A 247,524-nucleotide genomic window follows, 5' to 3' on the forward strand; every position below is an offset into this window, starting at 1 on the left:
GGTACTATTCAGACAGAATTCAAAATGCTAAATGGGCAAATAAAGAATTTAACATTATTCTCAGAGATTTTCATAAACCTAAATCCATAGAAAAAACTCATCCCATTACTCAAGAATTAATGGGCAAACTGGCAAATCATTATACCACCACAGCAGACACGTTGGACTCCTATATAAAACACCTGTACCAACCCATTTCTAAAAATATCCCCCAAGAGTACTCTAAACCAGCCTCTCCTTTCCTTCAAACAAATATCACAAAGTGAATGTATGGATCTGGAAAAAGCAAGCAGGTCTTACGGCTGCCCTTTTGACCCTTGTCCACCACAAATATTCAAGAACGTTCTTCTAAGTACTCTGCTGTCACACTAGTAAAAAGAATCATCAATAATTCCTTAACTACAGGAATCTTTCCAGAAGACATAAAGTCATACATATGCCCATTATTAAAGAAAACTAACCTGGACCTGTTTGCCCCCGACAACCACAGACCAATTACAAATAGTCCTTTCCTTGGCAAACTGATAGAAAGAGCATCATTCCCCTAGATGTCAAAATTCATTGAAGATAACTCCATACTTTCCGACTCCCAAACAGGATTCCATCCAGGAAGAGGCACAGAATCTGCCCGCATCGCCATCTGAGTTGACTTTAAAAACACAGACCACAACGGGGTTGCTGCACTACTTCTCTTGGACCTCTTAGCTGCCTTTGACGCAGTTGACCATGACACTCTAATCCGAAGACACTACGAAGCCGGCAAAGAGGGGACTTCCCTCTGCTGGATCATATCCTACCTTCAAAACAAAACAAATGTCATCCATTCTCCACCTTTCGCATCCAAACTGTACTTCACAAAAGCAGGGGTCCCCCAAGGCTCTTTCATCTCACCCATGCTTTTTACCATCTACATGAAGTCATTACTGGCAATCATAAATTAATTTCAGCTCACATGCTATAACTATGCAGTTGACACACAAATACTCCTTAAACTGGAAGGCCCCAAAGACATTCGAAACTCACAAATCTTCAGTTGCCTCAGAGCCGCTGATCAGTAGACGACATGGAGCCATCTCAAATTGAATTTGTCCTCAGCGCAAATACTCACATGTGGTGACTGGAAAAATTATGACCCACTTTGCGCCTAGCCTGACAATCTGGGACCATCTTCTAAAATATATAAGGAAGTAAGAAACCTTGGAATTACCATGGACTCCAAGTTATCAATGAATGCCCAAGTGGACAAATTAGCAATATCAACCTTCATTACTATAAAAACTCTGCAACGCATCTTCCCCCACCTGGGATTTAAACACAAGATCTAAACCACCATATCTCTTGTACTGTCTAAAAGCTGAAACGGAGTCGACATGACGAAAATGCCATAGACTTGAGACAGATGTCGGTTTCATATTTATCTTTCAGGCCTAACAAGGGTTTGGTACAATTCCACAACTACGGATGGGAAAACTTATCACAGTTGGTGTAATAAACGAAAGATACCCCATCCAGTAGAAGGCCCTGTAGAAATAAATAATTGACTCATCTACAATTGAGACCAATAGCTTTAAAAGGAATCTCTATATGGTTTAAGAGATCCTCAGATTTATAAACAAGGACTACCAGGAGAGCCAGACGGGAGAGCCCCAATGATGTATGTTATTGTTTTACATATGCACAAAATGAGAGTTAGTGTTATGGTCTTGACGAAGATGGTGTGAACCAGTACTATACCAATCGAAATACGTCAACGCTTGTAATCCCTAATCTGTGATGTGGGTTGGCACAGCAGTTGAAATATCTTCGAACCATCTGGTCCCAGCCTTAACTAAATATTGTCACGGATAGGTTGTGTTTATGACAAAGTGTATTGTCTTGTGGATACTCTCCATTACTTTTTTCTTTCCTCATTTTCTGTCTTGTTTTTTTATTTTGCTATATTCCTATGTAGAAAATGTATAATCTGTTGTAATATTTATATAATTGAACTACTCATGAATGTGTTTTTAATGAGTGATAATCTTTTTTTATATGCATTGAAATAGAAGACGTCCCTTGTCGAGTGGCCCTTTTTGTTCGCGGTCCTTAGACACCTGGCATTTGGTTTGAAATTCTGCTCTTGGATCCAGCTACTCGATACACAGCCTCTGGCTCAGGTGGTTGTAAATGGACATATATCAACAGATTTCACGTTGGATAGAGGGACAAAACAGGGCTGCCCACCGTCACCGCTGCTCTTCGCACTTGTGCTGGAACCGTTGGCAGTGTGGGTGCATCAGGAGCTGGTCATATACTGGTTGAAATGGGCCGTGGACTGGGAAGACAGCATTTCACTTTATGCGGATGATATGCTGTTATATTTTACATCTCCAGCACGCTCCATCAACTGCTTGATGGATATCTGTGCGTCATACAGGTGGGTATTGGGATATACCATTAAATGGGCGAAATCGCTTCTCTACGTATTACACTTCCTCGAGGATGTGATGTCCAAATAGCCGAGGAGGGATTCAAATATCTTGGGATCTATATCACACACGATACAACACAATTCATTGCTAAAAACCTTACCCAGCCCATGAAACGATTCCGCCGTGATGTGCACCACTGGCGTTCACTCCCATTAACATTACTGGGAAGAGCAGCACTCTATAAAATGATGGCGCTTCCCAGATTCCTATATGCATTGCAAAACACACCTTTCCTGGTTCACCCCAAATATTTTACGGAAATAAATGCAGAGGTGACCACTCTACTATGGGACGGCAAGGCACCGCGCAGAGCCCTCCATAAACTCACGAGAAGCTGGTATGACGGTGGCATAGCTCTCCCTGATATCAAGCTTTATTATTGGGCCTCACAGCTTTTTGTTATTAACCAATGGCTTCACATATCACAGGATGAACCTGCATACCACATGGATAGGCATGTCCTTGGAGCTACAGGGATCATGGGAGCACTATATAACAAGGCTAGAAAAGGTACGTATACTGGTCCGACAGAACACACCATCAAAATATGGTTTGAAGCACAATGAGCGATGGGGTGGGAGGGAGTACCGACACAGGCCATGCCACTTTGGGACTCCAAACAACTTGGTACATTGCGTAACACAAGAGGCTTCAGACAGTGGGACCTGATAGGTATCTCAAGGGTGGGAGATCTTTGGAAAAAAGGGGAGATGATCCCCTTCACACAGCTACAGACCACATATAATATGGCTCCAACCGAGATATTCCGGTATACCCAGATCAGAAATGCACTCACGACACTAATCCCAAAAGGTACAAGACTGGAAGAATTTCACCATTGGAGGATATAATCCTCACAGACCACCTCACCAAGAAGGCCATTTCACAGATGTATCGAAAACTAATAATCAATCACCCAGACCTCACTGCGGCCCTCAAAGCCAAATGGGAACAAGATGTAGGTGAACTGGATGGCGCAGACTAGCAAGAGGCGCTGGCGTCGCCAAAGGAGGTCGCAATACCGTCCAAGCTCAAACTAGTGCAATTAAAAATCCTGCACCGCACATATTATACTCGAACACTCCTACACAAAATAAATAGGACGTCCACTCCACTATGCCTTAGACAATGCGGCACACCAGGTACGTTTTTTCACACCATCTGGCTGTGCCCCGCGATTACGGGTTACTGGACCGCAGTGATGCGCACAGTGTCGCAGGTCATGAAGGTCACTATTCTCCCTGAACCAAAGAGGTGCTGTCTTAATATATGGGACCCCACAGATCTCAATCACACAGCACAGGACTGGGTGACAATGGGTATGACAGTAGCAAAACGTAATATAGCGCAGAGTTGGGGAGGCCACGAAACACCTACCTTACGCCAATGGTGCAGAGACATGGATAGTGCCATGATCGCAGAGAAATCAGTATATATACACAAGGGCTGTCCCAAGAAATGGTCTAGGGTCTGAGACAGTTGGAATATTTACCACGGAAACATATGCGAACCCCTACTCGTAGAGTCACTATCAGGAATGAGTGACTGATACGACCCAAGGTAAAAGACTGGTTACGGGACAGCCCATACACCACTGGCTCACGGGAAAAAGTAGATAAAACTACCACCTACTATGATATGTCTGCTGGTACACTGATATATGCCTTATTGTGTTAACTTTCTGTATCATTGATTAATGTTAAAATGTCTCAAATTGTGTTGTCAATCAATATAACAATAAAATGTTTTTTTAAAAAGAAATAGAAGACGTCCAAGGATAATATTTAAAAAAAAAAAACTTTTTATAATTGTACATGTGTATCTGCGTAGTGGCACACTATATTTTTTTTAAAAGTATACAGATTACTTTCTCTTGCCGGTTTTAGATGGATGTGGTGTTTGAATGAGAGATGTGTGGGAATTAGACACATTTGATTTTAATATGAAAGGATAAATGGTTTGCCAAAGGAAAACTCACTTTCTTAGTAAACTTGATTACGCCAATGGCCTCTACCACGGATAATCTTTAACAACTATGAAAAGACTACAACGGATTGAGAACTCTGTTGCCAGACTACTCCTACATGTAAAGCCACAAGCCCCTATCTCCCCTACCTCGAGGGCCCTTCATTGGTTACGGGTTATCAGAAGATCCACATTCAAGCTGCTTTGTATCACCCACAAAGCAATACATGGAACAGGACTGCTTTTCATCAGGAATAAATTCACCAAATACATTCAAACAAAGGAACCTCCTCTCCAGACTAGCACCTCGCCTCAAAATCCCACCATACAAAAAGCCACATCTTTTTCTGTTCAAGTAGCCCAATTATGGAATTCATTATCCCCAAGCATAAAAAGCACAAACAAAACTATCTCATCTTCAGAAGACTATTCAAGAGTTGGCTCTTTCCAACATAACCAACATACTAAAAACAAATGTACAGCATCACCCTGTGTATATCAACATTTAATTTGATTATATGTATGTAGCTAGATATGTGTATTTCTTGATACAAATATGCATAATAATATGTACTTATGTATCTATATATTTATGTTATGTTAATAAAATGTGTTAAGCGTACAAATACCCGGAGATGTCAAGGCGCTACCTCTGAAAGTATAAGCAAGGATCAACGTAAAGATTAGATAAAAAGCCATGTTTTGAGTGCCTTTCTAAAAGCTAATAAGCTAGGCACTGTACCTAATACAAAACTTCTGCCTCCCCAGTTGGCTCTATAAATCCTAGGGATAACTAGATTATTTGCACCAGATGAGCGCAGGTATCTCGGTGGCTCCTATTTTGTTAAACAGTCTTTCAGGAAAGCTGGTCCTTCTCCCCGCAGAGCCTTATAGGCAATGCGCAAGGCTTTGAATTTAGTGCATTGTCTAATGGGGAGCCAGTGTAGACTGCCAAGAACTGGCTGAGTAAAATTTAGGGATTTTGGTAAGTAGTATCGCTGCGGTATTCTGAAGGACTTGCAGTTTATGCAAATACTGCTTCTGCATGTTAAGATAAAGACCATTACAGTAGTCCAGTTTAGATAGCATAGGAGCAGAGACTACTCTCTTCTTAGAGTCTTCCAGAATAAAAGGGAGGACTTACTTAACTGTTGTCAAAATGTGAAATGCTGATGAAGTCATTGACTTGTTCTTTAAAGGTAAGCTTATTGTCCAACAAAACTCCCAAATTGTTTGCTTTCTTAACCAGGAGCATACCCAGCTCTTCTGCCCACCATGACTGGGCCCAAAATGTGGGGTGACTCCTGAACAGGATGACCTCTGTTTTACCGGAATTAAGTCTCGACAATTACTATTCATCCAGTTGCTGATTGTTAGCATGCAGCTTTGAAATCTTTAACCCATGTTGGAATCCTTTGCTGCCACTGATACAACAATATGCATGTCATCCACATAAGATTTAAAAGCAAACCCGAATAATCTTATGATGGCCGCAAGTTAGGAGACATAAATATTAAACAGGTTTGGGCTGATGGACGAGCCCCACAGAACCTCACATGGGAGAGAAAAGGTGTCAGAGACATAAGGATCTAGGGACATTGCCTGAGTTCTCTCTGATAGAAAGGATTTTAGTAGGGAAAGTGCTGAACCTTCTATCCCTATTGCCTGGAGTCAGTTGACCAACAAATTATGGTTGACCCTATCAAATGTGGCCGATAGCTCAAGAAGCAAAAGGGCCGTCTTTCCTCCCTTATCAATGGTCATCCTGATTTCTTCTATTGATTTGATTAAAGCAGTCTTGGTGCTTTGATCTGATCTAAAGCCAAATTGAGAATCATCTAGTAGCTGATACTTCTGGATGAATTACGCCAGTTGTCTATTCATTTCTCCTTCTGTCAGTTTTGCGGGTAGTGGAAGCCTGGAAATTGGTCGATAATCACCGGGATCTGTCGGATTCAGACTGGGTTTCTTCAATAGTCCACAAAATCAAGCGCATGTTTAACAAAGGATCTTGCGTTAAGTAGAGCTGCCCTTATTTTGAGTTGAACTTGGCCCTTTTTGCAGGGTCATCCCTAAACTTTTTGCCTTTCTCCTAGCCTTTTTTCTGACATGGTGTTGGTGGTTTTAGGACTCTGGGCACTTTAGCACTGCTGTCCAGTGTAAAGTGCGTGTGCTCTCTGTATTAAATATGATAAGGATTGGTCTACACCTGTGTTGACCTATTTAATTTACCTGTCAGTCCCTTGTAAAGCGTATCTCGTATATCCAGGGCTGCCAAATTAAATGCTTCTGGTGGGTTTGCAGCGCTGATTGCGCCACCCTCCAAAGTAGCCTTTCAAACCTATCTCAGGCCTCTGCCATTGCAGGGCCTGTGCGCGCAGTGTCACTGCCGCCGTGACATGGCACCTAAAGTGTGTGCCATGTCCGTGACCCCCCTTTTACTACATGTCAGTCACCCCTAAGGTAGGCCCTAGCTAGCCCTATGGGCAGGGTGCATTGTAGGTAAAAGATAGGACATGTGCCTTAAGTGAGTGACATGTCCTGGTAGTGACAAACAGCCATTTTGGTTTCTCACTACTGTGGGGCTGCCCTCTCATAGGAATGCACTGGGGATTTCCTGATAAGTGTTTCAGTGGTAATTCCTGATATGAGAGGCGCAGTGTGATCAAGTTTGGTATATTTGGAATAGTAATAATAAATGCTGTGCAATGGTGTGCGCAGATTTATTATAACTATTCTAGAAATGCCACTTTTAAAAGTTTTTCATTTCTGTGTGCTAATTGTCTGTCTGACTGATGTGAATTGCATGTCTGGCTTTTGAGTGATGGGCTGTTGATGTGTGTGTGGCTCCAGGAGGGGCAGGGTGAGTCAGCGCTAGGCTTATTGGGACATCTGCATTTGGAGTGGTGGGAGGAGAAGTCCCTGGTCCCTAAATAGGACTGTGCCTGCCCTGGTGAATGCTGGCTCTGCCCCCCTGTGGTGTGTCTGATGACGAGCCCCCACCTAACAATAGAGAATAGGAGCCCTGTCAACAGAGTGCTCCAATTCCCCACTGAACAGTTTCTGCTGGTTCCCCAAGCACTGTGCTGGCGCAGACAAAGGGAAAAGGTGTATAAATACTGGGGCTGTGACCCCATGAAAGGTTGCTGTTCCTGGACATTTGGGGGCTTGCTGCTGCTGGGGCCCAGGAGGAACTACCATGGGGCTTGCCTCCCTGCTGGAGGGCCCTGTGTGCTGGCCTCCCTGGGCCCAACTATGCCCCCTGAACCTCAAGGACTGGTTATTCCTGCCTGCTGGATCCCTTGAAAGACATCAAGTGCCTCGTGAGTGCTATATGTAAATTACCAGCCGAGGAGCCTGTTTTCCTGCAGCTGCAGTGCTGTGCTGCAGGAAATTTCCTGGAGGGAACCCCGGCATGAGGGGTTCCCACCATGCCTGGGGACAGAGCGGGAGCCCACCCTTCATTTCTGCTGCATTATAGTGAGGCGGGAGCCCACCCCGCCTTTATGGTTCTCGAGACGGGAGTCCACCCTTCATGGTAGTGTGCACAATGAACGGGAGCCTACCCCGCTTTTGTATTTATTTAATACGGGTGCCCACCCCGCATCTGCCTTAAGTCTGGGGGGCGCCCACCCTGCCTTGCACCAAGAGAAGGAAGAGAAACGGCCGAAGCGATCGCGCAGCTACCAGGAAGCCAGGTGCGTCTGTCTGACTGTGGGTGGGGCCTGCTGGCAAGCGCGAGAACCTTGCAGGCTCCATTTCTGCCCCCCTTCGCTCCCGCTCCCGCAGGAGAGCCGCCGGAAGGGAGGAGAGGGGCTGCAGCTGATCAGTGGGGCTCCCGTGGTGAAGGGAGAGCTCCGTGTGTTGCTGCACCGGCCCAAAAGAGGAAATCCAGGCGGAAGCCTACCCTGCCTGCATGACACCGGTAACGCGAGGAGAAGGAGTCCTGTGCAGCCGTCTCCCCGGTATCTACAGGAAGGAGTCATGGAGCAGAGCAGAGGAGAGGAGTCCCCGAGCTACCCCGGTGAGTGGAGCTTTACGTTGCCTATTGTGGGTGCCTGGGTGGTCCCGCAGGAGAGCGGGCCACTCCAACGTTAGGGCACGTTCTGTTTTAAGGGTCCCAGTGTGGGACTCCAGAGGGGCCGAGTTGGGAGCCCGGTGGGGGGGTGTGTCGGGGCACATTGTCGGTGCCCTACCCCTGTGGTCGCTCCTGAGGCACAGTGGTGCCAGTCTCGCCTACATTTCTGCCACAGCTGCCCCGCCTGACAGTGGGCAGATGCAACGTTGCACATATTGGTTTGAAGAGTCCCAGTGGGGGCACTCAAGACCAGGAGTGCCAGTGCCCATTGCGTTCTTTAGTGGCGCCGCCATAGCAGGCAATTGCAACGTTGGGGGCCAGTTCTTTGAGAGTGAGGAAGGGGTGAGTTGCACCCCATTGCTCAATGCTTTGCGCACTTTTTGTTTGCTTCATTGGCAGCCAGAGGGCCAGTAGACGGTCCTGTAGGAGCCCTGGCATTTCTGGACAGAGGGCACTTTGAGCCCTATAGGAAGGCCAGTTGACCTGGGGGTCATTTTAGGGTGTGAATGGGGTATACTGGGTTTATGCTGGTGATGCTTATCCCCTAATGTGTTTTTATGCCTCATGTGATTGTGATTGCATAATGTGATTTATGTGATGTGATTTGTGCACCCTGATTTAGGCCTCTAATGATGTTTATGGTTCTAAGGTTATTGCATAATGTGTTTATGCTGGGGAGGCCTAGTGCGTAATGTGTTCATGCTAATGAGGTTTGGGCCTAATGTGATTTATTGCCTAATGTTATGCTATTTTAGGATGGTCTCAAATGTGATAATGCTTAGGTCATTATGGTACCAGTAGTTACTGGTTGTGTTTTGCATTTACTTACCTCATCTGATGGTTCTGACCGTGTCCCGATTGGCCTGGTCCTGGATATAATCCCCGGTGAATATTGCCTAGTGCCAGTTGGCACAGTGTAAATGTGTGATTATGTTTCTAATGTGTTTTATGATAATACAAAGGCTATTTTTGATATAAGCTTGTGTGGAGTTTCTTTTGTAGTGTGCCTAGTGTGTTGCTGCTGTGTGTGTGTGTTGCGCAAACGCTTTACACATTGTCTCTGAGATAAGCCTGACTGCTCGTGCCAAGCTACCAAGGGGGTGACCAGGGGTTATCATCAGTGTGTAACTCCCTTGCCCTGACTAGAGTGGTGGTTTCTCCCTGGCTTAGGCGCAAGCCCTAGACAACCAGAAATCCCATTTCTAACATTTTGTGAGTAGGACCCCTACTCATGTTCGCCGTTTTTACCTTTTTATTAGTATTAAGCTTGTGCAGGACACTTTCATAAGTCTTACAGTTGGAGAGGAGTGCACTAAATATGGGGCATGTCCCACTCAAATTGGTAACCAGAACCAGAGGATCAATGAACCCACACGCTGAGTCCTTACCTTTCACATTAAGTGCGTTTAGAGTTTCCGCTGTGTAAGTGATTTGATGGACCAGATAGGGGGAAAAACCGGCATAGTGGCCGGCACCAACTGGCTTGCCTTAGGTGCGTCTTTGGCGCACCAGCGGCGCATGCCCTATGCGTATGTGCTTTCTGCCTATTTAAATATCCCTCCATGTGAGGGGGCGTGACCAGGTAAGAGCGCTTTGCAGCGCGATTCGAGTAACGGGTGGGGAAATTAAAAACCAACCTTGGGTCCAGGAACCCCTGCAGTCCACTCGCAGGCTCCCCTGCGAGGGAGAGCTTCTGGCAACTAAAAGGTAAAGTTAACAAAAAAGTGTGAAATGCTAACATTCTTAAACTAAAGAAAATAGGGTGAAAACCCTTTCAATATTGCAGTGCTAAGAGCAGGCGTCAGCAACTCCTAAAACATGCACCTAGAGTGCATACAAGGAAATGAAAAGAGCTTGCACTGATCCAATCCTACAGTCAGAGTTACTTTACTTCTATTATTAAAAAAAAACTTTTACTCTCTCCAACACACAAACTATATTTCACCCTACACCTCTCTCAATATATCATCTATTTCCACTCTCTGACTCATCCCAAACCTCATTCTACTACTATGATCTCCAAAATACCCCTTTCTAGACTCTTCAGTGGCGGCTCCTCCGCTAAGGCTGAGGCGCTTCGCCACACTGCCTACAAGCAGAAAAAGAAAGTAAAAACTAAAATGATAATAAAATAATGTTATTTTAATTTTATTTTGTTCTCCTGCTGCAGCAGCAGCTTGCGTGAGGGGGTGGGTGGGGCTGAGGAGCAGTGGAGGAGGGTACCACCCTCCTAAGTGCGCAATGACTGTTTGGTCGGCCCTCTCAGGGTGCCCAAAACAGTCATGCGCACTTTCCCCCTTCTCCATGCAGGCTACATTACAGCCTGCATGGAGAACATGCCCATGGTGCTCAGACAAATCACAATGCTGCATTGCTGTGTTGTGATTGGTCAGAGGGGCCTGTGTACTGGGGAAGGAATGTTTTTTTTTTAATTGTATTGTGACCCCGTGACCGCCTACCCCCACACCCCACCACTCCCCTCCCGCCACCCACGAGCCATGTCAACTGCCACTGAGACTCTTCCCTCCTCTATCCCTCCTTGGATCACCAGAAACCTTATGTTAAGACTATAATCTCCCAACAACCCTTCTAAATTCTTCCCGCACCTATCTCCCCTTTGACACATCCCAAAACTAATTTCACAACTATAATCTCCCTAATCCATTTGCGAAGATTCTTCCCTTCTCCATCTTCCTGCTATGATCACTGATAGACACTTTCTAGACCCTTCCCTCTTCTATCCCCCATTATCCTTTTCAATCCAACTAACCGTCTCACAAATTAACGCTCAAATTGCACAGTCCTAAACCACCACTGATCCGTTTTTGTGTCCCACTCGCCGAAAAGAGCTTGGAGCCCCGTCAGGGGTTGTAGCGCTATATAAATTCAATTGCAATCCGAGGCTGGCTCTCGCCTCTTTTTTTTTTTTGCATATTTATATAGCACGAACTCGACCCGAAGGTATTGGAGCGCTTTACAAGAGCACCGTATTTACATTACACATTCAGGCACGGGGAGATTAAGTGATTTGCCCAGAATCACAGGATGTGGTCGCGACCCCGAGGCTCGAACCCTGGTTTCCAGCACCAAAGTCGGCAGTCCAGCAGACGGAACACATCCCCTCCCCTCCGCAGGCTCACTGCCACCTCCTGTCGCGGTACCTGCAGCCTTTGCCAGTTACGATGTATTCAGAATAGACAGCTACATTTAACTGACAATTAAATACGGTTTATATAACTGCGCCTCGTTGTTTCTCCGAGTGATTCAGAGAATTCCTCACGAGCCAGTGTGCGTTTTTTCAAGTGTATTTTGCTGCCAGGTGATTGCCACATGTAGTCCCTGGCAATCACTGTATCTTCCGCTTTCAAAACTCGCACCTATGTCTTGAACGGGCAACGGTGTGTCATTATTTGTTAGGAAATTCTCTGCGAGAGAGAGCGGATTGTTTGCGGCGTTTCTGGTTTCGGCGACAAGATCACACACAGAGTCATATCGCGCTTCACACTGACTTGTGACCCCGAGGCCACGGCGTGCCCTTGGATCGCTGCTGCCTTCCCGGTGCTGGCACTGATTCCTATCTGGCAAGAGTAGATAACGCATCCCTCAACTCGTTTCACCCAGGAGTGCCCGAGCCCGGGGCAGGGAGGCCTCATGGCTCACGCTGAATTGGGCTGGACTTCGCCTGGTGGCAGCCGCGCCCCGGAGCTCTCTTAACCCGATCCCGGGAGCTGCGCGGCCGCAGAGCGGGGAGAGCTGCGCGCGCCATGGAGCTCCGCGGGTTCCTGCTCTTGCTGCTGCACTGCTGGGCCCCTGCGGCTGCTGCCACAGGTAAAACAGAAAAAGAATAATAATCTAGGCCCTTGCTGTCCTCTGGCATCTCTTCAGGCCGAAATAATCTCTATACTACTTTTTACCGGGATTGCGACAATTATACGTTTCATTTCTATGGAAATACCGCTGTGCCCCGTTCTTCCAAATCTTTATCTCCGCTTTATGTAAGAACTCCTCCTAACCAAAGACACTTACCCTTCAAAGACGTTTTTTCTTTGCTTCATGCCTCTTTGTCCCTGCTTATACCTCAGGACCGCTCCCCCAGTTTATACCCTCTAATACGTCTACCCCTACTTCCTCCCTAGTACAACCACCCCACACATTACCCCACAACCTCTCCTGCTGCTTACACCCACCACATCTAGATCTACCGTATTTCTACTGTTCCTGCCTGTACCCTAAAGCGTTTACCCATGCCAGTACCCCGTACCTGTGCTACAGCTTCTGCCCTACTGCCTCTGCTCTTGCCTGTACCCTTTTACTTCTCATTCTGCCTTATACCGTAGCAGGGGCGTAGGAGACACTAAAATTCTGGGGGGGACAGGGACAACCTTGTGCACTTTCCAGTGACCCTATACAAATCACCACCCGTTAAACAAATACAATTGCATACTTTCGAAGTGAAATATTGAGAAAAACAGGCATGTAGTCACAGTTTGCACGTATGCTTTATTGTTATTTACATTCATATAGTAATGAGACCAAATGTTTAAAAAAAACATATATATGAATCTTGCATCTTAATGCACAAAGCAAACAAAGACCGCTGACTTAGGGTGGGGGCGTCGTGTTTGCAAGTGCATTATGGTTTGAAAAGTACCTGCTGCTGCATTCCTGGTCTCCAGCAATTTTCAGGCAACAATAAAAATGTGAAGATAACTTTGGTGATTAATGTTCTTTTTTTGAGAGAGATCGAAGGCTTGTCTAGTGAAAGTTTTAATTCAAAAGGTCAGTGAGTTACTGCTTTTGTCTGAGATATTCTTTTGGTATTTGAAGTTTATAAGTTAAAATCCTAACATTGAACAGTGAGCTATTAACCGTCATCAAAGAGCTGCATAAAAACTTCAATGTATAGATTAGAACGTTATGATTTTTCCCCAGTCTTTCCCTATCCTAATGTTGGAAAATGGGTTCATTAGGACAGAAATCAATTCTGATTATTGAAGAGAACCCCCTAACCATGGTGTTATGTTTTACATTCTGAGTTTATGTTTCTCTAGTGTTTTAAAGCCGCCCTAGGCACTCCCCAACTTTTTGCTGACTGGTACTGGTGGTAACTGACTGACTGACCCTGGCCTCTGCCTAAACAGCCAGTGCTATTCTGAAAGAGGCACTTAAAAATACAGTGAAAACACCTACATACACTAGGGTGCACTATGGGTTAGGGTACCCCATGATTGGCATGACCTCTCCTATAAGGCCCTAGTACATAATAGGGCAGGGGGATTAGAACTACTTTTAAGTCCCTAGAATATAATAAGACATGGCAGTTTAGAGGCCAGCAGCCCTTTCTGCGCTTGCATGTGTGCACTGCTGAAGCCTGAGGTCAGTTTAAAAGTAGCCCTGTGTTATAGGGCTGCTTTTAAAATGCAAAGTGTGCCCAAACTCGACTTTTGGGTTTGGGGAACTTACAAATTGATCAGTTACAATGTTGGGGCAAAATTAAGTGGAAAAATGTTTTCCACTTAACTATAGCTGTATCATATTTGCCACATAATACATCATCTGCTGCATAATCTAAACTGATCCCAAATTACTAAAAGAAATGTGACTTGTGTTGCTGTGAAGTTTAGGGCCCTTTGCAAAGGTTAGTAAAGAAAACAATTCCTAAGAAAACAATTGGTCCCAGACACTCCTAATGACACTCAAATTAATACCTGTAGGAGTGTAGTATGCAATCAATTCATACAACCGAAAATGTATAATGTAAAGGCACATTCAACAGGGAAATCTCATAGATAAGAGGCCAACCAAAGTCAATTAAATTGCAAACATCAATTTATTTCCCGCTGAATCATATTCATAAAATGCAAACTTAGGGGCTGACTACGATGGCAGGCGGACTTCAGTACCACCGCCATCGAATCGGGGAATGGGACCGCTGGCCTTCAATGTGGAGGCCCCACGATAGGCATTTCAATGCGACTGCCACTACGGTGTTCGCAGTGCCTATCTTTTACATTGCAGCAGGTGCTGCTGGCTGCATCATCCGCCGCAAAGTTAAAAAGAAAGGAACATGTTAAATATATATCGGTGCCTGCCACATGGTGCAGTGATATGTTGTGGGGCATCATAGATGCCCCCCAGGACCCATGTCTGGGAGCCAGGGGTAAAGGGGCCTGCTACGGGCCCCCAATGTCCCTTTCACCAGCATTTCCATGGCAGGTGAACCGCCATTGATAAGCTGGCGGGTAAGGGACATCGTAATCCCTGCTGCGGTGCATGGTAGGCACCACCAGCATTGTAGGAACCACGAGCCCCTCCACCACACCGGCGGGCTCAAGAAGCCCGTCGGGTGCGTGGTGGTTGGTCTTTCCGACCGCCAGATAACCACCCGCCATTGTAATATGGCGGGCTGTGATGCAGTCACCAATGGCGGTGAGACCGCCACCGACGGGGTGACGTGGCGGTCCCACTGCCATTATAATCACCCCCTAAGTTTGGTGTGCATGCAAATCCTACATTGCCAACCCCTGGCAAGTTGCACTGTTGGTGCTGGAAAAAGGCCAATGGAGGTACCAATGGGTGAGGTGGACTGGCCTCAAGGGTCTTGTGACCTCAGTGACAGATTCACTGTCGATCTAGGATGTGCTTCTTCATATGCCTGCCCGTAAGACTGGAAGTGAACTGCAGTATGGATTGTGGTGGACAGGTCCACCTGCGGGTGCTAAGACACCTGGGCTTCTAAGGTCTATCTGGCCTTCTAAGGTGTAGCATCGGAATAAGCTCTGTCAGGAGTGCGGTATGGTGAACTGGTCATGAAGGTCTGAACATGGTTCTCCAGTTCCAAATTCAGCAGCTCTGGCCAGAGTGCCACATTCTCTCCCACAATGAACACCATACTGCCCCACTGAGAGAAACTCGCACTGCCTTCAGCACAACTCAATTGTGCTGCGACTAAATTCAAATTATGCTTTAGACAACAGTAAAATGCTGCCTGAAAAAAAATGAATAACACCCTGGAAAAAGCAAACACTCATAGGGAATGCAAGAATAAGCAAAGCATGTGAACTGTAATCAGAAAAAAACATGGTTACCTTAACGGTTTTAAACTCATTATTCAGAAATCAGTAAGTGATTTTGCCTGAAAAGTTCAAGACATGGCTACAGGACCAGGAAGGGACCTCTTTCAATGTCCATTGGTTATATCCTTTCAAAATGTATGCAGTTTGGTTTAAAAAAGACCACATCCCCAAACACAGAGCCGCATTTTAGAAGCTAAAATAATTAAAAAGTTGAAAACGATCATATTAAACGTTTCCACTCTACCCATCAACCAGGTATTGCAGTCCTTTTAGGAATGGCGCACTTACCCACCCTGGGAAAACAATGTTGTTCAAAGAAAGAAGATAAAAAGAAAGTAGCGCTTTCACTGGCAAACTCTGTAAAGTGGCTCTAATGTGTGTGGGTGTAAATAACAGTCTGGCCTGTCTGCTGTCCACTCTGTATTGCTTTATTTAGGTACTTAACTATTTTTTCTCTCCATTCCGAGGTTTTTCTTTTCAATAGAAAACGGTCAGAAAATGAGGACATTTACAGCCAAAGTGTTCAGCCTTTTTTGGATCAATTTCACAGGGGAACAAATAAAGAAAAGGAGAGGCAAGAGAGAGTACCTTAAGAGCTGCCTCTTGAAATCAGCACGTAAGCAGGAGCGAGACAGAGACAGAAAGAGATGGAGGAATAAAGAGAGGAGGGCAGCCGCCAGAGGCAGATCAGGAGTAGTGGACACGGTCCTTTGCCATGAAGGAAGAGAGACAGCGTTTATTTTTTTCTCCGTTCTCTGCCCTTCCCAGAACGGCTGAGCCTTCCTGCAGCATAACAAAAGGCAGAGGGCGGGTGGCCTCTGACTCCAGGCAGGTCAAGTGCAGGGCCATTAGGTAGCGCTTTCGCGTGCTAATGGCCCTGCGATAACAGAAGGGAGAGGGGAAATTCCTTTGTCCCCTCGTCCCCCCCACCCTTGTCCCCCGTGTCCCCCCCACTCCAAAATCTGGGGGGGATATATCCCCCGCGTCCCCCACACTTCCTACGCCCATGTACCGTAGCACCTCTGCTCCACCCTTACTCTACTACCAGTAGCCCTCCCAATGCACTACCACCTGCCCCACTACTTATACCCTAGTACCTGTGCCCCTCTGTCCACTAGTGCCTTTCCTCTGCTTCTTCCCTTCTATCTCTCTGTGCCTTTATCCTAGCACCTCTGTCCCTACATTTACCTCTGCTCATACCCTCGTACGTCTACTGTCTGCACCATCTATACTCATACCTCAACCTCACCTTTACCCAGGTACATCTACTCACTCAAATATCATGGTGGCACTCCCCCAGAATCCCTCTCTATTCCCGAGCACCTCTACACCTTCTTGTAGCTCGGTAGATCAACTGCCACGGGTTCCAAGCATCTCTAGCGCTGCCTACTTTCTATGGGGCATATCAACAACAACCGGCGATAATTATCGCTGAGCGCACTTAGCGCCAGGATAATTATCGCCGGCTAGTGCCGATTTTTATCGCTGAGATAGCGTGCTATTAGCAACGCTTATCTCCTCAGCGATAAAAATCCTGGCGCTAACTGGCTAACGTGAGATTATCGCTGGAAACCCAGCGATAATCTCACGTTAGCTTGTTGATAGGGACTCACAAACTTAGCCATGATATCCTCCTTCCATAGGATATCATGGCCAAGTCAGTCCTGAAGCAGGTGTTAGGAAAGTAGCGATAACAGGTGTTATCGCTACTTTTCCTGACGCTATGCTTCATAGCGTTAGGCTTGCTGATAGGAGAAATGTCGCTTAGCGACATTTCTCCTGTCATGCCAGGTCAGGAACGCCCACTTTGCATCTCATTAGAGATGCAAAGCTGGGCGTTAGGAATCCTGACGCTAAAGCAAGGTTTCACGCGATAGCGTGACCTTGCTGATTAGGCGATAAAATTATCGCCGCTTTTCGGCCGAAAACGGCCGCAAAAGCGGCGATAATTTTTTATCGCCTGCTTGTTGATATGCCCCTATGATCTTTCCCACCCTTTACGCATCACCCTTCCTCTCCTCACCGCTTTTCTTCTATTTCCTTTCGTGCCCTGTCCACTTTTCTCAGTGCTTATTAACTGTCCTTTTTCAAGGACAACGTTTTCCTCATTTTGTAGTTTTCCGAACTGATGCAGCGCCGTCAGTCACAGCAGTTCTGTAATCAGTAGTGGCGCGTGACTCGTATGTTAAATGCCCCCAAGGCTCCCGGTGACACAAGTCTGCTTTTGAAGTTTGGGCTGGAGGTTCTATTCGTGGCCTCTGTGACTTTTAAACTGGACCCTTCCGTGTTGGATTCTTAGCTGCATATATGACTGCAGTGCTAGACAGCCGAGGTGGCAATTTCTTCTCCTTGAGCGCCATGCAAGGCCAGAGATCTATTTTTATCAGTGAATTAATGAGTACTGTCAGAGGGGCCTTGGAACCCTTAGGATGAGCAAAGACCAAGGCCTGCCCATACGCAACCTCTTAATATTTGCAGACAACTTGGGTCAGTAAAAGCAAAAGCTTTTATGGGCTATTTTTGTGGGTGTTCCAACATTTCTGATTGTTTCATATTCCCATTTGCTAGGAAATTAACTTTTCCATATATATATTTTTTATCTGTTTTTGTTTGTTTTGGTTATTCTGTTTCATATCGAATAGACCATGTTGACTTTGGCCAGCCATGAAGTATGATGAATATGTAAACCTATCGGAAAGCGGGAGCGGAGGATTTTGAGGGTCACTTTTGGTTTGCATTAGAGAAAGAGCACAGGATATCTATAGGTTGATTGTAAGTAGTAGAAGAAACATGGCAACATCTCAGACATAGTAAAATACACCGTGTTATACCATGCAGAGAGACTTCACAATAGCTCAGGCCTCTCTATAAGGCAGATAGGGTTTGGGCAGAGTCACTCCCATCAGGTGCTTCCTACCACTGAGAAGCCTGGTCTCTCACAACATGTCCTTGTTTTACTATTGACCACTGTCGTTAACCATTACAAAACAATGGGGTAACCCACACAGCCTAAGCACCTGGGTACAAGGCGATACAGACTACAAAATGGTCCTATCGGATAATGCAAAACGAAGGATAAACAGATTTTATCAGCATATCCTGATCCTATACATGTAATCAATATCCTCCTATCCTAAGGGTAGGGGTCAATATCAATACTTAGAGCAGGAAGAGTACACACAATTAATATCACACACAGAAACACAATTGAATGCAAAAAAAATCATATTGAATTGAAGGTGAATACTATATATACATTAATTACATATGATTGCTGTTCTATTATGTGCGGAAAAGTGCTGAGAAGAAGTGCTCGTGTATATTTGGAAGAGAGGACAGAAAATGTTCACTTTTTGGTCAGCAGTGGTCACGTGGAAATGCTGATTAAATCTGTTTATCCTTTGTTTTGCATTGTCTGATAGGACCATTTCACTGTTGTTAACCATTCAGAGGCGCTGTTAGATAAAAGTTGTTAACACAATGAAGGTGGTTTGCTTATCTGGTACTTTTTGAAAATAATCTATTTTCACCCAAGGCTCCACGATATGGCGTCTGCTCCTTCCAAACGCTACCAACCTAATTACTGCAGGTATAGGTTTTAGTCATCTGCTTTCTATCTCTAGCTGTAAGTGAAACTGGGGGGCGGGAGGGGGGGGGGCTGATTTAGAGCTTGCAGATTCTCATAGCTGGTTGGTTAAGGAGAGTCCTGATTTGATTAAAGACAAAGTAGGCTTTATTCTGCAGTCGCTCTTCTGGCTGTTGGTTCATAGTGAAAAGACTAGCCTGTAGGGTAGTATACACTGTGCACAGTACTACGGGTTACTAAAGAACCCTATTAGTATAATAGCTTTTTTAGATCTAAATCATAAACTGATTGAGCCAATAAAGTGTTTATATGAATGTTTGCATTTTATGTCCAATTACACATAAAGTATATTCAAACCAACAGGGAAAATAATCATGCCACTATACAATCTTTGGCTAAATAAACATATCAACAAAATGCTACATCATAATCATTGCATATAGAAAATGTGCATGAACATTTTTAAGAGAGCGCGATGCATTTCGGGACTGGCACGTCCCTTCTTCAGGGGAAACCTGTGAACAAAAATATCTACATTACAAACCAGTTTATACAGTAGTTTCTTGAATACGCCACATGTGGAGACCATTACATATCAGCATGGTGTGTTAAGTATATTGGAGTTGAGGCAAACTCTGAAGGGGTGTAAACACCAATATGTGTTAGCATGGTATATCAGATGTCTAAACCGTGCTAATGATTAATAGTGCTGTTAGTGAAAACCAGATAGAAGAAGAGATACAAGAGAAATACACAGAATACAACGAGTCACAATATGTATTCATTAGTGAACTGATACTAGGTTTAATGTGAAGATATCTACCCAAAGTTTGCAAAGTAACTAGATAAGAGAGTGAAAATAGAAAAGGTGGAATGGTGAGTGAAGGTTCCAATGTGAATATAAATGGAGGTGAGCTCACCTCGAGTAAAAAATAGTAGTTTCATAACAGTGGACTAATAAATGCGACGCAAGCTGAAAAAAAACGGGTTGTATGAAGTTAACACGGAGATACATGAACCTATCGAACAAACTGACAATTTAAAATCAGACTTTACCATGTATCGTAAAAATTATAAACTTACCCCTAAGGGCATATGTTGCACTGAGCCAAGTGAGGAAATATACAAGTAGAGGTGGTGGCCGTGATGTCAGTCTATTGAATGTACAAGAAATAAAGCGATGGTAAGCCAGCGGTAGACCTTTTTGAATTCATAAAACCGAATAGAAATCCGGCTAGAGAAAAGATGCTTACCGGTTTGAAAATGCTCAAGCTGAACGTCAATGCGGGTCTAGTAGCAGTAGTTGTAATGCGGAACCAGAATGTACCGACACTCCAGACCAAACCATGATACCTCATCACGAAAAACACGGAGAGGACAGAGAAAAAAGCGGCAAATCACTCCGCAGTGGCAAAACAGTGACTTAGTTATGAACATCTCTACTAAGTCACTAAACCCACAAGAAATAGCCGTATTGGGTAGTGGAATGTCATTTGTACCTACTGAAACCACAACTTCTCTACAAGTACAGGCAGAATTCTTCAAATTCATGCGTTTACTAAGATTAAGACATTTACTCGTTGTATTCTGCGTATTTCTATCGTATCACTTCTTCTATCTGGTTTTCACTAACAGCACTATTAATCATTAGCACGGTTTAGACATCTGATATACCATGCTAACACATATTGGTGTTTACACCCCTTCAGAGTTTGCCTCAACTCCAATATACTTAACACACCATGCTGATATGTAATGGTCTCCACATGTGGCGTATTCAAGAAACTACTGTATAAACTGGTTTGTAATGTAGATATTTTTGTTCACAGGTTGCCCCTAAAGAAGGGACGTGCCAGTCCCGAAATGCATCGGGCTCTCTTAAAAATGTTCATGCACGTTTTCTATATGCAATGATTATGATGTAGCATTTTGTTGATATGTTTATTTAGCCAAAGATTGTATAGTGGCATGATTATTTTCCCTGTTGGTTTGAATATACTTTATGTGTAATTGGACATAAAATGCAAACATTCATATAAACACTTTATTTGCTCAATCAGTTTATGATTTTGTTCTAAAAAAGCTGTTATACTAATAGGGTTCTTTAGTAATCCGTAGTACTGTGCACAGTGTATACTACCCTACAGGCTAGTCTTTTCTCTGTTTATTCCCATATGCTTGACCAGACAGCAAGCATAACACTGTAGCACCTTATCAAATTTATTTTTTCAAACTTGTACATAGGGTTAATAGGAGTGCGCTCCCCCCCCTACTTTTCTGTTTGTTCATAGTGTCACACATGTTCAAAGAAAGGTACATTTGCAATTAACCTGCAGAACCAGGCAGAAAGCATAGAAAAAGAATAATGGATTGATAAAGCTAATAGGTTTTGCCTATGCAAGATCTATTGTCTGTCAGTTTTTTTTAGCCATACTGATCAACTTTTGTATAAATAGATTGTTATATTAGAATGAAAAAAAAATATATATATATATATAGATATATATATATATATTATCTACTGGTGGTCACCAGTAGATAGTTATAGTTAGGACCTAGTTTCCATAGGAAAAGCGTTTTTTTTCCCCCAATAACTTTGGCGCCGGTTGACGAATCTTCGTGAAATTTTCAAAACTTGTGGCCCGCTCCGGTCAGCTCCTATCCTGAAAGTTTCGGGGTGATTCGCCAAGCGGGGGCCGAGAAACAAGGGGGGTCCCAACACGTGTTTTCTCCATGTTATTTTCGGTAGGAAACTTTAGACACGGCTGCAGCCCGAACTGCTGAACAGAATTACACCAAATTAGGCAAAAGGGTAGCCCTTGTTTCAGAAAGAGACCTTTTTTTTTTAAAATGGTGTAAATCCGTTCAGTACTTCCTCAGAAATTTTTAAAAAAGAGGTCAAAAAATGAATTTCCCATAGGAAACTTTAGACACGGCTACAGCTCGAACTGCTGAACGGAATTACACCAAATTTGGCAAAAAGGTAGTGCTTGTTTCAGAAAACGCCCTTTTTTTAAATGGTGTAAATCCGTACAGTAGTTACTGAGAAAGTCTAAAAATAAAAGTTTCGATATTTAGAGGCACGGAGGATCCGCGGACCCTCCCGACCACGAGCTTTATTCTAATTGGCTGTCAACACTTCAAACCAGGAAGTGTTGGCAGCCATCTTGTGCCTCAGTAACCGAGGCACAAGAAAACAGAAAAACAAACGCAAAAAACAAGAAAAGGGGGCAGGGTAGAAACCCCCTGACCCCCTAGGCCTGCTCAGGGGGCCCACAAGGACCCCCAGGGCTCAAAAAAGCATTACAAAAAAATTAAATTGGCCGAATTGTCGCTGGGTGCGCGAATCCAGCCTAGAAAAGCGCGGGCTCCCGGGTTTCATTGTATTGAAGCCCCCCGGGTGGGACAGGTGAAAAAAAAGTGTGGGGGGGCACCAATCCCCCCCACACTGCCCCTGGGACCGCCACCTTCCTGGGGCAATATTAATGAGTTGCGGGGGGCACGCAGCCCCGGGGACCGCCACCCCCGGGGCTTCTTTTTTAATCTGTGGGGGGGCCTTGGAGGCCCCCCAAGTCCCAGGGACCACCACCCCGAGTCTTTTATTAATTATTTAGCGAGGGGGCACACGGCCCCCGCTGCCCCGGGGACCGCCACCCCCCGGGGTTTTAAAAAATAAATAAATACACCTTTTGGGGGGGCTCGAGCCCCCCACATGCCCCGGGGACCGCCGCCTCCCCGGGGCACTAATATTCAAATGCAGAGGTCGAGCCCTGGGGACCACCACTTCCTGCTGTGGAGATGTTGGGAGGGAGGCCGCGCAGCCCTCCTCCTGGAGCCAGTGATGGCACTGGGGACCGCCACTGCCCAGGGCCGGCTCCTGCAGTGTCCCAGGGTGCCCACCCCCATGACAGTGCTGTTTGCAATGGCAGGGCGGGAGCCGTGCGGCTCCTGCCCTGCCATAGCAAACAGTGGTTTGGGTTTTGAAAGCGAGAGCAGGGAAACCTGCTCTCGCTTTCAAAAATCAAACCAGATTGCTTTTCCACACGGGGAGCTGCTGACGGGGAGCTGCATGTCAGCAGCTCCCCATGTGGAAAAGCAATGCCAGCTCCCGCAGGAGGCAGGGAGCCAGCAGGGACCATGGGGCATTGGGGCTCCCCCCACAGTCCCCAATGAAGTGGCCAGGCCCTGGGGGATGGGGTCCCCGGGGCCAGAAGTGGAGCTGGTGTGTGTATAACTGTATAGGTGAGTAAATGGCAGTGTGATTAATTATTTGCATGACTGACTAGGTGTGTGAGTACCTCTATGGATGAGTGGCGGTGTGTGAGTGTCTATATAGGTGTATGAGTGCATAGGATAGTCCTGTTCTGAGTGACCATAAGTATGAGTGACTGTACGGGTGAGTGAGTGGATGTGTGTGTAAACTAAGAATCAGTGAGTGGGTATGTAGTTACTGGTGTTGGAGTGTCTATGGTTTTGAGAATGGCAGTCTGTAATTTAGAGTAGGTGTTATCAAAGATTATATTAGGGTGTAAGGAGATGCATCAAATTAGCACATGGAGGATGTCATCAGTTATGTCATTTGAGATGTCATCAGTGATGTAATCAGTGATGTCACTGACCATGTCATGAGTGATGTAATATGTGACGTCATCAGCAGTGCATTTGGGAGGGCGCGAGTTATAGTTAGCTGAACTAACTATAACGGGGGAATTTCTCTGATTTTGTATGAGTGAAATGTCCAACTAAATATAACTTTCCCTAAAACCTATGGTTTTTTCAGTAAATTTCTAAGGTTTTTTAAATGATAATTTCTAACTATAACGTGCCTGAAACCTATGGTTTTTTAAGTGAATATATATATATATATACACACATATATATATATATATATATATATATATATATATATATATATATATATATATATATATATATATATATATATATATATATATAAAATAAGATTGTATGATAAATTTTGTATGGTCTGGTAGGGTATGGCCTGTCATTGTATTGTATGGTATAGTGTGGCATGTTTTGTATGGTTTGTCATTGTATGGTATGGTATGGAAAGGCCTGTCATATAGTAACGTATAGCATGATATGGCTTGCCATTATATGGTATGGTATGGTGTGGTCTGTCATTTATTGTATGGTAAGGCCTGTCATTGTATAGTATAGATTAGTACGGTCGTACCTGTCATTGTATGGTATGGTCCATCATTGAATAGAATGGTAACGTATGGCCTGTCGTTGTATGGTATGGCCTGTCATTGTAAAGTATGGTATGGGATGTCCTTCTATATGGTAGGTCCTGTAATTGTATAGTGTGGTATGGTGTGGACTGTCGTATGATATGGCCTGTCTTTGTATAGTACAGTATGGTATGGCGTGTTATTGTATAGTAGGTTACACTATGGTATGGCAAGGCTTGTTATTGTATTGTATAGTATGGTATTGCCTGTCCTTGTGTGCTGTGGTATGGTGTGACCTGTCATTGTATAATGCAGTATGGTATGGCTCTAAGTCACCTGTAGGCACACAAAATATATCATAGATGACTAGTCAGTGGAATTATGTGAATGTGCAGCATCAGCGATTTTCGCATAATTATAGATTTGCCCCATTTGCCACATAATCTATCATCTGCCATATAATCTGCAGATTTTACCAAAAAAATGTTTCTAGCTCAAGTGGTTCAAACGTTACTAAAAACGCAGTGACGTGTTACTGCACAGTGGAAGGCCCTTTGCAAAGTTTGACTGGTCATCTTTCTGTAGCTTATTGCTATGTTTGGGTGTTATACTGGTACAAATGAGATGCAACTAATGCCCAGACTGTGTTAAGTTTTCAAAATGACAAAATAATGACGCGCCAACAGCCAACAGCCTTGTGATTTTCGTCAGTTACTCACCTGTTTGCCCAGTGCCGTGAGGGGAACGGCTAACGGAACGATTCACAGCCCTTTCTGCACTTTCCATCCCGCCGTGAGGGGAACGGCTTGCCAGAACTACTCATCTCGGCGGCCAGTGCTCTCCCCAGGCGCGTGCCATTGACGCCAGCAGGCAGCGCCGGGGGAGCATAAAGCCGCGCCTGGTGCTCCGCAGCGCGGGACGCACCAACAGCCAACAGCCTTGTGATTTTCGTCAGTTACTCACCTGTTTGCCCAGTGCCGTGAGGGGAATGGCTAACGGAACGATTCACAGCCCTTTCTGCATTTTCCATCCCGCCGTGAGGGGAACGGCTTGCCAGAACTACTCATCCCGGCGGCCAGTGCTCTCCCCAGGCGCGTGCCATTGATGTCAGCAGGCAGCGCCGGGGGAGCATAAAGCCGCGCCTGGTGCTCCGCAGCGCGGGACGCGCCAACAGCCTTGTGATTTTCGTCAGTTACTCACCTGTTTGCCCAGTGCTGTGAGGAGAACGGCTAACGGAACGATTCACAGCCCTTTCTGCACTTTCCATCCCGCCGTGAGGGGAACGGCTTGCCAGAACTACTCATCCCGGCGGCCAGTGCTCTCCCCAGGCGCGTGCCATTGACGTCAGCAGGCAGCGCCGGGGGAGCATAAAGCCGCGCCTGGTGCTCCGCAGCGCTAGACGCGCCAACAGCCAACAGCCTTGTGATTTTCGTCAGTTACTCACCTGTTTGCCCAGTGCCGTGAGGGGAACGGCTAACGGAACGATTCACAGCCCTTTCTGCACTTTCCATCCCGCCGTGAGGGGAACGGCTTGCCCGAACTACTCATCCCGGCGGCCAGTGCTCTCCCCAGGCGCATGCCATTGACGTCAGCAGGCTGCGCCGGGGGAGCATAAAGCCGCGCCTGGTGCTCCGCAGCGCGGGATGCGCGCGGGCGGCGCCTGGGCGAAGCCCAGGCAAAGGGCGGGCCCTCTTAGGCCCTCAGAGGCCGATTGAGGCTGGGCTGGGACCACCCCCTTTATTTTGAGCCTGAGGACGTTATCTGCGGTTCCAAAGCGGACTACTTGTCCTGGTATTGTTGTGTTTAACTATTGAATTGTGAGACTAAGTGGTTGGTTGTTATCCCACAGTTCTTTTACCTTATACCGCCTCTGTTGAAAAATGAATACTAAGTCAAGTAAAAGAACTGCGGGGCTGGGGACTTTAGATAGTTATCTGAAACATGCTGAATCTGCCATAGTTAAAGAAATTGCCTCGGTGGAACGAAGATTGTCTTTAAAACCAACTAGGCAAACTTTGTCTCTTACCCCTCCAACAAATATTGTTGTTAGTGAATCTCCCCTTGACGCTGTTCATCCTAGCACATCTCAAAATGGGTTAGGCATTAAGAGCACCCATATTGTTATACCCGCAATATCACCCAAAACGAGTTCTGCTCTTTCCCCTGTGGCCATCAGAACAAGACAGTCAAGAGCTAGTTCGAACCTAATACTAAATGGGGGTAAAACTATTTCAGGTAAAAGAAAGGCTAAAAATAACCCCCTGGGAAATCGAAAACAGGCAAAAATTTCGAGAATTAGTAACTCTGCTTCTGGGTTGACCCAGGGTAAAACCAGTGTTCCTGAGTTAGTTCGAGAGACAATGTGCGAGGGATCAAATGACAGTATGATCCGGGGTCCTGAGATTGTCACTGAAAGTCTGGGGCTAGAACTAGCGACAATTCTCGATGCCCGCCTTAAGTTATTTACCGTACCTCTAATGGCCACCTTGAAGCGAATAGAGGATCGCATCACCAAAATTGAGTCACATCTTAACATGAAGGACTTAAATGTTGAGCCAAGCACCTCGGTAGTTGACTCACTAAATGTATGTACAACTACAGTTGATAATTTGCTGGACTCTATGATTACTACACATCAACAACCTGTATTACCCTGTACCACTTCGGGTGTAGGTTCTAATATTATACCCAGACCACCAAATGTTGCAGAAATAGCTCGGGGTAAAGATACACGCATACAGGACACAAGGGGAAGGGCTTCTTCTCCAGCTCGGCCCCTTGGGAGTGATCCGTCATTACATTTACCTGCAGAGGCCTACCCCTACTCAATCATCTTAGCCAATGTTCCCAAGCTAGTGGATGGGAACCGGGAGGATTGGACCTCTCTAAAAAACAAGGCCCTCCACTATCTATCGAATAAAACAGTTTTGGGGCAACACTTACATAGTAATTTTCTGATGATAAGAAGAGTAGCGTGGGTGGGTAAGACCAATAAGTGTTGTGACGGTGATTGCATTGTCATAAGTTTCAGATCCCCTAGGTTGGTTGAGGACATCTTGAGGCAGGCTGGTTCAGTTAGAATTAATCATGAGTATGGTAATGTCCTTCCTCTGGGTTTTTTTATCCCCCAGACTTTATTAGGAGGATGTACAATGACTATCCAAAGAGTTGTGCTCCTCATGACTATGCTGTCCCTGTCTTAAATAGATATTCTGCTCTCTCCACCTTAGATGAAAATGAGTGACTAGGGCCACAAGAAGCAACTACTGTCCCTGAAATTCGGCATGTGGTTCCCGATGTAGTGATACCGGTAACCAATGGCCCTGTTCATGGTCCCGTGGGCCCCTCAAGCAAGCTGGTTACCTGGAACATAGCTGGCTTAAGAAATAAAATAGACGACCCAGCCTGGAGAGTTCTTATATGTTCTGGAGAAGTAATTTGTTTTCAAGAAACCTGGGATACTGATAACACTCTGTCCTTAGATGGCTATACCAGCTTTTATGTGCCTGCGGTTCCATCTAACATGGGGAGGGCCAAGGGAGGTTTGGTCACTATGATTTCAGCAAGCATTTCTGGCTCATTGACTCAACTCGACACTGGTTCATGTAACTGTCTGGCAGTTCAAATCTCCCCGAATGGGGGTAGTGATGATTTTTTAATTGTTAATTTTTATAACTCTTATTATAGAGACGCCGCGGTTGAACATCTCACCGCATTAAATCGCTTTCTGGTAAAATTTAAGGAGGATAACGAGAATAATTGTTTCATCATCATCATGGTGATTTTAATATTCACAGATGCTCAGAAAATTGTTCATTGGCAGATCCCCTAGGGCCAACAGAGTCTAGGGAGACGCACTTTGAGCACACACCACAGGGTGACCTTCTGGAAATTATCCTTGCTGACCATGGCCTGATACTCCCACCTAAGGTGGTTGAGAATATTCCCACGTTTAAAGGGAACGGCAAGCACTCTGTGATCGATTACATCTTTGTCAGCACAGCACTGGGGGGCTGGATTAATGGATATTTAGCAGTTTGGACACATTTTAGTGACCATAATCCTGTGGCACTCATTTTGTCTCACTCTCTTTTAAAATCTGTTATAACCCATGATAAAATGGACAAATCTAACATCCACCCCACAGACCAGGGCCGCAGGATTAGATGGAATAAAGTCATTCCCAATGATTTCTTTGCCAACTTACATAGGAAGGTCGGCCCAGAGTTGATTATGTGCCTTGACCTAGAAGCAGGGAACGTGGAAGTACTAGAGGCGTACTCTGCCATCTGCTCTCAGATCTCAGCAGATCTTCGGTGTCCTGCTAAAACAATGGATAAGGCTGAATGGGGATGGTTTGATAAAAATTGTTCACTGGCTAATAGAAAGTTGAGGGCGGCCTTGAGCTGCAAACCAGTGAATCGGTCCACTGTAGCCCAGCTAAGGAAAGAATATAATAAAACTCTGGAAATAAGGAAAAAGGAGATCAGGGAGGATGCGTGGGAAGAATTATCTTCCGTTGACCTCCTTCGAAATAGTGCGAAGTTCTGGTCCGTGGTTAATAAACCTTTTTTTCGTGACCCTAGCAATGACCAATTAGATTGCGGAATTGGGGAACACCAGTGGCGCTCTCATTTTAAATCAGTCTATGAAGTGGGTACAAATGGAGGATTTAATTCCCTCCTTCCCACTTTGAATCAATATACTTTATTGGTTACCAAGGGCAAGGTGGCTGATGCCATCGGTAAGATGACGAGCAATAAGGCTCCAGGTCCCGATGGCGTCCCATCGGACCTTTTTAAATCAGACATTGAGACTTGGTCCACAGTTCTAATGAATATTTTTAACAGGGTCTGTGTCGCAGGCATTCTGGACACTTGGTCCGAGTCTGTGATCATACCCATTTTTAAAAAGGGTAATCGAGGGGACCCTAGTTGTTACCGCCCTATCTCCCTTATTGATTCCGCTGTTAAAGTCCTGGGGCGAGTAGTCTTGCGTAAAATTACAGAATGGTTGGATGATACTAACACCCTTTCTTGTTTACAATACGGGTTCCGAAAATGACGGGGCACGATAGATCAAAGCCTAAATCTTCACCTATTAATAGGTAAATATACCCTAGTCAAGAAAGGGACGCTATATCTTGCCTTTATGGACCTATCATCGGCTTTCGACCGAGTGAACCGATCGAAATTGTGGGAACTTCTTCTCAAGTGTGGCGTTGATGAAAATATTGTCTATTTCTTAGCAGATCTACATAGAGACCTCTCTGCCACCGTTAGATTCGACCGTTTGGGTAACTGTACTGGCAAGATCGGAATCTCCAATGGTGTTAGGCAGGGCTGTATTTTAGCTCCCTTGCTTTTTACTCTTTATATTAACGACCTAGCCACTGCATTAACTGAGTCATGTAAGGATATTCCCAGGGCAGGGAAGCATTCCATTCCTGCATTATTATATGTAGACGATGCCGCGTTGTTAGCGCGTACGGCAGTAGGGCTGCAAAGTCTTTTAGATACATTAGCTGATTTTATGAAAAGACTTGATTTAAGCGTGAATTTCGCTAAATCCCATGTTATGATTGTAGGTCGCAAACCCAAGATAGCTAAGACTATGCTTTGTGAGGGTCATGTCCTATCCAAAATCACCAGTTTCCCATATCTGGGGGTCATTTTTGATGATAAGTCTACATGGGCCCCCCAATTAGCAGCAAAACGCAATGTCTTTGCCAGGTCAATTTTAGGTGTCCTGGATTTTGCTCGCAAACTGGGGGTGAAGCCTTTGCAGGCTCTATTGAATATCTATGCAGCCAAATGTATTTCTATAGCCATGTACGGGGCGGACCTGTGGGGAATTAAAAATGTAAAGGACCTTCAGGTGGTAGAGGATAAGTTCCTTAAATCCATCCTTTCACTTCCCCAGGCAACCGCCAGCTACATTGTCCATCAAGAATGTGGGGTTGATTACTTAACAGATCGGATAGCATTAGCCCCTTTATTAAAATGGCTATCAATCTGGCTAAATCCGGCACTTGAGTTAAACCGTGAAATTATAAAAGACTGTTTATCTCTTGAGCACGGCAAAGCTATCCCTTGGTTGAGCTATATTAAGAATTTAACCATTGAATTAGGCCACCCAGAATTATTTGAGAACCCTAATAATTTGATAAAGGGGGACATAAAATGGGTGAAAGACACTCACAAGCTTCGGACAAACTTAGCTAGAGAAGAAACGGAGGTAGCTAAACCTACAGTAAAGGCCCATCAGCTAATCATTACTTCCAATAGCATTGAACCATACCTGTCTATAGTGAACAACATGAACCATCGCTTTTTATTGACCAGGTTTAGACTGAACAAATACCATCTTTTGTTCACCGAATCGGTAGGGTTGATGAAGGACAGGGACTTGGAGATCTGTTCTTGAGACAGATTCTCCTTTAAGGATACTGCCCATTTTCTCTTTTTTTGTAAACATCTGTCCCCTCTTCGCAAAAAGTTTATCATCCCCCTTATCAAAAATAAAGGATTTAGACAAGACAAACCTGCTCTTTTGTATCTCCAGCTGCTAGGCACAACTTGGGAGATTTTTAACATAGCTAACTTTTTGGCTATTGCGATGAGACTAAGGAAAAAAATCAAGTGGACATAGTGTTGTATATATTTAATTTTGAACTCTGATTAAATCTGCCTAAGTCTTATTTTTATCATTGTTTTAAAATATACTTGTAAATGTTTATTTTTAATGTCATCTATAATGTATGTATTTGATGTTTCGTACTTTTATGGTTCTTGATACGAACCGAATAAAGTAATTTTGACTGACTGACTGACTGACAAAATAATGAAGTAATACTATCACAAAATGTGCAGCATAATTGCCTTTTTCTTCGAGCACAATTTACTCAACCCTGCCGCATAATTTTGTCCTCCCCTGCCACATAATTACAGTGGCCCTGCATGTGACCACACATGTGCCATCTAAGGTAAAAACAAGGTCAACAAAGAATATAAATAGGTGCAGTCTAGCATTAATTTCCTCTTTGCTTAATGGCTACAGAGTCCGAGCAAAAATCAGAAAAATAAGAATAACAAGCATCCAAGTAGTAACTACAGGATCTCTTTCTTCCTGTGATCCTCATCCAAAATGCAATGGCCTTGGTAAACATGAGACTCCCCTGACATTTTGCAATCGTTTTTGTGATGCATGATGTTGTTTGGGTAGTTGAGACCGGAACTGGGTAAAATCAAAGAAGTCATTACCATGCTGAGACTAGTGAGCGAGAAACACCATCTAAAGACAGAACTAAGACATCACAAACACACCAGCTATCTCCCCTGGTGTTCTAATTTGTAAGGAATTCTCTTGGGTGTCTTTTGACTTATTCCAGCATGCCCTTTTATTTATACATTGTCACTTCCTTTACTTTGTTAGGTTATGGATCTTCTCACTTGGGGTTCTGTAGGTTATGGATCTTCTCACTTGGGGTTCTGCAGATAAACTCTTTCTCATCACTCACTTAACCGTGTGTAACTTATCTGTTGTATATACTTCCAATTGTCTTTTCGGAAATGAATTCAATTTGGATGAATTGACTAACTTGCTGGTTGACTCTTTCATTAATTTCCTGTTAAGATTTACTCATGACAGAATGTTTTTTTGTCTAGACTAAGGACTCCCCAATTTTGATTAAATCAGCACAGGATTTCCCTGTTTTATCTTATTGTTTTTCAAAATTAGTTCCAGGTGAACACCTGTTACAAGTTTATACTTGGTCAATGTGAGACTCCTCTGTCAATTAGCAAAAATTTGCTACGACTTGTGATGTTGCTTGGGTTGTTGAGACTGGAACTAGCAAAAATCAGAGAAGTCATTACCATTCTGAGGTTACTGAGGGCTTCATCAAAAGAGGCAGGGTAATATTCACCTCCTTTGTCTTTAATAAAATTGGACTATCTTGTCACAATCTCTGCAATTTTATTACAAGATGTTAACTCAAAGCATATCTACCACTGTCTTTGCTCCACGTTGCATTGGTTTGCAGTAGAAGGTCTTAAATCTAGTAATTCTAGACCAATCGGTAGACGTGAGAATGTACTCCAAACCGGCTCCATACCAGAAAGTTTTTGAAGCCACAGACCCCTGGCAGAATGAGCCCCAAAATGATCCGTATCCACCCCTGCTTGGGACATCATCCCCTTTAACCATCAGCTTACTGTAGCTGAAGTTAGTGGAGAATAAGGTTTTTGTACAGATATTGACAACTGCGTGTAGGACCTTCTCAATTTCTCAAGTGCAGATTGAGCTATGGAGTTTGGTGTCTCTGAACTCACATTTTAAAAATGCATCTTTTTGTGAAGTTGGTTTTTAGACTGTGTGTTTTAAAATGCCACTTTTAGAAAGTGAACTTTTTCTTGCTCATCCATTCTGTGCCTCTGCCTTACTGTGGAATCCACATCTCGGTTGGTTGACAGTTGGGCTCTTATGCATCACTCTAGACCAGGGGAGCTCACAAACTTTCTCTTGGGGGCCAAATTTACAGTGTGGTTTGTGGCCGAGGGCCGCACCTTGGGGGCGGGGTCATTGGGGGAGGAGGCGGGGCTAGAGCAAAAAAATAAACTGTGACCATGAGGTGGAACACAGGTCCCTGCAGCGGACGCCTTCGTCCACTGAGCCACCGGACCAGGCATACACATATCTCTCTCTCTCCCTCTATCTCCCTCCCTCCTCCGTCTCCCTCCATCCTACGTCTCCCTCCCTCCTCCGTCTCCCTCCCTCTATCCTTCTATCCGTCTCTCTCCCTCTCCGTCTCTCTCCATCTCCGTCTCCCTCTCTCTCTGTCTCCCTCTCTCTCTGTCTCCCTCTCTCTCTGTCTCCCTCTCCCTCCCTCTCTTTCCCTCTCCCTCCCGCTCCTTCCCTCTCCCTCCCTCTCCTTCCCTCTCCGTCTCCCTCCCTCCCTCTGTCTCCCTCCATCTCCCTCCCTCCCTCTGTCTCCCTCCGTCTCCCTCCCTGTCTCCCTCCGTCTCCCTCCCTCTGTCTCCCTCCCTCCCTCTCTCCCCCTCTCTCCCTCCCTCCGTCTCCCTCTGTCTCCCTCCCTCCATCTCCCTCCCTCCCTCCGTCTCCCTCCCTCTGTCTCTCTCTCTCTGTCTCCCTCCCTCTATCTCTCCCTGTCTCTCTCCCTCCCTCTCCCTCTGTCTCTCTCCCTCCCTCTCCCTCTGTCTCTCTCCCTCCCTCTCCCTCTGTCTCTCTCCCTCTGTCTGTCTCCCTCTCTCTCCCTCCCTCTGTCTCCCTCTCTCTCCCTCCCTCCCTCTGTGTCCCTCCATCTCCCTTTCCCTCCCTCCCTCTCCCTCCCTCCGTCTCCCTCTGTATCCCACCCTCCGTCTCCCACCCTCCGTCTCTCTCTGTCTCCCTCCCTCTATCTCTCCCTGTCTCTCTCCCTCTATCTCTCCCTGTCTCTCTCCCTCCGTCTCCCTCCCTGTCTCCCTCCCTCTCCCTCTGTCTCCCTCCCTCCCTGTCTCCCTCTGTCTCCCTCCCTCTCCCTCTGTCTCCCTCCCTGTCTCCCTCCGTCTCCCTCCCTCTGTCTCCCTCCCTCCCTCTTTCACCCTCCGCCTCCCTCCATCTCCCTCTACCTCCCTCTCCCTCTCTCCGTCTCCCTCCATCTCCCTCCCTCCGTCTCCGTCTGTCTCCCTCCCTCCATCTCTCCCTGTCTCTCTCCCTCTATCTCTCCCTGTCTCTCTCCCTCTGTCTCTCTCCCTCTGTCTCCCTCTCCCTCCCTCCCTCTGTCTCCCTCCCTCCCCATTCCTCTCTACCTCTCTCTCTGTCTCCCTTCCTCTCCCTCCCTCTGCCTCCCTCCCTCTCCCTCTCGCTCCCTCCGTCACCCTCTGTCATCTCACCCTGTGTGTGTGTCAGCCCTCAGCACGGGCTGAGACAGCTTCCCAGCACGCACACACACAGCCGCACTGAGACAGCTTCCCAGCGCTCACACACAGCCCCACCCGAGTACTTCACAGGTCTTTAAAAGACCATTTACATGTTAAAGCTGTGTTGTATTTCACCTCTTAGGCCCCTGCATCTGCACTTTGACAATCACTGGAATCCCCCGGCCCCCACAGAGCAGAGTCTCAGAGTCTGGGCTGCTGCACCCGACACTCCGACAGTGTTTGCTAACACTATTTAATTTATTTTTTAAAACACATGTAGGATGTCTGCAAGGTCCGCGGGCCGCCGAGGAAGGCTTGCCGGGCCGCTGGCGGCCCGTGGGACGTACTATGAGTAACCCTGCTCTAGACAGTCACACAAAGGGAGCCAAGGGGTGCCTTGCATATCCTGTTGGCCCATCTCCAGGTTGATGGCCCTTACTGAACTAGAGTGGTGGGAGGAGTTGTCATTGACACCTGAATAGGGCTGTGCCTGTCCTCACTCAAACTGTCTCCCCCCCAACAGCAGTGTATCTGGAGCCAGGGTAGGGAAAGTCAGGGTGTTGCGCACTACAAAAACTTTCGTTTGGAGTTTGCCTACTTCAAAGGCAGAAACTGGTATACTGGAGCTGTGACACCATAACTTCAAAACACTTCTGGACTGAGGACATTCTGCCAGGAAGAAGAGCTGGAGAAGCTGTAGGAGGGACTGCCACTTTGCTGTTTGCTTTGCTGTGTTGGCCTGCTGCGTCTGTCCTGGGAGTGAAAGGACTGGACTTTGCGTTTTGTACCCTGCTTTCCAAGGTTCTCCAAGGGCTTGAGTTGAGCTTGCCTCCTATTAAAAAGGCTCATGGTCATCAAAGACTTCACCTGCCAGTGCCTGGGCTCTTCTGCCGAGAGTCCTGACTTGCCAAGTGGTGCCAAACTCAGTTTCTGGGCCCTTGGAAATAGAATCTGGTTATCTAAGAAGAAAATCCATGCATCGGCTCCCAGCGCCAGTTTTATCAATGTATCGTGGCCCAAGATTGACGCATCACTGCTGCCTGTCCCGAAGCGTGGTTCCTTGTCGGCGCATCACACACGGCTTCACTGCAGGCCCCAGCTTGCCATCGCAGTGCGTCAGAAAAAGCGTAGAGCATGAGTCCTGAGCCCCGTGCCACCGCTGTCCGTGGCACCCGTTCCGACTCCAACGCATCCCCGGTTTGCGGCTGTATAAATGACGCAATGCCTGCTTCACAACTACCACATCGACGCAGCACATATGGATTTTCGACGCATCATCCCATGGTGCTGATTTTTCATTGACACTGCTCCGCAGTAAGGAACCAAGTAGGCAGTAAGGCTGCTTGTCCTGACCCCTATCGCATCACTTCTCGTACAAGCAAGGAATCAACACATTACCTACCCTGTCATCAAGGAATCGACGGATCACCTCCCCTGTCAGCAAGGAATCGACACATCACCTCCCCTGCCTATCAGTAAGGAACCTTACATAGGAACAGTGGTCCCAAAAAACAATAATACAATATCAAAATCACAACATAAATACAAATTCAGGACTGAGATAGGAAGTATATGTTGCTCATGGTGTTTAATTCACACTGAGCATTGATCTGTTATTGGCATTGTTCACATATTATTATATACAATGATTTCCCTAGGTGGGGATAAGAGGGGAAGATAGGGTGGGGTGGGGTGATTGTGATTCGGATGAGGGTAGGGTAATGACTGCAAATGTGTAGAGTACATCAAAACAATATATCACTTAGAAAGCACGTGGCTCATTCATCGAACCTATTAGTCACAGTTTACACCCAAAATATTTTCATAGCCATGGTCTCAAATATTAACACAGTACTAAATCTCTGTTGTTCAAGCTGGCTTGATTAAAAAATGTTGACGTTTCGACCCCAAAAGATCAGTAGGCTATTACAATCCTTACGCCGGGGTCTTCATCAGGACTGTGGTGTGGGGGTGGGTGAGGGGATCTAGGGAAGAGCATGAAAGTGACTTTACATTTTTTTATGTCATACAGATCAAAAATGCATCTATAGGACGGAAGGAGCAGTTAATTACCATAAGTCGCCTCTGGTGAGAAGCTGAAGTTATGTTTCCAGTCCAGGGAGGACCTGGCTTGGCAGTTCGGGCTGGACTGTTCCCATTGGGCACAGGGTCAAGACTGATTTGCATATGGTTGGGTTCAAACTGGAACGGCATGGTGAGCAAAACAACGATGGATTTAGGCCCAGATCTCTGTACTGGGGTGAATGTATGACATTGTTCTGCATTCTGTCCATCAACTGTTGTTTTTGCAGATAATCAAAATACCTGCGTTATAGCAGTACTGGAAGGAACCTTCAAGTTTCCTGCATGCCTAAAAACCAAATGGAGTACTGGGAAATAGAAGTCTGGCTGCGTACGTGATTGGCAATAAGCACACCCCAAAGTGAAGTAAAAGCAAAAGCATCTAAAAGCCACACGCTGGCTCGAAACTCACCCCTGCTCTTTTGGGAAAACTGTGTGAGCGGAATACACGGAGGGCTGGTGTCGGCTGGGTGAAATAGAGACCTCCATCGCGCATGACAAGGCAAAGCGCGCAGACGCTGCATGCTCTCAGGCTATGACAGGGTAGGGACTAGGGAGGAGAGCGCACTGAAGACAGACTCAGGTCTGGTGACTCAGAGGATAATAAGGAAAAATGTGTGAAATGGAACATGTTCGGTTTAAAAAGGAACGGTTGAGTTAATAATGCGAACAAGAGGAAGTATCTTCAAAAGGAGGGCATGTGTGAATGGAAGCATTAAACGAAATCACAGCGGAAATGTGAGACATATTAGGTAGATGTGTTGACATGTTTTCAATTGCAAAAAATGTTTACTACTTCAAGCCCAGTATGTGCATATTGAAGATAGTGTCTCAGGGAATACCATAGTGGCAGTTGCAGGTTCATACGTTCATGCAGTCATAGAATGTACATGGCTTGCATCTATTATTCTGTCGGTAATATGTCCAAGTATCATTGCACATGTAGTTTGTACATGAAAGAGAAGCCAATACAGGGGATTACAATGCGCTTCCCAACTTTTTATTTAGGGGGTTACACAATTGTTATGATAGGGCACATTATGAAGAATAATATAACCTGTATATGTCCATTGAGTACATCGGACAAAAGAAGTTGACACAGCACTCACACATTAGATAGAGATCCCGCACAATAGGGTAGGTGATTAGATTGACTGGATAAACAGTGAACTTTCTGAAAAACAGGTATTCATTATTCTACAGACAATCAGGCAAATTGGGCATGGCTAATTTCAGATTCTTTAAGGCCATTCCTAATAGAGTCCAGGAGGGACATCCATTTACATTCCCTCAAATTCAGGATTGTGCCAATGTTCCCTCCCCTAGGACCCAGGGAGGCTTTCTCTAATACTACCCATCGCAGTTCGTCCACCAGCGGCGCCCCCTGCACACCACATCTTATACGGCTGCAGTGCTGAAGAATCCGGGCTTTGATCGTTTGTTGTGTTTGTCCTACGTAGATGTGGTCACAAGGACATAATATGGCATACATTTCGTTATTTGTGTTACAGTTGGAGAAGAAATTCAAAGGGATCACCTGATCTTTATAGGTAAATTCTTTCGTTTGGATGGTTGTGGGGCAGGCCTTACACTGCCCGCATCTAAAATGTCCCATTATCGGTGGTAGATTCCACATAGATCTAATAGTGGGCGTTTCAGGAGTCTCTAAAAAGGAACGTACCACGTGTTCTCTGATGCTTTTGGCTTTTTTTGAATGAATGCATAGGGGGATTTTCTTGAATGAATGAAAAGAAATGAAAATGGTTTTTATAAAGCGCATGGCTACCCGGCAGCAACCCAGCTCTGTAGTGGTTACTAGAGTTGGCCCGGACGATGCCCAATGTCGTCTGATATTAGGCCCCAATGTTTATTAATGGTCTTCTTAATGGCATGGCTTTGAGTTGAAAATGTTGTTACACATATCATCCTTTCCATGGGTCCACCATCCCTCTCTTTGGATGTGAGCAGATCTTCCCGAGGACTATACCAAGCCCTTTTCTGTGCCCTCTTGGTGAGTCTTTTGGGGTAGCCACGCTCCATGAGTCGGTTCATTAAATCGTCTGACTGGGCCAAATAGTCAGTCTTCTTTGAACAGTTTCTGCGGATACGAAGAAAGTGCCCAAAAGGGAGGTTATCTCTGAGTCCTCCGGGATGATGGCTATTGTATCTAAGCAAGGCATTTCTCTCTCTGGGTTTGCGGTACAAGGTAGTGTAAAGGTGGTTATCCTCGGATTTGATGGTAATGTCCAAGAAGTCAATTTCATTCGGGTCAGAATGAATGGTGAATTGAATATCAGGGCTTCTCTCAATGAGCCTGGAATGGAATGCATCCAGTTCAGTTTGATCTCCAGTCCATATCAGAAGTATATCATCGATATACCGCCTCCATAAGGATACCTTCTCATGGTAGGGATTTTCCTCCCCAAATATAAAAGATCTTTCATAGTGGTCCATGAAGATAATGGCAAGATCTGGGGCGAAGGCAGCCCCCATTGCTACTCCTTTTGTTTCAAAGTAGAAATGGCCATCAAAAAGAAAAAGTTTTTCATCATGGCAATCATGAGGAGATCAATGATGAAATCTGTTGGCACGGTCATGGGAGCTGTTCATTGATCCAGTACTTCACATATGACTTCAAGGGCAGCTGTGGTATGCTTGTGTAGAGAGACACAACATCGCAGGTCACAAGAAGTTGACTATTGGGGTCATGAGGGCGTTTGTCAACAAGGTTGATTGTTTGCATGGTGTCCCTGAGGTACGCCCTTGTTGTTTCAGCTATGGGTTTAAGAAAATGATCAATGTATTTGCTCAGTGGTTCAAGCATCGAACCGCATCCCGAGACGATAGGGCGCCCGGTGGGTTTTGTGGGTCTTTGTGTATCTTCGGTAGTGTATAGAGCAGTGACGGCCCGTGTAGGGCGTTTTACCGGGGCGGTGACGTGGCGCAGAGGAGGGGCAGGGTGGGGGGTTGCAAAATGCGGAAAACGGACGATTTCAGGTAAGTTCCGAAAAAAATTAATAAAACGAATTTCGTTGCGCGCGCTGCATCGCATTTGGCGATGCAGCGTGCGCAACGAAATTCGTTTATTAATTATTTTCGTAACTTACCTGAACTCGGCCGTATGCCGCATTTTGCAACCCCCCACCCTGCCCCTCCTCTGCGCCACGTCACCACCCCGGTAAAACGCCCTACACGGGCCTTCACTGGTATAGAGTGTGGGTAATCGGGGTTGTTTCTGATTCAGGTACAAAAACTCATGCTTCATTAGGAAGCCTTGATCAAGACCACGAGTGGTAATCGCCAATATCTCTTGGGCCAGGTCCTTAGAAGGGTCTGAAATAATCCTCATGTAGCTTACTCCATCCTGGTGTTGGTTGAGAATCTCAGTGTTGTAGTTGTCCAGATCTTGAACCACAATGACACCCCCTTTGTCCGCTGGCTTAATTACTATGTTTTTATTATTTTTCAGGGAATTCAGAGCGTCCTTCTCCAGCTTATTGATATTGTACTTGGTATGTTTATGTTCTTTCATTAATTTGGAAATGTCTCTCAGGACAACGCTCTTGTATGCTAGGATCTTGTTCGTCATGCGGTTGGACGGTGGAAAAAAAGTAGACGCAATCCTCAGTCCTGTCTGAGACATTTGTCCAGGTGTGGGAGATTGTTTGAAAAAGTACCTGAGACGGATCTTTCTGAAAAATCGGTGGAGTTCTGTTTTTAGTGCAAATTCATTGGGACATGCTGTCGGCTGTAAGGAACCGACGCATCACCTCCTCTGCCAGTAAGGAATCGACATATCAACTCCTCTGTGTAGTAAGGAAATGACGCATGACTGTGTTTTCCGGTGTTTCACCTCCCCTGCCACCAGTATCGTCTTTGTTTTTGACGCATCTCAGGTACTTTGTGCTAAAACACCCGCATCCATTTATTTCTATGGATTACAGCCTATTTAACCTTTTAAAAGTGATATCTTGACTTATGTAGGATGTAGGATGGTTGTCGTTTTGGTCTTGTTTTACTCAGATAAATATTTGCTACTTTTCTAAACTGGTGTGGAGTCCTTTTGTAGTGTTCTCAGTGAAGTGAGTTACTGTGTACGTGTGTACAAATACTTTACACATCGCCTGTGGGATAAGCCTGACTGCTCTGTGTCAAGCTACCAAGGGGGCAAGCAGGGGTTATCTTAGCTGTGTAACTTACGAACCCCCACTAGAGTGAGGGTCCCTACTTGGACAGGGTGCGTACCGACTGCCAACTAGACAGTCTATTTCTAACAATTCCGGAGATTACAATAGTTGCGAACCCTTGTCATCTAAAATATAGCATACTATCCCATGTTCTCTAAAATTATGAGATCACCCTCGTTAAACCATATCCATTTTCCAAGGCACATTATATGAGATTGTGGATAAGCTCAGTGCTTCAAGTCTTTTAAGCAGATACTGGCTGATCAGTTTTACCCCGTCACTAAAGGTAAAATGGTGTTTGGCACTGCTGTAAGACTTTACCCTGAATGGACCATGCAGTATGGTCTGAGGAACACCTCCTACCACCTTTCAGCCACAGGTGAATAGCATCCTTACTCACCTACATGGCCTCTGCGTAGCATATTTACAGGACATCACATTTTTCAGCAGTGTGTGGAAGAACCACCTAACTTGCCGAAGGAGGTTTGTGTATGCTCTGCAAAGAGCAACGCTTACAAAGAGAGCAACCTTAATAGTCTACCTTGGGCACCAGGTAAGCAGAGGACCATTCTAGCCTAGCGAAACTAAAGGCCCGGCTGTGTTGGAACGAGAGGTTCCCAAGAACCAAACCCCATAGAGGGCCTTTCCAGGACTCACTGTGTAGGTTTGCAAGATTGAAGAGAAATGTAGGACCGAAGACGGCGTAGAGTTCAGAGAATCAGTCCAGAAAGGTCAACTGAACTATGGAAAGTCAAAATGCCTTTGGCAAGCTCAGAAAGGCTCTAATCAATACTCCTATAATTCAGACACGTGACTTGCTATGCCATATGTAGGACTTACAGATGCCTCTGACAAGGAAAGTGGTGCCATTTTGTCCTAATGGAGTGACATGAACAAAGAGCATGTGGTGGCTTTCAGTAGTGGTATCCTGCCTAAAGCGCAAACCTAGGAAACATTTGAGAAATAGGCTCACGCCATTATCTGCACATTGAAGAAATTATTAGTTTGGAGCAACTCTCATTTTCAATATGGAACATAAACCTTAGAGCAGTGAGCAGAATTCAACCAAAGCTGTTTTTGTGGTCAATTTCTTTGCAAGGTCTAGACTTCATAGTAGAGCACAAAGCAGGGCTGTCCTAGGAGAATGTTGATCGACTTCCTCACACATTTACTCCATCAAATGCCAGATATTACCCTGGGTAGGCGTAGTCTCTGGCATGTATAAGTCAAGGTGGTCAGACTCTTGGTTCAAAAGTCCATAGAGCAGTCGCCACGTACTGCCCTTCTCCCCCTTTCTCATTTGTATCGACCCAGTATATTTCCCTTTTCCAGAGGCTTATGTCACGAGTTCCCTGATAAGTACGCTACATGATTTTGTACATTGCTTATCAGCAGAGTGCTAGACTTTGCAGAGTAAAAGGGGTACACTAAAAGTTGTTGTATACAACTGTCTCCTTGAAGGATGAGAGGTCCCAATGAATAGGCAAGGAGTGATAAAAAGCAAGTAACAACAGGATGTCATTTTCAGTTTGCGCACCGCTGTATGGGTGAGGAGTGAAATGCACTGGCTCATAATGAAAAATTGTAGAATTCTTCAGCTACGTGCTGTCGTATAAAACTGTCTCCTAGAAAGATGAGGGCGACCCAATGAATAATGGGGGAGTGGTTGGAGAACTTGGAAAAAAGAAACCAGAGGGAGCAAGATGGTATAACGCTGTGAAACAGAATTTGAGGGATTTGTGGAGGAGAATTTGGGGGGATTTGCAGAGTGGATGTGAACTCTGGCATACTGTGATGGAAGAAGGGTGGCCGGGGACCAGAATTTGGGATTTTGAGATGATGATTGAGGGGGATCCTCTTCAGCCAGTTCCTTACACTGCATGAGCATGGTATCCCAGGCTGCAGCTTTAGGGTGCCGGCGTATACGACGGGCTTCCACCCAATGCAGTGCAGAGCTTTCTGCCTCTCCCCATCTGAGTAGTGCCTTTCGCCATTGAATAAGAGCCAGGGATGTTCTGAGATGTATGCTGTCTGAAAATCAAGATTCTCACTGCACCTTTGGTAGCTGATTATATACCACTGGTACTTTATTTTAGAGGTAGGTTCCCTCCACCACTTTGGGGCAAATATTAAATCTTAGTGGTTAGTTGGCTTAACTCTAGCTGCCACTATTTCTGGATAGAGGCAGGCACTTTAGGCCAGTTTAGAGTTCACCTTTTGACTTTGAAGAATATATTTATAGTTGTGCTGAAAAGGACAGAGGCTAGAGTCAAAATAGGTTGTCTTTGTCTGGGTCCCCTGATGAGAAACACCTTTTACAAAGCAGACTTTACCACTCAATACCTTTACCACACAGCTTTTACCATGAATGTAAGTATGATGCAGATAAGTATTTGTACATTTCCCATGCATGCCTTTACCACGCAGGTATGTATTTTTTTAATGACATAATTATTATGTGTGTTTAGGTTTGGGTAGTGGTAACGAGAGGTAAGGATTATTTTGGGGGTTTGGGGGTGGGTCGTATTCAAGGGAGGTAAGGGTAATTTCAAGGTTTAGGGATAAGTAGTGGTAAAGTGATGTATGGGTAATTTCAGGATAAAGGGGTGGACAGCTGTAAAGGGAGGTAAGGTTGATTTAGGGTATATGGGTGGACAGTGGTAAATGGAGGTTAGGACAATTTTAAGGATTAGGAGTGTGTAGTGGTAAAGGAGAGTAGGGGTCATTTTAGGGGTTGAGTAGTGGTAAAGGGAGCAAAGGGTAATTTTGAGGTTTAGGGGTGAACAGTGGTAAAGCGTAATTTACTCGTAAGCAATGTTCCCTCTAATTTCTTTCCTCTGTGTGCGGCAGTGGAGGGTCTCTGTGCGCTGCAACCATGTCTATGTGCGCCAGGAACCAGACCGCGCGTGTGCGCGGCGCCAAATGTCACTCAGAACGTTTACTTCAATAAGTGAAAAGATGGTGCATTTTCACACATACAGTGCCACAATAAGTGTCTTGAGGGCAGTTTCCAAATGAGATAAACGAGCCATGATGACATGAATTGGTTACACAGGCAAGTACACTTCAAGTATAGAAAAGCACAAGACTTAAACGGTGGTACCATCATAAGATTTTAATAAATATTCTTAACTTGAGCACTGTTAATTGGGTGGGGAAATGTTGGAAGCCTATACAATATCACATATAAACAATAAGGGAGACATGTCAAGTGGCATCACTAGAGGGGTGACAGGGTTGCTTCTCACGGCGATCTTTGGCATTTTTCCAGTGGTGATAAACTCGATCTAGGTCAACTTTCCCGTTCAGGAGGTAGGCCTTTGTCCTCATCAGCATATCCAAATGCTTCTGCTCTAGTCTATTCCTCAATTTACTCTTTATAGTATTCATGAGGCTGAATCCTCGTTCACAATCTGCACTAGATGCTTGAAACGTTGCGCAGACATCAACAAGCTGAGAGACCACACTATACTGAGCAGCATTGCGTACAGTAAAATTCACCATGTCTTGAAAGGTGGTAAATAACCCACCCTTTACATGTTCTGCCACCACATATTTATAGTCTCTGTACTGTCGAACAACATCTTCTGGTGTTTCGCAATCACCCAGGACCAAGACATTTTTATACTTTTCTACAAGTCTTTGTATACTCTCAGTCCCAAAATCAAAATGTGATTGTGCGGCCATTGCCTGGATTTCAAAACTTGCCCATTCTTTTAGCTCATCTTCAGGGAACCTTTTTTGCATGTGCTCACAAAGAAGGGAAACAAAATACAAAATAGTCCCACTGTCAAACTCTTGCCTTTCCTTGTACAACACCATCAGATCTCTTACATTACTGCTCCAAAAGACAGTGTCCCCCAAATACTGTTGCTTAACTTGGCCAATCTTTGCTCTTGCATACTGTACAGCTTCAACAGTAGTCAGAGAACTTTTTTGGAACAGTTTGCACAAAGATGCAAATTCACCCAGAATGTCATTAAGTACTGCAAGTGAAATATGGTAGTTGGAGTTTGATAGCTTTTTATAACAATATTTAGCAACTGGATCATTCTCCTCAACTTTCTCATGCTCAAAGTACTTAAGAACAGCCTCGTAATTACGAATTAGTGCACCAACAGCAAAATGCCTTGAAAGCCACCGGACTTCATTCAGTGGTCGGAAAGAGACCACTTCACATTCAGTGACCGATGCAATTTCATCCAGCTTGGACTTCCTTGCAGGAGATCTGGAGAACACAGTGTAGACAGTCCTCAATAATGTCTCCATCTCTTTAACCATTGGAACCCTTTTCCAGGCATCATCAACTCCCAAATCTTCTCGATGGGCGACACAATGCTGCTCAACTAGATGAGGTATGGATTGTTTAAGGCGAGTAGCAACACCATTATTCTTACCCAACATCACGGACGCACCATCAGATGTGAACATGACCATTTTCACAAGGTCCAGTTCATTGGCAGTGTAGAAATCTTTCACAGCAGTAGTGATAGCCTCAGCATTGCAACTAGTCAGCTTCACTATGCCCCCAAACTGTGTTTTGTGCTCTGTTGATGTTACTGGTCGGAACTTGAAGTACAGGATGAGCATTTTTGAAACAGAAATATCAGTGCTCTCATCAATTATCAATGTGTGATACAAAGCGTTACGAAGTTCTGCCATAGCTTCACAGTGTATCACGCTATTGATGGCCTCAAGGAACTCAAAGGCATAGTTCTTGCTCCTCCAGCTGTCTGGTATCTTGACATACAAAGCTAGGTGGTCATGGATGTCTTGTACAGATAACATTGAAGTATTCATCTTGACTGCCAGCAGCACGTTGTTGATGAGAATCTTTATCTCTTCAGGCACAGATCTTTGGCGTTCACCTACTTCCATTCTATTTGCTTTGTCAGTGGCAGTTTCTGTCAGCATTGCCCGCACTCCAAAACCAAACCTGGCAGCAGCACTTCTGTTTCTCACGATCACCATGGCAGACTCGTGTACTTTGCTAAGTAGATGGCGTTTCATGTAATCCAGTTTCCAGCCATCACTCCATTTCTTCCCTGTGGAAAAGTCCCCAACAATCTTGGCTTCGGCACATGCTTTGCAAATCAAGCCCACGTCTGGACTGTATTGGAAAAGTTCCCCGAGTTGCACGAGTACCTTGCTTCGCGATTTCTGCGTCTCAGCCTCCACAATTTCCTTCATCCACTCTTCCTTGAATACAAGGCAACATTTCTTCGTTTGTGGTGACGCACTGCACTCTCCCAAAGTGACAGCTTTGCGCTTGAACATTTCCGTGCCCGCCGGTTTTAACCTGCTGTGCCACAAAGCCTGCAAGATAAGGGAACATGGCTTACGTTGATGCCTAGCTCATGCATGCAATCCTTTATACTACAATGATCAAGATGCACCACAGTTTAACTCTACCAAACAATTACCTCTCCTGCTTGAACTCACGTACGCCTGTGTCAATGTATGGGGGTCTGCCTGCGAAGCCTGCAACAGACGAAAACATGGGTAAGTATATTATACTACAATGATCAAGATGCACCACAGTTTAACTCTACCAAACAATTACCTCTCCTGCTTGAACTCACGTACGCCTGTGTCAATGTATGGGGGTCTGCCTGCGAAGCCTGCAACAGAAGAAAACATGGGTAAGTATATTATACTACAATGATCAAGATGCACCACAGTTTAACTCTACCAAACAATTACCTCTCCTGCTTGAACTCACGTACGCCTGTGTCAATGTATGGGGGTCTGCCTGCGAAGCCTGCAACAGAAGAAAACATGGGTAAGTATATTATACTACAATGATCAAGATGCACCACAGTCTGGCAGCAAAACCTGCAACAGAAAATGCACTCCTTTAACTCTAGCAAACAATTACCTCTTTGTTCTGCCTGTACTCCCGTCTGCCCGTGCAATTGTATTCGTAGTACGGTCTCCCAAACCTGCAAAAGAAAAGGGGTGCAGATTGTGATTCTATTTACCCAGCAACCCCCAACCCAACGAGGAACGTACACAGAATTACCTTGTCTTTGTGGGTACTCGCACCTGACCACTCCTATCCAAATACCTTACAGACTGGAAACCTGCAACTGAAGACAAGATAGTCAGCAACCCCCTACAGCACAAACCCGTTGGCTGCCAGTTTACAGTACCACATTATGGATTAGGAAAGGCCATTGTCTACAGTTAAGGTAATATGTGGGTCCATGTGTTAATGCTGTTCAAACTTGTATTTATGGTTCATTAATGAAAAGCATCCATTATTAGGGTGAGCATTAAAAGTAAATGCCGTAAACTCGGCCTTCACTACTGAAGGCGGCTCCAGTATAAATGTGTACACACGATTTCAAAGTTTAGTAATATGAGGCTATGTATAATGCTCCCAGAAAGCTCTCTGTTTATATGCAAATATTTCCAGAAGCTTGAAACCAAGAGTGATGGTTCTTTGCTTTCAAAATAAAATGTTTACAAAAAATGCAAGTAGGAAAAAAGACATTAGGTGCCATATCTTTGCAGCATCATTTAGTAAAATGTTGATGTACGCTTGTATCTCCCAAAAATATTCCTAATGGAAAATCAGTGTAACCAGTTGAAATATGATTTTTGGGACAAAAAATAACACAAGCGTTGGCAAAGGTCCGAAATGTGTGGTCAGCTGTTTGGCCACAATCAGTCCCGCGCTCTGCAGCCACACACCCCCGAGCACCCCCCCCAAAGCCGCCACAAGACAAATGTCTATTTTAGATACCACATATATTATGGACCTGACATGATCTTTGAAAGTGATGGGAAACAATCCGTGCCCTGAATTTTAATGAGTCCTTCACTATTGCAGAAATTGACAGAGTAAGCTGATCATGTCATGTGAAGGCACCGACACCGCCTTACCGCAAAGACAGAGTAAATGCATTCATTATACATCCCACTAAATGCTTTAAATGGCCAGATATATTCCAGGACCAGCAATACCCCTGCTAGATCTCTGTTAGTCTACCAGATCCAGCAATGTACATCCACCTTGAGTCACAGTGCCATCGAACTCTGTGCCTTGAAGGAGCTCTAAGACAATTTGTGATACTATATAAAGCTCCTAAGTAAATACTGACGAGGAACTTTCTCATTTACAAATACTGTGCAGGAGAGCACACCTTAAAAAAAAATATATATATATATATATATATATATACACACACATACACACACAGATACACACACACACAAACACGCACACACACCCCGCAAATTAAATCATTTTGTAGCATAATTGAAGCATTTCCTGTTTCCCAGTACTAGAACAGTTACGTTTGGAACCTGGGGAAGCATCACATTGAATTGCAAGCTGATTGGATGTACCCTACAGTGTGAGTGAACGAGACGAGCGTACCAACAAAAAAGGGTTCAAAAACTTCAGTGCGCACCATTTAACACTGAGCATCGAATTGTGTTATTGGACCCACGTTGGCATTCACACAGGCAAACAAAGGTAAACATTTTATTTTAGCTAACAGTTCCTATAATCTATTCAAACATTATCCAAGGCATATACTCCATAAGAAAAAAAATAGCAGTCTTGCTTCCAATATAAAGGTCTACATTTCTCCCCAAATGAAAAGGTCTATGAAATGTAAATGCACAGCATGCTCGTATTTGCTTTGCCAATTGCTGCCTGTCTGCCCAAGCTCAACATCCTGCAACTTAAGGAAGCATGTCATTCAGATTACAATTATATTCAAAGAAAAAAAAAACACCAGCAATTTATTCAGACTGAATTCATGCACTTCCAGCCCATTCATAAAGAGTTTATTGAAATTTCAGTTTAACACACTAGTCGGAATTAGTTACTAAACTGTCTGAACTAAAAAAAACACGAGCCTAAGAACTGGGCTTAAAACCCATTCTTACCAAGAGTATAGCTTCGAAACACTCTGTGCCGAAACCGCCTGAAACCAAAATCTCTAAACATTCCAAACCTACCAAGATTTTTCGGGGTAAAAGGCCAAGAAAAAAGGCCAAACATGGAATACAGTCTGTTAAAAAACGATTGCCCATGTTATGCCTCATTTTCCAGTTGAAAATTAAGAATAGGAGGTACTATTTACCATAAGTGGTAATGATATTTATGCTGTGTGGCAAATGCCCCAATCTATTCCAACAAACTATTAGTGAGGGCCTCAGGTAACAAATCTACATGATCCATAATTCATAGTATGACTAGAAACAAAGAAAGGATGATTAAAGCAATGAACTGCCCTTTCAAGTGATTTGCTGGCCTGATGGTGTGCATGCACCATTCTATTGTTTTTGGATAACATTTCCCGGTCCTGGCACATGCTAACATTTATAGCAGAAATTCCATTTTCTAATATCAGATTCTTTTTTTTGGTATGTTTCATTTTATACTGATAACACGATTATTCGAGTCCACTTCTGCTATTTCTTACACGCACTAGCAGCAGCTGCTTAGTTCTGTGCCAATATACACTCGGTGAATATGGTTGTATGTGTATCGGATTGATAGTCCAGAAGATAGTTGGAGACTCAATAAAGGGCAAACTGTATCAATAGCTAATTCTCACTGCGTAAATACTCATTATAAAACCTGCGCACACCCACTGCATATGCATTAAAACACTCGCAGAACCAGATCCGAGTCGAACTTTCTCCTGCCGTATTCCTAAAACTTGAAATGACCTGCACCCGCACTTCCAGCCCATTCATAAAGAGGTAACTACTAAGGTGACTTGAAAGAGCTGGTTATGGATGCCAGGCTTTGGACAGCAAATGACGAGGCAGGACCGGATTGGGGGACAGTTTCAAAGCTGTGTGATGAAGGCGCTGGACTTTACTTAGCAGAGATGATGTCAGGTAAGGTAGAGCCGTGTGGTAGGGTCACCGCTGGAGTGGTCGAATGTGCTGTTGCAGAGGATGGGGTGTGTTGGGAGAGCTGAGTGCTAGTTACGGCAGTGACTGGTAGGGTCTGATGCCGGTCAGGATGAGGGCACCTTGGTAAGGGCGAGTGTGGTCCTATGCGCCAGAATAACTGGGCACTAAAGGTCAGCGTTAAGGTACATTGTCGGAGCATCTTGTTCCGAAACCATCTGAGACCAAAACTTCGAAGCATTCCTCCGTTTCCATGTCTCCTGTTGCAACAATGCAGATTCGACAACGAATGATCCAATTTCACCAATATATACACAGCCCCGCGCTCTGCCGCCACACACCCCCGAGCACCCCCCCAAGCCGCCACAAGCCCCCACAAGCCCCCAAGCCCCCTTACCTGCACTCTCCACGACTCCTACGACTCCTCGCCGGCAGCACTGGAACAAGTGCCTGGTTTTCACGCCGCTCGCTTCTTAAAGCGGCGGCGCGGCCGGCGCCTCTCCGCCGAACGTCCTGAAATCGTTTGTTCGCGCTCCACATCCGGGAGTGCGCGGTGACGTCGGCGAAGGTGCGCGCACGCGCTCGCGCGCGCCTTAAAGGGAACGTAGCTCGTAAGTCGAACTTTTGGTTATCAATACTGAAACCTTCCTGGAGAATTGTAGGCATTTATCTGCCTGTTTATCACCTGCTATCAACAATAGCTGGAAAAATGTAAATATTTGCAAAATTGGGGATTTTTTTTACATGGCAGCAGAATTAAATCCCATGAGTAAATATGCCCAGGTAACCTTCAGAGTGGGGTCTTTTATAGCTTTTCATATAGGCAGATTGTTTTTCTCCTCAATAACTTGCCTTTATTTGAAATTAATCAATCGGCGGGCTAGTTAATAACTGACATATGGTAGATAAGGCTAATGACTCCCTAAGTTTTTGGTACAGAGATCTTCACCAAGATATTCTCAAGTTATTAAAAACATGGGCAATAAACGGAGGCGGCGTAATGGCATTAGGATAGACAGGGATGTTTGGCATAGGCATTTTAGCCTTGAGGTTTTGTTATTGAGGGGGGTCAAACTTCCATAGAATTATGTTTTTTAATGGCCGGATAGCCTTAATAAAATGCTTCGAATCGCTAACATAAAGTGTCCCAGATGCGATGGATCAGGGTATAGTGAACATGTATTATGGTCGTGCGAAGCAGTGACCAAATACTCAGCACATATTTTTGGGCAGATCTAAATAAGAGTAGGGCAAATGGTTAAACCCTCATCTTCTATTGACTTGTTAGTCCTTGGTGTCCCTTTCCTGTATGGAAACCATTTGTGGAATGGTCAAACAAGATGAAAAAAGTTAGTGTGAGGGAGTTTTGGATTGATGGCTAACAAACTGTCACAATGTAGGAAAATATGGGGCACTTATGCAGTTGAAGGAACTTCTTAGAAAGGGACTATTTTAGTATTAGAATGCACTGGCACTTATGGAAGTATTTTTTTCACCTTTTAAAAGTAAAAGTTCAAAAAGTAGGCACTTTAACCAGCACTGTCTCTTTGGTAGTCTGCCGAGGAGTTGGTTGGGTAGGATAACACCATCGTATTCAGATTTAACACCTTAGGGCGTGGAAAAATTGCAGAGTATGCTCCAGCTAGCAATGTATGCACTTGACACTTTATAATTTCATATATTGGGCTATTTAATCGCATTAGTGCAAGGAATGGTTGGATGGAGTAGGCACTTTAGTTTGTATTTGCACTGTATAAGAAATGCTGTGGGTCTTTTACTGTATTTCCTTCCTTTATATGCTATGCATGAAATGTTGTGATGTGCATAATAGAGTCTAGAGGAATTAGGCACTTTAGCTTGCACTTGCACTTTATAGGAGATATGTTGTGGGTTTATTATTAGTATTTTTTGAAGTTGTGAATGTAATGTGGACAGCATTGTGAAGTGAGATCTCTGTTTCTTGGAAAATTGTATTATAATAAACTATTTTTTTCGAAGCAGACTATATAAAATATATATAAGCTGTATCTCAAGTATAATAAAATAAAAAAATAGAAAAAAGACAAATGGGGACACAGATGCAAAACAATACGGGGGGTGTAGACAAGACTTAGAAAAAGGCAGCCCAAGTCTGTGTAGAACCAGGCCTAGGGAAACAGTTGGCAACTCAGATCTCCCTCTTAGTAATTTGCAGCTAGGGTGGAAGAAGTATGGCCACAAAAAGCTGGGATCTAACCGAGATGTATTCTTGTCTCCTTGGCAGGTCAATTTTGGCACATCACCGACCTTCACCTGGATCCTGGTTACAGTGTATCGCCGGACCCTCTGAAGGTGTGTCCTTCTTCCGGTGGACGGCCAGTACAAGACGCTGGGAAGTGGGGCAACTACTTGTGTGACTCCCCCTGGATCCTCATCAATTCTTCTGTGTACGCAATGAAGGAAATCCTGCCCAACCCGGACTTCATCATTTGGACAGGGTAAGATTTGTGTGACAGAAAAATTGTGGTTGGAATATATTTACAACCATGAGAGCATGAGCTAATAAGGACAATTTACGAGGCCCTAGCAGCCCTTTTGCGCCGCTAGAGCATCACCTTTTTTTACGCTCCAGTGGCGCAATGTGCCGCAGCATATTTAGAAGGCCACACAAAGCCCCTTTATGTGGCTTTTCATGGCCTTGTAAATATGTGCCCCTTTCACGCAGAAAACTGCGTGAAAGGGGCGTTCCATGGGTGCTGCTGTGGGTGTTCCCACACAACACCCATGGAATGTGAAGCATTCCCAGATTTACGAGGAATTGTAAACCTGAGAATGCGTCAGAATCTGTGGCGCAACGAGAAGAAACACTTTTATTTCTTTTACTTTTTCCTCTTTCACGCCTAGAAAGAGGAAAATGCCATCAATGATTGTTTTTGTGCTGGAATGTGCCCCTTCCTACACAAAAACAATCATCCCGCAACACAGGCACCCTTGCAACATGACGCAAGGGTTTCTGCACTGGCGCCCGGCTGCTGTTTGTGCGCCGGCGCAGGGGAGAAGGACAGGAATGTGCTGTATCTTGTAGATACGGTGCATTCCTGCCTTTTTCTTTTTAGCATGGCAACGCAGCAGGAAGGTCTGCTTCACTGTCGTGCATCAAAAGTTTGTAAATAAGGCCCAAAGTCTCCAACATATATATTAATAATGAGTGGGTTTGATGCTATGGAGCTGTAGATAAAGAGATCGTTCTGCTACTGTGCTAGTACCCAAACTAATCCAGCAACAGCTGTTAGCTTGCCTACTTTGAATTGTGTGTATCTTAGCTCAGTCCTGATGCTGTGGAGCTCTGGATACAGATTCAAACATGTCACCGTGTCCATAACCTCCTAGTTAATACCTGTTGGCTTTTGTAGTCAAGGGGTTATGGATAACAATGCTGCAGTTTCTTGGTATTTACTCACAATCCGGTATGTAGCCTCTATTAGTTTGCTTTCTACTGACATCTATCTAAGCTCAGCTTTTATGTTGGTTTGCTGTAGATGATGATTCATTCAGCCATTTAATAGTGTCACACAGTCAAATTATTGAAATAGGTTATGTGCAGCATGCCCTCACCTGACATATGCTGGCCCTTGCACACTGTTGTTCAAACCTGTTGAATTCCTCCTTGTTTAATCCTGAAACTAGGGTTACTTGACTCCATGTTACAGGATCACCATAATTCAATTCAGGGCTTCCTTTAACATGCCAATGCCATTATTCTGTAATGGTTGGTCTCTACTGTGTATATGGGCCTTTTTGTGCTTCATGGGATGTTCAACATCCAACTCCTGGCCACGCTGTAACCATTGCTTCATGGGCCATGTCTTCATCACTCAATGTCCACTGTCACTCTGACAGGCCAGGGTGCATGCACCCCATGCGAGGTCACTCGATCCTTAGGTCACTGAACAAAATCTGCAGTGGATATTGACGTTTACCACTGCCCTCTCAGGGCCTGAGGTACCATTGCACTCTGGAAAACCAAATTGCATATTACTCATTGAGGGTTGCAATACAGACCAGTCACAGTGTATTACAGGCGGTGGTAGAAAGTTTGGAACCAAGGTACAGGATTACATATGTAATTACACAAAATAAACTGAGACAGGCATCCCAGAGTTTCTATCCCAGAATGCTAAAAATCTTCCAGAATTTCTTAAATACCTGAGTCCAAGAACTTCACTTCCCAAGCTTAAACTGACGTTCTGCCGAAATGGAAACAATTACTTGTTTGGCAGGTCAATCTAGCTCAAAATCCAAGAGTCATTGTTCTTGAGATAGGCATGCCCAAAGAAGGTACCTCAGAAGTGCCACAGCTAAATTACTTGCATCTGCATCTGTAGCACAGCTACTTGAGATTTTCAGATGGTGGGTTATCGTGCAACTGATTCATCCTCTAGTCCCCATTCAAAAGTGGAGAACTGCACAGTCCACGGCATCCTTTCACACGGTCTGGCAACCTATCCTATCCCTCCTGTCAACGGAGTTTAATGAAATCACTTGTCCCAAATATCTCCGTCTTTTGCGCCTTACCGATACCTCAGCCTCCGGAGTCACTCCTGCCAATCGATAGAGAGCGGTGCTCTCAGGTGACGGCCTCAAGTGGCAGGACATGGCACACCGGTTGGGTGGGGCTCCCAGGGAAGGGGGGGGGGGGTTGCTGTTATGGTTGATGGCTGGGGGGGATAGGGGTTTGGGCGGGGGAACCTTGACCCCGATTGCACCCATGGACATTCGGGACTTTATCGATATACTGATATGGCTAGCTGGGGTGGGGGGTTACCTGGGGTTCATCCGTACTGTATCAGCAGAGTAATAGATGTGATACGCAATGTACTTGTTTTGACATTAAAATGTAATAAAACAAACTTAAACCAAAAAAAAGTGGAGAACTGGAATACGGAGCTAAAGTCCATCCTTAGCTCTGAACAGTGAGATCGCTTAAAGTATAGGGGCTAGAGTGATGGCTTCACTGGTTACCGAATCAGGGACCATGATACGACCTATCATAAAGGAAAAAATATCCGACGACCCTCATTGTCTGAAAATGGGACTCTATGTGATCCCAAAATGTCGGGGAGCATATGAGCTGGTTAGGTAAGTACAGGCTTACAAAAACTGCATTTGTGGAATGTATAACACAGGCCTTTAACACTCCTGAGACACAATTTGTTTTCATTCTGATCTGGCTTGCTGATTCCCTATGTTCTCAAGGCTCTAGGGTGGCCTGTAATTTCAAGATGTACTGCCCATGGATGGTAGTCTCCCTAGAATTAGCTACCTTTAATAGCCAGTCTTCAGAAAGCCTGGATTGAAGGGGCAGAAGCCTCCATGGGCTATTGGTCAGGGTGCTCTTTGGTTGCTCCTCCTGCCAGCAGAACCTAATGCTCTCCTGTTGAATGTCAGCTGAATGTAGAGATCCTCTAGTGGACTTAAAGATTGTCAAGGCTATGAGTGCAGAAATCACAGTTTGGGCTAGAAAAAGCCATTGGGGGCAGATTTCCATTGTCCCTTAAAGATCAGATATGCTGGGCAAATGTTTTACCATGAGACAGCATATCTGATTTGGAATAAGCTAAAGAGTCAGTAAGCATTCACTTGGTTCGTACCAGAATTCATGCAGTAAGGAGAAGCTCAAAGCTTTCAAGGATATGGTAAAAACCATAAACGTTTTAGAATATTTACCATTTATTGCCATTAATCAGTTGCTGGGTTTACTGTTGCTTTGGGACATAGAAGGGGCTTCCAGTAAGTACACACTTTATGGTCTAGGCAGTCAGATATTTCTCCTTTCTAAGTGCAGCCCAGGTCTGCTGCCTTGGTTAGAGTCTCCAACTGATATCGGGGAGGGAATGCTCGCTCTCCAACACATTGAGTGTAGACAGCACAGTTGAACTTCCCTTGATCAAAACATCTGTCTGTACCTTCAAGGCTTGACCATAGTCAGGTGCTTTCAATACAGATGCACTTCATCATGCCTACTTATGGCCCTGAATACATTCGCACATCTAGCTGTCGAGAGGACCATCTTGGACTGTTATGATGAGGCCTAAGACGTGTGGGTGGCTACAATAGTCCCATTGGTAAGCCACAATGCTCCTGTGGTTTTCCATGAGGAATAAAAATGCATTCACTCTTGTCTGCGTAGTGGGAGTACCAAATTCCAGCAGAGCCTGGACCTTGGTGTTGAGAGGTTAAATCTTTCCACCTTCTGCCTAGTGGCCAAGATACAAAATGGTAACCCCTTTGTAGTATCTGATTGCTTCAAAAGTCAATTTTGCTTCCACAGCACTTCTCATCCTTTTCAGTGGTGGTGTAGCTGCTTGCTCCAGTTGTCACCAGGAAGCTGTCTGCTCTATGTGTATGACACAGAACTTCTCCAATTAGGCTAACACCAGACTCACAAGCCTCTGTAGTGCCACTGTGGCATTTAAATCAATGGGTGTTGCTTTAAATTGACAAATACTCTATGGGTTGAGAATGCTGACTGTTACTCGAATCCATGGGCACTGCACTCTGCCAGTTGCCAGTAATTAGTTTTGCAGATAATGTGGAACTTGACTGCACTTAACCTGTCAGATCTATGAGTATTATAGGCATCTGCCTTTGTCACGTTGTCAAGCTGCAGTGGTCCACTCAAAAGCGCAGTTGGTATTCAACACCAAAGAACTGGCCCAGTTATACTGGAGAACTCAGGTACCTCTAAAATGGCATCTTATCATCTTCATCATCGATGCAGTCATCTACCGTTGAAGACCGCCTCCTCACCATGTGCCTTTACACACAGGCTGTCCACTGTGTCAATTTTATGGGTACAGGCTGGTCTCTACCACATGATCTCTAAGATTAGAACAACTAAGTGGCCCAACACTAATTTACATTTGATCTGCTTTAAAGGAGTCAGAGCAGATGAAGTATGTAATGTGCCATTTTTTTCAGATCCATGTAGAAGGTCAGGAGTGGACTCACTCTCCTGTTTAACCTGGTTAGTGGCACAAAGATTGACCCCATTCCCCCCCCCCCCCTTTAGATATTTCTTCAGCTAATGAACATGGAATACTGTGTGGTTTTACTTGGTGGCTCCAATGTTAACTAAGAATGATCTCACTGTTCCTTTTAAGAACAGCTCTTGGCTGTCCTGATATTTGTGGTTTTTATTGTGCATCAGCTTGGTACATCTGCCTTTCTAAAGGCCAACTCATAATCTTCAAAATTTCTATTAGCGGACTTCAGCTTTCCTTCCCCATCTTCATTGGCGAAAGTGAAGGCACCACGTATGAGTGACTGAGAAAGAGCTTAACAAGACTGAAACCCACTCCTTTCTGCAGCACCCCTCACCTGGTAATCAAAGAATAACCTAACATTCTCTTTAGGAGGTTCTCCAGGGTCTTGTTGAAAGGCAGCATCAGCCATTGATTTAGTCTTTGTTTGAGATGGAAAATTGATCATTAGCCCTTTACCAATCCAAAATGGCCGTTATCTAGCCTGTGTGAAGAATGACTATTAGTCAGACATTGCCATTCTTTCAACAAAATGCAAGAAACGATCCAAATACCAGCGTGTTGGACCCGGCCTCGTAGAATGGCCCTCCGTGCCCCCGCACCACCGAAACCTGGTACCTACAGCCCAGGCACCCGGCCCAGCCGAACCTCCCCATCAGGACACACGCACCGACCCGGACATCCCCGTCCCTGGCCTCTCTCCTTTCGGCCACCCCGGGCCCGCGTGCCCACTTCATGCACCAAGATGGCCGCCCGGCCCCAGCGCGACCCGGGCCTAGAGGCGCCACTCCGGCTGGAGGACATCACGCTTCCAGGGGATGAGAGAGGGAGGAGCAGTTTCTATCGCACCTCTGAACTCCCCCGGGACGATGGGTTTCGATCGGCCCTCCGGCCTCCCTGAGGGCTGGCTCCACGCCTGCTGGGTGTCTGGGACTCCTCCCGACCCGGCCCTGAAAGGATCAAAAGACTATAGCAGGAAATCCCGACAAGCGACCCCCAGGTGACAAGACCCCTGCCTGCACAGACTCCGGACATCAAAGAGGGGTCGACCTATAACAAGGGGTGCTCTGGGTCTGTCCGGCAGATTCGACGCTGGAACAACGAGAGCCTGCCGACGCGGTCGCGGCTCCTGGAACTTGGACCCACCTGAGCCCTGCTGAGTGACTCGCGGCTCCCTGAAGATCGTAAGACCTCCGAACTTGTACCTGAGCCCTGCTGAGTGACTCGCGGCTCCCTGAAGATCGTAAGACCTCCGAACTTGTACCTGAGCCCTGCTGAGTGACTCGCGGCTCCAACCGACTCTCACGGTCCCGCCGGACCCCGACTACAACATCGTATCCCCCAGCTCGAGGATTGTGAGCTGTGCGCCGGATACGTTCCTGCTTGAACCTTTACCAGAGACTGTCCCGCTACCCCCTACCCCTTCCGAGACTCTTGAGCCCGTGCTCACCTTGTACATATTTGCAGTGATAACCTACTTGATAAAGATTGTTTTCTCAGAATACCCGGTGTGGTCACTCTGTGTCGTGTAGTGCCAGAAGTACGATCCTAGATACGAGATTCCTCCCCCTGGGGAGTCTCCCGCCAGTGCCCGGCTACGATACTTTGAGGGTGGGTCTCAGGGTAGTCAGGACCCCTTCCAGGCTCCTCTGAGGTCGCCGTCTAACATTGGTGGCAAGCGACGGGATTCGGGCCCATCACCTAGAGATCGTACCGTGAACAACGGAAGCACTACCGACAAAGATGGCAGAAGGAAGCGCCGTGAGCCCCGCAGAAACCAGCGCCAACAGGGTGTTCCAGGTGGAGCAGCTAGAAGAATACACACACAAGGAGCTAAAGCAATTTTGCAAAGAACTTAAAATCGCTACCACTGGTCTCAACACTAAAGAAGATTTGCAGAAAGCACTGAAAACTTGGGTGGAGACCGGGGCCTCCCGCCCGGAAGGCACGGGGGAGCGCCCCGACGAAACCGAACCCCCCCAAAGTGAAAGCAGTAGCAATCAGGTGCGAGGCATCGTACCAGACGGGGGCCTATCCCCGGAGGAGCTCGCGGACAGAGAGAGAAGCCGCAATCATGAACTCGAGTTGGCCAAACTCAAAATCGAGGGCGAATTGAAGTTAGCGGAAAAAAAGCTAGCAGTGGAGCAAATGCGTGTACAAGGCGAACTAGAAGAAAAGAAGCTCCAACGGGAGCACGAAGGAAGGAAGCTCCAACTAGAGCACGAGCGCAGCTTGAAAGAAATCGAGCTCCAGGCCAGAAGCGAGGAAGGAAGGCCCCCGGGAAACCGAGAGACGGCCTCCCCGGCGGAACAGAAGGTCCACATCCCCAAGGATGTGGTCAAGGAATATTATAAAAACGATGACAATTAGCAATGGTTCAGGGCCTACGAGGTCGCCATGACCTCCCATCGGATCCCGCAGAAGGACTGGGGGGCGGGGTTGTGGGGGCGGTTTCTGAGCGAAGGAAGGGACACCCTGCTCGACCTACCCCTCTCCCTGCAGACCTCCTACAGCCACATGAAAGAGGCTCTACTCACAAGGTACGGCCTCACCCCAGAAATGTACCGTCAGCGATTCCGGGACTGCAGGAAGATCCCGGGCACCACCTGGGTGGAGTACGTAAACTTTTTCAGTCGGGCCTTCGATGGGTGGATCAAGGGCAGCAAAGTCACCACCCTTGCCGAACTCACTGACCTCATGTTGTGGGAACATCTGGCTGCGAACTGCTTCATAGAACTACGTCAGCATCTGCTTGACAGCAAGCTCACAGATCCCCGGAAGCTGGCTGTGGAGGCCGACCGCTGGACCAACACCCGGGTCTCCCGGGGCATGGTAGGAGAGTACCCCCGAGCCGGTCAGGGACCACCCCGCCAGAGAGGGGGAGGGAACCAGGGAGGGCCGAGAGAGTCCCAGCCTAGCCCCCCGAAGACACAACCTCCACCTTTCCCGGCGCCCCCCCCACCGGTGACAGGGCCCCCTGGGAGACGGGGACACCGGGTGACCGTCACATGTTTCCGTTGCCAGAAACCCGGGCACTACGCCAATGACCCAGAGTGCCCCATGGCCACCCAAGTCTCCCCTACCACCCCTGCGAGACAGATAGCCAACGTAGCTCTGGGGGAGGAGGTTGAGGAAGCCGAGGAGTGGGAACCCGCAGCAATGGCCCTAGTATCCCTGGGAGATAGAGAGATGATCCCTGGTAGCCTCCTACCCTCCAACACACAGAAGTACGGGCAGCTCGTCAAGATCAATGGCCACCAGGTAGAGGCCCTGCGGGACACCGGGGCCAGTATCACCGGTGTCCTCAGGCACCTAGTCCCCGAGGAGCAGATCCTCCCCAACGTCTTTTGCCCCGTAATATCCGCAGACAATAGAGAAAGTATGTGTCAGGTAGCCCTGGTGCCGTTTGAGTGGGGAGGGGTGATAGGCAAACTCAAGGTGGCCGTAAGAACCTCCCAGCTGGTCGACTGCCTCTTAGGGAACGACCTAGAGAGTTCTCCCTGGAAGCACGTCGAGCGCAAGGCCCACCTAGGAATGATGGGACTCCCCGAGTGGGTGTGCGCCACCACCAGATCTATGTCAGCCCGGCTCACTCCCCGGAGAGAAGTCGAGAACACCCCGATCGAAGAGACCAGTACAGTCCCCGCCAAGGGTCCTCCCGTCCCCCCAGCAGAAGGGTCCGTCGCCCGCGACGAACCCGCACCATCCGACCCCGCCCCGGTCCCCGAGTTGGGAGATCTACCCGAGTTGGCCCACTGGCGCCACGAGGGTGGGCCCACTCGGGAAGAGTTTTGCCGGGAGCAAGCCACTTGTCCTTCCCTGGTCGGACTGCGGCGCCAGGCCGAGGGCCAAGCCGCAGGTGACCAGACCGGGACACACCGAATCTATTGGGAAAATAGCATCTTGTACAGCGAGCAGAAGTCGGTGGAGTTGGGATCCGGACGGGTACTGGTAGTACCCCTCCGCTTCCGAGATTTCCTCCTGGGCTTAGCCCACGACGTCCCCCTCGCCGGCCACCTGGGTCAGGACAAGACCTACAGCCGACTCGTGACCCATTTTTACTGGCCTAGAATGAGAGCAGCGGTAGAGGCCCACTGCAAGTCCTGCCCCACGTGCCAGGCTAGTGGGAAGAGTGGGGGGAAGTGCAAGGCTCCCCTCCAACCCTTCCCGGTCGTCAGTACCCCTTTTGAACGAGTCGGAATCGACATCGTGGGACCACTGGACCCCCCCACCTCCCAAGGCCACCGTTTCATCTTGGTCCTCGTGGACCACGCCACCCGCTACCCTGAGGCTATTCCCCTACGCACCATTACGGCCCCCGTGGTGGGCCGGGCCCTGATGGGAATCTTTTCCAGGATGGGTTTTCCCCGCGAGGTCGTGAGCGATCGCGGCACTAATTTTATCTCGAAGTATATGACGTCCCTGTGGCAACAATGTGGGGTATCCTATAAGTTCACCACCCCGTACCATCCCCAAGGGAACGGCCTAGTAGAAAGGTTTAATAGGACTTTGAAAGGGATGATCGCTGGCCTAGAAGAGCCCCTCCGGCGTAAGTGGGACGTCCTGCTCCCCTGCCTCTTGTTCGCTTACCGAGAGGTCCCCCAGAAGTCCTTAGGGTTCAGCCCGTTTGAATTACTCTATGGACACCCCGTCCGAGATCCCCTCAGTTTGGTTAAGGAAGGGTGGGAGGCAGCACCCCAGACCACCCCCCGAGATGTGTTCCAATACGTCCTGGCCCTCCGAAACCAGACCAGGAAGTTCCGAGAGCTGGCCGAGGCCAACCTGGAGGCAAGTCAAGAGGAGATGAAGCGCTGGTACGACCAGAATGCCACTCTGGTCGAGTTCCAGCCGGGCCAGCAGGTGTGGGTCATGGCCCCCGTGAAGCCTGGCGCCCTCCAGGACCGATGGACTGGGCCCTACAAAGTGGTTGAGCGGAAGAGCGAAGTCACATACTTGGTGGACGTCCAGTCACCTCGGGATCCCCTCCGGGTCCTGCACGTGAACCGCCTCAAGCCTCACTTCCAGCGGACAGAACTGAGCCTCCTGCTGGCCACCGATGACGGGGCCGAAGATGAGTCGGATCCCCTCCCGGACCTCCTGTGTGTCAAGGAGCAGGATGGCTCCGTGGAAGGAGTGAACCTCTCCCCAGCCCTCACTGCCCAGCAACAAGCGGACTGCCGCCAGCTCCTAAGACAATTTTCCGACCTCTTCTCCCTGACCCCCCGGGTCACCAACTGGTGTGTTCATGACGTGGACACCGGGGACAGCCCGCCGGTGAGACACCGAGCCTACCGGGTTCCTGACCGGGTCCGGTCCTGCATTCAAGCGGAAGTCTCGAAGATGTTGACCCTGGGGGTGATCGAGCCCTCTGACAGTCCCTGGGCCAGCCCCGTGGTCCTGGTCCCGAAGGCAGCGGCCCCCGGTGTCGCCCCCGAGCTCCGATTCTGCGTGGACTACCGGGGGCTCAATGACGTTACCCGAGCCGATGCCCACCCCATTCCACGAGCCGACGAACTCATTGACCGACTAGGGGCAGCCCGGTTCCTCAGCACATTCGACCTCACCTGCGGATACTGGCAGATTGCGCTCACCGAAGGGGCCAAGGAGCGGTCCGCTTTCTCCACCCCCGATGGGCACTACCGCTTCCGCGTAATGCCCTTTGGGATGAAAAATGCCCCGGCCACTTTCCAGCGACTGGTGAATAGGGTCCTGGCCGGTCTAGAACAGTTCAGCGCGGCATATCTGGACGACATCGCTGTCTTCAGTTCAGAGTGGGGTGAGCACCTCCAGCACCTCCGAAGGGTGCTGACCGCCCTGCGCCAGGCAGGCCTCACAGTAAAAGCCAGCAAGTGCCAGATCGGGCAAGGATCCGTGGTCTACTTGGGGCACCAGGTCAGGAGTGGCCAGGTCGCCCCTCTACAGCCAAAGATCGACGCCATCCTGGCCTGGGAACCACCCATCACCCAGACGGAGGTCCGAGCCTTTCTGGGACTCACGGGCTACTACCGAAGATTCATTCGGGGGTATGGCAGCCTTGTCAGCCCTCACACAGAACTCACGTCTAAAAGACAGCCAAAGAAAGTGCAGTGGACGGCTGCCTGCCAGGAAGCTTTCGATGCCCTAAAAAAGGCCATGTGTACTGCCCCCGTCCTCCAGGCTCCCGACTACGCCAAGGAGTTCATAGTCCAGACCGATGCCTCCGAGCATGGATTTGGGGCCGTCCTGTCCCACGTAAATGACCAAGGCCTAGACCAGCCCGTCGCCTTCCTCAGTCGGCGGCTGTTGCCCCGAGAACAGAGATGGAGCACCATAGAGCGCGAAGCCTTTGCCGTGGTCTGGGCACTCAAAAAGCTACGACCCTACCTGTTCGGCATCCATTTCAGAGTCCAAACTGACCATCGGCCCTTGCGATGGCTCATGCAGATGCGAGGAGAAAACCCCAAGCTACTGCGGTGGTCAATCTCCCTCCAGGGGATGGATTTCACCGTGGAACACCGCCCTGGTACGGACCACGCCAATGCTGACGGCCTCTCCCGGTTCTTCCGCCTCAGCGAAGAGAACCCCCCAAGCTGATGGGCAGTTCTCTCCGGCTTTCAGCTGGGGGGGACGCGTGTTGGACCCGGCCTCGTAGAATGGCGCTCCGTGCCCCCGCACCACCGAAACCTGGTACCTACAGCCCAAGCACCCGGCCCAGCCGAACCTCCCCACCAGGACGCACGCACCGACCCGGACATCCCCGTCCCTGGCCTCTCTCCTTTCGGCCACCCCGGGCCCGCGTGCCCACTTCATGCACCAAGATGGCCGCCCGGCCCCAGCGCGACCCGGGCCTAGAGGCGCCACTCCGACTGGAGGACATCACGCTTCCAGGGGATGAGAGAGGGAGGAGCAGTTTCTATCGCACCTCTGAACTCCCCCGGGACGATGGGTTTCGATCGGCCCTCCGGCCTCCCTGAGGGCTGGCTCCACGCCTGCTGGGTGTCTGGGACTCCTCCCGACCCGGCCCTGAAAGGATCAAAAGACTATAGCAGGAAATCCCGACAAGCGACCCCCAGGTGACAAGACCCCTGCCTGCACAGACTCCGGACATCAAAGAGGGGTCGACCTATAACAAGGGGTGCTCTGGGTCTGTCCGGCAGATTCGACGCTGGAACAACGAGAGCCTGCCGACGCGGTCGCGGCTCCTGGAACTTGGACCCACCTGAGCCCTGCTGAGTGACTCGCGGCTCCCTGAAGATCGTAAGACCTCCGAACTTGTACCTGAGCCCTGCTGAGTGACTCGCGGCTCCCTGAAGATCGTAAGACCTCCGAACTTGTACCTGAGCCCTGCTGAGTGACTCGCGGCTCCAACCGACTCTCACGGTCCCGCCGGACCCCGACTACAACATCGTATCCCCCAGCTCGAGGATTGTGAGCTGTGCGCCGGATACGTTCCTGCTTGAACCTTTACCAGAGACTGTCCCGCTACCCCCTACCCCTTCCGAGACTCTTGAGCCCGTGCTCACCTTGTACATATTTGCAGTGATAACCTACTTGATAAAGATTGTTTTCTCAGAATACCCGGTGTGGTCACTCTGTGTCGTGTGGTGCCAGAAGTACGATCCTAGATACGAGATTCCTCCCCCTGGGGAGTCTCCCGCCAGTGCCCGGCTACGATACTTTGAGGGTGGGTCTCAGGGTAGTCAGGACCCCTTCCAGGCTCCTCTGAGGTCGCCGTCTAACACCAGCATTAGTCAAGGCTGTGTGCTTTTCACTGTATGTTCATACTGTACCTCATGACATGGTCCACAGGAATGTATTTGTGCACAAGATTTGCCGAGGGTCCACAGAACAACAACATTGATCCCCACATTCAGAAAGGGAACTCCAGCCACTGGCAGTGGCACAGGGGAAGCCTTCCTCTGTGCCACTGACTTACCATTTAACTGACAGGTCCGGCATAACACCTGTGTCTACTCCCATGTCTGGTCAGCACAAAGTGGACACAGTCATTGCCTTGCTTTTTTGTCATGAGATGTCTGGGAAATGGTACTTCTTAGCAACCTTCAGCAGTAGTTCCTTTGGACCTGGGAGAAACTAGCCGCCTCTAGGCGCTGGGTTCCATTGCAACCTTGAAGTGCTCAGTAGCTTTACCAGTGGACCATGGAGCTCCCATCCTTTGCTGTTCTTTAGAGAAGGACAACACAACTCAGCCTTACTGGGGCCTCCTGCAGCCAACGACTCCATTAGTTTTCCCAAGTTCCCTCATTCCAGTACCTGGTCACCTGCAATCCCCAATGACGCCCCTATTTTATGAGCAGGCTTCCCTGGGATTTGCAACTTTGTACCAGCTGAGTCCTCTTTGATTAGTGCTATGGGCACCCATTTCTGTGGGAGGTCAGCCTCTTAGGTCTCCCCGTTGTCTCCCAGGTAAGTAGACTCATCACTCATCCATACATTCCTCCAGCCTTTAACCCCTTTTCACACTCACCCATCTATACAGCCGCATACAATGTCTCGCCTATCACTGAAGAAGCACTTTCAGATGCACAAAGCCAGTTGTATTGGCTTTCCACCTGTCACTTACCGTTAACTACCATGGCCCAGACAGCCACTTGATTATTTTGGCTCCATGAGGTCACAACGTGCCACGCAATGTCTGCAGAAGAATGGACACAAGAAAGAGGATCAAACTTCAAATGTGCAGTGGAAAGCACAGGGTTGGGATGCTTGGCAATGCGCAGAGCCATGAGGGGACACTGTGAACAAAGGATGTGATTGGTGACTATATGTATTGTATTGTATAGCGCTTACTACCTCTGACGAGGCGTCAACGCGCTTTTTCAGCGAGTTGCATGCTACTTCAGAACCCATAAAGGATTAGAGTTGAATTAGTATAGTGAAATATGAAAGTAATTTGAGCGGTGGACATGTTAGTCCGGTATTTGGATTGAGAACGATAGTGGAGGGATAGAAGAGGGAAAAAAGTTTTGCATTAAGTGGATTTTTGTCAGCGTATGCCGATCTCCTCCAAGCGCAGCCTCAGCTGACAACTCCAGACAATTTCTGCCTGAGCAAGGGCATACAGGAACTTCAAAAGTAAAAGAAAAATCATGTTGAATTAAAGATAGATACATCCGCCTGCTGAAAAGAAGAGATTCAAAGTCCTTCAAACCTGGTCCTCAATAAGACAGATGCAGAAGTAAAAACAGACTGATTCACCAGTGTTTACAAAATCAGAACCCATGATGTATGTTTTTAGGGTAATGGAGACTTACGCAGCAGTCATAGATTGTACCCCATGTCTCCAGACTGGCCTGGCAGATGAAAATGGTAATCAACCCCGATACTGATCTTTGTCAATTCCAAGAGATTGATTGTCTGTTGGATTCTGCCATTGGTAGGGCTCCTCCCTTTTAAACATTTCTTTAGTTTCTTTGAGATTTTGTTGCTGTATTCTTTTAAATCACCTCACACCCCCTTGTATTTTTGAAGATCAGTTACAAAGTTGCCGTCTGGTAGCATGAGAAGGAGGCAGGCGGGGACACACAGGGACATTTATTTTTAGTGAGTTATTGAAAGAGGAGCAATAGCAGTCCCAGACCATCCTATGTTAACATCCACGGCTGTAAATCTGTCATATTGAGGGAAAAATAGAAACTAAAAACGCTCATCTAAAAGTCACTGAAGAACCAATACAAGCAAGAGGTGAACTGACCAACAGAAAAGAGCTGCTTCACCAAAAGCATGGGTCCAGCCTTCGAGCTCCGCTCCCTCAGGGTGGGGGAGGAGATGAAAAGCTCGAGCTGACTCATCCGCTTCTTTAGTTACCCACCTCTCCAACCTTTGTTTTTTCTGCAGATTTTTAGATAGAAATCAGCACCAGCGCAAGGTAAAGGGGAGGAGAGAGACATATTTCTGTAGATACGGCTCTCTCCTGCATCCTCCTTGTCGCGCAACTCAGCGCAGCCTCGCGGGGGGCTGCGCTGCGTTGCGCATATTTTTTTAAAATAACCCCCTAATTTTGTGAGGCAAGGGGAGATAATGGGGGGGTTTTCTAAAATTCCGTGCAACGCAGCGTAGCGCAGCCCCCCTGCGAGGCTGTGCTACGTTGCGTGACAGTGAGGGAGCAGGAGAGCGCCATATCTTCAGAAGTATGGCTCTCTCCTCCCCTTTTCCTTGTGCCAGCGCTGATTTCAGCAGCTGTGCGCCAGGTACACACCTTAGCACCATAGCGCTAGGGTGCGTGCATGAGTCAAGCATTGGTTTTGTACAGGAAGGGTACGCTTCTTGAACAAACTACTATGCCTAGACTCGATGCAAAGCTCGATGCAAAGTCGGAAAAGCACGGAGAAATGAAAGCATTTCTCTTGTTAGCAACTCCTTTGTAGGGGCGTTAACTTTTGGCGCAAAACCATGTCTACAAATCTTTGTAAATATGGGTTTGCATCAAAAGGCATGGGTGGTTGCATGGGATCACCCATGTCCCACCCATGTAACGCCCCCTTGGCACTAAGTAACGCAAAGCAGTGCTTCGTGCTACTTTGAGGGTGCACTCCAGCGCAAAAGTCAATAACAAAAAAAATAAATTGTGCTGGTTAGGGTCACTTTTGTTTCGCTAACCCAGCGCAAAATGTTTGTAAATCCCCCCTAAGTGATTTGCCGAGAATCACAGAATGTTGAGCAACCCTGCCAAGACTCGAACCCGGTTCCCAAGTTTCGAGGTCGCCGTTACGCCACATCCTTTCCCTATTAACTGAACACACCCCACACGGGCAAGAGTACAGTAAAGAGTCAACAGCGAGATGTTTGTTACTCACTAACGTGAACGCTTGCAGGAAATGTCTTGGAAATTATAAGTTAATATTAACACTGTACAGAGGACAAAGTGTAACAAATGTCCCTTGACTAAGCAATCTCTTAAGGGCTTCCTCCAAGGGTCAGAGACGGATCACTATGTGTAGTGCTCAACACAGCTGTAGTATGTTCCTCCCTTCCTGTTCATGTCAGAAATGAATACAAAGTCAGACTCAGGGGGTCACCTGAGGAATAAAATGAATATTTTCCATGTTGTACTTTATCTATCAATTTGCTATTGAGTTCCTGATTTGTTTTCATTCAGCTGCTAAGATGAAGTAATACAAAAGAGTCTTCTTGAATGAGATATTAGAGAATCACCTTCTTGTTTGTCTGATTTATAAGATAAAATATATCACTCTTTTGAAGATTGCACAATACTTCACAAAACGTTTTAGATTGCCCCCCCATACACGAGTGTTGGTAGAGTCCCCTGCAGTAAATGCAGATAGTGCCCTCTTGCTGTGGATGCGGACAGTACCCCCTTGCTGTGGATGCGGACAGTACCCCCTTGCTGTGGATGCAGACAGTGCACCCTTGCTGTGGATGCAGACAGGGCACCCTTGCTGTGGATGCAGACAGCGCACCCTTGCTGTGGATGCAGACAGCGCACCCTTGCTGTGGATGCAGACAGCGCACCCTTGCTGTGGATGCAGACAGTGCACCCTTGCTGTGGATGCAGACAGCGCACCCTTGCTGTGGATGCAGACAGTGTCCCTTGCTGTGGATGCAGACAGCGCCCCCTTGCTGTATATGCAGACAGGGCTCCATGTAGTAAATGCAGACAGCGCTCCCTTGCTGTGGATGCAGACAGGTCCCCATGTAGTAGATGCAGACAGCGCCCCCTTGCTGTGGATGCAGACAGTACCCCCTTGCTGTGGATGCAGACAGTGCCCCCTTGCTGTGGATTCAGACAGTGCCCCTTTGCTGTAGATGCAGACAGCGCACCCTTGCTGTGGATGCAGACAGTGCACCCTTGCTGTGGATGCAGACAGTGCCCCCTTGCTGTGGATACAGACAGCGCCCCCTTAGTGTGTATGCAGACAGTGCCCCCTTGCTGTAGATACAGACAGTGCCCCTTTGCTGTGGATGCAGACAGCGCACCCTTGTTATGGATGCAGACAGTGCACCCTTGCTGTGGATGCAAACAGTGCCCCCTTGCTGTGGATGCAGATAGCACCTCTTGCTGCGGATGCAGACAGCGCCCCCTTGCTGTGGATTCAGACAGAGCCCCCTTGCTGTGGATGCAGATAGCACCCTCTTGCTGCGGATGCAGACAGCGCCCCGTTGCTGTGGATGCAGACAGCGCCCCCTTGCTGTGGATGCAGACAGCGCCCCCTTGCTGTGGATGCAGACAGCGCCTCCTTGCTGTGGATGCAGACAGCGCCCCCTTGCTCTGGATGCAGATAGCACCCTCTTGCTGTGGATGCAGACAGTGCCCCCTTGCTGTGGATACAGACAGTGTCCCCTTGCTGTGGATGCAGCCAGCGCCTCCTTGCTGTGGATGCAAACAGTGCCCCCTTGCTGTGGATGCAGATAGCAACCTCTTGCTGCGGATGCAGACAGCGCCCCCTTGCTGTGGATTCAGACAGCGCCCCCTTGCTGTGGATGCAGATAGCACCCTCTTGCTGCGGATGCAGACAGCGCCCCGTTGCTGTGGATGCAGACAGCGCCCCCTTGCTGTGGATGCAGACAGCGCCCCCTTGCTGTGGATGCAGACAGCGCCTCCTTGCTGTGGATGCAGACAGCGCCCCCTTGCTCTGGATGCAGATAGCACCCTCTTGCTGTGGATGCAGACAGTGCCCCCTTGCTGTGGATACAGACAGTGTCCCCTTGCTGTGGATGCAGATAACACCCTCTTGCTGCAGATGCAGACAGCGCCCCCTTGCTGTGGATGCAGACAGCACCTCCTTGCTGTGGGTGCAGACAGCGCACCCTTGCTGTGGATGCAGATAGCACCCTCTTGCTGCAGATGCAGACAGCGCCCTGTTGCCTGTGGATGCAGACAGCGCCCCCTTGCTGTGGATGCAGACAGCGCCCCCTTGCTGTGGATGCAGACAGCGCCTCCTTGCTGTGGATGCAGACAGCGCCCCCTTGCTCTGGATGCAGATAGCACCCTCTTGCTGTGGATGCAGACAGTGCCCCCTTGCTGTGGATACAGACAGCGCCCCCTTGCTGTGGATGCAGATAACACCCTCTTGCTTGCTGATGCAGACAGCGCCCCCTTGCTGTGGATGCAGACAGCGCCCCTTTGCTGTGGATGCAGACAGCGCCTCCTTGCTGTGGATGCAGACAGGGCCCCCTTGCTGTGGATGCAGACAGCACCCCCTTGCTGTGGATGCAGACAGTGCCTCCTTGCTGTGGATGCAGACAGGGCCCCCTTGCTGTGGATGCAGACAGGGCCCCCTTGCTGTGGATGCAGACAGCGCCCCCTTGCTGTGGATGCAGACAGCGCCTCTTTGCTGTGGATGCAGACAGCGCCCCCTTGCTCTGGATGCAGATAGCACCCTCTTGCTGTGGATGTAGACAGTGCCCCCTTGCTGTGGAGACAGACAGCGCCCCCTTGCTGTGGATGCAGATAACACCCTCTTGCTTGCTGATGCAGACAGCGCCCCCTTGCTGTGGATGCAGATAGCGCCCCCTTGCTGTGGATGCAGACGGCGCCCCTTTGCTGTGGATGCAGACAGCGCCCCCTTGCTGTGGATGCAGACAGGGCCCCCTTGCTGTGGATGCAGATAGCACCCTCTTGCTTTGGATGCAGAAAGGTCCCCGTTAGTTCAGGAACAGGCAGTGCCCCTATGCTGTGTGTCTAGGCCGTGTATCCATGCTGTACATGTATGCAGGGCCTCATTGTGTGGGTACACATGCTGTATGTTTAGACAGTGTCTCCGTGCTTTATATTTAGGCAGTGCAGTGCCATAGTGCAGTAGGTTCAGGCAGTGCCGCCATGTTGTATTTGCAGGCAGTGCTCCATTCTGTGGATGTCGGCAGTGTGCACAATCTTTTGGTGTTGCAGTGTCACCGTCCTGTACGTGTAGGCGGTGCAGGATCATAGTGCAGTGGGTTCAGGCACTGTCGCCGTGCTGCATGTGCAGGCAGTGTCCCCTTTATGAAGGCACAGGTACTCTCCCATTCTGTGGGTGCAGGCAGTGCGCCCATGCTCAAGGTTTAAGGAGTGTCCACAAGCAGAACACGAAGGTGGTGAAGTGTCAAAACTTAGTTGATTCATGCAGTGTCCCACTGCTGCACCTGGAAGCTATGTCCAATGCTGGAAATGCAGGCAGTGTCCGCAAGCTATGGGTCAGGGTCATTCATGCCAGCAAGGCCTGTTCATGCTGACTCTTAAAATTCCACAAAAGCCACATGTACCTCATGCAGAGTCCCCAGACAGGGGGGTCAGGCATTTTCTCATGCGCCAGGTCTGACAGTGTCGCAAGTTCATGGCGGCAGAGGTCCCCTGCTGTATGTGCATGTAGTCCAGTGTACCCATGCAGTAAATTCATACGGCACTCATATGCAGATGGTGCAAGCAGTACTTGCAGGATGTACATGCAGGCTGCATTTCCATGCAGTTGGTGCAAGCATTATACCCATGCTCTATGTGGAGACAGTGTCCCCATGATGTAAGTGCAGGCAGTAGATGCAGGCGAATCCTTATGTTGGAGGTGCATGCAGTGCTTCCAAGTAGTGAATGTAGGTAGTTTGCTCATATTGCATGTACACTCACTCACTCACTTTAGACTGCTCTGTTCTTGCTTGTTGAGACTCTTCAGCGTTTAAACCCCTCAATCAGTGCTCTTTTCTTTCAGAGATGACACTCCTCATGTTCCCAATGAGAGCCTCGGAGAAGATGCCGTGCTACAGATTGTGCGAAATCTCACGCGCTTGTTACTAGATGTATTCCCAGGTGAGCACAAATGAAACACAAACTAACAGGTGAAGTTATCAGTCAGTTCTACATAAGACAGAGTGCCCTCCCTGGAAATAAGTGAGGTTGCACCAAATATATAGATGTGTGGAAAGGAAAAATTCTCTGGGTTGTGGGGGAATTGCAAAATTAGGAAGAGAGGCAAATTGTAGATTTTACACTGCCGCACCATCCCCATTCTACAAGGAATTTTGTTGGTGGATCGACTCTTTCGTCTGGATATCTGAAGCTTTTTTGTTTCTACTCAACTCTTATTCAGGCCCTCAATCACCAGTACAAATCGGCTCCCCTTGGAGGGGTATTTTAGTCTTGGTTTATAACAGAGTATCTCTTTAATACCATTAAGCATGATCTGCCTACCTACACAAAGTGGTGTTACAACCCACCAAGGTGAATTGAGGCAACTGTACATTTGGCCGTGGCAACGGGTCGTTTTTGAGAGTTGCCCTAAGTGGAAGGATGCCTGTGAGCTAAGTCCAGGTAGAAGAACTTATGGAGGCTGGCTGAGCACAGGGTACTGTTTAAGATGCAGGTGATGTTTTTTTGTAGACCTAGGTGGCTCAGCAAGCAATGCATTTAATGAGAGTTGTAGGGTCAAAAGCCCCGGTGCAGAAGTGCATCCCACTCCTTACCTTATTATGCTGCCCGATGTGATAAGCCTTCATTTGCAGGAGTTCCCAAATACGGATCTCCTGATAGGATCATTAGGTAGAGACTGCAGAGCAATAAGGGTACACACATAGTGGTATTCCTTTCTATGTCTGGGTTTTTAGAGCAAAGCTGTCAAACAAATATATGAAGAGTGGAATTTAAGTCTGCCACTTTCAACAACCGACTTTCTTCAATCAGTTTCTTTCGGCCATTGGATTGAGCTTTTGCCAATCACATCTTGCCTCAGTCCAGTGTAGTATTCCTCTCTCACCCAATGCTATTGGCTGTTTGGGTTTATCCTATCCGTATGTAGGCCCAATGATTATAGAGTGCTAGGTGGGCTGTCGAGTAGTCTGTTGTTCTCATTCCTTGCAGGGCTACTAGTCTCTGCTGCAGCCATTTTGAAGCCAAGTGAATGTATCCAGTTTCAATGCACACATTATTCAATAAGGCAGAGAGAGCTCTTTTTGTCCACCTTGTCTGAATCAAGTAAATTCCAGTAGGCCAGCCTACACTACACAAACACTACAACACTACCCTAAACCCTAAAACACTACACAAACACTACAACCCTAACCTAAAACACTACACAAACACTAGAACACTACACTAAACCCTAAAACACTGACACTACCCTAAAAACACTACACTAAACCCTAGAACACTGACACTACCCTAAAACACTACACTACGCAAACACTACAACACTACACTAAACCCTAACACACTGACACTACCCTAATACACTACACTACACAAACACTACAACACTACACTAAACCCTAAAACACTGACACTACCCTAAAACACTACACTACACAAACACTACAACAGTACCCTAAACCCTAAAAGACTACACTACACAAACACTACAACACTACCCTAAACCCCAAAACACTACACAAACACTACAACACTACCCTAAACCCTAAAACACTACACTACACTACACAAACACTACAACACTACCCTAAACCCTGAAACACTACACAAACACTACAACACTAACCTAAAACACTACACAAACACTAGAACACTACACTAAACCCTAAAACACTGACACTACCCTAAAACACTACACTACACAAACACTACAACTCTACACTAAACCCTAACACACTGACACTACCCTAATACACTACACTACACAAACACTACAACACTACACTAAACCCTAGAACACTGACACTACCCTAAAACACTACACTACACAAACACTACAACACTACACTAAACCCTAACACACTGACACTACCCTAATACACTACACTACACAAACACTACAACACTACACTAAACCCTAAAACACTGACACTAACCCTAAAACACTACACTACACAAACACTACAACACTACTCTAAACCCTAAAACACTGACACTACCCTAAAACACTACACTACACAAAGACTACAACACTACACTAAACCCTAAAACACTGACACAAGCCTAAAATACTACACTACACTACACAAACACCCTAAAAATACACAAAACACTACACTACACCACACAAACACCCTATAAATACCCTAAAACGTAAAACACAACCCCACACAACACAAACATTACAACACTACTTTGACACTACCCTAAATCCGACAAAAGTAACTCCCATCCCAAGCGCAAACCCCCTTTCCTCTCTTTCCTCGTGGTTCCTCTCCAGCGGCGCCGTCTCTGCTCCTGGTTCCTGCTTCCTGCTTCGAGGGGCGGTGCACGTCGTTGTGAGGAAACAGCCTCAGTTTCCTCACAACGACTTGGATAGCCATTACATCGCATGCATTAAAAAAGTGCATGCGATGTAATAGCAACGCGTAGTAAAAGTTGCGTTGAAATGGCTGTTTCCCGCTCCATATAGTGCAGCAAGGAGTAGATTTCTGTGATGATTTCAACCGGGGCCCAGAGCTCTTAGGGGCGCATTGACCCCTGATAATTGCTGTAGGGTACAGCCCTAACAATAGTCAATGGGGATATTTTTCTTGCTTGCACCAGAATCCTTACCATCCTTGCTACGCTGTTCTGGAGTGTTTGCGTTTGTGTTTTTTTAGTTTGGGACTGCTAACAATCCCAACTGTAAAAAATAGAACAATGACTCCCACATACTGGGAGAAAACATCCAGGGCCCCAGGGTCATTTATTTTTTAAAAAGCAAACTCAAATTTGGGGTGCTTGTTTTTGGAAAACAAGAACGTTTTCTGAGTGGCCATATGAAACAGGGTGGTGCTCTCAGCACACATTCAGTGACTTCAGAGGAGCCACCAAGTTGGCGGCTCCTAGAAAGAAACAGATCTTCACAAGGCCGGCCGAGACATAAAAATATATGGCGGTAGTCTGGCCAGGATGGTAGAGGCCAGAGGTACTGACCTTTGCCACCCTGACAGACAATGGGTCGCAGGCCATACTTTAAATGAGACCCCTACTCTTTTTTGGCATGGAGTTAGGGTCTGTTTTGTGATGTGACATTCTTTCTAGGGAAACTACATACACCAATTCAAGACAATGCCTCCCAGCCCTGCTTTGCTCAAGGCACACAGGAGGATGTAATGGAAGACAGGTAATGGGACAGAGTGTCAAAGGCAGCAGTCAAGTCTAGGATAACCAGAAAAGTTAACTTGACACTATCTGGCCATATGTTAAGGTAGTCCAGAGCTGAAATAAGAACAGAGTCTGCAGAATACACTAGCATAAAGCCTGATTGAGTTGGATCAAGCAAGACATTTTCTATTCAATTAATTACAGAGCCAAGAGATTTCCAGACTCTTCATAATTCTGGTTGCAAATAGAAGAAGTGATATAGGTCAGAAATTGGAGTTGAATGGAGGGTTCAACCCTTTCTTCCACTCTGATGGCATCTGCCTCCCTGTAGCAAACGATGCTTTCTGGTAAATTGTGACTAATGACAACACTGGCTTAATGGCTGATCTTAAATCTACAAGGTTCAGGAGAACCTGTACTTGTCATCAATATTTGTTTAGCCATTGATCTGGGTGTAACTGTCTCAAACACCTCAAATCGCCTACATTTAGTCACAACAAGGTGCTGTGGGAGCTCTAAGTCCAAATGGACTGCATTGACATTAATGCTAATTTTCTCTATTTCGTCTTCGAAAAAGCTTGATAATCGATCACAGAATACTGTGTAAGCAGAGCACTACCCAGTTCAGTGTGGGGAGGCAAGCTTGTTTGCTATGCTAAAAATGTATTTTATAGGACGGGTATGTTGGTATTTTTATGCATAGAAATTAGATCCCTCACTTTTAATGTCAGTTACATAGATTTTTCTATTCTTCTGAGGAAAGTCAAAGCCTTGCCTCTAACCCCTTTCAGCTTCTTTAGAGACTTTTTCAGGTGGTCTAAGCTCTTAGTGAAGCTTGGCCCATTGGGTCAAGTTCATAATTATTTGATACATTTCTCCTTTAACTGTTAGTACGCATCGTGACAATTTGTAGTTACTTGAATCATATTATCTTCCAATGGGTTGCTTGAATGTTTGACCTGATAACTTTGGGCTCTAACTGATGCAAACAAACTATGAATAGTGATAAGAACAGGGAATAGGGACCCCCTCTTCCGTTACTCACTGGCTTGTACTGGCTGTCACTCAAGTCCGCTTCTATATTTTCTTTCCAACCACACATAACCATTGTAACCTATGTAACTCTCCTCATGTAAAGCGCTCTGATACCTCCGGGTCTAGCCAGCGCTATATAAAACTCAAGTAAATAAATAATAATACAAAAAAATTGTAGCTGATACGCCCGAAGAAAATCACAGCAGAATGCCTCCGTAACGTTGACCATTGGCAGCAAGATCCCATAATATGAGAGTGGTCTCACCATGGTCCCCATATCCTTTTCCATTCACTTGGGCAGCCCCTGGCCTCATAGATTAGTTCCTCCAACTGTGAGCATCTGTCCATGCATTTTAATCAATGCTGTATTGGTGGAACTATATCAGATCGCTAATGTTTAACTATAACCCTTTTGGCCAGAAGAATACCCACCCCACAGAGTTTTGCTCCGATCTGGTATTCCCGGGGTCTTTATTATTCCTAATTGTGTCAGTGAAAGATTAATGGGTCTTCCCAAAACGTTTGATATGTTCGAGTTGCAATGCACAAGTACGCCTGTATCAAGCAACAATCCCAAACCATGTGAAATAAATCTGTTTCTGATTGGCGTCCAGTACATAGTGCTGATGGATTTTGCCCATCTCATGTAGGCTGTCAGCCTTGAGGGTAACATACTCTGTGCAGGTAATTTAGTTGGGACAGTCTTGATGTCTTGGCCCAGGTTGCTATCTGTGTCCTGTAAGTGGCCCAAATCCTGCTCACACTTGGATCGCAGCTTGAGTAAGAGATGTGCTGCATGACATACTAGTGTATAATACAGTATTGAGACATCTCCTCTGCCCAAGTGGTCGACTATTAATTTAGCCTCCAGAACGTTATGTTTTGGGAAATTAATTGTTTCTGCCCATTGTGCCTCAAAAGCACGCCTCAGTTGTAAGCATCTGTACAATTGGGACTCATGAAGATCGAATTCGGTCTGTAGGGTTTCAAAGAACTTCATGTGATGGCCCTCCCACATATCACCCAGCCCGAGACACTTATGTTGTTCCACTTCTCAACAATTCTACCAGTCTGGCTGGATGTATCAATACGTGCTACAGGAGCAACCCGTAGACCCTAAGTGAAAACTGACCATACATTTGTAGACAACCACAATGTCCGCAAGATGTATCAATATATAGGAAACATTGTGTACTTGTAGTGATATACTCAATAGAAGACATATACAATTAAATAATGTGACACAAGACCATATACATCCAAAAACAATGCTTTAATTGTATATAATTCGAACAGAATTCATAGACCAAAACAGTCAATACATGCTCAGTAGCAAAGATGAACAGAGTGCCAATGCTGCAAACAATATATTGCCTAGTACATTATCCAAAAAGAGGAGAAAACAGAGACAGACTTCTCAAAATACATTGCAGAGTTTTTAAAATGTATTATTGTGTATTATACTGCAGTTATTTCGCGTAGTCGGCATTAGCGTAATTTGTTCTTCTTTTGGACTGTAATCATTGATGGCGTTTCAAGCCCACACTTTATTAACAGATCATCATGATGAGATGAGAAAAATAATTTCTGAGCACCGTAGCTGCCTAACAAACTCAAAAAAGGTGTGACAAAAGTCACCCAATTAAAATTGTAGAGGGCATATATGATCAGAAAAAAGGTAAGAAAAGAGTTTACCTTCAAGTAAAATTGGGAGTCCAGGCTATTCAAATAATCTGCAACAAGGAACCAACGGGTTTTAAAGAGCACAACTGACAGGTAGAACCCAGCGCAAAAGGTGAAGCAATCTTGTGGTGTCATGCTCGCGATAAGGGGTGTAAACCTGGCGCGAGCTGGTTTTAGCAGTCAAAGAGTGATATCCAGGTGTTCAATTGATACCCAGTAGCCAATAGCGAGGGGAACTAAAATTTCCAATTGCCCGGCCGTTGATATTGATCACACTGTGTGGTAAAGCGCAACACTGACCAGAGGACTCGGGTGTCTGTAGTAGCACAATTGATTGAGCACCCCATTAAAGTATGTCAGATAGACTAGATCTATCACGATTCCATTTGTTCTGCTCGCCAACAATAATAAAACAAGCATTTGCAATGTAATAGGTCTCGCATTTGCGATAGTTTAAGCTATTGGCATTGTAAATGACAATGCCTTTTATTTATCTGTTTTGATAATTAACACATAAAAAAAAGGCATTGTCATTTACAATGCCAATAGCTGAAACTCTTGTAAATGCGAGACATATTTCATTTCAAAGTAGCGGCCGCCATTGTCCCGGGCTGCTTTGAAAGTGAAAGCGCGGATGTTGCGCTGAATGTTGCAGGAAAGCATGTTGTGCCAGCAGTAGGAGAAACTTTTTAGGCTTGTAACTTTTTATTAGTTTCAGACGGGAAAGGGGATGCGAACATCAGCTGTCACCTACATCCATTGGCCGGCGAGGAATAAGCAGTAGAGTTGTACATTTAAATTACAATATCCTGCACCTACATTCATAGGCCGGTGCGGTAAGCATGAAACACTCGGGAGGGAGGGGGGGGGGGGGGAGAAGGGGAGAAAAACATACTCCAAAGTCACTTCCAAAGTGTAACTGAAAGATAAAGACCAACATGTGCTCAGAAAGCTAATGCAAAGGCTGGATCTGCGGGGGGTAGGAGATGTAATCTGTAGAATGCGTAGGTATATCGGGCAAGTTAGTCGTTGAAATTCCCCCGAGAGATGTGTGATACAGGAGCCCCATCTTTTGTTGAATTTGGGCAGTGTGTGGTTAACTGTAGCTCTTAATTTCTCCATCCCTAGGAGGTCCCAGAGTTTATGGAGCCAGTCAGTGCTAGTTGGGACCACATCAGTGCCCCATTTAGCCAGCAGGACCTACTTTGCAGCGCACAGCGCTAATGTAATAGCTTTGCCCCGTTCAGAGTGTAGTGGGTAGGTTAAGGCACTGGGCAACCCTAACAGAACGTACGCTGGAAAGTGCGGTTTTTCGGAGTCAAACATTGAGTCAATAGCCTTTAAAATTTCCTCCCAGTACCTATGAAGCTTGGGGCAGTGCCATAATAGGTGGGTAAGTGGGCCTGAGTGGGTACAGTGCCGCCAGCATTCAGCCGTTCGTCTCGTCTGACAGAAAGCTAATCGGGCCGGGGTATAATACCAGTAGTGTGCCAATTTTAGGAGAGTCTCTTTGCCTGCGGTGCTCGTAGCGGAGGCTCATGCATGGTGTAGAATATCTCACCACTCCTTATCCGTAAATCTGCGTTCACACTCCCTCTCCCATCGCTTCCGCGCTGGAGTGTGTAGCGGTGTAGGCAGGGTATTTAAAAAGGAATATATATCAGATAAGAGATGTGAATTGTCTTTCCGAGTGAAAAGCCAGCGCTCGAACAGCGTTAGTTTCCTACTAGTGTGTGGCTTAACCGTAGGCAAAGACACCCAGTAGGAGAAACTTTTAAAGAAAAGAGTGTTTACAGACTAAATAATACATACCGTGTAACAACAGAGGAAAAAGCGCCAGTCCTCATGGGAGGTTACAAATGAAGACAAGGCGGTACTAAGGAGGGACTAAGAAGCCTATTAACGAATCAGAAGCCAGCATTTACAAAGGACAATGACACAAGCCAATGAAAAATATGGGCGGAGAGTGGACGGAGCTTCAACTCCATACTTGAATGCAGCATGCCTCGCAGTGCAGCGCATGCGCTGCCCAGGCTCGACCTAAAAATAATGATGAGACAGACAAGCATTAGGGAAAAAACTATAAAGTTGCAGAACGTCTCATATTGTTTGCCGTTGAGTTAATCAAGCGGTAATAGAAAAAAACCTTAAAGGTCCAAGCATCGTAGACATCAGCATGATAACTAGGTGTGTGCAACATTTTGTGTCATTTGCTTTTGCATAACTGGGAATTTTTTTGCATGAATAAATTAAAATAAACAAGCAAAATGTTAATCTGTCAATTAGCACTATATTTGACAGCAAAATGCGTTCTTGCATGAATTTCTGACAGAAGGATGCATTTTGGTTAAAAAAAATAGCATGAAAAACACAAGTGGCACAAGCAACAGCTGCTTAGTCGCTGCTGTTGCCAAAATGTTTGGAGGAAAGTGGGGCACCTCAATGTTGTGGTAAACGTGGAATTGAGAAAATAAATGGAAATCAGATTCACTGGAGTGCGCAAATCAGTGGCGTAATGCAAAATGATGGGACACCCTGCAGAATGTAATGAAGTGCCCACGAGTCTCCCATATCTCACAGTTCTTCATTGATCTTGGCCTGAAAGGCCCCCCCCTCAAGGGTTGAGGGGACCTTGAAGGGGTGGGGCCCCATGTGCCGCACGTTTTACAGCCCTGGCGGGATATGCAAACAAACTATTGCTAATGAGGAGGATTTAATCAATCGCTTTGAGAAACTACATATGTACAAATAAAAATTAGGTTAAAAAAATGCCTATAAATAGTCCAACATGCAAAACAAATATAAAAATGGACAACAGTTGTCATTTCTATTTGTACGTGATTCAGTTAGAAAATATTCTCCTGCCCAACCGGCTCACAATCTAGTTGAACAAGGGTGGAACCGCATACCGAATAATGGGGTCATAACTACTAAATATTTAGGACACCAATCCATAATTATATGTCATATTAAGGATATAAAAATCTAAATATAGATATATAAATACTGAGCCAATTAGCTGAGATATAATTTTCACAGTAGTATTGGGCATAAGTGAGCTTTACATAGGCATTGTCCTGGGGGCTGTCCAGGTTTCAACCGGATAGAACATGTGGACATTTCAAGCTGCGCCTGCATATCTCAGGCTTACACCATTTTCAGTAGGTGTGGGGCCAGGAGTGGAGCAATCTACTTTAAGTATTGAAGTGGGAATCATTTGGGCTGTGTGTTTTCCAAAGTGCTTGTCAGATTCAGCTTATAAAAGCTACTCAGCTAAGAACGGACGCTTCAATGTATCTCAGAGCATGTGACTCAAGGGCTTCAGTGGCAGATGGCTTATCAAGTGTGACTCTGTCTCCTTGGCAGGGGCGGCTCCTCCGTAATGGCGGAGGAGTGTTGCCCACTGGTCAGTCACAGAAAAATAAAATGATACTAAACAATAATATCATTTTATTTTTCTGTGAAGGGCTCTGGCTGACGGTGCTGACGGTCCGTGCATGCGGGGCTGGCCTGAGCCATGACAGACAGGAGTGGTGGGCACTTAGAAGTGAGCATGTAAGTTTCGTCGGCTGTCTTTGGCTGGCCAAACATTAATGCGCGTTTCAATTTCTCCAATAGCCGCGTTGCAGAAAAGTCACAGACTCCCAAGCAGTGTCTGAGGGCCAGACCAGGCCGCTCAGACCAATCCTGGGGCGGCTCTCATAGCATGAGAACAGCATCTGGATTAGCTGGGGAGCCTGTGCCCTCCCAGAGATTGCCAGGAGTGCAGCACTGAGGCAGCCGTAGGAGCAGCAAGAGGTACGTTTTTTAAAATATCATTTTTACCCTCCATTTCCCTCTTTGTCCCCCCTCCCCCACTTTTGTTGTGCCACGGCCGCCACTGTCACCGATGGTAGGCGGGCTTTACATAAAGTATGATACTAAGTTATGAAAGTGACAATTGCTGAAGAATCTGACACCAAGTTCCCAGAGGAATCCCAGATTTCCTGAATTATCTTGGAGGTTTTCTCCCAATTGGCAAGCAAATACAAAAACAATTCTGTCCCAGTCTCCTGTTCATATACACGGCACTGGAATGCCAACCAAACTAGTCTGGATGTACAAGTGGCTATGTGTTTCCATGCTGTTCTGTCAGTCTCTAGCTGGTGGGGAAAAGTAGCATCCTCATTTGAGATAAACCCATGTTGTGGGTCAAGGATTTTGGTCTCAATGAAGATTATCATAACTTCTTCTCTCTACCTTTGATGCAGGGATAGGTCTCGCCTTTCCACGAATTACTGGATTCCTGGTCTCCCAAAGTATACAAGTTTAGGAAATTGAACCTACATTCTATTTAAAATAAGGTTAGATCTCTGTCTGCAGGTAATGTGCAAATTCCTTTTGCAGCAAGGTGGAAATATTATGTGGTGTGGCTGGGGAGCCTTACCATGTGATATTAACAAAATATTCAAAAGTGGACCTCAGATTCACACTAGTAATCCTTAGCTCAGTCCTGGTAAAGAGCAGTCAGGCTTACCTAGAGGAACACATGTTAAGCATTTCAGAGCACCAACTTGGACGATAAGTAATGGTCACGTCACGAAAGAAATCCAACACCAATTTATAAAAGTAGAGCGTCTTTTTTATATACTTTTAGACACCAAAACAAAATCAATACACGGCTTATAACCGGACTTATTGATTTTAAAGTGTTCAGAAAATCAGTACTTTGCACAGCTGTCAAACGTCACCATTCTGGTCAATGGAGAAAACACTGTGTGACATTCGGTCACTTGCAGGGTGAGTTCCACGGGACCCAATTGGAGTTAAGGTCTTGCGTGTCCACAGACCAAGCCTCGACAGTCAGAACAATTTTACCTTGCCCAGGGAGTCTGGGAGCAAAGGTGATTTGGCTGTCCTTGGTGCTGAGCGGGGAACCCTGGTACCTGTCAAAAACGCACTTGTGACACTCGGTCACTTGCAAGTTGGATTCAGAGGAACCCCTTTGAGGTTAAGCTTGGAGGAGCCCCAGGACCAGGAATCACCAGGCAGAACAGCTCTACCTAACTCGGGCATCTCGGGTGCAGAGGTGTACCTGGCTATCCGTGGTGCTGAACGGGATATGCTGGGACTGACCTTACCAGGCATGCCAATACAGACAGGTTTGGGTTGTAAGTACTTGACAACTGTGCCACAGAAGTTGAGGGTTGATGATGCAGGATGTCTCCTTCTTGGAGCGTCAAGTAAAGCAGTCAGTAGTCAGCCAGACCACCAACAAACCTTGGCCACGGCAAATGCAGTGATGCAGCAAATCTTCTTTCAGACGTCCTGGGAATGCTGTAGACGGCTGAGACTCAATGAGGTTCAGGACTGCACCTTCCAGAACTAGTTACTTCCGGGCTGGTCCTTGACAGAGCCCGGGTGCCACTCCTTCTTTGGTCTTGGAAATGCAGTTTGTGTCTGCTGACTGCAGGGGAGTAGTTGCTCTAGTCCTAGGGAGTCCTGGTAAAGTCTTTCGGTTGTAGAGGAGTTCACCTTCCTTTTGCAACCGGTCTCTCGTCCAGAACGAGTCGTAGCCCCGCTGGTGCAGGGGGGCTGCCACAGGTGCAGAGCTTTACACCTTCTCTTTGTGGAGTCCTGCCTTCTGCTGACTCTGGCCTCTTCTTTGTCCCTTTTCTTCAGAGCAGATCTGGAGTTCTGGTATCAGGGGTGCCCCTTAAATCCTGAATTTAGGGGGTGTATAGGAGTGTGAGGGTCAGTAGCCAATGGGCTATTGATCCTGTGCGTAATCCGTCCCTGAGGTGACCACATCCGGGGGAGGAGGTGTATGTCACCAAACTAGCCAGAACCCACTATTCTTGGGACTTTTCAGGATGGCACAAGCCGTCCTCGGCTGTACAGACCAGCTAACCCACCCTAGAGATGTGGCTGGTCTTTGTGGGTTGTTCGCCTCCGTAATATCGAATTTCCTGCCTGCTCGAAAACACGAGTGCCTGGGGCGAAGTTGGGGGGTTCTTTGTCTCCACTGGGAGACAAGACACTCACCTATCAGAGGTGGCGTGGCCTTTGAGGCTCAATGCCATGATGGGCCCTTCATTAGCCATACTGGGAGGGCAGAGGTGTGACCTCCTCCCTGCCAAGGCCTTTTGTCTCTGTCCTCTGAGAGTGACAGCACTTCCCAGCAGGAAAGCAGACTTCTTTCTTGGTGACAACCGGCTTGGTAAGCCCTCCAAAGCATAGGGAAACTGAGGCAACTTGGGCGCATCTTCTAATGATGCAACCCGGGTACATGTCAGGGGTGATAAAGCACGTTGTTTGATACCAAATATGACTAAATTCGGTGATACCAAAATGGAGCTGGCTAACTCGTGGTCGCCTGGTACCAGTCCATGTTAACCTATGGACAGCCGTTCACTTGCAGCGATCGTTAATGGGAAGATACCTGTAGGGACATGTATGCTTGTAAAAACATGTTAACACCATTCATATACTGCACCCTGCCTCCTGGGTTATAGGAGGCCTACCTTAGGGGTGGCCTACTTATACAAAGGCATTGAGGTGATCCTGTCACACATGCTGTGTACAGGGTCGATCTCAAGCAGGGAAGCTGCTAGTGCAGGCTGTGGTGGCAGACTTTACTTTTACTTGGGTCACTCAGGGTGGCACAAATAGTGCTGCAGCTCTGGTGACCACTTTAACACCCATGCCCTGGCTACCACTGGTACCATGTACTAGGGGTCTATAAGGGGGAGTTAAAGCATCTTGCCATTTGGGTGAACCAATTCACATTACCTTTGAGGGAAAGAGCACTGGTACTGGGGCTTGGTTAGCAGGTCCCAATGCACGCTCAGGTCTATTACCACATCACAGCATCCAGAGCAGAAATTGGGGGTTGACCAGCCAAAAAGGGCACTTTCCTACACCTTGTATACAAGCTACCAGGGGTTCAGGTGTGACGTCTCTTGCTCCCTCTGCATCATGTGGCCCAAGTGCAGCTCCAGAGTGTAGTGATTAGACAGACCCCTGGCAAGGAGTTGGGATGTCTACACCCATGCTAGATCTGGGGTGGGCAGAAAGAAATAGTGAAGCCTGGAAAAAGACTAATGTGATGAGGAAAATAATTAAATGCCTCCAGGGTCCTGTGGCATGTTGTACGCAAGTATGTAGCTCTTGAGCCATTTTTGCATTATGTAGCCCCAAACCACAGTGACACCCTGGATATTAAGTTCATCCAAAGATTCAACAGGTAAAGGTTGGAGGGGAGCAGACACAGAGCCAAGACCAACAGAGGCCCTTGAGACTACCAGTCACTGAGACATACCATCCCTGCTTTTTTGTCTTTAGCTCTGTGACTGCATAGTGGGAAGAGCTTATTAAGTAATATCACTACCCTCCTTGATGTTTTCTGACACCGGAGTACCCCTGTTGTCACAAGAATCTGTAGATGTCTTGTTAATGCATGTGCTTTCTCCTGCAGCAAGAAGACATCAGGGAAATGTTCCCGACTAACTATAAAACTGCCCCTCGCTTGCTTCTGTAGTTGAGGACATTCACATTCCATGACATAATGCTGTGCTCAGCCATTTCATTCCAGGAGGTCATGTGTGCCATTTAGCATTGTGTTAAATGTATGGAAGTCAGGTTCTCTTCTTTCTTGCAAATTGTAAAACAAAACTGACCATGAACTGTGTAGGGTAAATTTCACCGCAGTATCTCAAACCTATACATCCATGTCAGAGGCATCTGTAGTCCTGTGCAGTGCCCTTAATAAACAGAAGGGCAGACGTGCTGAATTGTGCCCTGTAAGGATAAAAATTGCAGTCTAGAATATAACCCATGGTCAGTAGGAATGAATTTAGGATTATATTTACAAGGAAAGTAAAAGAGCGCGGCGTTAGCCTCCTTGGCTTAACGCCACGCTCCTCCACTTTGGAAACGGAGGGCTGCACCCTATTTACAACAATACGGTGCATCCCTGCGTTTTCCCCGGCACTGGTGCTAATTACAGCTGCCTAGTGCCAACGCAGGCACCCTTGCACCATAGTGCAAGGGTGCCTGCATTGTGAGAACTATTTTTTATGTGCAGGAAAGTGTCCCTTCCTGCACATAAACCATCTTAAATTGCGATTTGTAACTTCTATGTGTGCGGCTTTGTGCAGCACACATAGAAGTTGCAACTCCTCATTTTTAAATGTATTGTTTATGTGGAGGAAGGTACACCTTCCTCCACATAAACAATCATGCATGGCGTTTTGCTGTTTCTATGTGTGCTGCACAATGCAGCACACAAAGAAACAGCAAGAACTAGGAGAAATAAAGCATTTCTCTTCATTTTGCCTGTTTAAGACCAGGTTTTCCCTGGTCTTAATTTTGGCGCTGCCTCCTATTCTTATTCCTATTCTGCGCCTATGTCCGGCAGTCTGTGGAGTCACACTTGCCTCTGTGGGACCTCACGCTTCCGGGAGCCGGGTGAGTACTTTCTTCTTCTCCGCAGTGGCGCAGTCCCACACCTCCTCCTCCGGCATTTCATAAATAGAGTGATTTTTGGTCTGAGAGATGGAGCGTGTATGTGATGTTCAAGATTTGAGTCTTTATCAGACGCTTTCTTTTCTTTTTAACAATTACCTTTTAGGATTTTCAGTACTGAATACAAACGTGTCAATAAGGTACAGGACCCAGTTTCACAGTGTTTCCTAATTTACAGTTGCGATTCGTTTACAGTTGGCAGCGCATAAACAGTTCACGTCGCAGCATGGCTCACTGAAATTGTTATAATAAGACTGTCACTATGATTAAATACGGCTCAAAAATCATAAAGAAATAAACAAGGGAAAACAAATCAGGAATTCAAGAGGGAAATAAGAGAAGTGTACACTGTAGCATTATCTATCTCTTGTTCCACCTAGCTGTTAGTCTATTATTTACTCTTAAGCTCACTTCTAATGTTTTTATTAATGTATGTTGTGGTCTTTTAGTTTTTTATGCATCTGAATTTTTTGCATCTTGCTGATAGGTGTTTTCAATTATCTTTTATATTATGTGCTTTTATGATTTTTCTTGAAAAATCGAATAAAGCTATTCAATGCAGTTCAATTCAATTAGCTGTTGTGTGGCGAAGAGGGAGGGGGAAATCTCAGGTCCTCGAACTGCCAGTTTTGGACATATGGCGTGGACATGCTAATAGGGGCCACAACAATAGAAATAATAATTATATATTCGAATTAAGAATCGCCTTCTCATGGATAGGTGCTATACAAAGATATCAACAGAATTTTATCAGGGACAGGGATTTAATCAAGCAAAGTAGCCCAAGTCTTATGGAGCATCTCTGTAGTCTCTTGCACCTTGTGTATCATTCATATGATGCAGTATGACAGCATTCGGTCATCGATTCTTTATCTGTGGAAGTTGGTATGCTTTTCTAAATGCTGTAATATGCATATTCTGGTCACTGTGAGTTTTATATCCATCTGTACCAAGAAAAGCAGAGCAGGATTAGTTTCATTGAGGGCCCAAAGGATATTGGACTATGAGTTCGCGATGTGGCCAATATCTCTGGCCAGTAGTTGGACTATAGTAGAGCGGGCCCAAGAATGTTGCGGTAGAGTGTACCTTTGTCTTGGTTACTTCTCCAACAGAAGGAGTAGTAACTTACAGACGTTTTAGATAAATGTGCTTTGATTCAGTACCGACTTTGCAGAATCTTATCCTATGTGAAATTCGGTCTCGATTCTCTCGGCATCTTATCGTGCATGGACAATATGCCACGCCATTAGTCGCTGATGTATTCTATTGAGTGGTTGTTTTGCCATGTGGTGAGCACGACCGGTGCTGTGGCAGTAGAGTACGCTTCATTAATTTAAAGCATTGTATACGCCTGTTACGGATTACACCATAATTTGATTTATTTTTCGATACATCGAAGACAAGGCGGTCAAATGGACCTAGAAGACGGGAGAGACGATGTGTTAACTGGTAGTATCTCCATTTTTGATGCATGTCCAGCTCGTAGTTTTGCCTCATTTCCTCAAATATAAGGCTTCTATTGTCCTTAAGAGGCTGTCCGGTAGTCAGGATCCCCTTATTCGTCCATTCCTTTCAGTAAATAGGTCTTCGTCCTATTTTTATCTTGTAGTTATTCCTATTTTTGGGCACCTGAGTGTAGGAAGGGATCTACCTTAATCGACCTATGGGTAGTTCGGTGTAAGATGTGTGGGAGGGGCCATGTTGCAGTGTGAAAGCCTCTGACACCATAATGCTACAGTAACGACAAGATCTCTAAGGGAGCCTCAATAGGGTCGTAACTTGAATTGTACAGAAGGTGTGTGACTTGAGACAGGTATTTAGTGCCACATTACTTCTAAATGTGTGGGAGTCTAAGAGCTCCTGCTGTTGTGTGTGCATATAGCAGGCTCTACACGGGATCTGTCTCCATCCCATAAAAAAAGTTTGTTATCCTGATCTATATGGCGTAGGCTACGTGAGCGGACGATTGGAGGGGCATGCTAGGGATGTAATTATATTGCAGGGAAATCATCATTTTAATCATTTGTACCCAGCCCCAGAATGAAAGGTACAGCATCCTCCACTGAGTTCATCTGGCATTTCAGGGGAGAGATTATCAGTGACAGTATCTTTGAGCTCTGTGCTTAAAAGTATCTCCATAAATATGGGTATGTGTGACCCATTTGAAAATATAGGGCTCTGTTGCTGGTCTGATGGTATAACAAAAGATAGGGAATGAGTTACAGTTGATTTTGTACACTGAAAATAATGAGGATGTCTCTATCAAAGCAATAAGAGAGGGGTAACGAGGTTTCAGGATTAGTTAGCGTGAGCATATCGTTTGCATAAGGCAATGCCTTTCTTAGCTCAGCCGATATCTGAATCGCTCCAAAGGTTGTGTGTTCTCTTCGTAATGCAAGTGCTAAAGGTTCAACGGCGAGTAGGGATAGAGGGGGGAATGGAGAGTGGACGACCACTCTCAGTATTGGAAGCTGGCTCGACAAGAACCCTCCGCATGTTACTTGTGCTGCAGGGCGTTCTTAGAGTCATCTGACTTTTGAAATGAAATCGTCTCCTATGTTAAACTTTTTGAGAGCTCTAAATGGATAGCCCCACTAAACTTGATGGAAGGCATTCTCCACATTGATGGAAAGGGCTTTGGTTAGATCTGGAACTTCACAGCATTTGCAACAGGGTTCTAAGTTGGTGTCAGGAATGTCTACCAGCGGAGAAGCCAGCCTGCGATTCATGGACTACTGAAGGGATGATTTTTCGTAGTCTATTTGCCAGTATTTTGACTAAAATCGTAATATCCACTATGATCAATGAAATGGGTCATTACTTAGTGCAACTCAGGTGATTCTTGTGTAGTTGTGTAGGATCATTGTTAGGAGCGCTTTGTTGGAGAAAGATGAAGTGTACCAGTATTCCTAACTTCTCCAAAAGCAGCATGTAACATGTTTCTTATGTCGCTACCACATATTTTATATAATTCACCACCGTAACCATCCTCCCTGGGTGACTTGTTGGAAGAGCAGATATGGCATTATAAAAATCTCTTACAGAGGAATCTTGCCATGAAATAAGTCTCTCTCTGAGTCTGAGAGCTTAGGAAGTGGGCATTTGGCAAAGAACATCTCTTCGCTTGTTATCAGGGGTTACTCCTCCGCTAAGGTGGAGGAGCATTGCCACACTGCTCTCAGAGCAGTGGAAAAGGAAAAAATAAAATGATAATTCCGACGTTATTTTCATTTTATTTTTTGTTGCTGTAGGGCTGGGTTAGGACAGGCTGGGCTGGTGGCACAGGAAGGAGGAGTGGTTCGTGCACTTGGGCCGGCCAAACAGTCATGAGCACTCTGCATATTCCCCACCAGGCTGTAATGTCCCTGTCTGAGTGCTGAACCACGGCGCTCAGACCAATCACAACGCTGCGTTGCAGTGTTGTGATTGACTTATGGGAGTCAGTGTGCTTCCTGCTTCTTCTTGGCTCATAGTCAGGAAGAGAGGAGAAGCGTGGACGACGAGTAGAGATGGCGGAAAAGGTAAATGTTTAAAAAAAAAAAAAATTCAACCCCGCCACTCCCGTTCCTTACCAGCTGCCACTGCTTGTTATATCTTCTGTTTCCCCTTCTGGCTCAAATAATCTTGCTAGTTATTTTTTCGAAGCCATTAACAAGATCTTGTGGGTGCGTGCATCTTGCCATCATCATCGTGCAGGGCTTGAACTGCTATTTGTTCATGCTCTGCGCCCTTCTTTTGTTTTAACTGAAATATGAGGAGTCTTCCCGCTTCTTCACCTTGTTCATAATGACCATAATGCGGTCTATGCACTGTATTTTCCTCCTTATCTTTAAAAAGGGTGTTCAATGCCAATTTATCATTTTCCAGTTGGTGCTGCCATTCTTTGGTGGGGTAATTGTTGTAATGTTGCTTGTGATCCTTGAGTGGCAATTCAAGTTTAGTTTGTTTTATTTTAGTACTCTTATGGGCTTATGCACTTTACTTCATCATGGAACCTCCTATTGTGTTCTTGTCTGCCACTCACAGGGATTGAGCTAAGGTAAAGTACCCCTTATCATCTTCTATGTACTCACTCAGATGAGCACATAGACATTTTTTAGGTCTCACCAAAGATAGTGCATGCTCTGTCTGCCACGAGACATTGTTTTTTAACAGAAAGCTTAGAGTCCACCCATTTCTTATCATTGGTTGGCTTCAATGTCGCTCTCATTTGCTGTCCTCTTATTGGTTAGCTGCCACAGGCCTCCTTCTGGTTGTTTGTTTGTCCTTCTCCTGGAGCATGGATGCATTACTTGTGTCCCTCCACTGTCCATATTTTTAGGTTCTACTTTTTTCTCTATTTACAAGCACACTATAAGAGTGTGTTTTTCAGGTAGGTCCCTCATGTACTTCTCCATCCTCCGCGTTTCTCCAACCCACCAACCGTCTGCTGTCATGTTGCATGCCTCACTCCTTTCCTCCCTCTTTCTATGCCCATGTTTCTTGCCACCACCTGCCCCCCTCCTTATCTTGACCTTGTGCTTGTCCACAGCCCACCTTCCCTCCTTCCATTGTCCATGTTGCTTGACTCCACAGGCCCTTTTTCTGGCCAGTGTCTGTGCTGCTTAACCCGATCTGCCCTCTGTAGTCCCTGATGTCCCTCCCATCCACCATTGCCAGGTCTGGTGGCTCAGTGGACTAATGCATCCACTGTAGGGGCCTATGTTTGACCTCATGTTCACAGTTTAAAATTCCAGTGGGTCCACTTAACTTTTCATCCTTTTGAGGTCGATAAAATGAGACCCTTTAAGTTTTGTACCAATAAACATCTGTTATTCAGCACCAGGAGGCCCTTCAGGGTCAATGTGTGCTTTACAAATACGCATGTTATATTATGTTATGGGTAGTCCCACCCACTTGTCCACCCTCTATTGTCTGTGTTGCCCTCCCACCAGCCATAACAAAAAAACACTATGATGTAGGACACATCTAACTGCCTTATAGTGTTTTTCCCCCTTACGATCTGTTGCTAATGTTGACCTCCCACCCATCATCCGTGTTGACATAGCCCATTCCCTCTGTGTCTCCGCCTCCATGTTTCTTCCCACCCCACAATAAATAAAAATTGGTTACGTGGCCAGCATTTACTGTGCAATAGTGCTTATTTCCCCACACACTTAGCTGTCCATTTTACCCCTTTACACACCCTCCTTCCTTCCAGGTTGCCCACCGCCCTACCCTCCCGGCCAGCAAGACAAAAGTGCTTTGAAGTGAACTGCATTGGCTGTATCATAGCACTTTAGAAAAAGCTTTCAGCAATTCTGCATGGCAGTCTCGCTGTTGTACAACATGGCTAAAAACATTGCAAAACCAATAGCTCTCTTCTTGTGGGCTAGATCTTTTGGCTTTCCCAATGCTTGTTAACTTCAGGTAACCTGTATCTTGAGGTCTTCATTCATCAAATAGGTAGGGATGGAATGATCCTTTCTGTGTCTATTTAAAGTAAACTGGGGTATGGGACAAGTATAAGATTTCACATTTCAGTATAATGGGGAGAAGGATCATACGGTTGGGAAACAGTTGATTCAACAGATAGAGCCATGTGTGGAGAAGAAGAAGGTATATTCTTCATCTCTTGATTGTAGAAGGCGCCACATTTCTATAAGTGAATGATCCTGCAAGATATGAGTTAGTCCAAATAATTATTCAGATCAGGGGCCAGTTCTTTCTGGAATAGGATCTACTGCTATGTTCCAGTCACCTCAGACAATAACTATTGCTGAAATGTATAAAGAGGTGGTCGATAGCTATGAGAAAACTAGTTAGTGAGAAGTTGGGCACATATACTGATCCAATGATCAATAATTCATTAGCAATTTTCACTTTGGTAAAAGCCTTGAGTATATATCTTTATTGGATTCTATACTCAATTCCAGGCAGCAGTGGTCAAGTACAACTTCAAACACTGCATATAAAATTGTCAACAGTGCCCCCAAGCCCCCTGCCCCGAAACAGCAGCACCAGTGCAACATAGCGGAGTCAATGTTTCGCAGATGCAATCTTTTCTGTGCATCTATTTTGTTTGAGAGGCACAGTGGCTGCCCTTACATTCTCCTCTCTCCCAGTAAACCACACACACATGCACACCCCGATCCTGGGAGTGCTGCAAGTGGCCCAACTACTCCGGTGGCCCCGCTAACGCAGCATTTCCCACTCTACCAGGTTTCACTAACTTGGCCAGTATGTCCCCCCACAAGTGCAAATCCTCCTCTAGTTTGTCGTTCCTCCGCCAGTGCCTCATTTACCTTTTCCAGGATGCGCAAGTGGGTGCATTAGGAGATAATCAGTGTATTGCTAGTCGACGGTCCCAGGGAGGCATAGCAATATCTCATCTTCACTTTTTTGGGGCAGCTTTCAGATCTCGGGTAGTTAGGAGACATCCTTTATATATAGTCATTCAGGAGTAGGGAGGTGTGAAGCATTATTACAAGTGGCAAATACTAAGAAAAACAACAAGTAGTCAACAACTAACAACAACAAGGGTTGGCCTTTTTATCTGTAGGAGGGAAAAGTCTAGATTAACGAGATGTGATAAGTAGATTCCAATTTATTGGTTTCATTTTTAATATAACCATGCCATAATATTGTGGGGGTACATGATGTGGAAGTATTCCCACATACTAGTGTAGAAGTGTCCCCAACGCAGTCTTCTCTCATTGGCGGATGCATTATTTTTTAACTGTTGTGAGAGTGAGAAAGAGGAGTACGATAAAGAAGGTAGAAAAGTTGGAGACATAAAGTCAACATGAGTAGAGCATTACTCGCAAGTAAGTTGCTTACACAGGTGAGCTATGCCCATCAGTCCCAGTTGATGGTTTTAGAGGTAAACTTGATTTTTCTCAGTCTCTCTGCAATACATCCTCATTCTTTGTAGACTTTCTTCATCTGAATGTCAGGCAGTTATTGATTCTGTGTCCCATATTGATGAAGTTTAGAAGAGGGTTCTATTGCCATCAACAATCTGTTGAAGATCATTAGGGACTTGAACATCCATATCCATTTGTTTAATTATTGCTAAAAGTCTCTTAATATCATTTGATTCCGTGAGCTCCACTGGCCTCTCATTGACAGTGAAAACCACCAAGACTGGGTCAGGTAACCTGAATTTCTTTTTCTCATCTGTGGCCTTAGATTTTTTTTCAGTTGAAGTTTAGTGTCGGAAGAGTAGTTAGCTGAAGCCTATATTTTGTGACACTCATACATGTAGGTGCTGTTATTTTTCACATCTTCCAGTACCGGGCTCGCTTGTTGATGGCACAAACAGCATGCTGTGATAGGTCTTGGGTAGTTGACATTATTTGGTTCACCTGACCTACTGCGATGGGCTCTCTGCAGTTCCAGACTGCATGAGAAGTCTATTTGCAGGAGAAAGGGTAGAAAGAAGGACAACAAGTCTTCCAAAGTGCCCTTGTTAAGACGTTCCAGAATGCCATGAAAATAGACTTTGTTCCTTCTGGAGCTGTCTTCCTGGCCCATTAGTTTTTGTTGGAGATGCCAAGTTTCTTGCCCTATTTAGGAATGTTGTCAAGCATGTGTTCCAGAGTGGATATGTGTTTTTCCATCTGGTAAATCCATATATGAAAGTTTGTGAGATCTGTTCATAGGGATTTCACATCCATGGATATTTTTTCCATTTTCTTTTCAAGCATATTCCATGTCACCCCCACCACATGTATATCCTTGAGGAGAATCTCCAATGTCACATCTGGCTTTTTCTAAACATCTATTGAGGTGGACAGTTGTCTTCCTGTTACTGCTTCTGTGAAGAGCAATTGCCTTGAGGCTTGGCCATTTCCTTAAATAGATCGGTGTAGGCACTGTGAGGATTAAGCACCGGTGTCACTGTAACTTGGGCAGATGTGTGGAGTAATGTGGATTGTACTAAGCCTGTGTAGAACCATGTGTTTTCAATCTGGATCAGATCATACCCACAACAAGTTAATATACAAGCCAGGAAAATAGCATGACACGCACTGAGAGAATGTTGTTGTTTCAGTGGTGATGCTCCAGGGCATTCAAATAATGCAAATTGCTCTCATCAGGCATATTTTGAATGCTTGTATATTAATGTGAGTGCAGCAGGTACAATCAGGTGCACAGTCTTGGGTGTCCCCTCTACCGATCCACGACAAGGGCAAGCACGTATAAATGTCTGCGCTTGTACAGCAGGATAGGCTGAGGCACATACCACACTGCGATATGTAGACTGTAGTTGCTTCTCACCTCTCTGCAAGCTCAGATGGCTCATTAGCCACTACTCCACCGTTCCCAACCTTAGGGCTGCGTAGAAGTTACCACGCTTTAATTCACTGCTCTCTGCTCTCAGTTAGCTGAGTTTTCTATTTCAAATAATGGCTTTTCTGACCTGCTGGTCCCCTGTTTTTCACACCTCATGTCCAAACCAACCATCCAGCAACTGGAGAGCCAAACCCACATCTATAAGGCAGGGAAAGAGCAGGTGAAGGAAGGGATGAGCTCTTGCAGTGGAACGCCGCTGTCCAACTCACGAAAACCACTGCTGGAACTCACTTGTGCCTCTCCACGTCCTGGCCCCGCAGCTCCATCCAGGATGAGTTTTTTATATATACCAGTTCTTCTCAACTGGAGTCCTGTATGATAGATTGGGGGCTTAGGGTTGATGGCGACACATGGTTTTCAATCCTCCCCACCCCCAAGAGGCCAGTCGGCCACTCAGTGACCAGAAATGTCTACTGCAGTTTGGATGCATACCACATCAGTCAAGCCATCAACCATCTAGATGTTTCCTTTAGCACTGCCATCTCCAATCCAAGATGAGGGCATCTATTTAGCCTGGCTGATTGATGCCGCCACCGAGGACCACCCACCTTTGTGGACTGCAGTCCTTCCATGCTGCTGCCTACTGCACAAACCCACCACCAACATACAGTCAACTCAACGTGTCCCACTGTCAGGCAGGGCTGCTACGCCAGAGTAAAGCATGCTGTTCACTGTGCTTCTGTGAGCCCAGCAAGTACTGCCATGTTTCTGGGCTGCCTACTCAGTTTGAGCCACTCCACTCCTCTAGCTTCCCCTTTGGGTTGTGGTGGTCAGGGGATGCCTGTGCCATGTTGTCTCCAGGCCAGGGCATCCACACATGGCTCACGAACAGGATGTACTACCTCACTCATTGCACCCAGTCAACTCCCTGTCTGAGGCTCAGGGAACCAGCCTTGGAGCACAAGCAGTAAGGGCACATTAAGCTAAAGAGGGGATCCATTCCAGCACAGCTTTCCTGATAGTATAGCATGCTTGTAATTGCTCGATGTCAAGCTGCAAACCGAATTTTGAGAGGATGTATTGCTCCACGCTCCCAAATAATAGAAAAGACAGCTCTCCCACACGGAGGTACAAACATGGTGAAGCAAGAAAACACCTGGAAAGGGCTTTCACTGTCATAAAATCAGACAGATCAAAAGATAGTTTTCAGAATAAAGCGTGGAGTTTTATTTGTGCAACACTGTCTAACAGAGAGGCTTTCCCAGATGTCGAATAAAACAACATATAAATGTATATAGAAATTATATATATGTGCAAGCAATAATAACACACTTACAAGTAAGCATAGGTAACTGTTAAATGCATGAAATAAAGTACAAGCAGATAATAATGATAATAATACTGGACATCCACTGCAAGAAATAGGCAATATTAAAGGCAAGTAATCAGACACAAGGAATCAAAGGAAAGCATGAAAAGATATAAAGATATATATATACTAAATACATCAGATGATTATAACCACTGGAGACTTGAATGTGCATACAGTCACATACACACTTCACAATGCCAATAATCAGAGAAAATACATCACCGGCTGCAATAACTTCATCTTAACGCCCACCAGACTGGGGGATTCATAGCCAGGGTCAAGAGACTAAACAAGCCGGGAACTCCTACACTGAATTAGATGCATCCGTCCTTCATTCAGGTCCCAAAATCCCACTTTCCAAGTCAACAAACCCCAGTTTTATAATATCATTGCACTAGAAGTTTCTGAGAGAACCTCCTCTGCGCCAAGGAAACTTACTGGAGTTGCCTAACTCCCACAGGCATTCCAAAGGCAAAGGAGTTCTCACGTATTCTTCTGCGCTCCCACATGTTCCAGCCCCTTATTTTAGCGAAGTTTGAAAAAGTAGAAAACATCTCCAAAGGTACAGAAAACATCTCCAAAAGTACAGAAAACAATCTTGAACGTGAATAGCCTAAACATCTTGAGTGATCTGGGGACATACTTGTGTGCACTAAGCTCAAGCTAGACAGAGTCAGAATTCAAGATGGCATGAGGGCATGTCAAAGCCAATAGTAAAATTTCATAAAACTTCCCAATGTACAACACAATGCACATTTGTGCGCCACTGCCTATATCATCACACACTTCATTTCCCAATGTACAACATAATGCACATTTGAGCACCACTGCATTTAACACTACACTCTGGGACAGAGAAGTACAATCCACACCTTTCTCTCTCTCTCATGCTATCAAATGTACATCCCACACATTCTGTTCCTGGCAAGGCTGTAAAAAACAACCACTCACACTCTGCAGCTTTAAGGAGACACGAAATGCAAGTGCAAAGTAGGAATAAAACACATAAAATCAATTAAAGCAATGGTAGTCAAAGGTCATCACGTGATCCCAATACATGGGAGTGCCTCTGGCACTACAGAGGATAACTGACACAGGGTCACAGGCTCAAAGAGGCACTTCCTCCACCTTAGCGCAGCTAAAAACAGCCCTGCTTACACACTTTCCTGACCATGCACTGTTCATCTGGATAATGATTTGCTATACAAGGGTTCTCATTGAGCAGGGGCAGCGTGTAAACTGTTGACATTTTCCTGTAATATAACAGGACATCACAGATTCAGGCTTTTTTGCGAAATCATCCCAGCCTACGTGACCATGGCATTAGAGTTCCGTTCCTGACAATATTTCTCTTTCAGCGGATTGTACAGCACTTTTCTGAAGTCGGGACTGACACCAAATACTGGTATTAGAGCCATGGTACTTACACAGTTTATATTTATGTGGTTTCGGGGTGCCTGCTGGGAAGCTGTTCCATAGTTAGGAGATATGCTTTGTCTTATATTGCAAATCAGCCCAGCAGAGAAGCGGGTTCGTTTTGTGGACTTCTTCCTGTGCTTTCTACTTACAGGCAGGCCGCAGACAAGATGGAACTGGACAGAGCTCACTGGATGCCTAATTCTATCATAAGCCTGACTTCTGGTTTCTTGGGGAAGTTGCCTGTCTCTAGGTACATGAGGACTTGAGCTTGTACTTTTGATCTGAACTAGAAGTCTGAAAGAATAGGTTTCTGTTTCTTTTGGATTGAGTTGCATCCAGTCTTGGTTTAGCTGTGATGTGTTCTTTGAAGCACATATTGGTAATGAGGGTGTATCTATAAGCCTTTGTGCTCGGTGTCACCTTGGGGATGAAGTCATTCAGATTAATTTTGCATCTTCCAGAAGCCTCTGCTAGTGCGGACTCCCACTTGCACATGTCCCACAGATACAGAAAACCAGATCCGGCAGTCGAACCTTCCCGTATATCCCTCGTAAATCGTGGAAAGACCTGTTGCTAAACATAGGAGCTTCCTCCTCACATCTTGAATTCCGCAAGAAGATGAAGCCCTGGCTTTTCCAGTAGTCCCACTAAGCCCTCAGTTTGGCTAGGCTCACACCTGCTCAGCACCAGGATTCTCTCCCTAGTGAGAGCGCACTCTACAAATCAACGTGACATGGTTTTGCAATTGTGTTTTTTCTGTTGGTGTAGAGAAGAATTTCCTTCTTGGGATTTGGTGAGTTTCATGATTGTATTGGAGATCCATTTCTGAATGAAACTGAGGCAGCTTCTGAGTCAATTGCTGTTGCAAATGCAGCTTTTCTGCTTTTATTACATCATTGTTAACATTTTGCTTTCGCAGTTATCACCAACTACAAGATGGTACTACTAGCCCTGGCAAAACAGAGATTAGAGCAATTTGTGCTCTGCTTCAATTGAGTTGTGGTGCTAAAATGGATGCAAAAACAATCTCTAGCATTTATACTGCTACTGCCAGGATCTAAATGACCCCATATGTGTGAAGTGCAGACATTGGACAAAGTCGACTGACGGATGACAAGATATAGCCTTAGGTAAAGAAACAGTGCAGTTTTGGGTCATAAAGGCTGTACGATAGGATTTGATGATAGATAACAATAGAAAGGTACAAAGACAAATGTCACCTGCAGATATGGCTGATCACCTGAAATGATGTGCTTTTTTTAGCATTACCAGTAGGACAGTATTTCAGAAGATGAGCTTGAAATCAAAAGGCAAAAGCAATTCGAAAAAGCATGTTTTTATTTTTCTCTCCACAGGTATCCAAGTCTACCCAGCACTTGGCAATCACGATTTCCACCCTAAAAACCAGTTGCCAGCTGAGAACAACACAATCTACAGAAATGTTTCAGAATTCTGGCAGCCTTGGCTAAACACAGAATCCATTGCAACGTTTCAAAACGGTATGTTATTTTTTACTCTTTTATATTTCATTATTTGTTTTTGATGAATGCAAGACATGGGCTAAAGACAAGAAAAGATATGGGGTCAGATGTATATAGCCCCTTTCGCAAAATACTTGTAGCAATAGGTCGATTCAAAAATACTGATATCTAACGGGTCGCAATTCGACCTACCTTATGAATATTAATGAGGTGGGTTTCAAACTGCGACCCATTAGGAATCGCAGCCATCACAGGGATGGTGGCCTCTTGAGGTGAGCAGATCTCCATGTTTTTGCTTGCTTTTAAATAATTCAGTTGTGTTTGGAAATGCAGCCAATTTTGTTTAATGGAAAACAAGAAGTGTTTTAAACAAATGATACTATTTTTTTTTAAGAGTAAGCAGTAGTCCATGGGAACACTTCCTACTCTTAAAACATAGTTTACAACATTCACAAAGGGGTAAGGGTCCCTTAGGGACCCCTTTTCATTAGCGGATGCCTTCTACCTTTCAGTATTTGGTTACTGTTTTGTGACCAGATTTTGGTTGCAAAACATGACTTCCAATCTGATTCGGTATCAGGAAGGGGCGTTCTAAACAAAGCTGTTCGAAATACTGAGTCGGTATTTGGTCACAAACCCAGTTTGTGATTCGGTAACGTGCTACCAAATCAAAATTTGGGTTTCATGTATAATAAAAAGCATTTTGCAGTCGCAAATGGCCCTATTCTGGGTATCAGGCCATTTGAGAATGCACATTTTTTTTATACATCTGGCCCATAATTCTTAGTATATAGTTCATAAATAATTTTTAAAAAAATCTTAGGAAAGGAAGGTAGAAAGTAATCAATAAATACTGAAATTATAACCATAAATGTCCTTCACAAGTGTATATTGAGAACTAATCTGACACATTGGCCTTACTGAAAAGAATTCAGCAATTTGGCTGTCTTTCTTTACAAAGGCCCACTGGAAAATAGTCTGTGTTGTTACGTTTTCATCTTTATGCATGGATTTGCCACCTTTGATACATAAACCCACAATCTGCTGCAGAATCTTCAGATTTTAACAAAAAATGTTTTTGGCTGAACGGGTCAAAAGTTAATAAACCAGCTGCACGCACACAGGTGCAATGGTCTGCCACTTTACAAAAGTTAACTAGTCACCTTCAGCCATTGATTGCTGCATTCAGAAGTTTAAAGACATGACAATATTGCTCAAACTGCGTAATATACATATACATATACTTTAGGGGCAAGATCCCAGAACCCCCCTCACTTGTTTACACATATATTAATTAACTTATTTTATGGGGTAAACCACCCCAAACCTCCCTTTATTATTTACCCTTACCACCCTATTCCCGCTACCTACCCCTAAACCCTAAAAAATATATTTATCACTCTATGCCTCTACCCACCCCAAACTCATAAAAATACCCTTCACACCCAGTACACTTACCCACCCCCAAACCCTTAAAACACCCTTACAATCCAATACCCTTACCCACCACAAACCATAAAAATACCCTTACCACGTCATGCCCCGCACACCCCCAAACCCTACAATTACTATTCCCAACCTGTGCCCCGACACACCACAACCCCTAAAATGTCCTTACCACCCAATCCCCATATCCACCCTAAACCCTAAAAATACACTTACCACCCTAAACCCCCTAGCCAGCCCTTAACCCTAAAATATCCCTTACTACCCTATGCCCTTGCCTACCCCTCTAAAAATACCCTTGCCACCGTATACCCTACTAACCCCTAAAAACACCCTTACAACCCAATACCCTTACCCACCCATAAACCTTAAAAAACCCTTACCACCCAATACCTCTACCCACCCCTATACCCCTGCCCACCCCAAACCCTTAAAAATCTCATACTACATTATACCTACCCCTAAACCCTAAAATACCGTTACCACCCTATATCCCTACCAACCCCTTAAAAACACCCTTACAACCCAATACTCTTACCCCATACCCTAAAACAACCTTTATCACCCTACACTCTACCCTATACCCATACCCACCACTAAACCCATATTTATTACCCGAGCTGTGTCAGACCCATTCTTGTGATAGAGTGTGGTTTTGTGAATCTATATTTGGCCAGTTTTGTTGGCACTGGCAACTGACATGCCCTCTCGGTCAGGAACAACTTGGTTGCTGGCAAAGTAGGAGGCTTGTATGGAGAGATACAAAGCGTTGCACCCACCCTTCCCTCCAGGCAGTTAAAGAAGGAAGGAAAAAGTATTTCTGCAATGGGGAGAGAGGAAGTAATATTCTGCTACGTGAAGGGGCCATACGTGTGGACTTGTTGACAGCATTAGGTTCTCCATATCCAGCCGCCGAGATGAGTGTGCAGCCCGCAGGCCAACAAGGATTGGGGCACCACTGTGTGCTTGAGTGTCAATTACTTAATCGGCGTTCACAACAGGGATCTACATATCACCCCTGAGCGGCTGCGAGAGAGGCACAATGTGGTGTTTCAGGAAGGGACACAATAACTTTAAGAAACAGGTGGGGCAATGAGTATGCTCCAATGGGAATCAACATCTTTGAACTTAAAAGGACTCCCAGGCAGTATAACCCTCTGAGTGAAACCGGCTTTGAAAAAGGTCATTCAACCGAAACGCGTCTGCCGTAGCGTTTCACAAACCACTCACAGATCACTCTGTATGGATCAATAAAATTCCACAGGCGATTTACCCGAGCTGTGTCAGACCCATTCTTGCGATAGAGTGGAGTTTTGGGAATATATATAGGTGAAAACAGACTCGTAATTTTTTCACTTTGCTTAGTATTTCTCCATATTGATCTTTTTCAAAATTGTAAAACTTTACGATGATAATCGTCTTGAATTACCAAATCACCTGATTGCATTTGCATAATTCATTTGTGGCAGTTTTCTGATAGAGTACACATTTATAACATTTAAAATTCATACTTTGCAATATTTACACCATTTACACAATTTCGAAATCATGTTCACAGAATTGATATCAGCAATAAATTGATATTTCTTCCGTTAAAAAAACAGATGTTTTTCAAATTAACAAACTTTATCAAATATACCTTTACAATATCTCGCCCAAGTGGGCAATGTCATGACAATTCAATTCTGTGAGCCTCTCAAAATCAAGCTCCTGTGGGCTATCTTTGCCACCTAAAAATCAAAGGAATCCATTGCACACAATCCCCGCCGAAGTGGGCCACTGAGAATTTAGCTTTTATACTTTTCGGTCTGTTTGTGAAAACCCTTCTTCCCTGATTAAAAACACATAATTAAAAACCTCATCTTCTTTTTCTACAAAACTTGTGAGACGGAAATCAATGTTTGCATATTTACAAGTGAGTGTACAAGTCTTCTTCTACATTCAGACCTTCCTCGGTACTTAGAATTCAATTCAATTATGTAGCGGGACTCAAGCTTCGTATGTTTCTTTTCCCTATTCAAGAGATGTTGCGAGAATGGGCGGCCAATAGCAATGACGCCTCGCGCAGGATGCTTGCAATTCTTATCAAATACGCAGATATTGACAGACAAAGAATTCTAGAGGAAATTGATGGCCTGTTGGTAACATTGAGTAAAGAACCGGATCAAGAGACAGTAACAAAGTTCAAAGCAGAAATGAAAGAGAGGCTGCGCAAATTGAAAATTACAATTAAGGAAAGAAAAGCGCAGAAGTTTCTGCGAGATAGGCAAGACTGTGACAGAGGTCAAATGAATACTTTTGCAAAGAAATTTGATACAACCCGGAAGCAAAGAATAACAATAGCTACCAAACCTAGTAGGGTAGATTTCCTACTGACTCTCCCTGTTAAATATGACTAGTATGTCATGATTTGGCTCTCATGTAGCATTGTGGGTCAGAGATGTATTGGAATGGGTGCTGGCGGAGGAAAAATAAATTAAACTAGCCAGGAGGAATAAAAAACGTGATTGAAGATTTGCAGATCACCTGAATGGTTTTGTAGGAGCAGTTGAATCACGGGTGGGGACTTCCACACACGGGTAAGACTTGTGAAGAACCCATGCAATGTGCAAGAATGGACATACCCAACATGTATACCTGTCACTAATTACACCCATCTGGAAGGGAAGATCATCCATCATGCTGCGAAGTATACTGTTACCCAGTGGGAACCAGGCAATGTAAGGTTCACACTCCTCTAGCCTTTAATATATTTGTAGTGTGCGGGGTGATGTCGGGACTTTATAAGTGTGTAGCAAGCATACTTTGCAGTTGAGGCGTGCTGGTATTGCTATCTGTGCTATGCTCTCGCTTTGTTTTTGGTTCATATTCACAAAGAAAAGAATAAAGAAATATTTAAAAAACAATATATAGCTTCATGGCCTGTTTTATTTTTTACTAAAAGCATGTAATTATGTTTTATATCTATTTTGGAATGCAGAATATTGCTATGTATGTAAAATGGAGAAATGGAGAAGTCATTCGTACTGGGTTATGTGTCATACAAAACAATCATCATTTTTATTTGTTGTGTTTCCACATCTCCAGGTGCATTTTACAGTCAACGGCTGCCGGATAAGGACTTTGTTGGCCGTGTAATTGTCCTAAACACAAATCTTTATTATGATTCTAATAATCAGACTGGTAGCTTGGAGGACCCTGGAGGGCAGTTTGAGTGGCTTGAACAACAGCTAACTTATGCATCAAACACAGGAGACAAGGTAGAGCAACATTTGTCTTTCTTTTTTCACTCTCTGGATATTTTTATTGGAGATAATATCAACTTCAATGAACAAAGCCTATGGCCTGGTGCCAGTTACATATAAAGTACTTAGTACAATATTTCATCTTTGATATTTTGTCAAACTGCTTCCCCTGTATGCTTCTCTCGCATTCTCATCTCTTTAACTTCCCTCACTACCTCTCCCCAAAGCAATTCCTCTCCTCTCCCACTTTTTCATCCACAGCATAGGCATGCGCCTCTAGAAACATACAGATCCCCTTTCACCCTGAAAACTTAATTGAGATTAAAACTAGTGCTACCTCTTTCAATATTCTCCCTCTTTAAACTTCTCCAAGTAACCATCCAAATGTAGTCATAAAAACACCAGTGGCTTTCACATTAACCACCACCCTCCAGGCCATGATATTGCTTTCCCTACACACTTCAATGATCCCATTACAACCATGATGACCCACCATTCGAATACTATTTCGCTAGGTGAATTCAATATCCCTTGAAACATATTATTAACAGAAACCCGCATAGTTCTCAACCTCTTGCACCTTGTTCCTCTCGTAAAACACATCGAACATAACACCTTTTATGTTATCAACTCTATCCTAAACCCCTCCACCTTGAATGCCCAACCAAGCTTGAGTGGGCAGAAACTTATCTATTTATTATTTCACTCTACCATTCCATCCATGTACAAGAAAGATCAACATCCAGCAATATAATCTATGCAGAGTCCCCATAAAAGAGACCCCCTTCCAGCAAGTATCGCTGGAACTGATCGCATCAGTGAAAACCTCAATAATCCCTTGTTCCATTAAAGAGCTTACAAACCAGAACTATGAGATCGCCTATAGCACTATTTACAGATTGACTCCTTCTGTGCCCCAGTCCATCAAGTTAAAAACCTCCTCACTCTTGTACGCTAGCAATCCAAACATATGTAGGAGGAAATCTAGAAAAAATAAGAAAACTTGAAATAAGCTCAAAATTCCGGAACTCTTACAAGTGCTAAATTTGCAAGGAAAAATCAAGGGTCATATTCTCTACACCATAGGCAAAGACCTCAAGAAACAAACAAACAAAGACAAACCACTCAAAAATGATCTTTCAAACTACAAAATACTGTATAAACACAGTATAAAAGCCGAATCTTGCAGGTTCCACCACCACCGTAACTAATTACTTTTGTGATAAGAAATAACAGTACACAAAGCAAAAACCCTGATTTTCAACTCCGCTTATTACAACAGAATAGGTTTACAAAATGGTCATACTTAAAACCACCTGATATCCAGTCTCTCCTACAAGTAATTGCATCCATCAAGCTCTCTACATATGCTGACGACCCTATTACAGAAACTTTATAAAAGCATACCCCCAACAAGTAGCCTGCCTTGTGCTCAAAATCATCAATTCCTCCTTCGAAGAAGGCACATTTCCTTCTGCTTTAAAATCCTGCCAAATAACACTTCTTCTCAGGAAATAATCCTCTGGCTAGACCATACAGATTTTTCAAAACCAAGACTAGCTTTCAAAGTTCCCTCATATGGAAAAATCATTGAAAAAGCTGTATCTCTCAATTTTCTTTCCCACTTTGTTGCAAACTGAATCTCCTTCCAATTTTTTTTTTTTAAATCATTTTTATTGGAAACAATAAGCATTACAAAAACACATGGCCGACACAAAGTTAGCCTCCATCCGCACTAATACTTCTCTGACATTGTTAATGAAATAGTTATACATGACTTCATGAGCATCCACAGTGACAATACATTACAACAACCCCGACACTTTTCACCCTATACTCCTAATCGGACATTTGAATCGCCTCCAGTCTTGGAGGTTCACATATGTACCCTCTGAATTTATTCCATTTTTCCCAGATTCTTTCCCATTTTTGAAGACATCCCCGATGCACATATACCGCCCTTTCCGCCACCATAGCTTCATCCAGATCCCTACACCATTCCTGCAGCGTAGGAGACTCACCTGATCCCCACCTCCTCGCAATATTCCTTTTAGCAAACATGATTTCCAGTGTTACCCAGTCCTGTGTCGGGTGGGTTAGGTCATTTGGTTCCCAAATATTTAATAAGCACCGTTTCGACTCCGGAATCAACGATTCCTCTACAATCTCCTTCCAATTTTGATGTCATCCCAGTTTCAGCACAGAACAATAACTGTCCAAATTCTTGACTCTATTCTAAAAGCACTGGAAGAGGGAATACCATTCTCCTGGTGTTGCTGGACCATTCAGCAGCATTCAATAAAATGAGACCCCATTTGATATATTTTTGTCCAGAATGGGGATTGAGGGTCAAGTGCCATCTAGAATGCACTTTGTAAAAAGGTACACTTTTAGATCTTCTTCTCTACTGATTAAATGGGCACTTCTCAACCTTTATATGGAAACTCTATGCTCAATGATGTAAGATGAAAAGATCACAATGGATTATTATGATCATAAGACACAAGTTTACCTCAAAATCTCAAATCCATGAGACAAATTAAAACCCTGATTCTGAGTGCCCTGGACGGTGGCCTTCAATTTAGTGCACCTGATAAAAAAACACAATACCCAGGTATCAGAATTCATCAGGTGTGATAAGTGCCATCTATTGCAAGTTTTGCCCTAACAATCGCAAACAACACACAGATTTTGGTGTTTCGCACACTAAAATCTGCAAGTCCAGGCATTTACCAGGCCTTTTTCACCCAAGAAATTAAATCAGGTTTGAACTGCTGATTTTTAACAGGGGGAAACCCAGGAGTGTGAACTTTAATTAGTGGGCATGATAAACTCTGCACTTCTTGCAATTGCTTCCAACTTGTTCTCCTAAGAAAGCTGAAAATTAGGCCCAGCTTTAGGGCAGTGTGACTGGTGCAGGGGCACCTGGCTGTGAGCTGGCGGGATGTGTGCTGCGTTAGAAATAACTTAGGGGTTTAAAAGCACCTGCTGCAGTGTTCTTCTACCCAGCAGGTTTCAGGTAACAATAAAAATGTCAACATAACTCTGGTGATTACTGTTCTTGCTGGACAGAGATCAGAGTTTTGTCTAGTAACAGTTTTGATTCATCAGAAGGTAGCACAGAGGATTATTGTGCCTGCTGCAATAGACATGTACCATGCAGATTACAGAACTGTATTTTATGTGCATAGCTCGGTGTGGTGCTGCTTTTGTTACAGAGATCCTTTTGTTACTTGCAGTTCATAAGATACATCCCTAATATAGCACAGTGACCTGCATGCACACTGCATGACATTGGTTAGAAAGTCATGTTTTTCCTCTGTCTTTCACAGTGATGTAACGAAACTTGAGGGCCCCCCCTTGCAAAGTACATGGAGCCCCCCCCCCCCCCACTCCGGAGTCAGTCAGGAGCTCTCAGGCCAAGGTACTGAGCTGAGGGGGAAAGTGGGGGGGGGGGCGCTGGGGCTCGGGGCTTATCCACACCCAGGGGTTGCAGGGGCCAATGTTATGCCACTGGTCTTCCATTACTATTCCTAATGTTGCTAAAAAGTGCTCATTTCGGTAGGAATACATTCTTACTAGTAAAGACACCCCCACCACAGTGTGGAATGTGTGTAATATAAAGTGCGCAGACACCCTGCACTGGTATAAGTAGTGCTACAAATACAAATCAAATGCATGTAAGAGAGGGGCTAAGGAAAGATGAGGTGCGCTGCTGGAGGGCGGAAACCAAGGGAATCCTAGTAGAAGGAAGTCATGGGGAGGCTGCCAAAAACGATTGTTGCACAGGGCGCCACTAGCGCTAAAACCGGTCCTGTAGAAACAATCAGTCCCCTCTTCCAGATTTGCAACAGTGTTCAATCATTAGGTCTTTTCCATCTAGATGGCAGCAGAGCTATCTTTTCTGGTCTTCCCAATTGCACAAGTGCTTCTCCGAAGTCTATAACTAATACAGCTGCTGAGAAAGCCTTGACTTTGACAAAGCTCACGTTTGTGATTGAAACAGTGGCGGTGGCGTCTGGTTGCTCCTAATCACCAATTTTCTATTCGCGCTTTATTGCACTTTTGGATGGAATGAAATCAATCTTTTTCTACTTTTCCAATCTTCATGGTCCGGTTCTATCTATCTGGACTTAGACATGAGAAAGCACAAGGAATAATTATGGTATGAAAATGTATGGCTTTTGGAGGTTTCTCTACTAGGGGCGCTAAGAGATTAGACCATACATGACCATATCACATTGATTCTAATATACCTGAATGCTCTTGGAAGCTCAAATTCGCTTCCAAATAGCATGCATCTTACACAAAGCCTTACATATTGCATCTGCCGCCCTTGCTACCTGAAGGACAAAATACACAGAACTTGAGGCCAAAGACACGGTAGAAGTAAAGCTCATCTAATACTGGAAATTCTGAAGAAAAAAAAAGTCCAAGACAGTAAAGCGGTCCCTCTCATGCCCAGCACTGATGCTCTGCAATTGTCTTCCTATTACTTTGAGGCTCATCACCAACTTGCTATCCTTCCAGAGCGACTTAGAGACACATCTGTTCAAAATATACTCGCGAGCCAAGGTTATAGGTGACAAACCAGTGAAAGGTTAGCTGAGAGACCAGCTCTTTGGAGAGGATCTGTTCAAGAAAGTGGGGGTTGGAGGCTTGCTGGCTTACTACTTAACTATGTCTTGTTCAGTATTTATATGCAGCTCCCTTTTATCTTTGTAAAAATGTGATTGATTTGCCAATCCATTGCTGAAAACACTACGATTCCCTTACGGGTGTAGGATATCCAGACCAGATTATTACAGCTAGGCCATCCATTATCTTAAAAAAAATTAGACAATGAATGGACCTGAGATGGAAGGAACTTAACAGAGACAAAACCGAGCTTATATATTTCTACATCAAGGGTCGGATTTGTAGATGAAAAATTAATCAATGCTTAAGGGTGGAAATCAAGGAAGAAGCCAGAAAATGAAAATGCCCCCGATTTTGAACCATTCATCTTCTGTCTACCCAGCCACCAATTAATCCATCCATTCTCCCACCCATCCATCTATCCATCTGCCCTTCCACTCACCAAATTTATTTTACACCTTATCACCCATACTTCACTTTTCTATCCATTGTTACACTTTTCCACCTATCCATTATTTTACCATTCCATATGTTTCTCTGATTCACAAGCGAATGTGTATTATTTATGTACTACTTCCGCCGTGACCACAAAATAACACAATATTAGTTCTTGTCTGGGGTTGAAAAAGGGTTCTATGGGGTTTATTGGGTATGTTATATATTCGGAGATTAATCTCGGGTTCCAGGAGAGAGTTTAGTATGGGTTTCTCAGTATTTTGTTTGCTATTTTTAATACATCTGCTTATTTTCTCTACAGGGAGATTCCCGACACCCTTTCTCCCTAACCATTTTTTGTCTCCTGGGTGCAGACAGCTTTATCTGGCTGTTGCCCAATACCACCCATCAGCTATTTATGGCACACAGGCACAGATTACACACTATGTCACTGACATAACATTATGGCTTTCTCATGACATAAGTGTCTTCAAGTTAATATGCGTGGTCTACTGGCGCCACCCTGTGTCATACTATGAGTAGTACTACAGAAGCAGGACTGCGAAATGGGTGTACCGTAAAACAGGCAGTTGCAATGCTATAGGTCTCGCATTTTCAAAACTTTTTTTATTTTTTCAGATTTTTAATAGCGCGAACTCGACCCGAAGGTATTGGAGCGCTTTACATGAGCACCGTATTTACATTGCACAATCAGGGACGTGGAGATTAAGTGATTTGCCCAGAATCACAGGATGTGGACGCGACCCTGAAGCTCGAACCCTGGTTTCCAGCACCAAAGTCGGCAGCCTAGCCAACGGACCACATCCTCTCCCCATGATCTATTGGTATTGTAAATGACAATGCTTTTTATTATTGCAGTTTTTAAAAATATATAAATGAAATGCATTGTTATTTATAATGGCAATAGCTCAAAATCTCGCAAATGCGCAATTTACCTCGTTTGAAAGCCTGCTGTAGAGATCCTAATGCGACTTGCAGGTTACAAGTTATATTTCATGCAGAAGGGAGACGCCTGTTCGATACCCATGATAATTTAATGAGTTGGTTAATACTGTGATATAAAAATAGAGGCATAAGGAAATAAGATGACTGGCCCACAATCAGACAATGCGGTCAAATTGAGATGCCAAAATCATTGTTCTGCATTCTGTCCACCAACTGTTGTTTTTGCATTTGTCACCCCGAGTGGGACGGGTATGCTCAGATGTGAGTCCCGTGCTCTCCATGCCACTGGAATCCAGCTATCCTGGCTGAAGAGGGGTGAAACCCCGAAACCGGTCCTAGGATGCTTGTTTCTAGTCCAAGGAGGACCTGGCTTGGCAGTTCGGGCTGGACTGTTCCCATGAGGCACAGGGTCAAGACTGATTTGCATATGGCTGGGTTCAAACTGGAATGGCATGGTGAGCAAAAAAACGATGGATTTAGGCCCAGATCTCCGTACTGGGGTGAATGTATGATATTGTTCTGCATTCTGTCCATCAACTGTTGTTTTTGCATTTGTCACCCGAGTGGGACGGGTATGCCCAGACGTGGGTCCCGTGTTCTCCATGCCACTGGAATCAAGCTATCCTGGCTGAAGAGGGATGAAACCCTGAAACCAGTTTTTGGATGCTTGCTTTCAGTCCAGGGAGGACCTGGCTTGGCAGTTCGGGCTGGACTGTTCCCATGAGGCACAGGGTCAAGACTGATTTGCATATGGCTGGATTCAAACTGGAATGGCATGGTGAGCAAAATAACGATGGATTTAGGCACAGATCTCTGTACTGGGGTGAATGTATGACTTTGTTCTGCATTCTGTCCATCAACTGTTGTTTTTGCATTTGTCACCCCGAGTGGGACGGGTATGCTCAGACGTGAGTCCCGTGCTCTCCATGCCACTGGAATCAAGCTATCCTGGCTGAAGAGGGGTGAAACCCCGAAAACGGTTCTAGGGTGCTTGTTTTCAGTCCAGGGAGGACCTGGCTTGGCAGTTTGGGCTGGACTGTTCCCATGAGGCACAGGGTCAAGTCTGATTTGCATATGGCTGGGTTCAAACTGGAATGGCATGGTGAGCAAAAAATTGATGGATTTAGGCACAGATCTCTGTACTGGGGTAAATGTATGACATTGTTCTGCATTCTGTCCATCAACTGTTGTTTTTGCATTTGTCACCCGAGGTGGAAGGGTATGCCCAGACGTGGGTCCCGTGCTCTCCATGCCACTGGAATCAAGCTTTCCTGGCTGAAGAGGGGTGAAACCCAGAAACCGGTTCTAGGATGCTATTTTTTAGTCCAGGGAGGACCCGGCTTGGCAGTTCAGGCTGGACTGTTCCCATGAGGCACAGGGTCAAGACTGATTTGCATATGGCTGGGTTCAAACTGGAATGGCATGGTGAGCAAAAAAACGATGGATTTAGACCCAGATCTCTGTACTGGGGTGAATGTATGACATTGTTCTGCATTCTGTCCATCAACTGTAGTTTTTGCAAAATCTGCAGCCTAGGTCCACTGGCTCACAGTCAGTAATGTAGTTTTGATGATATAGATTGCCCTTATACCCGTGGAGTTTTGCACAAACATTTGGACCAAGTATTGGTGCATGACGTCATATTCATCAGTGCACATATTGGTGCGAAACGACCAGTGGACTCAATGTAGATCTGCTTTGTTCTGCCCATTTGTATCGTAGTAGACTTGCAACGTGATCCGAATTTTCAAATACCTTAACTACAGCCTCAGACACTCAGAGGTGTCAGTTTCAAAGTAGTTATTAATGCCTAGAAGACATTTCAAAAGATAAGCCTAAGGCTAGTAAAGGTAACGCCCTTTACATCATATTGACACTGAAACATATGTCGATTTGTAGGCGTTAGGAGGAAAGAGCAGCAGGAAGTAACGCCTATGTTGAGATGTGTATTCCAGGTGCTTGCAGAGAACACAGGGGCGTGCAATGTTAAGAGGCTTATGCAGGTGACTGGATATGATTCTGAAGGGTTCTGAATGGGCTTTGGAGCCTCTAGAAGTGGAACTTCGGAAACCACATCTCTGGCCTGAACCCACTGAGTTACTTTAAGCTTAAGGGAATTGTGAAAACTGAGCATCATTATGCCTCAGAATAGGAGCGTGACTGAGGCACGGCTGTCACATGGGTCAGTCCTCATATTGATTCAGATTTTTCAGCATATATCATGGTGTTTAGCCGAGTGCCCAGAAGTTGCAGTGTGTAACGCTGTACAAAAGAGTGCAAACGTACAAATGTCTGTCCCCGAAGCTGGATCCGTGGTCGATTCAGATCACTAGTTCTATAACGGCTGCACTTTCCCTTGCTCATACAATCTGCAGCAGAGACTTCCTCAATACATTGAAGAGGAGGGGCATGCTGTACACAGAGCCCTGTCTCCACTCTGCTGTACATACCATATCTGCTGCGGGGAACGATTCTTCCACTTTTGGTCCGGTGTCTGTTCTCCTGTCAGTAGGGGAGCGGCTTCCTCATGTTCCCTTGTGCGAGGGGTGCTGCTCGGGCGCACGCTGGGACCTGTAATAGCAGCGCAAGCAGCAGCGGCAGAAGTCCTTTCTCCTGAGGGGCAGGAGAAGGAGGCAGCTCGAGTTGCAGAGAAAGCGGGCAATCGCCATAAATATCAAGCGTGGCATGCCGCTGCTTAATAAAGTTTAATTTCAATAAAGAAATGATTTGGCGACTCGAGCTGTGCTATCAGAGAGGTGAAGCGGGTGTGTTCTTAATAGTACCGTAAAAAGCGGTCACCATGCTTAAATCTAAAGCACAGTGCCCGATGACGGGACGGGGTTACGGGGCTGCAATCCGCAGCAACAATTGTTGACTGTTGGTTGATTTGGATGAGCCGAGCATATCAAAAAGAAATGCGCGGCTGCCAACCTGGAACCTAAAGCCTGCCTTGTGCTCGGAAAAATAACACAAAGCGTGTCTTAAAACTATGGTGCTTTAAAGAAAATATATCACGGCGTGAGCAGCGTTAACTTAATACCGCAGCCGCCATTCTTGAATCAAAAAAACATAAGTTAAAGTGGGTCTATGCAGCTTAAAAGATAAAGCTGTTGCAGGAAAGCATGTAGTGCCTGAAATTGGAGAAAGTCACTTCACAAAATAGTGTTCACTGACTTATAAATCAGACTGTGTAACACCCCTAGTAAAAAAGTCCAGTCGTTATGGATGGCTAAATGCAGACAAGAAGGTACCAAGGAGGGACTACTAATCCTAGTCACAAATTCAAAGCAATGATTTGCAAGGACAGTAACAGGAGCCAATTAAAAAGATGGGCGGGAAATGGGCAGAGCTTCTATGCCGCACCTCAATAGAGCATGCCTTGCAGTGCATGTGCCGCCCAGGCTCGACCTAAAAATATATGGTATTGGAAAATAAAAGTAGGATTTTCAAAAGAGTGGCAATGGGAAGGCAAAGCAACCCAAAAACTCACTCATAAATTAGCAAATCGGCAATAACACGATATACACACAAACTTAAATGCAGCCTTTCAAAACTTCAATCAATCAATCAGGGGTTTATAAGGTGCGCTACTCACCCGTGAGGGTCTCAAGGCGCGAGGGGAGGGGGATCAGTCGAAGAGCAGGGTCTTGAGGTCCTTCCTGAAAGTGTGCAGGAATGGGGAGCGTCTGATGTTCATGGGGAGCTCGTTCCAGGTCTTGGCTGCGATGTAGGAGAAAGCTCTCCCGCCTCTTCTGCTTCTGCGTATGCGAGGGACCTCGGCCAGGGCGAGATCGGCGGAGGTTCCTCTTGGGTGTGTGGAAGGATACTGTCTCGTTGAGGTATTTGGGTCCGATGTTGTTGAGGGATTTGTAGGCATGGGCGAGGAGTTTGAAGGTGACCCTCTTCTTGACGGGGAGCCAGTGAAGGTCTCGTAGGTGTTGAGTCATGTGTTTGTGGCGTGGTGTCCCAAGGACGAGCCTGGCAGCGACGTTCTGGATGGTTTGGAGTCTGTGTAGTAGGGTTCTGTTGATACCGGCGTATAGGACGTTGCCGTAGTCCAATCTTCTGGTTATGAGCGCGTGGGTGACGGTCTTTCTGCAGTCGGGGGGGGTCCATTTGAAGGTCTTGCGGAGGATGCGCAGGCAGTTGAAGCTGGTGGAGGCGAGGGCGTTGATCTTGGCGGTTCATGGAGAGGGAGGAGTCGAGGATGATGCAGAGGTTACGTGCGTGGTCTGTAGGGGTGGGTGGCTTTCCGAGGGTGGAGGGCCATCAGGTGTCATCCCAGGAGGAGGTGTGGGGTCCGACGATGAGGACCTCGGTATTCTCTGAGTTGAGCTGCAAGCAGCTGTCCTTCATCCAGGCTGCAACATTCTTCATTCCTTCCTGGAATCAGAATCTGGTGTCCTTGGGAGTTTTTGTGAGTGAGAGGATGAGCTGGGTGTCGTCGGCGTAGGATACAATGCTGAGTCCCTGCTGTCTAACGATGGTGGCGAGGGGGCCATGTAGATGTAGACTTATAATTGATTAGACCAACTTTAAGCCCCAGAGGTAGTAGATGTCAGGCACGGGTCGCAGCTAAATAACAGCAACACCACAACTAAAAAACAACACAGAATGCTGGAAAAGGTGCTAACGACACACCATAGCAGCACATTACATAAAAGTAAAATATAACACGTAAAAATGAGAAGTGAAAATTAACCCTAATAACTCCACATCCGAGCAGTCATTACTCCAAAAATGAGCCCCTTACCAAATCTATGCCATGCTAGTGACCCAAAGGAAGCAGAGGAAGCCTTCTTTCACCACATCATCGCATGTCATATTTCTCCCAGTTTCTGTTTTTTCTTTACCCTTCAATGTCTGTCTCTACTACAAATAAAAGTGAAGCATAAAATATTGCTTCATGCACCAGATTGCAATCACTCTCTTGTTGGCAACACACCTGTTAAAGTCTGACACACAGGGCCGGACTGGCCGTGGCGGGCACCGGGCAATCCCCCGGTGCGCCGCACGGGTGGGGGCCGGTTTTGGACCCCTAGGGGCCGTTTTTGTTAGAAGGCCATTTTTGCAGCATAGCTGCAAAATCGGCCTTCTAACAAAATCGGCCGAAAACCGGCCCTGGCAAAGAGCCCGGGGGCCGGCCGAGCACTTCGCCAGGGCTGGTTTTGGTTCCCAGTCCGGCCCTGCTGACACACACGGACTAAAATCAAGGCCGTTTGCCCTGCATTTTTATTCAACTTGTGCATTATAGTGTCAACACAATACTGAAGCTTTCCGGGTGAAAGAGTTCAGCAGGGATAGGGAAGGAAGATGAATCACCATTATGGGCACATTGGGAGTGAAGGACATTACAAGTAAAAATGTAAATCCAGTATTTGTAAAGCGCACAGCTACCTGTAGGCATCCCGGCGCTGGGGGCCATCGGGAAGATTAAGCGAGCTATTGCCCAGAGTCACATGGTGCTGGGCTGACCTGCTGCCGGTGCTGGGGATCGAACCGTGATACCCAGCGTCCGGCATCAGTCACCCTGGCCGCTGCGCCCTGTTTCTCAATATATGTGCTCAATGGGGCTTCAAATTCTTTTTTTAACAACATGTTTCCACTGATCTCCAAATTTCAAAGGGGCAAACATCTCTTAGGAGGAAACTTAAACTGAATGATTGATCAACGAGAAGAAACATCTCACATTAGGACAGTGGCACCAACCAGGATACACAGCACTTCAACGTGAGACTCGAACTAGCACCCTCTCCACCTTCAAGAAACTAGCTATACGTTTTGAACTCCTGGCCAATTGGGGATTCCAACCTCGACTACATCCCAGCAAGCTCAGCATTTTTATGGTGTATGCAACACCCCTCTGCTGGTAACAGAATGATACCAAATCACACACAGCAGCTGTTGTTTCTGTTCGGACTACTGTAGAACAGTCACAATCAGGCTACCAACGTAATTCGAACAATCCAGTCAGTATTCATGACCATATATTACAGGGAACATTTTTTGAGATCATCATGGAATATTTTGCACACAATGCCAAGGCAGGGATTACATGGGAAATTATAGGAAGAAACTGTATGGGAAACCATATGGGAAGTGGTAAAAGCAGCCACAATTGGCAAGATTATGAAGCGGTCTGCACCTGCCCTGCATCTTTAAGTAGAAACCCAAATATAAGATTCAGAAGGCAAATATAAAGAGCAAGCTCAAACAAAATGGATAAACAATTAATTGAGAGGTCATTTGAAAGCGCTCTGACAGGGAAAGAGAAAATAAATATGTCTTATGCAAAATAATTATACTACAACAAAGCTAGTAAAGCAGACAGGTAATTGGTCCAAAAATTATGTAGACAAAAAAAAGTATGTTAGCGGAATCAAGGAAATACGACTTCACATTCCTTATGGGGAGAACCACATGACCAGGGTAATAACAGAGTACAAACTCATTTATCCAGAGACAACATGTGCCCAGTTTACCAACAGCAGTACCTAACAGAAATCATCTTTCCAGAGTTAAATACAGAAATGATGAACCAACTTTACCTTCCCATACTTGAAGGTGAGCTTAAACTGGCATTGCCACCAGTGGCAAATAACAAAGCACCAATTTACCAGAAATGGTCTATCAGTCATTTAGGAACAGTTTGGCAGAACCTCTAGCAACACTGATTAGTTCCCTCTTTTGTACCGAGAAGGTTACACCTTAGATAATGGACTCTACCCTGGTGTTGTTATTGAAGACAAATAAACACTCACAGCTGTTTAAGTCTGATAGGCCTATAACACTTCTAAAAACCTACACCAAAATCCATGCGAAGGTACTGATAGCACACTGCGAAGGCATACTGCCTAAATTAGTGCATCGTGACCAAACAGGGGTTTTCAGACACTGAAAAGTGAGGGGCAGAGCAAGAAAAGTAATAAATGGAATATATATTTTTCTCAGATCCAAAGTACCATTTGCAATACTCTCTCAATGCAGAAACTGATTTTGGCTGATTTGATTAGCACTTTATCTCAATAACTCTTGAAATATTGATATAGACCCATATAACAAAATTGATAGAAAATGACGTCCAAGCACCCTCCCCTAAACTTAAAATGAATAAACAATTCTCTCTGCAAATAACACTGAGAAGGGAAACTTACCTGAGATGTTCTCTCAGTCCTAGGATTTATCCATTAGCAGTGGAGCTGTTTGCCCAATGAATTAGACACAACGGCAGTATTCATTAATTAGATTTAAGGTTGACACATCACACGTTGGCGTTATTCATAGCAGCTGTCATCTGCCTGATGGAAAATACTACGAAAATATAACCAATACACTTCTATTGCTAATAAATGAAATGGACAGTTTCCAAAATCCTCATGATTTTGTCTCAGCTATAATAATTCAAGGGCCTGCAGCATTATCCAAATGCCTAAAAGCAGCTCAGGTTACACCCATTCTAAAAAAAACTAACACAGACAGATCTGATTTCAACAACTTCGGCCCGATCTCCAACATCCCCACTCTGGCTAAGCTCCTTGAAAAATGTGTGCAATCGCAACTATGCGGTCATTTAGAGAACTTACAACTCCTGGATAAACATCAATCCGGTTTTCGGAGTGGTCACAGCACGGATTCGGCGCTCACTCACATTATAGATGACATGTTAAAAAAGCTAGACCAAAATGGTTCCTGCCTCCTAATCCTCCTTGACCTTTCTTCTGCGTTTGACACTGTTAATCACGACATCCTGTTATCCATTCTTGAGCTAAGGATGGGCATTTCTGGTCTGGTAAGGCAATGGTTCTCATCCTTCCTGCATGACAGATCCCAAAGAATCAAGGTGAATCAATTCTTATTCCAGCCTTCCATAGTTTCCATGGGGGTCCCACAAGGGTCTGCCTTATCTCCCATACTCTTTAACATATTTGTGGAACCTTTAGCAAATGCACTAAATTCCACGAACACTCTTTTCCACATGTATGCGGATGACACACAACTTTTCCTGAAAATCACCTCCTCCCAAGATTTCACGACACTCAACTCTACACTGACGAATACATAAAACTGGCTAACTGAGAATCACCTCTTATTCAACACCTCCAAAACTGAATTTCTCCTCATATCGCCGCCTAATCACATCCCCAAGATAGACCGCTGGATGAATCTCCTCACAGCCTTCAACTGCTCTCCTCATATTATTGACTCAGCCAAATCTCTAGGAATCACCCTAGACACACACCTGAATATGAAGAATCATATTAGTAAGGTATGCAAGGGTGCTAACCACCAATTGAGGTTACTTAGGAATCTCAAACCATTCCTTCCACAAAATGACCTCAAGCAGGTGGTGCAATCGCTGGTTTTGCCGAGGCTAGACTATGGCAGTGCTACGCTCTGTGGCCTCCCCAAATATACCCTGGCACCTCTAAGGGCTTCCTTAAATGCCGCAGCCAGACTGATTACAGATACAAAGAGAAATTATCACATTTCCCCATCCCTAAAATTCCTAAATTGGTTGCCATTTGAAGCTAGAATACAACTAAAGATTGCCTGCATGACTCACAAAGCCCTCCAGCTCAATATCCCCTGTTAATTGGCGCAATAGGTAGAACTATTAGGAGGGGGCAGACCATCAAGAAGTGCAAACTCCTTCCTCTTGAAACCACGTTTTTTCCGCAAAAAGAGTATGAAGCACAGAGCTTTCTCAGGTTCTCTCCCAACGGAAGTCCGCAGAATCTCGTCAACAGCTTCTTTCAAAAAGGAAGTGAAAACAATCCTTATGAACAAGTTCTTGCCTTAAATGACCATGGTTCGTCTGTCTCATTCACTGCCCTTGGATTAACTACGTTGGGAGTCTAGCAGGTGTGTAACCCAGAATTGTTTGGTTATACTATCATAAGTTATGTTTGTTCTTCTCCAAGAACGCTTTTATATTATCTAAATGTGTTGTTATTTGATAACCCCTCTTCATTGATCTTTGCATTCATTCTCAAATGACGTTTCTTTTTTCCTTGTTTTTTTTTTTCTTCACCCTTTTGTACCTCCGACAATCCAAATTGTGAAGCGCTCTGATACCCATCTGGGTCTTGTTCGCGCTATACAAGGCTTTATAAATAAATAAATCTGTGAAACTTGTGAGATGGCCTGTTCTTCAGAACGGGTGAACAGATTTATCTGAGAAAAGCAGAAAATCAGATACCAAGTGGAGAGGCTGCATCACCAAATTCAATGGAGACATACATAAGATTCCTAACTTAATAGAGACATTACAAAAAGAGCTCCAGGAATGAAGGTGGCTGGAAATATCCTGATTAGTAAGCACCAAATTGTTAAAATAAACCTGCTTTCAAGACATTTGTATGTAGCACACGTTTTGCATATTGAAACCCTCATGGAAGTCATCAAAGTTACAGGAAAGAGTGATATTCATGTGGGCTGGCAAATCAGCCAGAGTGACCAAAATGTAATGTACCAAGCGACACATAAATTGGAGCCTAGCTGTCCCAGAGTTCCATCAATATTATTTTGCAGTGCAGTTAAAATCAAAGTTTTGTAGGCCTCAACTAGTGACAGGTTAAAAAGGACCTGTTAACTCCTACTGATCACGACACAGCATGCTGCCACTGCTGCCCTCGTGTTGTTTAACTCCTGGTAAAGGCAGTAGCTTTTCATCACTACGAAGTTAGCGCTGTGGGCGCTCCTCCTGGTCCTACCAGACCGCAATCCGTGAGACACGCCTATGTCTGAGGTTAGCACTTTGGGCACCTCTCCCGTTCAAGACTGTTGGATTGGGAGAAACCAACATCCTTGAGACAGACGCACACGTATGATCCATGTTTACCTATGGCAACAAAAATCAGCATTAGGGATCTTGACATCAGTTTAGTTGGGGCACTCAGGGCAGGGGTACACGTTCATTACGGGTGGAGGAGTTTTCACACATAGAAAGAGGAACCTTTCAATTATGTTTGTGCGTGAAGGTATTCCTTTCTCCACAACAATAATCTTGCCAGGGTGTCTGCATTGGTGTTAGGCAGCCACAAGCGTTCCAGCGCAAGGAGAGAGCTGAAGAGCACCATATCTTAGTAGATATAGAGCTCTTCAGCTCTCTCCGGTTCATCCATTGCAGCAACTTTGCTTGCTGTCCTATGTTGCGCGAACGTTTGATAGATATGCCCCCTAGTTCCTACATCCAACAGGAAACAGTAGACATTTCACCTCTCACATATCCTGCACAGCGCAAATAATGTATCTGGATATCATTGTGCTCACAACAGTAATCACTTGCAAGCAACAACACAGAAACATTCAAGACAGTACCTCAGACAGTGCTCTGCACACTGATTCAAACATCTAAGATATTGCATCACTCATGATAATAAACGACACACATAGTAGAGCACACTAGATGGCGCTGCACAGTTGAATGTTGTGAAGGCCAGATGTAACTTTTATTTGGATCTCGCTTTCCACACAACCTTTTGCTAGAAAAAAGCAGCCAACAGAACTCTGCACATTTAGAATACCTTAGAGTTGTCACATAGTTGAATACAACAGCCCACTGTTTACAAACAATATACAACTCCTCAACAACGCAATACACTAAATGAACACCCACTTAACACCCCAGAGCCAGTCTAGTTTTTCACACCAAATTGTCAATTACCCCAGACAGATGCTTCAATCTGGATGATGCACATACCAGCTTTCCCAAATGGCATGTTCCCAAATTGTTAACAAGCATTGGCAAAGCCAATAGATCTCATATATGTGAGAGCTATTGGCTCTTGAGGTTAAAGATGTAGTGGGGACAGAAGTCCATAGGTGCTCCTGAGTGGATGGAGTTTATGATGGCTGTGGTATCATGTGCGGTGCGCTGATCCCATGTGGTGAGCGGGTGGTCAGTTTTATCATTCGAGGGAGTGAGAAGGCTGAGGGTATCGTTGGTGGATGGTTGGGGTTTGAAGTTTTTGTAGATGGTGTAGATCTTGTTTTGGAAGAAGTCAGCCAGGGATTTGCAGAGTTCCTGAGAGGTGTAATGGTATTTTCAGTGGCTGAGGGGTTGGAGAACTTTCTGACGATATTGAAGAGTTCTTTGCTGCGGTTGGAACCTGCTTCAATGCGGTCTGCAAGGGCACTCCTTTTTGTTTGTTTCAGGAGTCCGAGGTATTGGTTAAGGGATGTCTTGAATGCGGCTTGGTCTGTGAGCTCATTGATAGTGCGTCATATCCTTTCGAGTTGTTTGCAGTTTTGTTTGGAGGACTTCTTGACTTTGCTGTTCCTCAAGGGGGCGAATGTCAGCTCTGTCTGTGATGCAGGCGGAGAAGTTCTTGATAGCCTGTTCTAGGTTGGTTGCAGCATGTGGGAGAGAGGTCAGATGTTGTCCATGCTCTCGAGGATGTTGGTGGTGTTGGAATTGTTGAGATCGTCGAGGTGAGTTTAGTTTGTCGAAGAAGATGTTGTGTTTGGGGTCAATGGTGAGCAGTGAGATGGATTCGGGGATGGCCTCATAGAAATGGGGGCAAGGACCTGAAGGTCTGTAGACGAGGTTGCCTCTGATGATGGTTTTATCATTGGTTTGAAGTTGGAAGCTGAGGTATTCCATGATCGGGGTGGTGTCTGCGGTGGTGGGACAGTGGATGGTTTCCTTGTGAATGATGGCAATTTCACCTCCATGTTTGTTGATATGGTCATGGTGTGCTATCTTGTAATTGTCTGGTGTAGGTGAGGTGAGGTGATGTTGGGTGCGAATGTAGGTGTGAGCCAGGTCTCGGTAATGAAGATGACATCAGGGTGAGGGAGGTGATGGTGTCCCAGATCTCAGTGGCATGTTTACAGAGAGATCATGCGTTGAGCAGGAGGCAATGAAGTTGATCGGGTTGTTCATGATCAGCTTGGTGGTGTTTGTCGTGCGTGCAGGAGCTTCAGTGTTGCAGGAGAAGAGGCAGTGCCAGACGGTCCTAACAGCAAACGGGGCGAGGTGTGGCAGCAGTTGTTCTTGCGGAGTACGTGGTCCAGAGCTCGGTAGAGAAGTAATTTCGGGAGGTGTAAGAACCAGGGTTCCTGGCACTGGGAGCAGTCCAGGCATGGATGGGTGCAGCCAGGCTTGTCTTTGGCAAGCAGGCAGCGTGCCCACTGCGAACGCCTGCTGCGAGCGCCTAAGTAGGTACTGGGAGGTGGGAGGGGCACTAAGGCAGAGGAGAGGGCAGGTGCAAAGTGGGAGGGAAAGAGAGAAACAGAGGGGAAAATATGGTGGGAGAGTGCCGAGGGTGGGCACAGTGCAAACAGGGGGAAAAATCTGGCAAAACGTTGGAAAAACTGTAACAACAATAAGGCACCAATAGAAGAAAATGTAGGGAAAACAATCAGGCAGAATATGCATAAAGAACAAAACAATCCGGCCGAATATGCACAATAAACATAGATTTCAATGCAACACTTCTACAAGCCTTTTTTGCGCCCGAACACCCATCCTGCTTACATTTTACCTGTTGCAGGTATAATGTAGCGCAGGGGTTTACAAAGTGACACATCTGCCAAGATGTGTCACTCTGTAAATATGGCACAGTGTGGCGTATTTTTTACACTGCAGCCGCGTCACAAAAAGTGACACAAAGACGGTGTAAGGCCTCATAAATAAGCACCATAGTTTTGAAGAAATCTTGCACTAAACATGGAAAAACATTATAAACTATCTGCAAACTTCAAAAAAGTGTATTTTATTAACATGCATGAGCATTTTACCTTAGTAGATCAGATTGTATCACTGCATTGAGAGGCAGTTATTAGCAGTGATAGTTTTCAAGCATGATCTTGGAAACATTCATGCCTCCCCATTCTGAAAACAATGGCATTAGTGAACCAACAGGTATGTAATTTGTCAGGTGCACCTTATGTGTAGCCTTTGTTGGTATATAATTGGAACAATATTATACTTTATAAAAAAAACACGAGAAGGTTTTGTACAGCAGACATCCTGAACTCGTATATTTTAAGGGACTCTCACGTGTGGTAATGAAGAAATACGATGCAAAGTGAAATTAACCAATTGCCTAGGATCACACAATTTTGTCAAGTGGGTAAGCCAGGAGTGATACTATGTTTTCTGGTTTCACATTTTGCAATTCAGCCACCAGATGAGTATCTCTTTCCCGCTCACATTTTACATTAGAAGTTAATGGTTTGACTTTAATCCTTGGTGCATGAGAAAAGAGCTTTGGTGGCAAACAGAAGTCATGTGAAAGCTCGGTTTGTTGTCTACACCATACATCTGCTTCACGTCCCCAATGCCCACCTTTCATCACCCTGACACCGCATTGCTGGCATCGGTGCAGCTCTCGCACATGCCACAGACAGTACTTTGTGGCCCCAGGGGAAATGTTTGCAAGTACCCAAGGCCTAGATCAACAAACTGCCCTCCTCCTGCTCTCATATTCCACGCCTTCTTCACTAAAGTCTTTCCTTTCCTTTCTCGCTCAGTGCGCCAAACTGTGGCCCAGGTTCTTGTTCTCTCCCACCTGGACCACTGCAGTGCTGTCTTCCTTGGCTTCCCAACATCCTATGTAATCCTTACGCACTCAAAACGACTTCCTCCTTCTTACCGGTTCTTCACTGGCTTCTTGTGAACCAATACATCATCTTCAAATTTCTTTGTCTGGGTCACTGGCCTTTCCCCGCCAGGGCCCCTCTTTTCATCACTACTTTCCATCTCGGCTGCTCAGATCCCCTTGCCTATACCTGCTGGTCCTCCCTAAAACCACTCCTACTCACATAGGTGGGCGCTCTTTCTCATTCCTAACCACCAAACATTGGGATATTCTGCCTCTCCAAATGAGATCCCCAGAGAACCACTTCTTCCATAGTAATGAAACCTTCATCTTTAAGACTAGAGCTCTCTCCTTACCATCTCACGTGCTTTCTGCTAATACCCTTAACCACAGGAGGCCTTTTGGGGTGGTTTTGCACTTTATTTAAAAAATTCAAAAATACATAAACATGGAAGACAACCAAGGAAGTCACTGGTCCCAAACAATGTCTGGTGTGCCCGCCTGTCCCTAACACAGCACATGCAAAAGGCACACCAGCATCATCCCACAATTTTGGATTTTGCCACAATGTCAGGACCAATCGCCATCTCTATGTATGTCCCTCTTGATTAGACGGTTATGTTTGACATTGAGGGTATGCAGGGAATATTTTGTTGTAGAAGGCGCATGAAGGGCCCGTGCAGAACGCCTCCTGAAGCAGGGTCCCACAGGGCACAGAAGGGGTAAACCCCGCAAACTCGTAAGATTGGAAGCAGATGATTGGGCGGCATGGTTCAAACTCCCCAATCAGAAGGAAGTGGCGTTTCGGGAAAAGAAGGTTAAAAATGTAGGGGCAGATTTATGATGGACTTGCGCCACTTTTACGCCGCCGTTGTGTCACTTTTGTGACGCAGCGGTGGCGTAAACCCTGCGCCATGTTGCGCCCTATTTACAACGTGACGCATCTAGGGAGATGCGTCACGTTGTAAAGCTTGCTCCACATGTGGGCGTACCTGCACAGGGGGGGCCGTTCCGGTGCAGGAACGCCTCCGAAAAGTGGCTGAGTGAAATCTACAAAATTTTACTCAGTCACTTTTCCGGCCATGCTGCGTCAAAACCCTGCGCCTGCTTGAAGCAGGCGTAAGGATTGACACAGCATTGTAACGATAGGGCACCCCCGAGCCTTGCTGGAGCTGCGTCGCGCTTGCGACGCAACTCCAGCAATGCGCCAACCTTCCGCCATCAGATGCGTCACGCATCTGTTTATCCTTGCGCCACGATGCGCTGCATTGTAAATGCGGCGCATCTATTGTGGCGCAAGAGTAAACTTTCGTGACGCATCTTCCCTGGCGCATCCATGCTGATTTGCAGGGATGCGCCAGGGAACATAAATCTGCCCCGCAGGGTGCGACACCCTGGGCACAACTTGACCTCTCACACCTGCTTAGTGGCCGTAAACCAGGGAGCTGTGTGGGAAGTGCTGTGATAGTCATTGCAGACCAATTAATCAGACTATTTGATAAAGATGACTGATGTGATGAAGTATTGAATTCATGGAGCGGTCAAATAATGTTTATGTTCCATGTTTGTGAATAAACTGCGGCCGTTCTGCACCAACAGTCACTCAGCTTGTGTTTACTGAGAGGGGATAAAAAGGGTGCATGAGCAAGGCCGCGAGGGACTGGTGGTTACTTGCACGCCTGGGAGGGGTTTGAGGAAGGGTCTTTCTATCGTGCAAATCTATGCTGCGTCATAGCCAGGTTGCGCCTAATTAAAGCCTGATGATGCAACAGGAGATTATATGTATGAAGTCAAAATGGCGTAAGGATGGAAATGTATCAATTATGTAGGGCGGTCGGCTGCCTTGCCGTAGACATCTAAGACCAACCACTCAGGCATACCAGTGAGTGGCACATCAAAAGTTACAGATAGTATTTCGAATGAGGGCAAACATAAAGAAATGCAGTTTTGTTTTTCCGCTCACCTTGGTTTATCCTCTACGGTTGACCCGTTAGAGCAGAGTACCTTTACCGATAAGGAAGTGCTTGCATACATGTCACAAGGGCGGAGAGAAAAAGCTTGATTAAAGATTTTGTTTCAGGTGTATCGCTTTCTCTCTCAACAAGCCTTCATTTTTAATTTCAGGTTTACATTGTCGGTCATGTTCCTCCTGGTGTCTTTGAGAAGAAGCGAAGTAAACCTTGGTTTCGGCCAAATTTCAACCAGCGCTATGTCAAAATCATCCAACAACACAGCGAGGTCATTGCTGGACAGTTCTTTGGTCATCACCACACCGACTCCTTCCGGATGTTTTACAACAGTGCAGGTGATGGATTTTGATTGAAACTTTTTCTTTTTATGTTTTTAATGAACTTCGAAAATGACCTCATGTTTACTTCATCTGAATTTATAAAGCACACACCTAGCCGCAAAGAGCTGCGTGGTGCTCAACATTAACAGAAGGACACACAGGTATCATGTGAGGGTACTGAGACATGAAAGTGTGTTTACAGTGTGAACTGACGGCAATTAGGGGGAGATTTATCAATATTTCGGACAACCCAGCAAGACACCCTGCTGTTTACACTGAAAAGGATGACTCTGCTGTCAGCTTGTCTTGAGATATTCCAGTTGATGCTACTGGTCCAGTTGATAGGGAGAAGTGGAGAATGCAAAAGATGAGTGTAAACACCACTTGCTTTGTAAATGTGCTGTTGTATAGTAAAATAACATAATTCTAAAACAAAAGGTTGTATAGTTTTGTGTTCTACTGCTAGATGCGTGTATGAAAGGTTCTTAGTAGTACAGCCAACAGGCATTTTGGTCATTCTTGGCATACAAGCCTAGGGCTTTCTCAAAGTTGAAAAAAGTGATATCAATTATTGATACCATAACACTGTCACTGTACAGCATATTAAGACCATCACTGAAAACTGTGTACGTTTATATAGTGAGATACAACAAATGTAATATACATAGAAAATCTAAAAAGGTGAAGTCTGGAGAAAACACAGTGCAAACAGTACACAATTTATGGAAGTTTCAGTAGTCTAGATATCCCACACTCTTTTGATTGCAGCCGGAGGCTGTAGAGGGAAAATTACTATGCGGAGACTTTAATCAAGAGGTGTATGACTGAGTAAATTGAGGAATGTATGGCACATGAATTACCTTTATTTTTTGTTACCAAGTATTTTATGTCTCTACAAGTAAAATATTTCCTATTGTTTCAAGACAAGGAAGGAGGCTTGTAAGGAGATATAAACAAGTTCATGGATTGGTATGAAGTCATCGTGGTCTGGTCTACGGCAGCTGTCTAGTAGGAGAGTAGTCTCATATTTTTTGTTGTAGTCAGGTGTCGTGCAAGAAGTGAGTTCGCATATTTTTTAGTGAGTGGGTGGTGCTAGTGCATGCATTAAAAGAGCACATAGTTTTACAGCATGTGGTTTTAACACAAGGCCTAAAATCCAGCAATTTCAACCTGATGGGGAATAAGCCAAATCACACAACGTATCCCTCAAGGCATCCACCATGAAAAGCAGGTCGTAAATGATTCAGATCCTTAAATGGACACCCTGATTATAACTTTCTAGAGAACACTTTGCAGACAACACTGAAAATGTAAATGCAACTTTAAAAATGGGAAGAAGTTATTTATTTACATCATCAACCCATGACAGTGCCACAACTACCATGATTCGGAACACTTGAGTATCATCATGTGCAAAGGTGATAACAATCAACCATGTGGCCTATATAGGCTCAACAGACATTCAGAAGCTTGAACTTGGCCGCACCCGTTGTCAGTACTTAATTTGAGCCGGTGCTTTCCGGTGCTGAGCACCTTCACTTAATTGGTTTCCGGTTCTCGGCACCGGCACCTAATTGTCAGCACCGCCCTTAGGGCAGTCTGCCACAAGGTGGTGCTGCTCATGTAATTTAGAGATGAGCAGTATAACAGTTGTTTAGGAAAACAATATACATTAAAAAACTGCAAATACCTGCCTCCCCTGCCATTCTTTTAGCATTGGGGACCTGGAATAATCTGAACTGTCGCATTTACATGCGAGAGAGATGGTTAGTAGTTGTTTTTGCAGCAATGACAAGGGCGATGGGTGGTGCAAGCTGCAGTGGCCTCCTGGTCACAGCCCTGGCACTTAATATTTTACAAATTAAGCACTGCCCGTCATACAGCATTAACTTGCACTTCTCCTGATTCCATTACCATGTGCTGTGCTACTGGAGGAAGAGAACCAAGATGCACAGCACCAGAAGGCGTTAGTAGTCGCAAGCCAAAGAAGAAATCTGAGGATTCCATGACAACATTCACTCCTTTGAATATCTTGGGTCCTCGCAACTTGTGATCACAATATGGAGACAATAAAGCACTTCTTGTCTTCCCTAGGATTTGCGCTTGAGGCAAGCATTGGCAATTAGTGTCTTCCGCCCTCCTCAGTTACTAGCACTACCACATGTTTTGCAAAAGTGTGATTCACACATCCTACTGGTCCCTACCATGGCCACCGAGCAAGTCTACCAAAAGCGTAAACGTCTTCAATGTCCGAATGGTCTGTGAAGCTTCACACATTTCTATACTAGATTCCAGAGTTCCATTGAGGACTACAGGATCCAGAAAAATAGCTGCATACCATATACCATGGAAACACATCATCTGGTTAGGACATTGCTCCTTATGGTGCTACCACTTCAACATAGACAAATCACCATTGTGGATTCAAGCATTTGATGTTCTGTCTGCTACATAAAATATTAGCAAACAATAGTTAGTTGTTGGCTCTTTCTCAGCTCATCCTAATAAACATAATGCAGAATGACTCCAGGAAATCTTTTTATACTATTAAAAATGTTTGAAAGTGAAACACTTGACATGTTAGATGTATGAATCTGCAGGAAACAAAAAGCAAAACAAGTGATGCACAAATTATTTGTCCTCAATTGCAACATGTAGACATTCATCAAAATGCTCAAACCCTTCACCGGGTATCTTCTTCTATCACTGCTCAAGGCTTAATTTTCGATCACTGATCAGCAATATCATAAAACATAGGTTATGTGAGTGATATCCATCATGATGACTATATTCTAGAACTCATTACGTTGATCAAAACATTTACCCCTCAGGGCTTCCTCCAACCAAAAGCAGGCGGTAAATGATCCTAATTATTTTTCCCCAACATATTACAAAAATTCGTACAAAAGAAAATGTCCCTGCGGCACTTTTAAGCCGCCAGAGTGTCACGTCTGTGATACTCTGGAGATGCAGTGTGCCAGTCCATATTTACAAGGCCATGCATAGCCACTCTGCATGGCATTTCATGGCCTTGTAAATATGGAGTGATGCATTGCCTTACTCTGCGTGAAAGGGGCACTCCAAGGGCAGGAGCGGCCGGTGCAGATAAGATCGGTGGGGCGGGTTGGGGATTCGACAGACAACAACGAGGAAAAATTAAATAAATGATACGTTTTCCCGCATTGTTGTCTGTCGAAATTCCCCCCACACCCGACCCCACCACCCTTACCTGCATGGGCCGCGGTGGTCCATTAGTGTTGCTGTGGGTGTTCCCATACAACACCTAAGGTTTTTGACACTGCCCAAGATTTACAACATAGCGTAATTCTGGGGCAGTGCCACAACTAACGCCTTCCCAAAACAGGCGTAACAAGGAGAAATGTTTACATTTCTCCTCGTTTTTTCCTCCTCCGACGAGTGCGGCATACTGCAGCACACATAGAAGGAGGAAAACTCCTCCTTTGATTATTTTTGTGCGGGATGTTGTACCCTCCTGCACAAAACCAATCATGCCAACAACAGAGACAGCCTTGCACCATGGTTCAAGGGTGCCTGCGTTGGCGCTCGGCTGCAGTCTGTGTGCCAGTCCTGGCAGAAAGGACAGGAATGCGCTGTATCTTGCAAAAAGCGCAGATGATGGACAGAATGCTGAACAAATCAAACAATCACCCCCACTACCAGATGCTCTCCACGCCATTCCAGTTAGGGCCCAGCCATATGCAAATCTGTCTTGGGCCTGCTCCCCACGGGAATAGTCCAGCCCAGACCACTCGGCCAGGTCCTACCTGGGCCGGAAACAAGCGTTCTGGGACTGGTTTTGGGGTATCACCCCTCATCAACCAGGATAACTTGAATCCGGTAGCATAGTGAGCACGGGGCCCTTGCCTGGGTATACCTTTCCCACTTAGGGCAACAAATGCAAAAAGAACAGGTGATGGATATGAACAAATCAAACATTTACCCCTAGTCACAGATCTGGGTGAAATCTGTTGTTCTGTTTTTGCTTGCCACGCAATTCCAGTTTGGACTAAGCCATATGTAAATCAGTCTTGACCCTGCTCCCCACGGGAACAGTGCAGCCCAAACCGCCAGGCCAGGTTCTCCCTTGACCGTAAACAAGAATCCTGAGACCAGTTTCGGGGTATCACCCCTCATCAGGCAGGCTGGCTTGAATCCGGTGGCATAGCGAGCATGGGACCTACATCTGGGCAGTCCCTTTCCACTTAGGGCAACAAATGAAAAAAGAACAGATGATGGACGGAATGCTGAACAAATCAAACATTCACTGCAGTCGCAGATCCGGGTTAAATCTATTGTTCTGTTGCTCGCCACGCAATTCCAGTTTGTACCAAGCCATATCCAAATCAGGCTTGACCCTGCCCCCCAGGGGAACAGTCTATCCCGAACCACCAGGCTAGGTCCACCTGGGCCGGAAACAAGCATCCTTGGACCGGTTTTGGAGTATCACCCCTCATCAGCCAGACTGGCTTGAATTGGGTGGCGTGGAGAGCATTGGACCATGTCTTAGCATACCCTTCCCCTTAGGGTGGCCAGGGGCGGCTGGTGTTAATGAGCATAGGGGCCGTTGCCCTACTACCCAGAGGGGAGATGCAAGATGAGAAAAAATAAACGAGCAGCTAGAGACAAATGAGCACTTGCTGTTCGGTAATAAAGTGAGCTGAATCTTTGTTTTTCTCCTAGGAAAGACGTAAGTCAAATTTTGGATATGTCCTGCTGCGCATGTGTCAAACAAGCATTTACAATGCAATGGTCTCGGCATTGGTAAAGTTAGAGCTATTGGCATTGCTCATGACATTATTTTTGTTTTATGTTTTTGTTTTTAAAACATTTAAAGAAACGGCATTGTCATGAGGAATGCCAATAGCTCTAACTTTAACAATGCCGAGACCGTTGCATTGTAAATGCTTGTTTTCAGAAAGGCAATGAGATGGCGAAAGTCTAATATGAGACGGAGGCCCCTCTCCATTGTTGGCACTAAGAGGTAGTGGTAGTAACAACCACAACAGACTTCTGGCACCAGGGCCCTGTATAAGGCCTCTTTGGGCAAATAAAATTGTACTTTCTTTTTAAGAGGCACAGATGGTCTTCCCTCAGCTGGCCTGACAATGGGGGACGGTGCAGCAGAGGTTTGAGAAATGGTAAGGCGTAACCTTGCTGACCAATTTGTGGGACTCACTTGCCCGAAGTTATCACCTATCACCCTGGCCGAAAATGTAAGTCTCAAAATAAAAGAGAGGGGTCCCGCTACTCCAAGAGACCGGATTCCATGTACAAATTAATTGTCAACGATAAAAAATCGCTTGGAGGAATCATTTAATTCTATCCTAACTTTAGACCTCAACTGACCATAGCGTAGGGTCTTGCAATGCTTTGCCACAAAGAGCTTAGCTTCCCGGTCTCAAATTGCCTTGGGGTGCATCAAGGCAAAATCACTGCAGGCCTTAGAATAATTTAATATTTGCTCATTCCTAGGGTGACCAGACAGTCCCGGTTTTTCAACAGCTGCCCCGTCAGATTTCAGGACATTTGGCTCCTGTCCAGGTTTTTAGAGAGGGTCGACTGAAAAGGGCACGAGGTGCTTTTTAATGTTTTACAAAGCAGAGATAGTTATCAGTTGTTTCAAGAAAACAATGTAATTAACAGGCAAGCTACTGGGTTTAAAAAATTGCTTTTTATGTATGTTCGAAACTGCCTGTTCTGTAATTCTCTGCTGAGGATCGCTGCCATTCTGTGCGCTCGCGTGAAGTTAAATTGTAATCCTTCTTTTATTTCCTTGAAATGTCCCGGTTTTTGGCTTTAAAATTCTGGTCACCCTACTCATTCCGCATGCATCTTCATCATGGACCCAGAATCCTGGAGCCTGATTTTAAAGTCTCCCCTAGCCTGTGAAGAGCAAATCGGAGTGGCTACAAGGTTACACTTCAAGTCACTAGGTGACACGACGGATAGTTCTTGAGGTGAAAGCAAAGGTTCCCCTTAATCTTTTGGGGAAAGTCAGACTCCTGAGCAAGAAGTGTAAGGCTAGCCTGGAGACGTCTTGTGCCGGAGTAATGATGTACACAAATATAGCAAATACATTGATGCAAAGTAACCGAAAGTGATCGATATCCGAACGCTTTGCTTTCTCGGTATGCGGCTCAGCAGATTAACTCCACTTTCTACCCAGATCGCGCACAGGTAACACTAATTTGTCGTAAAATAAACTCGCAACAATTCATCTTCCTGTCAAAAAACGTATGGTTGCGCACATTCATTATCGCCGAATGCATCGTTATTGATAACTTCTTAAATTGGCCCCAGGGAGCTAGCGGTAGGAACGCTGCGCCCAGGTTAGCTGGTTAATGACGGCCATAGGTGAGGAAGACATCCTATCAAGCTGCTGCTTACAAGGGCTGCAGCTGTGACGCGGCGCTGCATTGTCTGCGCACGTCCCTTCCCAGTGGGGTTGCACCCGCAGAGCGCCACTTCAGTCACGGCGATCTCGTGGGCAGCGCAGGGTGGCTGCACCGTTCGTTATCTTGGTTCCCCGCCTGGAGACAGTTTGATCTCAATAGCTCGCAATTGCAGTCGCTGAGACGCCGGAAGCAGGTCAGCTCGCCCTGCTGCAACGTCTCATAATAAACGTCCAGGTTCTGAGAGCCTATAAGATCTGTGCGCCGCTTCCTCACTGTTGTGATGAACTCGTTAAAATTGGACTCTCGCTCTTGCGACTGTCTTTTTCCTTCTTTTGTAGACTTTGGCTAAAAATAAACCTGCGAGAAAACGTGCATTGTCTATTTAAATTAAATGAAATGAATTCCCCTCCTCCATCAAAATGCTCCAACGGAATAAAAAACGAGGTGAGGGCCAGGAACACCACAACCTTTCTCCGAGGCAAAACAGAAATGCCTCGGAGAAAGGCAGCGTCGTTTTCGGATTCGGGGGCGTGTTTTGCTGTTATCTCCTCCTTGAGACTTCTTGCAAAAAACACGCCCCCCGATCCGAAAAGGACGGGGCCTAATCTGAATGACTGACCTCTTCTCCAATGGCTGGCCAGCATTCAAGAGGCCAGCCAATGGAGAACAGGGGAGAAGAGGGGCGGGTTCAAGCCCCTCTTCTCCAAGTCATTAAATCTCGGAGCTAGACTGCGCAAGCGCAGCCTTCGCAGCCGAGACCTAAAAAGGGCAAGGTATTGCTTGACCTGCAAGCACGAGCTACAGCAGTGATGTTATATTAGAGGGCGTGGTGAACTCCAGTGCCATCTATTAGGGGCGTACAGAGAGTGGCCCTGGGAGGAGATAACAAAACTCCATTCATTTAAATGAGGGGAGGCGGGGCAGGCCGAAGGGGTAGTGGGTTGGTCATCACGAGAGGGGGAGGGCTGTAGGAGGACTGCCTCGCTTCTGATTAGTTTGCTGGAGCACAAATTTCATACTGCATGGTTTCGGTTTTGAAAACAACTTTCGAAAACGCAGCCTGAGACGAAGCTTGTTCCTTCAGAATGTGCTTTGAATGTGCCTCATCTCATTTCTTGCAACAGAGGCCCAAGGACCCAAGGAGCCAGCTGTGGGCAATATAATAAGTGTTGACACACACAGATCACCGGGAGGCCCACTGATCGAGGCCCAACGATCTGTGTACACTGCCTGCGACAGACACCGAACACAGCCCTTCAACTGGCAGCACGCAATCAGGTCAGAAATATCATCACACTTTTTCTAACTGCGGATTTTTTTAGATGGGGGACATTTTGCAACAAATACCAGATGAGAAAATGAAAAGGTGTCTTTAAAAATCCCTATTTCTTTTACACACGGAAGATTTTCTACTTAATAAATATATCAGATTTTGTGAACTTTATCAAAAGTGTAAGCTTTTAAACCTCAACTGGTTATTGTGCAAGAACTCTGCGCTGATGACAATGACACTAGTGCTTAACTTATGCTGCTGGCAGGGGCATTGTTTTTTTGGGACCGGCACTAATTTTAATGTTGCTGAATGTGCAGTGCCAATGTGCATTAGGCTGCAGCTGTAGTGCATGTTGTACAGGAAACACGGACGACTGCACAGAAGGGACTCCGGAGGGGTTCACACCCCGAGCAGTCGCAGGATCCTCTTAGTCTAACTCATGCCTCTACTCCTGCTCTGCTATCACCAAAATAAAACAGCTGTTATGAATAGGAAATGCTGTCCAGCCTCAGGCCCAGCACTGAGCCTGGCATTGCTGGGTCCAGGCCGAGACTGTACCTCAGCACTGCGGGGAGTTTCCTTGCGCATAAATCAAATACCAGGGATACCTTCTCGTTCAGGCATTACCAGAGACAGTAGGTTACTGTACTCTGATCTGTGAAATCTGGAATAGTTTTTATGTTTCGCCTACGCAGCGTGCAAGCGCTGCTTTGGAGTGACCTTTTGGAATCACCCAGGGCTTTTGTTGAAACTCGTGCATGTTTTGCACTGCTTCCTATGCATGTATGGCATTTCCCTTGCGGGAGCAAGCAGCGGTGCCATCTGTTAGCAAATATCGCACCTGCCGCTGCTCGCTTCCCTAAGGTAAACGCTGTACATGCACGACTTTAACTTTCGCGGCCGCAGGGCCACGCTTGTCTTTCAGTGCTTGTTTTCTTCAGCATTCTGTGCCCAGTGCTTCTGTATGTCCTCAAGAGGGCAGCACCACATTGCAGATTTATTTCCCACTATTTTCAAGTTTTGCCACATGCATTAAATTTAATTTTCCCATTTAAATGTTTATATTTGGTGATTTATAGGGACACCACTAGCACACGTCTAGTGGGGCATTTAAAAAAAATGTGTTTCGATCACTCCATCTAATTGTTCTAGTTCCATTTTGGAGACAGCTGAAGTGTCTAGTAAATGACTGTTAACTGAAGTTTATAACGCACTCTTTTATGAAAGATAATATATTAAATCTTTGCATCGCTCTTAACTTTAAGGTTGTATTTGCTTTTCCTCAGGGAATTTCACTGATTCTTTTTCAACACCTCTCGCAGTGAGTAGCTTTGACAGTGAAGCACACCGATGCTGTGTTTTGGAAGGGGTGTCTGCCCCTCCCCCTCGCGCCCTCTCACTGCGTGTTATGCGTTGCTGCTTCCTGGGCACTAATGAGTGCTCTGCGGGGGGCGGGGTGAGGGGGCTTGCACCCCACGCTGTGAGAGCAGGGGCTTCCCAGTACCAGCATGTAACCAGAGGCAGCTGCAGGGCTGAGTCCTTCAACACCCCCTTCTCCTCCACCCACCCCTCAGCCCCCCACCCCGCCTCCTCTGCCCCACTTTCCTCTCTTCCTGTGCTGCAGACAGAAGATCCCGCTCCTAATCTGCAGAAAGGTAAGTCCCTGGTGAACCTATCTCTTGTATCGACTCGCGGTTCTGCTCTCGTCTCCTGTCTTTCTTCCCCTTCTTTCCTACAGCGCACCTCAGGTGCTTACTTTCATCTGTCTTGCTTACTCTCCGCCCCCATTCTCAGTTTTCTGCCTGGAGGCACAACTCTTACAGTTACCCGCAAGACGCTCTGTTCTCCTTACATAGCCCCTTAAAGGCAGCGGGCCACAGTTACTCTCCCCTCCTTTATACTATTTTTCTTTCCCTGTGCAGTTGTGCCTTTCTTTTAACCCTCCTCCCCTTTCTGTTCTGCCCCGTTCTCTCGTTATCCTCCTGTGCCATTTCTTGCGCTCCATCTTTTTCATTCTGCCTTCAAATCATCTGTGGTTGCAGAAGAGCCCCTTCTCCTGACGCACTCATTTGTTTGGGAATGGGGTATCCTGAACCCGCAACTTACTCCAGAAGTCTGGCGCTCACTCCTACTCTGTGTGCCCCCAAAGTACCACTAACCCCAGAGAGCCCGCATCCTTCCGGGTGACCCTGCCTGCTTATCACAGGGGGATAAGAGCCCTCCTCAATATAGCAGCTCCCATGCAGTTCCTTCCGCCACACAGGGCGCACCTCGTTTCAAGACACCTCGGGGAAAATGTACTGTTATTTTACTCAACGCAGCAACCAAAGTTGTTCTGTTCCGTTGCGTGAAAGGGCGAGAGGGGACAGCACCTTGTGCACTTAGATGGGGCACCTTACTCTCTTTCCGTTTTCTGCTGCACTTTGAGGCTGCATAGCACCGTGCACACACTATTGCACCATACCATAGTGCAGCGCTGAATACTACTTTGTGTTACTTTTAGTGACTTTTCACTTGCCCAGAGAAATTTGCCCCCTGCTTCCTAAGCACGCAGCGGGCTTCCACACAGGAGAGAGCATCTCTTGCCTCAACATAATCACCCCCCCCCCCCTTTGTTGCCGTAGAGCGATTCTTTCATTTAGCAGAGGGTCTCTCCTCGTGACCCAGCGGAGGTGCCGTGGGCCCCAGTGCAAGCACGGAAATTAAGCACCTCTCTGCAGTCTACTTAGTAAACAAGCATTGGCATAGCCAATAGGTCGCGCTTTCGGAACCTTATAAGTATTTAGTTATGCAGCACAATATCCTTGGTGCAACAACTGTCGCATGGCTAAACACTTAGAAGGTCCCAAAGGCGAGACCTATTGGCTATGCCAATGCTTGTTATGAAACATGTGTTTGAAAAGTATGAACCGCACAAGTTCTTAAATACTTCTGGGCATGTTTTAATATATCTTTGCAATTTTGATACATTTTAAATTCTACATTTAAAAAATAATGTTTTCAAAATCGAATGCACGTAAAATTAAAGCCTGTTTTGAAGTTTTTACATTTTCTTCAGAAATTCTTTATAAAAATTATGTGGTTTTTCTAGAGGTGGAAATGTTCTTCTGGTAAATCACTATGATTAAACTGTTGTTCCTATTTTTCCTACTGGGGGGCTATAAGAGGAGAATTCTTGGTGTGTGCTTCTTACTTTCTGGTACATTATTTCTTCGATCTCATCCTTGGCACTTCCTAACAGTATAATGATGGCCTATATGAACCACCCTAAAAATATTTTAAATGTTGAAGGAAGAGATCAAGGTTTCTGTGGCCCTCAGAGTGTTAGTCTATTGACCAGATGAGATGTGGAGACCTGAGAAAGGAGAGAGAGCAGTGGTCAAGGTGAGAAAAGAAGGAAAGCAGGCCCAGAAGTGAAAGATGTGAAAGAAATGTCAACAAGATGAGAGAGAGAAGGGAAGAAGGGAGAGCGACCCAAATATAGCGGGGAAAGAAGGCACACCAGATGTGAGAGGGATAGATGTGATAATAGAGGAACAAAAGCAGGAATGGAGCTGAGAAAAAACAAAACAGCTGAGAAAGTGTAGAGAGGAAATCGGGAAGAGTAGAGGTAAAGTGGAGAGAGAGCTGTTAAGGACTACTGTATAGACAGTAAAATGCTTTGTGAGAGGGGAGATGGATAGAAGGGTCGAAAAGTGAATAGAATGAAGATGAGGGACAAAACCAATTATAAATGGTGAAAGAGAGATAGCAGACCACTGTAGAACAAAGGAAGGATAGAAGTATTACATAGGAGTGAGGATGGTTAGTGGAGCAAGATAGAGTAGAGTTGCATGGGTGGCAGCTGCTGCCATTAGGCCTCATCGCCTCCATGAATTAATGAACACTGGTCACAACAGCAGCAATGCCCAGGTGGCTTCTGCAGACAGGGAGAAGCATGGCACTTGTATTGGCAAAGTTAGATTATATTGAGGATCTCTGTGGGAAATGGTTAATATGAATGGTACAAAACATCGAGAGTGCAATGCATATGTATTGCCAACAGTAAGGGGTCTCTATTACTGAGGCATGAGCTTAGTATGAGGGAAGCTTGCTTGTCTGATTTTGGCCTTGTTCGCTTTTGTGTTGCATAAAGGCCTAAATAGACAATAGAACTGTAGAAAGGGACTGCTGGCAGAAAGTATTGTACACAAATTCAAGTTTGCTGCTGTGATCTTAATTGTTCTTAAGTAAGTGCATACTTGTATTCGTGTGCAGTTATGTCAAGGTGAAAATAATGCACACTGTGTTACTGCTCTACAATTTACTTACTATGTAATGCAAAGTTTTCGATTGATCACCGGCAGTGCGCTGTAAAATCTATAATTTAAATCTGTTTTGTTTTTAAATTTTCTGTGTGGGGGGGTGTACGGGAATATCCACGCACAACTCATTTTGAATTTGTATCGCTCGCAGCGCTCACACATTTTCTTCAGGGCTATGCGTTCAGCCCTACCATATTTAAAATCCACCAGCCGCCACTGAGGGTGGCAAATGCAAAAAGAACAGGTGGTGGACAGAATTGTGAACAAATCAAACTTTCACCCCCAGTCAAAGATCTTGGTTAAATCCATTGTTTTTTTGCTCACCACACCATTCAAGTTTGGACCCAGCCATATGAAAATGTCTTGACCCTTGCCCCCATGGGAACAGTCCAGTCAGACCTGCTAAGGCCAGGTCCTACCTTACCCTGAAACAAGCATCTTAGGACCGGTTTCGGTTCTCAACCCTCATCGGCCAGGCTAGCTCGAGTCCTGTGGTGCAATGAGCACGGACCCACGTCTGGGCATACCCTTCCCACTTAGGGCGACAAATGCAAAAAGAGCAGTTGATGGATGGAATGCTGCTTTTGTGTCTTGTAGATACGGCACATTGCTTCCCTTTTCTTTTGACGTAGGGCAACGCAGCTTGAAGGTTTGTGCCGCTGCCCTACGCCAAAATATTTTATATATTCCCCAGAGTATCTTTGTGTGCTCCAATGAAGGTCCCTAAGGTCTGAGCCATGTAATCCATATACTGCACCATTATTGAAAGGTAACTTCTCATGGTGCACAGCCATGATGAAATCTGGAAAATCACAGCTCCTTGCGCTGTATAGTTGAGACTGGAAATGGAAAGAATATCTCTGAAGGAAAGGCATTTTTATTTATTATAATTTTTTTATCTATCTATTTATTTTACTTATTTATTTATTTTTATTTTAGATATGCCATTTTTCTCTTTTCCTCTGTAGGATTAGCAATTGTATTCTTTAAGACCTAAATGGCCACATAAGGGGGGTACCATGATTCGCAAAACTAGTTACTCAGATAAAGGGCTGAAAAATACTTCTTTATGCACCAGAACAATGGGATTCCTGGTGTCTTGCAGAAAACACCAGTTCTTAGCGATCTTGAATGCCATACTCTAATCATTTTGTGTCTAGGGTTTCACCAAGAGATAACTGGCTTTATTAATCAATAATCATTATATCCAATTCCTTGTGTACAACTTATTTACCGACCCTCTGTGAAATTCCCCAAATTATTTTTGATAAACTTATTTAGCATTGATATTACTGTTTTAGCCAATTTGTTCCCTCAAACGCTCTCAAGGGATTTTGTTGTGTACTCTCTTTTCAGTGCTTTGACAGAGTAATTCTTTGTGTGCTTTTCTAAATTCAGGTTAGGCCCTTCAAATTGGAATAGTTAAAGGGTTACCTTTTCACTCTGTACTTTCCAGGACAGATTATGTGAGAACCTAAGCCGCAGTTAATCATAAAAAATCCCCTTTACCATAGCTCAGTTCCTATTGTTTTCCTTATGCTGATGTGCATCACTTAAAATTTACTGACATTACTATTCAGCTTTTCTCTGAGACGTACTGTTCAGTCACCTTTAAAAGCCTTTTAATGAGCATTCCCTATCTTTGCAGTAAGAGCTGCATTATCTGTGATTAATGAGATTGACATCTGGGCAACACCTAACTGGAAACATCTGTCTTGTTTTCAGTTAAGACAGAATAAGAAATTGATGTATACAGTAATCAGCCTGGGGGCCTATAAGAAGCCATTGCGCACCCCTTTGCCTACCTTAATACATTTTGTTTCCTCACCATTATTCCCAACTTTCGCACTTGCAGTATTATGACTATACAATAACATTAAACATATCAGTCAGTTTTGCATTTCCATTCCTTGTACTGTGATCTAGAGATTATTTCTATTAATTGTGTCATAGACAGTTTGCATACAGGTAAATGCCAGGTAGATTCTTTGTCCATGCTTAGTTGTATTTCATATATTCTCCAAGTATAAACTTAGGATCAGAGAGCATTGCATCATTTTGTGGACATTGCTTTTTGTAGTGCATACATAGCTATTGGAGATAAACTTGTGTTGCATCAACTGATACCACCAGACACACTCAGGGTAGTATCTCATTGCAATCATCGCCTTTCTTGTTACTATTCTGATATTATGGAGTCAACAGTCATTATAATGCCTTCAGAGCATGCTTCTCTCAAATGATCACGATTTAGGTCCTTGCCTACTCTGTGTTTGGCAAGTTGTATACCTGGAATTGATGTGCTAACTCCTTCCCGGCAGCTATCTCTGCTTTCATCCCGAGCAGGTGGGACTTGTGGCCTCCGAGCAGCGGGGGAGAGGCTTGCAGGCTCCTGCGTCAATCCTCCTGCACACTTACCTCACAGCGGCCAGCTCGCCGATACCACCCCCGAGTCCATTCCTCTACTTGGGTAAACTTGTTTTGGAGAACGTGGTCAGCATCTCCATATTGTTCCAAGTTCTTCTTCCCAGAATCTTCCTGAGTATTTATATGACCCAATCCAAGATGTCAGCTCCTCCTACCTTAAGTGTTACATCTCAATCCTTCATGGCAGCAGTTCCTTCCTGTGATGTAATTCTCCTCTGACTCCCTGTGTTGCTACACTTCTTCTTCTTCTTCTTCTTCGTGTGAGTGTGTTATTCGCTACACTTCCTGTTCAGTGCACCTGCAATTCTCAGATTCTCCTGTGTTGAACTTGTCTTGGGGTCCATCTTTGAGTACCATCTGCTAGTGACATCCATCTGCCATTATGAGATTTTTTGCCTGTGGCCTTTTTCCTCCTCAGGGATTCCTTCTGGAAGGCACCATCTGCTTAGGCACTTTCCCAGTATCGGCGGCATCGTGGCTACCGGAAGGGTTTGCTAATACCTTTGGCAGACCAAGATTGTTAAAGACTAGGCATCTAGGTCCGACAGATTTCGATTCCCAAATACAGCTCCTGAGTCATACACCATGGATACCACTAATGCTGACCAGCTCGATCCAACCCAAGCTTTTGTCGAGACCGTTTAACAACTTTGTGAAGAGAACTTAGCCCTACGTCAAGCTTTGCTGCCAGATTGTCCAACGTTCCCTTATTATTCTGTGCTTCAGGGGATCCAAGCAAGCTGAAGGACTTTCTGGGCTCTTTGACAGTTTATTTCGCCCTTAGCCCAGCTCAATTTTCACAAGAAAAGGTGAAAGTTGGATATTTGTCCAGTGCGCTATCTGGCCCAGCGTTAGTGTGGATGACCCCTTTAGTAGCCACAGAAGTGCTGTGCTTGTCTGATTATTTGACATTCCTAACCATATTTAAATGAACGTTTGAAAGGCCCAACCTGGAGTCCTCTGCTGAAGAAGTTCTGTGTGACATCCAGCAGGATAAACAAGACGTATTAGGCTATATCACCTGTTTTCGTCAATTGGCGGCAGAAACCACCTAGGTTGAGCAGACATTAGTCAGCCTTTTTCGGAGAGTTCTCAGGGAAGAAATCAAAGATGAACTAGTTCATTCAGACAGGGCTAAAACCATGTCCATACTGCTGAACCAAGTATTAACTGTTTAACACCAGCCACGAGAACGTCAATTTGAGAAACGCAGGTCCCGACCATCTTCTTGTTCTGAAGGAACTTGAATCAAGATCCGAAAATCAGAGACCATTCCAGAAGAACCATCTCCCTCTTCTAGTGAAGAGCCCATGCAAATAGGTCTTGCTCGAGGACCCCTCTAAGAGTCAGAAAACATCGCTAAAGTCTTGGGCTGTGTTTATACTGTGGCTCACCTGAACATTTAATACGTGCCTGTCTAGTCCGACCTCGAAAGGCATAGTAAAATGCCACATGCCGTCCTTTTAAAAGAGGAAAGGACGCGAATATCAATGGGCCCTTTGATTGTTTTTCAGGAGATATGGAAAGGAAACCTCATTATTGCTTTTGCCTATGCAGCTAGAACTTCCTACAATGGTAGTTGAGCAAATCTTGGCTCTTCTTGATAATGGGCTGGTGGTATGTATCCGGATTCTGACTGGGCCCAGGACAGGAAGATTTTCTGAATCACCAAGAGTATTACAGAACAGGTTCAAACTGTGGATGGAACTCCCCTGGCATTTGACCCACTTAAGGAAATTTAAGCACCTATGAAATTGACCTTTGGAAAACATTGTAAGATAGTGTTTTTGGACTTGATCTCCTCTCCTAATCATATATTAATAGTAGGAATTCCGTGGCTGGTCTGTCATAACCATTTCATCAACTGGAAGACAAGAACTATATATTTCTCCTCCCATTTTTGTCACTGGTTCTGTTTTTCCACTGAAGACTATTGGACTCCCAAAGCAGTATCAAAAAATCCCGTAAACAACAAAAGTTCAATGAATCTCCTCCAAGGGCTTCGTGCACCTTACCAAGCATATGTTTCACTTTTTCTTAAGCCTAAGGAGGTGTCTTTACCATCACACCAAGACTTTGATTTCACATTTCCTTTCGAACCAGAAACAGTAGTTCCCTTCGATCAGATTAATTTTTTTTCTGAGTCAGAAAAGGAGGCACTAAGCTATGGAATTCTCTACCCCCTCGGATCAGAGCCCTTCCTACTCTACTGGCGTTCAGGAAAACATTAAAGATCTGGCTTTTTAATAAATAGGTTTCAACTAGCAGTCCATTATCTTGACCCAGGAGAAGATTAGCGCCAAGACACCTGTTGGTAGTTGTGCGCTTTACAAATTATTATGACTCAATATAACTTACTTGGAGGGGAAATTGCAGTTTGGGCTGATAACTTGATCCACTTCACTGGCAGGGTGATACATTTTTGGTTCCAAACTTTTAAGATATGAGACCTTGCATTGATTTTAGGGGATTGAATAAAATTACCATCAAAGATCGATATCCATTACCCCTCGTTACGCCGTTCTAGAATCTGTTCGGGAAGCCAAGATTTTCACCAAATTTGACCTTTTCAGAGCATATCATCTACTGAGAATTAAGGAAGGAGACAAATGGAAGACAGCCTTCAGGACCCCTCTTGGACACTTTGAATACCGGATCATGCCTTTTGATTTAAGTAATGCCCCAGCCATCTTTCAACGTTTCATTGGCCACGTCTTTGCCGGCATATTAAACCACTTTGAAGTTACCTATGTACATCACATCTTGGTTTACTCAGTTGATCTTATACATCACCATCATCATGCTTTTCAAGTACATGTGAGGCTCCGTCAAAATCGATTGTGCTGAAATTAGAGAAATGTGAATTTGATCAGTCTGAAATAGAATACCTAGGCTACTGAATAAAGGATACAGGAATAGCCATAGATCATTATGATATGCCATACTTGACTGGCTGACCCATTCCAATCTCAAGAAAACACAGCATTTTGTCTTGAATTTGCCAATTTGTACAGTTAATTAATTCGGGAGTTTGCCTTATTAACGAGTGATATCACTTGACTCCTTAAAAAGGAGAGGCTTCATCTTGGTTTTAAGTGCTATTGATCAAGCACCGGGACACTCTTGGGAGTAGCCGCATGCTCTATAAATACCACAAAAAAAAACAAAGGGGAAGATACCTTTATCAAACTAAAGTTAGCCTTTACTCAAGCTCCAATACTTCATCTTCCGTATACTACAAGGAAGTTCATTGTAGAAACCGATGCATCTGAACGTGCCACTGGGGCCATCCTAGAACATCCCATCTTCAAACTCTCGCATATTTTATCTGAATCAGAAAAGAACTACTCAGTTCTGGAACAGGAACTTTTAGCCATGAAGGTGACCTGCACTGAATGGAGAAACGTTCTGATAGGAACCAGGGAATCTTTTGAAATACGGACCGATCACCGTATTCGCGAATATCTTCAGAACATGCAATGCAGGAATAGTCTTCAAGCCTGCTGGGCTTATTTTTTCAATCAACACACCTATATCCCTGGCATTGAAAACATTGTAGCTGATGCTCTCTTGTGGAGATATCCTGAGCCACCATTTTTCTTCAACCAGAACATTCTCTCTTGACAACAAATTATTGGAGTAGCACAAACCTTCCTGGATAGAGTGCTATTTTCTAAGTTTTCAAAAAAAGACAGAACGCATGTGTTAGGTCAACTCCAAAAAAGAGACAACCTACTGTTCAAGGGGAAAACACTTTTCATACGCAACAAGCCACCTAGACTCGAAGTACTAAAAATGTGTCATGATTCTCCTGTGACTGGTCACGGAGGCGTTAAATTCAGAGAAGACACTGAGCTTTATGATATCTCCTGTCCAGTCTGTGCTCAAAATAAACCTTCTGGGTTACTTCAACCTTTAATAATACCAATAGAGTATTCCTCCTGACTTTACAGCGCTGGGCGTTAAGAGAGGAAGTGCTCGCCACACCTAGACTCCACTCAACTTGCAGTGGGAAAGGAAATAATTCCTTTTTTTATGTAATCCTCACACACTCTATTAGTGTCATGCTTCTTTATCGGGTTCACCTTGACTCCTAAAGGTCAGGGTGGGCTCAACCCTGTTTCATTGAGCTCTTAGGAGAAAAAGGAGACTAGGCAGCGTAAATATTAGATCCAAATCCCTCATCCACCCCAAGTGGATGGGGATAGTTAAAAATGAAATATGGAAGGGGGCTTTAGGATTCAATGTTCCTATGACCCTTACTCAACCAACATGTTTCAGCTCTACTCTTACAGACCTAAAAAGGTCCGGGGTTTTCATCAGGGTGGGTTCAGTTCTTGAACACTCCCTCAGTGACTCAGCTATTTGTGCGGTTAGAAACTCGTGTGCAGCATTCAATTACAAACCCCGGGAGGAGGATTTTGGGTTGGCCCTATAGTCACACACCAGAGAGAGCAGGAACTGAGTAGGTGAAGGTGCGGGAAAGGACCCTTCATGAAGGTTTGACTACAGTGTCAACCCAAAATCCTTCTGCCCCGTGGGGTCAGAAAATACCAGAATGTGGGTAACATCAAGAGCGGAAAGTATTTATCTACCAGGGCATGCGTTTGTAATTGCAGGCTATACATGAGTTTCTAACCGCGCAAATAGCTGCGTCAGTGGAAGTTCCACAGTGCTCATACTATTTGAGGCTATCTACTCAAAAGAGGCAATGTCCTGCTTTCCATTTCTGCATGCAAGTTTTATGCAGTTTTCCCCCAGCGTTTTCTTAATATAAAGAATAAAATTCCAATGCCTCTGTCTTCCTATACACCCAATAGTTGTCTCAAGAGAACAACTACCTTTATGTTTCACCTCGCTAATACTGTAACATTGGCTAGTACTATTGTAAGTAGGATCATTCTCAGTCCCTCTGAATGGCTCTATTCACTAGAGGTTTTTGCTTTCTAGTACTACCCAAATAACCAATGTTAAGTTAATTTTCCAGGTCTGTATGTTCATTCCTCCCTTTCTATCATCCTCTTCTGCACTTCACAGAGTGTAGATAGCTTGCGACTTGGTACCTTTCCTCTATGATTCTGCATATGTCTGCATCCCCACCGTCATTCTCCATATCTGCGCATGCTTTCACTGGGAATCATGCCTGACAATATCACTTGGGTGCAGCTTACCTCCACTCTTAGCTGTTACAGTAACAAAAGTTCCCCCCTTTGTAAATTGCTGTTTTTTAACTGCTATGTTTATGTTTGCCCTAACAGCCCTCACTTGTTTGCAGCTAATGCTCTTTCTTTTTTAACTGTTGTAACTGTCATTTTTTATGCATGCTCTTTCAACATTTTATTTGCCAGCAGTCAATTCTGTACTTTGCTTGCCAGGCATCTAGGAGCTCCATTGTAATGATTTTAATTAATCGCACAATAAATAATTTAGTTTATCTATCTGCAACAGAGCCAAGTGTATAAAAATAACTTGGTTCCCAGTCAAAGCATACTTACAGGTAGGTTGCTAGTCTATCGGATTACTCAATAAAGATTTGAACAGTCGCTGTTTAGTGTACCCTCCCGCATATGTAGATTATGGTACGTACAGGAGGTTCCCACGAGCTGTAAATATTGCATACGATTTAACTTAGGAACATAATATCAATGCTTTAATTTATCCTATGCCCCCATATCTGTTCTGATGGAACGTTTATTCAAAGGACCTGCTTATCATAAATTAGCAGTATGGTTTAGCTGTGAATGACCACGTCACCGGTTCTTTAAAAAAAAAAAAAAAAACTATAATAATTTAGAGGTACAGACAGAGAGTAATATAGTCTGGGTCAGCCATTGGCTTTCACATGTTTTAAATGGTTTGCTTGGGTGAGCTGTCCATCAAGGTATAGGCATTGCATGCACGATAACAGTGTCCCCTTTGTGGATTTTGGTGATGGGGCATCCAGGAGTCCTTTTGTTAGACTGCAAATGCCGCATGAGATGCAGCTTATAATTGAGCGCTCATGTGTGTTCCTAAGTATCCTTACTTAGCTGACACAATAACATTTTGATTTGTTATTTATGTTACTTTTGTTTAGGACATGCATGCTTTTTGGATGCTTCAGTCTGTAAACCAAAAAGGTATTGTGGAATGGTTGAATTAATCTTAGCCACTGGTAATTATTCAAGCCACATCAAAGTCCACTGTTTGTTTGCCCTCCACACCACATCAGATTAGACACAGTCTTGGGCAAATTAGCTTTAGACCTACTCCATCTGGAACAGACCAGCCCACACTGCCAACCTGAAGCAACCAGAACACAAGCAACCCAAGACTGATTTGCCCTAGTTGGGGGCACTTCAGTAAGGTGCAGCTTGGCTCCAGTGGCACAGTGTGCACAGGCACTACATATGAGCATACTCGTTGAACTCAGGGTGTCGCAATGAAGTAAAAATAAAAGTGATGGGTAAATAGCTTGAACTATTCTCCACCACTGGTAATTACTTGGGCTGCATCTCAGCCTGGTATAAAGGCACAGTGATATTCACTAATGCCATTTGCATGTTCATTTGTTTCACTTCGCTAGCACGATAAGTTGAATTTATGTTTTTTTGTTCACAAAGTAAAGATGTGTGCACACAGCTTACCAACTTCATCGTCTGACTCCTGACCGTAACCCAATTGTAATCTTGCCTTTGACCTTAGATCACCCTCCCTTCAAACCTGACGAGAAGCAATTTCTCTAGGCGTAGTGTTGACCCAGTCCTTCCCAGTATCATTCTAACTGCAATTACATTTATTTCTGTGATATGATTTTTGTTTCAGTATAATGGGTATTCAAATAAATCAGCTGCTCATTAATCACAATTCCAGTACATACAGACATACATGATCAAACGGTGCTAAAAGATCATTGATCACTTCAAATAATACCGCTTCATATGCAGCAGCAACTCGGTTCCTAATACATCAATCTGCAAGTCCAGATACAGAAAGAATACACATATATGCTTCATGCAGTGTGCATCCACTGCTTGTGCTACAAAGTCTCATCCCTATTCGAACAACTAACTTACCCTAAAACGTGGGAACTGCCACATAAATCCCTAAACTATAAAACATCTAGATCTACGGTTTTAGATTAGTTGAGGCTTTAAAAAGTGTAGAATTAAAGTGACCGTTCTGTATTTATGAAGAATTGTGATTTATGAATGATTTCATCATTGGGGTTTAGGTTACTCTCAGGGGTAGGTGTTGCATTCATGTGTTCTTGACTCAGACTCCTGGGGATTCATTGGACAGTCCTGTCGTTGATGTGACACCGCAGAGATAAGCCCCTGTTACAACCAACTATTAACGTTCAGACTTGTTTTTGTGTGCACAGGTTCACCAGTTAGCAGCATGTTTATTGCACCTGGAATAACTCCTTGGAAGACCTCTTTACCTGGAGTGAGTAATGGAGCAAATAATCCTGGGATTCGCGTCTTTGATTATGACAGAGGCACCCTGCAAGTGAAGGTATGAGAAGTCTTCAAGAGCTCAAATAATCCTGTTATTTTTCTCAATCTGAGCTCTGGCGTAAATGGAATAATATACTAAAGTAAACTAGAGCAGTGTCCGGTGTTACTGATGTGAGTGGTAGCCTTATTGCAGACTCTACTACCCCGTATATTAGTACTCAGGTGGGGTATGAGACGCACGCTCTTTTGTAGATGGGTGATGATCATCGTGGGGCATCCAATCGAGAAGACTCAGTGGTAGTCACAAATAAAACACAGCCTAGGACAATGCGGTAGATCAAATGATCCACAAGAAAATAGCAGATTCAAAGACTGTGTGACAGTAAGGCAATTGTAGAACTAACAGATCAACCAGTAAACCAATTGACATGGGTAAGAGACAAACGAAGGATCAGAGTAAGGCAATAAAGGAATGAAAAAGAAAAGCACATAGAACAGGGATACTGAAACATGGCCTCTTGGACCCTATGTTAGGGGCAGCTCTCTGCCTCAGAATCAGTCAATCTCATTTTTGAGTCAGGTCACCACAGCCTTTACATTTTCATGGGTCAAATGTTTTAATTGCAGCCTCAAGGGTAATTTGACTCTTAATCCCAGCACAGCATCTCCCTCTCAGCTGACATAGTAGAACTTGTCTGTGAAGCCAACTGAAGGACCGAGTACTGCTTCCAGAATCCCAGTAAATGTATGAAACCGGGGACATCGGAACAAACCCAGAGCCCAATCAGAAGGTACACAGCAAGGAACATTGTTGAACACACTTTCCCAAGGGTTCTACAATAGAGGGGGGAAGAAGAAGAATAGATGTTATTGGGATTTGCACAGCACACATCAAGCCAAAAATCTCTTTCATGGAGATGTTCTTGCAGGGTGGTGGTAGAGGAGGAAAATCTCTGCTCTGCATAAAATATAGGGGGCTGGTAAAGCCGGATTCTCGTTTCTGCCCAATTATCTACAAGAATCCACTCAGGTCGCCAGGATCTTTTTACTTGCTTAATAGCGTAGAGGGAAGAAACACAATTATCAGAACGTATTTACCGCAACTTGACATTACTCGTAAAGGATGACTCAAAGTCTGGGAAGTTGACCTTTTATTATCAGCAAAAACATCTGAATATAAAGGCCCCTCAATACAAGGCACAAAAGATAAATGGGAACTAACACAAATGCTACTCTACGAAGTATCCGCATTCGACTAAAGATAAAAAGGATTACAGCTTCTAAAAGCATCAGGTACAAAATGGCTATCGTGATGTCAAATTTCAAAGTCATGAATTAAAGCATTTCTGTCCCTACTCTATTCTAAAGTGACATCCCTACATAACATTCCCTTTCAGGTGAGCAAAGCGTAAAAAGGTGTCAGCAGTGAAACTTCCTGAGAAGTCTTCACTTAATGAGAGCTCGATCTATGGTGCTCCTTCTAGCCTCCCTCGTAAGTCTCGTCTGCCCAACCCACGGGGCACTGTCCCTAATACGAAACCCCAAAAACTTGGTACACGCCCTTCAGCACACCCCTTCAAGCAGGTCTTCCTTCTGTGATTTTCCATCCAGACTTTTTCATCTTTCCTTGTTCATGTATTCGACCTTGGGTCCCAGGCTCCTTCCGTACCAGGAGTTGCGATTTCACATTCCAATTCACTCCCCTCCAGTCTACTCCTTCTGTCTCGATTCCTTTAACAAAGACTTATTCTAACTAACGAGCTAAATGTCCTTGCACCTGCAATAAAGCAGGGAACGGAAAAACCCACACATCATGAAGTTCTACATTTCACTGCAATTTAAGCTTTACTAAAAGCCCTGTCAGCCTAATAAGCAAAGCTAAAATAAAGAACGAAGAGGCCTTCTCCTTTACATAGACAATTAGGCCTTGCAAAATAAAACGCATTACAATCATTATTTCAGCATACTTATACCAGAGCAACCTACATTCTAACTTTTTAACATGATCTACAATCGCATCATTGCAGAACTTAAACATTAAAACGTAATACAAATACATTTCATAATAACTGATGGCCACTATTTCTTTCGAGGCCTGATTACATTTCTACATCTCTATGTCGACGAATATAGTTCTATGATGATTCTAAACACTCTTGAATATATACGGGTGCTGACTAACAGTGAATATGGTGCACCCCTACAAATCTTAACACTAGTGACGCTCTCTCAGGGCTATTATACTCCTGTTTCTTGGCACAAGAGATGCAGCGAGATGCGGATTCCACATCTGTGCCAGGTGGCTATGAAATATGTGACTCACAGGCACCGGGACAGAGAAAGATGTGATAGCTCTTCAACTTCAGAAAGACAATTTCCATCTTGGGCTTCACTCATCATGTCCTCATGGCAAGCACTACCTGTGCAGCACACATAATGGCCTCAATCAGGTGGTGGACATAAATGACCCCAGCTATGGGAAACAACATATGCGGGCATGAGTACCAATGAGTATCTAAATAAGCTCCATTATCTATATACCGTCACCAACAGCTGCTCCCATAAACATGACGAGGGGCAGTAGCTGCCCTCTGCTGTGGTAGGGTATGCGTTATGTGTACCCACAATCCAGCACAGTCTACTGCTCACAGAAACTCATGGAGTATCTGAGTGGTCTTGATGATAGGGAAAAACAAACAGGACATCCGGTGGTCTCCCAGACGGGTAAAAAACAGAAACAGAGGGTCAAAAAGTGGGAAACAGGTGCATGGCACAGCTCTCTGCAAGGTGTGGGAGCTTTCAGACTTACAGAGGCCTTATGCATTGACCCAAGCATACTGTCCACTTACTCCTCCTCGTTCTCGGTCTACTGCACCCTTATGTATACTGAGCCTGCAGCCCATCATAAAGTCCCATAATGGGGGAGTTAGGACTGAGCATTCTAGTGAATCAGCTACCAAGAGTGATTCAGAAGATCCAGGGTAAGATTTACTAATTTTTATAGTAACACAGTGCAGCACCTAAAGTTGCTGTGCTGCACTGCATAAGGCGAAGAAAGCAGCACAGAGCTATATCTACGAAATACTCTCTTCCCCTGCACTGGTGCACAAACAGGTAACCTATCACCACGCACACCTTTGCACCATGGTACAAATGTGTGTGTGGGTGATGTCTAGCATAGGTTTTTTACTGAAAGTATATGCTTCAAGTACAAAAGCCTATGCCTACACAATTTTTAAAATATTTCACACATTGGATGCATGACGTACAGTGCAACACACTTGCAATGTGTGAAATGTTTCGCGAAATGACTATATTTGTCCAATCTTGAGCCTCAAGGAGGTGTTGTGTTTTTTATGTTAAGCCTGCTCTGACAATTTTAGTAGATAGGGCTTTGCATCAAAATCATGGGTGCTTGTGCTTTAATGCCCAAGTAGCATCTGCGTAAAACCCCTTGGAAACAATGTGGCACTAGCAATTTTGTGTAACTTTCTGTCTGTGCAAAATCTTGATAGACCATCTCCCCAGCAACCATTGCATTACCCTCCTGGGGTCTGCAACCTCCTTGGGGGACCCAGAAAGCAAGCGTATTCTGTGTGAGAAGTTGATCAGCACTTCATTTTCTAAACTCCATCATTTGAGATGGCGTTATCTTTTCAGGCAGACCAAGTATCCTCTTAGTCATCCACCATGACAGCACTTGCAGTTAACCTGCTACTTCTAGGCCCTGACCGTGCATTTCCATCTAAGAGGCTAACAGAAGAAAGGCATACGCGTACCCATAATTCTACACAGTCTAATAACCTGGAACTTCCAAGCAAGCGATTATTCGCCGGATGCAAGAAAGCTCCTCCAGAGACCCACGTCATTGTCCTGACCCTCAGGGTGTGGGGCACCTTACTTGATTGTCATTTGAGTGCCCCTGCTCCCTGTTCCTTCCCAGGGCTGACACTGCACCATCCACTGATGCACTGTCTGAAACTTCCTAGGACATCAATTCCAGTTACTAAATTGAGGAAGTTTGAAATATATCAAACATATCCTCCTCTCTGCCTTCCATGACTTCGTTAGAGATTTGGGTAGACAGGCAAGGAAGAGGTGCCATTGGGAAGCAAGCCTTAATTCTATCCCGCATTTGAATAATATATCTCTAAGTTTTTTCTGGTTGCCTTTAAGACCCCAACTTTAAGTTTTCTGCTGCCAGTTTTGGGAAGCATGCTATTGTTTGGTGTAACCTTGTTTTTAGAATCCTTCAAATACTTTTCAAGATTGACTAAACATTTGATAACAAATGTATTTTCCTCTGGAAGGTGTTTGTTCCTCTCTTTCTCTATGCAATATCCTACTTATTTAAATACCTGCATGTAGGGTGTCCCCGAGAGACGCTACGGAGACTGTTGACCGATTAAGGGGGAGAGAAAGTGTTTTGAGTTACTTATTCATTATAATAATCTCCCTGCCAGCCTATAGTTGTAGTCAGGAGTATGTGTTTGATAACCCACGAACAAAAATAATTGTTTCATAAATAAGTGTATATTCTTATGCAATAGAGGGTCCACAAAAAGAGGGCAGGACTCCTCTTATACCAAACCCTTGTGGTTTTATATTTAGAATACAAAGGTTTCTAGAACCTGTCACGTCAAACAGGTTTCACAACAACAAGCATATGCATGGATGAACTCACAAGAACAGGAGCATGAAGCCTTCAAAAGTATTAACACAAGCGCATAGTTTCTACTGAAGCAGAATTTGTTTTTCTTTTTAAATCTCACCCTGGGAACCAACAGAATTTGTGGTTCGAACCAAAGATGGGAAACACTGGTTCAGGCTTTAGCGGGGGTTTATGGGTTACAGTAATCAAGAGAGACTATTCATTTAATCAGACACTTCCACCCCAAGAGCAAATATAGTAATCCTAAGAATGATCTACATTGGGAGCACGACCACCCAAGCCAAAAGTTAAATTCAAGTGATTACCATGCCAATACCACTCACATGCATGGTCCTATAGAGGGACAGCTGAAAGGACATCCCAGGCTAACTATCAACTAGAAAATTGATTTATTGGGGAGCGGGGTTGTAATCCTTCAACCTTCCCTGACCTACATCAGAAGATACATACCTGGCTGTCTTAGACTGAAGACATGTCTGACTGAAGAAATCAAATGCTAAAATAAGTACTGTATTTAGTGGGGGAACAACCTTTACAACGCAACTTTTACAACGCACTACACTTACAACGCATTTTTTACAACGCAACATCCACTACAACGCATTCCATTACATAGCATGACACTACAACGCATTTTTAAAAACTACCTTTACGACGCATTCCATTACATCGCATACTACCTTTACAACGCATACCATTACAACGCATAATATTACACTACACTATCCAACACTTACCCTACTGTTGCACCCCCTGGAGTTAGAATAGTAATTTTTACCCCTATACTATCCAACACTTACCCTACTGTTGCACCCCCTGGATTTAGAATAGTAATTTTTACCCCTATACTATCCAACACTTACCCTACTGTTGCACCCCCTGGAGTTAGAATAGTAATTTTTACCCCTATACTATCCAACACTTACCCTACTGTTGCACCCCCTGGAGTTAGAATAGTAATTTTTACCCCTATACTATCCAACACTTACCCTACTGTTGCACCCCCTGGAGTTAGAATAGCAATTTTTACCCCTATACTATCCAACACTTACCCTACTGTTGCACCCCCTGGAGTTAGAATAGTAATTTTTACCCCTATACTATCCAACACTTACCCTACTGTTGCACCCCCTGGAGTTAGAATAGTAATTTTTACCCTTATACTATCCAACACTTACCCTACTGTTGCACCCCCTGGAGTTAGAATAGTAATTTTTACCCCTATACTATCCAATACTTACCTTAAATGCAATTTAATATTATGCGTTGTAATGGTATGCGTTGTAAAGGTAGTATGCGATGTAATGGAATGCGTTGTAAAGGTAGTTTTTAAAAATGTGTTGTAGTGTCATGCTATGTAATGGAATGCGTTGTAGTGGATGTTGCGTTGTAAAAAATGCGTTGTAAGTGCATGCGTTGTAAAAGTGTGCGTTGTAACGACATACATCCTATTTAGTGGAAACTGCTTATCCCATGAATTTGTTTTTCTCTCTAGGACATGGTGACCTACTACTTGAATTTAACTTATTCTAACCTGGAGGCTCCACGATGGGAGAAGGAGTATCGCTTGACCGAAGCCTTCCAAGTCCCTGATGGCTCTGTGGAATCCATGCAAGCAGTTCTGAATAAAATATCTACTAACAAGTGTTACCTACAAAAGTACTATGAGTACAACTCTGTTAATTACGACCTGGAAGACTGTGATCACAACTGCAGAATTGATCATGTATGCGCCATTAGAGAAGTCGATTTTGCAAATTACGATGAATGCCTAAGAACAGAAAGCGCCTCTTCCAGGATTTCACTGCAGTTGCCACTATTAATCACCATAACATTACTATTTTTCGGACTGTAAGTGGCCAGTTTGCTGTCTGTAGATTTGTACATATGTGGAATTATTATGAAATAAAAACAATTGCACCATCTCTCTCCATGTTTACTGAGGGTAAAATAATACTAATGTGAACTAAAATGTAATAAATAACGAAGCAAAGGCTGAGTTGCTGGAAAATACTTTATTCCCCACATTTTATTATAGCAGATTGCTGGAATGTTTTGCAGGTTAGAAAGCTCTCCAGCAATTGGAATTCCAAACACATGCAATCTGAGAGAATATATTCTGAGCAGTGTAAGATAGAAATAAAATTCAGAGCAGTGTAAGATAGAAGAAAGAACACATACCTCACAGGAGATGGATAGTGTAGACATCCACACTGAGAACTATTAGTTGTCATTTGTACTGATTGTTAATCTTTTCTAGCTGCCCTCTCTTTATTCCTCCTTTGTCCTATCTGCAAAAACATGGCTCTTTTGGGACCTTCTTTCACTGCTTCCTCAGTTCCATACGTCAGTTTTCTCTTCTTGTCCTCGGCCGTTCATTGACTACATGACCTACTTTTTCATCTACTTCCTTGATAATATCCATTTCATCCCTGCACATTTTAACGTTGGGAGTGCCCTTGCACCCTCTCAAATCCTCAAATGTTGAAATCCTTGTGTTATATTTGCCAGTCTAAGATAAGTCCAAACAGCTTGGTACACTGCATTAGTTAAATGCAATTTATTAGCTACCACTAGAGGTACACACTCGCTAGCCATTTTATTTGCCCACTCAACTAACACTTCACCTCGAAGATGGTACAAACCACACTTTACAGGTTCCACTTCTGTGCTACTCCTTTCTTAAATTTTTCCTGAAAGGGTACTCTGTAATTCAAGATTCGAACTTTAGGAAGAACCTTTCTCCAAAAAGACATCAGTCAGTAATTCTTTAACAACCTTGGTGTGAAGGCTTTTAACAAGCATCTTCTATCCACCTTAAGAGATAATTAACTATGTGACCCATTTGTTCATATGCTAACGCATAGTAAGGCCCTAAGAAGTTCATCCCCAACTTCTGCAAAAGTTTATTAGACAATACAACTGGCAACACTGTAATGTGCAGTAACCTCCTATATGTGTTTTAATGATGTTAATACCCATTACAAGCCTTGACATACATTATCATCCTCTGTATGTCTGCATTTGAGTGCACTCCATTTGCATAAATTACCATTGACCTTAAAATTAGGTTTTAAAAAGGAAATTCAGCTGCTGACCAGAATGTAAAGCCTGCAGTTGAGGTACTTGAAATAGCAGCAATACATACTTCACACAATAATAGAGCTCCATCTCCAGGCTCCCCAGTGAAATATGTTTATTGCTGTGGGTCGGATTGGCTCTCTAAAGTCACACAGCCACAAGTATGCTATCTAAATATTACTATGAAAAACACACCAAAAATGTCTGCCACATTTAAGAAGCTCACATGCTTATAGGCTCAGCTCATAATGGGGTCTCAGCTACTCTGCACATGCTCCTGATCACTTCTGGTGGCCATTAATGCTAAAAGGAACCCAATTATATGTATTATCTTGTAAAATATTTCAGCTAACAATGCCAAGTGTCGGTCGACTTAGTTAAACTGCACCCCGTGGTCCACCTTCGTCCAATAGCACTGCCACACAGGCTACAGGTCACAGTGCAACAAGACACTCTCTCCATGATCTGCAGCGGTCTCAGGCAACAGTGAGCACTTTGGTTTCGGAGGGGGGAAATGAAGATACATCTGTTATCCATTCTATATGTTCCTCTGTGTGTCCCTTTTGTGGCTCTAACACCAGGCTTTTACTTCAATGCTTTTCAGCAGGGCAAAATTGTGGAACCTCATCACCCAAAAAAATAACCAGAAGGTATTCATCCTACACCTTTTTGGTACTATGAAAAACGTTCCATCTAACTGTTTTGTGAATTTCATCCCAAATTTTAAAGGTCAGATTTAGACATTAGCAATATAATCCAAAGAGGAGGGCACTCCGAGGTAGTTATTGGCCTGGATGCAGAAGGGCCCTCTGCTGCACCGCTGTCAATAACTTCCAGGGAGTGCAACTCCTTGGATAAGATTGCTTAATGTAGTTTGCAGTCTTGCCAAGCAATATAGAATGCTCAGAATGCAGGCCCTCACCACTATTACACTTTACAGAAACAATGAGGAGTTTTTTTAAACTCTGCATTGTACTGTGTGACATTCATTTAAGACCCATGTCAATTTAAAAGCCATGATGTGACCTTAGCCAGTTCTCTTAGGTAATATATAAAAATCCTCTCCAACATACTAGCTCGTGTGCAGATCAAGCCCAGAATACATTGACAACATCAATCATCAGTTTTTAATATTGTAGGTAAAGCTAAAGGAAACAGTCAACAGGTGCAGCTGTGCCAGGCAGTTCTTCAGATAAGGGCAGATCGGTTCTGAGTTCAAAAGGCAGTCATTCTTATTTCCCCCAGGATGCAGCAACAAAAATAGTCAATACAATAGTCACAACTATCTCTATCTTGAAGCATGGTACCCACCCACTTGAGGGGACAACCATACTTACAGTTCCTACTCTGGCTCCTTTCTATGTACCGGTCAACAGGAAGTAGAAAGGTGAACTTGACTACCTGGCTCTGAGGGCCAGGTTAGATCACTATAACTCGGTTCTTCAAACAAGACCTTCACCTGCTGAGGAGAGTATTTTTTTTTTAATCTGAGTCTATACACTCGTTTTCCCTTCTTTTTCCATTCTTTTCTTTCGTACTGAAGCAACCTACCCTTTATTACTCACTCACATTTCTTTTTTAGTGCCGTGAAACCTCTGGTGTATGCGTGCTCTATAAATAGAAACGACTTAACATAACACATATCCAGAAACAGTGGAAACTGGCACAAAGAAACAAGGTATTTGTAGTCAAAGATGCACTTCATCATATGAGGGGGTTCCAGTCAGTACCAGTGTTGTTAAGTTCCATGGAAGTCAGCTTTCCAAAGGGTGCAGTTACTTTGATTCCAGTGGTGAGGGCAGGTTTATTCCCTATAAACTGGCCGTGTGTATCAGGTCCAAACATTATCCAACCAAATACGGGCTGCAGTCAGCTCTCTTGGTCGAGCTCGACACAAGATGCAGAGGATGGGCAGACAAGCCATCTCCTTTGTGAAGGGGGTTTGCAGTTGTGTTGCCGTCAATTCTCGTTCATTGTTCAGGGATCCCCTCTCAGACCACAGGCCGGTCTGCTGGAAGCTACTTAAACTAGAAAAGGTGGGCAGAAAGGATTCTTCCTGCTCCATTAAAGCAGATGTGAATTCAAAACCAGACAGAACAACTTACTCACAAGGGGTGATGCTGGAGGTGGGGAATATTTGGGAATAGACAGACGGTTGTAATCAAACGAAGACCCAAATCCAGTGTAGCTTAAGGTTGTATTTATTAAGATAGTAACTTCAGGATTAAAGTTACAGAGAGCCCCACCAGGAGCAGCCTTCCTGCTGCTCAGTCCACACTCCAACTGACAGCCTCACTCATCCAATATTCCACAGCATCATCACGCACCAACATTCCACACCACACACACACACACTGGCTGAGCAGCTGGTACAACACTCCTCCCTTCCTCGCAGTGAACGAAAACACAATGGAATGGTCCAAGGAAAAAGCACACATTGGTAAAAATAACATACACAGAAATAAGAAGAGGATCCATTGCAAAGACCTGAAGATGGTTAAGGGCAAACCTCTTAGGATAAAAAGCAAGGTAAACTTAGTACAATGGGCTTCCAAGTTAACAACACAATGCAGCAAAGCACAGGAGTAGGTGACTAAATGCATGAATGTTAACACAATACAATAATGAAAAATGACAATGCCCTCCCATGTACTCACAATGAAGAAAACAACAAACTAAGGCAAAGAGACACTACCTACCCACATCCACTCCCTTTCCACACAAAACAAACAAATACCTTCCATCTTTCCACACAATACCAAGCAAACCAGCAAACTACTACACCACGCACAACCAACAAACCCCACAAATATGCCACAAACATACCAGCTGGGCAGGCTGAAAATGAACGTGAACACAAAGGGAACCAAACCCCAACAGTGCAGAAGAAAACTCGCCACAGAACAACACAAACACCAGAAGAGGCCATCTCCCAAGCTGTAAAAGAGGAAGGAAAGGAAGAACAAGCACACAGACAATCCTCGACCACAACGCCAAAGCTAGAGGTGAAACCTAATTCACCTACCACCCACACAAAGGAGGTACAAATGAGTGACAAAACCCGTCAACTCAAAAACCATACCAACAGGGTGACTTACACACACCCAATACCAGGGCTGAAACCTCAAACAACCACCAAACACACAAGAGTGGTAGACACGAGTGACCCCTACCCAGTCAACTCGAACACATCGCCAACCAGGGTGACCAACCTATGTCAACCCACAACCACACAAAAGTGGTAGACACAAGTGACTCCTACACAGTCAACTCGAACACAACTCCCACCACGGTAACAAACCTATGTCAACCCACAACCACACAAATAGTGGAAGGTCAGAGAGGCTCAGCACCTAAGAGCCTTCTCGTACACCCCCCCCCCCAACCGTGAGAGATACAGAAACTCCCACAACAATGACGAGGGGATAACACAGAGCGACTTCATGCGTAAAAGTCAACTCACAAACACACACTCAGTAGGAGACTCAACTAAGTCTCCCACAACCACAATAAGGTGGTAACCCAGAGTGACCCTCACAAACCACAGTCAGTCAAAAGAACTACTTTTGCAAGTAGAAATCCAAAACCAGCAAAAACAGTGGTACAATGAAATACATAAACAGTGAAGCACCCAATCCAAAACATTTACATCCTCGTCCCCAAAATGTTGTAATCAAACGAAGACCCAAATCCAGGGTAGTTTAAGGTTGTATTTATGAAGATAGTAAGTTCAGGATAAAAGGTACTGATAGCCCCACCAGGAGCAGCCTTCCTGCTGCTCAGCCCACACTCCAACTGACAGCCTCACACATCCAACATTCCACAGCATCATCACGCACCAACATTCCACACCACACACACTATCTGAGCAGCAGGTACAACCCAGACCCACAGCAAGGCATGAAGGGAGAGGGACATTGCATACTTTTCACTAATCCTATGAAGTACCCTACACCCCTGAGGCTACAAGCATACTTCAGCAAACTGGGATAGCCTACCCCTTACACGGCCAATGACAATTAACACACCCCTGATATTCAGGGAGAATAAAGTGGCCCAATCATGAGCCAGATTTTATGAAGGAATGGGAGATTTATATGAGGATAGTAGGTTGGTAGGGTATGCAGCCTTCTGTGCTAGATGGCGCATGGCTAGCAGTGGCTTTCTCATGTATGCTGGGCTGGCTGCGGCAATTCCTGAACGCCTGGCCAGGGTTTGTGCAGGAGCAAGACACGCACATACTGAATCGGGTGCTACCGGATATGTATGCGAACAGCAAATTACTTTCACAATTGTTTGTGCTACTGATCCCACACTCTGATAGGCGTATGGCTACTCTAAAGTCCCATGGGAAAGAGATATGGGGGAGGACTTGGGGGAGCGAGAGGGGAGAAATATCCTTAGCACAATGCTTGGTTGAAATTAATTCACTATAAAAGTGTGCATAGGGAATATGTGACACCGCAATGGCTACACAGACTGGATCCGTTCAAATCGTATGCATTGGGTGATAGCGTCCCCACCTCTGTGTCTCAGAATGATCAGTATCGCTGGGCACATCCCCTTACGCCAAGGGACCAGCTGTTGCAGATATATATATATTTGCTCCCTATCTTTCTGGACACCTTGTTCCATATATCGAGGGTCGCTTGGATTTGCAGTATTAACTTAGCCCTTTTCCTTGGGGAAGTCAATGGGAGTGCCAACAGTCTCACTGGCCTCGATAATCACTTCAATATTTGAACTACCAGATCTTTGTCTTCTTCATTAAACCAGGGGAGTGGAGCTGGGCTGCTTGGTAAAAACTCCAACTTTCGTTGCCTGCATACCTCCCAACCCATGGTAGTTCAGGATATCAAGGCTTATCCGTGCTCCGCTTGGGACCCAATATAACAACCTGAGCAAGCTATCCAATCTATGAAAGCATTCATCTGGTATATGAATCGGCATAGTTTGCAAAATGTATAGGACCCTGGGTAGCACAATTAAATTAAATGAGAAATGTATAAAGCGCTACATATACCCAGAGGTGTCTAGACACTACCTTCAGATAGATGGGACTATATAGGGTTGCCTAGGACTCAACCTCTAAAAAGCCAAGTTTTTAAGCCCTTTCTGAATTTTAGCAGATTTGTTTCTTTTTAAGTATTATTGGCATGGAGTTCCAAAGTCTAGTCGTAGTGGTGGTGAAGCTCCTGCTACCCATATGGCCTTTCTAACCCTGGGAACGTCAAGGTTGCCATTTTCAGCTAATCTAAGGAGTCTTACAGGGTGTATGGCTTAAGATATCGTGACATCTTCTCTGGTCCTAGTCCATGCACAGATTTAAAAGCTATGCACAAGGCTTTGAACTGGATACGTTTTGCAACTGGCAACCAGTGCAGCTGCATCAGGGCCTTAGAGGCCGAACAAACCTAGTAATCCCCAGAAGTAATTGAGCATCTGCATTTTGTGTCATCTAGAGCTTGTTGATGCTTTGCTTTTGTGAGCTGGTGAACAGGGCATTACAGTAGTCAAGCCTGGATGAGATAAGTGCGGTGACCATTGTTTTTTTTTTTTAAATCGGAAGGAATAAAAGGAAGTATTTTCCTCAAAATCAGTTACTTATAGCTATATGCCCCAGCAATGACAGCGGAAATCTCAGCCATCTGCACAGGCTACGCTCCAAATTAGGCAGAAGTGCACCCATATTACATTTTTAAACTTCTGTGGTGTTGAAGCTCAGATATATGCCCAGGTACTTAACCGGGGTCGATTGAAGCTGTATATTGGGAGGTTCCTCTCTTTGCGGATGCCGTATATTGATGGGGCATAGGACTAACTTGTTTTTATTCAACATGAAAGCTGAGTGGCACCCAACCTCCCAAATTGTACCTTCCAAGGTGCTCCATACCGCACTTGGCAGTCGCGGACGGCATGACTGGCGGGTGGGGGGGGGGTGGGTGTCACACGGGGGTTCACGCAGAGGGGTTGTGGAAGAATTACAAAAATTTTAAAACACAAAAAAATTTACCTTCCCGGGCCCTGCTCCGTCTCAGCTCCTGGCCAGGTCCCGTGGAACAGGAAGAAGGCAGCCTCCCTCCCCTTCCCTAAGCCAATCACAATGCTGCAATGGCAGCGTTGTGATTGGTGGGGACGGCGCCCAGCCGGGTGCCTAGAGGGAGGCCATTTTCTCCATGTAGGCTGCAGGGAGAGTGCGCATGACAGCTTTGGTCGGCCCCAGAGGGCCAACCAAACAGTCAGGGTCCGCAGCATTGGGCTAGCCACTTTTCCCCTGTCCTCCAGCAGACACGCCCACCTGCCCGCCCCCAACCAAAGCCTTCTACTTTCTCTCAGTGTGAGAAGCAGAAACATAATATGGTAGTTTTATCATTTTATGTTTCTGCTTCTCACACTGCGAGAAAGCAGTGGGGGGACACTCCTCCTCCCTAATGGAGGTGCCGCCAGGGTTCCTAATGGCCAATTTATCAATCAATCAATATAAGCTTTATTTGCTCTTTGGAAACAACCATTAAAGCAAATACCATAACAGTACATGAGCTAAAATTCAGCCGTAAATAAATTCAAGAATTTAGCAATATAATGATCATATGTAATTCATTTCTGGTATACATAACGATCATAAAAACTAAACATAAAATCCTATAAAAGTGGCAGTAAAATGTATAAAATAGTCTCTAAGTATATAAAAAATGCAACCACAGCAAAGCATATAAGGTTACTAGTCACAGCTGTTTCTCAATCTCATGGCAGCTTTCAAAAAGCTAACTACATTAAAATGATCTCTGCTGGGAACAGTTGCAAATACATGATGGCCGGTCGTACTTGAGAAAAATTTGCTCGCTTTAATATCAGAATAATGTACACCTTCCTAGGGACCCTATAAAAATTACAGAACATTGTGAAGTGCAGGGAATCCTGTGCAGCCTGTATCCATTATCCAAGGTTAATGGATAGAACCCGAAAATTAACAAAAATAGAATGTTTCCAAAGTTACTTTGTACAAACATGGGACAAGCGAGAAAGAAAGATGGTACAGAAAATAAATTGTAAGCTTCCATCGAGACTGTTCGACATGGACAACGTACCAGGCATGGAAAATATGACCAGCAGCCTACAGTCCTTAAGATGAGTGCCCCACCACAAAACATCATTGAGAGACAACCAAGACCACAAAGATTTGTAGGACAACAGAGTAAATGAAAAGACTACATTTGGCTTTGACTTTTGATAGACCACAAGATATTTTCTGTTCATGTTATTATGTTATTGTTTTTTGCACTTTTAAATATTTGTTTTTTGCTATTAAGGGGAAAGACTTGTAGTAATATATTCTATGTCTTCTCTATCTTTAGCGGCCCACCTTGCATGATCATGATAAGATGATGGTACATTTGTGCATGGACAGTTAATGCGTGGACAGGAAGCCAGTGAAGAGCTATAGTGCCTTTCTCAGGGACATACACTGTATGAACACTATTGATGACTACATCGACCACAATGCTTTGTGGGGACAGGTCTTGTGTTCCTCTCCCCCCATTGAATGCATTTCCTAAAGGATGTTGGGTTGATAAACCCTGGCAGTGCACTTGTGTGGCTGGGAGGTTGAGGACCTAATATACTGAAACATGGTTTACTAAGCACCCCCAGAGCAATCGATAGGTCCTGGCTGATGAGTGCCAATTAGTATGAAATATGTCCAAGGATATCCAGAACTTGCTGTGCCAACACTAAAGGGTATATTTATTAAGAACTCACGCAGCACAACCAGGCCAAGCAAGTCACCTTGCTGTGCTGCGTGACAGGGTAGGAATGTGCCGTATTTAACATTATATGGCATATTCGTGTCTTTTCCCTGTGCTGGCGCACAATGTGTTGCCTTGCTCCAGCAGAGGCACCCATGCACCAGGGTGCAAGGGTGCCTGGATTGTAGGCAGGATTGTTTTTGAGCAGTAAGGGACACCTTCCTGCACAAAAACAATCCCCTGAGGCATTCTCCTCTCTCTATGTTTGCTGAAGAGTGCAGCACATATAGAGAGAGGAAATAACGTGGAGAAATAAAGATATTTCTCTTTGGTCTGCCTCCCCTGCAGATGTGTAGCATTTTGACGCATTTCCAGGTCTACCAGTAATGTAAATCTGGGAATGTGCCAAAATCCATGGGTGGATGCGTGGGAACACCCACAACCTACTCATGGAATGCCTCCCTTGGGCAGTGTAATGCAATGCAGCGATTTGTGCTTTATTTCATTACTCTAGATTATGCGAGCCACTCAGTGCCATGCAAGGCGCCTTTACGTTGTTTGCTAAATGTAACATAAGAGCTGCATCGCTTTTGCCACCCGTGGCATGGGGCAAGGGTGACACAACTCTTTGATACATTTTGCCGAATCTAATGACCTGTTGTTGCGAGAAAAAGGGATGAGGTCAGATAGTACTTCTTGTTTAGAAGAAAGTCACATGAGGCCTGCCAACTTCAAGTGTCTTGAATTTCCATCCCACGTAGAAGGGTCAGAGCGTAAAGGCTTCCGGTCAGACTGGGTACTGGAACAATTTGCTTTGCACAGAAATGTCTCTGGTTAACTATGAAGTGTAAACCGTATTGGTCTGAAGCGAGGAAACGATGGAGATAGATGATAACTCTTGTTGGGCTTAAGGGGAGCTACTTAAATAGCAGACCCCCACAAGAGTCTGGAAAAAGAGGGTGCTGGGTGTGATGGGTCCAACTTTTTATATTTTGCAGTTTAACAGTTCAAAGGAAGGAAATGAGGCAATAGAGGTTGGATTCAATAAAAAAAGACATTTATCCCTACTGGAAGTCAAAGGCTGGGATTGTATTCAAAACCAATCCGAGGAAGCTCTGAGACAATAAGCGTTTTTTTTTCTGATGCTATCCAGGCAGGAGCTTTATTGAAGTGCTAGCAAAGCAAGAGCAGAGATGGTGAACCGATGAGGAATGAGGTAGCAGTGCAGTTTAAGTGGTTGGAGCATGCCTATTATTTTACTCTTTTCATATATGCTTATTAGCAGCCATGAGTACTTGTCATTCAGCCATGACTGGAGCCAACAATGCTATATGAGATTGAGCATGGCCTGGGGCTCCATGTTGGAGGGAGCTATTGTAAAATTGAACAGACATCACATATACCTAGATCGTGTCCCACAAAAGCTAAGGTTTTCTGTTATATCAAGCTACCCAGCTCTTTAACATCAGTTTTACATGAATATTGCTCATCTCATGGTGCCTGCATTTATTAAGAGTCAATAAATATACATTTTTAACAGATATATACTGGTATCCCATTTGTACATGGTTCTACCCCCAACGTTTTAGCTGGTGTTTTACTGTATAATAAAATTGTAAAAGAAATTGCAGCAGTACAAGCCTAAAAGAAGGGTTTTATTTCTCCTCATATTTTGCTCTTTCCGCGTGTGCTGCATTCTGCAGCACACATAGATACAGCACATCGCCTGTATAGATTGTTTATGTGCAAGAAGGTGGAAGGAGGATGGGGCTTAGCTGCTAGAGCGGCCAACTTTGAAGCTGGGGGACCAGGTTCGAGTCTGGCGCAAGGCTCAATCATCCTGTGATTCTAGGCAAATCACTTAATCTCCCCGTGCCTAAATAAAATGAATGTGTCTGTCTGTAATGCAACTGGTGCCCATGTCAAGTGCTCTGATACCTTCATGTCGAGTTTGCGCTATATAAAACTGCAAAAAAATCATAAACAATTACCCCTGCAGCGCAGGCACCCTAGCAAAATGGTGCTAAGGTGCCTGCACTTGCATTAGGCAGCTTTTTTAGCGCAAGGGCTATGGGTAACATAGGGGTGCACCACATTCTTGTAAAAAAAAGGTCTTGTTGCCAAAGACCAGTACTTCTGTCTTGTCACAGTTCAGCTGCAGGCAGTTGGTTCGTCTGCTATCACGGTCATGCAGTTGGTGAAGCATGCTTGCAACATACCTGAATTGAATGATCTACTCACACATGAACCCTGGGAATCTTGAAACCTCCGCTTGCCCTCACATAGGTAAGCAGAGAAATGTGACCTGGATAAATAATTGTCTTTTCAAGAACCCTGCAGTATTATTTATTTGCACCAGGCCATGTCTGTGTGCCTGGAGACATGAGTGAAGGTTTCTCACTGTAAGAAACTGTCAACGACTGATTGAAAGTCTCAGTCCACGCTAGCAGGTATCCCTCTCATCAGGTAGGTTTCAAATGCTGCAGCAGGCCCCACTTACAGGGAAAAACCTCACTCATAGGATTGTGGTCCTTCCTGGCAGTAAACCTAGTAGCGAGTCCAGGGGGTTGTAGGTAGATGTGATCATATCCCTGTTCTGTCTAGTCCTATGAGGTAGTTCTTAAGTGGTGCACTCCAAGTTTATTAGCCTGATTGTGTGTTACCCTGACGGGGTGTTGTATGCAAGGGTGCATGAAACATCCATCCAAAAGTGGCTTTGATTTGTGACTTTATCACTATTAACAAACATTCATTTCACAACACCAATGACCTCAACTCAGAATGTATTTTTTGTCTTCAACAATTTGACCATACATTGAAAAAAACTGAAGCCTATTCAAAACTTTAAGAGCCAACACAGATAGGGAAGGCCTACTTCTACTACCTCTAGTCTGCCTCCTCTGGGGAGGAATCTGTGAAGATATCTTCCTCCAACTAAAAAAGAGTAAGAAGAAACTGGCCAGCACCATAGACCAGATCAGAGCATCTTCCTCTAAGGTGCAGACTTCTAATTCAATTAGCAAGTCCTCTGATAAAGCCAAGAAACTCTGGCATTCTGGTCCTTTTTCGATTGCTTTTCCGGCTGCATGTCTTTTGCTTCATATACCAAGACTTCACCGTGTAAGGCTTTGAAGGATTATTCAATGGCTTTGAAGGTTTATTCATTCATGAAAGACTGTCAGTTTGCCCAGTTCACTTCACTGATGTCTGCTTCATCAATGAGCAGGCCATCAATGAGTACACCATCCATGACCATACAGTCGACGAGAACACCATTGATGTGCACAACCCCTTTGTCAATGACCACCCACCCACCTGTCATTCCTATACCACTATCGGAAAATACGTGTTTTTTCTTCCTGCCACTAAGTCCCCTCATGCCACTGGATGTTGGACATTACTCAAAATAGCCATTTCATAGAATATGTCTTCAAAACACCAACAAATGTACCAAGGAATGATCACATCTCCTCTTTCAAACTTTCTGTACTTAGACAACTGGCTCCTCAAAACACCCATGAAACATCGAGCCTTTTGACGTGTCTGTGCAACTCAATGCCTCCTTAACTGTTTTGGCATCATCCAGAATGAACATAAATCAGTTCTCACCATCAACTGGCAGGCACTCTGGCCAGGAGTTCAACGGTGCAGACATTCTCAAGTCTATCTTACCCGAGAGGGAGGGGTAAAGCTTTAGGCTTTGGTTTAAGAACGCCACTTGAAGTATACTCAGAGAGCACAAATACAAAGTCCTCTGAGGCATGAGGTCATACTGTGTTCCTTTGATTCCACTGTTATTTGCAAATGAAACATACCAGTAAATGGTGGGCATTCAGTACTGCAGTCAACGAGCCAAAAAGATGAGTTCATAATCACACAAGAAGCCGAGCCGGTGTGGACTTGGTGGAAACATAGCAGGCCACTTCTGTTGCTGGACAAGATCTGTATGTGTAGGAGAAATACATGATGGGGTTTACCACAAGCAGACTCTGAGGCCCTTGAGAAAAGACACCGCACATCAGAGTTCACTCTGAAGATCTTCTTGATGTTCATCTCCCATCAGGAAGGTCTGGTTAAGGCAGACAGAATAACTATTCTCCATCTATTCAGAAAACATGATGGCACAATACTCTGCACATACCATACTATGATACTATAAAGAGATGTGCTAGATCATACAACATGGGATGTGGAAGATGCCTTGAGCAAATAGGACACTGTCCTGTCAGACCCCAGGCAGGGCAGACAGGGGCTACTAAGCCCCAACCACAGTGATCGATGTTGTTTACCACTGGTGTCTTTGGGTTTGTCCTACTACGGCTCTCTAAACTGAGCCAACTACAACCCTGTAAACACTTGATTCTCAGGGGGTCGAGGGTGAGCAGTCACAGGCTTCTCATTGTGGAGATGCACGAATTGAGACCTGAACAATCAATCAATAGACTAAATAACTTCAATGTTGAGCCCAGTGTTTGTCGAGCCCAGTGTTTGTATGATTTAATCTCTTCACAGTACCAATTCAATCCAGTATACAGGGCAGCGGTCCTGATTTCCCTTTTGCTAATCCCATGGGGGGTATACCTTGATAACCTCCCACTCAGCAGTTAGAGCAGTAGCACAAATCAGGCTCAAGGGTGGTGTCAATTATCCCAAAACACAAATGCACATGAAGTGCACGTTTTTCAAGGTTCTTAACCCTACTATAGTGGGTAAAGCACTAAGGGGCATATTTATGCAAGGCTTGCGCCACGTTGGAACCACATAAAGTGGTACATGTGTGACACAAGCATTTAAGTCAGATTTATGAAGCCAAACAGAGCCACTTTGCGTGGCTTTGAATGGCTTTATAAACCAGGAGTAAGGCAATGCATCACAAATTGCTGGGTTGCCTAACTCTGCACAAGGGAGGCATTCCAGAGGCACTGCGGTAGGTGTTCCCACGCAATTCCCATGGTTTTTGATGCATTCCCAGATTTACAAGGACTTTTTAAACTTAGGAATGTGCCAAAATCTTATGACTCCACAGGTAAGGAATAACGAGGAGAAATATTTTTATTTGTCCTCGTTTTTTCCTCTTACTACATGTGCTGAAATCTGCAGCACACATAGAAAGAGGAAAAAGCCTCTCAAGATTATTTGAGTGCAGAGAAGTGCCTCTCCCTGCTCAAATACAATCCTGCCTACAACACAGGCACCCTTGCACCATGGTTCAAGGTTGACACGTTGGCACTAGGCTGGTACCTGCGTGATGCAAACCTCCAAGTCAGATTTATGAAGCCATGCACAGCCGCTTTGAATGGCTTCATAAATGTAGAGTAAGGCGATGCAGCACAAATCGCTGTGTTGTCTTACTCTGAGCAAGGGAGGCGTTTCATGGGCATTGTGGTGGGTGTTCTCATGCAACTCCCATGGTTTTTGACACATTCCCAGATTTACAAGGACTTGTAAACCTGGGAATGCACCAAAGTCTTACGCCTTTTCAGGTGAGGTGAAACGAGATGAGATATCTTTATTTCTCCTCGTTTTTTCCTCTTTCTACGTTTGCTGCAATCTGCGGCACACATAGAAAGAGGAAAAAGCCTCTTGGGATTGTTGTTGTGCAGGAACACAGGCGCTCTTGTATCATGGTGCAAACGTGCCTGTGTTGGTGCTACGCTGCCAAAATGGCACCAGAGCAGGGGTAAAGGACAGGAATGTGCCGTATTGCCTTAAATACAGCACATTCCTGCCCTTTCCCTATCATGCAGTGCAGCACAGCAAAGTGACTTTCTGGGCCACACTGCATGACTTTCCCTTAAATATGGCCATTAGTATTTGTGTAGAGTGAAGCTTCGCACAGGAGAATGGAGTCCTGGCTGTCCACAGCCTCTCTGATGTAGTACTCAAGGACAGTCAAAAGGGTGGGCCTAATCTAACCTAGAAGGTTACTCACCTAATACAACAGAAACTACTTTCCCACCATTCACCCCTACCATCAATGAAATGGCAGTGCTCAGTAAGAATCAATCAACAGTCCCATGGAATTTCTTAAGGCAGCCCTGTCTTCATCTCATCTGTTCAGTGTCTGGATCACCACCCTCCAGCCACATGAACTCAAACTATACACTTCCACTGTTTAGGGAAGCTGTCCTCATCCTTCATCTTGTGCTATGCCAAACCAATAATGTCCAAAATGGATGCCAATGGCTTCATTACTCAGGCTTTCTCACACTCAGATCCTTAATACTGCACATGTCTAACATGCACATTACCCACAAACACACCATACACACATGATGCCAGTGCACGGTTTGGCCATATACAAAACAGCAGAACTTTACACGAGAGGGGCCTGTGGACCACACTTTCAGTAACGCAGATTAAAAAGATCTCGTCAGACTATTAATCTCAAAAACACAATATTCTACCATCACAGCTTTATATGCTATGTCCGTGAAGTATCGGGGTGGCTCACAAACTATGAAGGAACCAATCATAGTTCAAATCGATAGTTTATTCTTGAAGTAAATTCAAAGTAGAGGTCCCACAGTTATCATCAGTTGCTCAGGAGAAAGGTTCTAGATTGGAATATCAATACGTAATAGGGAAAAAAGAATGTACTGAAAATACAAGGCATAGTAAGGGCAAACACAATGGAGAGACAGAATAAAAGTAAAGGACACTACATCATCTCCCCCCCATAATAAGAACATCAAGATAAATCATAATCATTAAAACAGAGTTGACATCTAGACTAGAGACTGTTATAGTACATACAGGTTCTGAATTATAAGAACTTGTTATGCGAGGACACTGTGAACTCTGTGAGGAACAGGTTTGAGACACAGGAGTAGACAGCATAGGGTCAATAGGTGTAGTTTGCTTAACAAGTAAACTCTGTGAAGTACAATGTGAACTTTCAGGTCAATAAAATAGAGATTCAGAAGAGTGTACAACAGAATCATTTGGAGCTTCCATATTAAGACACACACAGAGAAAAGATACCTCACCTGACTTAGAATTACTGACTTCATAAATGATAGAATCATCACCAACAGGAGTACGCAATTTCAAATAAATCTCTTTCTGAATTTCAGAGATAGGCACTAAACTGTTTTTATTTCACCAACCCCTCCTTTTAAAAAAAACACGAACTTTTACTAACCCACTCAATTTTACAAGGAGAGGGGTAAGCAGACCCCTTTCCTGACCTTTACAGTTTTTTTTTGAGAACCCAAGATCCAATCGGATATTCTCTATCAGAGATATACTTTGTAGAATCAAAATAGAGTTTCTGTTGTTCTTGTTTCAACAAAACATTCCTTCTCACTGAAGGTACTGATAAAGTATCATGTGTTTTCAAACCAGTCTGAATATCAAGTCATGTATGTAAAAAATGTGGATCTGCTCTTCCTACCCCATAACAATTCAAAAGGTAACTGTACACATCAAGACCTGAGGCAAGGGCAGATTGGATACCATCTTTGATAAAACAGTTAGCTCTTTTCACTAGCCCATTAGCCGAAGGATTATATAGAGCATCCTGAAGATGTTTTATATCAGATTCAACAAGACATATCTCATGAGTGCTGAAGTAAAATGCGTTCCGTTGACCTTCACAATGTATCTTGGGGTTCCTTCAAGAGGAAAAAAACATGTTGTAGGAAATTTAATAAAAATAGTCAATGAAGACAATAAGAAACCTATTGCATGAAGGTAGAAGAGTGAAAGGACCCGCAAAATCCAAAGCTAATTTCACCCAAGGACCATCAGGTAGAGATACAGGATGCAAAGGTTTATGTACAGTTTTCCAATGCTTATCAGATACAATGCAGCGGGGACACAAATCTACAAAAGAAGAAACTTGCGTATTCATAGCAAGCCACCAATAATGCGCCCTTAATTTTTTTTGCAAATAGCCGTGATTCCCAAGTGCCTCTCATGAGCTATTTTTATTAAGCGTGGCCTAAGAGAAAGGGGAGAAATGAATTTACAATTTCTAGTGCCCACCTGATTTTCAATAGAGAGCTCAGGAGAAATTTGAGCAAAAGGTCCTAATTCATCAGAAAGATTAAGCAAAGGAGGCCAACCATTCCTGATGTGCTCCATAACTCTCTTGAGATCTTCATCTTGGGACACAGCTTTCAACCAGTCTTTTCCAGAACTGAGATCACAGCAAGGAGACACAGCAATCAGTGCAGCCACCACACAATCACAATCTTCTTTGATGTCATCATCAAAAGGCAGAGGTAAATGTGAGAGGCAATCAGCCCTAAAACTCCTCCCTCCCTGTATGTACTTGATAATAAAATGGTATTTTTGAGGTTTCGAAAGCAAACGTACCAGGCCAGATGATGCTTTACAAAGTCTGTTACCATGTAGCAGAAACACAAGAGACTTGTGATCAGTAAGAGTATCAAATGAAAAGCCCCATAAATATGTTTTACATTTCTGGACAGCCCAGACACAAGCTAATGCTTCCCTGTCTATGGTGATGTAGTGGGAATCAGCTTCCAATAGAGCTTTAGATGCAAAGGTTATGGTGATCTCCTTCCCATCGACTCTTAGCCCAAATACTGCACCAATGCCCTTAGTGCTGGCATCCACAGAGATTATGCATTTTTGACCTTATTGCTTAAGATTAGTAAACGATTCATTGGTTTCATCAGTCCACATGAATCTTACCCCTTTTTTGAGAAGGTGTTTCAAAGGTTGAACTGCACAAGCATAAGATAGTACAAAATGTGCATAATATTCACAGAGACCTAGAAATGATCGTAATGGCTCTCTATCAATGGGTACAGGAGCTTTTAAAATGGCTTCAACATTGCACAACTTTGGTTTGAAACCATTGGGTGTTATAGTGTGACCATGATAATCTAAATTTTGAACTAGAAAATTTAAGTTTTTCAGGATGTCTAGAACTCTGTCCAAAATCAAATAATGTTCTTCCCTAGTCTCAGTAAACCCAAGAATATCATTTTGGAAGGCTTGGGCATTCTTGAGATCTTTAAATAAAATGTCCATAACCTTCTGAAAAACACTGGCTGCCGAAGCAAGACCAAAAGGTAGCTTTAAGTATTTAAAAGCCCAAAACGGAGTTATAAAGGTGGTAAGTTCTTGGGACTCACTAGTCAAGGTTATCTGATGGTAAACAGAGTGCAAATCTATGGTTGAAAATACTTGGCTTGGCCTATATTGGACAGCATTTCTTGGATGTGAGGTAGTGGATGACAGTCGACAATTTAGAAATTTCAAGTCCACAGAGAGACAAAGATTCCCATTCTTCTTTTTAGCTAAAATGATGGGAGATAACCATTCCGATGAATCTGTGGGCATAATAATTCCTTCTGTAAGTTTTTCAAGTAATATTCTTTATTCAGAGCGAACACTGACTGGAACAGGTCTGAATTTGTGTATGATAGGAACAGCATTTTTCTTCAACCTGATCTCATGCTCAGAACCATTAACAGTTCCTATCGCATCCTTAAAACCTGCTAGGAATTTCTGCATTAAATTGGCTAAAACATCAATCATGGAATCATCAGAAAGAGAGAGCAAATGCATTTCTCCCAGGACAATGGTATGTTTGTGACCCGGTTTAAGGTATATGCCCAACATGGTTAGATCCATCCAGCCAACAAGGTCTTTACCATTAATAGCTACGTACGTTTTGATATGTACCATTCTGCCTAAAACTCTTAAATCATCAAAGAAAAATCCAAGGAGGTCAATTCCCTTATCTCCAAATGCCTTAGGACAAATGTCAGGAGCATTCAGTTCAAACGTAGAAGGACATAACAAATAGAATGTGCTGTCAGTTAAGACTGTTATGGGTGCACCTGAATCCGCCATGACTTGCAGAGACTTCTCTCCAACAAAAGCTTGACAAAACGGACCCTCCATTTTACTCAAGTCCTGTCCATTTTCAATGGTGAGAACAACATTAGACAAATTATATGTGCATCTACGAACAGTATTGTCAGGATTGTCTTGACCAGTTTCATGTTGTACATCAACAATATGGGTCATATTAGCAAGGGCATATCGCCGCTTTAGCGGCACTTTTGTGCCGCTAAAGTGGCAATATTTTTATCACCTGATTAGCAAGCTGTCTCTAACAGGCGTTAGCGACAGCTTTCCGGCGATAGTGGGTGGTTTTTCTATCGCCTTGCATGCCAGCGATAATTCTTGCTAATGACATGCAAGGTAGGCGTTCCATCTCTAAATACCTCAAAAACTCCTACTAACCGCACTTCGCCCTATTAGCAAGGAGTGCAGGGACCCGCGAAGCGATAAAAAAAGTTGCGCTAAGGCCCGTTAGCTGCAGGAACATAAGACCAGAAAATAGCTGGTCTTAAAAATGGGGCTAAGTCTTGGGCCCACATCTATGCATGTTTTTGGTGCTGGACAGCGCTGCAAGCAATGTTGCAGCCCTGAACCGGTGACAAAAATACAGTGCAGGAATGCGCACCATCAATAAGATAGTGCGCATTCCTGGGCCCCAGTCATGAAAAGTGTTGCTGTGCTGCGACAAGACAGCGTTGCAACATTTCTCATTACGCCCCCCCTTGCAACAGCATGGATGTGCTGTACTCACTGGACAGCGCTCCTTGATGCAAGTAATGACAGATAGGTGAGGAATCCTGACGTATCTGTCTGCACTAACGTCATCCATTGCTGCAGTCGTAACACAACCATGACGCAACTCCAGCAATGCATGGGGCCAGCCTATCCCTATGGCACTGCCTTACCTACATGCCTGCCATCAGGCAGGCGGAAGGTACTGATGCAGTGCGGTACCTGAGGGGTGTGCGAATGTCGGCGTTGTTGGCGAGCCATTGGTGGTGGTTGCGTGCTGCAGTGTCATCGTTTGGAAGCACTGGTGGAGTGTCGGTGCGGAGGGAGTTGACGAGTCGTTCTGTGGTGGCCTTGATCCAGCTGCGAGGGGGTGCGATGATGGTGGTGGTGTCCGGTGGGCAAGGAGAAGACGTGATTCATCCATTGATGGTATTGCCAGGAGAGTTCGGTGTTGTGACTGTAGTGGAAGTACCCGCTGGCGTAGGTGACTTGCTCTACCGTGTATCTTGTTATGTGGCCTTTTGAAGTCCCTTGCTGCTTGCGTCTGATGTCGGGGACCTTCCCAAGGAGGGGGTGGTGCTCTGGTCACTCGGGTTGCCCAGGTAAGGTAAGGAAATACTTTATTGTACAGTTAATAAAAACCATTACAAACCAACATCAATAAAAACGGTTTTGTGTGTCTGCAGCAGCATAGAAGATTATATTAATACTGTGGTATAATATAAAAAGCTACAATTAAAAAAATTACTAAGTCTAAAGCTATTAAAAAAAACAAGCGGGAAGGAAGAATGGCCCACTGCTAAGTCAGTTCTATCTTACCATTGAAGAGCTTTACATAATTGAGCTGACCTGCTTTCCTCTTCAAGATGCATTTAATTGTTGCAGTTCATAATCCGCATGGGTAGCAAGACATTCTCATCCCAATATGCTTATTCTTTCTAGCGTTAAGTTCCAGTGAGCTCCTAGATGCCGATTGGGCCCGCATTTTTATCCGTGTATTTTAGCTCTGAGGATGCAAGTGATCCACTGGGTTCCATCAATGTAGCTTTTTCGGTTTGTTCTTTCTTTTTATTAAGGCGGACTTCTGCAGCTTCAATATATTTTACTAATCGGCAGCTCAGTTGAACTTCGTCACCCGAAAAGCATGCCAGTACAGCTTGCCTGCATGACCTGATTCGTTGTTTGTTAAATAGTGGTCTCAGAAGGTTCCGGCGGTCTTGCAACAGCTCCTTACAGATGGTAATAAGGTGTATGATATTATCTTCGTCATTCCCACAAAGACGGCACTTTGCTGGCATTGAGGGACGCAGCCAAGGGGTCATATGGTCTGCAGAAGGCAATAGTCCTAGGCGATATTTCAGAAATTTCTCTTTTGTTTTTTTGGTAAAGCTAGTCTGAAGCTATAATTGTGGCCTAAGCTTTGAGTAAGATTGTATGGTTAGCCACCCATGAGCTCGCTCCGTCAATAAAGCTTTGTCCTGCAGGAGAGATTATTTTCTAACGCTGTTGTTTACTGCTTTTTTAAAACCCGTCAGAGACCCTTGTAGATTCCACAGTTGACGCACCCCCAGATGTTTTATTGCGTCCTCCAAGAAAAGCCTTGCGGGGCAATATTCTTTGGTTTGCAGTTCCTTGCAGAGGACAGCGTTGAGTGTGTTTGCTTCCCCCCTGCTTATTTAATACCAGCTTTTTAAGTAATCACCTTTACGTGCCAGCTCTTCCTTTACCAGCCCAAATTCAAGTCTAATCTGCGTGGGTGAGCTGTACCTTGGCAAGCCAAAGATCATGCGCATGGCTCTTGTTACTGTTCCGTCTACCGTTTTGGCGTCCCTTCCTCTCATTGCTTCGCTTCCATAGGTGATAGATGGGATCAGTTTTGCCTGTATCACCTTTATTAAAGGAACAAGGTTTGGTCCAGTGATCTTATTTTTTAAGTTTCTTAGGGATACCGCTGTCATTAGTCCTCTCTTTTTTATTTCCTCGCATTGTGGCTTGAAGCTGCCTCTGGGGTCTAAGATGACCCCCAGGTATCTGTATTTTCTTGTAACGTCCAGCTTCCTTGAGTCCAGGAACCAACTAGTTGATAATTTCTTTTTGCTATTAGTTATGCACATGACTTTAGTTTTTTCTTGATTGATACTGAGTTTGTTTGTTTTAGAGTATTGCGATGTGACATCTAACAGTCGCTGTAAGCCTATTGGGGTCCGGCTAATCAGCACCAAGTCATCTGTGTAAAATAAATTAGACAGCTGGGTGCCACCTAACTTGGGTGCATGAGAGTTGCTTTCATTCAGCAGGATTGCCAGTTCAGCCATAAAGAGATTGAATAGTGTTGGTGCGAGCACACATCCTTGTTTTACCCCTGTGCTTGTGGGGATCTTCTTGGATAAGAATTCCCCTCCACCTAGTTTGACCTGAACCCAGGTATTGCTGTGCAGGAGAATTAGTTGGTTCAACAGCAATGATGGAATTTTCATTTTCTTTAATTTTTGCCACAACATGTTTCTATTAACATGGTCAAAGGCGGAGCTGTAATCAATATAGCACAGGTATAAAGGTTGTTTTGCCTCAAGAGCTGAGTCAATCAAAAGCGATAGGGCTAGAATATTAGTAGTCGCCCCCATGTTTTTGCGGAATCCAGTTTGATTGTAAGGAATTGCTGTTGTATCTTCCGCCCAGGATGTTAACTCCTGGAGCAAGAGGCCCGCGTAGTATTTTGCCTCATTATCAAGTAAGGCTATAAGGCGATAACTTCTTGGATCATTCTTGTCTCCTTTTTTGAAGATTGGCGAGATAACTGCTCCCCTCCAGGATCGTGGGATTGTTGAAGTCTGCAAAGTTTTTTCAAACATTGGTTTGAGAACGGCAGCCCAATATTCCGGCTCTTGTTTAAACACGACTGGGGGAATGCCATTTGGGCCTGGTGCTCCCTCGCGTCTCCCTTTCGAGATTCTTTTACATATCTGTGCATTCGTGATTGAAAATTCCTCATTGTGTACGAGAACTTCCTTGTATTGTGAGTTCCATGCTTCGGAGACATTATTGGGTTTGTATGAATCATTCCGTGGTTCTTGGGCATCGTTTAAATGTACACCAAGGAAAGTTGTCCAGGCCTCTTCAGTGGCATAGGATTCAGTCCCCTGACTTTGCTCGCTGATCAAACTGTTAATGTTTTGCCAAAACCTCACGCTGTTATTTGGTTTGGCGTCATGTAGGAGTTTTCCCCAAAAGGCCTCATCAGCTTCTTTTTTAAGTCGCCATATCAATTTCCTGTGAGTAGCTTTTAACTGTCTTAGCTCTTGGCATGCGGCGGGATCTGTCCTTGTTCTTCGGAGAGTGTTGTTAATCTGGGTCTTTAACTTTTTTAGCTGGATATTATTTCTAAAATTGTGATGGTTCTTGTGTTTCGGGGCTTTGACCGTTCTGTCGGTCCTTACGTTTTTATTTGTATTGAATTTATCTCGTAAAGTTTTGGTGAACATCTCCCAACTTTTGATTGAGTATGTGGTTGCTGATTTTGCCTCTCCTAGTGCTTGTTTCGCTTGAGATAAAAGGCTTTGTAGGTCATTAGTTTTGCACTTTATCCGCCTTTCATTTGTTGAGAATTCTGAGCCTAGTCTGTTGGCAGCGGGAGGGCTTGATGTTATTAGAGCCTCAATCGTGATTTCCTGGGGAAGGTGGTCACTGTAATCCATCGAACCGATGTGGAAATCTCTTGCCCTTTTGTGGAAATATGGATTTTTCTGATCAGTTATGTCCCCTATCTTGGACCCCAACGATTTCATGTATGAATCACAAGTACATGTATGTTCCCTCCAGTTCCAGTTATGAAGACGCAAACACATGTGCGTCCACCGTCAACATGTCCTCTGTCAGATCCGCCATGAATAGGTCGGATATTTCATTCCTAAGTATGAAAGGCCACCGACTTTATATGGTTCACTTATGCCGTTTTACAGTCCAGGCAAGTAGGCCCTGATTCTGTCATCAAACTCTTCTTGCCTTCTGCCTCTGAAAACTCCAGTCTGAGCCTGCATCTGTGACCATGAACTTTGTCTCATTCTCTGCGCGGCTCACGAAGCCTGACATCAGCCTATTCTCTGCCAAGAACTGTATTTCACCTTCGAGTTATCTGCTTCGCTCCCCAGCCGATGCATTCCTGTCTAGTAGTTTAAGTAAACATTCTTCCAGCTACCGAGCAAAGGGCCCGGCTTCTCTGTCTTTATGCAAGTAATTCATAGCCCTGTTACCATGAAAGGTTCCTGCCCCTTGCATCTCATATAGACACTTAGACACTTAGACGCTTGTACACGCACGCACAGGCAGTATAGAATAGATTCTGTCCGAGAGTCCTTCTTTTGTGGATAACATAGTTCTTTAAACATAGGATGTTAGATATGATTTGGGATTAGGTTGACTTGACCCCCCAGACTTTTCGTCTCCACATGTAGAGCTAAATGTCAAGTCCCCTTCACCCCCTAGTTGCACGTCAATCACACGTCATGCTGCTGCGCGCGCATCTATGCCAAGTATTATCTTATAGATCCACCTATATATGACATTATAACCAATTATGTTCCTTTTTTTTCTCCTCATTACGCCCATTTTCGGTTACGCATATGAATCGTCATTTTCCTTATCAATTGTTACGCCTACCACATTCGCTTCATTGTAATGTATGTTCTATAAAAGTCATTTCTTGTCAATAAAGTATGTACTTCACTTCCTGAACCTTCGTGGTGACGGAACTTGGAGCAACCGATTATAATCGATCATTGGAATAAAGCCCATTCCGAACCTCTAATACCACGGATTCTGCCTCTTATTTACTGAGCTATTTTATTATGTTTCTGTACCAAATTAAGTCCCGGTAATTATTTACCACATGAATGGCGCCCGAACAGGGACACTTTCTCATCTCACGCGCCGGCGGTGAGTTGCAGGCCCGGTCTCCTGCCACAGCTGGACGGACAATAACGCGTACCAGCAGGATTTCCTGTATCTCCCTCCGGTCAAGCGGGGGCGACTGAGGCTGCGATCAACACCCAGACGAGGCGGTGAGAAGTGCGAAGTATCCCGACCAGAGCCTAGCTGAGAGAGCAAGATCCGAGGTATACAGAGGCCCACCGGTTTCCGAAGTCCCAAGTCGAGTCCAGTCTCCGCAGTGTTCGAGTCGAGTCCAGTCCGGTTCAAGTTCAGTTCAGTTTCCGAGGCCTTCCGTTTCCGAGCTACCCGGTGAGTACCATTACTGGGGAGGCTTTCTGACGTGCACATAGGTTGTGCCGGTCAAGACGGGTTTGGGTACACAAATCCGGTCTGCACTGTTTCAGCAGTGTATCTGTACTGTTTAGCAGTATATCTAGTATATCAAGTATATACATCAGTTAAAGTCGAGTATTATGTTTTTGTGTTTAAGTTTTCCTTAGACCGCCATCATTATTGATTGCTCAGGTAAATGTTAAATGTTAAATGTTTTAAGTACGTTCTACATATTGTGGTGTGAATGACTGTTCATTATCGTGTTTACTGTATTAAGTTTGTTCAAAATCAAGTATCAGATCAGTTCTCAATATGCCGCTCTTTTCGAAACTAAGACAGATCACTACAAGAAAAGGGGTACTCGAAGAAGCCGTTCCTATTCCTCCTAGGGACACTCCAGGGTACTTCATGTATCATAAACATGGCTTAGACGCTATATTATTTCTTGATTTATGGGTAGACTATACCAAGGAATTACCAGAAAGTCAGAGGTGGCCCGCAGCGGGGACCTGGGATGCAGAGTGCATCATGAAAGTCGAGGAAGAGTTATGGAAAAGGAAAGTCAGACAGTCACAGAAAGACGCCGTTGAGTTATGGCGTAAAGAATCTCATAGACGCACGGAAAAAGCACTCCGACAGGAAGAAAAGAATAAAGAGAGTTCAAATAAAGTTCGAGAAAATTTATTAATTGAAGAAGGTATCCGAGTGAAATCAGAACAAGTAGACAGACAAAGAAATGCCCTTATGAATGGTATGTATCCCCTTCTGGCCGAAGGATTACCTAAGGCTACTCCAGAGATACCGAAAGACTTGCCAACCCCATTATTTCCAATAAAGGTACATCCTAAGGGGCATCCTAGAACCGCAGAAGATGTTTTTCTTTCCTCATATTTAGATGACGCAGCTCCCGAGTATGTTAATTCCGCCCCACATAGACCGCCTGTCAGGGAGGTTCAACGCCAAGATCCAGTACCCGTATCTCTACAGCAACGAGTTCCGGCAAGCACATCTGTTTCTACATCTGTTCCTGCAGATACTTCTATAGCTGTGTCCACACCTATAGTTGCTGTATCGCGTTCAACGAATCCTTTCACGCCCGACACCCCAGATGGGGCTACGGGAGGTACTACCAATATTTTTTCTACGCCACCCAGAATAAATAAACGTACTTTTCAAGAGTCAGCACATTCACGTACCCCCAAACTCATAAATGCCCGTACGCTTAAGGAACTTCTGGTAGATTGTAGATATGACCCTGTGCCCGGCAAAGAGGACGAAATGACCCTGGCATCATTGCGTATCAGACGAGCCGCAGTGTATTTAGGGAAGTTACCAGGAATGACTGCGCATCTAGATAAAATATATCATTTTGTCCAAACAGGGCAAGATTCAGAATGTATTAACAGAGCTATGGAATATCAGAAAGTGGAGATACAGGGGGAACTGTTACGTTTCCTCATAAATTGTGTGATCAGAAATCAAGACCGACCAGGGGTAGACCCGGAAGCAATGCAAATTCTTACCAGATGGAGCCAGAATATATCAGAAGGTAGACATGATAAGCAAAATTGTATAATAGCCATGTGCCGAAAGATCCGTAAAGAAATAGAACGCCTACACGAAGAAAGATTAGCGGTAGACCAGTTCGAACAAAGCGAGGAGGAAGGGTCAGGACTGCCCACAGGACAGTCAGACACCATAGCCTATGTAGGTAGAGGAAGATCTTGTAATAGTAATAGATGTCTTATTGACCCGATACGTCCGATATGTCCAGATAATAACAGGAATTTCCAAATACCTATAATTAATATAAGGTCTAACGAGCATTCGTTCCAAGCCGCCGACAAATTACTCCGAGAACGAAGGGGTTATCATTTTCTCGATTCTATGGATGAACAAGATTTAGCTAGGTCAGCTGTCCCTTGGGTTGACAGTCCCGGAAAATATAGTGATGATACAGTAGCACGCACATTTTTGAATCTCACCCCAGATGAACAGCGTTTAGCTGGGATTTATATGATTCAACAACTCCTTATACTATATCAGAGTCAGCATTCGGACCCTGGTCCCTTACCTGATATATTGACTGAATTACTCATGAATAGATGGAGAGGTTCAGGTACTAAATTAATTAAAGAAATACTAGAATCAAGAAAGCAGTACATTCTTTTTGTATGTTCAGAACATGTTTCACTACCCATTAAGGAAAGAACCACGTATTACATGGACAGACAGAATCCTTTACGAGAAGTACACCCAATAAAGGGCGAGGACAATGAGTTTAAACGCGTATTTGTATATCAAAAATAGAATTGTTAGAAATGAAGAAAGTGGTACCCAGTCATGACAAAGATCCAGCGGGTTTTCACCGAGAAATTAAAGACATGTTACTCATGGGAGAGTATACCTATCCCGACATTATGACAATATTAAAGGTATTGATGCCTGCTGGCATCTATGAGAAACTCAGGGAAAAAGAGTGGGAGGTAGGAGACCAAAAGATAGAATGGTCGGTATTAGAAGCAGAAGAAAAGGCCCGAACTGCAGGAGCAGGACTTGGGGATAAAACTAAAGCGCTACCAGGTTTACTAGTACAGGTACTGCCACGTTTATTAACTACGAAAAAGGAAGATTGGGGTACAATTTCAGCCTGTAAGCAGAAGCAAGATGAAGACACTAGTGATTACTATGCCCGATTTGAAAAATGTTTTGGTATAAATAGTGGCGAATCATACCCGCATCTGTTTGTAACAAAATTAGTAGAAAATGCCCTGCCCCAAGTAAAGAATAGAGTATTAAAATTCGAGAGTACCTGGCAAGGTAACACTCCATCACAAATGTTACAAATGTTACAGTACCATCACAATAGAATTAGAGAGGAACAAGAACATGAACACAGACGCATGAAAGATACGAAAATGAAAATGCTAGTTTCTCAGACAGTTCCAGCTGAAGGACATAAAAAGGGTATGACACATTCCGGTGATTCAGCAGGACCTGTAAAAGGGACATGCAATTATTGTAAAAAGCCAGGTCATTACGTACACGATTGTCCAGTTTTGAAACATAATATCGCCATAGGTAACACAAAAGAAAGACCACGGCCACCTAGACAGGATCAGAATGAACAAGGAGCCCCGCAGCATGCACAGTCCATGCCAGCTCCACCACAGTCTATACAGTTTGTGCCGGCTGCACCAGCGCTGCCTGTTGCTGCCACACAAACCACGACACGACAGCTGTACCAGACTGCACAGTACGACTATCCTGATTACCAACGATACGCATGAACCAGCCTAGAGAGGGAAGTTGACTTACCCCTTATCGAGATCCCTGTAGATCAAGAAGGACCTTATGTACATAGTGAATTATTAGGCCAAGATAGAAAATTTTTACTCGATACAGGGGCAAGTCGAACAACAATAAAACGTAGTGAAGTTCCAGGGGCACCCCTCTCAGGCTCTCAGAATATTTCCCTTGGTTTTTCAGGAAAACCTATTGTTAATGAAGTGTCACAACCTCTTCCACTTACGATAGGACCTTTGACCCGAACTACCGATTTATTGCTTACTAAATCATGTCCAGAAAATCTGTTAGGAATAAAAACACTGAAAGCTCTAGGAGCTATAATATGTTGTTCTCCGGAAGGAGTAAGATTGTTTTTACGTGATTTTAAAGGTCACTATGTATCTAGAGACATGGATCCCCGACTGCAGACTTTACCTACACATCTATGGGCACAAGGCCCTACTGATGTTGGTTGCATGAATATTACACCATATCGAGTCACATTAAAGGCAGGAGTGGTACTACCACGAATGCGACAATACAAGTTACCACCAGATGCTGTAGTGGCTTTGCTGCAAATCATTGACGAGCTCATTGCCCAAGGAGTAGTTGTGGAAACAGACTCCAATGTATGTAATTCACCAATAATTCCGATTCTTAAACGAACAGATCCAAAGGCCCCGCCAGTATATCGATTGGTTATTGATCTGCGCGAATTAAACAAGTGTATTGTGCCACAATTCCCTGTGGTCCCTGATATCTCGTCATTATTGACAGCCATTGATTCCGAAGCAACATTCTTTACTGTAATTGATCTCAAGAATGCCTTTTTCAGCGTCCCAATAGATCCGGAAAGCCAATATTTGTTCGGATTTAGTTTAAATGGACGTAGCTTTAAATTCTCACGCGCACCTCAAGGATTTACAGAAAGCCCCAGCATCTATAGCCAAGCACTGAAACGAGAACTTGACAGTATCCGCATGCCAGTTAACACTGCTCTGCTTCAATATGTCGATGATCTGCTGATCACCGCGAGAAGCGAACCGGAATGTGAAAAAGCATCACTGACAGTTTTACAATTTCTAGCTGAAAAGGGTCACAAGGTATCCCCTTCTAAGCTGCAATTCTGTGTCCAGCGAGTTGTTTATCTTGGACACTCGCTGTCCAAGGAGGGAAGGCAGCTTACACCAGATCGCATCCAGTTAATTGCTAACATGCCAATACCCAAGACACAAAAGGAGGTGCGGGCTTTTATAGGCCTCACTTCATATTGTAGGCAGTGGATCCCTCAGTATGCATTTCTAGCAAAACCACTCATTCAGTTGACAACACAGGAGGCAGCCACATCGACTGTTCTCCCTTGGACTCAGGAACATACACAAGCTTTTGAAAGCCTGAAGAAAGCTTTATGTCAAGCACCTGTTTTAGCAACACCATGTTACAATAAACAGTTTACACTCTTTGTTACAGAACGCGAAGGTACTGCCTTGTCAGTACTCACTCAGGAACAAGCAGGAGCACACAAACCATGTGCTTATTTTTCTAGTACATTAGATCCCGTAGCTCAGGCTTTGCCTGCGTGCCTGAAATCAGTGGCAGCGACAGCTTTAGCAATCAGACAAAGCGATGCCATAGTGTTAGGACATCCATTGACAGTTCAAGTACCACACGCAGTAGAGGTTCTTGTAAATAGAACGCAAACACAACACTTGACTATAGCGCGACTTACAGGGTACGAACTTACATTGTTTCAGCCACATATAGAAATCAGACGCTGTAACACATTGAATCCTGCCACACTTTTGCCAGTAACCGGAACAGACCCACTAGCCCATGACTGTATTGAAGTTATTACTATAACGACGAAACCCAGACAAGACTTAACCGATGTCCCATTGTCAGATCCAGACCTGACATTGTATGTAGATGGTTCATGTATGAGAACAAATACAGGAGAGTTAGTGGCTGCTTACGCAGTCACAACAGATACTGAAGTCATTGAAACAAATCGTATAAATACTTTGTCAGCTCAAGCCGCAGAGCTCATCGCTCTGACACAAGCCTGTATTCAAGCCACTAATAAAAAAGTCAACATATACACTGATTCACGTTATGCATTTGGAGTTGTACATGACTTCGGCGTGCTGTGGCGAGAGAGAGGTTATTTAACTTCCCACGGTGCCCACATTCAGCACGGACCCCTCATTCATGCCTTATTAGATGCGATACATCTACCGACTGCTATATCAATTATGAAATGTAAAGCTCATACGAAAGTCACTGATATCATTTCTCAAGGCAATGATCTAGCCGACAGAACAGCTAAACAGACTGCTCAAACTCAAACCTCCGACATGACAAAGACAATAGTCCCGATGCCGACACATTGTATGACAGTTAAAGATCCTACTTTTGACGTAATTGACATCCAGACACATGCTACACCAGATGAAATAAAGAAATGGACCGAATTAGGAGGGACCCAAACGGATCAAGGATGGATGATGAAGGAAAAGTCTGTATGGTTCCTTCCTGATTCAATCCTTGATCCGTTTGGGTCCCTCCTAATTCGGTCCATTTCTTTATTTCATCTGGTGTAGCATGTGTCTGGATGTCAATTACGTCAAAAGTAGGATCTTTAACTGTCATACAATGTGTCGGCATCGGGACTATTGTCTTTGTCATGTCGGAGGTTTATCTTGGACACTCGCTGTCCAAGGAGGGAAGGCAGCTTACACCAGATCGCATCCAGTTAATTGCTAACATGCCAATACCCAAGACACAAAAGGAGGTGCGGGCTTTTATAGGCCTCACTTCATATTGTAGGCAGTGGATCCCTCAGTATGCATTTCTAGCAAAACCACTCATTCAGTTGACAACACAGGAGGCAGCCACATCGACTGTTCTCCCTTGGACTCAGGAACATACACAAGCTTTTGAAAAGTAGGATCTTTAACTGTCATACAATGTGTCGGCATCGGGACTATTGTCTTTGTCATGTCGGAGGTTTATCTTGGACACTCGCTGTCCAAGGAGGGAAGGCAGCTTACACCAGATCGCATCCAGTTAATTGCTAACATGCCAATACCCAAGACACAAAAGGAGGTGCGGGCTTTTATAGGCCTCACTTCATATTGTAGGCAGTGGATCCCTCAGTATGCATTTCTAGCAAAAACTTTTGACGTAATTGACATCCAGACACATGCTACACCAGATGAAATAAAGAAATGGACCGAATTAGGAGGGACCCAAACGGATCAAGGATGGATGATGAAGGAAAAGTCTGTATGGTTCCTTCCTGATTCAATGGTCCAAGTTATAATTAACACTATACATAGTCCAGCACATCTAGGAGAAAAAGCTATGCTAGATAGCATTCAACACATTTGGTTCAATAAACATTTACGAGCAGCAGCCAAACAAAAGGTCCGTACCTGTATGATCTGTTGCCAGTTCAACCCAGGAAAAAGCGTTCCCGTAGAACAGGGTGGATTTCATCCTCCTGATCACCCTTTTGAAGTCCTCCAGATGGATTATATCCAGATGGAACGATGTCGAGGATTCAAATACGTTCTCGTAGTTGTTTGTGCTCTTTCCCGTTGGACGGAGGCATACCCGGTTTCAGATTACACTGCCCCGACTACTGCCAAACAGTTGGTTCGAGAATTCTTCCCACAATACGGTTTACCACGTGTTGTTCACTCAGATAACGGCCAGCCGTTCTCATCCGAACTAATGAAACATGTTTCACTTTTGTTAGGATATCAGTGGAAATTCCACTGTGTCCGACACCCTGAGGCAGCAGGTCTCGTAGAAAGACATAATCAGACCCTGAAAATTAGATTGTCCAAAATATGCAGGGAGAAAGGTGTCGACTGGGTAGCAGCACTACCAGTTGCACTCTTTTACACGAGAATGGTAGCACACTCTCGAACAGGGCTATCCCCGTATGAAGTGATCTTCGGCAGACCACCAAATATGTGGGGGACGCCTATGCCACGAAAAATAACTGATATTGACTGTAATATGCTGACAGATTACTTGGCTTCCTTGATGTCTGCACTACAATCTTGTCGTTCACAGGTAGCTGCAGCCTTTCCCGACAACACTGAGGTGAAACCCCTTGACGTAGTCCCGGGGGACCTCGTTCTTGTGAGGAATTTCGACCGAAAGACTCAGCTGGAGCCCAGGTGGAAGTCACCCAAGTTGGTCCTGCTGACCACAAGAACAGCCGTGAAGATTGAAGGCAGAAAAGGATGGATTCATTCAAGTCATATCAAGAAATTTCATGGACTTCCTTCGGATGTGAATAGCCCACCTCGTGTGTCTTCACCCATTGACTCAAAACTACCTTTGGCTGAGGCCAACAGTCAGGAACTTTATAAATTGAAACTCAGGCCTAAACCGTCGGACGATTTGATTGTTTAAGTCCTCTCCAAGGTGAAGCGGTTGAATCTGTCTCCGACATGTATCCCTTAGACCTGAATCATGGAAAATCGCGAAAAATGTTGAAACGACAGGCGTATTGTAAATCACTGCGTAGTCATTGCATAGTGACATTATTAACCTTGTTTTTCTTGAGTTTTTTAATAATTATTGCAAGTATATTGTTGCACATATATTATCCTATTTCTAGACATGTTTACAATGTTACTGCTGAACATTCTTTTAGTGACCTACCCCCGCATGAATTGTCCTATAGACTTGCGCTGCGCAATAACACTTTCATTAGTATGTTACATCATTCCCATCAGACTAGTAATGCTACTAATTGTTGGGTGTGTGGCCGGCTCCCTCCCTATCAGAATTATGAAGGAGTCCTGCCTTTCTTTCCACATCCGTTTACACATAATGGCTCCTGTGGAGCATGGTTCAGCTTAATCAATTCCATAGACTCAGACACAGCAGTTTATCAAGACCATTGGGTATGGGGAAATCTGAACCTAGTTTTATTCAAAGTCTGTTACCCTGACAAGAAGGGTCGCCCCAAAGGAACAGGAACTGATCTAGAAAATGAAGTATATGGATTAGGTAATTTTACACCTAATCTCATGATTCTAAATGTCGAATCCGAAGTTGAACTAGTTTTACCCACCATGTCAGTATTCCCAGCAAAGGGTGAATTGTGTGTAAGAAAAGTTGGTTCCATACATATGGGCCATAGTAAATGCACTACTATAGTAGAATTCAGTGATCAAGGCAAATCTTCATTTAGGGCTTATCGCCACTCCTACTTTATATGTGGTCAGACTGCATATATGCGTCTACCTCTAGATTGGGATGGTACCTGCTACATTGCATTTCTTTTGCCACCTGTTTTCCTAGCTCCTCCTGATTATTATAGAAATATTCATTTAGTACACAACAGAAAGCGGAGAGATCTCCCAATTGTCGATTATACTGAGACGGCATGGGACAAGTATGTAGATTTTAATAAAGGCATCTTTCCCTATATAGGTACTGTTACTAATAGTAAGCTGATACGTAGATTAACTAGAACCCTTGAAGCAGTAGTGAATGAAACTATTTCCGCTTTAGGCAATTTAACAGAAGAGCAGTCTGCTATGCGGATTGTTGTGCTTCAAAATCGTCTTGTCCTTGACGTCATCCTGGCTGATAGGGGCGGAGCTTGTAGGGTCATCGGATCAAGCTGCTGCGTATTCATACCAGAAAATTCGCCATCTGTATATAAAGCCATAACTCGCCTTCATAAGATTGTAAGCCAGATACACCAGAACCCAGGCACCTGGACTTGGTCCGGTTGGTTTTGGAGTGTATTATCTACCTTTGGATGGAAGGTCCTATCTTTCCTAGGTATTGGCCTTCTCATACTATTCAGTTGCTGTCTATGTCTACAATGTGGACCAGCGATCTGTGGTCTGTGTGCCACATCGTGTATTCCACCACCAAGATTTCATTCATCACGGAAGAAGAAAGAAGAACAAATGATGTTATATGAACAGATCAATGGATTGATGAAGATTGATATCTCTTAACGGGCAAGTAGGGGACAAGGAGGGAATGTGGAAATATGGATTTTTCTGATCAGTTATGTCCCCTATCTTGGACCCCAACGATTTCATGTATGAATCACAAGTACATGTATGTTCCCTCCAGTTCCAGTTATGAAGACGCAAACACATGTGCGTCCACCGTCAACATGTCCTCTGTCAGATCCGCCATGAATAGGTCGGATATTTCATTCCTAAGTATGAAAGGCCACCGACTTTATATGGTTCACTTATGCCGTTTTACAGTCCAGGCAAGTAGGCCCTGATTCTGTCATCAAACTCTTCTTGCCTTCTGCCTCTGAAAACTCCAGTCTGAGCCTGCATCTGTGACCATGAACTTTGTCTCATTCTCTGCGCGGCTCACGAAGCCTGACATCAGCCTATTCTCTGCCAAGAACTGTATTTCACCTTCGAGTTATCTGCTTCGCTCCCCAGCCGATGCATTCCTGTCTAGTAGTTTAAGTAAACATTCTTCCAGCTACCGAGCAAAGGGCCCGGCTTCTCTGTCTTTATGCAAGTAATTCATAGCCCTGTTACCATGGAAGGTTCCTGCCCCTTGCATCTCATATAGACACTTAGACACTTAGACGCTTGTACACGCACGCACAGGCAGTATAGAATAGATTCTGTCCGAGAGTCCTTCTTTTGTGGATAACATAGTTCTTTAAACATAGGATGTTAGATATGATTTGGGATTAGGTTGACTTGACCCCCCAGACTTTTCGTCTCCACATGTAGAGCTAAATGTCAAGTCCCCTTCACCCCCTAGTTGCACGTCAATCACACGTCATGCTGCTGCGCGCGCATCTATGCCAAGTATTATCTTATAGATCCACCTATATATGACATTATAACCAATTATGTTCCTTTTTTTTCTCCTCATTACGCCCATTTTCGGTTACGCATATGAATCGTCATTTTCCTTATCAATTGTTACGCCTACCACATTCGCTTCATTGTAATGTATGTTCTATAAAAGTCATTTCTTGTCAATAAAGTATGTACTTCACTTCCTGAACCTTCGTGGTGACGGAACTTGGAGCAACCGATTATAATCGATCATTGGAATAAAGCCCATTCCGAACCTCTAATACCACGGATTCTGCCTCTTATTTACTGAGCTATTTTATTATGTTTCTGTACCAAATTAAGTCCCGGTAATTAAATTATTTACCACACTTTGATACAGGCCTCGAGAGAGAAATGTGAAATCGATTGTGGAGCTAGCCTTAGTGCTATGAAATGTGGCGGATTGAGGACGGTCCCCTGAGAATCTACCATTGAGTGCTCGTAGGCCCAGCTCTTCTAATTTTGAGAGTAGGCTCCTGTCTGTTTCCGAGCTTCTGCCTCCCGGGGTGTTATCTTGGTGGCTTGGTTCCCAGGCAAAGGGATCCTCATCTTCGTTAATCTCTGAGGCTAAATTGCTGAGCATATTTAAGTTGGAATCCCCGGTGATGATCAGGCTGTTGGATTTCTCAGTTGTTAATAATTTTGTGAGTTCTTCCTTCAGCTGTTGAGCTCCCTTGGTTTTTTCCCTAAGGTGTAAATAAAGGTTTATTAGGGCTATGTCCTCTTTTTTGTTCTACTCTCGAGGAGTCACTCGCAGTGCTTGCATTGCATTTAGGGGAAGTAACTTATAAGCCAAGGGTACTACTTCAACGATGGATTTTAGTGAGCTGTATATAGCAAGCCCTTCCTTCTTATGGCCAAGCAATGAGCTCTGTGTAGGTGGCAGAGAATTTAAATTGTATCCCGACAGTACTGGTGGGATATCGGTCCAGGTTTCTTGCAGTATGATGATGTCGAATCTTTGCAAGTAGGTGTTTAGTTCTGGGTCCGAGAATTTGTCTCCTAAGCCATTGATGTTCCAGGAGCACTGGTTGAGGACATTAGACATGTTCCCTGTTTTTGATTTATTTTGTCATTGATTTTTGACTTTGACATTTAGGGTCCTGGATAGCCAACTCCAATTTTGCGAAGTTGGACTGTGATTGGAAGATAGTCTCTTATTGGCCTGTTCTCGATGGAGTAAGTTCTCAGGGGTTTTACTCCGTGCCCCTCTTAGGACTGAATTTGAATTAGGCTGCCCGTTCTCTTTCTTTTGCTGGCTATCCAGGGCTAGAGGATCTGGATATCTTGTTTTAAGAAATGGTTGAAGTTTTATTCCCCATGAGTCGAACTTTGCTTGTTCTTTTAGCAGTCTCTCCGGAAATTCTACTGTGGCCCATACTGTTTTTGTTGCTTCTACCCCTAAGTGTCCCGACATTTCTATAAATTCTACTGATTCCAGATCACTAGAGGATATATTTTTAAGACTGTCGATTGTTTTCAGTAGGCGTAGTATATTCCCCCTATTTAGAGTATCTATTGTGCCCCTTGATTTATACTCCGGGTGGAAGACTATTATGGTAGTGCCTATTTGTCCCTTGTCTTGTGTCTGGCTGTTGTTCACAGTATTAGGGTTCTCCTCTGAGCCTTGATGTTCCTCATTTGCTTCTGCCCATCTTTTAACACTTGTTTCATTTTTCTTCGTTAGTTTTGGTCCAATAGGGCTTACTGCAGTTGCTGCCCATTGAGGGCTTCCTCGAGGGTGTCTTTCTTCCTTTTTGTGGGGGGGACTAGTGATGGACCTTCTTTCTTGAGATGGTTCTCTTTCGGGTTTTTTCCTTTCATCCAGGTTTCCAATTTCTTGTGGGCTGTGTTCCGTTTTTTTGTCGTCTCTCATCTCAATCAACCTGTCTTGCGATAAGTCAGATGTCGCTTTCCCCGCTTTTATAAGGGGAGCTGATAGTAAGCCTTCTTTCTTGTGACGATTTTCTTTCGTGTTTTTTCCTCCCTTCCTGATTTCTGGTTTTTTGTTGGTTGTGTTCTGTTTCTGTGTCTTCTCTCATCTCAGTCAGCCTGTCTTGTGGTAGGCCAGATATCACTTTCTCACTAGGAGTGCCCTTACCCCAGGGTATTACCGCTGTTTTTTTCTTTTGATTTCTGCCCTTCCTTTTCTGTTTTCTTCCCTGTTTTCCTGGTTGAAAATGTTTCGTTGCAGCTTCAATTTGTGAGTTTTCACCCGGTGGCACTATATTTGCAGTTAATGTTGTTGTTTGGGTTCCTTTAATTTATGTTGTGTATTACTGACCGTTCTCTTCTTTACTTCTGCGGTTTCCCTGGTGGAGGATAGATCTTGGGTCGTCTTTAAGCTCTCCTGCATTGGTGACTGCGTTCCTTCTAGCAGTGGCGTGCTTATTTCGCATCTCCTCTTGACGGGGTTACTTTTTACAACCTCCCTGATGTCAGAGAGGAGATTGTCCATTGCCGTTGGGAGTGTTGCCAATTTGTCCACGATTGTTATGCAGGAGCAATTAGAATGTGTAAATTGGGTTTCTGCTTGCGCCCTTTTGACCAAGTTGTTCAACTCTGCTTACTTTCCGTCAATATTGGCAACAAATATTGACAGCGAGTTGTGGACAGAAAGTTGTAAGTCCATCTTATCAGACTGGTATTGAATGGAGTTTACCGATAATTGCATTGTGTGCAAAAGCGATGACCAGGTGTCTTCTTTTGCTTTTGGTGTTCCCTTACCCAGATTTGCGTTGGTTACACTGTTGGGCCCTCCTGGCAGTTCCCCCTTGATGGCCGCCGGATAAGATACCACCAATTCTTCCCACTCCTCTGGGGTGAGATACGAGGTTTCAAAGTCATTGATCCAAGGTGATATAGAGTGTGCTTTGGATGAAGTGGATGGACTAGGGGGATCGATGTCTGATTGTGTAGGGACACCTCCTGGCTTAACTTGCTCCTGTTGTTTCTCAGGTTTTTCAGGTTGTTGATCATTTGTTTGAGATGGATGCTGCCCCTGTACTCTGACTTCCTGTGTGATTATGGGCTTTAATTGCCGCACTTCTTTAGTGTCTATACTCATTGTTGGTTCTCTTTTGTTCCTGGGTTCTTGCCTTGCCGGCCTATCCTCTAGCGTTGTCGGTGTGTGTTTGCACAATACCGATTCTATTTGCGCTGTTAAGTCTCTGTGCTGAGTGTGTTTGCTGTTTTGCATGTCATCCTTGTCCTGCAGGGTGTAGTTCCTAGGCCCCCAGTTTCCTTAATCCTCCGGTCCATCTTGTCTCTCAGGGTTTCCAAGTGGTCCTTGTCTGCCTTTTGCAAGTTCTGAGGATTCGAAGAATTCTTCATCTGTATGGTTGTGGAGCCTTGTGGGGCTTGTGGGGCTCCTCTTCCTGTTTTCTATTGAAGCAAAGTTATGACTTGGGGTCACATTTTGGCCCTCTTTTTTATTCGCCTTTATGCCTTCGTGCCCACAGTCATTTGGGTCTGTTTTTGGGCTTGAGCCTGCCAGTTCCAGCCTTCGTCCCTGATCCTGCGCAATTTGATTCCAAGAGGCCCTCCTTTCTGGCCCCTTGGTCAGCTCTTCTTTACTTATAGGTGCAACCTCTTCTGCGCTGTTCTTCCCTTTTCTAAGGTCGGCTTGATCCCTTTCCGACCGAACCTGTAGTTCTTGCGTCAGGGGGGTTGCCTTGCTTGGCTGTAGCGGGATTGGCAGATCACTTATGTTGCTACTAGTTAGGCAGAAGGCAGAGCCAACGTCTTTGATGAATGAATATTTTGAATAGATTTTAGGTTGAAAGCTAGATTTGTTCACTGAGAATACGTTTGCGATCCCTCTCGCCTTTGTGTCTGGCGGACATTTGGGACTTGTGAGCGGGGGGAAATCAAAGGAAGTTCTCCCTCCTCAGCTCCATTCCTTCCCTCGTCTGTCCCCTTATCTTCTTTACTGACATTCATTAAGTCTTTCTTGAGGTTTTTCTTTATTCTCCTTGGTCTTTTAGGGGGGTTCACGGGAGCCATATAGTTCCTTGACTTCCCTGACCTAGTTTCTTGGCTTTATTCCTTATTCCTTTATTCCTTCTCGCCCTGGGTTGCTTCAATTTTATTTTGTTTGCTTATTAACTGCGCAGGTCTCGTACCAGCACTGGGGGTGGACTTATCAGTGGTGTCTCTTACTCCTACTCCTACACAACACTGCACCGCACTCAGTAGGGTGTGACGGAGGCTCCGTTGGTGGGGGCTGACGCCACTCCCTCTTGCAGTCCCTCTTGCGGTGCCACCGCTCTCCCCTCGGGCGCAGTCTTTTGTGCAGGCCCTATGTGAGCTTGATATTCAGTGCAATAAGTCCTGTCACAATTCTCTGTGTTCACGATTCACGATTCACAGTTCACAGGGCCCACAGGCTTACCAGGTTGCAGCAATGCCGCACTTCCCTCTGTCCAGATGGCGGTCAACTCCAGTGGTGTTTTCTCAATTATCAACTATCAGGCAGCTAGGCTCGTAGTCAGTAACTAGAAAGCGCTCATAGCCCCTGCCTCGTTGGGGTGATCGCTGGTGGCTCGCTGATGGCTCCTGCGGCTCCTTCTGCGTTTTAGGTAATCGCTGGCAGCTCCTGCCCCTTTAAACAAAGCACACCCGGCTCCTGGCTCGTTAGGGTGGTCACTACTGCTTTGAAGAGGAGTGATTCAGACAGTAAGCGCAGTCAGCAAGCAGTCAGTAGTCCCATACAGATCACAATGCCGTACCTGCTGACTACTGTGGTAGTCAGTATGCTACACAGTAGTTTTTAGTAGGTGGCTGCAGTCTCAGGGTATAAGGGAGCGAAATGGGGGTCAAGGAGGGCAAAGGGCGCAAAGGGCGTGAGGGCGAGAGGCACTGAGGCCACGGCGAAATGCAACGCGGCAGCATCTCACCAACTCACGCCGCTGCAATCGCCGCTGCAATCCAAAACTCTGTGCCCATCATGCAGCCTCTGCTCTGCTCCGCCAGTTCTACCTCTGCCCCTGCTACCTTGCTCCCCTTAGCCTGCCACATGGCTGAGAAACTCCCCGAGCACAGACCGGGGCTTGAGCTGGGAGCCACAGGAGCGCGAAACAGCTAACAGCAGATTCAGCTTGCCACTAGATTGCTGCCATGATGGTACCTGCCTGTTGCGGGGGCAATTTTAAGCCTGCTGAGGCTGCTGCTGCTGTTGTTTTGGTGCACCACGATGTCCTCCGTGGAACGAAGCAGAATCAGAATCCGTGCACTGTACTGATGCTCGCCCTCAGCCACGCTCCCACCTCGCTTCCACCTTCTTTACCGTGAATCGACGGGCCGATGAAGTGCCCCCGCTGCCCCCGCTGTATGTGAGAAATGGGGGGGGGGCCGTAAGCTGGGAGCAGGGCTCGAGTCCGGAATCACTGGGAGCGACCGGCGTCCTCACGTCTCCCTCGCGCGCCCACACGATCAGCGCGAAAACGCAGAACTGGATTCAGTGAGGGAGGATTGGAAAGGATCGTCAAAGGCGGGTTGCCCAGGTGGAACTTGAGGTCACCGAGTTGGATGTAGTTTGTGGATAGGAGACCCTGGGGTGCAATGAGGTCTACAATGGAATTGGAGAACGGGGGGCCGTGGCCCAGGGGGCCTGCACATGAGGGTGCCGCAGAGGATATTCATGGGACTGGTCTGGATCTTAGAGTTGCTGAAGTCCATGGTCACCCTTGGGTCATTAGAGTACGTGGTCAGTCGGAGTGTGCTTCTGTAGGTGATGACAATGCCTCCTCTTTGACGGTCGGGGTGCTCCTTGCGGGTGACACTGCAGCCGTCAGTGACAGCGATGGCGATGTCCGGTCCGGGGCAGAGGTTGGTCCTGGCAAGCGGGGTGGCATCCAGGGTTGATGGCGAGGAGACTGCTGGCATTGTATTGGTAGAGTGTCCAACAGCAATGATCCTTGGTGTTGAGCGCGGTCCAGGGGCAGACGGATGCAAACGGCATAGCCTATGGTTTCCTTTGGCAAGAGAGACGACCATTACAATGCAGGCAGTACATCATTAACAAAGCAACTCTGACAACGCAGGTGCCGTAACATCGCATTTGAATACAACGCATTGTGAGGTCAGTAATGAGGTAATTATAGTATTTCGGGAGGTATGGGTTTCGGATGTAAACATTTTAAATTGGGGTGTTTTTGGGGTAAAATATGAAAAATGGGGTGTACATTTGGGGTAAATTATGTAAAATGTGGTGTTTTTTGGGGTTAAATATGAAAAAATGGGGTGTGCATTTGGGGTAGATTATGTTAAATGGGGTGTTTTTTTAGGTAAAATATGAAAGATGGGGTATGCATTTGTGGTGAAACGTAATTTTTGTGTGTGTATTGTGGCCTCAAAAAGGAATTCCTGGGTTCACGTTTAGGATTGGGGTGCAAAGGTTAGTGTAGGGTTGCACTCACTGAAGTAATGTTCATGTCTCCATAATACAACGCCTAACCTACTGTTGCAATGTGCCTAGTATTAGTATGCATTGGAATGAAATGGAATGCAATGTAATTAAATGCGTTGTAACTACGTATGTGCCCTTGGCACATAAGTGTTAGTCCCGCTGTGCATGTGCGTACAGCGGCCCCCATTGAGAAGTGCTGAGGGGGGAGGGGCGCATTAACAAACTAACCAAGGCGGGCACGGAGCTAGAGTGAACAGGATCTAAGACATATTGCCGGCGAGGGTGTCCATTACAGGCAGCTAAGCGTTTGGACAGCGGATGTGTACTGCTGTCTAAGTGCACCAACTGATAAGTGCCCAGGCAGCTAAGGTGAATAGAGAACTATGGGCACAGTGCCCTGTACAGGCTGCTAACTCACAATAACAGTTTAGCTGTGAACCCGTTCCCCGGACGAATTGCCAGTCGTCCAACAGACCCTTTGGTTAACCAGCGGGCTGTCCTCGGACAGCAGGACTTGTTGTCAGGCGGATGCTTATTGACAAATTGGCGGCCAAGGCTGTGGAAATCACTGCGCTCAGGAGCCGGCCCGCTGTCACTCTGGGGGCACCTGCCAATACTTCTAAGCCTGTTAGCAAACATTGGGGTGACGGGGCTCAGTGCACACCTTGAGGAGGCGCGGACACGCATCCGGCACCGGACAGCCAAATCCCATCCGAATGTGACTCCCAATCAATCAATCAATCAATCATGTCATTTATAAAGCATGTTACTTACCCATGAGAGTCTCAGGCGCTGGGGGGTGCTGCTACTGCTCGAAAAGCCAGGTCTTGAGGAGTCTTCTGAAGGTCAGCAGGTCTTGGGTCTGCCGTAGGTGGATGGGGAGGGTGTTCCAGGTCTTGGCTGCTAGGTCGACCCAAGCAAATCACCGCTGCGCATGGGCGCCCTGGCTCCCGAAGCTTCTCCTTTAGGAAAGTGTGAATTCATTGCTAGTGTCACCACTAACCATACTTTGTTTATCCTTCATTTTCTGGAAAACAATGTACTTATATTTTGTCTTTCTTTCTTTCTTTCTTTCTTTCTTTCTTTCTTTCTCCCTTTCTTTCTTCCCCTCCATGCTTTGTTACTACTCCTTCCTTCTCGCCCTCTTCTCTTACTCTTACTTTCCATTTCCTCACTCATTGCTGCACTTCAGCTTCGACCAATACCTTTCTTTCGTCCTTCTCCCCCTTCTTTCTTAGTCCTTCTGACATTTCGTCCTGCCTTGATACCACCTTCCTTCCTTCATTTCCTTCTTTCCTTTTTCTGCAGCTGAGTCCCTTTTTAATTTGCTGTGATCCTTCGCTGTGCTCTCCTTTCTGTTTCTTTGCCGCTCTCTCTCCCGCGCTCTGTCCCCTTTGTTGCACTGCCACTCTCTTTCTTCGTCATCCTTTATCTGTTGTCCTCTCTATTTCCATCTCTCTCTGACTTCCGATATATCTCTATCACTCTCTCTTGCTCTCTGTCTTCTTCCTTCTCTCACTCCCACTTTTTCCTATATCTGTAGCCTCTTCCTTCTTTCTCCTTCCCGATTTCTCCCTTCTTCTCCGCCTCACCATTTCCATTCCTGTTGTCCTCCTTCCATTGCAGTCTCCACCTGTCCCTCATTTCCTCTTTTCTCGCTTTCACGTCTCCTCTCTTACATGTCCGCTATTTATTTTCTGTGTGAGGAATGTTCTTTTCTCTCGTCTTTCGTTGTTTGCCTCACTCCGTCCATTTGCAATCCCTCAGCGGTCCTTTGTCACAATATACAATACATCGCATTCCTTCTCCCGCTTTCTCCCATGGTGTTCTTTTTCTGTGTCACCATTCCTGCCTTACCCAGTTCCCATCTCATTGTCTCCTCTACTACCTGTTCATATGCCCATTGTTTCCTGCCCCCCTTTGCTCCCTCCTCCCCCTCTTCCTTCATCTCTCGCTCTTGCATATGTCGATTTGTCACCGTCAACTGTGATGTATACCATTATTTCCCCCGTCTGTGTACAGTTGGCTCGCACACATGTCCCTTCATGCCATTGCCTCCCAGGGGGACAGCTGGGGCCAGCCTGGGCATGGCATCTTTAATTATGACAGGAGTTCCTATTGAAATTTAGCTTGCTACGTCGCCATGGCTTTATTTCCCGGGCTGGCCCACTGCCTTGAATGTAATATGACACAATTGCCAAGGTTGCACAAACAGAAGTGGCAGAGGGGAATGAATCGTTTCAATAAAGTGAAGGGAAAAGAGGTTAGTGCCCAGGACACAAAAGGATGGTTTCATACCCTGATTTCCACTGTCCTCTCCCCAGAACAGCCTGTTATTACGGACCGGGTGTAACTTGCCCCTTGTATGCCAGTGGGAGAGTGAAACCATGCCAGCAATCAATTCAACCAATTTACGGGCATATTCACAAGACGCTATCATCATGATTGAAGATGGGACTTTTCTTGCGCTAATGTGCAGATCGCCAGGTTTTCACCGCTTGATCCTGGTACTATCGCCATGTAGCGTTGGCTTGCTAACACGGCGCTAACCTGGCGATAGCTTTCAGGGTTGGTCAGCGATAACATAACTGCCGATGACTTGCGTTGTCAATAGTTATCGCCCGTACTTGATAATATGCCCCTACGTATTCTTGTTATACGAACAGTGGTCTGTGACCTACCAACTGTGTGAATATGTCTACATTTTTAACCCCCAATACATTTCTTACCAATAGCAGGACATATGGGATTGTTACAAATATGAGTCTTAGAGCCACAGCAATAACACACATTCTGTTTCTTTCTATCCTTGCTAAACTTGATGGCAGAAATGGGACTATCAACAGTTACAAGTGCAACAGAAAGCCGCCCCTCGTGTGAAGCTGAGCTGGGGTAGCCAGAATGGAAAGTGAACGATTGTGATGGGTAAGTAATCTCTCCTGCATCTTCTTGGAGAAACAATTGGAAACAATTTGATCTCTTATATAGGTGTCAACTGAATTCTCAAATTCACAAGGAGCAGCTAAGACATGCATAGTAACTATATACTCTTCTACAACTTCATCTCTAGCCTGTCTACGCATAGCGAAACTATGCCTCTCTAACAATACGCTGGGTTCCCCAGAATATTGTTTCTTAAGCCTCTCTTTAGCCTCAATATACACATCACACGCAGAATCACCCGCAGGGCTATAACAATTAGATTGTCAAAAACATTCTGGCCTGCAATAGCCAGGTGACTGAAAAGCAGTGCGAGTTGTCTGGCAGGTGTGTAATCAAGGCTATCTATGGCAACCAGGTAACACTCAAAATTGAGTAGCCATTGCTTTTATTTAATTTCTGGTTTACCAGGTTTCTCTAAAAAAAGAGGAGGATGTAATACAAAAGGAGGAGAATGTAATACATTCTGTGAAGAGGCCTTACCTGAAAAGGAAAGTTATTAAAATTACAGTGATAAAATATAACGCAGAGTAAGCATAACATTTAAAAAAAATAAAACATTGTGTGGAATAAAGAAGAAAAAACCTTATATACAGATAAAAAAATACAGAATCCAAAGTATACAGCACAATCCAAAAACCACTGTAAAATAGCTGCTATATTTTATATACAGATAAAAAAAAGACAGAATCCAAAGTATGAGGATAAAGAAGAGTTGAAGCAGGAAGTGGGGAAGTCAGTAGAAGAAATGCAGACTAGGCAGCCCAAACAGAAAGTGACAACATCAAGGCAGCACAGTAAATTATGCAGTAATCAGTGGGCTGGTCTGGGCTGGAGCGAGAATGCCGAATCCGAAGACCGAAACTCCCACAGCCTGAAGCACACAGGAAGGTGTGACGGACAATGGAAAGCTGTGCGAAGCTAGCAGCCGAAATCAGGAGAAATCCAAGGTACGCGGAGACACAAGCCGCAATGTCATGTGGCAGTCTCAAGCATAATAGAGCTCCAGGACGATACCAAGTACATGGAGCGCACAGAGACAAAGGATGAACGGTCTTGAGCAAGGCAAGGACAAAGATGCCAAGTGCGAGGAGCGTGCGGAGACAAAGGATGAACAGTCTTGAGCAGCGCAAAGCGCGCAGCAGCAATGCGAACGGAATTCCAAAGCTCCCATGTGCATGTGGGGCTAACGGTGAGGGATCCTTACCGAAATAAATAGTCAGAAAATATAAGTCACGCATCATTAAAATGAACATGTTAATGGCTTTTGCTGTAATAACTAAGACCATTAATGCTTCTTTACGAAGTGACAATAGACCAAGACTCTGGAAGCAATGTAAATGGTTCAACAGTGACTGTTCACAATCTCATAATAATCTTGTGAAGGCACTGAAAAAAAAAACGCGAGCTTACTTAGTGGTAAAACATCTCCGAAATAAATATATACGGGCTTTGGAGAAATGCAAACTGGACATAAGAAAAGAGGCCTGGGAACAATTGCATGAAGCATGTCAAAACAAAGACCCTAGACTCTTCTAGAAAACTGTTAACTCAAATTTTTTCCATAGTTCTCACAATATTAGTATTGATGCCACAATTATGCCTGCTACGTGGGTACAACACTTCTCCATTCTATATAGTGGTAATGGTGAATACTGTCCCATCTTAAATTATTGGACCTCTGAGATGGCTTACCCTATGCTCGATGAAGTTGAAAGGGCATTAAATCAAACAGTGAAGAAAAAGGTATTTGGCCCTGAGGGCGTCCCTGACGATTTGTTTTTGGCCACTCCTGTCCTATGGCTCCCCTCTTGACTAACATTTTAAGCTGTATAGTTTCCCAGGGCCCACCCAAATCAAGGGGCTCCATGATTATAGACCCCATTTTTAAAAAAGTGGACAGCTCGGACCCAAAATGCTATCGGCCTATCTCATTAATTGATTGTACTTGTAAACTGATGGGCAGGGTCATACTAGAACGGTTGGAGACCTGGGCAGCCGAAAGCGGGAAGTTTTCAGACGTACAATATAGCTTCAGGAGGGGCCTGCGAACTGTCGAACAGTGTCTTAATCTGCACCTGGTCATAAGCAAGTACACAATAGTCAAGACCGGATCCCTCTATCTCGGGTTCATGGATCTTACATCAGCTTTTGACTGGGTGCAGAGAGGGATATTATGTGGAAAATAGCTGGATTTGGGCATTGATTCATCTTTAGTCCATTTTCTAGCCCAGATGCATCTAGATGTGACTGGGATGGTCAGGTACGGAGCGGGTGGTGAACTTACAGCTTCCATCAAAATGAACCGTGAGGTTCGTCAAGGCTGTGTCCTTGTCCCTTTTTAGGTCGAGCATTCAAGACCTCTTGTATATACTTTAGTATATACTTATTATATACTTATATATGTATGTACCATGTGGGCTCTGGAGATCATCCCTAGGACTTGTCTGCTTCCGCTTAGGGACTCTTTTTTTGTTCAACTGCTTCTATTTAACTGTCTTGATAGAATATGACCAGCAGAGGTCAGTAATATACCAGAATTGCTTTCTACTGCCAGACTTTCTTTTTTTTAAAATGTTCTGGCATGTACCTCTATTTAACTTTCTTTATAGAAAACGACCAGCAGAGGTCAGTAAAATACCACAATCACTTTAGCATTCTCTAGATTCCAGTCCATAGAAATTGTCTTCCACGAGCACCCGTAGACAATAAGATTTTTTCAAATCTTGTATTTTCAGTGATATGACCACAGAAAGCCCTGATTTTATATTAAAAACAGAGCTTTGTCTATACCATTTTCCTCTGAAAGGCAATATTTCTCTCCATGTGTTCCCATACCTGGTGTGTCACACAGTTTGGTGCTTACTTTCCCTCCAAGTTAAAGAACAGTAGATGTTTCTGCACCCAGGCTAATTGGCTGCATAGCTGAATACATATAAGGTCCCAAAGGCGAGACCGATTGCATTGCAAATGCTTGTTTATTTTGCTTGTATATTAATCACCTAGAAAGTTACATCAATCACGGGAATGTGGATGTCCCTAAGATAGGTACCAGAATTCTACCCGCATTACTTTATGACGATGACTGTGTTTTAATGTCCAGAACCAGTGTGGGCCTACAGAAGCTTGTGACTAGGTTTAACGATTTTATGACCGAATTGGGTTTAAGGACTAACACATCAAAGTCCTACACGATGGTGGCAAGTAAATCTCCCCCCATTTTAAAATCACAATAAAAGGTTGTCTTATGTCCCAACTTTTTCGTACTTGGGAATCCCGTTTGATCAGAAAAGCACTTGGCACCATCTAGTTGAAACAATGGTCAGTAGTTTTAATCAAAACCTGGATGCGGTATTCAGGTTCACGAAGAAGCTAGGCTCAAGGTCGATCAATTCAATAATCAATATTTATAAGGCCTGCTTGTGTTCTGTCACCTTGTATGGGGCTGGAGTATGGGGCTTCTGCAATCCGGCTCGTCTCCAAGCAGCTGAGAACAACTTTATGAGACGTTTGTTGACAGTCCCCAGTGGTCTTTCCGATACCATCTGTCATAGTGAACTTGGTTTGACCCGTTTGTCCTTTCGTATACAAACTGCTCCAATTTTACCGTGGCATTCAATTTGGGTAAAGGAGGAGCCAGCCCTTATTCACCCAATTATCTTAGACTGTTTTAAACTTGATTACATGTTGAAGATACCCAGGTATAGTTATATAAAAAAAACAGTTGGGGTCAATGGGGCTGGCAGATTGTTTTTGTAATCCAGTGACCATTGTTAAGATCCCAAAAACCAAATTGAAAAAGGACTTCTTGACCTGTCTAAAGTTGTCAAACGAGCACCTAGAGATGGTAAAAAAGAGAGTCTCTGAACACTCGCTTCTAGTACGTTCCTCAAGTGTTGAGCTTTTTCTCTCTTTTTATTTCTGTCACACTAAATTGATTATCTTATTAGATTTTGGTTTGGCATCTTGCACCTTCTGGTTTCTTACCCCCGCAAATCCTATTGTGATGCTAAACTGGATTTTTGACCTTGTGACTCCAAATCTACACAGAGCACGCTTCAATTCCTGTTCTTCTGCCAACTTTATATCAAGCCAAGACACTATTTTATTATTCCCCGTTTAAAAAAAATTTAATATCAGGAAGTGGAGGCCACTTTATATCATCTCCAGCTTTTAAATTATGAATTCACTTGTTTAATGGTCTACAGGTATATCTCTACAGCTGTCCGTTTACGTAATATAGTTAGGAAATGATTTCTTTTGTTCGGTTTTTAATGAATTACTTTTGGATTTTATGGTCCGTGGGACAGGGGCTTATCACAAAGTTTATTATACACTATTTCTATATCATGCTGCTATTTCGTAGAAATATTAACTTAATTAATTACCTTTCTAACACTTTGATTATGAATTACCACTGTCTTGAAGTGTACCATACATTGTCTGTATTACATTTTAATACTTTTATGATGTATTCTTTTAAGGCTGCAAGTTAGCCGAATAAAGATATTTGACTGACTGACTGAACATAGAAGGTTCAAATAAAGCCCCATTTCTTTGCTGTAATTAGATTATCTTTTCAGTAAGAGTGATGATAAGGATTAAATCTGGTGGGTCCAAGAACAATGTATCAGAAAGGAAGGAAATGTCAGCAGAACCCCATTCCTGGTACCAGATGAAGTATCGGGGTGGCTACACCCATTGCTGGGAACGCGAACGAGGCGGCATTGGCCTATACCAATTTACTAACGCAGGCATGTGCTGACCTAGCTCCTCCTAAACTAGTGCTTCTCAAAAGGAGCGTACCTTCAGCCCCCTGGTATTCAACCGACCTCAAAGTACAAAAATGTATCTGTAAGAGATTGGAGCGTAATTGGAGGAAGAATTATTCTATTACAGAAAAAAAGGAATATTTGACCAGCCTAGCAACCTATAAAGGCATGCTGCGCAAAGCAAAACAGAAGTATTTTGCGTCCCAGATTTCGGCAGCTAAGAATTGCTCTAAGGAGCTGTTTGCCACTATCACAAAATTATCCTCTCCTGTACCAACCTCCATCTCGGCTAGCACAGAGCTCTGCGAAAGCATTGCTTCGTTTTTCTCCACCAAGGTTAATAATATCTTTACTAGCCTTAGCAACTCAATCAGGTGGGAGGAGAAGGCAGAGGAAAGACTTACTGAAGGGGACACGTCATCAATCACCCTGGAGGAATTTGCTCCGCTTACAATACAAAATACCGTGGATTTGCTCACTAAAGCTAATTCAGGTTCCCCTCTTGACCCCTGTCCTCTAAAGATTACGAAACTAGCACCGGGGCCAATAGCCAAACTTCTCACGCCCATTTTTAATGGGATGTTCCAAGAAGCAATCTTTCCTAACATCTGGAAGATGGCTTCCATTCTCCCCCTCCTGAAGAAGCCGAGTCTAGACGCGACGGACCCTAACAATTTTCGTCCTATTTCCCGGCTTCCCCTCCCGACGAAACTTGTGGAAAAAGCAATGAACACACAGCTTACAGCATTTATAAAGTCATCATCCTTGCTGGATGCATCCCAGCATGGGTTTAGGGAGGGTCACAGCACCGAATCCGCTTTGATCGCGGCAACAGATCAGATCAGGTTAGCAGTTGATCAAGGCGGCAGAGCAGCCTTGATCCTGCTGGACCTATCCGCCGCGTTCGATACGGTCCATCACGGATTGTTGATGGACCGGCTGAGGAAAGGAGGTGTTCGCCAAAAAGCATGGAAATTGCTGAACTCCTTTCTCTCAGAGCGGAGTCAAACAGTGGCATTGGGAAACTTTACTTCCCGCCCTTTCTCCCTGCCTTGTGGGGTACCACAAGGGTCCTCACTGAGCCCGACACTTTTTAACGTTTACGTTGCATCCCTTGCCCCCATCATTAGATCTTTTGGGTTTAGTGTCACGTCATACGCCGATGACACACAGATCGTCGTGTCTCTATACCCCGGAAGTGATGTGGGAATGGATGTCAATTTCCAGGCCTGCATGCGGGAGGTGGCCCGGTGGATGGCCAGCAACTGCCTCAGGCTAAACTCCACGAAAACTGAGGTAATGCTGTTTGGAAATAATCCCAGCTTTTGGACTCCTACCTGGTGGCCTCAGGAACTAGGAGCCTGTCCCAGCCCAGTAAGTAATGTAAAAAACCTCGGGATGGTGCTGGATGACAAACTCACTATGTCACTACAGATTAAGGCAGTAGCTTCTAAAACAGGCTTTATCCTAAGAATGTTGAGAAAGATCCTGTTTTTTCTTCCTCCTGAAAGTCGACAAACGGTGGTCACTGCTCTTGTGTCCTCCAGACTCGACTATTGCAACAGCCTTTATCTGAATATTCAGGAGAATCTGATGCATAGACTGCAATTATTACAAAATGCGGCGGCCAGATTACTTACGGGTATTCCAAAGTTCTCCCCGATTTCCAAGGCTATCCATGATTTGCATTGGTTGCCTATTCACAAGAGAGTTCAATTTAAATCCTTGTGTTTGGTGTTCAAAGCCTTGAAGGGTGAAGGCACAGGTTACCTGACTAAGCATCTTACCAGGTATGTCCCTGCCCGGCACCTTCGTTCGGCAGAGGCCGGACTCGTCTCCATTCCTACCATAAAAAAAGTCCGTTGGGGAGGACGCAGGTTCTCCTATGGGGCTGCCAAGCTCTGGAACAAACTACCTCCCCATTTGAGACTTATGGAGAATCTTCTCCAGTTTAGGAAAGCTCTAAAAACTTGGTTGTTTTAATAACTACGCCAGCTTAAAATTTCAGGATTTGTGGACAGCGCCAGGACACCTACTTGGTAATCGCGCGCTTTACAAAACACCATAACATAACAAACGATGCAGGAGCTGATGATAGTTTCAATTGAAAGTTTATTCTTGAAGTAAATTCAAAGTAGAGGACCCATCAGCTATCGACAGTTGCTCAGGAGAAAGCCCAGAGTGTTCTCTTTTCTCCTGGCAACCAGAGATGGGTTGTAGAATGGAATATCAATACGTAAAAGGGAAACAAGCACATACTGAAAATACATGGTATAATAAAAGCACACACAATGGAAAGACAGAATAAAAGTAAAGGACACTACAGTGTCGGAAGGGGCGGTCGGTGTTCAAGGGCAAAAGGGGCATTACCCTGCCATAAACTGGAAGGAGGAGAAGGAAATTCGAGCAGCTCATGCCAAATAAATTACCTATGATTTTTTTTTTGCTGTGAGAGATTGATGCCAGAACCGTAGAGACCTACGAAGGTGTGGAGGGAGGAAAGCCTCGCCCTACAGGCACTAGCCAGAGCAGTGACATCACAGTGGTGGGCGTTGAAAGGTATTGCACTGCTAAATCTGTTTGCATTTGGCTGTTTATAGCTCTGGCCCAGGGTGATTCAGCAGAACACCATTCCAGTAACAGGTCGGGCGGAGCTGATCAATGATGACAAGGAAAGAGTCGGTGGTAACCACCTGACTGTGGACTTTCCCCTCCTCCACGATCATTCTCGGCTGCTTTGCTTTTGAAAGCCAATGGGAAGGCTGGAGGAGGGGCCCAGAAGCTCTTGAGCCTGACTTTCAGTTTTATTTATTGAAGTGTTGAAGCGCACGTTGTTTAGGAGGAACAGCTCTTCGTCTTTTATCAGCTCAGCCCACTCATTAGTGAGTGTTTCGATAACTTTATTTACCTTTTAAATGAGATAGTGCCTTCCCTGCACTGCTTGTTCAACAAAGGTAAGCAGCTGTGACTGAAGCAACAGTCACACCCCTGGTTGATTCATTGACGCGTGTTATTACCTGCATTCAGGGAAGTCTTGGTGCAGGCGTGAGAGGGGTATTTTGGTTTTCTCCTTTAGCTGCACGCATTTGACCATGGCATGCCAGAGCACAGAGGCAAGGAATGTAGGAGAGAGGGAGAAGCTGGTTGCACAAATGAAGACGATTGACAATCCTCTGAACAGAATGGCCTCCCAAATATTTGTTTTTAAAAAGTGCTGAGTGCAGTTTTTTCATATGTGCCTGCCACCACATTCTGGTATTTCCAAATAGTAAAGGTAGACTAATGTTGATGCCTCCTAATGCCTCTGACTTTCACAACCTACACTTCCTTTCTCTTTTTCTCACTCTTGCAGGAGTTTGTATCCATGCTTTCTCTCTGTATCACAGTTTAACTATATTTCTGCTCCTCCCTCATTCTCACAGGTCTGTCTTTCCCTCCCTTGCTTTGGGTCAATGTCTGATAAAAAAAATAAGTCTTGGTCTCCAGAAATAAGTGCAAGTGCCCAATACTGGCAACCACTGGTTAAAATGATTACTGAAGCACAAACAGGGAAGGGTGGTTAAACAAAAGGGTGCAGAGATGCATACAAGGTTGGTGTGAGAAGTTGGCCTGGTATATGATGTTCACTAGTTAAAGTGACCACCTTGTACCATGCCAAGCAACCCTTATGGTGTGGTTGTAAGTCAACCTTTTCGGACTAGCTGCCCTAGTGGTAGCGTAGGCTAAGCAGTCTTTGAGGCTAAACTCGTGAAACGTGTTAAGCAAGCTGTTTTACCAAATGCAACCCCCTTTTATACCAATGAAAGGACACCACACAGATATATATTCAAAATATATATGTATTTATTTCTCAAAGTAACCCCTAGTCTCTTTATGAGCACAGGAGCACAAATCGTCAAACAAGATTACAGTAGAATACACAGAAGTTGCACTTTATATGGATAGGCCCTGGTGGCCGCTCAAACCATATACTAAAATAGTGGTATAAGTACCACGAACAGAAAAGGGAAAAGGCCTAGGGCCTCTAGAATCGCTGGGCCTACAAGGAACTAACTTCAGTTAGTGACCAGGAGGTCCACGGGTTGCGTGTGCAGAGCAAATAGTCACACGCGAGCTCCCATAGGTTTTCAATGGGTGCGTAAAAGTTACAAAGTTACTGCAAAAGGAATCTTCCGGATGGACTATGAACTCAAGATTGGAAACACAGACACTAGAGATGATACTCTACACTTGGGCACCGGAGTGCCAGCTTTACCTCACCCACAGGAAGCGGGTGCATAGGTCTCGAAGTGCGTCGGGTTTCTTCTATCTGTTCAATGGAGCCTGTGGACAAAGATGCTGCAGGCGATCGGTCCGGAAGAGATGCGGTGGATCCAAGGGTGGATCGGAGTTGTAGAAGACCTGTAAGCAGAGGGGACAGTGTTCACAGTCACTAGCCAGTGACCAGCGTGGCACCAGGTGGGTACCAGGCGATGTTGGGTGCAAACAGGAAGAAAGGTGCAGCTTGTCTCTGCAGCCACGCGGTCCCTGAAGGTTGACCACGTCCAGGAGTCGGGTCACAAGCTGTCCCACGCAGGCTCTCGCTGTTGGCGGTGTCGGCGACTTGATCGAAGCAAACAAGCCTTGGCAAAAGCAATTGTTGTGGAAAACAAAATAAGCTGATGGTTCTGACCAGCAAGGTCAGAGGGACTGCTCCTTTGGAGGGGAGCAAGGGCCAGTCTGGAGCAACCAGACCAGTGGTGTAGTTCTTGAAGTTCGTCGCCAAGATGGCCACTAGCCAGCGGGCCAGCAACCGGTTAGGCGCGTCGAGTGGCAAAATGCAGAAGGGCCCCACGCAGATCGTGGAGATCCTGGAGGGCTCACCTTTGGTGCAGATGCTGCTCGAGGGTTGGGCTTCTCAGATCCCAAAGCACAACTTGGAGGGAGCCTCGGTTGTTGCGCTTGCAGCTTGTCGTGGTCTTTTCAAGATGGCTGGCTCCACGTGTCTCGGTGCCTCCACGGGTCTCCTCTTTTCAGGGACTGTGGATCGGGCGGTGAGAGGTCTGGAGGTCCAGGTCTTGTCAGTCTCTGGGCTCGGGCTCCGGCGGGAGGCGGCGGCAAAGCAGACGTTGATTCGCTGGATGGTGCTTGCGTTAGCAAGGTGGTCACTCCCTGACCACAGGGGAGATTGGCTTCAGTCCTCTGTGCGGCAGAGCGTCGAAGTTCCCGTCTTCTTCTTGTAGTTAAGTTGATTCCAGGATGTCTGAAGTCTTAGGACACAGCTCCTACCTTTAAGCGGATTCTAGGGGCCGGACTACCTGCTAGGTCCCTCCCTAAGGGTGGGACCAGGAAGGGGGGTGGTTACACCCCCAATCCTTTGTCCAGCTCGCCCCAGGTCCAGGGCTGGTGTGCCCCAGGACCGGATTGAACTGGCATATGCACCGAGGCTCCTTGTGAGCCTCAGGCATGTCTGGTTCCTTTCAAGCCCTACCTGACCAATACACAAAATCCTGTCTGGGGTGGTGCACGCACCTCCCCTGGCAGGAAACCCTTTGTCCACGTCTCCCAAGCTGGAAGGACTCCCAGCAGCAGGAGGGCAGACTTGTGTCTGTGGTGGCAGCATCCATTTTGTGGAGCTGAGGCTATGTCTGATTTTACCCGGGTTTCAGGTACTGTACATGTCGTGTCCCTCTAGAAGGGTGGAATGCTAACCCCGTCGCCAGAATTGGCGAGGGGTTAGTATTCCAATTCGTATGACACCTTACTCAACATGTTTTGATAAAGCCAAACCAAAGTTAGCATTTAACCGCGAGGTTCATAATGCACTTAAGAGTATATGGTATGACGATATCTGGAAACAGTAGAAGGAAGTTGTTCCGACCACTGCAGACAGGCTCAGCTCATGCCAGAGCACCATCTCACATGGAACCAAGCACACTGCCTTCAGGATTGTTAAGGCCTGCCATAGGAGTGACTTATAGGTTACCAGGTGTCCCATTTAAGGTTAGGTATAGGTATACTACACCTAAGTAAGAGGTGGTTACACCAACTTACCCCAGCTGAGTGATCAGCCAGTTGTGTCAAATTTGTTAGGCCAGGCCAGGGGTGGCATAATACATGCTTCAGCCCCTGGTAGGCCTTGGGTACACCAATGCCCTGGGTACCTAGTGTACACTGGTACAGGGGCTCACAGGGTGATCCACTTCCAATTGGTTATGCACCTAGGGTGCATAGTGTAAATTTAGTAGAGAGAACAGCAGGCTGTGGGTCTGATTAGCAGGCCCACAGCCTCAATACGTCAAAAACCAGTGAAGCAAAAAGCAAAAATTTGGGGTGACCATAGGATAGCAGACCCTACTCTCCTACAGTTGGTTTGGCAGTGGCATACGCCTAAAAGGATAGTCAAGGAAGCAAGATGGCATGGCACACAGAAACAACGAGCAGAGTGGGAAGTAGAGGAAAGCCTGACAGAAAAGGGGCTCATTGATAGAACTGTGATGGAGAGTAGTGGTTATGTTTGTGTCTTTTTTTTACCATTTCTGTTCAGAGTCTGTGGCAGAGTAAGGGTCCGTCAAGGGCCAGTATCAGCTAAGATTTTTGAGATATATATGTAGATTGCCACACGCCTCACCACTTTCAAATTTCACCAGCTGCCACTGTGTGTGGGACAGGTACAGTAATCAATCCTCTACGAGTAGAACGATTATTGCGCCCCTCCAGGCCACCAGACAGGTCTAATCCTCTACACACATGGTAGGCTACCTTGACAAGAAGGGCCAAAATAAATTTTAGAATACCAGATATAAATGCAGTCAGGCCCTCCGAGCAGACGGGGATATGCCTAAATACAATGCAGAGGCCATTCTTGTCACAACGCACACCACTTGCCACATTTGAGAGCTCTGCTGAGTCATTTCAGCTGGTGTTCCAGAGGTTGGGCACAACCCACTAAACCTTTTTTGCAGTGCCACCAAATTCCAGATGCCAACTCTTTACTAAGCATTTGGGGATACCCTGAGACCGGAGAGAAAACAATTTCAGTTCCATAGTGGGTGATCTTTGCATATGCCTTTCCACCAGTTACCCTCATTCCGATGATCATGTACAATCTGAAACAGAAGCCATGCAGTCTCATCCTAATAGCAGCAGCATTGGTCTCACTGTTCTGATGTCTGGGACCCATTGGTGGACAGGCCAAACCAGTCCAGGCCGATGTTTACCTCCTTTCAAAGAACCATTGACCAGTGCTGCATCACAATAAATCATATTTGCACTTGACATCATGGCTGCTTTAAACTTGGAGCTTGGTGCGTTAGACATCCCTCTCAACGGCCAATAAATCCTGCAGGAAGCTGGGCAATCAACCATCACCCAGGCCTGCTGATAATGCACCCACAAGAATGCGCTTTCAAGGGGTTCTACTTTACTTGCTGCACCTGGCCAAGTCCAGTCTAAAATATTTTCTATAAAGGTACATTTTATCTTCACATACTGCAGAACACCTAGTATTCCACAGTTTTTCTTTACTCAGGTGGTTAACGTTTATGAAAAGACTGCTGCACACCTTTACTTTCGTGGGGTTAAACGTCGACCTGAACAGGAAACATTCTTATTGCTCTCACAAACGTCCCTTTCAGCACATATACTAAACTTCATTTCACATGCTCCCTTGAAAGACTGCCTTTCTCCTCGAAATTACCTCAGCTAGCCAGATTTAAGAAATAAATGCATTTTCTATTAAAGAACCCTGCATCAAATTCAGCAAAGAAAGGGTAACCCTTAGCACTAATCTATGCTGTATTCTATATGTGCTTTCAACTGTTCATTTGAATGAGAAGATTAACCCGTTGAGTTTCTTTCGTTATCCCTCGTCCCCGCTAAAAAAAGGCCTTACACTAACTAGATGTCAAGCAGCAAGGTAAATTCTTCATGGACAGTTCTAAGACATTTGTAAAACAGATTGGGCGGTCGGATTCTTCAGTAAATCCAACAAGGGGCGACCTGTTTTGCAGTAGGACAACTTCCTCTAGATTACAATTTGCAGTGCATTCTGCTAAGTGAAGGCTGGATAATCTCGGAGACAAAGAATAGGCATGACCGCACTCTTTCTGTAAGTTCGCTCAAATACACTCGCAGCACTGCAATGTGGGCTTTCACTCACATGTTCACCTAGCACTATAGCCTTCACATCCAATCAAGGTCTGATGCATTAGTTAGTCAGGTGGTGCTGCATGAGCTGTTTCTCTAAAATAAGTCTATATTCTGGTCGTATGTCAGAATATCCAGTTAGAAGAATTGAAATGCCAAATATTGAAGACTAAAACATCTACAGAATATATATATATTACCTACCGGCGGTCGCCAGTAGGTAGTTATAGTTAGGATGTAGTTTCCATGGGACTAGCGTTTTTTCATTTTGTCAACAACTTTGGCATCGTTCGACGAATCCTCACGACATGTTCAGAACTAGTTTGCCACTCACTTCAGCTGCTGTCTTGAAAATTTTGGGGTGATCCGTCAAGCGGGGTCGAGAAAAAGGGGGGGTCCCAAGACATGTTTTCCCCATGTTCATTTCCATTAGGAACTTTAGACACTGCTACAGCCCGAACTGCTGAACGGAATTACACCAAAAATGGCCTGGAAGGTAGATTTTGGTCCAGAAAGCACCGTTTTAGTGATTTGGTGTAAATCCGTTCAGTAGTTGCAGAGGAAAATTAAAGAAATCTCCAGATGTATATATAGGGACGCAGAGGATCCATGACCCCTCCAGATCTTGTTCTGAGATCTGATTGGTTCCAACATTTCAAAACAGGAAGTGTTGGCAGCCATCTTGTGACTCAGCTTGAACCGATTCATGGAAAAAAACGTAATGAAGAGGGGATATGGTAGAAACACTCTGATCACTAGGCCCAATAGGGAGGTCCCACAGGGACCCCACAGGGCCTAAAAAGCATCTTTTTTAAAACTATTTCGTCTGGATCCAAGGAGACTGATAAAAATAATGTGGTCTCCTGTGCTTCGTTAATCATCCACCGCCAGGTGGGCCAGTTCCCAGGTGCATTTTTTAATAATGGGGGGGGGTGCACTGGCCCCCTTCCTGGGGCTGAATATTGCCCCGGAGATCACCACCTCCCTGGGGCTACTTTAAAAATGAAAGCAGGGGAGGCCCATATGGCCTTCCCTGCTGCCCCGGGGACCCCCACCTGGGGCTTTCTCTTTACACAATGCGGGAGGCCACATGGACCACCCGCAGCTCCAGGGGCTGCTACCTACCTAGGGCTTCAATTTTAAATAATGTGGGGGCCATACGTTTCATCCAGTCCATGGGACCGACACTTCCCCGGGGCTTTTGTTAATTTGAATGGGGGAGCCAGCGTGCCCCCTTCCCCACAGCCCCAGGGAACCACCACCTCCCCACGGCTTTCATTTTAAGAAATGCAGGGGGCACGTGGACCCCCTGTAGTCCCGGGAACTGCCACCTCCTCCGGGCTTTTGTAAAAAGTAATGCAGGGGCACTCGCTCCTCCCCCCGCAGCCCCTGGGACCCCCACATCCCAGGGCAAAACTGAAGGGAGGGCTGCCACGCAGCCCCCTTCCTGGAGCCAATAATGGCCCCGGGGACCAGCATCCCCCTCCTGCTATGTCCTGGGGAGTCCACCCTCGGGACATATACGAATACAAATGTATTCGTATTGTCAGTATTGTCATTAATGTTGTGATGTATTGTAATGAGCGTACTTTATTTAACTTTAACAAAAAAACAAAAAAATGCAGTGTTTATAAAATAGCAAACACGTTTTTGATTAAATTCAACGACAAAGTTGTGGCTAGTGTTCTTGTTTAATTCAGTCCACTACGTAAAACTCGAGTTGAAAACACATACAGTATTGGCACTTGTTTTGTTCTTTATATTAGCTTTGGTTTGGCCGTGCTGCTATTTGAGCCAGAACCCTCCTTGCTTTTTGGTGGGACCATGGCACCCACAATAGATGCCCGGCCCCGGGGATGGAGTCCCAGGGCCGAAATCGGCCTGGGATGGTAGCTGCACGGCCCCCCTCTCCTTATTCTTTTAATAAAAAAGTTTAAATGCAAAGGCCGGGAGATGGGGTCCCGGGGCCAAACTCTGCCTAGGAGGGGGGCTGCTCGGCCCCCCTACCTTTAATGCAAATAAAAAAAATATTTTGAAAAAAGGCTGGGCCCTAGGGGATGGGGTCACCGGGGCTAAAATCGGCCCAGGAAATGGGGGCCGAGTGGTCCCTACTGCTGATAAATACATTTTAAAAACCTTCATGCTGCCAGAGGCCTCACCCGCTTTTACCACAACTCTGCAAACACGCCTCCTGGCACACTACTAGTTGGGTATGAGGTCCCCTTTTCTCCAGAGGGTCCTTGGGGGCCAACAACCCCTCCTGTTACATCCAGTAAGTCCCACACAGTGGGATTGCTGAGAGGTTGTTGGAGGCCACAGCCCCTTTCTCCACCACTCTGCAAACACGTCTCCTGGAGCACTGCTGGTTGGCGGGATGAAATCCTCTTAGATGCTGAGGGTTCTTGGGGGCCCAGTTGCCCTCCTGTTAACTCCAGCAAGTCTGATACAGTAGGATTCCTGAGACCTGCTCGCTTTCTCCACCACTCTGCAAACACGGCTCGTGGTACACTACTGGAAGGGCAATGACGTCCACTTTGCTCCTGAGGGACCTTGGGGGCCAAGAAGCCCTCCTGGTGATGGAGCAAGGTTTCGTATAAAAGACACTTGCTCGTACGCACACCTCTCGAATAACATATAATAATGTAACCAATCTGTTTGTAAATACTAAAATTGCATTACATTCATTATATTGTATCCAGGGGATGCTTGCCGAGTGTCATTTAAATGGCTGCCAAAAACACGGGATTTCTACTGCGCATGCGTCTACTACTGCATCTACGTAGTATGACGTCTTCTTTCGCTTGGTGGGAAAACTTTGCAGCTGCGCAATAGCTTTCAACATGGCTGCTTGAAACTCACATGTTAATGCGCATGCTAAGCCGCAACTAAATCATGCAAGTTCTACTTATCTGCTAATGCAAAAGATTTATTAAGTAAACGGGGTTAGAGTAGAAATAAGTGGTATACAGTGAATTAATTTATTTCTGTGTTCTTAAATGTTTTTCTTTGACTTTATTATTAGTTCGTATTTGGGCATTGGAGGGTGACTGAGATTCATACCCACCTACTGGATGCGCATGCGCACCGAAAACTTGTCCTGAACTCTGATGGTATCATTGAACAACAGGCAATGACGTGCTCACAAGAAGCGCATGGGAAGCTCAACTCTTGAACCAGCAAGAGGAAATACATTGTTGCCTAAATGTATTGATCCACATGTGAAATGCGGGTGGGAATAAAGCTGGGGAAAGTAAATTTAAGGGGAGGGAAATTAGACAAAAGAACTAAAGAAAATATTACACTTAGTATGGTGTGATGACCTCTCCCCATTGCCTGGCCCAATCCGAATTAGGGGTTTTCATGATATTGAAACATTTGGGGGTGGAACATACACAAGGATAGTATAACATAGGTAGTTTAGTTAGTTAGACACCCAGAGATGCTGCTGTACACTTGATGCAGGGATGCTGCCGGATGCTGTGCTGAGATGCTGTCGAAGAAACCAACACTTAGGGAAAATTCGCTGAAGGCAGAACCGAGGAGGCACATCCAGGAAGGGGTTTCCGGATGAGCCCGAGCCGGAGAGAGTAGTACCAGAGAGGGGTGCGACGCTGGCGTTGCACTAGAAGAGGTCACCTACCTTGTCCTGAACCTGACCTGAATCTTTGACTCCCTGCTGTCCAGGTCCTCACATCATTCTAGGTAAATATAATTCTGTGTAGTAATGTCCTCGTGCTGCTCTCTATTTCTTCCCCTTTAGGTGCAGTCATCACAAGATTATTAATTGTGAATTGATTTAAGCTAACTGTACCTTCTTTCCTGATGGAGAACATTTGGGTGTATTAACGTGAATTTGACTTGACTCACAATTATTTGATCAGATAAACTTTAAAAAATCTTTCGAGTCTGTGGTCTTGCCTATTCTAATCTACAATCAGATCTATCGACTAGAGGAAATTTATACCAAATGAGACAGGGTTGAGAAGAGTTGATATAACAAAATTGATAGAAAACAACACAGTTTAAAGAAGAGGGTCCGAGGGAAAAAGTTTAAAGACCACTAAGGATTATATCCCCAAATTAACTGTTATCAAACATAGAAATCCTAGGGTCTACAGTAACCATAAACATAAACTGCATAAATGAATAAATGGGATAATCATCAAACAATTGATAGATGATATACCCTTTGTTCCACAGGTTATCCATGAGACCACAGGGGAGAGAGTACTCCATGAAAAAGAAAGGGAAGCGATAAATAAGAATAGAAGTGAATTGATACAGAAAATAACTCAGTTAAATATATGCCCTGAAGCACTAACGATATCAGTGACTATAGGTCCTGTAGTACCATTATATGGGGAAAAACCAAACTGTTCAAAGACACCTGTCATGACTACTCCAATCATTGAACCCAGAAAACAAAAAATAATTGATGACCAAGCTAGTGAATGTGAATCGGTAATATCATTAATGGATTTACCCATAAGAGAACAGATAACTCAAACTTCAAGAAGAAATCTGCCCAGTTGCTCAAAGGAAGTTAGATTAGAAACTTCAACAGGAGCTAGAAGTGCCACAATAGTAACCCCAGAAGAAATAGAAAGATGGGCACAAGAAATAGAGAAGCCGAAACCCCAGCAGAAAATATTAGACAGTTTTAAATTACGAGTGGAATTGGAAGAGATGATAGCTGGAAATGTGGGTTTAGATAGGTTAAACACATATAGTGAAGAAGAGTTACTGTTTATTTGCAGAAGCATTACCCAAAATACAAAAATATTTCATGAAAAATTAGTGAACCTGTCATCTGAGATGGGAATTGACATAGGGAGGTCGAAAGTGTTGCAGAAACCCTATAGAGCAGAATTTCCTGATAAAGATTTGGAAAACATGAATGTGTCAGGAAGAAAATTACAGATCAGAGAGTTATTTTTATTGCAAAAATGGGAAGACCTAGACAAATGGAAAACTAGGTGGACAAAGAAAAAGGAAGAAGCACATGTAAATCGAATGACATCTGAATATGTAATGAGAGAAACAGAAAAGGTTGAGGGATTGTATCCGATGAGGGAAGTACCAGGAGGGGGATATGTACATGTCCCATGGACCCGACAGGATATTTTGTCTTTTACTAATGATTTTCCAAAATTGCGAGAAAAACCAGTGGAATGGTACAGGCAAGTCGAAAGGTTTGTGAAAGTCTCAAAGGTTTTGCTGAAAGATCTGGATGGGCCGTTTGACATAGTGGTACCAGCAGATTTGTGGACAGAATGTAAAATTACCATAGGTTGGTCCAGTGATGAGTATCCAAGGGATCCAAAGACAGGAGCCCCGTCAGAAGACGTAATGAAAAAATATCACCAGGTGATCACTTTCCTGAAAAGTAAAATTCCCTCAAAAGAAACGGATTGGGTAAAAATAGACAGAACAAACCAGGAGAAGGACAAGTCTGTACATGCTTACTATGAACGCCTTTTACAGGTGTTCAAATAGTATAGTGGTTTTGAAAATATAGGAGACAAGGACATGAGTCATTTTGTGTATTGATTTGTGTCAGTGCTAAGACAAGATATATCCCAAATGATTAAGCAGCATATGCTGTGTTGGCAATCAAAGCCCATAGATGAGATCCTCAAATATGCTAAGTACTGTGGGGATGAAATTGATAACAGACGGAAGGCTTTAGAAGAGAAGGTAATGTGGGCTCAAGTAAAATTAGCAGAGCAGCATTGAACTACAATTAAATAAACAGTCAGAAAATCAAGGAAAGGGGCAAGGCCAGAGTGAAAACAGTGGGGGTACGCCAAGAGGAAGGTTGAGTAGAGAAGAGGCAAAGAAAAGGTTTCCCTGTCACGGGTGCAGGAAATTGGGGCATTGGAAAAACGAGTGTAAAACCATACAGAATAATAATGGCCCAAATCAAAATTTAAATCCACAGATGCAGAATGAGGTGTTAATGAGTCAACCGCAACAGGTTATAAACCTACAGAGCCAATTGCCACCTGCCCCTATGCCAAATTTTGTGAGTCAAGCCAAGTACAGTATGGACACCGGATTTCCATCACAGTTTCTTTTGCAGGATCCTTATTTTGACTGTGACACACAATGACGGTGCCTGAGGGGGGAGGAAGGGGAGTGCATACTTGGCACATCCCTACTGGTAGATCAGTCAGGTCCATATATTGAGGGTAAAGTAGAAGGAAACGACATCACCTTCCTGTTGGACACTGGTGCTACCCGTTCTAATGTGAGACTAGCAGACATTCCAAACCTACCCCTCTCGGGTGAAGCAATCTAAGTAGTAGGCGTTTCAAACCAACAGATTAGAACCCCGATTACAGAACCCATGGAGGTGCAAATCGGTAATTTCAGAGAGATGCACAAATTTGTAGTGTGCGACTCTAGCCCAGTAAACTTGCTTGGAAGAGACTTATTGTGCAAAATATATTGCACACCGGATGGTGTTGCAATTCAGAACCCAGATGAAGACGGAGTCTACAAATTCATGTTAGCTAAACAAAGGAACGGAGGTAGATGAAATGTATTCCTTGATGACAAAAGGTGAGTTACCAGCTGAGGTCAAGCTGACAGTAAATCCTGAAGTATGAGATTTTACCGGAAAAGAGGTAGGATTGATGGTAAATGTAGATCCCGTGAAAGTGACGGTGAAAGAAGGTGCCATCTATCCAAATACTCGTCAATACAAAATGAGTCCTGAAATTAAGGCAGGTGTTCCAGCAGAAATTAAGCGATTAGTCGAGCAAGGTATTTTAAAGGAAATCATGAGCAGTCCTTGTAATTCACCCATAATTGGCATTAAGAAACCTAACGAGAAATATAGGGTAGTTTAGGACCTGAGGAAAATAAATAAGATTGCTGTACCATGTTGCCCAGTAGTGCCCAACCCAGCTGTGATCCTGTATCAGATACCATGGAAGGCAGGTTGGTTTACTGTAATTGATTTATGCCATGCTTTCTTCTCCATTCCATTGCATCCAGATAGCAAGTTTTTATTTTCATTAAAATTTGAGGAGCGTGTTTATGTGTGGAATCGTGTGCCTTAAGGGTACACTGAAAGTCCTTCCATCTTTAACCAAATTCTAAAAAGATGCCTTGAATCTCTTGTGTTGCACAGAGAGTCAGTCTTGGTGCAATATATTGACGTATGCAAAACAAACAAGTCTCAAGGTCTCAGACCTTGAGACTTGTTTGTTTTGCATATGTTGATTGGGGATTTAGTCTTAACTGGTCTTTAAAATTTTCCCTTGGGCCCTCCCTTCCCTTTTGAATACTGTTGCAATATATTGACGACCTATTGGTTGCGTCGAAAACTCGAGATGACCGTGTTACTGATTCAATTGCCTTGTTAAATCACCTGGCTAAAGGTGGACATAAAGTGTCCCCAAACAAATTACAGTTTTGCCAAAATTCGGTTAAATACCTGGGACATCAAATAGAGAGATAGGTTAGGAAGGTGACCTCTGAAAGAATAAAGATAATAAGACAAATGCAATTGCCACAAACCCAAAGAGAAATAAGGATGTTTCTTGGGGTCGTAGGATATTGTAGGCAGTGGATTGTAGGTTTTTCCTTACTGGCTAAACCCCTGATACAGATGACCAAAGAGAGAGCAAAAGACCCACTAGAGTGGGACGATGAGAGCATGGGAGCCTTTGTGAAATTACAAAACTGTCTGTGTGAAGCACCTGCTCTGGGAATGCCAGACTATTCAAAAGAATTTGCATTATTCTGCTATGAGAGAGATAATTGTGCACTCTCAGTCCGAACACAAAGACATGGTCTAATGCGACAACCTATGGCATATTTTTCTGCTACTTTAGACCCTGTAGCATGTGCATTGCCAGGTTGTCTAAAAGCTGTAGCTGCAACCTGTGTGAGCCTGGAACAAAGTGAATCAATTGTAATGGGACACTCTGTAAAGGTGTACGTCCCTCATTCAGTCGTGATTCTTTTAACAAGAACTCAAACTCAGTATCTTACCCCTAGTTGATTAACCAAGTATGAGAGAATCATACTGGGTGCTGAAAACGTGACTATAGTAAGGTGTACTGTTCTTAACCCAGCTACCTTACTGCCAGATCCGTAACAAGAAGAGGTGAAAGATGAGGTCGAACATGAATGTCTAGACGTGACTGAACTTAGTACCAAACCACGTCCAGACTTACAGGAAGAACCCTTGAAAAATGCAGATCATGAGATGTTTGTAGATGGCTCATGCATGTGTCATGAGGAAGGAGGATTGAGTGCTGCTTATGCTGTGTGTACATTGGCTGGAATAGTTGAAGCATCCTATTTAACAGAAGTCAGATCTGCACAAGTAGCCGAATTAACAGCTTTAATTAAAGCTTGCAAAATTGGGAAAAATTGGAGAGTAACCCTTTTTACTGATAGTCAGTATGGTTACGGGGTTGTGCACGATATTGGCCAGCTTTGGATGCAGAGGGATTTCCTGACTTCTTCAGGATCTCCCATTAAAAATTGAAAATTTGTGAAAGAATTGATTGAGGCAATTCAATTACCAAAAGAAGTGGCAGTGGTCAAGTGTGCTGCTCACCAGTCGGGGGATGACTATGTGACAGCAGGTAACCGATATGCTGACCAGATTGCCCAGCACTGTGCAAGACATAAAATTGCATTAAATAAGACAATTGAAACATGTGGAATCAGCTGCCAACTTATGCTACTTGCAGGATTGGGAACATGGGAGGAGGTAAAAGATCTACAAGATGAAGCAGAATTGAGAGAGAAGGAAGAATGGGTGAAAATAGGATTTCAACGAAGGGCAGAAGATGAGGTGTGGGTCTGTTATGATGGCAGACCGGTAATGCCAGACTGTATGCTTGCACCTATGGCTAGGATGTATCATGGAGAAACACATGTAGGCAGAGGTGCTATGATCAGACTTTTCAGACAAGAATGGTTTAACGCTAAATTCAGGACTGTTGCAGACAGTCTTTGCCAAAGATGCTTAACATGTCAACAAATGAATCCCGGCAGGAAAACAATGGTTAGTATGGGAAGGATTGGGAAAGCAGAAGGTCCTTTTGTAAGGCTCCAAATAGATTTCATTCAATTACCTGCCTGTCGAGGGTTGATATATGTACTTGTCATAGTTTGTTTATTTTCAAAGTGGGTAGAAGCATACCCGAAGAAATGACAGCTTGACAGTGGCCAAACTCTTATTACGTGAACTTATCCCGAGATTTGGTTTTCTAGTAACGATTGAATCAGACAGAGGGTCTCATTTGAATAATGAGATAATCCGATTAATTTGTGAAGCATTCAAAGTCGAACAAAAATTGCACTGCTTGTACTGCCCAGATTCTTCTGGAGTGGTAGAACAATTGAATGGCACAATCAAGTCAAGACTGGGAAAGGTGTGTGCATCCACCCCACTGGAGTGGCCTGATGCTTTACCTCTTGTTCTGATGGGACTCAGAAGTATTCCTGACAAAAATACCGGATTGAGTCACCATGAAATACTCATGGGAAGAGCAATGAGGCAGGCATATATACCAGGACACAAGCTATTGAATATAACTGATGATTTGGTTTTGGAGTATTGCAAAGAGTTGGCTGACCGAGTGCGTTCTATCGCTCACCAGGTTGGGGAAGACTCAGTCAACAGGCAGCTGAGCCAAGCGCATAATCTGAATCCCGGTGACTGGGTAATTGTGAAGAATCACACTCGAGAATCGTGCCTAGCACCAAGGTGGGACAAACCACATCAAGTTATATTGGTTACATCAACAGCTGTAAAATGTGACGGTTTGCCTAATTGGATTCATGCAAGCCATACAAAAAGAGTGCCAGCTCCTGAAGAGGAGAATCCTCAATTGACATGAGCAGATGAAGTTGCTGAAGGTTGTACAGCTAAAGACTCTCCCATAGTAGATCCTGAAGTAGCTGACCAAGAACAACCAAGCACCTATCAGGACGACTGGATCCCAGTGGTGGACATACCTGAAGTAATTGTAAGAACCAGAAGACAAACAAAATTAGAAAGACAGGAAGAGAGTGAGAATCAGTTAGGTGTAGAAGAATGTGCTCAGGGGAGTAGGAATACAGCTATTAGGGAACCTGAGCAGGAACAGATAAGGAGAGAACAATATACTCAGACAGAAGAAACTCAAAGCCCCATTCACGAGTCCGAGGAGGGACAGATAGACCTTAGAGGACACGTTTAGGCAGAAGAAAATCAAGGGTCAGAAAGACCTGAACAGGATCAGATAGGTAAAGAAAAACAGGTTCAGGATAAAGAAAAAAAAACAATTACAAACAATACTGAACAGGGTCAGATTGAGATAGACGAACGCATCCAATCAGAACAGGCTAAAACAATAAGCCCTGGACAAGGTCAGTTAGAGAGGAAATCTGAAGATGAAGATGATCAACTTGTGCCACAAATAAATGAGAACAAAAGAACCCTTGACGAAACTGACAGTGCTGTGCAAGCTAAGAAAGTCAGGAAAGGCGATAATTGTCCCAGTATTATTAAAAGACTGAAATACAGCCTTAAGACAATAAGCGAAGAACCTGACCAAATAAACGAAGTATCCAGCCAATCTGGGCCATCCACTGAAATTTCTAAGCGAAGAAGCCCAAGATTGAGAACATTGAATAATAAGTTCAAGGGTCCTGAATGGACATATGTCATTCTTGAAGATTTCGAAAATCTTGACATAAATGAAGAAAGAGATGAAGAATTGAATGCAGAAGGGATTGACGAGGAAGTGAGACCAACTTGAAAGAAAGAGAAAACTTAAGGTGTTATCCCATACAAAAAATTTCTGAATTGAAGTAAAGAATTCTTCTTATCCCAAAATGTCTGATAATAGAGTTGTTGGAAAACCAAAGCGAAGTTGTATAAAGAAGTGCTGTAGGATGTGTATATGTAGCATATTTTTAGTACTTATAATGTGGTTAGTATTAACAGTGGCCATTGCCTATTTGATGGTTACGAACAAACAGAATAGTACTAATACACATGAGAGAGTAGCTAACATTAAAGGAGATAGAGTAGATTTAGAAACACCAGATGAATCAGATTTACACCACACTGTGAATAGAAATAAAACTGATTTGAACGTTTTTGCAAATGTATTAGTACATTATGTAGAAACAATGGAAGTTAGTGACTGTTATGTTTGTATGAAACTGCCAACATCAGTAGCAGAAGGGGTAACTTATCATCACTTACCCTTGACATATGGTATATTATGTAGTGTTTTAGCTAGTTTGTTTTATACAACCGGAAAACTACAATATTATTATTCTAATGTAGATGTAATCTTTTCAGAGGTCCTATGCGAAAGAGCATGAACCCCATTCTTAGTACTAGAGACTCACAATTTATGGGTGAATATTTTCTAACAATGAAAACAATAGATATAGATGATGCACACAAGCGCAATTTAACATGTAAATTACATGAAGAAGAAAATATATTTTTGAATTTAGTTGAACAGAGGAGACAGGATTTCCAAAGAAGGGCCTCTGAACCGAAACCTCAGATACCTAAATGGGCTGAGAAGGAAGATCTTTTGGCAACTGGCAAGACTCATTCTGTTATGGTCCTGGATTTTGAGAAGAAAGGGAAAATCTGTCTCCATAGGTTGAAAACAGAATATAACAATGCATTTATTGGTTCCAGTGAATGTGAATATAATTTCTTAGTAATTGGGGGATGGGGACTAAAAGGAGGAACAGATCCAGTATTTCCTGGAATTTATTATATTTGTGGAAACAAATCCTACTATAGGCAACCTGATCATTGGTATGGGAGTTGCTATTTCGGAATCATATTTCCTAAAGTTTATCATGTTAAAAGAATCACTGGAAGAAATGAAGATAATAAAGGACTAACACGCTACAAAAGGGCTAGTTTTTCAGAAATAGTAGGTGATATCTTTGGTGCATCAGTGGGAGTTCTGCTTAATTCACGAAAAATGTGTCAATTGTCTACAGTAGTTGATCGGTTATCAACTGACACTGCTGGAGGATTCTTATTGATCAATACAGAGCTACAGAATACAGAACTAGTTGCTGTCAGATCGATGGTTTTGCAAAATCGAGTTGCCCTTGATATCTTATTAGCAAAAGAGGGTGGAGTCTGTAAAATGTTGAAAGTGCAACATTGTTGCACTTATATTCCTGATAAAAGCGTTGAAATTGGAGGATATATTAAAAATATCACACATTTGGAAGAAGAATTGAAACCACTGGAGGTTGACAGTGTATGGAAGAAAATAGCTAATAGTTTTACTACTATAGGTAGTTGGTTTTCTAACATAGGTAACAGCATCTTAGGTCAAATATTAATGCCAATAATAGGCATAACCTTGTTAGTCTTAACAGTTTTGTGTTGGCACAAATATTGCGGGAAAAGAAAGAAATATGAAGTGAATGAGAAGGGTAAGAAAATAAAATTAGATGAAATACAACTTGATGAGATGAAAGGAAATATTTACAAAAGAATGAGGGGATTACAATAGAAAAATGATAAAGGACGAAACGAAAGAGTTGAAGAGATTGACATGGTAGAATGCTAAAGTTGGCATCTGATTTAGTAACAGAAATTAGTGATGGCATAAAATGCCATCAGAGAGGCGATTGATGGAGCAAGGTTTCGTATAAAAGAGACTTGCTCGTACGCAAACCTCTCAAATAACATAGCACAATGTAACCAATCTGTTTGTAAATACTAAAATTGCATTACATTCATTATATTGTATCCAGCGGATGCTTGCCTATGTGTTTTACTAACCAGTAACCCGAGTGTTATTAAAATGGCCGCCGAAAACGTGGGATTTCTACTGCGCATGCGTCTTCTGCATCTACGTAGTATGACGTCTTCTTTCGCTTGGTGGGAAAACTTTGCAGCTGCGCAATAGCTTTCAACATGGCTGCTTGAAACTCACATGTTAATGCGCATGCTAAGCCGCAACTAAATCATGCAAGTTCTACTAAACTGCTAATGCAAAAGATATATTAAGTAAATGGGGTTAGAGTAGAAATAAGTGGTATACAGTGAATTCATTTAATTCTGTGTTCTAAAATGATTTTCTTTGACTGTATTATTAGTTCGTATTTGGGCCTTGGAGGGTGACTGAGATTGATACCCACCTACTGGATGCGCATGCGCACCGAAAATTTGTCCTGAACTCTGATAGCATCATTGAACAACAGCCAAGGACGTGCTCACAAGAAGCGCATGGGAAGCTCAACTCTTGAACCAGCAAGAGGAAATATGAAATACATTGTTGCCTAAATCCACATGTGAAATGCGGGTGGGAATAAAGCTTGGGAAAGTAAATTTAAGGGGAGGGAAATTAGACAATAGAACTAAAGAAAATATTACACTTAGTATGGTGTGATGACCTCTCCCCATTGCCTGGCCCAATCAGAATTAGGGGTTTTCACAATATTGAAACATTTGGGGGTGGAACATACACAAGAATAGTATAACAGAGGTAGTTTAGTTTCTTAGACACCCAGAGATGCTGCTGCACACTTGATGCAGGGATGCTGCCGGATGCTGTGCTGAGATGCTGTCTGTGAGCTGATCGAAGAAACCAACACTTAAGGAAAATTTGCGGAAGGCAGAACCGAGGAGGCACATCCAGGAAGGGGTTTCCGGACGAGCCGGAGAGAGTAGTACCAGAGAGGGGTGCAACACTAGCGTTGCACTAGAAGAGGTCACCTATCCTGTCCTGAATCATTGACTCCCTGCTGTCCAGGTCCTCACATCATTCTAGGTAAATATAATTCTGTGTAGTAATGTCCTCGTGCTGCTCTCTATTTCTTCCCCTTCAGGTGCACTGATCAAAAGAATTACTAACTGTGAATTGATTTAAGCTAACTGTTCCTTCTTTCCTGATGGAGAAAATTTGGGTATATTAACGTGTATTTGACTTGACTCACAATTATTTGATCAGATAAACTTTAAAAAATCTTTCGAGTCTGTGGTCATTCGAGGTAAGGTTAATGTTATTTTCTTGCCTATTCTAATCTACAATCAGATCTATCGACTAGAGGAAATTTATACCAAATGAGACAGGGTTGGTATAACAAAATTGATCCGAGTGGATATTTGCTATCTCATTGTATGAATGTTTATGGGCCCAAGTGAGTGTTGTGGTGTGTGTGTAACCTGAGCTGGTAAACTCCGCTGCATCACTGGTACCTTCTGTAAATCCTACACAGCGGGATTCCTGAGAGCTGGTCAGAAACCACACCCCTTTCTCCACCACTCTGCAAAAGCGACCACTGGTTAAAAAAAAAATAGAAATTCACTTAAAAAAACAACGGTTACAGGGTCGTTATAGTTAGGAAATAGAATTTTTAAAACCTTAGAAATTCACTGAAAAAAAACAAAGGTTACAGGGACGTCATAGTTAGGCAAAACCTGTGAAATTCAGCAGTTATAGATACCTGAGTTAACTATAACTTACTCCCCCGCGGTGCACTGCTTATGGCCTCACATATTACATCACTCATGACTTGGTGAGTGACATCACTGATGACATCATCCACAGAACCACTCATATCGCATACCCATTCACAGAACCTTATCAATACACACACCCACTCACTCCTCCATAGGCCACTCACACACCCACTCACTCACCCATACAGCCTATCAACATAGCCACTCACTCACCCATACAAGCCCCCATACAACCACTTACATAACCATTCACACATCCATAGAGGCACTCACACATCCCGTCACTCACTCTTACAGCAATTCACACAGACACACTCTCCAATATAACCACTCACACACCAACTCACTTAACAAAAAACATCACTCAGTGGTAGTGCACCTTATATACTAATTTAACTTTTGTAGAAGGTTAGTATATAAGTTTAACACCCATAAACTCTTAAAAACACTTACACTCACTTGATGAGGTAATCAGTGATGTCATTTGAGATGTCACCAGTGATGTCACAGGCCAAGTCACGAGTGATGGAATATGTGAGGTCATATGCAGTGCATTGCAGGGGTGCAAGTTATAGTTAACTCAGTGTAGGAAAGAGCCCCTTTTTGCATGGTTGCCCCCACCTTTTGCCAAACTGTTGTTGTACTTTGACTGAGTGAACCCTGGGTTCTGGCCAACCAGATACCCAGAGCTTTCTGTTCTTTCCCTAAATTGTACTGTTGCAAAACCCAATTGGCAACTCTCTGGCCACATGTAAAAGGTACCATAGGTATCAAGGGCATTGTGACCAGAGAAGGCCTCTAAGGGCTTCAGCACTTATTGTGCCCCCCTTAGAGGTCCTGTACCTTTACACACACACACTGCCATTGCAGGCTGCATGTTTTGGTACAGAACAAAGTGAAGAATCGACATGGGACACATCCCTGTGAGCCATGCCTACAAACCACTGTCCTGGCATAGGTAAGCTGCCCCGCTAGCTGGGTGCACTATACCAGTGGTGAGGGTACAGATGCATGAGCCCTGAACCCCTACAGTGTCTAAGCCCAATCATTGTAAGTGCAGTAATGCCATTAAGAGTATATGGTACTGGGAGTTTGCCATTACAAACTGCACAGCACCATAATGGCTTTACTGAAAACTGGAAAAGTTGGTATCCAAGTTCTCAGCACATTAAACCCACACTGATGCCAGTGTGGGATTATGCAAAATGCACTCAGAGGGCACCTTGGAGATGCCCCTGAAAAGTGACCTAAGTCTAGTGTCCTGGCTAAGTGGCTGCTCACCATCTGCCACGACTAGACATGTTTCAGGACCCCTGGGTCGAGAGCCTGCCCCTCTCGGGGCCCTGAAACAATGCACATCCTGGGATGAGGGGCCAAGCCTCCTACCCCAGGATGGGTAGGGTCCCCAAAGGGGAAGCTTCAAAGGCTTACCACCTTTGTGGGCTACCTCAGCCATTTGCTGCTCCCAGCAACTGGTGCCTACTGGTTCTGACCCCCACTTTGGGCGGGAGAATCGGTATGAAAACCTGGTTAGGAGGAGAGGAATGCCCACCTTTGCCAACCCCAACCCTCAGGTGGGGGAGGCGAGGTGAAGCACAACTCTCAGTCCTCGCCATCTTGCAGATGAGGGGACCCAACCAACCAGAGTGAGACATATGCCCGCCTCGCCCTGGAGGGTGGCATAATAGGGGGTGTGCCCACCCCAAGGAAGGGACCCATTGGTCCTGCCCTGTACATTCCACAATAAGGAGCATAAGAGGGAGTTTGTCAATCAGGTCGCCCTCCACTCAAAAAGAACAATATAATGAATAGACCTGATTGTGTTGGGCACGCAACAACTTTTTTGGATCCTGGAGGCAGGGTATTGCTACATCTGCCCAAACGCTGGCTTCCAACAAATGCCAATAGTGACCAACCCTAAATGTCCCAAAAACAATTAAGAAAGTTTACCAGTCCACCCCACTTGTACCCCCACTTAGTAGTGTGTACAAAAAGAAAAAAAAATAGTAAAAATGTGTGAAGGTCAGAAAGTACCTCACATAAGCATCCCCAAATAAATCCGGTATTTGTAAAGTGCGAACTACGCACCCTTACGGGTCTCAAGGCGCTGGGGGCCGTTGTGGAAATTAAGTGAGCTATTGCCCAGAGTCACATGGTGCTGAGCTGATCTGCCGCCGGAGCCGGGGATCGAACTATGACCCCTGTGCTCCAAAGCCAGCTGCCCTGGCCACTGCACCACACCTCTCCAAGGAGCTGCTGGCAGGTTCTCACGGTGTTCATCATTGGTGACTTTCATGACCATAAAATTTGGTAAGTTGCACATACCTGAGTGAAGTACGGTCGGACTCATGTCCGAACGTGGTTGACGGGCGGCAACTGCAGGTGTCTACAGGGGATGTGTAACGTACGAATGGAAGACACTACCTAGAAGGAGAGATGCCGGTATGAACTCTGAGAGCAACCACCTGTCACCCTTGGCTTAAATTGGAATACCAGTGAGGTGAAGACTGGCCCGAGCCCTGATGAAATTGCCACAAGGTATTTTGCCAATGAAACATGTTGGCCTGTCCTAAAGTGGTTTGAAACATGCTGTTCATTTTTAATCTTGAGTGGGCTCACAGCATCTAATAAAAGTAGGTTCATTTGCAAGTGAGTCATAACTCATTTTTAATTTGGAGACACAAGGTTATTTTTCCTCTCACCACGGAGTCTAGTTGGGATAGATCGACTCAAGCACTTCTTGTGCATTTCTTTCACATATCATTTTTGATATTCTTTTTTTCACCTCTTATAATAAGCTTGACACTGTATTTATTTTTTATGGTCATGAAAGTCACCAATCATGAAAACCGTGAGCAAACTGGTGAGTACCTGCCAGCAGCTTCTAGGTGATGCTTACGTGAGGTACTTTTTGACCTTCACATATTTTTTCTTTTTGTTCACACTACTAAGTGGGGGACAAGTGGGGGGGACTGGTAAACTTTCTTAAAACATTTTTAGACATTTAGGATTGGTCGCTATTGGCATTTGTTAGAAGCCAACATTTGGGCAGAGATAACAATACCCTGCCTCCAGGATCCCAAAAAGTTGTGTGTCCAACACAATGAGGTCTATTTATTATATTGTTCCACACCTTTATGTACCTGTAACGCCCCTAAATTTAGCATTTAGGGGGAACCCTGAACCTTGCCTCAGCAGACAAGAAGAGAGAAGAAGAAGGACCGAAGAAGCTGTGCTGAACTAAAAGAGGAGGATGCCCACTGACTTGCCCCCAGCCCTACTGGCCTGTCCCCACCTCAAACCTGCTCCAGCAAAAAAATCCCAGCGTGTTCTGCAGCCCCTAAGAACCCAGAGGACCTACCCTGCCTTCCCTAACCAAGACTTTGTTTCCTGTGAGCACTGGATTTGCTCACCCACAGACTCTGGCTCCAGCCAAATCTGCGAGTCTGCACCCGACGCCCTCGGCCGGAGTTTGAGTGGCCCAACACTACGGGGAGGTCTCCACGGAGATCCTGACCTGAGATCTGGTGATCTCTTACCTGCCTCGAATCTCCAATCAACAGCTGCAGCCCCTTTCTGTAGGATCCCCCCGGACCGCGACTGGAGCCGGTAAGAAAAACCAGACGCCTAAAGACACCCCTGCACCCGACATCCCACGGCCTTGGGTGGCTCAACTGATGGTGTCCCAGCATCGCCAGGCATACCAACTTACCTCTCCAACTGGTGGTCGCCTCCAGAAGATCTTCGTCCCTGAGCCTGCAGTGTTTGTTGGAACTGGAAAATCCCCACTGAAATCAACAGGGCACCTGATGCCAAACCAGTACCCTGAACCCGGCCCCCCCTGTGCCACTGTGGGTGCACTTTGTGTGCTAAAATGGATCCCCCTATGACCTGAGCCTAACACCAGGAGCTTTGCTCCCACAACCTTGTGGCCTGCTCGTGAGCAGCCCCCAACCGAGGCCCCCTATCCCCCACTGGAAAACATTGGGACTCAGCACTCTGCACCTGGCTGCCCTTGTGCCGCAGAGGGTGCTTTGAGAGTGCTTCCTCAACCCTGGGGGGACCCTGGTTCTAACCCCAGAAACCCGACTGCCACAAACAAGTACTTACCTGTAAAATTATGATTACCTTTCCTCCCATAGGATTGCACTGACTGTTTTTCTTTGACAATTCTTCTGTGTGGAGTTGGTTTATATGAAACCTTGAAAAACTGCAAATGTACAAAAACTGAATTACTTACCTTTTGTCTAGGAAATGTCCTAGTGTGATATCTAGGCATATCACACTGGTTAGCAAATGTAACTTAAAAAGTAATCAAAGAAGTAACGTATACTGTAATCTCTAAAGTAAATGAAAAGTAATTTTGATGATTGACTTACCTGTAAATCAAGAACTGCATTTGAACCTGCATTCAACTGCAATTCACTGCATACATCTTGCAAAGTATTATTTCACTTACCTGCCCCTGGCCTGGCTTGGTTCTAGAAATAAAATACCTAAATAAGATTTGTATACAAACAACTTGGTCTTAGTTCAGTCTTTGAGTGTGTGACATCATTTCTTGTCGGAGTTTGTACAACAAATAGCTTAATGCTACCTGATAAAGCCTTACTGCTCGCCCACACTACCACAGAGTAAGGCAGAGCTTTCCAAACTCTGTGTCACAACACGGTACTGTGTCGCCTGGTGCTCTTAATCAAGCATGTACGGCTGTCTAAAATCTTTAAACGTTAAAGATTTTAGTCAGCCGTTCATGCTTGATTAAGAGCACCATCCCGCGACACACCCACACATGTCAGCGTACATTCTTGTTCTTTTTTTTGTTTCCCTTCGTCTGCGCATGTCAGTCACGCGGGTACGTGGAGGCAGGAGAGCTGTTAGTGGAGCGTGTGTGCGCGGCCTCATTCCCTTTGCCGCGCGCTTTGATCATTGACTGCGCAGTAAGTTCATGGAGCCGCCTCTGCTCCTCATCCAAGGCGCTTGGTACGGCGCACTTTTAGTGGAGGCAGCGTGGAGACGAGGAGGCTGCTGAGGGGAGCCGGCACTGCCCGGGGGCTGCTAAGGGGAACCGGGCTACGGCGCTTTCTGTTTGTGCCGCAGAGCACAGAGACGCTCCCGCCACTATGAAATCCAGGCCTGCCTGCTCGACCTGCTGTAGGTGGGTAATTACAGTTTGCATTAGTTACTATCACTTCACCTCCTGCCCCTCCACGCTGGAATGTGTTGAACATATGGGACATGTAGTTTTACTGCTGTTTTAAATGGCGGCAAGGGGGGTTACTTTCCAGAAAAGTCAGGGATTGAGCGGCGGTGGTGACGAGTGATGTCCCTGGCAGCTCAAGGGGACTTTTCGAAATAATTATGTTTATTGTGGTGACTTCTTTTTATGGGGGTGTTTATGAGTGGGGAAGGGGCTCGGGTCAGGCGTCTGTGGAGTGTTTCACAGACAAGGGCCTGAGACTGGGAGCTGGGTAGCAGTGCTGACGGCCCCTTCAGTGGCTCGGAGAGCCCCTGGGGAGCTGGCCCGCCATCTATCATTGTGCCCTGATAAAAGCCCCCTCTTCTTGTCAGGCTGCACTTAGGCCCATAAATACTTCAGCAGGCATGGGCCTGTGAGAGGACTGGAGACAGGGGCGATTAATGACCCTCAAGGGAGCGCTGTGAGTGGCTTCATTAGCAGTATCGACTGCTGCCAGATAAAGTCGCAGTCCATGATTAATAATCCCTCCCAAGCACGCTTCTTCATCCAGCAGAGCAGTACAGCTTGTGAATTCGGATAAAATGTGTTTTTGCCTTTGCAGCAGATGACTACTTTTTGACTTTACTACGCTATGGCACTGTTAACTGCTTTAGGCATGTATGGGAGAAAATCAGAATTTGCTTGTACGGTGGACAATCTTGGATCTTACTTAGTTATCTTGTAATGGTGGGCTTGTCAATATATATGGCTGACTGTGAGGACATTTGAGATGTTGGAGGTGTTGGCATATATAAATAGTTAATCGATGTTTTAATAAAGTGTGTCAAATGTTATATTACTTTGATGGTGAGAAGACTGGGTCAGTTAGTACGGTGGGGTTGGGCCCACGAGGTAAAAGTAGCACATTTCCTCATTCATTTTACGGCTTGTTAATATTTATGGCAAAGGGACTGTTAATATATCAGTCAGCCTTAATAGTAAGTACATCCATTCAACTTTAGTGTTTTTTTAGGGAATTTACAGGTGTTTTGTTGTGATGTGGTATGTGAGGTATGGTAGTGTGTGGAGTATATGATTGTTGGTTGTGTTGATACATGGTGTTCTTTGTGTGGCTGTATGAAGGGGGTGTTGGCGTAACTGCTGCTATCCATCTGCCTGTCTATTGCTTCCCAACAATCCCTCTTTTAGCACTAAATCACTGTGAAGCGCCAATGTTTGGCTGGTCATACTGCAGTCTGCATGCCCTCTTCCCATCTCTAGCTTCCTGCCTCACCTCTCTGTGTCCCCACATCTCTGAAGCCCCTTCCTGTAGTAGCCACACTGCCTGCAACCCCTGTATGTGCTCCCACTTTAAATCTGCTTCCTAGCCCCCCTACAGCCCCTCTGTGTTTCACGACACCTTGTGGTTCGTATATAATACCATCCTTTCAGTCAGCCCCTGTGAGTCCTTCCCTGCATCCCATCTATGTGCCCCTCAAACCCATGCAGTCTCTATGTGTGGTCCTTCCCTTCTGTGCCCTGTGTGTCAATCTATATGTGCCTCTCCGTTGTATCTATCTCGCCCCTGCCGGCCCTCTGTGCCCCTCCACCCCGAAGCTCCTGTGTGTAACTGCCTAGCCTAGCCTGTTTAACTGCCTGGTCTGCCGCCCTTTTGTATGTGCTCTGCCTTATCTCATCACTGGGGCTTGTGTCAATGTGTGCATGATTATATTCTTGTTTCAGGCACAAACCTAACCTTACACCCAGTTTTGCTAGTCACTGTCTTTGTTAGAACAGATTCACAATTGCTTTAGTAACCTTCCTGCTTTCTCAAATTTGCTGGAAAATGCAAAATTTGCCCACTTTTTTTCCCCCCCGGACCCTTCTTAGGTGGTTCGGGCTCGCTCACTCGCTATACTTCCTTACCATGTCCCGAAAATGATGCATCTACAAAAAGTGTGTCAGCAACATGAAAAGTTTGGAAAGCCCTGGAGAAAGGTATTATCTATTTTTACCTCTGCCTACCTTTGGGGTTCCACTGGACTCTGCGCACACTATACCTTACTTTGGTATAGTATATACAGAGCCAGCTTCCTACACTAAGGTAACTATAACTGCTGAAAAACACTGGTTAGTATCAGTGAAATTTGAGCCTAACTATAATGTCCCTGTAACCTTTTTTACTGTCAGTAGCCAGTAAGTAGTTATTGTTAGAACTGAAGTTTCCATAGGAAGAGCATTTTTTGTTTTGCCAATAACTTTGGCGCCGCTTGACAAATCTTCACGAATTGTTCAAACCGTATACTTTGTTAGATTCAGCTTCTATGTTGAAAGTTTGGGGATGATCCGTTAAGCGGGTGCATTGAAAAAAGGGAGGGTCCCAAAACACTTTTGCCCTATTTTATGTCTATGGGTATTTTGCATTTTTTAAACTCAACTACAGCCCGAACTGCTGAACAGAATTACACCAAATTTTGCAGGAAACTACGCAAATCTCTCTTTCATTTATATGGTTTAAATCTGTTCAGATATAAAAGAATAAAAAATATCTAAGGATGCAGACATTCCGAGGATCTACATGCGGAGGATCTGAGGATCCTGAGGGGAAAGGAAGGCCCTAATTGGCTGGGCGAAGACTGAATAAAAAGTTGAGCCCACCATTTTGTTTTGTCGGATCGGCCAAGTGCGGCGAAAAGACACTGTAAAAGAGATACAATGGGTCAGGATACAGCTACCCCTTCCCTTATGAACCCAAAATTGTGGGAGGTTTTTGTTTTTCGACGAAACTTTAAAATCCATGGACCCTCTGTGGATTTAAGCCCAAAAAAACAAGGAAATGTAGTGATAAAACCAAAGGTTACAGGGTCGTTATAGTTAGGCTGATGTTTTACCCATAGAAATTGAACAGTTAGAGTTATACTAATAGTTAGACTTATCTGAATAAACTATAACTCATGCCATTAAGTAACGCAACGAGTCATAGTATAAAAATAAGTATAATTATAACTGCTCAATTTCTATGGTTTTGTATGGGTAAAACGTCAGCCTAACTATAACGACCCTGTAACCTTTGGTTTTATCAGTGGTGATATATTACCTACTGGCAGTCGCCAGTAGGTAGTTATAATTAGGTCTTATTAGGTCTTTCCTGTGTTTTTTGGTTTGCTAATAACTTTGGCATTGTTTGACGAATCTTCACAAAACTTTTCAAACAAAAAGTTCAGCCACCTCAGCTCCTTCCTGGAAAGTTTTGGGGGATCCGTCAAGCGACAGGGGAAGAGAAAAAAGGGAGGTCCCACAACAGAAATCTCTATTCATTTTCGATAAACCTCTTTAAGACGGATTATAGCAAAAAGTGTTGAATGGAATTACATCAAATTCGGCAAGAAGTTAGATCTCGGGCAGCAGAATGTGCTTTTTGTGATTTGGTCTAAATATGTTCAGTAGTTTTTTTAGATATTAAGGGTCAAGAATAATTGTATATTTTGGCAGTTGGGCTCGCGAGAGTCCTGCAAAAGCACCAAATGAAAGATTGGCTGAGAGACCTGTTTTCCCGTGAGCCTTCATGCTCTCGCAAGAGACTTCCGCAAGTGCTTTGATTGAATAGCTTTTGGAATGTTAGAAATTAAATTACTGCTATTACTGTTAACTGTGATAAATCGGAGGTGTTGTGGAAATGAAGTTAAAAAAAACAATATAAAGGGGCAGCAGAAAGACATGCTGTCCCCCTAGAGTTAGAGAAGAGGTGTCTAACTACTGTGAAGAGTATAAATGTATATTGTTTTTTACTAGCTTTGTATGATCTCTCAGGACTCTCACAGGATTGTGAATAGTAAGAAGTAGATGTGTTCTCAATACACTCTTTTAGTAGGAATGCATATTGTAGTCTTAGTTTTTGAGAGAAAGTGTGTAAGTGATAAGTACAATGATGATTAGAAAGTTAATTCTTTTCTATAACAAAAAAAAGATTAGGATCTTGCGAGACTCCCAGAGGATCATGAAAAGTAGGAAGGAGAAGGTGAAATTTGAATACACTCAGGTTTGCACACTTGTTACTGTAGGAAAGAGTCTTTCTAGAGATGGTGTTTATCAGAGTTTACTATTTACGCCCATCAGTTTGGTAACAGCTGTAAGTAGAGTTAAGGCTCATCCCACACCCTTCTATGCACACCTATCATCAAACAGAGGGGTGTTAGTACGGAGGACACCAGAATACTATGCACAGCAGTCATCCAAGAGAGAGCACTCAATGGAGAGGCCGGTATCTTTCCACCCACCCTACTACGCACAGCCATAGATGGCATCTCCTTTCACACCTCTCTCAGATGACAGGTGTGTCGATGAGCTGGCATCTCATTTGAGACCACTCTCTCAGATAGTAGTCTCAAATGAGAGGCCAGCCCATCCACGCACCTGTCATCTGAGAGAGGTGGGAAAGGAGAGGCCAGTCCTATGCACACTCATCATCTGAGAGGTCTGAAAGGAGAAGCCAATCCATATACATACCCTACTAACCATGCACGTCATTCTGAGAGGAGAGGCTAGTCCATGCATATACCACACTATACACACCCGTAATCTAAGAGAGAAGTCTGACAGGAGAGGTCTGTCGCTTCTCATACACCCTACTAAACACAGATGTCATCTGAGAGAGTGGTCTGAAAGGAGAGGCCAGTCCATCCAGATACCATACTATGCACAAACATAATCTGAGAGAGAGGATGAAAGGAGAGATCAGTCCCTCCCCACTAACTACTACACTTACTTGTCATCTGACAGAAAGGTCTGAAAGGAGAGGCCGGCCCAGGAACACACCCTACTACACATACCCATCATCTGAGAGAGTGGTCTGAAAGGAGAGACCAGTCCCTTCCCACACCCTACTACTGGTACCCGTCATCTAAGAAAGGAATCTGAAAGGAGAGGTCAGTCCCTCTCACTTCCTAGTACGCATACGGGTCATCTGAGAGAGAGATCTGAATGGAGAGGCATTCCATCGGCATACCCTACTACACACACCCATCATCTGGGAGCGGAGTCTTAAAGGAGAAGCCAGTCCCTTCACACACCCTACTAGGCACACCTGTCATCTAATAGAGGGGTCTGAAATGAGAGGCCAGTCCCTCCACACAACCTACTAAGCACACCCATCATCTCCCAGCGAGGTCTGAAAGGAGAGGTAAGTCCCTCCCCACATCCTACTGAGCACACTCGTCACCTGAGACAGCAGTCTGAAAAGAGAGGCTAATCTCTCCTTTACCCTACTATGCACACCCATTATCTGAGACAGAGGTCTATAAGGAGAGACCAATCCCTCCACACACCTACTATACATTGAACAGTTTGCTATTAGATTATTAATGAACTTGCTCAGAAGATCTCTCAATGTGAGAGTTACAAGAACTGAGTAGATGGACAATTTCATGAATGTGTCCTTGTGTGATGCAACTGGTGCTCATGTAAAGCGCTCTGATACCTGATACCTTCGGGTCAAGTTCACGCTATATAAAACTCCCCCCCCCCAAAAAAAAATAATAATGTTTTATTACTCTTGTTTTATTCTCAGACATCATTTTTAGAAACAGTTTGCAAACTGTGCACCCTTTCCTGTTATGTTCCAATAGAAAGCCATTCCCTTTCAAAATAATGTCCGCACTCAGGATATATTCTCCAGTTATTCTACCATACATACACTGAAAAAATAATGTACTTTAACAAAAGCCTAAAAAATTCACTGAAAGAAAATAGAGGTTAAAGTAAAGTTATAGTTAGGTGTAATACAAATATCTGTTTTGATTTAAAAAATATATATATATATATATAGAAATTTGCTCAAAAAACCAAAGGTTAAAGTAACATTATAGTTAGGTGAATTTGTCAGTGTCAAAACTTACGTTTGAACAAAACAAAATAAAAGCAGAAATTCACCATTTATAGTTAGAAGCGCTAATAATAACTTGCACCCCCGCCATGCCCTGCTTATGACGTCACATGACATCACTTATGACATGTTCCATGACATCAATTATGACATCTCAAACTACATCACTGATGACATCATGTAAGCTTCATTTTCCCCCCTGTATATCGCTGTATAAATTGCTATGGCTTTACACGTAGCATAGTTCAACCACATATATATGGCAAACCATTGAGTACAGTGTTCAATTTGCATACAACTATTCTGAGAAAGCAAAATAGTGAATGCCAATTCCAAAACAAATGCCCTACTGTGGACAGATTTTACCTGTATCAAACCCTTGACACAAAATAAACCTACGTTAAGAAATTTAGTTGGTATCAGTAGGGAACTGAGTACTGTAAACAGTGTTTAAACTATAGAGAGAGTTCATTCTATAGCACATGATTTGCAAACAGTGAAACTTTCATGAGAAACACACCACAAAGTATTCAAAGGAATCTCCTACAAACAGTGTACATTCTATACAACAGTTGTCAAAAAGGCACTATTTGCTAAAAAAAATAACCAAGGTGCTAAAGATCATACTACCGGCACCCTTCATACTGTGGGGAAATCTTTGAAGATAGCCCATTGAAGCAAAACAAGCATGTGTACATAGGTTAGTACCTGGTGCACACACTCTTACATGTAGGTATAAATTACCAGGCTGAAAATTCAATGCTGCTTACAAAACTTAGTATCTAAAAAGTAGAATCTTTCCCCTGTTGGGGACTTTTTGTGCAGAACCAAAAGGTTTTATTACAAGACCGGAGGCTACCATCACGCATAAACCTTTTACTGCTGCCCTAACATGCAGCCCTTTAAAGAACATCAATCACAAGATGTATTCCAAGTTGGAGTCTTCAACAGAGTGTATAAGTCCATGTCACATAAGCACTTTCCTCTTTTATTGGCTGCTCCTGGTAAAGATACGTACTGTTCTTCCATTGTAATAATGTTTCACTTACTTTTGCTTCTTTATCACATTTAACTGCTTGTAGGTGTTTTACCTCATACTCTAGCCCCTCCAATTTATGGCCGGGTTCGGTTTTACCCTCTCATTTCCATTTTATTCTTTTTTTTTTAGAGAGATAGCGTTGTTTTGTTGATTTCGGTTAACCTTTTTTGGGATTATTTGTTTCCTTATTAACCTAAGAAGGCCTGTAATGGCTTATGAGAAAGGTGCTTCACAGGGAGCGGGACGCGACTCACTAATTTGATCAAATGCACCCCACTTTAACCCTGTGCAGACTTCAAAACAGAGACGCGGATGTGCACTTCCTGTGAAGGCAGCAGGTTTGGAGACGCGCTCTTTTCGCTCATTGATTTAAAGGGGTTTCTAACCCTATGGCCATTTTAATCTTAGACACATGAGTATCTTGTGCTGCAATGGTAAGAGGACTGAAAGCAGCCACCTTTTTACCAAGGGATTTGCTGTTGTTTATCGCTTCAGGATGTACATAGCATTTCCATGACAGCACAACTTGTTCAGTTTCACTAACGGCAGTCTGCGGTCTCAGCTGGTCAAAATGTATCTATTACGGATTCCCCACCCCCCAAAAAAGGGGGAGTGGGGCGAAGTCTGAGGTTTATTCACTAAGAGAAAGAAGGAATATATAGAGTTTCCTTTTCTTAATCATATCTTGTTCACCATGATAGATGATTTGTCCTCCCAAGGTGGCCCTTTTTACGGCCTCACTAAGGATTGCTTAAAAAGATTTTTTGACAGAGCGGTGAATTCTCCTCTTAAGGAAGCAGTACAAGACGTCTTTTCTAAACGGAAGAGAGATACTCCTTTAGAGGAGGACTATTTCTCAGCATCAGAAGAGGATTCCCCTGTAATTATTAACAAGCATTGTCATAGCCAATAGGTCTCGCCTTTGGGACCTTATAAGTATTTAGTTATGCAGCACAATATCCTTGGTGAAACAACATGAACTGTTGCGTGGCTAAACACTTATAAGGTCCCAAAGGCGAGACCTATTGGCTATGCCAATGCTTGTTTTAAGAGCTGAAATGAGATTCATCTTTCAGTAGTCTCTGAGATATTGGAAGGTACAGACAAGACAGAAGAGTGTCAGAAACTTGCTTTTTTCCCAAGGTTTCTTTTCACGCAGACCAGACGATTTTTTGAAGTATAGAATATTTATTTATGGATAACACACCAATAGTCATCATGTCAAATTTGCTTTTCAGTAACATGTATGTCTTTTGTTATATATCTAGCTGCACTGCAGGCTAAATACCTCATCTTTCCACCCACAAATTGCCAGATGCATCAGCTGCCAATTATGTAGTTGAAAGCCTTGAGGAATTAGCATTATATAGGTGCCTCTGAAGTGCCAGGCATCCCACCCCTCCCCCTTCGTCTAACAGCTGGTTGTAAAACCACTTTCCTTGGTGCCCTGCCAAGCCATCGACAGCTGCCACTGCGGATTAACTAGCTCTCCTGCTGACTGGTTGGACATCGGCGTGACAGAGTGCTGGCCCGCCCACTTCTTATCTGAATTTCTTGGAAGAGGAGCATTTCCAGTGAACTGCGCAGGGAGGCGGCTGTGCCTTTTATTTCATCTCTGAAAGATGATCTCATGCGCTGTGCGAAGAGCAGCAGCGTGCTGTCCGCTCACATTGACGAGTCCTGCTTCTCTTGTGTGCAAATAGCAGGAGACAAGGATGGGGCTGCTGCAGGGGCCTAACAAGGTCAGACGAGCGAGTGGGCGGTGAGAGAAGGTCAGTGGGCCCTGGGGGCAGCGAGAGAGCGCGTTTGGGACACAGCTGGGAAAACAGTGTATCACAGGGAAGGGAAACGGAAGGGTATACATAAAGGAGGAGATCAAATGGGGGCAGGGGCTAGCAGTACCTCAGCAGATGCAGTGGTACCAGGGTCACTGAAATGGCACTAACCCGTAATGTCCGCTCTATTTAAATCTGCATAGCTATGGTTGTATTTTATTTGACCACAAACGGAGTGGGCGGGACTTGGTTGCACCAGGTTTTATGGCAGCCATACTGCCCCACGGGTAGAAGGTGGGGTGATAAGGGATTAAGAGGATAAAAAGGGTATAGAAGTAATGACGTAAGTAACACGGAAAAGTGAGGACACTGGAAGACGTATGCTGTGAGGAGGACCGCGAATAATCAATAATAAAGACAGAACAAAGAGGGGGAAGAATACAAAATGAATAAAGTAAGAATGCACAAGAGAGACGCAGGAGATGAAAGGAAGTGTAAGTTAGAAAAGAAGAAACTGAGGGAGGACAGAACTTACGAGAGGTTGACAATGGAAAGTAGGAAGAAAAATAATGAAAACTATAGAAAAAGAAAGACAATAGACGTGGACAAATGGGAGCAAAGAACAAAATAAGTCAGGAAGGTGATGAGCGATGCAGGGAAGAAAGAGAATAAGGAAGGGTAGAAAGGAAATGTGAACCAGAAAGAAAAAGAAACAAACGAAGAATGAGGGAAGTGGCGCAGATAGACAATGTAAACCAGGAGTGTGTCTGAAGGAGATTGGAGACAAAAGGCGCCAATGTGGCGAGTGGGCCCTGCTCATGTCAGCCAGAGTGCTCAACGGTGACCACTAGATGGCAGTGAGTCAAACGGAAATCCACATTAAAAAACAATCAATCAGTCTTCACTTTTCAACCACAAGCACGAGTGCAATGCTTGAAAAGTGAAGATCGATGGCTAAAGGCCCTCCTAGAGCAACGCATGCACGCTGCCTAGGCGAGACCTAAAAAGGGAGGTAAGGTGTCAAAAAGGACAAACATCTTGCAAGGAAGGAGTCTATAGTCGAAAGAGACTTCAGGTATGGTAGCCTTAGCACTACAATAGACCATGGTGTCCTTAGCGGCACAACAAGCAGGAGTGACAATTGCTCAATTGGAATGGGCGTCCGTTGCGGTACAAATATAAAGTGTGTCCTTAATGGCACACATGATGGAAAGAACTCTTGCAGTACAAACAAAAATCTTTATGTTGATTTAGAGCAAACAGATGAATATGTTTTTGATCCACAAGAGATCCCAGAGACTGATTTAATTGATGATGACCTATAACAGCCTTCTACCTCAAAGGCAATTAAAGACCGACTGGGCACAGGTATGTTTAATCCCAACCTCATCACACATCCTCAGGGTTCACACTGGTGGCCAATCGACCATGTTATGGCCTTTATTAAATATTAAGAAAGTCTCTCGATAAGGAGACTCGTAATCTTATGAGAGATGAATGACCAAGACCTTTCCTGGATAATAAATTGGGAATTACTCCCATCCTGATCCTGAATTCATAACCTTCCTCTTTAAATTGGGAAAGGACCCAAGGAAAGGACTACAGCACTGCCTTAAGTAGTTCCAGGACAAGTTATTGGAAGTTTTGGGTCCTTTAGCCAGAATTGTGGATATGGAAAAAGTGGCTAAATATGAGGAATTGCCTGTAGACATGGACCTTTTAAGAGGTTTGAGCCAACAAACTATCTGCCTACTTAGAAATGCTAATGCCAGGCTTATAGCAGAAAGGAGGAAGGCCATCCTCATGAGGATGAACCCTAAACTGGGTGATATAGCCAATAAGCAAGCCCCATGTGATCCTAATGAGTTGTTTTTTGGCTATCGTTTTGAAACATCCTTAGGCATGTACGTATCCACTTACACTGCCTTTAGCAGAACCCAGTCCAATATCCAATGTGTTTTTGATGCTAGCATTTTTGGGAAGGGCTGACAGGAGGGGACTAGCTGGCAGCCGAGGGTCACAAAGGTCTCAGTTCTGCTATCAAGAACCGCAGAGTTACAGAAGGAACCTTTGTTCCAGCATGCACTTCTTCCCTCAGAGCAGAGCAACCCCTTGTTCCTATGGGAACAGGGCCAGTCTCAAGGTTCAGAAGATCAAGATATGTTTCAATCATTTCAATGGTTCCTCCCAAGCAAAGGTAGGGGGAAGGATACGCTTTTTCCACAGAAACTGGGCAAACATAACGAACGCTTCATGGGTTTTACAAACTGTAAGAGGGCTCAGAATAGAGTTTTGGTGAACCCCTTTTCAAACGATTCAACCAAGGGAGTTATAATTAGACAAAGATCAAATGCATTTGGTGCATTCAGAAGTTACCCAAATGATACAAAAAGGTGTATTTCCAAGGTTACAGACTCGGAAGGAGGTTTTGTAAGTATTGTTTTTGTGGTAAAGAAAAAAGACAAAGGGTGGCGTCCCGTAATAAACATGAAGGAGTTGAACACATTTTTAGTGAACAGACGATGCAAGATGGAGGGAATCCCTCTCTTACTAGAAGTTTTACCAGAGGAGGTTTGGCTAGTGACGTTGGATCACAATCCCTATGAATGTAGGTTCACAGAAATACTTATGTTTTAGGTGAAGAGGTATTTTGTACCAGTTTTCCTGTCTTTCATTCAGTCTATCTTCATCTCCTTGGTGCTTCACCAAGGTGCTGCGCCCGGTTGTAGCCTTCTTGAGAGAAAGGGGAGTGCATCTAATAATATATCTAGACGATATATTGCCGATGTCCCAGGATCAAGTGGAACTGTTGAAACACATGAAGTAGACAAGGGATCTTTTGGACACCTTAGGCTTAATCACCAACGTACAAAAATATATCATGATTCCAACACAAAACCTAACATTTTTGGGGTTGAAGGTAGACGCAATGAAAGTAGTGACTTTACGGGATCTGGCAAGGGTGGTTGAGCTGTTATAGTCTTCCATTCAGGCTATTTATCCACTTTAGCCACTTCACTACAGGGCCTTTCAAAGACTAAAAACCCAGGGGGTTACGGAAGGGTATGTGGTATGCAGATGTGATACCTCTGTCCAAGGAGGCTTGGGTAGGCCTAGAACAATGGCTGAGCAATCTAGAGAGCTGGAACAGCAAGTCAATATTTGGGAATGTTGTTAAATTTACTGTGAAATCAGATGCAATCAGTCTTGGCTGGAGGGAACGTTTGAAGGATGTAGAAAATGGTGGGAGATGGTCCAGAAAGGAACAAACTTAACATATAAATATGTTAGAAAGATTGAATGCTTTGATGAGCTTTAAGACAACCTTAACAAACAGTAGTGTTAATTCGAATAGACAATTTCTCAGTAGTATCATACATCAATCGACTAAGGGGATCGAGATCGAAATAGCTAACAAATCTAACCAGAGTGATTTGGTATTTTTGTTGGAAACACAAAATATTCTTAAACGCACAATTTATCCCAGGTCCCAAGAACCAGAGGGCAGATTAGAACTCTAGGGACTTGAAGGATTCCAGCGATTGGAAGCTGAATCCAGTGTTTTTATTGAAGATGCAAGATTTATGGGGTTCATTTCAGGTAGATTTATTTGTGAGTCAACTGACCTTTCAGGTAGAAAGGTATTACAGTTGGAGACCGGATCCCAAAGCAGTTGCAGTCGACATCTTTCTGCATATCTGGAAGTGAGAGAAGTGTTACTCTTTCCCTCTGTTTTCATTGATCAGACAGTGTTGGTAAAGGTTCAAAGAGAAAGGGGCAGCAATGTTCTAGTGACTCCGTTTTGAAACTCGCAAGTGTGGTTCCCTGGGGTAATGGAACTCGCAATGGAGGTATCCCATCTGATACCGGTCAATTTAGGACTAATATTAGGACAGGAAAGAGAAGAGCAGCCTTTGGTACTAGAGGGGGACATGAACCTTCTTATTTGGAAAATTTCATGGGATCGGGTAGATTCTCCAACCTTTCAGGAGAGGGTATGAACTTATTGGATAAATCAAAGGCACCAGGAAAAGACACAGGGGCGTTGCAAACAAATGGTGCGATTGTTGCTTGGAAAGGAATTTGGATCCTGTGGAGGCTCCTGTAATAGACGCAACCAACTATCTAGCTGAGCTGTTCAATTCAGGTCAATTTTATAGAACAGTTAATTATTACAAATCAGGTGTGTCAGCTGGCCATCCCTTGGTGAATAATTTTGCTATTAGTACTATTTCTTTGGTTCGTAGGGTGATGAAAGGAATACGGCTTAAAAGACCACCTAGGGCCCGCTATGGTTCTTTATATAATGTTAATTTGGTTTTTGACCTTTTTGTATCCTGTCCAGATATTTTTTTTAATTGAGGCAAATATCTTTGAATTTAGTGAACTTGCTTTGTCTAATCTCTTTTAGAAGAGTTTTGAATGTTAAGGCTCTAGCAATTTGCAATAGATTTTATTCCCCACATGGAGATCATTTTGATATTTGGAAAAGGACCAAAACCATGTCTGAAAACATGTTCTACCCTTTTTTAAAAGCCTGCAAAAAGTGTGTGTTGTGAGTTGCTGTCACAAAACGGTACCCGATATCAATTTCCTCAGAAGCAGAAGACAGAGATGAATGATCCTCAGTCCCCACTACTTCTATCATCAACAGAATATATGCATTTGTCTCTAATTTCAGCAGGGGGAAAGGGGACGGGGATAACAGAGAGACTCCTCACATCTGGTGCATCTTATCTCAACTGGTCAACCCTTTTTAACTGGATATCAGGAGTGCACCTACAACAAATTATCACAACAGTTATTAGGGACACTTAAATAACCAATCTCTCTCAATCACCTTAATTGAATGGAACTTGAACTCTACTCTCTTATTTACATTGGTTACATTATAAGCTAAACAACTCTACTCTCTTATTTACATTGGTTAAATTATAAGCTAAACAACTAGACTGCATGACCGCTTCACCAGGGATGACAGCGGCAATCTTGAATATCGCATTACTCTGATGCAGCAGTTCTTTTAGCAGAACCTCGAGCAACAGTTTCCTGAGAGGGTGTAATTTCTCCCACATTGGATACTGCCTACTCCAAAGGTATTTGATGTTTCTCTTCTTTCTTCTAGAGGTCAAAACATGACAGGATAATGACTTCTTGACAGTACTCCCTCTCAAAAGGAGATCCTCCCTCTTTGGTTTGTTCTGGCATTTTTTATGGAATTTCTCTAGTAGTTTTGGAGCATGAACATTTAAACTAGGTTGCCATGATATTTCCTCTGGCCCAAATACCTTCCAATCAATCAAGTAAAATAATGTATTCTTCTTAATTTTAGAATCTAAAATCGGATTCACCTCAAACTCTTCTTCTGAATTCACTTGAATGGGAACTGGGGGAGAGGGGTGGGGGACTCAACCTTGCTTTTGGAGGACTTTTTTAAACTAGTGACACATGAAAATACTGAATGTATTTTGAAATGGGAAGGTAACAGTATCTTTACAGCCACGGGGTTTACCATTTGATCTACTTTAAATGGACCCACAAATCTCGGTTGGAATTTTTGATTCCCTTTCAGTTGTAAATGGCAAGTGGACAACCAAACCTTGTCTCCTTTCTTAAAAATTGGACCTTCCTTCTTTTCTTATCTGCCTGAGTCTTTTAGGATTCTTTTGCCATCACTAGATTTCTCTTAGCTTTTAAAAAAATAATTTCGAAGTTCCTGCACAAACTCTTCCGCCGCCAAGACTGACATTCCTTCTTTCCCAAGAAACCCATTTGGTTGTCTCCCATGGTTTAAATAGAAGGGTGTAAAGCCTGTAGAACTATGGACTGCATTATTATACGCACATTCTGCTGCCCAAGCCAATTCTGTCCAATCCTTCTCTTGATCTAAAACAGGGATCTCCAACCTTTTGTGTAGTAAGAGCTACTTCTGGTCAGTGAAAATCGTCGTGAGCTACTAAACCCCAAGCAACTCGCACATTTTTCCGCGAGACCTCCCATGCCCAGTTTCATTGATGTTAAGCCTAATTTCTTCAGAGCGTATACTGTGGTTTGAACACAATACTTAAGAGTTCCCTAGAAACACTGAAAGGAATGACTTTGGATTTGTGTTGTCAAACCACTTTACGACCTTACTATGCATTTACAGACAATAATCACGAAACCCAAACACTGACTAGCAGTAGAAAGACAAGGACAGAAAAAAGTACAGTAGCAGTTGCGGAGGATGTAGCATTTGATTACCATTACCTCCTCATTGGAAGTGGGGGTGCTCTGCACATTGGCTCTGCACGGTGTTCCTAGCGATCGAACGCCACCATCTCCTTGTTTGGCCGTACAGCAGACTTGCGGCCTCAAGTTTCTTGGTGTTGATGCTGGTGAATTATCACTGTGATACAAATATGGGTTTTTACAAAAGTGACCCTTTCCCTAGTAATGACCAATTTCCTGGTCCTGAAGCGCTTCCAGTCAGCGCAAAAAAAAAAAAAAAAAAACAAACAAAAAAATCGCACGTGGCACAAAGGAACCCCTGCCTATTTCTCGCTGGTTTTCAGGTCACGCAAGAAGCAAAGAAATGCCGGGACCCGCGCGTGCCTTCTTCCTCGCTGCACCGTACTGTTTACTGTATGAGTGCGACGGCCTGATATATCCTTATCTGCACAGATTCAGAATCACAGATAGGAGTGCCATTGTACATACTCCTCAAGGAGATGTATATTGCAATTAACCGGACATCTTACATTGAGGGCTATAGTATCACCACTTATAATCGGGAGTGGAAACCCTGTAAAAAGGTGATATTAAAGAAGAGCAGCAACATAAAAGCCTCCCTTTCTGCCCTCACTCTCGCCCCATCCCCTTCTGGCAGGAGCATCAGAAAAGAACCGCTTTCCCTCCAGCCCCCACATCTCTCACCACCGCCTCAGCGCGGGGCAGCAGAGGAGCAGCCCCGGACTGCCCCCCAGCGGCGCGCTCCCGCAGCCCAGACTCCCGTACTCTGTGCCTCAGGGAGGGGCAGCAGAGGAGCAGCCCCAGACTGCCCCTGCGGCGCGCTCCTGGAGCCCAGACTCCAGCCCCCGCACTCTGTGCCTCCGTCACTGTGCGGCTGTGGAAACTCTTGGTGCAATTCATGTGAAAACAAGAACTTTCAGGGAGCTAGGAAACCAGCTCTGGGGCCCGACCCCTTCCAATAACAAACTAATAACAATAATCAAAGGAATTCAGTTCACGCAGGGGTACTGAAATAAAATTACTGAAATTAAAGAGGCGGAGTGAAAAATACTGAGGGGTGTCGAGAGGGGGCAGGGATGATAAGTCATTGTGAGCTAGAGTGCAGAGAATTATTAATTAAACTTCTGCGAGGCCTTAGTAGTGAAAGTGTTGTGCAAAGGGGAAGCCCTGGCGGAGATCACAGATGACCAATTGCAAGTGGTGCCGAATCAGAGAGTTAACACAACACAACCCCAGACACTTGCACCGTCGAGTTTAACGACGCTCTAAATCTGTCACACCCTTCTCTTCCTCACGGCCACGGAAAGTGCATTTTGCCGGAATTATTTTTCAAAGGAACAAATACATTCTCCAAATCTGCACTAAAAAGCGAGTCGGACAATTTGGGGATTTATAAAACGCTTAGCTGGCTCAGACGTAATCTGCCGGTCAACCACGTTAGGCTGGATCTCACTTCCATCCTTCGGAGATCGGTAAATTAAGCAAATTACATTGAGGATACTTGCAACAATTAATTTCCAGCACTCAGAAACAGCAGGCGTGAAGCGCTATATTAAAAACAAGTAAATAATAGTATAACAAGACTTTTGAGTTTTGACCAAAGTTTGCCTGTTTTAAGGTCCCTTGTCATGCTTGCTATGAACAACCCCCTTATCCGAAAGAAGGTGGGGGGTTCTTGCTAAGTAACACCGTCCTGTTTACTGTAGTAGTACGATGGCCTGATATTTCCTTATCTGCGCAGATTCCGGAATCTGCGCAGATAAGGATATATCGGGCCGTCGCACTCATACAGTAAACAGCGCGGTGAAACTAGGAAAAAGGCACGTGCGGGTCCCGGCAGTTCTTTGCTGCTTGCGTGACCTGAAAACCAGCGAGGAAAAGGCAGGGGTGCATAGATAGAGACAGTCACAACGCACATAGGAGAGGAACGGGGCAGCCGTGACATCATGAGAGCGGTCCCATGCAGGGTCATTGAACATGGTATGACTTCACTCGAGTCTTTAGTTTACTTTTTACCGGGGGACCTTAAACTAAGCGTGTTGCGGCTTACCTGCTGCTAATCTGGTGGAAGGTTGTACGCGCGGGTCCCAGTAGTTCTTTCGACCTGCAAGCCAGCTGCTTCGCAATGCTCCGCTCTGCCACGCGTGCTTGAGCTCCGCACTGGCACCCGTCGCACTCGCACAATGGCCAGTGCGGTGCCAGTAAGGAAAAGGCAGGGGGTGCGTAAACAGTCACGAGACTCTGCGCACACCCTGTCACGAGACTCTGCAGGAGAGGAACGTCATCCTCTTCGGCCCGCCCCACCCCAGCTAAGCTCAAGCCAATCAGAGCAGCTGGTTTGGGTGAGGGCGGGCAATGGAGACTGAAAAAAGCCTAAATAGCCCAAAAAACACTAAAGGGCTACTAAATTGAGCAGCACTCGGCACAAGCTACTCACAGGGTCTCGGCGAGCTACCGGTAGCTCGCGATCGACCGGTTGGAGACCCCTGATCTAAAACATAAAGCCTTAGGTACTGTTCTAGCTCCTGATTGACCCTCTCAGTTTGCCCATCAGTTTCTGGGTGGTAGCTAGTGGAATAACAGGAATCTATTCCCAACCTTTTCATGAAAGCCCTCCAGAAATGGGAAA

General features: G+C 44.7%; 1 protein-coding gene across 1 annotated transcript; it reads left to right on the forward strand.

Moving 5' to 3' along the window:
* Positions 1-11,958: 11,958 nt before the first annotated feature.
* Positions 11,959-153,201, forward strand: SMPDL3B (sphingomyelin phosphodiesterase acid like 3B). The gene is made up of 8 exons (XM_085647571.1): positions 11,959-12,342; positions 51,704-51,917; positions 71,105-71,202; positions 98,053-98,196; positions 102,712-102,884; positions 124,580-124,760; positions 146,529-146,662; positions 152,772-153,201. Exons 1-8 carry the CDS (start codon positions 12,279-12,281, stop codon positions 153,129-153,131), a joined length of 1,368 nt encoding a protein of 455 aa, XP_085503697.1. The 5' UTR covers positions 11,959-12,278; the 3' UTR covers positions 153,132-153,201.
* Positions 153,202-247,524: the final 94,323 nt, after the last annotated feature.

Source organism: Triturus cristatus, chromosome 3_2, assembly GCF_964204655.1.
Source record: "Triturus cristatus chromosome 3_2, aTriCri1.1, whole genome shotgun sequence".
Classification (NCBI taxonomy): Eukaryota; Metazoa; Chordata; class Amphibia; order Caudata; family Salamandridae; genus Triturus; species Triturus cristatus.

What these genes read in the sequence shown, in the direction of transcription:
- SMPDL3B (XM_085647571.1), top strand. Translation starts at nt 12,279, where the DNA reads ATGGAGCTCCGCGGGTTCCTGCTCTTGCTGCTGCACTGCTGGGCCCCT. An exon ending in GACTTCATCATTTGGACAGG is followed by an intron (nt 51,918 to 71,104) that starts GTAAGATTTGTG and finishes CTTTTCTTTCAG; the next exon opens with AGATGACACTCCTCATGTTC. An exon ending in GAGGCACCCTGCAAGTGAAG is followed by an intron (nt 146,663 to 152,771) that starts GTATGAGAAGTC and finishes TTTTCTCTCTAG; the next exon opens with GACATGGTGACCTACTACTT.